Source organism: Diceros bicornis, chromosome 15 (genome assembly GCF_020826845.1).
Source record: "Diceros bicornis minor isolate mBicDic1 chromosome 15, mDicBic1.mat.cur, whole genome shotgun sequence".
In the NCBI taxonomy this organism is placed as follows: domain Eukaryota; kingdom Metazoa; phylum Chordata; class Mammalia; order Perissodactyla; family Rhinocerotidae; genus Diceros; species Diceros bicornis.
Window position 1 is genome coordinate 63,452,546 of NC_080754.1, and position 262,415 is coordinate 63,714,960.

Below are 262,415 nucleotides of genomic sequence, written 5' to 3' on the forward strand. Positions count from 1 at the left end.
TGCAGCCTCTATGGAAAACAGTATGGATAATCCTCAAAAAATTAAAAATAGAAATACCTTATGATCCAGCTATCCCACTACTGGGTATCTACCCAACAAACCTGAAATCAACAATCCAAAGAGGCTTATGCACCCCTCTGTTCATCACAGCATTATTCACTATAGCCAAGACATGGAAGCAACCCAAGTGTCCCTTGACTGATGAATGGATAAAGAAGATGTGGTATATATGCCACGGAATACTACTCAGCCATAAAGAAAGACAAAATCGTCCCATTTGCAACAAAATGGATGGACCTGGAGGGTATTATGTTAAGTGAAATAAACCAGAAAGAGATAGACAAACAGGGCATGATTTCACTCATATGTGGAAGATAAACCAACACACACACAGATAGAACCGTTTGGTGGTTACCAGGGACTAGAGGGTGGGGGGTGGGCACAAGGGGTGGGAGGATGCACTTATATGATGATTGATAAACAATAATGTACAATAAAAATTTCACACACAAAAAAATTAAAAAATGTTTGCAAAAAAAAGAATGGTGAAAGGAACAAGAGAAAGGAATAGATCCCAGAGGGATCTCAGGGCTAAGTTAATAGCTGTGTTTATTCCCAAGACAGAGACGACTTGCAGACAAAATGAAAGGATCCAGTAGATCCAGAGGATGAAGGTGCCACAGAGAGGGTGCCAACAGAGTTGGGATCTGATGTCCAGGGGAAGTGGCCAACTTTGGGAGGGAGAAGGACAACTGCTTACTCCAAGACCAGACCAGAGGGAAAGACTAGCCGAAGGAAGGTATCTATTCAATTTATTTGAATTTACTGAAGTTTCTTCCACTATACTGAGACCAAATAAAGCCAATTTTAATTTAGATTAGCTCAGAATTAAATTTTCCAGTTATTAAAATATCTGACAGTTTGTGAAAATGTAAAAACTGTTCTTTAAACTTATAAGTAAAAATTGGATTTGAAAAACAAAATTATTATAATTCTTCCAAATTAAGCCCCCGAGTCTTTAGAATTTTATTTTAGGAAACAACTATTTGTTCACCTCCTGAGCTTACTCCCAGTGCCTGGTTTGTATTCTGACTCTAAAAAAGCTGTTTAATAACATACTCTTATTTTGCATGCATCTTATGCAGCTGTTTTTTAAAACATTCTTTATTAAAAACATCTTTGTATATTAAGTTTATTTGTTTTGGCAGCTTTAAGTCACAGTATACAGATCTGAATTATTTTTGTAATAACTCATTGGTTTCTTATGTAAATTCCAAGGCATGTCTAAGAGTCTCATTGTAATTCAAATCAATTGTTTTTTCTGAGCAAACAAAAAATCAGAAGGGCTTTCAGATTTCTTACGTGCTTAAACATTTAGTAACTCCCAAAAAAGTCAATCAAGTGGAATGTCCAGAAATCGTTCCCTCAGTATTCTAGCTAAATCCAGCCTTGAGGAATGTCCTTGGCTTTGTCAGTATTTAAGGAACATGAAGATTGTTGGGAAATTCTTACGAGATTCGAAAAGGCACAGGACCACCATGCTATAAAATGTAGGAAAGGAGTTCAGTATTTTTGTGAGAAGCAAGTTTCCTCATAAAAATGGAAAAAGAAATGAGATTTAATTTGCGTGACTTTTCTCGACTCTGGTTTATTTTGTGGCTTTTGTTTATTTATTTGCTTGGCAGGTTTTGGCTGCTGGGCCTTGGACTAAGCCTGAATCTGAACTCTGAGCTCCATTGCCCTTGACTTGCCAAGTGGTGTAGTGAAAAGTGCTCCATTGTCTTATATTTGTAAATCCCAGGATGAAGGGGATTATACCACTTGTTATAAAGTGCTTGAGAGTTTTTATAGGAAAAGCTGAGCAATGCTTCAAACTCCAGAGAGTGGCTGGAGAGAATCAGAGTGGGTCTGAGGAGGCAGCCCGGGCCCCCACCTTCTGCGGGGGCTCTGCAGACCTTAACCAGCGGTTCTGCGGCTCATTTAGGGCTGCTCCACGTGGGGCTCTGGAGCACTGCTCCACCTCTCCGCTCCTCCTCCAATCCCTTCACTAACTGCCCTTCCTTGACCCGGCCCTGAAATGCAGGTATTCCCCAGAGTCCTACCTCCACCCTCTTCTCTTCTGGCTTTACCCATGCAGCAGTCTTTTTCACTCTGGAGGTTCCAACCATATTTTTAAATGTCACTCTGTGCCCGGGTGCCCCATAGGTACCTCAAACCCAGCACCTCCAAAATTTAGTATGTCTTCCAGCCTTCCGTCAAAATGCCTTCCTTCCCTGACTCCTTATGTTGATTAACAGCGTCAACTTTTCATAGTCTACAAAACTAGAAATGCTTTCATCTCCTTTGCCTCCCACCTCCACTCAACAGCCAGGTCTTGTTAATGCTATCTCAAATGACTTCACCTCCTACACTTCCCACATGATAAGTAGCCATATTCTGTCTACACCATCTCTAAAATGGTCCCAATCCCTCTCTCCCTTCTTCATTCTATCTTCAATTGCCCTTGTTCTGACCTCATCACCTATTGCATCAACCAGCTAACAGGTCTCCTTGCCTCCTTCCCTCTTCCTTCCATCCTGCACATGGCTGCCAGAGTTGTTTTTCTAAAACACAAATCTAATAATAATTACCCTTTGCTGAAAAAGCAATGGCTCCTGCAGCATAGTGTGACTACAGCCTCATTTTCTGGCTACATGCTTCTCCCCTCCCTGAACTGTAATTCAGATGTGCTATTTTTTGCCCATCAATTGTACCATGAACTTCCTTGGTCCTATGTTTGTTTGTCCTCCCATGACGCCCTTCCTGCCTTTTCTGCTTGGTTAAACTATACCAATCCCTCGAGGTCCAGCTCCACTAGAAAGACATAATATGATATATTTAGAACATAGTTGGACTCAAATACTTTTTGGGCTGAAGTTAGTGAAAAAGAAGCTACAAAAACCTCATGGTGCAAATAGAGGATGGACGATTATTTCGTGAGCTGAGAAACAGAACTGAATTTACCTTCAATGTGAGTCAAGTCTACTGTCCATGATCCCCCTGCGCCCCCCAGGCCCCTGCCATGTGTGGCTTGCCTTGAACAATCCTTCCTTAGACCCCTCCTTAAAGAGAATTTCCATATTTTCCTACTAAAAACAATACTGCGATGAACATAAGTCATGGACTACTTTATCAAGTATCTCTGTAGTGTAAGTTCCTGGTACTGAAATTGCTGAATAAGGAGGAACAAGAATTAAAATGTTTGATACATGTTGTCAGATGGTAGCAACGACCCTTATACCAAAGGTGTATGCAGATATCTGGTTTCCACGCCCTCACCGAAAGTGAGTGTGATCAAATTTAGATTTTTGCCAATGTTATAGGTTAAAGAACGTTATTTTGGTTTACATTTCCTTAATTATTAATGAGGTTGAGCATCTTTTCATATGTGTATTGGCCATTTGTATCTCTTTTTCTGCCTTCTCTGTTCATGTTTCTTTGCTCAATATTCTATCAGATTGATCATCTTTTTCTTTATCGATTATACCTGTTCCTTGTAAATTCAGGAAATTAGCCCTTTGTCTACAATATGGGTTGTAAATAATATTCCAAGTTTACAAATTGTCTTTTGATTTTGTTCATTATTATTTTTTATTATACAGAAATTAAATTTTTTTTGTAGTCAAATTTATCAATCTTATTTATGCTTCTAAGTTTTGTGTCATTCTTAGAAAATTTTCTCCGTTCTAATACTATAAATAAATACACCCAGTTTTCTTCAAGCATTATTATAGTTTGTTTTTTTTTTTTCCCAGAGTTTAAATCTTTGAGCCGAATGAAACCATTTACTTTGGTATGAGGAGTAAGTTGGAGATTTGTCTTAATATTTTCCCCCAAATAGTTACCAGTTATACTAATTTCAGTTATTGAATAATCTTTTTCTTACTTGTCTGAAATGTAGCTCTTGTACTAAACTCTGGTGTATAGTTACACGTGTTTTTGAACTTTGTACAATTTAATTAGAGAAAATTTATGGTGCCCTAAACCACTTGTTTAGGTGATCCAGCATTAAATGTATTACTCTGGATCCAGATCTGTTAACAGGTATAAATTTCACAGTCACAAAACTCAGGTGTGCAAAGATGTACCTTATTTCTCTATAACTAAGCCTAGTTTAGACCTTGAGCCCCGTGGCCATTCTGTGGTAGGAACTTAGTTCAGCCAATTCGAGGTATCTCCGTCTCCATGGGTGATCTAAGCTCTGGGAGTTGGGGATGATGACAGCTCTTCTCTCATCCAGGCTTTGAAGGGAGTGGATCTGCTTGACAGCCATCTTCTGTCTTCTGCTGGCCTCTATAAGACGTAGGAGGCTTGGGAACTCTTGGCTGCTTCCTCTGTACTACCCTAATGTGCTGAGTCTCTATGAAGCTGTGCTCAGGCCCATCTACCTGGGCATCTCTCAGCCTTTGCTACTTCTCAGCTCTAGCCTCACGTTGGATATAGTCTTCTCCAAGAGGCTTCCAGTGTCTCTGGGCTACACTTTGAGAAGGAAGGCAGAAGTTTTCTATGATCTCAGGTCCCCCTAAAAAACCATCTAGGGGGCTGGCCCCGTGGTGGTTGGGTTTGGCGTGCTCTGCTTCAGCGGCCTTTGCCAGTTCAGTTCCTGGGTGTGGACCTCCCCCACTCGTCAGCCCTGCTGTGGTGGGGACCCACATACAAAAAATAGAGAAAGATTGGCACAGATGTCAGCTCAGGGAGAAACTTCCTCAGCAAAAAACAAAAACAAAAACAAAAACCATCTGGATTTCTTTTAGAGGCCCTCACTTCAGCACCATGGATTTGAACCTGGCACATGCATGATACGGAGGCCCCTTTCTCAGGAATTCACACACTCATTGTCTTGCTCTCCTTTCCCGATTATCTTCTTTCCTCCAACCTGTGAGATTTTCCTCTGTCCTGGGGAGGAGGCAGGGGTTGTGATGGGAGGAGGAAAATGGCTTATTCATCCCCTGCAATCTTTCCAACTCCACTGTTTACAGTACGAACAATGACTATAGTATAAACTTTTTGTTCAGACCTTTGAATCCTGATATTCAAAGCTGAATTTTTAGAATCAAAACAAGCTTTCGTCTCTCAAAAGTTCAATTCATACAAATCAAAATATTTTGGCTTTTGATAAGATCATTTCTGTTATGAATTTTAAGAGCCTATTTTGGAACCCAGGGCCAAGAATTTGATTCTTTGTTCTTGCTGAGTCAGGAGTAATGGGACCAAGAAACCCTGGGGGGAGGATGCTTGGGAGGAGCCTTTGTTAATATCTCAGACGTTATCTGCAGCTATCAAGAGTCCTTGATCTGGCACCTAGGCTCCTGTCTCCATCCCTGTGATCACTCCATTGGTGTGCCATCTGTTTCAACTAGCGGCTCTCTGGTCCTCCCAGTTCCTTTCCTCTGCTTTTGCTTAGTCCTTAGTGTCTTTTGAACTGGAGTCCTGCCTGGCTTTCCTCACCATCAGTCCTCCCAGGGACCAGAGTTTCAGAACCTACCCTCTTTGGCTGGGCCATCATTTTGATTGCAAATCTGTCTACCTCTGTGTTCTGGGAGCCTCCTGATGTAGTTCTCCATCTGCCTCCTGTTGCAGCGGCTGGATCCTCCCAGATTGAGGCACACATCAGCCAGTCCCTCTGACTGACAGGAGGGCAGACAGACTACTGTGTTGTGGGAGGCAGGAGTGTGGGGTGGCGGGGAGGGACAGGAGGCAGTATGTGTGGAGGACACCATAGAGAGTTCCTGCAAGAGAGGCTGCATGGACAAAGGGTGTGTCACCAAGAACAAAGTATCATAATGTCGCCCCGTTGGGCCCAGACAAACTTCAAAGGGCCAGTGTGTGGTTCCTCGTGGATGATTGCTTTCATGTATTTCTGTAGTTAGTGACTCTCTTTCATGACATTACCCTCTTCCCTCCATTTCCTCTCCTACCTCTGAATAGCCTTCAGGTCTGCGTGTTTAGTCCTCACACGGATCTTCTTTCCTTCCTACCAGGAGGTAGCCACAGTCGTGGGGTTTTTTGTGCCATGAGTAGCTTGATCTTGTTTTCCGGAACTGTGTAAATGGCTGGGCCTTTAAAAACCATTGTTCTCTGACCACTTGTTTGTGCTTGTTCTTTTATTTGCCATTCAGTAAAAGGACTTTAACACAGAAGTTTTGATTTTGAAACAATAGTTAGGAAAGAAAGCACTTCATGTCAGGGCCGGAGACCACAGAGAAACAGCATAGCCTCCTCCCTCGGACTGACAGTACCTTGCTAAATGAGCAAGTTCAATGTGTTGCAATTTCTCCAAACTAACAATATTCTCTTTCCCAAATCCTGCCTCCTGGGATTCGCTAGGAAAATTTTGTCTTTTTTGCTAAGTCTAGATTTTAATTATTTTTGGCTCAACTGCTTCTTTGATTGAAAACAAAAAACAAAACAAACTTGTTTGAGACCCCTGGGTCACTTCCAATGGCTCTATATTTTGCTGTTCCCAATTAAACTTCCTGGAATGTTCCCTCAGGAAGTGCTCCACACTCATCAACTTTCTGAGTAATCCAGGAACTCTTAGAGCCTGATCACTAAAGGGGCTAGGGAGGAACTTTGCAGATATGAGGAGGGTGTCTCTGTTGGGGTCGTCTGTCTGTTAATTGGATAATGTCTCTTTCCTAACCACAGAGCAGTTGATCTCTGACTTGGAGAAAGACAGAGTAGTGGCAATATTCATTGATGACTTTGATGGGAGAAAGCAACAGCTTGTGGATTTCTGTTTCTGTTATCATGACTGCCTAGATACCCTGAAAAACCTCTCAGTACAAAACACCTAGACACAGTGGATCAAATATAACACATAGTCTCTAAAATATCAAGCTCTCAAGAAAACAGGAGGAATTTTCAGACACCAAAAGTGGCGAGGTGGTGCCGATACTAGCCCCAACCCTGCTTTGGGGACATTTGGTGATCTTGGTAATCAAGAGGTTTGGGTTTCTGACATGTGGGGACAAGAGGCTAGGCTTTGAGCTGTGCAAGGTGGGGAGGTAGAACTAAGGTCTGCATGATTGCTAGGATCCTTAAAAGACTATGCCACTGGAAAAAATATGTCGAGGCAAAGGGAAATGACAAGAGAAATTGCTTCATCTGGGCTCTGAGTAGAAAAAAAGGGTTCAGAGGTTTTGAGGTCCGAATTTACAAAACCTGAGTGGTCAGAAACCCCTAGTCAAGATATTACCATGAAGTGGTTCTAGTTTGACAGCACCTCTGCCACCTGATAGAATGGGAAAGTGAGAAAACATCTCTGGCTCCCTGGGAGCTCACCAAGGCTCCCTGCCCTGCCCTCCCCCAAGACTCCCACATAAGGTTACTTTGGCCTTATTTTGCCCTGAGGTGGCCCAGGGAAGGCTGGTCTGTGGTGATTCCAAGTTGTGGGTGGGGAGCATGAGGGGAGAAGGTGTGCACACAGGCTTCTCACTCCCAAGCTCAAGGATAGGAGCCCCCCTCTCCCTCCAAAAAGGCCTGATCCCAGGGAATCCAGGTTAGGGCAGTGCCCCAGGGGTCAGAGTGGGGGTCAGTCACTACCCTGGGCACTTGCATTGGAAAGGTGACAATCTGGTCTCTCCACTGTCCTCCTTTCCATGCCCACCAGGGACAAGGCTTCCAGGATGGAAGGACCTCCAGGAAATCCTGCCTCTTGTTTAGATTAAGTCCTTCCTGCTGCAGCTCCAAGCCTCACTCTTTAACTCCAGATCCAGAAGCGGTGGAGGATAGGTAATTTAAATTAAAAAAGTAATAATAAATATATATAATCAAAATAATCTGCACAGCATAAATCCCACAGATAAACCTCATCAACATGAACTCAAACCAAAATTATAAACACATGAGGAAGTAAGCTACTAAGAGTGAGAGCTAATAGAAACAAGAAGCAATGTGCTTAGAGCTCCCCAAAAGATAAAAAAAGTAAAATATTGCATAGGAGACATTTTATTTTAAACAGTTAAGGAAGTAAAATATGGACTAAGCTAAACAATAAGAGAAAGGAATAAGATACTATTTAAAAATACCTAGAGGATTCAAAAAAGAATAAAATAGAAATCCTACAAATGAAAATATAACCATTGAAATGCAAGTTCAGTGTACAGGATAAGCAGCAGGGTAGATACAGTTGGAGAAAGAATGAGTGGACTGGGAGATAAATCTAAAGAGATTATGTATAATGTAGAACAAAAAGATAAAAAATGTGAAAGATAAATTAAAACATGTGGGAGATAAAGTGTGTAGGTCAAACATACATTTAGAAGGTGTTTCATTCCATTCTTGGGTATTTTACCCAAAAGGAATTAAAACATATGTCACAGAAAAAATGCATACAAGAATGTTCATAGCAGCCTTACGTGAAATAGGCAAAAACTGGAAACAACACCAATGTCCATCTACTGCAGAATGAGAAACACATTGTGGTGTATTTACGCAATGGAATTGTACTCAGCAATACAAATGAATGAACTACTGATACACATAACCACATGGATGAATCTCAAAAGCATTGTGTTGAGAGAAAGAAGCCAGGCACAAAGGAATATATACTATTCCTATTCGGTCTCATTTGTGTGAAGTTATAGAATAGACGAATCTCATCTATGGTGCTTGCCTCTGGGGAGGAGCATGAGGAACTTTCTGGAGGTGATAGTAATATTCTGTATCTTGTTTCGGGTATTGATAACATGAGCTTATACAGTTGGCAAAACTCACGAACTGAACACATGTAATTTTAATTGTATGTAAATTATATCGCAATAAAGAAATTAAAAATTAAGAAGTGAAAAAAAGAGAGAAACCAACTTGGATACATGCTTAGAAAATGTAAAGAGTCCCTAAATATTAATGTGAATTAATTTTTCAAAGGAATTTCAAAGAGCAGAAAATCCGTAGAGCCAATAAATACATGGAAAGTACATAGTCTCACCAATAATCAGAGAAATACAAATTAAAACAATACCACTTTGGTACCTATTAGATATTTAAAAATATTTAAGTCCCAAACAGCTCCAAAATGCTGAGAAGGATGTGAGCAATGGGCTTTCTTGTACACATCAAGGGAGAATTTAAATTGATACAATCATTTTGGAGAATGATTTGGAAATATTCCGCAAAGAATATTTTGTGTTTAGCAGACCTTGCTTGTGTGAGGCTCCAGCAGTTCTGCCTACCATTGCTTTCACACCATCAGTGCAAATGTCAACACAAGGAAAAATGTAAGTATATCTTTGTGTTATTGTGAAAATTATTTTGACCTCATGGATTGTCTGAATGTGTTTTGGACCCATCAGGGGTCTGTGGACCACACTTTGAGAATCACTGGCCAAAGAAATATTTGACTTTGCACACACACAAAACAATATTTCGAATATTTTTTTGTCATCGCAAAGACCAGAAACAAGAGACTATCAAAGACTATCACCTATAAAATGGAGAAAAAAGTGGAATCGTAAGCAAGGGAATAATATACAGCACCGAAAGGCAACTTGAGATAAATATATCAGGATAGATAAGTCTCACAAACATGAGACTTAAAAATAGAGAAAGATTCATGCACTGTGACACCATTTATGTAAAGTTTAAATATATATAAAACAATATTATGTGTTTTTAGAGAGTATGTGTATGTAGTAAATGTATAAAAATGCGTTGGGATGATAATTTCCAAATTCAGGACAGCAGTTACCTATGTAAGGTAGAGAAGGAATTACATCTGGGGAGGATATACATAGACAGCTTCAAATGCATTTGCAATGCTTTTTTTCTTAAGCTGAGTGGTGATTATAAGAGGCTGATTATATTGTTCTTTATAGCTCTTTCTATTCTGAAGAATTTCATAATAAATAACGGCTTATCTACAATCATATTCTTTCAAATACTTGCTGTGGAGTTAAGCAGTCATATAAGGGGGAAACATTACTATTGAAACTTCAGCATGTCAGGGACCAGCTTCACAGTAATGATGTAATTCTCCTTAATAACACCAAAAAGATATTCAGCTATGTGGGTCTGCTTGTTTTCCTTAGAGATAGTGACTACCCAAACTCATTATTTTGATAGTTGAAGATTACCCCCGAGTCATCCATTCTCATTTACAGAGAGCATCTCTTAATCCGTCCTTTCTGTTGCTGCTATAAGCCTAGCGTGTCTGCTCCGCAGTGTTCTAGACCATCAGTTTAGTCTCGATGTTTTCAGCATACTCAGCAGAGCTCTGCGAGCATCTGCTATTTTAATTCCATCTTCAGGGGCTCCTTGCCCTCTTGACCTTTGTAACTGAACCAGATGGATTTTGCTCTGTGACCATCACTGTAACCTCAGCAGCCTCTAAACTTTCACGCCATCCCATCACCCCCACCCCTGCCCCCCCGCCCAGCTCTCCGGCCCATTCTTTCTAGTGGTTTGAAATTTAAATCAAACTGGCTGGGCTTAGATGGTGATGGCAATGACCAAAATAAACATCATTTTCATAATGACTTTTTCATTTTGGAGGACAACCTCACATGTTACTCAGGGGCTTTTATTTGAAACAAACAACAAAGACAAAACCTTCACAACTCTTTGCTTTTTTGAAGTAGATATCCAAAATACGGAAATATTATATAAGTAATTAGTGGAGATCCTGATTTCACTCGGCTGATCCTTGTGATTGGTTGCTGGAGAGCCATGCAGCCCATCCGCTCGTCCACTCTAGATGTGCTCATGACTTGGTTATGTCTCGCCAGACGCTGTCTGTCTGGGCCACAGAGGTTTGAGTCCCCACACAAATTACTTTTGTGTGTTCTATATGCTAGTGTTGTGCTATTGGTTTTCACTGGGGAACATTATTTTTTAAAAAACTGTAACAATCAATCTATTAACCAATTTGCTTTTTAAAAAATCCCTGTCATGGGCCGGCCCCGTGGCTTAGTGGTTAAGTGCACGCGCTCAGCTACTGGCAGCCCGGGTTCGATCCCGGGCGCGCACCGACGCACCGCTTCTCTGGCCATGCTGAGGCCACGTCCCACATACAGCAACTAGAAGGATGTGCAGCTATGACCTACAACTATCTACTGGGGCTCTGGGGGAATAAAAAAAAAAAAAAAATCCCTGTCGTTCTCTTTCTCTTGTGTGGCACACTCCTGCCCTCCCCACCCCCTCATTCAGGCCAGACAGGAGGCATCCACCGACTCAGAGAAGGGAGGTTGGAAAGAAGTTAGAGAGAACCACAGTGAATTGTCAGCCCTTGAATTTCAGAACAGACTTCTGAAACTCACAGCAGAGATAATACTTCTAGAAAATAGGATTTTAAGTCTCAGAAGGCAGGATTTAGAGGTTAAAACATTTACAACCCTGAAGAACCAGGATATGAACCTTTTTGCATAAATAATAATGTAGGAAAACTGTGGAGAATGGAAACTAGAAAAAACCTGAATAAATGGAGAATACTTTGAGTTGACTGTATTTCCCTTGAATTGACTAAGATTACATTTTTGCCACAGGGTGAAATGGGACCCAGGGCTCAAGATATAAATTAAGTTCAAATACAAAGAAATAAAGTAATTACGTTATTTACATGTTTGAATTCACAAGCTGGTGTTTGTCCCCTTGCACATCCTTTAGGACACGTGCTGTTGCCTCAGCAGGAAATACTGAGGCTCTTGTAGCTGTAGTACAGTGTTCTCTCTGTGTAGCCCTAGAGGTTTCAGTATTGGGAGTATTTTCTTCCTCTGGAAAACTGCATTATTTTTAGTCTGGGAAACTGTGACTCATGAATCTGATTGAATGTCTCTCTTAGGCTGCAGGAAAGCATGGAGTAGCTCTGAACCTACTACCTTTTGCTAGTGGTGGCATGCATTTCACCTCCTTGCCTTGTCCTTGTGACTATTCTCCCTGCCTTGTTTTCTCTTTGCCCCATGCTTTTACTTACTCCAGTCTGGTTGGACTCTCTGGGAAGCAGACTCTGAGACAAAATTTAAGGTACAGGATGTTTATAAGGAGTAGCCTTGGGATCCACACCTGTGGAAGGGAGGGGAGAGAAATCAAGATTGGGGAGGGGGAGAACTTGAGCTTCGAGACAGCCCCAACGATAGCCTCAGCTGACCCTATGGGCTCTGGAGCTAGAATGGCCCCTCAGAGTTGTCCTAAGCTGAGCCTGAATGGCCAGGTCTTCCTACTCCTCCAGCAGCCATTCATTACAGGTCAGCTGCCCCAGGAAGAGCTGTGCCATTGACCTGGTGGTTCCCTGCAACTTGGGCAATCCCTGAAGAGAAAGACAGCTGAAGGGTGTTTACCAACAGCACTCCCAGCAGCTGGGGCACCAAGCTCTTCATTGGAGGGGGTCCCTTGGTGATGCATCAGTGCTATAGACTGAATGTTTTTGTCCCCTCAAATTCATGTGTTGAAACCTAATCTGCAATGTGATGGTATTTGGAGGTGGGGCCTTTGGGAGGTGATTAGGTGATGAGGCCAGAGCCTTCATGAGTGGAGTTAGTGTCCTCCCGCACCCCTGCAGTATGAGGACACAACAAGAAGACCACTGTCTATGAACCAGGAAGCAAGGCCTTACCAGACACCAAATCTGCCAGTGCCTTGATCTTGGACTTCCCAGCCTCCAGAACTGTGAGAAATAAATTTTTGCTGTTTATAAGCCTCCCAGTCTAGGGTGATTTGTTATAGCAGCCTGAACAGACAAAGACAGTGTCCACCACACTAATTTTAAAAATATAGTATATGTTAAAAAAAATTATAAATAATTTTTGGAAGAAGGTCACAACTAAAATAAGTAGCTAAAAATAAGTGACCCTCATTCTCATCATTGCCCATTTGTGTTGTCTCTTAACTTTGATCCTAAATCTTTGCATATGCTGTTCCCTAAGACTAGAAGGCCCTTTCTCTTCTTTGACTGTGCGAATGTGCAAGGAGAGGTCCAAAATAGAAGAAATTGGGTTCCTTCTTCAAGGCCCAGGATATTATCACCTCTTCAGTGGAGAGTCTGCTGAGCCTCTCCAGGCAGAGTCAGCTGCCTCCTCCTCTGTCTCTGCTGTGTCCCCCATCACGGCGTCTTGATCCCTCTGTGCGTCTGATTCTCTGCAGACAAGACTCCCCTCAAACCTGTCCCCCTTCGAGCATTCTCTTTATCGAGGATGGTGCCACCACCAATCCACTGGAGACAGAATTCTGGGGGTAGGTTCCCACCCATCACCAAGTCCTGCCATTTTTATTTCTAAAATCTCTCTCTAACCCTCCACTTCTCTCCATTGCCAGAGCCACTCCCTTCTCTCAAGCTCTCATTACTCTCTTGCCTGTACTATCTTAATAGCCTCCTATCTGTCCCCCAATTTCTATTGTTTTCCCACAACTCATTCTGTACCACAGCTGGGTACTCTTATAAAAATGCTGATCTAATCAGTCACCCTATTTTTAAGCCTGTCAGTAGCTCTCCCATGGGCCTGCATGACTTGCCCACCTCCCCAGCCTCACCACTCTCATCAGTTTTTCTCTCCTCCCTGCTCTGTTTTCTGGCCACACTGGCCTGTTTTGATTCCTTTAATGGGTTGCGTGCCTTTTCTCCCCAGGGTCTCCCCTCATTCTCTTCTCTCTGGTCTGCTTCTCCTCCACCTCCCCTGTAGACTAGTAACTTCTGTTCATCCTTCAGATCTTAGGTCAGATGTCTCTTCCTCCAGGAAGCCATCCTTAACTTCATAACTAGGTCAGACCTCTCGTTTCACAATCTCTATCCATTGTGCTTCTTTCTAGTCTAGTCATATGGCAATTTCATGGCTAATTAAGAAAAGACCTTAAGTCTTTCTCTTCTCCTCGAATATAATTTCCACTGAGGTTAGGACATCTTGATCACCACAACATTCCTAATGGCGAGCACAAGACCTGCACGTAGGACGTACTTTATGTTCTGATTTACTTACTGGATAAACACATACGTATTTACTGAGTTTCTTGAAGGCATTGACAATTTATTAGCTATCTTTGAGCCCCCAAGCCCTAGCATAGTATCTGGCATATGTTGGATGCTCAATAAGTGTTTTGTTTTTTTTTTGTGAGGAAGATCGGTCCTGCGCTAACATCTGCCAATCCTCTTTTTTTTTTTTTTTTGCTGAGGAAGATTGGCCCTGGGCTAACACCCATGCCCATATTCCTCTACTTTATATGGGATGCTGCCACAGCATGGCTTGACAAGCGGTGTGTCAGTGCACGCCCAGGATCCGAACCGGCGAACCCTGGGCCGCCACAGCGGAGTGCGTGCTCTTAACTGCTTGCGCCACCGGGCTGGCCCCAATAAGTGTTTGTTAAATGAATGCCTGAATCAAACTATTTGAAAGGTTGTCTTGGGGAAGAGGGAGCAGAAATTTTGTGTGGCTGCAGGAGAGAGAACCAGAACTAAGTGTCAGAAATCATGGAAAGGAAGAATTTTCCAAAAAGCAAATGGTGAATAATCTAATAGGAATCACATCTGAACACTCCTATTGAACGACTTGGGGTTCTGGGATTACAGGCAATTTTTATTATATTTTAATAATCTTTTTGAATTTTCTACAATAAATATTATTTTCATAATCAGAAAAAATTTATTTAAAAAAGATGTGGACTGGTGATAATGTAACAGGCTCTCTGTCCCTAGAAGTGTTTGAGTAGCTGGGAATGACACCTGCCAATGATGACAAGGAAGGACTTCTCCACGGGGGTAGGGGAGGTTGGACCCCACATGCTCTAAGAGTCTTCCAACTGCGACAGCCTGTGACACTGTTAACTGAGTGATAAATGCTGAGTCCCTTTCTTGGAAGAACTTGACCTAGTTTACTTGGCCACAGTGGAATTTGACTCGTATTTACTTGAGGCAAGATTTTGGGAGATGATAGTATTATAGTGATGTCAAGAACATGAATATGTAGGTGAGGGGTATTTGTGTGGAAAAGCATAAGATACCGCTCTGTGAAATGTCTGATTGAGTCTTAATTAAAATGTTCTCAAATCAATACTTAAAAAGCACACATACCCTAAGTATTCTATTTAATGGTTAATTTTGCAAGATAGACATTTCCAAACTGTGGTTTTGGTTAAATTCAAAAGATGGGCACTATTCTGACTTTTGTGCTTATGAGCTAGTTCGGCAAACAGGATCGTTGTTTTTCTCTCTTAAGAGAAAAGACATTTAGGCCCTTTCCTCCGTTGTACAATAGCTCTGCATTTAGAAGAACAGAATACTCCCAGAGGAAATCTGGTGCATGGAAGTGAATCTCTGTTAAGAACAATGGAACACATATAAAGTTCTCTGATTACATGAAATCCCAGCCTAGACAGACAAAGAGAGAGAAATCTAATATAAGATAACGACTTATGTTATACTTAATAATAAGATTGACTTAGTAATAAGATCGATTTCTACAAAGCACATATGAAAAGAATTGTTTTGTTTTCATAACACCTGTGTAAAAGAATATGTGTATGTGTATAAATATATGCTATGGATGTTATATTGACATGAGTAGACTGGAAGTTAAAAAATAAAACAAGGCGAAAAAGAATTCTAAAAGAAGTCAAAAAGGAAAAATTAAAATTTACTTTTATTACTTCCTCCATAGTTTCCAAGGAGGTCTTGTGGAGCGCTGTTATTCCTAGGAGCAAATGAATCTGTTCTTCGATTGAGTCCTGTACATTTTTACATTATTTGAGTACTTTGTAATTGCTCTTGTTCCTTAGTTCCAAAGTGAATTCTAATCGTTTTATTGATTGAAAGACAGAGGAAATGCATTTTCTTTCTATTCAACGTAAGCTTTTTAAACAAGTTTGTCTATAAAGGCATAAGGGGCCATGTAAACACAGTGTGTCTGATTACCATCTTACAGAAAAATGCACAAGAAAGTTCCAGGATTTCCGGCTCCCCCTTTGCATACCCCAGAAAAATTTTCTTTGAAGTTGACAAGTTCAATATGTGCTGGATTGGGTGTAGAATGAGAAGCATGTCAATATGGAAAGTGCTCTGCAAGGCTGGGGTTCTCAGGGCAGGACCCAGGAGCTGGTCGCCTGTAGGGCTGAAGGGCTTGTGTAGCCTGGTAATAGAAGGACGCATGTGAGGACGTGGAAATCTGTCTTACCAAAGCTCACTGAACAGAGCCCTCCTCATCTGGGCAAGCACCTGTGAAAACCTAGCCTTGGAAAGGTCCTGCTCCTCTCAAGTTCATCCATCTGCCACCCGTTCCATTCGCTCTGCTCTGTGCCTCCCTCTGCTCTTCCCTGGATCTCTAACCCCTAACCTGGCTCCAGGCCTTGCCTCCCTGCTCTTGTCTCTGATATGGTTGAGCTCAAGGGACTCTTCTGGAAACACTCCTCTTACTTCGTCTGGAATTCCTCCTCAAACACAGTCCTAATTTCACCCCCAGTCTCCCCAATCTGTGTCAGTGGGTAAAAGACAGACCATGTGCCCCTTGCCCTCATCCCTGCCATCTTGGCCTGTTCCCTACCTGGCTTCCCTGCCAGAGAAGGGGGCTTGGATAAAGGAGAGCATAGCAAGGGGGATACAGAGGCACCAGAAAGGTGGCGTGTGTGTGCACATTAGCCATCTTATTCCCATCAAAACAGAGGTGTGATGGTTAAGTTTATGTGTCAACTTGACTGGCCTAAGGGGTGCCTAGATAGCTGGTAAAACCTTATACCTGGGTATGTCTGCGAGGGTGTTTCTGGAAGAGATTAGCATTTGATTCAGTAGACTGAGTAAAGAGGCCTCATCCAATCCGTTGAAGGCCCAAATGGAACAAACAGGCAAAGGAAGGGCTAATTCTTTCTCTCTTCTTGAGCTGGGATGTCCATCTTCTCCTGCCCCAGGACATTGGACCTCCTGGTTCTCAGGTCTTTGGCCTCCAGGAGTTACACTACCAGCCCCCTGGTTCTCAGGCTTGAATGACTCGGACGGAATGACAGCACCAGCTTTCCTAGCTCTCCATATTGTGCATGGCAGATGGTGGGACTTCTCAGCCTCCATAACTGCATGAGCCAATTCCTATAATAAATCTGCTCTTTTCTCTCTCTATATACCCTATTTGTTCTGTTTCTATGCAGAACCCTGACTAATACAGAAGGTAAGCACCCACATGCTATGAGATCAGAATGGCTGATCTCATAGCTTTGAGAATGGATGCATTGGGGGCAATTTAACCATTTAAAAATTTTTTAAATTTCTTACATTTGCACTATGCTTTATTGTTTACAAAAACTCTCACATACAGTTTTGATTGCTGTGAAACAAACCCTTGTGGACCTCTTAAATCAATACTTACTTTTGCTCATTCACTTAACAGCTCTGAAATTGGATGTGTCTTACAACCAGTGGGGTGTTGTACAGCTGTTGTCTGCCAGGAATGGTTGTGACTAGGTGTCATTGCCTATTGATGCCAGAACTTGGTCCTAGCTCTGTGTTGTCACTGCAGTTGAGTTATGTGCATGGTGGGTTCTACATGTGTTAATTGCTGTTTAGCATGTCTTAAAATAATTACAATATGATTTGACTTTGAAACAGAAAATTATATACACAGAAAAGCACAGAAATAGAGCAGTGGGATGAAATGTGACATTAGTGAACCAAAGAGCCATCATTGAAAGAATGATCACAGTTCCACATGGTCTTGCAAAGCAACTACTAAATGTTATACCTAAGAGTGGAAGACATCAACAATAAAGCCATGTTTTATTTTGTTGCTGAAATAGATACAAAAGAATTACCTATCACATAACATGCAATATACCTAAAGTCAGAAGGAAGTGCCAAATCCCTCAGAATAGATAAACATTTTGAAGTAAAACTCTACTCACTGGACTTTTATTAAGGCATTGCATCGTAGTTTCATTGGGAGGATCTTTTCCTTTCTTAGCAGTGCATAAAATATGGAGTGTCCTTGTCAGGTGCCTGTGAAGTTAAATGTTCTCTGCTGGATGCTTTTATGTGATGTTTAAGCCTCATACCGATTCTGCTGCATAGATATTACTATCCCCAACCTAGAGACGACAGGTGAATAATCTGCTCATCTCCATTGGTAATTTAGCTCTGGTAGAGCTAGGACTTGAATCCTCGTGTGTCCATGCCCAGAGCCTGTCAATTTCTCTGGACTCCACTGTGTCGGTAGAAGTCTCCTTGATTTCCCAGTCCCTTTGTCTTTCAGAAATATCTTTGGGAAGGAATGTGTAGACCAAGAGGTCTATACAATGGTGCTGTTCTGGAACAAGATGACATCTTGGGTTTTTTTCCTAAAAATTTAGTTAGATTTTGGGGACTGGAAATCCCAACTAGGGCATTTACATTTACATTAGCATTTAAAATCCTGACTAGGGCATTTATGGTATTTACTTCTCTGCAACACACCTTGGCTTCAGCACACATATTCTCACATCTTATTTTGCAATTGTTTCCTAATGTGGGAAATGCTTTTTTAAACTATATAATCTTTATTTATGCCTGAGAATGTCAGCCCACAAATAGGCCCATAGGTGCCTACAGAAAATAGGTAAATAGGTGAATTGAAGATGACCCAATAAATGTCCCTCAACATCACCAGCCAAGGATTTTCTAGAAAACCCAATATTAGAAAAGTATTGAACATTTATTTTTACCAAATTCCAGGTTCTTAAAAAAATAACCAGATGAGATTCTCACACATAAACATTTATGTTTCCACAGTTATCTGGGAGGGAAAAAGAATCAAAATGAAATAAAAATGAAAACCACTTGAATTTCTGTCCATGATTATAATTGTATTCATACCAACATTTTTAAAGGTTTAAACTTGTTTAGAAAAGTGGTTTCTTCTTAGATCAGGATCAGGAATGGCAGCCCTCTTGGGAAAGGCCAGTCTGTGGTAAGTCAGCCAGCTACAGAAGAGAAAGGGCCAGAAACATCAGTGGGAAGCCAATGATTCTGAAGTTCCTAGTGTGACTCCAGGAGAATTTGCTTGAATTTGAAATTACTGCACCATGGAATGAAACCACAAAGATCATTACTTAAACTTCATACATTTACTTCTTTTAAATATGGTTCAAAGGCTCTGAGAGTTGTGTTCTAAACTAGAGGCATCAGGTTAATTAAATCACCAAGACTGCAACGAGTAGCAAAAATAATTCTTTTCCTCCAAATTGAGCTGGTAGGGCCATTCTCTTCTTTCTTAGGACAAACATTCAGTGAAAACAGAATCAGTCCATAACCAGCATTTTACTGTAATCTCTCTGCTATGAAAGGTTTGAGCACATGGTTGGCATTTAAATTATTAATAATGAATGTGAAGTCACTTCCTACTCTATTTCTATTTGTCTGTTCCTTGTTTTTCCTACTTGATTAAACTGTCTAGGGTTACTGACTCTAAAGAATGAGATTTTAAAATAATATTAGAGAATCATTTACAATTATACCTATTCTTACCCTTTTCCTGCCTAACTTCACAGGAGGAATGTCCCTCTAGTCCAAGGTCAATCACTTATGTATACTCTGAATGTATACCTTAAAATTAACTTTAGTGTCTGCCTCACCTCTCAAAGTGTTGCTTTGGAATTTTCTATCTCAGTAAATGCCACCATCATGCATCAAGTTTCCCAGGAAAGCACCTAGGAGTCATCAGAGACTCTTTCTTTCCCATTCCTGTACCCCAGTCCATCCCATCCACCAGTGTCCTGTCCATTTTACTAATTTAATATTTTTCCTGCATTTCCATTTCTCTCTGTCACCTCTGCTGCTACACCAGTCCAGGTCCTCACCACCTTCCAAGAACCTCTCAAATCATCTCCCTGCTATGATTTTTGGTGTTCCTATAATCCATTCTCTATACCACTATCAGTTATTCTCTAAATGCAAATCTTCTTAAAACTTTTTAATGGGGCTTCACCACCTTGAGGGAAAAGTCCAAGATCCTTACCATTGAACCAAGCCCTTCATGCTATGGCCCCTCAGGCCTTTCCAGCATCATTCTGCACCATTTCCCAACAAGCCCCTTATGTTCCAATCCTACGTAAGGACTTGCTGTTTTGCAAATGGACCGTGTTCCATCTCCCTCCTTTACCTATGTGAGGTGGTTCCCTCTACTGACCATTTGCTTCTTGTCTGCCCATGACGCTCCTACTGGTTCTTTAAGATGAGCTCATTCTCTGACACCTCTGGGAAACAGTGAGGGAGCCTACTTGAGTCAAAGTCAACTACAGTGGTGCCTTCTCCTGTGTTGCTGCAGGACCCTGTGCATGCTTCCATCAAGGCACTGGCCAGATAGCATTGTAATTTTCGTTGTACATATCTATCTTGTCCACTACTCTGTAAATTCCTTGAGGAGAGGAGCTAGGTCTTTTTATTTTTGCTAGGTCTTTACCAAGCACGGTAGCTTGGTAGCTGCTCCATAAGTTGCTGTGGAATAATGGAGTTTTAATCCTTTTCTATCACTTTTTGAAACTTTGCTCAAGCAAAGTTATTTTTCCTCTTTCTTTCTTTATGTATTTTAAATTTCTTTCCCTTAAGTCTAATTCATCTTTAAAACAAACAACAGAGCACTTTCTCCATCTTAGCCCCTTCATCTTAGCACCACTTTGTTGAAAGGCTAGTCCAATTATTGCTTTAAACTCCTAACCTCCTGTTGATTCTTCAACCCACTGAAATTTGACTTTTACCTCATCACTCCAATGAAATTGTTCTTACCAATGACACCAATTGCTTCTTAATTGCAAAAGCCATTCTTTAAGTGATTACTCTTCGGGCTTTCACATTGTTGATCTCCCCCGTTTTCCTGAAAGCCTTATTTATTTGGCTTTTGTGACATATTTCGCCTGGTCTGTAACATCTCTGAACACTAATCAGCCAATCCAGCCTGCCTTTGCTTAAATGCTAGGTGTCCCAAGGAAGCCCATATTGGTTCTTTTGTCTTATTATCTCTGAGTAATTTCATTTAATTCCACATATTCATGACCATCTGTAAATCCAGTGAGCCAAAATTTTGACCTCCAGAACTCTATTTCCAACTTGTAATAACTTCTGTGTCTCACAATACCCTCAAGCGTTACATGTTAAAATTGAGTCATTTCCTTTCTCAAACTTGGCCTCTTTTGTATTTCCTATCCTAGTGAATTAGCAGTAGAGTTGGGGTAGAATTAAGTATATTGACTACTTATAATCTTTTTCTAGATTTCTATACTAGACCACATAGTTAACAAATTTCAAGGAAAAAAATTCTTCTTTTTTTATTTTTTTGTGAGGAAGATCAGCCCTGAGCTAACATCCAGGCTAATCCTCCTCTTTTTGCCGAGGAAGACCAGCTCTGAGCTAACATCTATTGCCAATCCTCCTCCTTTTTTTCCCCAAAGCCCCAGTAGATAGTTGTATGTCATAGTTGCACATCCTTCTAGTTGCTGTATGTGGGAGGCCACCTCAGCATGGCCAGACAAGCAGTGCATCGGTGTGAGCCCAGGATCCAAACCCGGGCCACCAGTAGCGGAACGCGTGCACTTAACCACTAAGTCACGGGGCCGGCCCCAAAATTATTCTTTATGTGTAGTCCAAGTTAGCTTTTGTATTAGTTATCTATTTCTGTGTAACAAATTACGACACACTCCATGGCTTAAAACAGCACATATTTATTATCTCACAGTTTCCATGGGTCAGGAGTCCAGCCATGGCTTAGCTGGGTCTTCTGCTCAGGGTTTTGCAAAGCTGCAATCAAGGTCTTGGCTGGGACTGAGCTCTTGTCTGAGGCTTGGGATCCTCTTCTAAGCTCACTGGTTGTTGGCAAAATTCACTTCTGTGAAGCTGTAGAACTCGTGGCAGCTTGCTTATCCAAGGCCAGTGGCAGCAAGAGTCTCTAACTTGTTCACCCTATTAAAGGGCTCATCTGATTGAGTCAGGCCCAACCAGGATCATATCTTTTTGATTAACTCAAAGTCAGCTGAATAAGGACCTTAATTATAGTTGCAAAATCTCTTCACCTTTGCCATGTAATGTAACATAATCATGGGAGAGACTATCCTATCCCTTTTGCCATATTCTATTAGTTAGAAGCAAGTTACAGGTTCCACCACACTCAAGAGGAGGTTACACCAGGGTGCGGGTCATTGGGAGTCATCCTAGGATTCTGGCTATCATAGCTTAATTGAAAAAAAAATTACAGGTAATGGCAAAAACCAATAAATGTTTGTAATTTAGAGGTATTGAAAGGTTGAATACAAAGAAGAAAAGTACAGAACTTTAAAATCTCAAAGTTTAATGGAAATGGCACATATTTTGAAGATAGAGAAAATGGTTTTCTATGCTTATTCTAGCTTACGCTTATTGCCTTGGGCAAGAGATATATCCAGTTGTCTAAACTTTAGATCATATTACAATATATAAACCTAAAAGGAATAATCAGATAAGTAGTTCTGAAACACAGACGTTTAATTACATAACTAGCTTAACTTGAGAGCCATTTTATCACGGGTTAGCATCATTTGCATTAGGAGAGGATAGATGTAATCAGTATATGTCTATAAGTAAGTTATATGATTTTCCTCAGAGACCATTAATTTGACTTTTCCTGATCTTTTTTTTTTTTTTTCCCTTTAATACTTTTAACAGACTGTTTTTCATCAGAAGTGCCTAATCTTTCCTCAGGATAGGTAGTTCAGGGATCTTTTAAAGTTGTTTTCTTACAAGGTACGATGAAACACCTATAGAAGTCCCTAGATCTCTGACTCTCCCCTTTCTGGCTCCACACCATCTGTAGCTCCTGTTCCTGTGTGCATCAAACAGATGTTCTGAAGTTAACGCAAACGCCATTAGGATACGAAATGTACTAAGAACCCTGCTTCTGAGAGAAAACTGTTCCACTGGTATTTAGTAAAAAACAACATGACTTGGTGAATTTATCTCTTTTTCTTGACTTTGGCAGTGATAATGCAATGCCCACTGTATATAGTTGGTGTGAGATCGGCTTGCAAATCCCTACAGATATGTGGTTACTTCCCTACTTTCCCTCTCTTTTGCTTGGGCAACTGCCACATTGATGCACTGGAGCCACTCTTCTGCATTCTTCTCATCCTTGGCCTTGAAAACGTAGGTTTTATTTTCTGTGAAGATTTCAAAAGCCCGAGGGAGAGAGCGGTCCCTGCGTTTCCTGGCCACAACCTTCACACTCTGTACTTTGCTGAGTTCTATTGGGGAGTCATCAGGATCGTCTTTCTGAAATGCATGGGAAGAAGAGAACATAAGCTGGCTCCCAGAGTACGGAAAAATCTCTGGCTCCTGGAGAATTTTCCAAGGGGATCAGAATCCTTTCACTTCATATGGCTTAAGATCTTTGTCATTTTGGGTGCTAAGGCCTCAGTGTCATTACAACAACTGAAGGAGTGAGCAGTGGCCGTTTGTTATCAAAGTTGCCACAAGATAGCCAATTTACAGAAAATTATTAGACAGTGGGATTGGGAAAAATGCTTAATTCATATTTCTTTGACTTGATGTCATTTTCTATTGACATTAACACTGTATTAATAGAGCAAAATGCAACAGTACAATTTAGGGTGCTATTAACTCAGAATTTAAGATAATTTGGAGAGCATGAAATTGAACTTTCCTTTGTGCTACCTCTGAGAAAGGAGTATTAATGGACTAAACAGGGTTCCAGTGTTTAAGTGGATCAAACTGTTTCTGAAACTCTCTGGAGCTTTGGAAGCGTGATTTGTCTACAAACACTAAGGGAAGGAATAGTTAATGATGTTACATTTTCCTTGCATCAAAGCAGAGACTTAATGATCTCTACGACACCGAGGTCACGATAATAGGCGCGCATGAATAGTTTCAAGGGATCTCATACTTCTTTAAAGCAATTTCAGGTCTTTAACATCCCTGAATACATTTTGTTTACTGGAGAATGTACCTGTGGTTGAGAATCTTGCCAATTCTCCTTTCCCACCTCCCTTTTACAATTGCCCTTCTCTCACTTTGCAGCAGAAAGACACTTCTCATTCATCCCAAACTTTCTTTGTTGTATTGTCCAACTTGGAAAAATCTCAGGAGCATCAAACAAAAACTGCAATTCAAAATATTGATGTCAGGGAAGTGTCCTTCAACCAAGGCAAGAAAATCACTCCCCATCTATTTCATTGAGATGAATTTCCATCAGCATTTCACTTTTTAATGTTTAATAACTATTTATTACATTTGATATTGTACTTATGAATTTTCATAAATGGTATAATTTTTTTAAAAGATAGTAAAAAAATCTTAACACTTAGAGACTGATGGTCACAAGAAGTTAAAATAATTAAATTTCAATTTATATACATAGTTTTATCGCAGTGAAAAATGATAGGATGATCAGGATAAAATGCTGTGGGAAAGGTAGAACAAAACTATGATTTCAAAGAAAAATAAAACAATGTAAACATTTCTATTAAAGAAGAGCTAATTTATGTATTTTTTAAAATGGATGATGTTAGGTGTCAAATAATGGTTACATTTAAAGGAGAAATGTGGTCTTTTTATTTTAAAATGACAATATAATTCAACAGAAATTATAGTCTGTAGAACTGTTTGAACTTATGATAAAAATGTTGATGCAACTTAAAACGCTACAAGACATTACATAGATTTCTCAAAATTCCTTTAGGGGATATATAGGATAAAGTTTGAAGATATCTGCACTAGATAATACATTGTTAGCTTCATTTGGTTTATAGTATCTGACAATAATAAAATTGTATGTCTTTGAATTAGTCTACAGTACAGAAGTTGATACACGGATCAAGAAAAAAAAAGTTACCATCATTCTCTAAAGAGGGACAGTGAACTAACCTAGATAGACATGCACAGGATGTCAAAGGACGCTGGCACCCAGCCGGTTGGGGGACCAAGACCCTAAGAATGCAATGGTAAAAAATAACACTGTAGGCTTGCAGTTCTTATCTAAAAATGCACACTTTTCTGATTTACAAGAGAAGCCATTCACAATATGGCTGTAGCTTTGGCTGGACTGCTGACCACTGCTAGGTTACCGTGTCCCTGGGAATGAAAGGGATTTTGCTGTGGTCCTCATACTATATTATATTATCTTATTTCCCAATATTTGAGCCACATGTTCTGTCAGATTTCTGGAATGTCAAACTGTAATTTCCCTATAAAGATGTCAAACAAGTTAGCCAATTATAAAATAGCCTATTCTCTAAACTTTATTAAAAAGGTCTGAATCTAGAAGTACAAAGGTTATTATTTGAGTTCAGGAAAAACATTCTTATGCACTAACTCTACTCTGTCTCAAGGGATCTGAGAAATCACTACCTCTTAACTTCTATTCCTGATCTCTTTAATAAAAACAGGAAATTCAGATGGTCATTTTAAACACTTTAAAAATGCGTCAGTGTGAACCTATGCTAAAAAAATGTTTCTTTAAACCTCCAATAACTGTCTAAATTGAACACACAATTATACTTCCCTTTCAAAAATATCTTCAACCACAAAGAAGTCCTGCTGTATATTTTATAACACACACAGATAACATGAATTCAAAGTGTCACCAAAATGTTCCTTTTCATTCAAAAGTTAACATGAAGTCTTATTAATTAAAAGAGCACGGATCAAAATTTGTCATAATTTAGATACACCATACTTGATTCTTGTTGAGTAATAAATTCAAATAAATTTTATATTGACCATTCTGACGATATAGTGCATATGCTCCAAGTGAATCATAATTTTTAAGTAACAACACCTTTCATTAATTAAGTCAGACAGTTCGGTTTGCCACTGACTCTGTATTTTAAGTGTACATGGGAAACAGGGCAGTGGGCTCATTTAAGAGTGTGCTTTGGTGTCACACTGCCTGAGCCTGACTACAGTTTTACCCTCCTCACCTTACTGGCTCTATCCTTGGTCAAGCCACTTGGTGTTTTTAAGCCTCAGTTTCTCCATCTGTAAAATGGCAATAACAATAGTGCTGACCATAAAGGATTGTTATGAGGATCATCTGAGGCAATCTGTGTGGCATGTGATAAGCACTGATAAGCTATTATTGTTATATTTCAAAATAGCCAAGAAATAGGTCAAGATTTCATCCCCCCAATCCTGAATGGAGTTTAATGAAAAACAAAACTGATTTGAAAAGACAGGGATAATTCTGCACTGTTTATTGGAATAGAATTCTCTTTAGAGGTTTCCCACTGAAAATTCAGAATACAGATATTTACTGAGCATCCTAGTTCAGATGGAAAATTATATTAAATAAATATTTATTAATTCTTTTAGAATCCTAATCTATTCTTTAACTGAATATTAAATGAATGAAAGATAGTAATGTGTTTCCATAATCAGAATTGGACTTAGTTGACTACAAAAGATACTTGAAATAAATCAGCCTTTCTTTCTTCCTCCCTGCCCACTGTCCCCCTTCCTTAGGGTCCCACTTCCCAATATAACCTATAGTTATAAAAGAAATCAGAGTCAATATCACAAACCACAAATGTATAAATGTAGGGGACCCACAAGGAATAAAAGGCACAGTGTCCGAGTCAAGACCACTAGCTAGTTCTTTTGCAGTTTACCTTCGAAAACTTAAGTCAAGAAAAAAGGGCTCCCATGATAAACTGAAGAGGGACAGCGAACCAGCTAGCATAGGGTTGAACAGAATAGACAGTCAAAGGGACATGCAATAAAATTACACTGTAAAATTATAAAATAGAGAAGGAAAAAATTATTGGCATTTTAACTCAAGACAGAATGCCTAGTTGGTTGGTGGAGACCAAGACCTTAAAAATGCAAGTGTAAAAGATGATGGAGGAACTTACAGACTTTCCTTTTTGAAACAAAAGTTGATTTCCAGCCAGTGTAAAATAACGGGTTTTCCACCTTTTGATGAACTTCCATCTGACTTGCTTCTCTTTAAGTTTTCCTTCTATGAGAGGCTGGCCATCTTGATTTATAACTGTTGAAGGTAATAGAATGATCAAGCCTTTTACTTCCCATTATTTATTTGGCAAGTGATCAAAAGTCAGATATGTACAGTGAACCAGAACCCAGTAAATATATTTGGAAAGTGGGCTAATAAATTATGAATTTGGTTAACCTTTCCGCCTTTGTCCCTGAAAGAATGCACAGTTTAGGTGTGATAATGGGAAAGTGCTGAAAGCCCTCATGGAGATTTTTCAAAAGGAATACATTTCACAAAAAGAGCATCTGGTTAGCAGTGTTTAAAGTTCACCCAGAAAGCCAGCTTTCTGTGCTTCTGAACTCCTCTGTTTCATGATATTCTGTTCACATGAACTGCTTAGAAATATAGCTGTATAAATAATCACAAACCAAGTATATTTAGCGATTTGGCAGCAAAAGTCAATGCAGTGCTCTAAAAGACATGTTTTCCTGAAGACATAACAGCTGCAAAGGCAAATTTACCCAACTGTTCTGATCATGGTCTTTCCACTCTCTGGAACACATACACTTTCTCCCCACTCCTCGTATTCTCATCTTCACCTGGTCAACAATGAATCATTACATGTTTCAACTCAAATGTTGCTTCCTTTGGGAGACCTTCCCCAAACTCAGACCGTAGTGGCTTCACCTGCTATATGTTCTAAGAGCATCTGGCATGCTCCTTTTATATCAGTACCAACATTTGTAGATAGTTATTGGTGTTTGCCTGATTAATGTCTTTCTTTCCTAGTCAATGAAATCTCCATGAGGACAGGGTCTCTGCTTTGTTCACAGTTGTATCTAACATGGTACCTGGCAAATAGTAGGGAATCTATAAATATTTGCTGAATGAGTGGATTAATTTGAAATTGAAATAGAGTGTATGATTACATGTAATCATAGAATTAGAAGATCCATTACTATGTCAGAAGTTTAGATGTCAAACTGAAGAATTTCATTTCTTTTACCAACTACATTTTATAACTTACGCTCTTCAAATTCATATGAAAGCATCTGATTTCTGGGGAGTATGACAATATTTACTTATATACATTTATGTTCAATTTTCACAGCACCTTGAAAGGAATGAAATTTGTTCCATCACTTGGAAATTTGGACAGTGCCTGTTTGAACATATGAACACAACCTGTTCTTCCTACCCTACAATTTCTCTCTTCTAACGTAGGTCAAATAACTATCTCAGACAGGAGGATTTGTCCACCTTGACATCATTTTCAGGGGAAGAATAATGAAATGTATAATTTTTATAAACAAAGTTCTATTAAGGCTAGTTTGGCTGTTTTTTTCTTGTCTGATGACTATTCAATTGGATGTCCCATTGTCAATCCCAAATTAAGGCTAATAGCTGAAAATACATATCAAATATGTTGTTAGATAGTGATAGAGCTATCATGAAGACAGACTAGGAAGGGAGTGACTTGGGGGTTGGTGCACATGCATTTAAGTGGCCAGGAAAGAACTTGGACATTTGAGGTGACATTTGATCTGAGGCTTCAGTGATGAGAAGCATCTGCCATCTTCTGAGAAGCTCCATAGTGGCTGGTACTGTGCATAGCAGAGGATAGAGAAAGCAGGAACTTGAGAGGTATTGACAATCAATATCAAGAAAGTGATTCCAGTGTTCTGCTTTGCTTTACTAGGAATCATCTGATTTAGAGCATTCTTTCTTTTTATTTTTTTATGATGCTATCATTAAGCAATTTTTTCTTTTTTCCTCTCCAAAGTCCCAGTACATAGTTGTATATTCTAGTTGTAAGTCCTTCTAGTTCTTCTATGTGAGCTGCCACCACAGCATGGCTACTGACAGACGAGTGGTGTGGTTCCATGACCAGGAAGCAAACTCAGGCCGCCGAAACAGAGTGCACCAAACTTTAACCACTAGGCCATGAGGGCTGGCTCTGATTTAGAGAATTCTTAAAGCTAATAATGCTCGTGCTTGCTTCCTTTGTGCAGCCTCACACTCTGCAGTGACCCCAGGTAAAGCACTTAGGACACCTTGTCTTCTCCACGTGCTCTATGATCCTAGAGAGCAGGAACAGCCTCACCGTGTAGGCCTGGGCTACGGGTTCGGCAAGTGTTTACTACTAGTGTGCAGTTGAGCTATGGAGGGTGCAGCAGCCTGGCTGGAAGGAGAAAGCGACAGTCCAAGAGTAGATCCAAGAAAAAAAAGAAACAAAGTAACAAACAATGGAAAACAGAAGCCAAAAATTAGATTAAAATTTTTCCTAAAACACCCATTTCCCATGCTTTCAAATTAGAAAAAATTGCTAATCTAATTGTAATGTTCAAGGATTTTGAATAAGAATTCAGAACAGTTAGATTCGAGTCCTCTCGACTACGGTTTTCTGATCAGCAAAGAGGAAATAATAATAGCTCCCATGTGCTTAACAAGGATGTTGAGAGATCAAAAATCAAAATACGTAAAGGAATTTATGTGAGAACACTAGGTAAGTAGCAGAGCACAACCCCCCCCCATACTGTTTTTATTGAAGACTTTACTTCACAGTTTATAATCACATTGTTTTCTTGCCATAGTTTTAATGGTAAAATGATTTAATGCAATGTCGTTTAGCAACAGTACATTCTTCTAGTCTCAGTGTTCCATATTTACTTAAAGAAGCATTTGAAATAGTGATGCTATCTGAGCTGACTTGAAATCATGATTGATTTGTGTAATATTTAAGCATATGGATCCTTCTGGATTTGACATAGGGGATCAGCTAAAAGTCTTTCTCCTCAAGGCAGATCCAAACGTTTCATTGGAAGAGTATGTGACAAAAGTTTGCAAGGAGCACTTGGCAAAATAGTTGAAGGAACTGTTGAGACACGGAGTGGATGGGATTTCATCCCACATACCCACACGCCCATAGTGAGCATGGAGACTCGAGACAAAGGATAGGCTGGCTTGAGAGCAGAAGGATGAGGGCTGCAGAGAAGTGCTGCAAAGCAGGCTTTTCATCGCGGCCCAGTGAAAACTGGCGCCCAGAGAAATCCATGGCAAGGGTTTCAGGAAGGAAATGCTAGCAGAACTTGAGAGTAGCTGCTGTGTTAGGGCCCAAATTTAGGCGTCTGAGTAAGCTTCAGATAATTCCATAAAAGACAGGCTATTTGTAGCTGTAGGAGAAATTTAAAAATAGTTTCAAAAGGCAAAAAAAGAAAGACTTAAAATTTGTTCCAGCTGCTATCTCATGTCTTAAAAATAATTTTTTTTTTTGCAATTATGTCTAGCATGTGCATGACTGGCCATGTGTCATTTTAACAGGTTGCTGTTGCCCATAGCAAGTCCTTGTAAGCAAGTCCATAGTAAGTCCTTGTGATATGATATCAGAATCTCTTCAGGGTCAAAACAGGGAACTAATTCTTTCTGAGGACGATCATATTCCATTTGAAAAATAACATGTGGAATGAGACTATAAAAGAATGATCATGTGTCTAAAACTATCTTGTTTTCACGTAACGCACACAAGATATTTAAATATTTTCTCACTTGCCAATTAACACATTATTTCATTCAAAGCACCACAATTTGGCTAAGACTCTCTCAACCAACCTGGATCTGTTCCTTTCTTTAATTATCAGTTGGCTGAAAAAAGTATAGATTATTAAACTGAATTCTCTAGTGCAATTGGAACCCAAACTGTTACCATGTTTATCAACTTAAAAGTCTTTCAGTTTACACGTTAAATTGTATTTCTTTTGTGCATCAAGAGTTGAAGATATTTATGTTGATAAAAATGAATTTTGAGGGTGCTAACTCAACATGACTCAACATTAAGTTGGTGAATAAGAGTGAAATAATACCAGGCAGATGCCTTAAAGTTGAGAAGCCCACAGCAGGAAGACTAAAGCAATTAAGAATATTCCTCTGGGGCCGGCCCCGTGGCTTGGTGGTTAAGTGCGTGTGCTCTGCTGCTGGCGGCCCGGGTTCCGATCCCCGGTGTGCACCAACGCACCGCTTCTCCCACCATGCTGAGGTCGCGTCCCACGTACAGCAACTGGAAGGATGTGCATCTGTGACATACAACTATCTACTGGGGCTTTGGGGGGAAAAAATAAATAAAAATAAAATTATTAAAAAAAAAAAATATTCCTCTGTTCATCTATTAACCATCCAGCTGGCCCACACAGACTTTTGAGCACATATAAACTGTAAGGCACTGTTTGGATCTGAGGGGGTCACAAAGCCCATCGCAGAGGGAGTTTGAATTTATCATCTTGTAGGCGAGGTAAAGCATTTTCCAAATTCTGCAGCTTAATGTAGAGTTCGGCGAGTTCCACTGGAGAAGTAATAGCCAAGCATTATAGCACTCAAAGGGAATTCTACTTCTAGCTGGGAGGAGGTGACACGAGAGCTGGGTCCCTGCTGAAGAAAGGAGAAAGGATATTCTAGGAAGAGTCAGAAAAGGCCGAGGTAATAGGAGGGATGTGTGAGGGAAGGCACAGGAAAAGAACCTAAAGAAGCTGAAAGAATGAACCCAGAAGCAAGTTCATAAAGCAGTTGCCTTGGGAAAAAGTCATAGGCTGAATGCTGAGGGTCTGAAGGTGATTTAAGATTTTCTAGGTGTAAGATCCAGGAAGGAGACTGGGTATCAAACAGCCATGGGGAGGTCACATGAGACTTTATTTGAAAGTTCTTCTGAAGGCCCATTAGGAAGGAGCTTGCTTTTCTTAAGGACTAAGGAGTGGCCTGGATCCTGTGGCGGTCCAGCCAGCCCAGGCATGAAGCCTCAGGGACCCCAGATGGGATCAGCTATGTATCACACACGGTCCTGGCAGGAAACAGAGGGCACCTCACGCTGGGCAATTGAGGGGAGTTAATCAAGGGACTGTTTACACAGATGTGGGTAAGATGTAGGAAAAGCACTGTACTTGTCTGGGGCCAGGAACCATGGGGAGGCCTCCACCCCTGTGCCTGAGGAGGAAAGAGGGAGAACAGTTAGGACCCAGAGGGAGACCTGTGTGGAGAGAGCAAAGGGACAGGAGCTGTGGCCCTGGACAGAGGCCAGTCAACCTGCAGTGACCAAGCAGGGAGGGAGCCTAGAATAAATAACCTGACCTCCTTTTCCTCTCTCTCTCTCGTCTCCTACCCGTGTCTCCAGTGGCCAAATGTAACTGAAGGCAGAGGTAAGAGAGACTGGAACACACTGGACAGGCACATATTCTAAACTGGGGCAGAAGATGCAGGAAAGCTTCCTGGAGTAGACGCTGTCTGAGCTGAATTCTGAGGGACAAGTAGCAGTTATGAAGGTGAAGGGAGGAAGGGTGTTCTGAAAAAAAAGTCGTGTGCAAAGGGCCAAGGCTGAGAGAGGGAGCATGAAATGCATTCTAGGAACTGTAACTCACTCTGTGTGATGGGAACCTGGTGGGACGCGGAGAGCAAGAGATGAGGTGTGAGATTCAAGGAGAGACCAATCCTAAAGATCCTAGGATGTTGTGCAAAGTGGACTCTAGTGCTTTGTAATGTAACATAATGAAAAATAATAATTTCTGTAGTCTCATAACCCGTTTTATCTCAAGAGCACAAGAGTTCAATAATTCAAGGTCGCCATCTTGTTTTAAGATTTGTTGTAATTCTAAATATGTCTTTAATCAATTATAATTTATTTAAACATAGTGTGTTGAAAGTCATGTTTACTCCTTATTATAATGGATCATATAGGACTGTACCAAAAGTTTTCTCTGCTATAGGCCTATGGTTTATGGGGTCGGGACAGCGACTGTGGAGCCAGACTTCAGCTTAAGTCCAGAAGCTGCTGTGTAACAGCCAACTGGTCTTGTGTAAGTGGTTTAACCTCACTGAGCTCCAGTTTCCTCTTCTCTAGGGCTGTTATGCTGAACAACAGGGCCACCACGAATGGCTGTGCAGGTTGTTCCCTGTGCAAGTGTGCTCAGCCAAGGTGGTAAGTAAAGCCTGAAATGCAGCCCGAGCTTTGCTATTTAAGGCATACACCCCCAGATAGACTGCATCCCCCATAAATAAAGGCACACAAAAGTGCCATGAAAGTTAACAGTGGTCTTGCTTAACCAAGTGCCTGGTACATAGTAAGTGATCAATAAATAGTAGTGATGGGGTTCGGGGCAGGCTGCCCCAAGATGCACCCCTCTGGTATGCGGATTATTTCAAGCTGAAGACAATCAAGGCTCAGAAGACTCAGAAAGAAACTTTGACCCCCATCCCCAGCCCCCACTAACTGCCTGAAAGAATTTAAGATAGAAGGCCTGTCCTGCGTACAGGACATCACCATAGATAACTCTGGATGTGGATAGACTGGGAGGGTCCTTGCTAAGCTCATTCTTATCAAAGCTCTGAAAACCAAGTAAAAGTAGAACTTATCCTTTTCAAGACACATTTACATTTATAAGGGAAATCTCCATTTGTAAAATTATCATCCTCTCTGTACCAGGAAGAAGGGAGAGTGACCTTATCTCTAGAAACTCTTATCAATGCGGAAGGCAAGCACTTAAACCTGCATATTAACCTTACTCTTGTTTATTGTGCTTTTCTGGTAATCTCCCATAGCTGACTCCCCCCACCCCCAACATCCTCCTTTGTCTTTAGCTGAAGACAATATTTAAGATGAGAACCTCCACCATTTTGTCAAGTTATCCAGTTATTCCTGGGTATCTCCCATGTATACATGTTATAAGGCTTTGTTTGATTTTCTTCTGTTATTCTGTCTCATGTCAATTTAATTTGCAGCCCAGCCAGAAAGGACCCAGAGTGGTTAGAGGATAGGTCTTCCTTCCCTACAGTAGCTACTATTCATCATGATAATCATGATCATCTTCATCCTTTTATTGTGATGATGAACAGGTGGTTTTTCGAAATACCATATCCTAATGGCTCTAGGATAAAACCCACCTCCCTCCCTCCAATCAAGAAAGTAATGAAGCCAAATGAAAGTGTTAGGAATGGTGAGAGAATTCAGAGCGAGACAGGGAATCCTTCCAAGGTTCAAGGACTGCAGGCTTAAGGTGTGACAAGCAATTCAAAGAGTCCCAAAAGTGAGATGAATGCCTCTATTTTTGAGTAACTGATCCATTTATTTACCAAGACTGCCATTTTCAAGCTAATCCAGTAATGGATTGGGTTGCATTGGGAGTGTTTTCCACATTATCTGTGGTTGCTCCCTTTTTCCGCAGACTTCCCATTTGTTCTTGTGACAGGCTGGAAGGAATGACAGTAAATGGTGACCCCCCACATCACTACTATTCACATTGTACACCAACTTCCATCCTGACTCAAATTCCATATACTGTGTACTTTTTGGCTTAAGCTGATTTTGTCTGGAAAGTTCATTGTACATGAATAAACCATAACTGAGAATGTCATGAATTTAATTTGTGATATTTGAATTCTTAGATATTCTTTCCTGATTGTTGAAGATAAATATCTTCAAAAGAAGGCCTATTCTGAAAGAAGAAAAATAGAATCCCCAAATACTTAGTTTTTAAATAAGAAATGAGAAAAAGTATGTCTTTTTTTCCCCCTTAAAATCACTGCTTCTGGATATTAGAATTCCTATACAGTTTATGGGGAATTTCTTTGTATATACTGAGAGCCTCAAATTTACTTCAGTTCCCTTCGATGATTTTACTAATTTTTGTGCGTGTGTGCCAGTAAAGCCAACTATGGTTACAGTGTATATGTTTACAGAGGGATAGAAGCATTAAATGAGGGGGTCATAGGAGCCACATTTAGTAGAGTGAGCAGACTGTGGTTTTTTTGAAATCACTAAGGATGGTAGCGAATGGCATGTTTCTTGTGAATATCCAGGCGATGTTTTAGAGTACAGCATTTCCTCATCAGCAGTGAATTAAATGAGGAGGGGCAACCCAGCATTGATTTATAATATCCTAGATGCTCTGGGGTCTGTGACAGGACAGACAAACTCAATTTGACTGCAGCCCTTTGAGGGCAATTCCATATGTGACTGAATGGCTTCCTTTCTCAATAATTTCATACACATCAAAATGTGGTTCGCTTTCTAGGCTTCTCTATCAATCGCTGAAATATTGATCTAAAAGATCCTCAGAACTACTACTCTATAAGCCTTTAGAACTATGTTCTCCAAACTGTGTTCTGAGGGCCACCTACATCAGACTTACCTACTGGCTTGTCAAAATGCACATTCCCAGGTGCACCCCAAACCTAATGAATCAGAATTTTGGGGTGGGGTAAGGAACTCTGCATTTTTAACAAGATCCCCAGGTGATTCTAATGTAGCTCAAGAACTTCCAGGAAATGATAGTAGCCTCATGGTAGAATGCAGTAGTAGGTCATATAATATACAAAATAATAAAGCTGCAAAACCAATAGTGGGAAAATTGTTATGACCTTTCCATGAAATTAAAGTATAGGATGGCAGGATAAGATCACATTCATGTCTTTGGCTTCAGTCAGTAGAATTACAGAAAAAAGGCTCAGAATGAATGTTTATGGAATTTGGCTTGTTTACTGTGTTGACATAAGATTTTCACATATTGAGGTATAGGGGTAACTATTTGGGTTCCTGACTGTTTCGGCTTAAACTTAAGAAGCCTGACTTATGGCCTGTCAAACATACACTGTAAATCTGCTTTAACCATTACAGTAAAGAATGCACACTCTTAAGATAAGAAGGCATACTTCCCCTCCTACACCCTCTTGGGTAACACCCTACTGGAAAGGCCCATATTAGTCCCTTTCCCAACATCAGGGTCTTGTTGACCTGCTAATTTGCAACTGAATACCTCTTTGAAACTTTGATGAATATGTATCCTGGGCATGTTTAACGTATGATTCTTTGTTCCAAAAAGGTATAAGACTGTACTGAAACCCATGCTTCTCCTGTACACTTTCTTCCTTTCTGGAAAAGGCCTTCCCGGGTTATAATCCTCACTCTGACTCAGGTAAAACTCATTTTATCTGTCTTATCTATAGAATGGTTATTGGTTATTTTGCATCAACACTGTCATCAGTGAAACAAAACTCCTAAAGCCACTTGCCAAGATGGTAACGTGTTCAGTAGTTCTAAGAAGTGATTGTGGTCACTTTTGTGCTATCAAAGAAGAGTGGTCCAGACTTGCCCAGTAATGACTGATAGGACAGATGGGATAAGATCAGGAACAGTGGAAATGAAGGGAGATAATTGTTCAATCTTAGAATTAAACTTTGAAAAAGGAAGGGTTCCACACACATTTCCCATATTGGTCCCACGTTGTCACCCCATTAATAAGGTCTCATGAGTAGGTATTACTGGCAAGATCTAGCCACAGGATTTAAGACAGTTTTAAATGTTGAGTGTTTTCCCACACTGTCTGTGCTTTGTAAGCTTTCCTTGCATGGGGAAAAGTAGGTCTGACATACTTGTTCCAGGTCTGTGATAAGAAGGGCCAACTTGTTTGGGCTGTACCAGCTGAGCACATGCTAGCCATAGACCCACCTGCCGTATACTCGTCGTGTTTTAGAACATTCTAAGGTGTTATCTACAATGCTTCTGTGGAATTATTTAACACAAGTTCCATCTGCTCTGGTTCAGCACTTGGTCTCAAACCTTTTAGCAATAAATAGAAGTTTTACAATGTCTGCATTGAAAGCTTTATCTATAACATATACACCATCACACTGTGTGTGTGTTTGATATATATATATATACACACACACACACTACAAACACAATACTTCACACTGTTAAATAAAATCTCTCATAGAACTTTTGAAAAGAACTTGTTTAAGAAGAGACTGTTTATACAAAGAATACATTTGTCACGAAAGGTAACACTGGAAATATCATCATATGAATACCTCTTTTCTCTTAAAATGAATCACTCTGAATTCGTTAATTTGTTTTTCATCACCACTTGACTGAGAAAAATGTTACTGCTTAAAGTTTCCAGAGAAGATACAACCTTTGGATGTTCACTTATTCGATAAATATTTATTGAGCATCCATTGTGTGCCAGGGGCTGAGAATGGATGGATGAGGAGAGCTCCCTTCATCGAACCTTTTTTTTTTTTTTTTTTGGTGAGGAAGATTGGCCCTGAGCTAACACCTGCTGCCAATCCTCCTCTTTTCGCTTGAGGAAGATTGTCCCTGAGCTAACATCTGTGCCCATCTTCTTCTATTTTGAATGTGGGTCACTGCCACAGCATGATGAGTGGTGTAGGTCCGTGCCAGGAGCCAAACCCATGAATTTGGGCCACCAAAGTGGAGTGCACCTAACTTAACCATTACACCACTGGGCCAGCCCCAGAACTTACTATTAACTGGAGGAAATGGACATTAATCAAATAATCACATGTAAAAAACTAGACAGCAGCTATAACAAGTGTTATGAGGAGAGGTCTCAGGTGCTTTGAGGACCTTAGCATTAGTCAGGGAGGTCACAAAGGCCCCCCTGAGGTGGTGGATTTGAGTGGTAATGGGCAGGCTAAGATCACATTGACTAGGTGAAGAGGGCAGAAAGGACACTCTGGGCAGAGAAATAGCACACACAAAAGGCCGGGGGCAGGAAGAAGCATAGTGCACATGGGAAACTGAATGAAAGTCCTTCTGGCTGGAGCAGACAGGAGCAGATGGCACGTGGGACAAGGTGAGGCGGGAGAGGTTGGGAGACCATGTGTGTGAGGCATGTGGGGCATGGCATGGAGTGTGGTCTTTAAGCTCAGAGCTATGGGAAGCTATCGTAAGGTTTTACGCAGCAGGAGGTACCACCAGATTTGTGCTTTGAAGAGATCATTCTGACTGCAGTGTGGGACGCAGATTGGAAGGGTCCAGAGTAGCTCAGGTAGGAGAATGCTGCCGTTGTTTTAGGTCAGAGGTGATGACAGCTTGCTCCAGGAGAGAGGTGGACAGAGTTGTGAGCAACTAAGAAAGTCAAACCCATAATATTGGGTGATGGAGTGGATGGGGGTGAGGGAGAGGGCAGTGGGTTTCTGGCTGGTACACCACAAGAGTGATGTTGTGTTTGTGGAGACAGGGAAAGCGGGAAGAAGATCAAGTATATTTTAGGGACAAGGGAAGGACAACCATGAGATTTAATCTAAATGAACTGGTTTTGAGGTGCCTTTGAAGTGGCCAAGTAGGCAATGGGAGATGTAAACCTAGAGTTCAGAGGAGAGGCCTGGACTGCAGACACACATTTGGGAGTTGTCTCACAGAAGTGGTTCCTGGAGCTGCAGAACCAGCGAAGACTCACAGTGGAGAGTGCACAGTGGGGAGGAGAGAGGTGCCCTAACAATGGCTAGCTGGCTGGAGGAAGGTGGGCCCAGAGAGAAGGCTGAGAAGGAGTGTCTAGAGAGTAGGAGGGGACCAGAGGAGTGCTGGGTCAGAAGTTAAAGGATGAGAATGTTTGAAGGAGGAGGAATTGGTCAACAGAATTGAATGCTGACAAAAGGCAAGTAGCACAAGGACTGAAACATATCCAGTGCATGGGTGACTTGAACGAATTCAATGACCATAGAGATAATGGGTTTAGAAGCCAGATTAGAGAGGGTTGAGTCACTAGGCGAAGGAGGCAAGGAGATGCAGAGAGTGAGCGTTGACAACTCTTTTGGTTTGAAAGAGGAGGCGAGACCTAGGGTAGTAGGTGAAGGGAAAGGAGAGGTTAAAGTTTAAAGGTTAAAGCCGTTTGGGTGTGTGTAAAAGCCAAGGGGAGGATTCTGTTGGGAGGGAGAAATTGCACAGAGAAGAGAGAAAGGGTGATCTATACTGCGGGATTTCTGAGAAGGTGGGATGATAAGATCCAAGGCAAAATATGACCACTCTGGTGAGAAATTTGATGACTTCATTCTCGGTGGGTGCCAACAACACCTATTTGTCTTTTACATGGGTGAGTTTGTGGCTGAAAAACAAATTTCATTCCTAATGTATTTACATAGGTAAATAAAAAAATTAGCAATACTCTGAAAGGTGATGACTAGAGATCTTTTGAAATATATTAAGTGCTTTACTTTAAAACGACATAAAAATTCTTTACATCAATGTCATTCTGAGGCTATTTAGTGGTAGCATCTGCCCTTGGAAAGTACGTATCTCCTCTTCCATATATCGGCTCGACTCAGCTTGCTGTCCCCGTGGAAAAGGGCACATTTACGTGCATGGGGATGTGTTTGTGGATAAACCATAGAGTGACTAATGCTTCGCTGAGAATACAAGGCCGATCAGACACTTTCACCCTAGATCAAGATAAGACTGTTGACTTAATGTGGAAAGGCAGGAGGGTTAGGATACTGATGCTGGATGAAAAATAGAAATTAACCCCTGAAGGGTGATGGGTTACTGATTTTAGCTTATCTCTCATCTCATCTTATTTCTCATTTCTCATGGAATCTGTGTGTTTGTGTATATTGAAACCTTTTAGTAAAATATTAGAATTGGGTATCCATAAGGCATTTGTACACAGCAATATTTTCTTCTTATAAAAGCTTATTTTGCAAAAGATACTATTTCAAGGTTTTGGTTCGGTAAGCTTTTTTTAAATTTTGAAAAAGTATTAGGTTTTAAAATTGCATTTCAAACAAATCCTATTGGGCTGGCCCTGTGGCTTAGCGGTTAAGTGCTTGCACTCCGCTACTGGCGGCCCGGGTTCGGATCCCGGGCGCGCACCAACGCACCGCTTCTCCCGCCATGCTGAGGCCGCATCCCACATACAGAAGGATGTGCAACTATGACATACAACAATCTACTGGGGCTTTGGGGAAAAAAAAGGAGGAGGATTGGCAATAGATGTTAGCTCAGATCCAGTCTTCCTCAGCAAAAAGAGGAGGATTGGCATGGATGTTAGCTCAAGGCTGATCTTCCTCACACACACATACAAAAAAATCCTATTTCTTCCATAGTGATCTATCACTTACATGATCCATGAATCACTCAATCATCCATCTATATGGGAAATATTTGTTAAACACTCCCGTGCACCAGATACCAGGTGGGGCACACAGAGATGAATAACCCAAGGTCTTCCTCCTCTGGTTTCTGTCTAGTTGGAGAGATTGATGGCAACACGCTGTGTACACTGCAGAAATGTGGGCAGAGAGCAGAAAGGACAGAGAGGAGAGGATTTATTCTGTCTGGGGTGGTGTGGCCAAGTGTGCCAGTGTATGTGCATGTGTGTGTGTGTGTAAAAAAGAGAGAATGTGGGTGTATGGGAAGGTTTAACAGAGAGGGGCATGCCCTGCCAGAGAGGCACAGAACAGGAAGATAGGAAGAGAGGGAAAAGGAAAAAGATTTCAGGATAATAACTTTCGTGAGTTGGTAAGTGTGTCTTGTCATTAATTAATTCAAAGTATCTTTGAACAACAAGCTGGGGTTCAATTTTATGTAATCAATACCCATTCAGTAGTCACTAACGGCATACAAATGTGAAAACACGGAATTACCCTCCACAAGCGCTGTGCTGTTTTTGGTGCTCTAACAACATTTCCCGTAGAAGACAATGTTCTAACCTATGTGGTAGGAGGGAAGGCATCATAAGACAAACCCAGACACTGCATAAATCCAGAATGGGCTTTCTTTTGTCACCTTTAAAGTTCTGTGGAAGTTGGCACCAAAATTAAATGGGAAAGTTTCATATTAATGGACTCACAAGGCTATTTGTGTCCTATGGTCCTCAGAGGTCATCAGCCCATTTTCACACTGGCGTCTGGCATGGAAAGTCATCCAGCCCACCCTGAAGGCATCCAGCAGAGGAGAGGCACACTGCTGCTACCGGCTCGCAGTGTCTGAAGAAAATCTCCTTACAGAGGCCTTTCTCATCCTGATATCATTTTGAAACCATCTCTACTCGCCCGTGTGATTTGACAGTACATTGCTATAAACACACTCTTATAGCTCAACTATTTGAAATCAAGTTCTAAAAAGGAATCGCGATAGAAGGTTGTCTGAAAAAAATTCTTTTATTTTCTTTTATAACTTAATGAGACCTCCTGCTGACAATCACATGCAGTATCTCACTATCTAGTGACTAAGAGGGTAATCACACCCAGGCACGCTCAGATTTACAGAAGAGGACACTAGTGCCAAAGCCAGGACATCTCTCAACTGTTGACTGCAGGCGTAAGAACAAAGGCCTCCCATGTGTCTTAAGAAACACGGGTGAAAGTCACGACCAGTTCTTCCTCCTCTGTTACAGAATGTGACTGAACAGGGAGCCAGCTGTGCTCCAGGATGGCCCAGCTGACTAACGCTTACTGTCAACAGGCACCAGCAGTTCCAAGACATGAGGGCGACTCATAAAGGGGATTTGCTTGCTTTTCCAGAAATGAGTTCTGCTCTGTTAGGCAGCCTTGCTCAATCCCTATTCTGTCATTCGCGTGGAGTAATGGGATTGACAACAAACACCACCAGGCAAGTCTCTGAGGATTCTTGAGTTATTTCACTGATTTTCTAATCTTCTACTCTGTACTTTTCTAAAATAATTATCGGAAACTGCATCAGCAGTTGGAGGCGTTGGAAATAGCTTCTGCGTAACCGTTCCCTGCAATGTAACTTCCCACACTTCAGGGCGCCAAAGCTCCTGCTCTGCTTTCAGCAGAGTAATTCATCTGGGAGGTAGATTGCTTCTTGGTCTTTCCAATATATTATAACATCACACAATAATTGTTCTCAGAATTTCCAGCATTCCACGTCCTTAACTTGGATTTGCCCTAGAGGTTGAAATCTCAGGTTCAGGAATTAAGCTGGGTGAAAATGCTGGTTCCACCACTTGGTAGCTGTGTGACCTTGGGGAAATTACTTAACCTCTCTGTTTCCTCATCTGCAAAATGGAGTCAATAATGATGAGAAAATGAGAAAAATGCATGTAAAGCTTAGCACATAGTTAGCATGATAAATGCCAGCAAATATAATTATTTCAGGACCCTTAGCTATTCTAGCATTGCTTCCTCTGATTTCATGTGCACCTAATTGGATAAAAGTATATTTTATTGAATACCAGATATTAAACTCCTGCGAATTTCTGTGTGTTGATGGTGGAGTTGGTGGGAGGATGAGTGGGGGCTGGTAAGGTGATGAGAATTTTACCTGAAGAGGGGAATGTATTAAGGTCACCACGTTAAGTCAGCTGATTTGCTGTCACTTTCTGAAGGGGTCCCATAGTTTAGTCTACACACTATTAAGAAGAATTTATATTTCAGGATGTTTTTCCTCATGTCTAGTTGAAATTTTCTAATTGCCTCATGTTTTGTTCCTCATTTATGGAGATGCTGGCCAGCGGTTTTTTTTTTTTTTATATTAGAACAATGAATACTTGACAGCAGTTATTGTATCATCTGTCAGTACCTTAAAAAAAAAAAGAACCCAAATCTAGTTTCTTTAGCCTTTGTCCTGGATTCCAATCCTACTTCTTTAGACCCCCCTCCCTCAGCTGACAGGGCACCTGGACCCTGCGGGGACACTGGTGAAACCCAGAACAGTAACAGGACTCAGGCACAGTGTGTCAGGAGCTGAGATAGTCAGGGAGTGGACTCTTTGTTTTATACAGAGCCACTTCTCTCAAGGAGCGAAGAAGCACTAACCTCCATTTACCAGATGCAAAATGCTGGTGTTCGTTTTTTTTTAAATCACTTTTTTTTTTTTTTTTTGCTGGGAAAGATTGGCCCTGAGCTAACATCTGTTGCCAATCTTCTTCTTCTTTTTTTTTCCTTCCCAAAGCCCCAGTACATAGCTGTATATTCTAGTTCTAAGTCCTTTTAGTTCTTCTATGTGAGTCGCCGCCACAGCATGGCTACTGACTGGGGATGGTATAGTGATGTATTTGATATGACTAACACATAATCACAATCTTGAAACATCTTATTTTAATATTCAAGGGATATTTGACTTTGCCATTTCTAAATATTATTCATTCATTCACTCACTGAACAGGTATTTATTGCATGCTAAAAACATACAAAGAAATATGCTAGATATTTCCATATATGCCTACTGGCCCTAACTGGATTATGAATACTTTCAGAGCAGAGAAGTTGTACCTTATTCATATTTTATCCTGAGGCTCAGCCTGTAGAAGACATTCAACCAAAGCAACAAACACACATTACTTAAGTGAAAAATGGGATGCAAGTCCAATGCCAGCTGTGTACAACCAAATAGCAAGAATGTCTTCAACATCTTTAAACTCACAATTAAAGCAGGACATGAATGCAGATATCATCTCCATGAATAATACATGTGTCAGCAGTATTATGTGGGAACTTGCATTTAGATTAAATATATAATTTGTATGCTTATATAAAAATAAGAAGATGAAATCAACAACCTATATAAACTTTTCAGGGAGTCAAGAGTTTTTGGTGAAAATAATAGTTTAAAATAGGATTTCTCTCACACTCGAGTCCTCTTTCATGTAGCAAAAGGAAATGAGCAAAGAAATCTAAGCACACTGAAGTTTCAGGGCCAAACATTTTGATTCAATATGTTCTGCTATAAAATATTTGGCCTTGTTTGAATTTTTATTGCTATATGTTCTCAGTCTATATTTAACTGTGAGAAACACAAGAAAGAGTGAATGTGCAAAACGTTCTTTTCAAGTGCACAGCAGTGAATTTGAGAAAACATGTATTAAAGGAACACTTTGTGTTTTTAACTTTCGGCCCCTTTCTTGCAGCCTCCCTCGGCCAGATACGGTGAAATGTTTATTGAAATAAAGACTCCACTTACTTGGAGTGAAAATTCTTAAGGGCCTCTCAGAGCCACCTAAGATAAGCACCTTACTTTGCCATGTTCTCAAATAAAGTTTCTTTTATGCTCTGTCTTTTTTATAGATGAAATAATGTCTCATTAGAAAGTGTTATAATGGAGACATTCAATTCCCCAATTCCTTATTATTTTTAATTAATTTTTTAAAAATTGGGGTGTCCACTCCGGTATCCACTCCATCCAGACCCTCTCCTCAGCCAACAGTCCGAGCCTCCCAAAGGCTGCCCTCCTTCACTGCCAGCATCTTCCATCTGCACCTTTCCCCTGGAGTAATACATTTTAATTGGCGCCTCTCCATGAACCTGTCACATCTCCATCTGGCCAAATAAACACATTTGTTTAAATTCAGTCTCAACTTCTTCGCAGTTAGCAAGAGGACAGACTTGCCACAATGGGTAATCGTTAAGATGCACAAAATCCTAAAATTTAAGAATGGGTGCAGGTGGTTTAATCAATGGCTCTCTAGAGGATGGCTCATCTACAAAGTGGCTTTGTGTTCAACAGTGTTTAACACTGTTCTCTTGGTCTAAACTGTGGTTCCTGAGCAGTGTCAGTGTTGAGAACTCTGTGTCCTCTCAGAGGGCAAATTAGTGATGAAATATTCCCTTTCCAAGCACAGCATGACTTTTTAAAGAAGGACTTATTATCGACCTTATTATCAACCTATTTCCACTGGACAGATTGGGAAAAGTGTAACCAGGAGGCAGAATGGTGGATGGTTAAGAGCATGGGCACTGGACTCAGATTGGGTTCAAATCCTGTCATTGTTAACTTATTACCTGTGTGACCTCAGGCAGTTACCAAATCGCTTGGTACCTCAGTTTCCCCATCAGCAAAATGGAGATAATATTAGTACTAACCTCATAAGGTTATTGTGAAGGCTCAATGAGATATCTGACATGTTTAGCATAAGGCGTGGCTCATATTCACTAACAATTATTATTTTTAGGCAAGGCCAGTAGACCAAATTCCTTGGGAAGCAGAAAGGAAGAGGAAGGGTGAATAACCAGCTATGAAGCTATTTCTCAAATAATTCCTTTCTCTTTAAGTGTTTCACTTTTTATGCAGTCAGTCATCAAGCAGAAGTGTAAGGGATGAGATGATACGGTCTGTGTGCTCACTCACTCGCTCAGTGTGGTCTCATTTCTGTGAGGCTCTTGACAGAATGCTTATTTTTGTCTAACCCTCAGGGTCATCTGGGTTAAAATGAAGAATGCTTTCGGGGCAAAATGGCCAGTCCTGCTTTCTTGATAGCCACATATATGGAAGGTATTATTTTTCTTGCTCATTTTGGGTTTATGTTTCTCTCCCTTTCAACATCTTCTGTTTTTCTTACTCCCACTTTGGTGAGATGCCTTTCTCAGCACAAAGCAGAGGCGATCAGGCACACCTCTGTGTTTATGCAAGAAGAGGGCAGGAAGAAGGGTGGGCTTACAGACCCTGTCAATCCCAAGGCCCCAACGACTCTGAGCAGCGAGGGCGGGGGTCTCACCGGTGGCTCTTTCAGGGTTGTTGCACATGAAGCATTGCCACGCTCCTGCTGCTTCGCTGAAGCCAAACACGTCAAAGAACCTCACTTCTTCCAGATGGAGCTGTACCTGGTCCAGATCCTGTTTCAGGAACACAAAGCACAAAGAACGTAAGCTGACCTGCCTGCTACATAGCGTTCTGAGACCGGGGAGGGGACGTGGAAGCAGGGCGGCCGATGCTCACACTCAGCGCTAAGGGCACGGAGGGAGCGTTGAGAAACCTTTCTTGGCCCACCTTGGAAAAGAACTGCCAACTCAAACTCTTCCAAGGGAGTACTCTTCAATACAGAGGGCAGAGGGCAGTGAGCCTGGGCCGCAGGGCGGGGCATCAGGGCTGCAGGGTGAGGTGTCAGAGCCGGAAGTGGCCCAGAATTTTTTGCATCTAGCGGCAGCTCCAGAATTTCTAAAAAGGGGGGGTATCCAGGTGGCAGTGTAGTTGAAAGGAATGCTGCCAGGGGATTTGTCTTTTATTTACACTTTACATAAAATTGAGAATCAAGTATTCATATGAAAAACTTATTTCTATTAGGTTGGCTTTGCAGGGGCTGATGGACGACGTGGGGAGGGCTTACTCCCCCAGCCCTGGGCTCCAGCACTCCTTTCGTTTTATGCTTGACCTGAAAAGAGTATGCAAATTTTTCATTCTACTCCTTAATATGGCTGTATTGGTTTTAATGGAAAACAATGTCTTACATTCCTTATCAGTAAATTAATTAACTTTTCCTCTTCCAAACGGTTGAGTAGAATTGACCCACCAAGAAGACTGCCCATGTTCTGCACTCTGTGGCATCATGCCAATGTGTTCCTGCCTAAGAGGCAGAGGAGAGAGGTTCCAGTAGCCTGTAAATGGATGGGAAACTATTCACCTAACCCAATTAACTAGCTCTGCTGTCCTCCCGAGGCTTTCCTCTTACGTAGATGACTGTGGCCTCTGCTGCAGCGTGGCTAGAACCGTACTCTGAAAAGGCTGCTTTCCTAAGAGGGACTGAATGTCTTGGCTAGCCTTGCGGCTACCCAGCTGACTTCTGTTTGTCCTGTGTTGAGTTGGGATTTTATTTCCTTTCCTCTGACCCACACACTCTTAACTTGTACCTGTAGTAACTGCTCTTGGTGCGCCCAAGAGCTGAGGGATGGAGGCGCTGTTTCCACTGCTTATGGTGGATCTAAAATAGAGAACATTCGAGTGGCTCCCCAGATCCTTCCCCAAAGTTTCTGGGTCCCAGGTCTACACTTCCTGACAGAGGTGAGAAGCGTGCTGGACTCCAAGCTCCTTGAAAGCAGAAGCACATCTACCTTGCTCACCGTTGTAGTCCCAGAGTCCAGTCCAATGTCAGGAATGGATTAACACGGTTGGTTTGCAGGCCCAGTGTAAACTTTTCCAATGAACTATATGAACACTATTATGAAAATTTAAAGGGAATTCTTTTTAGAGGACATTTACAGTCACTGGAACATAAGCACGATGAAGGCAGGGATTTTTTCTGTTGTTTGGCTGCTACAACCTCAGCACTAAAAATGCCTGTCACATAAGCAAGCATTACACAAATATTTGTGGAATAATGAAAGGGATAAACTGGGACTAGAGGTAAATACTTTTCAGCATCCTTTATGAAGACTACTATGGCTTGTGTTATAGGATTGGACATTTTGGAGGTTCAACACACTGAATACAGCATTTTGAGTTGCTAACATTTAATATCAGATTTTAGTTAGGCATTCCAACAGACACTGTATATACGAATGCTGTTTTAGCAAGAGTGATTTGGAATGTGTTCAATGGGAAAAAGGGAGGCTTTTTTTTTTTTTTTTTTTAAGCAGCTTCCTAAGATAAAGACTGAAGAAGCACCTGGGAATTTTGTAGGTTTCAAAGGATGAAATCCATATTAAAATTTATGGGGAAAAAGCAGATGTTCATAAATATCAGTTTCAAAACCGTGAAGTCTCTGAAGTCTGTCCTTGGCGATCGGCATGCCGACCACTTCTCTATTTACCGCACAATCAGGGGTCAATTTTTCATTCACCACAAACACTGCTAGCAAACAAAGGACCTAAAATAATACTTAAGGGTGCCTTTATGTTTCCTGTTCTGAGACCAGAAATGTCCCAGGTTGTTGCCTATAATACACATTAGTCTTGGCAAAAATTTACTTAAACAGTTGAAGACAGAGGGCAAGCTACTGCCCAGTGCTCACGTTCTGAAGTCAGAGCAGGCTGACCGCTCAGAGGAGGTAGGTGTTGGGCAAAGGAGACCACGTGGAGAAGGTGGACGGAGGTTCTGTGAACTGTTGAAGGCAGCAGTAACAGCCAGCTTTGAATAGAGAGACGGATGAAACTCATGTAGTTCCAGTTATTGGTGGAAAATCAAACAAAATGAATCACAAAACAAGCAAACACAAACCAACAACTAGTGATGCCTAAACTTATGGAATTTTGACTTCTTAAATGTGCTTGAGGTCATGATTTCTCTTCTTTATCCTGCTGGGTCCTATGGCTTCCTCAGACCTTGCCTGAGAATTGCTATATGGCTTCTATGTTTTTTATTTTGTAAGACAAGAGAACTAAAACTGATTTGTTTAGAGAATTACAAACTTCCTTTAAGACAACTAGACTCCAGGAGAGTAATAAAAATCATTCATATCTAACTAGAGTCACGCCCTGAGTATTTCAGTGCAATAGGATTGTGGTGGACAGATCCTAGGGTGACTCCCCCCCAATAATTTCCATCTCCTGGTGTTCATCCCTTTGTATGATTTCCTCCACTTAAGTGTGAGAGGGATCTGTGACTTGCTTCTACCCAACAATATGGCAAAGGTGATAGGATATCAATCCCACGATTATGTTATAATACACACACACACACACACACACACACACACACACACACACACACAGGACCTGTCTTGCTAGCAGATGCATGAGGAGACTCTGTAGCTGGCCTTGCAGAAGCAAGCTGCCATGTTGTGAACTGCCTAGGAAGAGGGCCACATGGCAGGGAACTGTGAGTAGCCTCTAGAACCCAAAGGCAGCCTTTAGCCAACAGCCAGTAGGAGATCCAGGCCTTCAGTCCTACAACCCCAAATAAATGATTTCTGCCAACAACCTGAGTGACTTTGGAAGTAGACCCTTCCCATTCAAACCTCCAAATAAGATCACAGCCCTGCCAATATCTTGATTGCAGCCTTGTGAAACCTTGAGCAGGGGACCCAGCTAAATCACAGCAGACTCCTGACCTAAGGAAACTGTGAGATAACAAATATGTGTTGTTGTAAGCTGCTAGGTTTGTGGTAATTTGTTATGCAGCATTAAGAATCAATACTGGGGGGCCAGCCCTGTGGCTTAGTGGTTAAGTGCACGTGCTCCGCTACTGGCGGCCCGGGGTTCCCATCCCGGATGCACACCGACGCACCGCTTGTCCAGCCATGCTGAGGCGATGTCTCACATACAGCAACTAGAAGGATGTGCAACTATGACATACAGCTATCTACTGGGGCTTTGGGGAGAAAAAGGGGAAAAAAAGAAGGAGGATTAGCAATAGATGTTAGCTCAGAGCCGGTCTTCCTCAGCAAAAAGAGGAGGATTGGCATGGGTGTTAGCTCAGGGCGGATCTTCCTCACAAAAAAAAAGAATCAATACTGGGATTGTACCATGAGGAAGAAGGGAAGGCAACACTCTGCTGGCCAATTCTCAATGAAAATGATGATTCTATTTAAAGGGTCACATTCTTCCAAGTACACTCCAAATCAGGCCTCAGTAAAACCCAAATATTGACTTTCAAATGATTTCTGTCAACTTAAAGAAAAAGATATATAATCATAGTAAGCACGCACTAAGGATTTTCCTGATAAACACCATCTAATTCAATTTTTAATTTTTTTGTGTGTGAGGTGATCAGCCCTATGCTAACATCTGCCACTCCTCCTCTTTTTTTTTTTTTCTTTGCTGAGGAAGACTGGCCTTCGGCTAACATCCATGCCCATCTTCCTCCACTTTATATGGGACGCCGCCACAGCACGGCTTGCCAAGCAGTGCGTCGATGAACGCCCGGGATCCGAACCGGCGAACCCCAGGCTGCCGCAGCGGAGCACACGCACTTAACCTCTTGCACCACCAGGCTGGCCCCAAACACCGTCTAATTCAAAAGGGATAAAACCTGTGGAGGGAAAATGACGTTTTTAAACAGCTGATTAAATGAGTGTTTCTCCAGTTTTAGAAAAAATTCATTAATGGGAGTAGGAATTTGGAAAACTACATAAAAATTCTCTTGCGAAGCTTCTTAAGGGAAAAATAAGCCAGGTAGCCTGGAAAGATGAGAGGAAATGTACGACATTATTTTGATGACAATGACAGCATGAGTCAATGCTACGAATTCTGTAAAAGTGCTGAGTGGCATCTGGCTCTTATACTGTGGTCTATGTACTGCAAGAGGGTACTGGGAAAAGTTTTCCAGAAATCAGTGAAAGTATACCTCTTGGAGAACTTTTGGTTCCGGCACATTTAAATTCTGTTCTAAAGCAATTCTGTTTTTGCACAGATACAAAATATAGGTACCTCAAGTGCTCGTGTGCCTGTGGTTAATAGGATCAACTCTAGGCACATACTTCAAGTATGTTTTAAGAATTGTAAACAAGAGTTTGTTTGTTTTTTTTAACAAGCCCCAATATCTTCACATAATAGTAAGGCTTTATGTCTTTATGGTTATTTCTAGTACACATGTTCTAACTATATGGAGGCCAGGTTGCGAAATAAACTTATTGAGGGAAGTAAATTAATAATTCATCTTTATATTGTTCATCTTTATATTATTTATATTGTCCTACATTGTGTAGGCATAGTGTCTTGTAAGAAACACTGTATGTTGAATGAGTAAACTAGCAAAAGAGACTCTGAAGAATATTTATGCTATAGTTTAATTTTTTAATTTATTTCAGTTTCTGAAAAATATTACTATTAAGTTGAATTCATAGCTCTTAGTATTCACAGCACCTGGTGTCAGGAACCAAGGATAAATAGATGAAGGAGACACAGTCCGCTATTCCAAGGACATGAGAACGTAATTCGTTGGGTCCACACTATTCACAGAGGAAAACTGGAATACACTTTCATTTGTGTTGGGTTGTTATTGTTATTAAGCTTCTTCTGCTGTGATTCTTTTGGACCTCAACTGGATCAAAGCTCCTTAGCAAGAAGACTGATTTCTATATTACTGTGTAGTTTCTGAAAATACTTAGTATAGCACTTTGCCTATGGTAGATGTTCAATGAATTTTTATAAATTTTTACTAATTGAGACACAGAGATTTTATCTCTGATTTACATCAATAGTGGCATTTAGGTCTTCGATTTTCATGTCTATTCAACTATGACCATTAAGCCCTTTCAGAACATATTTCTTTTTAAAAAAATATACTTGTATCTCTACACATATTATAGGAATTTATTTTATTTAATTTTATGAAACAAGTTTTTAGAATAAAATGTTAGTAATTGAAGAAGAATCTTTGTCTGAATTCATCAATATAGCATGCTGACTGCTTGTTCTCAAGACTCTCAGTTTTTCCAGATCACCAGTTCTCAGGACGTGTTGGCATCAGAAATCCCAGGGAAACTTGTTACAAACATCAGATACAGGTTCCTCCCCTGGAAACCGAACCCAGTTAATCTGTGTTCAGGTCTGGAATCTGCATTTCTAAACAAGGTCCCCAAGTTATTCTGATGTGTACTGACTGGGAAATTAATCTTACACCCTTGGGAACAGATGTGGGGATGGCTGATGTGTCTCCATTAATTGGTATTTGAGGAATTTGTCAATCCTCCTGTGTATATTTTCATACTTTTCCACAACAGTTTGCTTTCATATGACACAATATATAATCTGGTTGCAAGAGCAAAAATTCCATTCTTGAAAATCACAGATGTTATTATTCCAAATTGCACAATATGGAAGGAAGAGATGAGGCATGAAAACTGAGCTTGTTGGGCCTTATTTGAAACTTGGCAGAAGGCTGGGGGATGTGTGAGGAGGGAGGTGAGCAACAGGGAGGTGAGCAGAGGCAGCAAGAGCGCTGACCTGGAAGAGCTCAGCGTGTGTTTCAGTTTCAACGTGGTTGTCACACGTGTGCTGTGTTTCATTGTCTCTACCAGATTAGTAAGGGGACTCTAGGTACACATGAGTATATGAGGTCATTGTGGCAAGCTTCTTACTTGGGTCTGGCTCCAAGTGGCTGGAAGAAAGCACTCATGTTTAATCCATTTCTGAGAAGTTCTGAAGAACTCTTTCATTTAAGAACCAACAAATATGATAGAATATTTGATTTGATTCAAAAAGTCAAATTTTCACACTCACTTAAGGATCACGAAAAAATAATTTGATTACAGAATGCTGGCAGTAAACACGACAAGAGTTAAATAAAGTAGTTTATGGAAAATCTAATATAAGCATATGGATTGGGTAGAAAATAAAGGTGGAAGATTGGATGAAGCTTCATAAATGTTTGATAAATTCATACTTAATTTCTTTACAAATCCAATTTCCTTTAAATTTTAGCCCATTAAAACCAGCAAAGTATTTTTTATCAGTGTGGAAGCAATGGCAAAAGACTACCCATGTCCAAAATGTCAAGAAAATCTTGACGGTTCTACAGTGGTGACAGAAGTAAAATGTAATCACCAGAAGTGTTGGCAATGGAAGCCTGCGTTCACATGGGATCTGCTGTCACATTGGAAAGCAAAGAATTGCAGTGATTTTTTTCTAATCTATGGGTGCCATCTGCATTTAACAACCATGTATTGAGCATTTGTACTACTTTGCACAACTACGTGGTACTAGACCACAGAGGGGGCTGATGTGGAGAGAGCTCACTGGAGGGGCTTTGTTGTTCTTCCTTTGGAACTCAGTTAGCGAGACAACCATGCTCCTCAGCCATGTAGGTTATTTTGTTGGGGGTGAGGTCCTTCTCTTGTTGTCTTATTTTTCCCCTTTATCCCTGATACAGCTTTCATTCCCAGACTGCTCCTCCCCCACCCCCTTACTTAAGTTCTCACTCTTTGGGGTTTGATATATGTCTTTGAACAGATATGTCTTCTTGAAAAATATGTAGCAATGTTTAGTGTATTTTTCATTTTCACAAATGATGTTATGCCATAGACCACATTCTATTTCTTGCTCGTTTCACTCAAGATCTCTCCATGGTGTCCTATGTGTATTTAGTTTGTTGCTTCTACTGCTGCAAAGTGATTTCATGTGTGCATTCCCTCCAAACTTTTCATCTAACCATTCACCTAGTGATGGGCACCAGTATGCCTCCGCCTTTGCACTTACATGAACCACGCAGCAGTGAATGTCTTCATACCTGTCCCCTTGCAGACCTGAGTAAGAATTTTTCTGGGATAATCATTCAGGAGTAGAATTGCTGAATCATAAGGTGTGTGTAAGATTGTAGAGAAAATATTTTTATGTTTCTGCACAGTTTGGGCTTTCTCAGCAAATTTTACTGAAACTTGGGACCTGGGCTAAAAGAACAAGCTTTAGAAGTTAATTTATGACTAATCAGAAAGTGAGAGACCATCTAGGGAGATTTATTTTCTCAGAAGTATGTGTTTACATTTGAAGGTGGGGATGAGACCCAGGATTTGGAGACATCCCTGGTTGTCAAGCTGGAGACACTAGTCTTATCCTCCCCTGGAGAGATTTATTTTTTTATTTTTTATTTTTTTTCTGGAAAAGATTTGCCTTGAGCTACCATCTGTTGCCAATCTTCCTCTCTTTTTTTTTTTCCTCCCTAAAGCCCCAGTACATAGTTGTATATTCTAGTTGTAGGTCCTTCTAGTTCTTCTATGTGAGCCACTACCACAGCATGGCTCCTGAAGATGAGCAGTGTGGTTCCACGCCTAGGAACCAAACCCAGGCCTCTGAAGCAGAGTGCGCTGAACTTTAACCACTAGGCCATCAGGGCTGGCTCTCGAGAGATTTATTTATATCTCAAAAGGTAAGAGTAGGAACCCAGGAGCCTTCCCAAGAAGCAAAGATTTTTCTCCCCTTCTTTCAGATAAGTGGGGGTGCTGTCCCTCCCCTATATAAACATCCTGAGTCATGTTTTAAGGGTTCCTTACCTACAGTACAGACCCTAGTATATGGAGGATGACATCTAGTTCTCATCGTATTGCCCCAGCGTTAACAACTGAGGCAAAGGGGAATTGGCTAGGTTATTTGCTGTAAATAATAATAATCTGCTCTGTTCCAGAAACCTTGCTTGCATGAGCCATCAAAAAATTTAACATTATGCATATCCTTAACTTCAGTAGGTTCTGATAAATTGCTTTCCAGAATGGCTGTCCAAGTTACATTCCCACCAGCATGTCATGAAAAATTACTTTTCCACATCACAATGGAAAGTCTTCCTAGGCTCTAAAGATTCTGGAAGAATTACCACCAACAACCCCTTTCTCATGTCTGAAACAGACCATGCTTTTGGTGACCACAGTCATATTGGTCTGATTGCACCAGGGGCTGGCGACAGTCTTTGATGACTTCTTAAGCCATTGCATCTTAAACCATGGGAGAAATCAACCATACTCCTGTGGAAAATGTTGTACTTTTCTCCACCTTTACTGCCTTTTGCTCTCATAAAAAGCATTTCAGGTTCTGGGAATCTGGTCACCCTTTTTAGGTACAATTATTTTAATACACTAGTTCATATCAACATTTGGTGAGAGTCTAGTTTTATTTTAGGAAATCATTTTATTGATGTGTTTACTACTTGGAGCAGTTACAAAGGGGATAAACTGACTCGATCGTGGATTTAGGGAGAAAGCATTGCTTCACACGACATGGGAATTTCAAATGTGCCCATTTAGTCATTCAGCTAGAGCACAGCACTAAGCATTGGTGAAGTAATAGAGATCAGATGGGAGAAGTTGCACTACCCCTCAGTAGAGAAGTGGATAAAGTAAACTCTGGTCTATTTATACAATGGAAAATTTTATAGATGTTAAAATGAATGAGTTAGCTCTACATATATGAACAGACATTTTTTAAAAACATACTGTTAAGCATAGAAAGTATATTGCAAAAGATACATGCAATACGATAAAACGTGAAATTTTTAAAAAATAATAGTACAAAAACGTTCATGGAAATAATACACACCAACCTCTGGAGAGTATTTGCAACAGTTTCTTTCTTTTTTGTAAAGGAAAATATTTGAAGTAAATATGGAAGAAAGGTAAACATCTCTTCTATCTTGTGGTGGGAATGGATATTGTCTTTCTGTACTTTTCTGAATTTATGAGCTATTTCATAATCTAATAAAAAATAAAAGTGAGGCAGAGAACATGATGAGACAAAGAGACTGGCAGGGGTTAGACTGTGTGAGGAAGAAAGATTCTGCACATGGGGGCCTCCTTGGTACCCCTTAAATCCCTTGTGGAGGAGTCCCCTTATTTTGCTTGTGTGAGGCTGGCCTTGGTGGTAAAGGTCATTAAAGGACCATCTCTTTCTCCTGATTTTTGCTTTTATTCTTGTCGGGGCTCCATATCAAAGGTTCTTTTAATCTAGCTCTTCAAACTCAGAGACAAAGGGATAAACATGGAATGAAAAGGGTTTGAAATATATTTTATTGTTTTGTTTTGGAAAACAAAACTAACCAAACCCAAACCGTGCTGACCTCAAGTTCCGTCCTAGGGAGGAGTTACAGAGTGCGCTAAATGACACGAGTGATACTGAAAGAGAAAAGTTTTTTCTGCAGAGTGGGATGGTATAAAGAATGTAGCTCTTTTGGAGCCACAAGAGCTGAGTTTGAGCCCTGCCACTATCATTCACTAGCAGTTCTTGGGAAATATCTTAATTTCTCAGCGTTGTCAGTGTACTCTTCAATCTGTCAAATGCCTGTGATCCCTGAGTTGTCTCCTTCAGAGTTGTGGCCGAAATCGTTTCATAGATAATTACACTACTTTGTAAACTGTAGAGAAATAATACAAAGTAGTGATAATGATGATGATTTGAACAAAGCAAGATAATAAGCTCCTTTTTATGCATATAAAATATAGTGGTTTTTGTCTCTTAGCTAGATAAATATATGTAAATCTTTCTGAAATGAATGACTTGTTTAAAAAACACTGCTGTTAGGCGCCTGAGAAGCATATTTCATTTTCTAAAAGCAAGTAACATACTTAGCTGTCTGTTTTTGTTAGTTTGTTGTCAAACCTAGGAATATTGGGTGTCATGAGATGCAAACATAGAAGGATGTAATGCAACGTGAACCTTTGAAAGGGGACTAATAACATGTGCATGTTGATGAGGCCATAATGAGATGTACAAATAGAAATGCACATAGAAGCGTGCATGGGCAACAGTGTAATGAGATGCATAAATGGATAGGTGTACTGATAAAGGCATTTGGGGGGATGTAATGTGATTTCCAAATGGAAGCATTAAATGGGGAGGGAGGAAAGGGCAGGTTGTGATAAGAGGCAGAGTGAAAGAATGCAGTGCTCTGCATGAACGGAGGAGCTAATAATACGTGCATGATGAGGATGTAATGAGATAAAAATGGAATGGCATAATGAGGTTCACAGATGGAGGGATGTAATGAGTGGTGCAGAAAGGAGGGAATAATGACAAGCATAAAAGGAAGGATTTAATACTACAAATAAAGAAATGGACATAAGGAGATGTGAGGACTGAAAGGAGGAGCAGAAAAAGAAGGGACGCTGGTGAAGTGATGGTAGATAACAAGATGGGCAATGGAGGACTCTAATGAGATGCTGACATTAAAGGGTGCAACGAAGTGCGCCCATTTAGGGACTAATTAGATACACACATGGGATTAGAATGAGGTACTCAGTAGAATGAGGTATCTGGGCCCTGATCAGACACAGACCATAGCATTCACTTCGTAAGAAGAAGGTGAAAATGGACAAAATTCAGAGCAGGGCCTCAAAGATATCTGAATTGTTACAAACCCAGAAAAGAGAAAACTAAATAGGGATTTAACCACAGCCTCGAAGTTGATGAAGTAATGGTTTGATAGGTGCTGTTTATGGGACACTTACTCCGTGGCAGGTGCTCTGCTGGGTGTTTAACTAAATGCATCATCTCATTTCCCCTTCCTAGCAACCCTCTCAGAGGCAGGTGGATTTGTTCCTAGTTTACAGATGAAGAAATGGAGCTTCAGTGGGGTTAACCAACTTGCCCAGGTCCTGGAGCAAGTCGGTGGTGGTGGAGATGTGACTGAAGCCCAGTCAGCTGGATTCCAGTTGTCTTTCCTCTCTTCTGGTGTTTCTCTAAGAGTAGTCTGTGGGTCCAGCCTCACAGTCACCTGGATCACTTGTTAAAGATGCAGAATCCCAGGCCCACTCCAGCGAGTACCATTTGCAAGATCCAGAGGCCCAGGAACTTGCATTTAGACAAGCTCTCTAGGGACTCCTGCACGCACTGAGGTCTGGGAACTATCAGAGAAACCGGCACTAGAGTGGGGGTGCTCTCAGGCTTCCCGTGAGCTCTGGTGGGAGATCACGAAGAAAGGGGCTTACATTCAGCATGAGCAATGTTGGTTGGCTGCAAGGGAGACTATAGAAGGAATCGCCAGACCCTGGAATGAGGCATCAAATGATTCTGTATTTAGCAGAGGACTTAAAAAAAAGTCCCCTTCCCCTCAGACTGGTCTTCAGTAGGAACCCCAAATTATATTGAAAATAGCATAAAAATGCAAAAATGTATTGAAAATAATTAGACTCTAGGAAATATTTGTTTATTGAATTCAAAAACACAAAGATTACTCCACGGTCCATAATCCCTAAAGGAAAGAGGATAATGTGTCCTTAGAACCAAAAGTTTGCCAATCTACATGCAACTTTCAGGGTCCTAAAAATAAAAGCAAATCGTGCCACTGACTTCTCTTTCTTGACATTGTCTAGTATTGAGATATCTAAATTGCCGTGATTTTTTAGATTAAAAAAACCCAGAATTTATATTTTGAAGCATGTGTAAAACTTGGATGACTACTCACATTTTAGCGATTTTTAGAAATCTCTTTCAGAATTGTTTTTAGAGTATATTCATGAGTGCACAAGAAAAAGTTTCATTACTTTAGTGAAAACCGGCTTTCAGCTTGGAAAATTATTATTCAGTTTGAGCAGTCTCCTTTTATAACAGGCCTGGGCCTGGATAAATTTTGGCTAATGTGAGAATAAAGCTTGTTCTCAAACGATGAAAGCTTTGTCCTTCACGTTGTTTAGAGGGGTCCTGCAGAGGAAGGGCAGCGAAATGATACCAGTCACAGTGGCCTGAGCCGTTACTATGTGCCAGACCCTGTTCCAAGGATTTTACATGTATTGTGTCTTCTAAATCTCAGAACATCGCTGGGAAGTGGGTACTAGTATCTTCTGCACTTCGCGGGTCAAGAAGGTGGGGCACAGAGGACTTGAAGAAAAGGACTGGTGAGTGGTGGAGCCAGGACCCACTCCAGCCTGAGCTTCTAGCTACCACACTTCCACTTTGCCGGAAAAGAGGTGCCGTTCATTCTAATAGTTTAGTGCCTAGCATTCGTAGGAGTTCACACAATATCCATGATAGCATCGAGGGAAACAAGAAAAGGGGAACAAGAAAAAGATTTTACTCATGCACTGATTATTTAAGAAAAGAACCTAAACCACGGTTGGATTAGAACAGACATTTCAGAGGGACTGCATACCTCTGTTCCCCCAGGAATAGAGTTTATTTCGTTAACTATTTTCTAAAGGGTTTTTTTTTTTTTTTTTTATTCCTTGACTGATGCAGAACATCTGGCCGACTGTGAAGGAATGTTCACTACAGTAGTAAAATTGACATGCTTCATTATGGGACAGCCTGGCTTGTGAAACTTGAAGGAAATACAATACATGTGATAATCCAGGATTTAAACTAAACTGAGAAAATATTTCTTATGCCAATTTTAATATCTTTAAAAAGTGTATGTACAACATAAGTACAGTAGATGTGGATGGTGGTTAGGAAGATAGTAATAGTGTGTGCTAATTAGCCAAGTATAAGGGTAATAATTTTCTAATTTTTCAATAGTGAATGGAACTGTCACTTAGGTTCAATGTGTTTAGAAAATCATGTGCAATCACTTTATATAATGAGTTGCGTGTATGGAATTGTTTAAATGAGGGGCCCTATAGATTGTTATAATGTATAGCTGTTAAGGGAAAAAGAAGGGTCCAAATGAAGGTAGAGACAGTATTTGGGGAGGCAAAATCTAGAATTTGGCTGGACTTCCACACTCAGTGGTCCTAAGGCATCAATAAAAGTCATGCTTGCAAAAGTCTCCAGACTATGTGAGGTCTCAAGGACTCTTTTCACCTTCCAGCCTCTCCTCTTACTTTAATTGCGGTAATCCCCGATGAACTATTGCGGAGGAGTTTGAGTCCGACGATACTACATAAACTGTGATAAAAATGCATTTTGTGATTCAGCTAATACTCTCCCAGGGCTACTTAGCATCGCAAGCCTTAGGCAGGGAGCATGGTGTCAACGCGGCCGTGGTCCGGGTTAGCCTTACCTGCCTCGCCGCCGCGGGCTGCCTGTCTCAGTTTTGGCCTGCAGCGTGGTGGGTGAGCTGGTGCCCCCGCTCCCCTGTGGAATTGTAGACCCCGTGTGGGGCCGGGAGGAGGAGCAGAGGGTCTTGTGGAGAGAAGTTCAGCACAAATCTACCATGTTCTTAATCCAGAAAATGACTTTTTTTTCCTGGGCTCTAAAGACTTTCCGTTTCCCAAATTGGGTTTGCTGTGTGTAGATTCTTCCTCGTCAGCATTTTAAATCCTTTCTTTTGCATCTTTACCCTCTATCTTCTCGAACACAGATCTCCCCTACCCTGAAACCTGTCACCATTTTATTACCACTCAACCAAAACGCAAAAGGTGTGGCCTTTTGTAAACTCCATTCTATCCTTGAACAGCTGATCACTGCTGGAGAAAATCGTATTTCCGTTTTACTTTAAATCCATTATCTCAGATCCCAAGTGGGTGTTCCTCATCCTGACAGTCCTGCTGTTTTTCTCTAGTAAGTTCATGGCTCCTTTCCGAGAATTTCATTTCAGACTTGCTCTTTCCTCAAACCTCCTGCATTCTACCTCCCTCCCCCACCCCACTTTCAGCTGATGGCCTCACCTCTCATTTCACTGAAAAAGTTGAAATGCCGTAAAAAAAACCTCACTCATCTTTCCACCATCAAATCTGCTAGTTGATCTGGGTCTGTATGCAGTCCTTTCCTCTCATTGCTCATCATTCTCACTCTCTCTACGGCATCGTCCCGACAGCTTACAAACATGCTCTGGGCGCTTCCATTTAAACCACCTCCATACTTCCTCCATCACCAACTCATTCAGTGCCAGACTTTTAAAACAGCTCTCTACATATGCTGTCTCCCTCCTCATTCTTTCCTTCTCCTTTCTCCACCTACTCCTGTTTGAACCTTGCCATTAAAATGGCTCTTTCCAAGTTGCCAGATTGGATGGACACTTTTCTGTACTTGTCTTCCTTATCTGGCTGCCAAATCCCACCCACTTCCCTCCTCTTTCTTGGACACTCTCTTAAGATCTGTGACCCCTACACTCTCTGGGTTTCTTTCGTCTCTCAGCTGCTGTCTGGACTCAATCCTGAACCAAGTCCTTTTCCTCTCTCAGCTCTCTTTCCAGCTTGCTTTAATCTTCCTGTGGCTTTTATCATCTATCTGCTGATGTGCCCTCATTTCTATTTCTGGCCTAAACCTCTTCACATTTGCCTACTAGACAATTCCACTGGCACATCTCACAGGCATTTTAAACTTAAGCTGTTTGCGAGTCTCCCTCACCCTTACACCCCACTCACTAGCTTGTTAGGTCCCTTTTCCTCCAAAATTTGGATTGACTGTGTCATTTATTTCTACCCCTTTAAGCTATTCTCATCTCTCGTCTGGATCAGCAGTGGTCTCCTTTGTGACTCCCTCATTCTGCTTCTGCCCTTTTCTGATCCGGTCTCCACACAGCAGAGAGTGATCTTTTGAAAACAGGCTGGGTAATGTCTGCTGCTCAGAACTCTTCGGGACTTCCCGTAGACTGCGTAGAGTCTGAGCTCCTTGCCGTGGCTCCCAGGCCAGCGCTACCTTCCCCCAGACAAACTCTCTGGTCTTCACTCTCCCTTTTGTTCATGGGGCTCCACCCTAATCCTCTTCCTCCTTCCAACACTGTGGGACAGGTTGAGATCACTCCTGGGGTGGACATGACCATCCACAGTGATGGAGGAAGAAGAAAATACTACAACTTTCACTTGTAAGTTTTCCATCTCATCCTTTAAAATTTCTATTTTTGAATATGTTTTATTATCCAAATAATGAGCATACGAATACAAGTATGTAACTTATAAGTAAATAAATATAAACATTGAGTGCTTGCTCGAACATTTTTTCCTGTTGGGATGTGTGATTTAAATTTGGAGGAGAATGCTCTAATACACCAAGGTTTTGCCTTTTTTCCCCTTATTCTTCCTTTTTTGTTTGTTTTGCTTTGCTTTTGTTTTTTGGTCTCAAGGCTTTTGTGCAAATTGTTGTCTTTGCCAGGAAAACTCATCAGATACCAGCTCAGAGAAGCCTTTCCTGACAACCCAACAAATGCTCCCTCTTCCTCCTTTTCTTCAGGCATTTTGTTCCCTTTTACAGTATCTATCAGTGTGGATTTGTGTATCTGCTTGTCTCCATTGGGGCAGGGCATGAGAGTTTATGTTCGGTCTCTGCACAGTGCTTGGTGCAGAGCAGACATTCTCAAAGAAGATTTTTAACTGAATGAATGAACTTCGAGTCATATTTACCATGACTTCACTGTGATTTCTTTTTGGTCTCCTCCATGTTATTGCTCACGTCATTCTCCTTATGTGGAACCATTTTCCTCTTTCTTTTAAAAACCCAGACTCTGTATTTTAATGTCTACCATCTTCCTAACCAGCTCACTCTCTGAGCAAGGAGGGTCTCAGACATTTGCATCTGCATCCACATCCTACCCTCAGTCTGCCCTCCCAACCCCCTTGCCTCCAGTCTTCTATCATGATTTGCAGTCCTCACTTTACACCTTAATCACTGGATGCGCCCCTTGGCCCAGCTTCTTTGGATAGACTCTTAGTCATACCTTCTTTTTATCTCTTTACCTCACGTGTGATTCTTAGATACTGTCCATCAGAATTTCCTGGTTCTGAGCTTATACCCTAAAAGCCTAAAAGCCCCCATCCCCTTCTAGGCTTCTGAAATCTCAAGCCCAATTCCCATTTACCCCATTCCCACCTAGCTTGCTCTGAAAGGGAGGGTTCAACATAACTAACCCTTCTCAAACACCATGACTCACACTGCTCTCTCTTGGGGCTGACCCACACTTGTCACTGACATCATACGTGTAGACTTAAATTTCCTCTAAGAATTTGAATAGTTACAGCCTATATATAATAAGCCCACTTCTTATTTACTTATGCATTTATTTATTCAAGCACCATATTAACACTGTGACTCAAAACACTAAATCTAACCCTTTGGGGGCATCAGAAGGTCCCCTTTTGTTCCACCCAGAATTGGTGCTTCGGTTTTATTTATGCTTTGACACTATAGCCAATTACCCTGGAAACTATCAAGTGTGTCTGTAGCAATGTGGGTGGAAAACAAATCTCCAAATGTTAGCCAGATGGGCACATTTTATTTCAGCAGTAAATTTAATGTTTTTTGTTGTTGTTTCCGTAATGGGCATAGTTTTGCCACCTCATTTCTATGGCATATGGGATTTCTCCATGCTTTGGGAACTGGAACGTGCGTGTCCATAAAGGAGACTTCTCTCTCTAATCCCAGTCCTTTAGCAGCCCCTCACTCGACTCTGTCAGCTGGCGGGTCCTCTGATGGGCAGAGGGAGCTCCCTGCAGGGCTGGCCTGCAAGGGCTGGAGAGGAACTGTCAACAGTATTTCTAGTTGTCCACGGAGGCCACTCTCCTCGTTTCTTAAATAAGTCCACGGATTTTCTGCCCTCTTTCTAAAACCCATATTTTATAATGAAAATTGATTATCTTCAAATGGAATTTTCTTTATTATAAATTGCTCATTTATATTAACTTACATAAAGCAATATAACTAAAAGTGGTACTTTTGTAATATTTTTTCCTCGATTATAAAACAAATATGTACTTAGAGAAAATTTAGGAAATGTTAATCCCATCAACCAGAGCTAACCATTGCTACATTTTGGTATATTTCCTTTTAGTTCTTTTAATGGGCAATCCTCCAAATAATCTTCTTTTGTAAATAATATTGTATCCTGCAATGTGGTATTTAACATAAATATTGTTTCCTGTCATTAAACATTTCTCATAAACATGATTTTCATGTTTTCTTAATATTGTTCCATATGGATGGAGACATGTATATATAATATATATATAATACTTTCATTCTCCCATCTTTAGATGTTTAGGCTATTTACAAATTACTCCACAATACTTTTTCATGTATGTATCTTAAGTTCTGTACACATTTCAGGTTATTTCTTTAGAACAGTTTCCGAGAAATGGAAACACTGTGTTAAAGGATAGGAATATTTTTAAGACTCTTGACCTGCATTGCTAAACTGTTTTTTAGAAATGTTGAAGTAATTTGCACTTCAGCTGGATATTTGTGAGAGTGTTTAAAGTCCTTGCTCTAGCCAGCACTGATTATTGTGTTTTTAAAAATGGGTTAAAAGGGATAACGTTATTCTAATTTCAATTTTTATACCTTTGACTACTAGTGAGGCTTAATACTTTTCTGGACCGAGTCTCCCTTGAGCTGTAGGCTCGTGTCCTTGGCACACTGATTATTGCCTTGCAGGAAGTTAGGGTATGCTAAGGAGATGGAAATTTGTCTTTCATGCTTGTTACACATATTTTCATTTTAAGTTGTTGTGTATGGCATGTTTTGCTTTTTATAAACTTTATATTTTTATGTAGTAAAATCTATCAATCTTGTACTCTTAAACATTAACAGGTTTAATTACATTAAAAAAAGAAAGAAAAGCATGTACAAAGGGTAATATAACAAATACTCATGTACTAGCTGGCCGAACTTAACAACTACTAATATTTTGCTTCTGATTTTTTAAAAAACAAAATTACAGATGAAATTGAGATCTCCTTAATTCCAATTCTCTTCCCAGTCACAGTTCCCTCCCTCCTTTCCCCACATCCTTGTTACCCAGAGACGACCCCACCGTGAATTTGGTGTGATTCTAAATATGGTGTTGTGTTTTTATCACAAGTATATGTACCCATAAATCATGCATAACACTGATTACTGTGTTTTAAAAATTTACACAAGCTATCACACTATTCATATCATACTTTTGCAACTTGCTTATTAAAACTCAGTATTATGTTTTCAAGATTTATCCGTTACTACATACAGTCTAATTAATTCACTTTCACTGCCTGGATAGCATGACTGGACCACAACATTTTCCTTCATTCTTCTACTGACAAGCATTTGCATTGCTTCTGATTTTTTGGTGAAAACATTGCTCAGGTAACATCTGCACATGTCTCCTAGTGCAGGTATGTGAGAGGTTCACCTAGAAATGGAATTGCAAGATAATAGAGTACATGAATTGATCATTTAACCAGCTATTTCCAGATTGCTCTTTTAAAAAGGTTCTAAAGGAAAATTAGTCTTAAACTTTGCCTAGGACAGAACATTTTTGTATGTTATAATACAAAACCTCCTGTGGAAAGAAATGGGCATTTCTGATAAAACGCTTAAGCTTTGCTAAGACAGTAGAATTTAAATGTTCTCACCAAAAAAAAAAGATAAATATGTGAGGTGATGGATATGTTAATTAACTAGATAAGGAGAATCTTTTGGGGAAAAAGAAATGCTTAAGTATTTTTTTGATAAGCTTTAAATGGAATTAAGATTTCTGGAAAGCCAGTTACCCACCTTGACTGTCAGCTAGCTGTCATTCATGAGTCTTATTTAATTATTATATATATAATTTTTCTTGAGTACTTTTTTTAAGTGAGTAAACCTGTTTTATTCTCATCTGTAGTGTATGAACATTCTCATTTTTTCATGTCTTTGCCAAGACTAATATTGTCACAATTTTTTTATTCTTGCCAGTACAATCATTGTAAAATGATGTATCATTTTTAAAAATTTAAGTCAATTATGTCAATGATTGTTAGTGATCCTAAACATCTTTTTTTCTTTTTTGCCATTTGAGTTTCCTGTTCAGTGAATTTTCTGCTCATGTGCTTTGCCCAGTTTTCTCTTGGGTTGTTTTTCTCTTCCTTGTTGATTTGTAGGAGATTTTTGTGTCATTTAGACATATTTTAAATACCTTCTCCCAGATGTACTTGTCTTTTAACTTTGTTATGGTGTATTTTGTCATACAGAAATTTAAACTTTTTAAGTAGTTGAATCAATTCATATTTCCTTCATGATTTCTGCTCACTTATGTCTTAAGTTCTTCCTTATCCTGAGGTCATCAAGACAACCTTTGGTATTTTCTTCTAATTGTTGTAAGATTTCATTGATTACATTTAGGTCCTTAGTCTATCTGGAGTTAATTTATCTGTATAGTGTCTGGGAGGGATCTAATTTTATCTTTTCAGTCTGGAAAGTCACATGTCCCCACACTGTTTTTAAAATATCTCATTTTTCTCCTCATTGATTTGAATCTGCCTTTTATCACTTTAAGTGTCCATATACGCTTGGAACTCTCTCTGGACTCTTAACTCTTTACCATCAATTTATCCCTGTAGCAATAATCATGCCCTCGTCTTATCATAGCTTTAGAATAAGTTTTCTTGTCCCAGTAGAAAAATTTCCTCCTCTATGTTCTTTTTCTGAATTGTCTTGGTTATTCTCAAATTTAGGATCCATTTGTCGAATGCCATGAAGAAATTCTTTTGCTATTATGATTGGAAATGAAGTTGTATTTAAATTTTAATTTGGGAGAAAATTTCTATTTGTGTAACAAGCAGTGTTCCTAGCTACGAGAGGGTCATATCTTTCCATTAATTCAGATTTTTAAAAAAAACTTTTTTATTGCTATTTAAAAAATTTTCTTCATTGAAGAATTTCACATCTTTTCTTATATTTATCCTTAGATCCCTTATAGGTTTTGTTGCTACTATAAATGGCATATTTTATTGAATTTTTAATAGTTATTATTCATGTATAAGTATATTATTGATTTTACATCAAGTAATTTTATGGATATCCCTTATAAATTCTAAAGGTTAGATTCTCTTGAATTTTCTATACCAATAATTTTATTATCTGTAAATAATTTCTCTCTTTCTGTCTGTCTGTCTCTCTCTCTGGTTTCTTCTCTTTCAATCCTTACACCTCTCATTTGCTTTTCTTGAATTTCTGCATTGGGTGGGACCTCCAGTAAAATGTTAATGTTGAGGGTGATGGTAGGCATCTGTGTCTAATTTCTAAGTATAGAAAATGCCTTCACGTTTTTCTATATGTATAAAGTTAGCTCTAGGATTTTGATATCTATTCTCTTTTTTTTCTAGTTTTAAAAAATTTATTTATTTAAAATTTTATTTTATTATAGAAAAAGCACTTAACATGAGATCTACCCTCTTAACAAATTTTTAAGTGTACGATATATTATTGTTGACCATAGGTACAATGGCCAGAGCAGATCTCTAGAGCTTATTCAGCTTGCTTAACTGGTCTAGTTTTTTCTATTTTTTATTTTTAAGGATTTAACTTGTTTTATATGTAGTTAAACAATTATATAACGTTAACTGATTATGTGTATGTATTGGTGTCGGTTTCTGGACTACATAGTCTGTTCCATTTATCTTTATGTAATTCTTGCCGTAAAAGTGGAATGATTTAATGATTACAGTTTTTATAGTATGTTTTAATATGTAAGGAAGTCCTCTCTTTTTTTTTTCTCTCAAAAATTTTAAAACTAATTTCACCTGTTTTTCCTTCTGGTTATATTTTACCATCACCTCCTAAAGTATCAAAAATCATCCTGCTGAAATTTAAGTTGGAATTCAGTTAACCTGTTAATTAACTGAGGCAGTATTAGTACCTTTGTAGCACAGTAGTCCCTTATCTGAGGGGGATGCATTCCAAGACCCCCAGTGCATGACTGGAGCCACCCTGGCATGTAGTGTATACAGTGTGGATATACTGGACAAAGGGATGATTCCCATCCCGGAAGGGAGAGAGCAGGATGGCACGAGATTTCATCACCTTACTCAGAACAGCGCACAATTTAAAACTTATGAATTGTTTAGTTCTGGAACTTTCCATTTAATATTTTCTGCCCATAGTTGACATGGGTAACTGAAACCTCAGAAAGTGAAACTGTGGATAAGGGAGGAGCACTATATTCATTATTCCCAATTAGGAACCTTGTATGTCACTATGTTTATTCAAGTCTTATTTCTCTCCATTGTTCTGTGACTGAGAAAATAAACCAATCTCTCTTCTACTTAGTTTACTCATTTGTAAAATGGGAATACTAATATTAATAATATCTCACAGGGTTTGAGTGAAATAATTGATATTAAGTGCACAAGACAGTGACGGGCACATTCTAAATGCCTAGCAAAAGTTAACTATTATTGTTTTGCTGGTGCATATTATTGATTCTAATTGTTTTCTTTTGATTCTCATATTATCTGAAAGTAACTTTCATTTTGCATCCTTCTTTTAAATAGTATACTCCTTATTTCTGTCTTGTATTCTATTTATTCAACATATTATGATGATGATTATTTTAGTGCCTACTGTGAGGCATGCTCCTTTCACACCCAAGACGCTGTGTGAACAAGACAGACGAGGTCCCGCTCTCAAGGAAGTTAGATTCTCGTATTGGCCAACGTTTTTGAATAATACTAAGTAATAAAGATTATAATGGGTATTCTGTTTTTTTGTATTTAATAAAAACATCTTCAGTAGTTCACCGCTAAGTATAATTTTTCTGTTGTTATAAGATAAATATTTATCATGCCAAGGAAACTTTTTTCCATTTCTAGTCATAGTGCTAATTCTATTCAGTCAATACGTATCATTGAGTGCCAATTATGTGCTAGGTGATGTTCTGGGTGCTGGTGTACAAGGGCAAGCATACGCTTTCCTGGGAAACCAGTCAAATTAGAGAGACAGACATTTAATAAAATTTTTAATAGAATTTTTTAATAAAAATTTTTTATTAAAAACAGATGTTGAATTTCATCAAATTACATTTAAGTATCTAAAGATGATTTTTTTCTTATTGAACCATTGAATTGATGCATTATACTAATATTAAACTTCTCTTATATTTTTGTAATTTACAAAGCATTATAGCGTTATATTATATAAGGATTTTCACATGTCTACTTCTGTGTGAAATTGATATATAGTTTGCAAATGATAATTTGAATTTTATACTGAAAACTCATGTTTGACATTTGGAGAATGTTTTCTGATAATGTTGGTCTGATCAAATTAGAAAAGTACAATAACTTGAGAGATTATCCTTCAGGTTCATCTTTCTCCCTCTATTCTGAACCTCTCTTAATGCATCTAAGACAGATTTGAATTCGTGTTATTTATTTATTTATTTATTTTTGTGAGGAAGACTGGCCCTGAGCTAACACCTGTGCCCATCTTCCTCTATTTTGTATATGGAACGTCGCCACAGCATGGCTTGATGAGCAGTACGTAGGTCCATGCCTGGGATCCGAACCTGCAAACCCTGGGCCGCTGAAGCTGAGTGCATGAACTTAACCACTTTGCCACTGGGCCTGCCCCTCGTATTATTTTTTAAAGAAAGAGAGAGAGAGAGAGAGAGAGGGAAACATTGGCTAGGAATCAGAATATTAGCTAACATTTATTGAGAGATCACAATGGTGGCCACTGTTCTGAGAGCTCTCTATGTATTAATTCATGCAATTCTCAAAGCTCTGTGAGGTAGGTACTAATGTTATCGCCACTGTACAGATAAAGAAACTGGGGCACAAAGCCAAAGGCCTCAGAACTGGAAAGTGGCAGAGCCAGATTTTAAACCCAGGTAGTCTGGCTTCTAAGCCAACATGCTTGAGTACTCTGGTAGGCAAGTACGAGTCAAGATAGGTAGGTTATGCTACCATGACTAACACCAAAACTTGTCTTTAACAAGACAAGAGATTGTTTCTTCCTCGTGCAAAGTGTGTGGTAGGTCTGGGTGGCTTTCCAGAGCGCAGTCCTCCACATAGTGGCTTGGAATTCCAGGCTGTGTCCATCTTCTGGCAACTCAGTAACAACATTTGCTTCTACAATTATTATGGTAGGGAAAAGAGGGCACACACTGGCTTTTAAAAGCTTCTGTCTGGAGTGACATGTATCCTTTCTCATATTTCATTGGCTGAAGCAAGTCACATGGCCAAGCCTTACTTCAAGAGGCAGGGAAATGTCATCTTCTTACATGCCAGAGTAGAGAAGTACTAGATATATTGGTGACAGCCCTGATGTTTTTGCTCTGCCACTGACTAGCTATGTGACCTTCAGCGGGTTGCTTTGCTTCCAGTTTTAACATCTGAAAATGACAGGATTCATTTACCTACTCAGTTGGTACCCATTATTTGTTGAGAGCCAGGCTCTACGTGATGCTGCAAATACAATGGTAAACACGGTACAATCCCTGCCCTCAAGTAGTCTGTAGTTTATTAAATATCTTACTGTTGATTTTTAGTTCTAAAATTCCCAGATTCAATTAAAAACCAATCACAGTAACAAACCCTCCAGAGCATTATATTCTAGAGAGATTCAGGCGTTTTCTCAGGAATTTCTTCTTTTTTTTTGTGTACCTAAATCCACTTGGCTGCAGTCTTACCCCCACATAGCAGCAGATACACATGTGCTTATCACTTCCAAATCACTAGTGTATTTTCACACATGGTGAAAATAAAGCAGACTTTGGGCCATTCTCACAGATATTGTGAACTTACCAGGCAGAACACTTCATAAAAAATAGAAGAAAATCAATTTAATTGAGAAAAACTCTGGCAGATAACTTTGCCACATAATGTACATTCCAGATATCAAAGTTTTTTCTATTACTTATGAATGAACAAAATTGCAAAACCTTAAAATTTCAAAAACATTTTGGTTTGCAGTTAATTTTTCCCTAGAGGACTATTTATTGGTGTAAAATAGAAGAAATATGAACAAGTATACTTGTGAGCATGTGCAAAACTGGTTTGCCAAGTTTTCTTTTTTTAAAATCTTAGGACTTGAAGCAGCCTGCCAAGTTTTAATTTACTAGTTGCCTCTAGTTTAAATACAATTCAATGAAAAATTTCTAAGAATTTGAAGCATTGTCTTTAAACATGATGCAGCAGTTTAAAATTTGAATGAAATATGCAAAGAATTCCATTCTACTTTGCATTGATGCAATGATGGCATTTTCTTTATTCTTAATACCGCATGTCTAATTCTCAAACCAAAGCCAAAAAATAGTGATGCAATAGTTGGATGCATCTTCAGTGTCTTACAGACCATTCTAAACAAGTTTCTGGTTAATCCCACCCATTTCTCTTCCTTTTACTATCCTTCAGCACTTATGAGATATTGAGTTATGATATAACAGTTTTTGATTAATTTTCTACTTTGAATTTATTTAATATTGGTATGTTTGTTCCCCTTCTCAATAGTGAAACCAGGACAGAGACCATGATCATATACTTTCAGAACCTCTGGTTCGCCCAATAAGCTTCTAATACTTATTATTGGGCTTTCTTGAAGGCAAAGTAAGAATACCCAGACTCCGAGCATGGGAAGGGCTTAGAGAGGCTGGTAGTATTTACTAAGGAGAGATCAGTGTCCACGCTCCGTTCTTATACGCCTTGCCCCTGAGTGAGCCAGCCAAGCCGCTGCCGGGGCGTCAAGTGCTCCCTGCGACTCCCAGATCCATACCCCAGTCCTGCGTTCTCCCGGCCCACGCTGGCGTTCCAACCGCCGTCGCCGCCGCCTGCTTCTCTACACAAACAACTCGGACTCAAAATATGTGAACCAGAATGGCTTTGCTTCTCCCTCCACATCAGCTTCCTTTGTGGTCTCTCTTTTTCAGGATGGTGCCATCATCCGTTCAGCCACACGATGCGCCTGGGGTCATCCTTGGTTCTTCCACTTTCCTTACCAGGCTCCGCGTCCTATTGATTCTACTTCTTTAATAGCTCTTGAATCCATGCTCTTCCTACAACTTCCACCTTTAGTCAGGCCTTCATTCCCACCAAGGGGCCCTCCTGTCTGCAGTCAGGCGTCCTCTGGCCGTTCTCTCCAGACCCAGGCCTGCGTGCCCGTCCACTTCCGGTTTCACTCTGTCAAGTGGATGGGTGTAGGTCCACATTCTGGTGCGTTCCCAGTTTGGGGCCTGCTCAGGAGGTCTCAGTCGACTGTGTTCTGAGAGAGACGCCCCTGTTTCCACACCCCTAAAGTGCTCTGTCTCTCAAATCACACTTGCCTGCCTCAATAGAGCTCTTTCGCACACTGACCATGCTCCCTCTCTTCCTGCTCCCCTTTTCTTTCATGTTCCTGGTGATTGCAGAGGACAATGGGATGAGAAGAAGCCTGGAGGGAATGAAAAGCACCAAAGAACCTAGAGCCCAATTCCCCGAGGCTCTTTCCCTTTCAATCCTGGAGTCCACAGTTTTCTTTTGTAAAATGTTTTCTATTCCATACCATGCGTGTAGTTTTTGTGTGGCTCTAAATGGGCTGTATTATGTCAGCTGATGAGCCTACAGGGCAATGTTGAGAGTTTAGCTAAGTTGCTCTACGGTATTGTTGCCTCAGCATCCATTTTGTTTGGCCAAGCGGCCTGCCGGGGGCCTTAAACAGACCCTAGACCCTCAGGCAAGCACGTGCCCTAGATAACAGCCCTCAGAGGCACAAGCAAATGTAAGATCCTGACATGACTTCCACAGTCTCCTCCGCCTCCCAGGGCCTTCCCCTGTGCTACTGTTAGATGAGACCCTCGTGGAGCTCACAGAAACCCTGCTGTATTTGGTTTGAATTGACCATCCAGCATTAGCCGGGGAATCCCAAAGCCCTCCACCCATGGGTGCTAATAAAATCATGTGCCCCAGGTCCTGCCTCTCTCTCTCTCTGCCTACACCACGCCGTGGCCTCCCCATGTTGCCCCTCGAGGCATGCCATGTACTTCCTCCAGGACTTGTGAATAATAAACTTCTCTGTATGAGTTTCCCTTGTGGCTTCTTGTTGAACCTGGGCCTACTGTCTGGCACCCTGTGCTCTACTTAACAAAGGTTAATTTAACAAGGTCATGACAGACAGTGACCCTGTGGACTGAGCTCTCTCTGTCCTGAGTCCACTACAGCACCACATGAAAACCATTACTTAATAAGCATTTTCTGATAATGATAAAAGAAAGTAAAGGAAAGAAGGAAAAAAATTGAACTGTTAAGAAAAGGCAAACTGTTTCAAGATAATCTTGAACCTTGGTTTAAAATAACATGTCCAAGGAAAGAAACACTTACCTTCTGCTGTGGAAATGTGGACTCCACTATGGCTGTTTCAAAGCTGTGAGCACCCTCTGCCTGGGTCTTCTCCCACAGAGCCCTGAGAAATTGCACAGAACGACTCTGTATGGACAGGGGCTCAGGAAACAGGCTCTGAAAGGGCAGTGATGAGAAAAACAGAACATATTATCTCTCGTCCCAACAACGTTGTCTGATTGACTACAAGGCACGATTTAGGCTTGGTTTGAACTTTAACATGGTTTAAATTTAAATAAAACAACAAAGAAATCCATCTTGAAGATCAAACATATGATACATTTCAGGCTTTTCATTTTTTAACAGGAAATTAAAATTATTGAATAGGATTTTCAAGGCAGTTGATATTGATCTCTATCAATACGCCTAACCTTTGTAACATAGTATTTACCTTGATCATTTCCCACGCATGTTACTTAATTGGAAAATGGTTAATATAAATATTCATTTTTAATTTTTTGAAGATCTGAGAATTAGGTATAAAATTAAAACTAGAGTACAAATATCAAGTCTATTTATACAGACTATATCGTGAAGAATAAAAATTAAATAACTAAGAGTTCATTATGCAATTACTCAAATATGAATGGTGTGAGCAGGTGTGTGGGGGAAACAAACACTTTTAATTCTGAAATGTATAACACGTGAATAGTCTTAGAACTTTAAGATACTCTAAGTTTTGGACAATAAGATTGTTAACGTAAAGAAAATCACATTTACATGTATTTTTTTTTGTGTGTGTGTGAGGGAGATCAGCCCTGAGCTAACATCTGTGCTAATCCTCCTGTTTTTTTTTTTTTTTTTTGCTGAGGAAGACCCGCTCTGAGCTAACATCTATTGCCAATCCTCCTCCTTTTTTTCCTTCCCCAAAGCCCCAGTGGATAGTTGTATGTCATAGTTGCACATCCTTCTAGTTGCTGTATGTGGGACGCGGCCTCAGCATGGCCGGAGAAGCGATGCGTCGGTGCACGCCCGGGATCCGAACCTGGGCCACCAGTAGCAGAGTGCATGCACTTAACCGCTAAGCCACCGGGCCGGCCCACATTTACATGTATTTTACTTAAGCCAATGAAAATGAAATTTTCAAAGGATGATTTAAACTGTTTGTATATTTATTAATAGTCACTTACATATTGTGATATTATATCTATAAATGTGAGAAGTGTTTCAATTCAGGGGAACAATTTTATAGAAACAGGTAGAACCTGAATAAAGGGCATAAAATATTATGTTTATACATATAATACCGTATATATTATCCTTTATGTGTGAGGTATGATAAATTAATGATATTGGCTTATAAAATCCTATTTTCTATGTCAATGACTGTCTAAGCATTGACTTATAAGAGTCTCTAGGTAGTCTGTGTGTACAAAGTTTCTATTTAGTAAATAAATATTAATAAGTTTTTTTCCTAGAAAAATCTAATTATTATCATCAAGATGAACTGTTTCTTGTACTGAGTGGGAAAAGTTGGAGGATCTTATACTCCGAGTAAGTGGTCTACAGATTAAAAAAGATTAAGAGCCAGTAACAGATTGATTATACAACCCATAATGTGGACACATCTGGGAATTTCTTGATTATTATCAGAAACTTACACAGCATATAATTTTTCACTTAAAGAAGAGCAGGATCTGATATAATTAAACGTCACTCCAAAGAGGACCATTTAGACTGGAATCTGTGAATTTGAGAACTTCATGAATGTGTTAAATTGACAGAGGAGAGAAAGAGTCTGACCCAGGATGCAATACATGTGTGATCTGAGTTTATAGTTATCAAGTCAAAGATCTGATTTTCATTTACCCCAAAGTCAGGATTCACCCATGTCACACAACATCAAAGATGGTGGGAAAGAAAGGAAACATTATAGTAAAATGAACAAAGAAGAAAAGCAACATAAACAGATACTTTTTGGTGATTTTGCTTAAAGAGAAAGACAAGGAATTAGACTAAATCAATAAAATAAGACTGAAGGGGCAAAAATAAATCAAGTTTTTTTGGTTTGTTTTCAGAAAACTGACAACTGTTAAGAACAAAGCCAAAGATGAAACCAGATACAAAATCACTGATGAAAACTAGTTGAAAAATATAAGTAAAGTAGAAGAAATATAAGGTCATTATTTCAAGAAAAGGAGGAAAAATTAATGCTATTTTTTATCTTCACATACAGTTTGATTCACGTGTGAGATGTCATTAAGCATTCTTAAGAAGACTTCATACAGGAAAAGATGGTACTCCTCAGGCACATCTAAGCTGTCTCAATTACTATAGTTCCACTTTATGATTATGATATATTCAGCATTAAAATTCATTTTCTTATTAAGTCTGCCTTTACTTTGTAAAGAAATATAACTATCTGGTTGGTGACTTTTATAGGGGCTATTATAGAAATATTTTATTAGTAGAAGTAAATACTATATGATCACTTGGCCTAATTTTTCACCATCTTTTAACATTTGCATTCTGTTTTCTTCTGCCTCTGCCCTCCCTGCTCCTGCCTGCATCCCCCTATTTTATTTTTAACACATGTGCGACAATGAAAAGACCACTGGGTCGTGAGTCAGATGGTCTGAGTTCTGCCCTTCGCTTTTCTTATCTGTAAAAAATGTCTAAGATCCCTTCTATTACTAACATTTTATAACCTATATTGAAATTTTAAGTGAAAGTTTAATGTATATAAGATAAATATTTCCAAATAAGAAGCTCTTTTGATGCTAAAATCTTTGCATCCGATTCTTCATTGTTAAGTTGAAAGTTCCTCTTTACGTAATTTCACCTATATACTTATATTCCGTGGAAAAAAAAGTGGCATTCCAGAATCTTGGGGATGTCAACAAGAATACATTGACACTAAAATTGATTGGAGATTGGACGACTATGGAGAAATAAAGACTAGCTCTACATAAGGAATGCTATTCCCCCAAATAAGCTGTTTTTGTTGTTGTTTAACAAAAAGTACTTTCCCTTTTATTCTTCTTTTTTAAAGGTAAGGATATTTAAGATATTAATATTAATAGGTTTAGCCTCCTGATTACTAATCCAGGGCATCTTATAAGAAAACTATCCTGAAATATAGAAAATCCATGTTAAAAAATTATTAATGGAATGTGTATGTATTGCTGTTTTCAACTCTGGTCAAAGAATAATTCAGTAAAAATGATTATAAACTCATGCCCCACCGACGCATTAAGAAGCCACGCTGAACATGAATTATACACACCTGCTGAAATAGAAGCATGATCTGGATCCATGGCTGAGGTTCTTGGCTGATGAGAATGAAACTTGATTTGCTGTATAGACAGTAATGACCCTTCAGGGAGCAGGTGAAGAACAATTTTGCTACACAACTTCTAACAGAATCTGGAAACAAATACACATAGCATTAAACATTAGATTCTTACCAGAGTTACACTATATACTTCAACACACAAACACCTTTAAAAATACATTCTTCAGTTTTTAGTCTGTGAACTAATAACTCCAAACAACAGTGTATTTGGGAGTGGATCCATTTCATGGAATGTAGATTTAAATGGAGATGCTTTAAACAAGTTGTATTCTATTTATCTTTCTCTTATATTAATTAACAATGCATGAGGAATCTCCAAGCAACTCACATGGAAGAAAAAAAACGTCTCGCCAATAAAAAGGGAGACCCCACGTCATATCCATCTGATTGACATGATACCTGGCACCTTGACATGGTAACCTGGGAAGAATAAGCACACAGATGGAGGAAACCTAGGCATTTTCTGGGCAGTGGATGGTACGCCATGAACCAGGAGCATTGTTCTCTTGGTTGTGTGGGGGTCACAGAGACAGCCTCCAGAACAACTCGGGCCAGAGTGTGGCTTCCTGGGAACTGGCCTGCTCTGGTTTGAAAAGGTCATTTCATCTTGAAGAGCTTCAGCAGGGAAACTTAATGAGAGCATCCTTTAGGGACAAGAAAGTGGGGGAGTGTGGTGGTGGTGTACAGCGGAGGTGGGGAGGAGCCGCATGTAGGAGGAGCCATGTAAGTTTTACAACTCTACAAAATGAATGTTGTTATTTCTATTTTTTTTTAAGATTTTTTTTCTTTTAGGAAGATTGGCCCTGTGCTAACATCGGTTGCCAATCTTCCTCGTTTCTTCCTTTTTTCTCCCCAAAGCCCCAGTAGATAGTTGTATGTCATAGTTGTACATCCTTCTAGTTGCTCTATGTGGGACGCCGCCTCAGCATGGCTTGATGAGCAGTGAGTAGGTCCGCGCCCAGGATCCGAACCAGTGAACCCCAGGCCGCCGAAGTGGAGCACGCGAACTTAACCGCTACACCACCCGGCTGGCCCCTGTTATTTCTATTTTAAAGATGAGGAAGCTTAGCTAGCCCATTAGAGGGTCAGCTTAGTGAACCACTGTGACTGTATCATTCACCGCTATGACACGGTACACAATAGATGCTCCAGAGAGAGTGTCTGGACAGATGAATGATGCTCAGGGCTCCTGAAAAAATTGCTCAAGGCTGCCACAGCCTTGGCAGAGCCAGGATTTGAACTTAGCCAAGCTGATGCCACACTGGGATGCTTTGGGCTCTACCATGCTGAGGATTTTAAAATCTATAGACATACTGATAGCTAATAGGGTATTTATTGTTTCAGAATTAATCTGACATTTTAAATGAAATATTTTGAAAATTAATAGATTCAGTATGCCCTACTCTTAAAAATGGAAATGGATTAGAGTTTATTAAAAGTTGTTGGAGACCCTATTAAGGTAGCAGTCAATGCCCACCTATGAGAGTGTACAGAGGTCCCTAGAGAAGGGAGTCAGGGCTCAGGGGTGAAGGAATAATAGGTTTCTTGGGAAGAGTTGGAAGAGTTAAGGGAGAGTGGCCAATGAGAGATTAGAGGAGAAGACACTGGAAACAAGACAATAAAGTTTCAGGGCAATTTAGAAATATATACAGAAATCTTAATAATGAATAGCTTTCTGTGATTCTGAAACATTGGTATGGAAAAGGACTAGTTTTCATGAAGTTAATTGTTTTTAGGAATGAAAAAAAATTGGGGAGTTGAGCATTCAACATCCTTGTATAAAATCAGACATCACTTCTACATTCTGTGAGTGAAGGGATCATGGGGTGTAAAGAGTGCTTGAAGATTCAGTGGAAAAGACAGGAGGCCCGGCACTGAGAAAGACAGACCTCAGAGACTAGAATGTAGCACAATATCGACTTAAAATCAGAAATTGTTTGATGATGGTAATTAAAAATATTTTTTGGTACTGGTGCTCTGAAAAATTGAACTTAAATTAATTAACGCTAGAGAAATAGGAAACCAAGTATTCTAGCAGAGCACACACACCAATGGTATTTGAAATTGATCTAGCTGTAAGGTAGACATTGAGACAGCAATGGGTTTTGCTTTAATAGAAGGTTTCAAAAGGAAACAAATTCTTTTCTAAGAACCCACACAGTTGCTTGACAGTCATAAGTCGTAAGCCTCTGCCTTAAAAAAACAATTTTTGTCTTTTTCCTTCCCCTAAATTCTTACTGCTCGTCCCTGTTTTCTTTTGAAAATGAACATTGGTTAGATTTATTTTACTCACACTGAGTCTACCAGCTTTCTATATACAAACCACAGGGATCCTAGATCACATAAAATGGGCAAAGTGGTAGAAGAGAGATACCTTGAAATTAGAAGCATACACACTGGCTGAAAAAATAAATCAGTTCTGTGGTATAGGCTTCAGTAACGCTGGCCTGTATCGATAATTTTCTCCTCATTTTTTTCAGAGCTTTCCTAGTGAGGAAATTTCCCCACAACATTAACATTTAGTTGTTAATTTTTCTCTGTAATTTTCTCTCTCCTGTTCATTCCATAGTATCGAATGGTAGGCATGCAATAAATGGTTGTTGGATGAATGAATGAATGTAAGACCCTGTGCAGGGAGCAAGAGGGGCCATGATGTTGATTCTGCTCTTAAGAAGCTTACAGACAAATGGGAGAAACATCTATAAACAATGGCGGTAAATTGTTTTAAGTCTATGGATAACGGAGGGACACACAACTATGACCTCTCGGAGAGCAGCTTGTTCTCATTGGGGAGGAGATATGTAAGGTGGACCTTGAAGATGATTAAGATTTTGAACTCAGAAAAGTATGAGAAAGACAAGTATTTTAAGTGTAGGGAACGCCCTGAAAAAAATCATGTAAGACATGCATGTTCAAGGTAATTCTAGGTGGTAAGTTTAGTGTATCCGGGTCATTAAGACACAATTGATGCCCAAAGGGTTATTTGTTTTTCTAGACTTATGTTGAAGAGAGAGGAGGTCATGCTTTGCTAAACATAAAATGCTTTCCATATTCGACCAAATCTGACTGTTATTTCTTTACTTTTGGTAGATTGTGGCTTATTTTCCTAACAATCAAAAGATTTTGTTTTGTCTTTATAAAGACTGAAGTTAACTTGAGCATCAATAATTGTATAATATAATGTATTGTAAGTGGAAATACCCAAAATATATATGTTTTACACATGAATAAATTTAAAGGCATGATACAAAATACAAGAACATTTGGTTTTCTTTTTGAGTCTATTTTTAAGAATCATTATGGAATTGTTTTTTGCCTCTGCTACTTTTCTCCCACAGTTTGTATGCCTTTATTCCTGCACTGCATTCACTGTGGCATATTAAAATTTTGTTAATATTTTTAAACAAATTTTTGTTTTTGAACACTTTTAGATTTACAGAAAAATTATGAATATAGTATAGAGAATTCCCATATGCTACACACCCAGTTTCCTCTATTATTAACATCTTAATATGTATGGTACATTTGTTACAAATAATGAACCAATATTGATACAATATTATAAACTTAAGTCCATAGTTTATTCAGATTTCCCTAGTTTATACCTAGTGTCCGTTTTCTGTTCCAGGATCCCATTCAGGATACTACGTGACATTTGTTCCTTACATCTCCTTAGGCTCCTCTTGGCTGTGACAATTTCTCAAACTTCCCTTGTTTTTGATGACCTTGACAGTTTTGAGGGGTACTTTTGTCAGGTGTTTTGCAGTCCTTCAGTTGGGAATAGACTGTTTTTCTCACGATTAGATTGAGATTTTGAGTTTTGAGGAGGAAGACCACAAGGTAAAGAGCTATTTTCATCATGTCATATCAAGAGTAAACTTGATCAACATGACTTATGACTGTTGATGTTGAGCTTTATCACATGGCTGAGGTGGTGTTTACCAGGCTTCTCCACTGTAAAATTACTCTTTATTCCCACTTTCCACGCTGTGCTCTGTGAAAGGAAGTCACTATGTGCAGCCCACACTTAGGGGGGGAGTTAGCGCCGCTCCTTGAGAGTGGAATAGCTGTGTAAGTTATGTGGAATTCTTCCGCACAGATGGGTCCCTTCCTCCTTCCCTCCCCCTCCTCCAGCTATTTCATTCAAATTACTTGGTCAATTATTCCATCAGTATGTACTCATGGATATTTATTTTATAATTCAGTACTATTTTACTCATTGTGTTGCTCTGATTGTTTCAGCTTTGGCCATTGGGAGCTCTTTCAGTTGGCTCTTGTGTCCATTTGATGTGCCCCCATCATTGCATGTGTGGGTTAGTTTTTTTTTTAGCACTTTCTTTCTTTCTGGCACTGAAAGATGCTCTAGGCTCATTTTGTATGTTTCCTGCCCCTGTCTTAGAATCAGCTGTTTCTCCAAGGAGTTCTGGTTCCTTTTATTGGAGAATGGTATTAGGAACCAAGATCTGGGTGCTAGGTGTGCTTGTTGCTACTGGGGTGTCATTGCTCCTTGGCCCTCTCAGCTGACAGAGCAAAGAAACTGTGTGTGTAATTAACCCGTGGATGTACACATATCTATAAACTTTCCTATATGTAACCATCTGTATCTATATTAAGCTAAACATGAGTTTATACTGATGACTTCAGTTCTAATCTATTACCACATGGATTATTCTAGCCTCCTCCCTTTGCTTATCTGTAAGCTTCCACATCAACAGTGAGAAGCCTGGCTCTACTGTGTTAGTATTTTTATCTCTGTGCACGATAGAAGGCAGAGTTCTCTCTCCCTCTCTTTCTCTCTTCCCCTGCCCCCACCTCTTTCCCCTTCCTCCTCCCTCCTCTCTTAAAAATTTTTGTGTATTTAGCACCTACCATAATGCCTGACATAGAGAGGCTTCCCTCAAAACTAAACACTCAACACTGTCATATCTAGCATGACAGATACGGCTATTTGTTAATGAAAACATTCTTCCTTAGTTTAGCCACTTGTATTTTAGTTGTGTTTGGATGCCAGTAATCTTATTATGTTATGATCCTGGTAAAGAAATACTTCTCTATTTGTTTTATGGTTGTAAAATGCTAAAAAAAAAAAATTAGAAATCTAGAAAGCATACCAATTTGCATTTTGGAAAACATTTTAAATTAGAAATAGTCCTAAATGGCATCATGAAGTTGATGAAGTTTCAGAAAGGAGTTATAATTTTACAGTAATATTTTAACAGTCTAGTGGAAATTCTAAATCAAACAAAACCATAATCAAAAATAAAATCACGGGGCCAGCCCTGTGGCCTAGTGGTTAAGTTTGGCAAATTCTGCTTCAGTGGCCCAGGTTTGGTTCCTGGGCATGGACCTACATCACTCGTCAGCCATGCTGTGGCAGTGACCCACATATAAAATAGAGGAAGATTGGCAACAGATGTTAGCTCAGGGTGAATCTTCCTCGCAAAAAAACATAGTAAAAATCAGATTTTAGTTTGTGTGTGTGTGTGAATTACTTAGAATATTAGAGTAAGTTGATGTGTGCAATAACTAATATTAGCATTTACTTTTGTACCAATTACTTTGTTGATGTTTTCTATAATTATCATTTAATTTTCATAATTATCTATTATTATCTCTATTTTCACTTAAGAAGTTAAAGGGTCAGAGAGTTAAGTGACTTAATCAAGCAAGATGCAGAACCAGGGTTTGGACTCAAGTTCATTAAAATGCAAGACCCATGTTTTCTTCACAACGTGATACTACCGCCTTCAAAGTCACATTGTCTAATGGACTTGAACCTGCCTCCCCAGCTGAGCCATCTACAATTTCTGCAAGGACAGGACGGACAATCCAAAAGAAATTGCCAATATCTTTAACAAGACCACATAAGTTGTCCAGCCCAGAAATAAAACCTATGGCATTAATTTCTATGCAATTACTACATAGTCAGCAAAATGTTCTAACCTGGGAGTAGGACAAATCTTTTCATAAGTCTAAAGGGCCATGGAAAATCTACAAAGAGAAGCTCTTTATAGGCCTGCGTAAAATGGGAATAATTGGTCTCTTTTATCCTCAAATATGGTAGGAGGAAGTAAGAGAGTGTTCTGAAACCAGAGGAAATAATCAAAATGACTAGGCTCTAAGTTCCTTAGAGGGGGAGAAAGCTGTGGAATCAGGTAAGAGGAGGGCTGTGGTGGTAACTTTAATGCCCTGTGATGCACTGCTATTAGTTGATAACTGTGTCTGTTTTTCTGAACATCTATATTGGATCTGAGAAACACACTATTCTTCTTGGGAGACTAGGCACTTAGAACTCATCTGTCAGAGTGGTCACCAATATTAATCTATGCCATTATATCCTTTTTATTAAGAGGTAAATGCCTTTTAAGAATCAAAAGAGAATATGGTTTTGATTTTTTATAGCTAGCAGAAATATTAAAGAATTGGCTATATTTTTTGGAAAAAAGAATAAGTTAGCTCTTGTTTTGAGTTCTTTACCAAATGTACACTTTGAAAGTTCTCTCCCAGCTAAATATGGATCAAATAAATATATCTGGCTTGTTTCCCAGGTTTTTCAATGGAGTCATTCTCCATATCCAAACTATAGTTCTAGAATGATTTATAAAAACTTAAATACAGGAATATCTTTGCTGAAATTGCTGGATTGAAAGTATTTACACATTGAACATAACTTATAAATAAGCACAGATTCAGAGGAGGCATCCTGAGGGACTCGCAGGAAGGCAGCTAACTCTCATAGACTCCTTACTTGGTACCCAGGTGTGAGTGTCGTAAATGACATGAACCTTTGTGAAGGAGTCTTGTTATTCCCACTGTGTGGAGAAGGAACTCTCAAGATCAAACTTCCAGGAAGCAATTGAGCTGGAATTTGAACCCAGGTTCCAGAGCCTATTCTCTTTCCAGTACATTATCAAATGGCTCAGATAAAATAGAGGTAATAGAAGTACCTCCAAAAGGAAGGATGGCTCAACAGAAAAATCTTTAGCCCAGGAGTCAGACAACCAGAGAATCAGTGGATAGACTCTTTTTATCTTTTCTCTCTGTCCTCTGACTTCTTATCTGTAGGGGCAGATTAAAAGCTCATCTACTTATTTTTAATTTTACTTTTTTTTTTTTTTTTTGCTTATTATCTTTCTTTTGCTCCAAGATTGTAAGCTCCTGGACGGTAAGGATTTCTTGTTGTGGTAAAATAAATATAACATAAAATTCACCATTTTAACCATTTTTAGGTGTACAGTTCAGTGGCAGTAAGTACATTCACATTGTTGTATAGTCATCACCACCATCCATCTCCAGAACTTTTTCATCTTCCCAACTGAAACTGCATACCCGTTAAAATATAACTCTCTGTTTCCCTCTTCCTCCAACCCCTGGCAACCTCCATTCTACTTTCTGTCTCTATGAATTTGAGTACTCTAATTATTTCATATAAATGGAATCATACAATATTTATCCTTTTGTGTCTGTCTTATTTCATTTAGCATTTTGTCTTCAAGGTTCATTTATGTTATAGGATGTATCAGAATTTCATTCCTCTTTAAGGCTGAATAATTTTCCATTGTATGTGTATACCACATTTTGTTAATCCATTCAACCATCAAGGGACATGTGGGTTGTTTCCACCTTTTGGCTACTGTGAATAACGCTGCTATGAACATGGGTGTGCAACTATCACTTTTAGACCCTGATTTCAATTTTTTTGGGTATATATCCAGAAGTGGGAGTACCAGATCATATGTTAATTCTATGTTTAAGTTTTTGAGGAACTGCCATACTAGCATGTACTTTCCAGCTCTGAAATTCTGTGGTTTGATAAGGGGTACAGAGGCCCATGAAGAAGTGTGTCTGTGATGACTGCCCAGAGCAGGCTGGATGTTTGCCCAGGGGTACCAGGACTTGCTCTCAGTGCGAACACAGGACAGATGGCAACAGGGTCTGTTAGAGTAGATTTCCTCCCCCTGCTTGACACTAGCCAGACAGGAACCACAGAAGCCATTTCTTCCATCTTCCATTTAATTCTCCTTTGATGTATTTCAAAGACATGGAATTCAAAATACTGACCCAGAATGAATAAATAATACTGTCATTTAACTGTATAAATATCCTAAATTGGACAGAAAAAAAGTAGGAGGAAATGAAACTGGTAATTTGTTGATGAGAGCTTTTTCAAAGTAGGTAAAATAAAGCACGTTTTTGAAGTCAACCGTAAATTACAATTTTGGGAAAAAATGTAGAACAGGCTTATCACTTTAAAATATTTTGCTTTGGCCTGAAAAATATGGAAGAAGGCATCACAAGCCAGTGTGGACACTTATTAAACTTTAATTCCATATGATTTGCAGAATATATTTTTGTCTTAGACTAAAACTGTACTCTTCATCACTCCCAAATTAAAGTTTAGAAGTTTTGAATACAATAACAATTTCATAACTTTGATGTAGGAAATAGAAGAAAAGATATTCCAAGGTAAAAAAAAAATAGATTCTCAAAAGTGAAGATGAATTTCTGAAATGACTGTTTGAAATGATATCAAATAACTCTTTAAGAGTAGACATTGCTTTAATCATCTTGCTATTTCCAGGGCTTGAATCTGCAGTAGGTGCTCAAAAATGTGAGTTGTTGAACTGACGTGTACTTAGGGAAAAACTACAAAATTTCTCATTTGATGAAGAATTTAGAGCACGAAGGTGATGGGGGAGAAGACTTTGTCTCATTTTCACCAAGTTCCATTTATGACATTATTGGTTGAGAAATACATGGTCCCTTCTCAGCAGCTGGCTGGCCACTGGCCATATTACATGCACAGGCGCAGCATTCCCACCAAGAGCAAAAGTACTAGGCTCGCTTTCCCGGTCATGGCAAACGTTCCAGCCAGTTGTCAAACAAGCATGACAGATGCTTTTGTTTTGAATCATCAGGAAAATGAAATAAAGTTCTTTTGCAGCTGATTGCTTTAATAATGAAAATAAAATTCAGAGAAGAAAAGGGTAATTTGGTAATTGTTTATTCAGAAATGTACGAACTGTAGGTGTACAAAGTCCTATTCTTTGGCTCTGATTTTGGGGAAAAAGTCAAAATTAGATATTGGTATATGAACACATATATTTATATAAATGCATGGGAGAAAGATCTGTAAGGCTATAGATCAACCATTGACAGTGGTTATTCTGGGTTGAGAAGTGGGATTGGGCATGGGGAGCACACACTTTTTAGTCCATATACTTCTCTATTATTGTAATTCTCTCCTTATGGGTTTATATTCATGTGTTACCTGCATAATTTGAAAAGGAAAAATCATATACAATGAAAAAGTTGATATTGGTTAAAGCAAGTAATTTAAGTAACGTCTCACTAAATTACCAGGCAGTGGGGCTAGTGTTAAATATATTTTTCTCCTTTGCTTTCCTGAAATCACCTTTGCCCTAATCCACTTGAGCCTCCACCACCTGGCAGTTGGGTGGGCATGGGAGGGGTGGTGGGGTGGACACAAGACAGTTATAGGAGTACAAAGAGAAGGACAAGGTAAGATAGAATTCGACTGCCAAAATTGGGTTATGAAGCATGACACTAGCCTTGCAAGCAAATCTTTTGTCTTGAGGAAGGATATTCGAAATTTCTTTACCTCCTTTTAGTCTATCAGCTCCTGAGCACGGAGGACTTACATTACAGAGCTGTGGTGTGGAGGGAGTGCAGCCAGGTCAGTTCTACGGTTGTTAGGGACAAGAACGTAACATCCAAGTAGCAAAAGAGAAGACTTTGCAGTTCTGGTAGGAGAGATTGTGGAGACAAGGGGAGAGACAAATGTGAAGCCATTAGAAGTGGATCCTGACTTCCCCATCTTTAAACTTTTCAGCCTGGAGAAGGTAGGGCCTGGAGTATATCAGCTAAGTTATGATAATACCGAGGGCAATGATGACCCTTAGGAAGGAGATCCACTCCCAGGTGGCTCTCAGCACCAACACATTGGGCAGACAACTTAGTTGAAAGCACAGCTCCTGGAGCAGGCAGAGGAGGTCTGAGGTTCAGATCTCATGGACTACCCTTGTCTCTGTTATGGAGTGAACAGGTGGAAGACGAAGCCGAGGTTTTTGCTAGACAGCCTTCAGAGAAATCACCATGGGGGTGGGAAGATCTGCACAGTGGACTGCTGAGAGAACTGTTTGAGCCAGGCCTCCGAGGGGACCTTAGCACTAGGCTGACGTGGGGTTAGATTGGCCAGGTAGAGCTATGGGCCTGCCTATGTGCAGTGCCTGGGTGATAAATTACACCAGCCTAGACATCAGCTGTGTGCCAGCTGGGAGAGGGAGATCAGGCAAGCAAAGGACATTATCCTTTAGGCAAGAAGACACTCCGTCCCTGCCCCCCAGCCCTAGGCACAAGGAAAGAGAGCCCACTTCCTCCTGCCCTCAGATGCCACCTTAGAGAGAAAAGCATGGGAGGGGTAAGAGAAAGAACATTTTCATCCAAATGAGAGATTGTTTCCTAAATGTACCATTCAAGTGATCAGATGGGATTAAATGTAAACAGGGGCTCTTAGTTAATTTCCCCCTAACTAACCTGTGGTTACTTGCTCATGATGAGTTCTAGGCAAAATGATGGTACATTTTCTCTGCAAATATGAGTTGTAATGTGAAATTTTGTAAGCTTACAATAAGCTAAAAGTAACGATAGAGAATAAAACTACACTGAACAAGAAGACTCAGATGCAGAAAGAAATTTTATCCTAAAAAAAAAAATCAGAGAGTCTTATTAAGAGTCACGCAGCAAAGCGTAGAGGGTGGGGAGTGAGCTGAGGAAGGATATGGGACATTCTGCACATGAGGGGCTGAAATCTAATCACGCACAGTGAAATGCAATGTCTCTTGGTGCATATATGCTTGCAAATTTCATATGTGAAAACTGTTCAAAAACTGTGCCAGCTTGCTGTTTTATGTTGCTATCAAAGAACAGAGACTTGTGCATTAACCGTGATGGAGAATCTTTGATGCTCTCATGCCAATGTTTCTGCCCTGAGACAGAGCCTTCCCCTCAGAAGCCATTCCAGGGCCAATTGCTCTGACCCCACATCCAAAGTGCAGTCCTGCTCCAAGGTGGTGGTGAAGAGTTAGACTCTCCTACTCACTAGCTGTGTGTCTTTGGGCAGGTTACATAACCTCTCTGTGACTTCACAGGAATAATAATAAGAGCAGCTATTTCTGAGGGTTATTTAGGGTGAACAACCATCTCACTTTGCCTGGGCCTGAGGTGGCTCCTAGAACTTGAGACTTTCAGAGCTAAAATCAAGAGAAGTTGGTCACCCTGGTTAATGTTAGCATAAAAGGAGTTAATTCATGTGAGGTCTTCAGGCAGAGGTGTGCTTGGCACAGAGCAAGTGCTTGATGACATTTGTCATCATTGTCATTATCACTATGATAATTACTACTATTATATATGGAGAAAGAAATATCCCTCTGCTAGGTGGAAATATCTGAAAGTTGCCATAATGCTGTCCTGATTAGCAAAATCGGGCTGCACAATGACCCTTGGAATCTCCAGATCTCTTGGTATCCTGAAATTTTCACCTAATTGTTTACTTTAGAAAGAACTTAATACAGAGATAATACTGAAGTGTAAGCTGAAATAAAATTCTGTACAACTGAAATAAATTTCTATGGGGAATGACAGAAGAAGAATATCTAGCAAGAAAGATCTCATTACAGTGCGTGAAGCCATCTACTTGGTCTCTCCGAAATCCTCCCACGTTCTTGTACTCCAAGTCATGAGCAAGTGAGGCTTTTGATGCTAATGCTATTTTGAGGCTCGCAAGCACACAGGAAGCTCTAAGGTAGGCTTGATATTTTGCAGTATTTAAAGCATAGGTGAGAGAAAAACTTTCTTGCAGCAGAATAAGGGAAAAAGTAGCTAACATTGATTGTTTGGTTTTTGTATGTTGGGCACCGTTGTAAGAACTTATGTGCGTATGGCCACGCAGTGCTCACAATAGTCCTATGATGGAGATGCTTCCCGCTTCGAGGAAGAAGCTGAGGCTCAAAGGCATCAAGTAATTTCCCATACATAGACTAAGCAGCAATTAATAACAGTTGAAGTAAAAGAGGGATTTAATCTATATCTAGGTATTTTTAATTATGTAAATCCTATTATAAATTGTGTGTCACTTTCATTCACATGGTATTTAGAGATTAGTTGATAGTTTATTTTTGGTTTTGATCTTTATAGTACAATTGGATGAGTTATGTGGCACATTTCCATTCATGCTCAAACCTCTCTTGAGGGATGCTCACATGATTGACCCATGAAACCCCAGATCAGGGTGTCTCTGTCCCCCAGTGAGAACCATCTGGCCTGGAAGCACAGCAATCAAGGAAATAAATTGCCTCTGTCAAGTTAGCTTTGGAAACTAGAAAGTCTATAGTAGACTTTAGAAAGTCTATAGAAGAAGCAAATGCCAAAATTATTTTTCTATAAATTAATGTTACACATGACAGAGGTCAATATATCTTTGAAAGGCTTATTTTTACCCATTGCTTGTTTCAAGTTGTATTTAAGTATAATTTGTTTCATTCATATGTGACCTAAAATCCAGAGATGATAGTATTAATCATCATAATTAACATTACACAGGGGGCCAGCCCCGTGGCTTAGTGGTTAAGTGCTCGCGCTCCACTACTGGTGGCCCAGGTTCGGATCCCGGGTGCGCACCGACGCACCACTTCTCCGGCCATGCTGAGGCGGAGTCCCACATACAGCAACTAGAAGATTGTGCAACTACAACATACAACTATCTACTGGGGCTTTGGGGAGAAAAAGGGAAAAAAAAGGAGGAGGATTGGCAATAGATATTAGCTCAGGGCTAGTCTTCCTCAGCAAAAAGAGGAGGATTGGCATGGATGTTAGCTCAGGGCTGATCTTCCTCACAGAAAAAAAAAAAAAACATTACACAGAGTCAACTTTTTGTACTATTTCTGCTTAATTAATTATTTCTACTATCATTTTCTTTTTGCTGCCCAGAGAAAAAGTTAAATCGTAGAGTAGCAATTTGATTGCTACTGGTTCAGCTCCCAGAAACTCAACCTTCTAGTCGTAAATTTGGAACAGCTGGTTATATATTTTGTCTTACAGAGGGAGATAGAAAGATCTATTGCAGAACTATGGTGAGAGTTAACAGGGTTGAATTATCGCTGCCCCAACTGGCTATTTCCCAATGGTCCATGGGGTAGCATGAACTTTGGGATGAGAAGACAATCAACATTCATTCAACAGAGGCTGCAGAAGTGGCCTATTGCCCCTAGAAGCTCTGGCATCTCAAATATTTGCCTTGTGCGGGATATCTGATGCCAGCTGCCAGTTAAAAATCATAAAGTTCCAGAGCTGAAAGGGACTTTGAGTGGCAGTCTTGGTCATATAAGTCAAGATTGCAATGGAACCAGTTTGGAAAGCTATTCTTTTCTTTAAAACCTTGAGATTCAAAAACACTTGAAAGCATGGCAAAGCACACAATTCAATTTTCCCAATGTATTTAGATCATGATGGCTTCATTTTGAAATGAAATAAAGTGTTTCTACATTGGCAAGTCCTCATTGTGAGTTTTTCAGCTTCACTGAGAGCCCTCTCCTGTGAAGGGGAATCTGAGAACCAGAAAGTAAGATGAGAGGTGTTTGTGACCCAGAGCCAGCTTGAAAATGGTTGAGATATTTAAAACCCATCTATACCGTGTGATAGCATCCTGCTCAAAGGAAATCTCTTAGCAGAAAACCACTGGGCTGGTGTTCCCAGGAGAGGACTTGCCACATTCATGAATTCACAATCATCTGAGCAATCCCACAGTGTCTGGTATTGTTCTGTATGAAAAAACTCTATAAGGAAACCCTTATTATTATTAAGCCCTGGCTGAGGTCCTGGATTGAGAGAAGCAGCAGCAAAAGAGCAGGTGGGATACGTGAAGAGGGGTCTTTCCCAGGATTTGGATGGCAAAAGGCAAGAAGTAGCTGAAGTGCTATTTCCATAAGCACTTAGGAGGAGCCTAAAAATGGCCATGTGCTCCAGGTATAAATATCACGGAACACACCCTTGCATATGCCAGCCACGGCCATCTATCAAAGGCAACAATCTCCCATGACAGGCTTTGCCTGAGCCACTTTCAGAACCAAAGGAGGCAGACTTGGTGGTTAACCAGGAGCTCTGTCACCCCAATGTTGCTGGGCTGGAAATAGTCTGGGCTGAGATGAACAGAGATGGAGATACGTGAACAGTGAGCCATGGGTCCTCACTTTCTCCCACTCCATTTCCTCACTGGAATGGAAGCTGGCTCCCAATCCTACCTAGCTGCTGCCAGTGCCTTCCCATCTGGAGCCTGGCCTGTTCGTGGGTCTCCCTGCACCCACTTGAATGAACTATGCCGGGAACATGCTCTTGGCATTCATTTGCTGCCAAGAACTGCATCTGTTCAAGAGCTCTCGTTGCCCTGCGAAGTTCATCCTTTTAGATATGATTTTAGGCCTTATCTGCCGAGCCACTGCTCACGGCCCTGCAGGCTTTCTACCTCATGAGTCTGGGGGTTGTCATTCCCACAGGCCACTGTATAAATGGTGCCCTTCTGGAGTTGGGCACTGCAGAGGGCCTGCCCATCCAGTGCAAGTGAGCCACACTCCTTGGACAGTGTGATTTGGGATTGTATGGAGATCCCTGGAGGAGGCTGACATTCTATTCTAGTTGGTTTCTTTTCATCCATGATGTCTTACCCCCATTCTCTGAGCTTATGATATTCTTTACTTTTCTCAACCCCCTGCATGCCTCCGTGGCCAAGACCCTGCTGTATGACTTAACCAAACTTCATTTAGCTTACTGAGTCTAGGAATGAAAGATAGGGAGGGAGAGATATATTTGAGAAATTGCCTGTAGCTCTTTTTCCAACAGAAGACGACTGCAGAGGGCCACAGGTTACCTTTGACTGCAGCAAACACAGTGGATTTGCACTGAAAGAGAACTGGACTTGTATACTTTCATGGCATGTTTATGTTCAATGGTAATTAGGCAAATAAACAATAAAGGCAAATACATAATAAAAATATTATTCAAATTGTCTGTTCTTTAAGAACTGAAACTTTATCAACATTGTTCTGAGAGCCTGAGAACATTCTGCCATAAGCTTTATCATCACAGAACAGGGTCAGCTCAGCACAGCAGCTGATGGTACTGACTCTGCTGTTAGACAGCCTGGGATCAAATTTCAGGTCTACCATCTGCCAGTTATGTGGTCTTGGGCAAGTTGTTTTCTCCTCTACATTTCAGTTTCTGCATTTGTAATTTAGGAACAAGAATATATTACTCAGGGTAGAGTAAAGCATTTAAAATTCTGCCTAGCACATAGTGCTTGCTGCTGCTAATAGCACAGAGGGGTTAACCTAGAGCCATTCTATAATTATGCTTATAATATTTATTTATGGAGTATCTACTGCTTATTAAGTATGGAGTTTGTCACAGAATGCATGGTCATATATTTAAAAAAATTTTATTATAAAATACACAACATAAAATTTACCATTTTAACATTTTAAAGTGTACACTTCAGTAGCATTAAGTGCATTTATGATGTTGCACAACCATCACCTCCATCTAGTTCCAGAACTTTTTCATTACTTAGATGGAAACCCGATACCCATTAAGCAGTTCCTTGTCATTCTCCTTTCTCCCAGCCCCTGGAATCCACAAATCTGCCATTTGTTTCTATACATTTGCCTATTCTGGATCCTTCATATAAATGGAGTCATATCATATGTGAGTTTTTGTGATAGGCTTCTTTCATTTAGCATAAAGTTTTCAAGATTCATTCATGTTGTAGTATGTATCAGTACTTCATTTCTTTTGATGACTGAACAATATTCTGTGGTTGGATATGCTGCATTTTGTGTATCCATTCATTCATTCATGGACATTTGGGTTCTTTCCACCTTTTGGTTGTTGTGAATATACCTGGTACGAACATTCATGTACATGTTTTTGTTTGAACACTTGTTCTCAATTCTTTTGGATATATACCCAGGAATGGGATTGCTGGGTCATAAGGGAATTCTGTGTTTAACTTGTTGAGGAATGGTCATATATTTTTAAACAATTATTTTCTTGTCCTTACAATGTCTAAATTTAAAATTAAAACCATCACATTAATTGTGAAGGAAATGTACCTGCAGTGACATCTGCAGTCACTTTCTTGGCCCCCTGATTGCACAGACAGGTGAGAGCAACCCTTACAAATAGTACTCAAGTCGAGAGCATTTCTGATTGGGTGACTGACTGGTTATAATTACAGAAAAGGCTTATTGTGGCAACATCGTCCATATTTTTTGGATTAACTTCAATGTTGTTTCTAAGATTTCCAGAAATTTAACCAATACTCCCCCCAAAATAGGAATTGATTTAAATGATTGTATGCATACTGTTATTACTTCTCCTGTGAATTTTGGTAACCACTAGAAACAATGCATCCTCCAACAACAGTGATGAGTCTAAGTCAGCTCTGGGAAGAGGAACCTGAGGACTTATCCAATCACAAAGCCTCCAGGGCAAGTTCATTTGGAAGAATCAACTGTTTTCTCCCATGCACTCTTGATGGTTGCCAAATACAAGTTAGACGTCCAAACAATAAAAATACAAAGTAGTCAACATCAATGCCATCAGAAATAAATCTGGGATGTTTTCATAGGTGCTGGTACAATTTGCAGACACAAAAGTAATTTTGGAATTTATATGAATTTTAAATCAAATACATACATACATATATATGTGTGTGCATATATATATATCTGAATGATGCTAGTACAGTTGATTTCTGGCAATGATACAGAGTCACTTTGTGGTCACACTGAATTTGTGGAAGCCCATGTGTTATAAATAAACATTTAGCTCTACCAAGCAGAGATTTATCAACAGTTGTGCAGAGGCAAACAAGGCAGGCAAGCTGTGACCCTCTGCAGGTCCCGTTCCATGTGCTACCCATTACCTTACAATTCCACAAGATGTATAACAGCAACCAGATTTAGGGCATAGAAAATTTTTGGAAATTTTACTATTAAACTCCACTAAAATGGGTCTTATACATTTCTTCACCCTGAGGAAAGAATGATGAGCCTAAGATTGTCTATATGTGAGTCGTCTACCTATCTAAGACCTTCTGGCCTTGCCACCACCCAAAAGCCTCAAGAAAACACTCTTAGGAGAGTGATATATATTTACCAAGAGGTTCGATGATGTCAGATAGGTTGGTGCAAGATGCACGAGACCTCCACATAGTATATATCAACTGTCTCAAACTCTTTGAAGCTCTTGCAGGCAGTGGCCTTTAGCAACTCTTAACCAGGCCTGGCTTTCCTAGGATGTCCACTAGGGATCTGTCCTAAGTTGGTTTTATAATCATGTGTTTGACATGGGAAAATTAGGGAGAATCTTGTTTCATTTTCTGCTGCTAAATGAGGTTTCACTGAATAGAAAGCAACTAATTTTGTGCAGCCAGTTCTGGGGGTGTACCATGAATTTGGAAGCTAATTTTAGAACATAATTCTAGTCTTAAAGAAACTCAATACTGCAGGCTACAAGTATGACTAACAGCCTCTGAGGAAGGGATTTTCATATGAACACTCTTAGAGCATAAATTCCGAAGGATGTTACAAATTACTTTTCATTGGTGCAGTTGCTGTAACAATATGGAGAGTTGTTAAGCTTGAAGAAGGTTGATTTCATTTATTACCCTGCACCAGGAAAACATCTAACATCATCATCATTAACAAATACTTTGGGGATTTATCCAGTCAGGGGCATTGGGCTGGGTACTGAAACTATAAAAAGACTTATTGAGAATCTTACAATTAAAAAATAGATATTAGGAATATATGAATATAAAAAAATAACAATCCAGGGTTAAGCAGTGCCTGGAATCACCGAGGACAGAGGAAGTAAGACTTGATGAATGCGGGGTAGATCTAGGGATAAATGGAGCAGTCGGCACCTAGAGGGGCAATGGCGTGGGCAAGGCATAGAGCTGGGGATGCAGATGGCTCGTCCACAGAGGCCGATGGGGTAGACAGGCAGTGACAAGGCCACAAATCCGGGGTCAAGTCCTGACTCTGCCACCTATTGGCTATAGCATTACCTTGGACAGGTGTTTTGACTTTCTGAGTCTATTTTCTCATCTATAAAATGAGGACAATGAGAATTAGACTGCAGGCTTTCCATCTAGATTAAAGGAAGTAATTTATTCAATAAATATTCATTACGCACCATACAGATTCTCAGTACAGTCAGCTATTCTTACTAATAATAAGTCGACCCATTTGGAAAGAGCAAATCCATGTGAGAAATTACTGGAGCCTGAAACTAGGGGCACAGCCACATCCCAACATGAATGGCAGTCACCACCAATTTACAACTCTCAGTTCCAACACTGATACAAAGACAAACCAACAGCAGAAACCAAACGGTGGTCTATTTCTATTATTTGTAATACATATATTTCTTGATTCAATAACCTACAAGTAATTCCCTATTTCTTGTTTGTTTGTTTTTAAGAGGATAAGGGTTAGCTGGGAAGAAGGTAGTCAAAATAGAAGATGTAAAAAAATAAAATGCAAAATATCCAGATATATGAAAGTTAGATTGGACTAATAAAGCTCCTTATGAAGATTTGGCTTTTTAAGCAGTAAAAAAAATAATCTGTTCAAAGGGATTTCATAGATTATAGATATAGACTCACAGGAATTTTCAAAAACTCTTTCATTCACCATGTATTTACTGAGCTCCTACAGTACAGATATTAGATGTGCAGTAGTAAATAAAAGATGTGCTACCTAGTTTGTCTATTCAACAAAGAATAATACACGAAAATACAAATGTGATAAGTGCTATGAAGGAAAAAAAAAAAGGGGTGGGAAGCCCCAAAGACCAATATGGGAATGGCTATTTTTGATTGGGTGGGGCTCAGAGAGGGCTGCTCTGAGGACAAGCAGGAGTGAGAGAAGTGAAGGGTGAGGGGCAGTGTGGTCCAGGTCTGGGCCCTGAGGTGGGAAAGAACCTAGGCGGTGGGCTGGTGCACACAGTCCTCAAAGACCATGACAGACCTGGTAGCCTATCTTCTTTTTAAATTTATATAAACCTTGACCACAATAGATGATTTCAAAGCCAAATTGGCCTGGATGACCTCTAAGATCCATTGGCAACTCTTGGAATAGAACTTCAAAACTGGTTCTGGCAACAGGGGTAGTCTAATCCCCACCATACATAGAAAGATGACTCACAAAAGACCCTCCAGCTTCAAGAGATCTCATTCACAAAAAGCAACTCAAATCAGATGTAGTGAATTTACAGGAAACGATGTGAAGACAGTTCCAAGAATAAAATGGTACTAAAGAGTGTAGCAAAGGTGGCAGGGTTAATTTTATTTCCTAATTAAAATTATAACTCCTTCCTGCTTGAACCGCCAGGTACCTCGCTCTGAGTGAAACGGCCAAAGCTCTTCCTGCAGGCCCAACGTGGCAAATGGCCGCTATTGACCTCTCTCTGATCTGCCGAGTCGGCCTTTCCCCAAATACAACTATCACTTAACATAAATCCAAGGGTAAACCACAGCAGGTTGTCTGCAGATGTCCTCACAGTTGGTCCTGGGCATGCAGGTGCCTTTGTATCCACATTAACATTAACTCCAGTAGGCTGGAGAACCAGATGCCCCCCTGAGCAGACAGCAGCTAGTGGGAAGTGATGGCAGGGATAATGCTCCACTGCCAGGGAAGGTTCCTGGTTCCTTGTATTTCATGCCTTTCCTAATCTATGTGAGGAGGAGGGGCTGCTAAAGTTTATTTGATTTTAATTTTACCTTCTGTCAAAACTGAAAATCAGTAACAAGCCCCCTCTCCTAATCATCTTCATCAATACTATGACGCTCTACGCTCGATGAAGTGCTCTCTGAAAAGCTGCTGTTGAAAAGCCCAGTCTGTGTGTATGGGATATTGGAGGTATTTTTTCTTTGATATTCTCAAAGAGAGTAGACCAAACTAAGAATGAAAGGAAACTAAGAAATAAGGAAATGCAAATACAATGAAGTGGGACAGGAGATGAGAACATCAAAGAGAGGGAGAAGATAGGAAGATTTATTATGAGGAAAGGAAGTCAAATCAAAGGAAAGACAATAATGTGATGGTGGTAGTAATAACTCAAGAAGTTCAATTTTTTTCCCCTTTGAATAGAGCAAAGAGGACCTGAATATAATTAGTGTCTGCTTTGGGACAAAAAAGAGAACAGAGCACAAAAACTGTCTGTCTCAAAAAAATCTCAGTCAACTCTGCATATTTTTTTTCTCATCAATTCTCCAAATACTCTACTGAAAAGAAGATGGGAGTTATTGGCTCAGAGTTAGTGAAGCCTGTTGTATATGACCGCCGTGACCCTTGAAGTTTGCATCTGTCACAACAGCACACGCCTTCCAACACACTGCCTTTGTCTGCTTGTGTCACGCAGGGCTGTGGAGGGAGACACAGAATAGCCCACCTGGCACCATAGCTACCAGCTTCCCTCGGTCTGCACTTCCTTCTGCAGACAGAGACCCAGACATGCAAATCAGCATCCCAGAAGCCTCCTTTCTACTATTTCTTGTTTTCTGATTTTCTGCCCCTTCCTTCCTCACACGATGGAATCTCATCAATGGATGCTAGGAGTGACACGGCAAATATGAACACATATTTCCCTTGGGTCTTAGAAAGAAGGCTGGAGGGAAAGGGTTTCAGAACAGCTTAATAGCAGTAAAAGCACTGGATGTTAAACTCCTAGTTCATGTTGGCACTGTTCTTCTCATTCCAAAAGCCTATTGAATACCAAAACATTTACAGTCAGAGTCAGGGCACCGCCCCAGGCCGCCGATCCCGACCCCTCCACCACACCCCAGTCTACTTACTTGGAGTATTACAAATAACCTAACTGTGGCAGCTCACGTAGTGACTGCATTGGGTTAGGACGCAGCTTCCCTCAGAAGCAGTTTGCTGTCCCTCCAACACTAGATCACTAGATCTCAGCAGATCTGTACAAAATCTCTCTCGTGTGGCACCTCTCTTGGACCACAAAGGGTATGACCCAGGTACTGTTTACTGCCAAGTTTGCATATCCTTTACCCAAACATTTTGTTGACATCCTTCATCTGCTGTCTTCTCCTCCAGTCTCCTAAGCTTATACCTTTTCATTCCTTTATTATCATTTAAGTAGAATTTTAATGGTAGTGGAGAGAAACGTGTTCAACCAGCCATGTTTACTGGAAGTCTTGTGTGTGTGTGGGGGCGGGGGATGTCAGAAACCCTTAAACACCATCTAACATAAAACTGCAGGTGAATGTGGCAGCCAATAAAAACTGACTGTCTAGAACAAGGCTTGATGAACTATGGCTGTCGGCCAAGTCTGACTCCCTGCTTGTGCATGTAAACTAAGCTTTAGTGGAACACAGTCATGCCCATCCATTTACGTATTATCTATGGATGCTTTCACACTACAACGGCAGAGTTGAGTAATCGCAACAGAGGCCATATGGCCTGTCTCTGTCCCAAAATATTTACTATCTGACCTTTTACAGAAAAAAATTTGCCAACCTCTAGTCTAGAACACAAGCTAATAACAATGATTAATATTGCAAGACTGGGGGCTGGCCCGGTGGTGTAGTGGTTAAGTCCGTGCGCTCCACCGCAGCGGCCCTGGGTTTGGATCCTGGGCGCGCACCAATGTACCACTTGTCAAGCCATGCTGTGGCAGCGTCCCATATAAAGTGGAGGAAGATGGGCATGGATGTTAGCCCAGGGCCAGTCTTCCTCAGCAAAAAGAGGAGGATTGGCAGATGTTAGCTCGGAGCTGATCTTCCTCGCAAAAAAAAAAAAAAATTGCAAGATGATGTAAACATTTCTCTATATTTCAAACTTGTTTGATGAATGAGGAGAAAATATTTGCAAGTCATATATCTGACAAGGCATTAATTTCAAAAATATATAAAGAACTCATACAACTCAACAACAAAAAGATAAACAACCCAATCAAAAAATGGGCAGAGGATACAAACAGACATTATTCCAAGGAATATACACAGATGGCCAACAGGCATGTGAAAAAAGGTTCAACGTCACTAATTATTAGGAAAATGCAAATTCAAAACTACAATGAGATATCACCTCACACCCATCAGAATGACTATAATTAACAAGATGAGAAATAATGAGTGTTGGAGAGGATGTGGAGAAAAGGGAACCCTCATATACTGCTAGTGGGAATGCAAACAGGTGCAGCCACTATGGAAAACAGTGTGGAGAGTTCTCAAAAAATTACAAATAGAAATACCATACAATCCAGCTATCCCACTACTGGGTATTTATCCAAAGAACATGAAATCAACAATACAAAGAGATCTATGCACTCCTATGTTCATTGTAGCATTACTTATAATAGCCAAGACCTGGAAGCAACCCAAGTGCCAATCGACTCATGAATGGATAAAGATGTGGTACATATATACAACGGAATACTACTTAGCCATAAAAAAGAAAAAATTTTCCCAGTTGCAACAACATGGATGGACCTGGAGGGTATTATGTTAGGCAAAATAAGCCAGACAGAGAAAGACAAACACTGCATGATTTCACTCATATGTGGAAGATAAACAAACACATAGATAAAGAGAACAGATCACGGTTACTAGAGGGGAAGGGGGTTGGGGGGTGGGCGAAAGGGGTAAGGGGGCACATATGTATGGTGACAGATAAAAACCAGACTATTGGTGGTGAGCACAATGCAGTCTATACAGAAACTAATATATAATAATGTACACTTGAAATTATACAATGTTCTAAATGAATATGACCTCAATAAAATAAAAAAAATTGGGGGAATTATTACATTTAATCTTAGTGTTAATGCCACAAGAAGGAAAGAAATATGTTTTACCATGGATGAATATCCTTTTAAAGAAAAGTACTGATCTAGATACAATATCTTATATCCAATACAGCTGTGAGATAAATGTTACTCATAGAAGGAAATCTGATATCTCTTCACATATTAAATTAAAGAAATGTTAGTTGACTAGCAGGTCTGTTGTTTCCAGTGCTTCAACAAAATAACTCCATTTTGAAGATTATCCTGCTAAAATTTTGTAGCAAATGGTAGCTATAATTGCACATCGCTGCTTTAGATCTTTAAATTGTACTTCTAAGCTAGTCCACATTTTCAAACCCAAATTTTCACCATCATGATTAAAAAGCGAAGCATCTTTGAAAAATAGCCCTTCCCTAAAAGCTCAACATATTTTGCAACATAGAAAAAGTCCTGGAAGGAAATACATAGAATTTCTAAGAGTGGTAAAATGGTAAGATTAAGGATGACTTTCTTTATCCTTTTCTCTATTTTCCAAATTTTTACAGTGAATATTATACTTTCATAATTGTAAAAAAACAAATTTCAGTAGGAATTTTTTTTCGCCAGGAAATGGATTAGAATTGGGCTGTGCTATTAGTTGATAGATTCAATTAATCTATGAGCTGTCACAAAGTTATGACAGGGGGCTGGCCTTCTGAGGAACAAGTGATGAGTTAAGTTTGTTTTATATACAAAACAGTTTCAGGCAGTATCAACATCAGAGGTGCCAAATACTCAGAAACTAAGAATTGTGTCTGAAAATCTTTGGCTATAAATAAATTGGCAATTGGTTTTGTTTCGTTTTTTTCTCCATCTTGCATGTACCATTTTTAGTTTGGAGAATAAGATCATTCTCCCCACAGGTGACACAGCCTGTGAAACTGTTCCGGGTAGGAGAAGTCTTCGCCTCCGCCCCTGCTCAGCCCACGCCTTTCCTAGATCTGGGTGGTGGGGTTGCAAGAGTTGCCCTGCGCCCTCCTCCCCTCGTCCATGTCTTCCTACAGATAAAAATTCATGTGCAATTAATCTCCATGATAGCTGGAGCCTGTATGGAAATACTGATTGAATTTCAGGTAAAAGTACTAAAAGCTTTTAGGAGTACTATATTTTGGATGCTTACCTCATTTAATTCTCAAATACGCAATGAATCGCCGTTATTGTAGAAGAGAGACTTCTGGTTCCTACTCTGGCTGCCAGATCCCGTGTGTTCCTAACCACCCCACCCAAGCACCTCCCTCTCGCACTTCTCTTCTGACTTTACAAAGAACTATAATGAAGCTCATTTATGTAAAAAAAACTAACAGTTATCAGTTTCCACTAACTCAGTATTTTCTTCAATACATCAAACGTTTTGAAAAATACCATGCACATATTCCCAGCAAATGATAAGCCATTTTGCCTCTTTTTTAATGCTAAGTTTGAGATACAGTTTCTTTATTTGTGGCAGTCTCTGTGGGTTTTCAACCTTTTGTGCTGCACAAGACAATTAACTTTTCTTTTCCTAATTAAATAAAGGCATAAGTGGAAAGCCACGCGCAATGCTAGAGTCCACTTGACAGAGACTACGATTCAGTTGCACATTGACAGTGCGCACACCGTCTGCGGGGTCAGGCTCCAGGCAGGCCTGCTCCTTGCTCTTCACTCGTTGGTTCACTCGTTCATTCATTCATTCAGCCATGTGTGTTGAGCACGTGCTCTGCCCAGCACTATGCTAGGCTCCAGGGGTGGAGAAGGTCCAGAGTTCACAGCGATGTTGCAAGGATATCAACTCAGACCCACAGTGCTGACTGCTGGGCTGCTGTGGTTAGGATACCCCACTCTAACTGTGGCTCTGGGACCCCAACTTCCCCCTTCCTGGCACTCTCAGCAGGTGTCCCACAACGTGTGTGAGTGTGAGGGGTGTTAGATAACTGGGTTATTTAAGCCAGAGGCCTGAAAGCCAAGCTATTGTAAACCTAAAAAAGGCACCCTGAGTCCTACTCCAGGGCCAAGGGAATCTCCTGTGGCTCCAAGTGCTACTTTTGTCCCACCTTGGGCCCGGCTGAGGCCCCCAGGGGCTGAGAAGACCGTATCTGGTACCCTGGCCTTCTGCTTGCCCAGCTGGGAACTTCATATAAGGATAGTGAAAGGCTCCAGGAAGCCCCTTTCCGGGGCACAAAGAAGTATTTTGGGAAGGTCATTTATCTGATGAGGGCAGTGACCTCTGACCTGGGAAGGCCTAAGCCAGCTGCAAGGGCTGACTCTGGCTGGACTTGTTGCTATGTGGATTTCTCTGCTCTGGTCAGCTGGCCACCAAAGATGTCAACTCAGCTCCTCCTCCTGGGCTAGTGTTGTCCAGCACTGGGCCCTGCCCTGGGGCAGCAGGTGCAAAGGCAGCTCACAGGCTCCAATTGCTCTTATGACACTGGCCCATTCACCTGGGACACCCCACCTCACACTCTTCCTTGTAAGTTTTTGTGTCTCCAGACCCTCATCTGTCTGGAGAACGTCAGCCCCTTCTGTCTGGAGGAAAGGGACAAAGGATGAGAACACAAAGGAATGCACTAGTAGATATTATTTGAGGCTCCTGCCCAAGATGGTGGTGGTAGTGTAGACTTTGGATTGGAAAAGAGAAGGGGAATTCTTCTCAGACTCGTTATGGTACCTAACCCCCATCATTACTTCATCGCGGGGGTAGTTCCAAGCCCAGCCTTACCTCATGTGAATGAGTAGAGTGGCCTATCCACATCTCCCTGTATAAACCTTGCCCACAACCAGCTGATTCCATGATTCCATGTCAAGTTATGTTTTGCTTTGTTTTTAATGGTATCTGAGATGGAAGGAAAGGATCTTGACCAAAACCAGAAAAAGATTTTCTTTTTCTTCAAAAGTCAGTAGGGTCATCATTACAGCAATCTGGGTAGAGGTCTCTTATTAATACCAGCAAAGGTCATGTCTTGATGAGATTTCTTTTTTTTTTTTTAATTTTTTCTTTTCTTTTTTTAATTGCAGTAACAGTGGTTTATAACATTATATAAATTTCAGGTGTACATCATTATATTTCGATTTCTGCATAGGTTACATCATGTTCACCACCCAAAGACTAATTACAACCCATCACCACACACATGTGCCTAATCATCCCTTTTGCCCTCCTCCCTCCCCCCCTTCCCCTCTGGTAACCACCAATCCAATCTCTGTCTGTATGTGATTGTTTGTTGTTGTTTTTATCTTCTACTTATGAGTGAGATCATATGGTATTTGACTTTCTCCCTCTGACTTGTTTCACTTAGCATAATACCCTCAAGGTTCATCCATGTTGTCACAAATGGCTGGATTTCATTGTTTCTTATGGCTGAGTAGTATTCCATTGTGTATATATACCACATCTTCTTTACCCATTCCTCCCTTGATGGGCACCTAGGTTGCTTCCAAGTCTTGGAAGCATTCGTGTTTTCATGTTCTTTGGATAAATACCCAGCAGCGGAATAGCTGGATCATATGGTGGCTCTATTCTTAATTTTTTGAGGAATCTCCATACTGTTTTCCATAGTGGCTGCACCAGTTTACACTCCCACCAGTAGTGTATGAGAGTTCCCTTCTCTCCACATACTCTCCAACACTTGCTTCCTGTCTTGTTGATTACAGCACTTCTGACAGGAGTGAGGTGATATCTCACTGTAGTTTTGATTTGCATTTCCCTGAGAGTTAATGATGTTGAACATCTTTTCATGTGCCTGTTGGCCATCTCTATATCTTCTTTGGAGAAATGTCTGTTCAGATCTTTTGCCCATTTTTTAATTGGGTTGTTGTTTTTTGTGTTGTTGAGATGCATGTGTTCTTTATATATTTTGGAGATTAACCCCTTATCTGATGTATGGTTTGCAAATATCTTCTCCCAGTTGTTAAGTTGTCTATTCGTTTTGTTGATGGTTTCCTTTGCTGTGCAGAAAGAAGCTTTTTAGTTTGATGTAGTCCCATTTGTTTATTTTTTCTATTGTTTCCCTTGACGGGTCAGACATGGTACTTGAAAATATGCTGCTAAGATCAATGTTGAAGAGCATACTGCCTATGTTTTCTTCTAGAAGTTTCATGGTTTAAAGTCTTACATTCAAGTCTTTAATCCATTTTGAGTTAATTTTTGTGTATGGGATAAGATAATGGTCTACTTTCATTCTTTTGCATTTGGTGTCTTGTTTTCCCAGCACCATTTATTGGAGAGACTTATTTTTCTCCATTGTATGTTCTTGGCTCCCTTGTCAAAAATTAGCTGTCCATAGATGTGTGGGTTTATTTCCATGCTCTTGATTCTGTTCCATTGATCTGTGTGTCTGTTTTTGTGTCAGTACCACACTGTTTTGTTTAGTACAGCTTTGTAGTATTTTGAAATCAGGGAGTATGATACCTCCAGCTTTGTTCTTTTTTTCTTAGGATTCCTTTGGCTATTCAGGGTCTTTTGTTGTTCCATATACATTTTAGGATTCTTTGTTCTATTTCTGTGAAAAATGTTGTTGGGACTTTGATAGGGATTGCACTGAAAGATTTCTATTATCAGTAAAACACCTCATAGGGATCAGAAGAATTTAACAAACTGTATCTTGATGAATAAAGTGAAAATGAATTTGAAACACATGGATTACATTTCCTTAAGATGTGCATGAGTTCAAAAGTTAACAATAGCAATGCTTGACTAAAAGCATTTGGGAATTTCTTAAACTCCAAGTGTTCGAAAAACCAATTTCTAAGTTGAACTTAGATGGGTTCCCTTTGCCATCAGGGCACTAAAGTTTACATTAAGGTATTCCCAGAGAACACTTTAACACGCTAGGGATGCCAATATGCTTTTGTTTCATTCTTTGTTTTGGAAATTTCCTCATATTTATAGTGCTTTAAATTCTCAAATAAACCCTTTAATTTATACAATTACTGAATTACTTTAAGAAGACAGAATAATTCTTGTTGTTACACATAAACTAAAAATATACAATGGTCCAGGGAATGCAAAGTTAAATATGACGAAATTTCTGGAAACATTAACAAACATCTTCAGTGCTCAATGCACATTTGACACTGGAATTAGAGAGAGACTGTACAATACCACTGTTGTAAGAACATAAAGGATGTCATGTTTGTCTTGATTCTTTTACTGTAGATTCAGTTGTTTATAAGAGTTCAAAGGCTTTGTTAAGAAACAATCAATCAAACAAACAGAAAGACAAAAACCCAGGGTGTAACTGTATTTATGAACTGGTGTGACTGTAAAATAAAAATTCAGTAGAAAGACATGGTAGGGATGTAGGAATAGTCTTAACTGTCTACATTTACTGGAAAAGATAGCTTTTATTTAAATATTTTCAAGGTTCTTTTTAAAAGAACTTAGAAAAAAAATCATGTACATTCAGTAGAGAAAAGATGGTCCAAAGTACGATGACATCAGTTCTTGTTAAAAGGAATGAGGGCCAATTGGATTAATCTGTAAACATCAGTGATAGGTGAATTCACATGCAGACGCTTGTCTCAATCCACTTTTCAATGTTTGGGGTTTAGGAAAGCATACATTGCCTCCAGCACGTTTTTGCTTAATCTTAATTCTCTGCATATTTTAAAGGAAATGTAATCCATATGTTTCTAATTCACTCACACAACTTGGCTAAGCATCGTTGAAGACATATTTGATACCCAATTTACCTACCATGAGGAACTAAATGTCATCTTCATTAAAAGTCAGAAGGTCACACAGTAAAAATTCAAACATACACCAAGGAGTAGAGTTTCCTGTCTTCCAAGCCTACTTATCCTTCCTTAAAAAGCATATCCTGTGAGAAGAATCAAAGGACAAGGGGCACCACAACTTGGGTGCCAGGAACAGTCCAGATGACTGAGCCCTGTGTCTTTGACTGTCCTTGGGAAGAAAACTCATCTCCTCAATTAAGAAGTGATCATTAAATGAAGAGCCAGTTAATTAAATCACAAATTCATCCTAAGGAAGAAAATTCTTTTCTCTACTGCTGGGATCCGCTGGAATTTCTCATTCCCAAGGTAGTAGTGCTTTTTAAACATTAATGTGCATATGAATCACCTGAGGGAACTTGTTAAACTGTAGATGCTGATTCAGAAGGTCTAGGATGGGCCTGAGAATCTGAGTTTCTAACAGGTACCCAGGTGATGTTGATGTTGCTGGTCCATGGACCACATTTTGAGAAGCAAGGCTCTGCTGCAGGGTTTCTCAACCACTAGTGATATTTGGGACTGGACTGCTCTTTGTCTTGGGAGGCTATCCTATTCATTGTAGGATGTTTAGCAGCATCCACTAGATGCCAGTAGCACCTGCCTCCCCTGCCCAAGTCATGACAACCAAAACTGTGTCCAGACATTACCAAAAGTCCCTAGCCTGGGGACAAAATTGCCTCTGGTTGAGACCACTGCTCTATTGTTATGTTTAGGGGTTAAATGTTTGTTACATAATATAAACACCTCTCGATGGACTAGCTTTAGTGAGTGCAGCAGTTATCAACCAAATAAGTCAACAGCTTTCCTTTCTTTTTTCTCCTGAGCAATTATCATGCTTTTATTTATGGACCCTGTGGATTTTTAACTGATTTTGTTTCTCTCCTTACTGTGGCCACAAGGGTGCTCAGAAGTAAATCTGCAAACCACATTTAGCAATTTTGAAAATTTCCAGGTATAAATTTCTGGAAAATAACTACTGGATTTATTTTATTTCTCTATGTTTGTTTTTTTCCCCTCACATTGAGTGAATTATCTCTTTTTATTTTATTATATATTTTTATAGGCTCTCATATACAATTTGAAATAAGATTGGTTTTCCTTAAGTAAGGTGCACCAAAAATTTGAATAGAAATAGAGCAACCAGGACAAGCACAAGGCATTAATTTGCTGATAATGATTGGTCATTCGCTGTTTGATAGATATTAATAAATCTGGGAGATAGGGAGACAAGCCTCAAAAATATTGAACAGTCTGGCCTATTTTCTCCCAAGAAACTGTAGTAAATTGATGGACACAGATATCTGGAAAAAGGACAGGAAACTAACATGAAAGAAAAGTGTTGTTTTTTTTTTTAACTTTACATTGGAGATATAAAATTAGCAATAAAGTTGAGGCTGATGAAAAACTTGGCCAAATAACTAATGTTTTATATTTTGCCAGCTCTGACATAAGACACTTAGAATTAATTAATTTAGAGCATAAAGGATCTTAAAAAAGGACCTTAAAAATAATCCAGCTGAGTGATTTTCAGGTGTCTTGAAGCTGTGGAATTCTTCGTTTAAACATCTCTCAGGAAGGCCAATGTGTGAATCCAGCAAAATCAGAGCTGCTCTGTTGGCAGGGCAGGGGAAAGGAGCAAAGGGGAGTCTGGGTCCTTTGAAGGGGCCCCTGGAGCTCTTTAAGGAGCACAGGTTGAAACCCATGATCCTGTAATGTACTCTTGGGATAAGGGTGGGACATGGTGGCACAAGGAGATGAAGTCAGCTCTTGGCGGAAGTGGAACTGCCCAACAGCACAATTGGAACTGAAACCCAATTCTCCAGACTCTGGTCAGACAGGATGCTGGGAGTCTGGAGCTATCACCGAGATCCAAGTTACCAGCATCTCTGTTACTGAAGCCAAATACTGTCCTTAAAAAATTCCAAACCTTGCAGAAATGTACACTTTAAAATGTGCAAGTTGCTCTTTCCCTCTCCCCTTCTCCTCCACCCCTGCCCCTAATCTGATTCTTCAGAGAAAACCAGGGGTAATAGTTTGATGTGTGTCCTTCTAGAACTCTACTCTCCATATATTTTTCTTCCTTCCTTCCTTCCTTCCTTCCTTCCTTCCTTCCTTCCTTCCTTCCTTCCTTCCTTCCTTCCTTCCTTCCTTCCTTCCTTCCTTTCTTTCCTTCTTTCCTTCTTTCCATCTATCTATCTATCATCTATCTATATAAGTCCTTTTCTTTGTTCTGGTTCTTAGCCAACTCTATTTTTCCTTTTTACATAGCATTTAACATTTTCCCACATCCTACATACTTTACCTATTTATCATTTCTATTATTTATTGTATGTCTTTTCCCACTAGAACAGTCCTTGTGAAGGCAAGGATATTTGCCTGTTTTGTTCACTAGTGTTCCCCAAGTTCCTAGAATGCTGCTGGCATGTAGCAGGCACTCAGAAATCTTTGCAGAATGAATGAATGAAGAATGAACAGTCAGAACAAATAGGCAGGATTTTTATGGCAGTGAAACTATTCTGCATGATACTACAATGGTAGATACATCCAAACAATGGAATATTATTCAGTGCTAAAAAGAAATGAGCTATCAAGCTGTGAAAAGACATGGAGGAATCTTAAATGCATATTCCTAGTGAAAGAAGCCCATCTGAAAAGGCTGCTTAGAAATAGGGGGTTTGATGTGAGAAGTGGATTCATACTCAGTGTTTCTGCAATGGCATTACCCGCAATTGTGGCTTATTTTAATGGTGGCATAATATTTTAATGGCTGTTGAGTAATTGGTGTGAATATTTCATCGGAAAAATGATTATTTTCTGTAAAACAATTTAGTTGTAAAAGTCCAGCTAATTTTTTTTTTAAGAAAAGAAAAAAATTGCATTTTATAATTTCTTACTGTTTTTAATGTGGACAGATGAAATTGTGGACAGAGGAAACCCAGGAATTTGGTGTCCTTTACTGAGCTCACTTCAAGTGGGCCTGCCAACACATGACACGAGGCTCTGCCTGCTTCAGATAGACTCATCTGCTGTCTGTAAACATGCATCTCTCTGAAAATGGACTGTAACACAAATGCATGCTGCCAAATTATCAAATACCTGCACTCCTGATTGCCAACGATGCAATTGCCTATGTTTTTGGAAAAACATTTATAAGTCCTCCATCGTCTGAAATTTGATGGCTGTTGTGGAGCAAACAAGTGAAAATTATCCTTTTGTCTTTTTCCTTTTCCTCTGTTATATTAATACCCTTTATCCAGCCGCATAATCTCTTTTCAGTTTCTTGGCTACTGGCTCTTCACCACCAATGAAGCTCAGAAATATGGATTTGCTCAGTTTTTAAATGAGATTTGATGATATCCGGGGACAATTTTGTTTCCCTACAGGGCATATACTGCCAGTTTCATAATGGAAGTAATTGAAAAAATAACATTCACTTTCCTGAAATTTGGTTTGTGGAAAACTGGACCGGAATATACTCTTCTGCTGGGGCCTATCAGTGGTTCAGGACCATTTCATACAGCACTGTATCCTTTGGAGTAAAGATAGGCCCCCAAAAACAATAATGGGTGACTGATAATAATCTCTGAGTATGAGCTTCCCTAAAAAAAGATAAAAATGCTTACTGCAGCTATGAGTATAATGCCATATAACCTTCTATTTTAAAAACAATACATTTAGAAGAATATGTTTAAGAATATAAAATATGTCACAGCAAATTACTTCTGCTCCTAAACCACCTCCTCCTCATCTTCATCCTCCTTTTTCTTCTTTTAATGTGGCTATCTTTAGGGTGAAATACGCTGAAATGCACACCTGTGAATTTTGCTACATTTATATATTTACTTTTGCCTCTATTTATTAGCAAGGCCCCTTTAAATGTATTAGAGACATACCCAAGGTGAACACTATATTAGGCGAATGGACTACTTCAAGGGTTTGGATGACTCATTTCATTTATGAGCAGATAATCTCTCCCTGATTTCCATACAAAATGGCCCATGAGTGTACATGCGCTTACCAATTCTACTATGAACCCTCTTCTAGTTGGGTGAATATACATCTCATCTGTTGATAAATATCAGGTAAACCAAGATGCAGATAAGCAACACACTCCTTTGTCCAATAGCATGATTAGGGCATTGTTCTTTATTTATTTGGATTTTCAAAGAAAATCAAGTGTTTTTTTTAAGAAGGAGGAATTTTCAAAAATATAATTAATGGGAAATAAAGTTATCTGATGTCCTCTAGTGGAACTCTGCACCATGTTAAGTTGTGGATTTAAGTGCGTGACATCGTTACCAAGATTTGTGGCTACCTGCCTGGGCCTTGCAGCTACTCTCGGCTGGGGATGAACAAGGGCAGTAATCTGATGGTAGCTCCATAGAGGAGTTTGGAGGGGCTCTTTTCAAAAAGATTTGTAGATCTTCCTTTACCATATTATTTGAATGTTTCTCATGGGCCACTGCAGATGATTGGAACTAGGACATGTGTGGCAGGAGAAAGGAAAGGAGAGACACAGCCACCATTATATCTGTCTTCTTTCAACTGAAATCTACTCTTTGGGGAAATGGGAACCGGCGAGCAGGTAATCCAAGATAAATTCCAAAGCATCAAGAAAAATTCTCTAGAAAAATTTTTCCTAACAAGTGTTTTCCTAATGAACAGGGGCCCAGTGGACCACTTCAATGAAATGAGGCTCCAGGAAATTTGTAACATCTTCCTATTTGCTGTGTTTCTCTCTCAAATTGTGTGAAAAGCTTTAGAATTTTTCTCTGCCTTCAAATCTTACAACTCTCCCCATGGAGAAATTATCGTAACCCCATGATAAAGCCAATCTATTTTTAAAAAAAGAAAGAGAACAGAAAACATCCCCCAGAACCGTCAAGTGGATGAGCATTATCATCACCACCCCCAGACTGGATTCAGTGAGGAGAAAGAGGTCAGAACTGGTGTTGGCTTCACCTCTCGGCTATCCCAACACGACGCTGGACTTGTCTACATGCACAACTTCAATAAGGAAGCTTTGTAATTAATTAGGAAAACAGCTCCTGCTTCTTGATATTTACAATAAACTTCATTTTATTTTATTTTTGTGTGTTCTTATATCCGTTCAAGTCAAGAATAATCAACTCACATGGGTCTATTAGAGAAAGGACTACATTACCAGCTTTAAAATTAGCTTTCTGCAAGGCAGGCTTGCTGACATGCTCTACAGATGGGATATATTTCCACCCAATCAAGAAATACTTCAAAGTTAACCAAAGCAGCACTGATGGGTTCTTGTAAGCTTTTATATCACCCTTTATAGAACTCCAGTGATGCGCCAGATTTTCAAAGACTTACTTCAATATTGTGCGTTTTTGTTTTTTTTTTTAACCTCTAATCACTTTTGTTCACATAAATGAATACCAGTGATTCATATTTTTAAAATGTCCTTTGGTAGATGAATTAAATTCCTTGTGTCTTGTATGTCATGTAATCAGGCCATGATATTAGACCATCACTGGGTACGAAGACAGAATTTTCAGTGGTTGGCAAACCTGCACCCACACCAGAGACCTGTCAGGCCAAGGAGAGAATAACTGTCCAGCTATGACGGGCTCTTTCATACCTGGATGATGCTGCTGACCCAACCTCAAGAAGACCTGGGGTTTCACATTTTCTCCAGACATGATAGATTTGTGCTGATCTATTTACACTCCATTGCCTGTCCCCACCGTGATGGATATCATGCAATCATAATGATGTGGTCACCACACAGTCTCACAGGCCCCTACTTACTCAACTGCCTCTGGCTAAGAGCAAAGGGATTTACCTCAGGAGGTAATCAATGACTTTAATCTCCTGCCTACATGTTCCTTGAGGTATATCACATTCATCCGCCCCATGCCCTAATCTTTGAGGCTAACCAGACCACCTAATACTTTTTCCTTTGACATTTCTATAGAATACTAAAATAGCTAAACACACAGACTCTTCCATGCAGCAGCTCTCTACTGCCCACGGGCCCCGTCCCCAGGCGGCTCTCTACTGCCCACGGGCCCCGTCCCCAGGCGGCTCTCTACTGCCCACGGGCCCCGTCCCCAGGCAGCTCTTTACTGCCCATGGGTCCTGTCCCCATGCTGAACACAAAATAAAGGTACATGAATGAGTGGCTCGTGTCTGAAAATTCTTTTTCAACTCGAGACCCAGCAGCCCCACTTCAATAAGATGACTAACTGGGGTTAAGAATGCTGTCTGTGATCTTGATTCGCCTCACACCCAATTCTGCTGGGCAGTGACTAGTGAGGTTCTTTCAATGGAGTTTATTACTGAAGTATTAGGTTGAACCATGTGAAAGTGATGTTTTTGTAGGTCAAAATAAGGAAGTTGAATATCAGTTTTTTCATATGATTCAAACTAAGAAAGAGCTTCTTTAAAGGGTTGTTTTGTCATGTTCCTATAGTATGAACTTTGTAACATCAGTCTAAGATTATTTTTAACACCTTGTTGTTGTTTTTGTTTCCTGTTGGCTATCTGTCTTAACTTTAAATGTTGTGGAAGTGGTTTTTATGCTTTGTCCCTTTGTTTCTTGATTACTTTGCAAAATTCAGCAAGAAAGACCAAATATGTCTCTTTTATACCAACAACACATTAAATGTAACACAATTCCTAAGCCTAAATCTTTCTTCAATAAATTTTTAAGGAAAGAAATGCAATATTGTTGAGCTGAGTGATCTTACAACAAAATTGTGTCAGCCAGATGACTGCTGGCATTTCGCTGAATAGTTTACACAATTCCTGAAATAATAACAATATGTCCCCTGCAGTCAGCATGAGTCCTTTCTTGGTGGATATATTCACAGTGAGTCATATAAATCTTCCATCCCTCACACATCTCTGTGCAAGGAATTTCCCAGGAACTTCCAGGAAATTACAAAAGTATGAATTAATTCCAAAATGTGAACTTAAAAAAATACATACTCAGTTCTAGGTCATTTCTGGTAGGAAACATCAGTATCAAAAGAAAATACTTTTTTCTTTTAAAATAAAGATGATGGATTCATTCAATATTTTGGAAAAAACCCCAAGTCACCTAGTTAACTCTCAGACTCCCAAACTAATTCAAGGCAATAAGAAATCATGTGTTTTTGACAACTAGATGCTTGAAGTTTCTCTGCTGGACTTCTTCACGTTTTCACAAGATTAAAACTCGTTCTACAGGACATCTTTAATGCTTTAGTCTAAACTCTAAAAAAACCAAAAATTATTCTAGTAGATGGAAACATATCTAACCTTATATTTGCTACAGACTTTACCTGTCAAACTGGGAAATTCCTCTCATATTAAATTATATTAAATTCTCCAACCTGTGCATTAAATACATAGATTATTAGGGAAACAGGCCATTGTAAAGAGTCTGCATTGATTGAATTTTATTGATTTTAGCTATTCCCAAGCCTTGATATACTCAATCATCTAAAATTCATATTGAATACAAACAATATCACTTTTATCGTCACCAATTGAAAAAAGAGTTTTAAGAAGGCTAATCAACACAGTAACGTAAAGACCTTTGAAAATGTCAGATTCTACACAGACATGCTAAATAATAATATTTGTCATGATCAAATGCTTGAAACCCCCCCTTTTCCTTTGTTAGCCTGAGAATGCATCCTTTCCTCTGATTTGGAGTGGGAGAAGGGATAGGGAGTAGAGTATGGGAAACAGGACCCTCCTAGAACCTAACCCTGGAAGGGGATGATAGTCAGAGGGTGGGTGGATATGAATTGGATTCACTATTCTTCAGCTGTTTCCTTCTGGAAGATGGGCTGCCTGGCTTTCTCTAGGAGCGCTGTAGCCTGTGAAAAGATGGCATATTTTACTAGAGAGCTAGGACCTTCATCTAAATTTCAAGGGAAGAACATGGCTGCTGCCTAAGAATGACTGTAGGAAAGACCTAATTAGCTCGACAATGGCTTCAAGTCATCCAAACCTGTTTAACCCACTACCAGAAGGGCGAGCCTGCCCTAGCCCTCTGCCATTTAGTGCCTGTGTCTCAAACCCACCATATTTCCCAGGACCAGGATTAGGGCACGAAATTCAAGGGAGCACCAGAAAATTTAGTAGTCAAGATAAATTAATATTTAAAAAAATCAAAATTAATACAAAAAGTCCATGAGGAACAAAAACATCAAAATTGTAAGTAAAGATGTGATCAATATCACTACCTACTCCTTTCGCCTCAGCTCCAATATAGCTTGGCAAGACATCGTTACTGATTCTGTCTTTACTTAAAATTTTACTGAGCTTTTTGGCACCTCCTTAAATTGTGCACCGGAGGGAAGTCCCGGCCCTGACATCCTTTTCTCCCTTTGCCTTTGTTTTCTGACTGGCTCACGCTCTCACCAGCTCCTGGCCTGCATCACCTCCTGACTCGGCTTTTGCTTTTTTCCTTCTATAATCTCTGACAGATCAGGGATTGTGTCTGTTTGGGTCATAGCTGAATCTCACACAAAGCAGAATCTTTAGCACAGTGACTGGTGCTAAAGGCTGCTGCTTAAGTGCTTGTTGAAGGAATGGAAGAAAATCTCTTGGCGCTCAATGCTGTGCATGGCTTCGTTGTATGATTATGTGGATAGAAAAATGCCTCAGCATGGACCCTTGCCCCAGACTCTGTTTTAGGGGCCACAGACCCCTTCTAGGGTTTTCCTGAACACTAGCGGCAAGGAACTAGAAACAATATATCTTGAGGTTTGAAAAAAATCAGACTTGGTGGACTTAGGTGCACCTAAGTAGATTCAAATGGGAATCAAAAAGATCATCGAACTTATTGTGGAAAAAAGCAATTAAAATAATGTAAGGGTGTTTCAAAATGATCTATTTTGCAAAAGATCCAGAAAAGGGTATGGCGATTCACGTGATTTGAGTTTTTTGATACTTTTTTTTCCCCAGTGATGTCTGAAATTTCTCAAGTTTGGGGAGTTTAGCACACTTACCTTCAATGGTACACTGATCAGGGACTGGAATCTTCTTTCCGATTTCCACAGCATATGCTTTCACTTTACTGAGGTTTTCCTTTAAGTGCAAGTAGAGCTTATCTTGGTATTCTACAGGACTAGTGGTTGCCTCTGGAGTTTCTTCCTGGTAGTTTTCTTTAACTGTTTCTGGCAAATTCTCTGATTGTATATGTATAATACTTGGGTGTGAAACTGAAGAATTTCCTAGCTGTGATCCATCAGTGTCTGCCTTAAAGGGCAACTTGTCATTTCCTTGGCTAAGCGGGTCTATGTCTGAAAGAGAGGTGCTGGCTGGTGTATCTCCACTCTCGACAACTTCCACCTCATCTGGACTCACGCCCTTCGTTAGCACCGTGTGCAACGCCAAACTCTTCGATCTACAACACAAAGAAAGGGAAAGCCAAGACAGTAAGGAAGTTGAGCTACCTCTCACTGACAAGGAAAAGAAAGAATAACAACACTGGCACAAGAAGGTGTTTCCTCTAGAGCGTGAAACTGAAAATTGGTGCTATTAACAGATTTGATAAAACATAGACCACCACCAAGTTACGTAATAAGCCAAACCTTTGATGGTCAAGGCCACCTCCAAAAACAAAGATTTAAAAATCAATTTCATGGCAAAACTGGCTGGAAAATGGTGGATTTACATTCTTTTTTATACTTTTGCTTCTGCTTTTTCATCAGAAACCGAGAGAAGCTTTTGATAGTTATTCTCAATATTGGCATATCTATATTTAAAAGGCGTTTTGAAAAAATAAGCCATAGGTTTGTTTTCCATTTGTATTCTCCTTTTAAAATAGCAAGATTCTGGGGCTGACCTGGTGGCATAGTGATTAAGTTCGTGTGCTCCGCTTCGGCGGCCCTGGGTTCGCAGGTTCAGATTCCGGGCATGGACATAAGCACCGCTTGTTAAGCCGCACTGTGGCGGCATCCCATATATAAAGTAGAGGAGGATGGGCATGGATGTTAGCCCAGGGCCAATCTTCCTCAGCAAAAAGAGGAGGATTCGTAAAGGATGTTATCTCAGGGCTAATCTTCCTCACACACACAAAAAAATAATAATAGTGAGATTTTCTGGACAATGAAAGCACTGTGGATGACACTTCATTCATGAAAGGCTGGAGCTTTGAGTGGCTATAGGTAAGAGACATTTAAATACCGCCCTGTAACAGTGTAATAACAAGGCTAGTAGCAAACACAAAGCACAAAAGTTAAAAACCAGCCAAACAAAATTTATACCTGCTAAATCTAATGTCTTTTCTTTCTTCCTTAGAAACGTGGCCCAAACTATATCTTCTGATAGAGCTGGGGGTATTGCTCTCTGCATTTATTTTGTTTTCAAAAGCCTGTATTTTAACTTGGAGCTTTTCACGGTCTTCATTTTCAGCTCCAGTGAGCTTTGTTTCTCCTAGCTTCTTAGGGAATTCGATTTCAGCGCTGGTTTTTCTCCTAAAGGGATAAAAATCATTGCATTAGATGCTGCTCACATATACCCTTTATAACAGTGTTACTCTCTATTTAACTACCTCTTATTTAAACCTGAAAACTTTACCTGATAAAAATTTTAGTAGTCATTTAACAAATATTTATTGGATAACTAGTATGGACATAGGTCCTTGAAATTGCTTCAAAAATCTATTTTGCCAGGGGTATAGAAACACTGGTGTTTGTGTAGACTTTGTATTGGAAATACTTTTTGAAGGATTCAGAGAATAAAAAGAATTTTTTATGGTCATCTACCATGTTCTTAGCTAGCTGTCCAAACGCATGGCTTTCATATGAAATTCATGCCAGGTATTCCCCAGAAAATATACACATGCTGATGTGTTTGTACTGAAATTGATACAATAAGAACATTTTAAAAGGACTGTATAAACTCATGGTTTTGTTAATTTTATAGAAACCAGTGTGACTCTTTCATGTTATGAAGCAAGAAAAATCTTTCTGAATTTTAATATGTTGGAGGAAAGAGGTTTTCCCTGAATGGTATTAATAGTTCCAAATATCTTTTATAGCAGAATTTATAAAACACTCTATGGGTCATTAAAATTACCTCCTTTAAGGCAGGAGCTCTTTGTGGTGTACATTTAGAACCTTCCTAAGGGCTAACACGGTGCCTTAGAAGGAGTGAGAGCTACAGATAAGAGGCAGAAATAGCTCATGATGCTCACTCAGGCACTGAATGATTACAGAAATTAGTGTCCATTTATCTCCCCTTATCTATCTTCTAATAGTGAGCCAGCCTCGAGCTACTTTAAATTTATTTAGCAATCACTGTCAACATATCATATGGGCTTGGTATTAGTTATTTCCTTATAAACACATGGGTTAATAATCCCTGGAAATCCATTCACCAAGATGGATTAATGATTTGTTTGGTTTGTCTGTACATTTACTTGGCTCTCTTGAGCATTTTTCTTAGACGTTGAGGAAAAGGGCCTCAAATTTTTAGAAAAATCCTGGCTTTTTCAAATATATGGCTATTTTTCCCTAAGGGGCAAAGTTAACCCAGCATAGTACTTAGGAGAGGGTGAAGAGACACAATTTTGTTGTTTGTAATGCACTGCTTTTTAGGGAAAACCAGTGCAGACGGGCTGCTGACAATATTTTCAGCTACATTCCATCCATTCTAAGGCCGTGTCTGGGGCACTGGTGAAGGCTAGTTGGCAGGGTTGGACCCCACAGCTTTTCTGGCTGGCCCGGAGAGGGGTCCTGGCCTTGAGGAAGGGTTCATAGTTACAGGTCCTCAGTAATCAGAATCCCCCTGTTAGTCCAGCCCAAGGATAGCTGTTGATGGTACAAGCTGGGAAGGAGAGATCATCCATTAGGCAGCCAGGACATTGTTTATTGGTTAATAAGTGACTGCTGATAATATTTAAATACATTTTTATATAATTTTTACAGGCTTCCTATGGTTTTACATACATAATATTCATTTATTATCCATACCACGCTTGACTGAAATATGCAGGAGTAGCTTTCAAGAATCAGTACAAGGGAATAAAGGTTAATCTTGGACATGTTTCCCTTTCTGACATGTATATGACACTGGCTGCCCACAAACAAGTGGGAGGCTTTGACATCTTCTAGCCAGAAGATTCCAAAAGCTGAACTTTTACTCCTATGACAAATGAAACCAAGATAGTGCTATCACTGGATGGTATTTTATAACCATGATGATTACCAAAGTTACTTTTAAAAGATCCAGTGAATCCTCTCAAGATGAGAAATTTGGGGGATATTTATTTTCTATCCATGTCAGTTCATGTATAGTCACCAAACTATTTTTCTGGTTCCTTGGGCCCTAATCACATTTCAAAAATGAAAGATATCTTTATCTTTGAACTTTATTTCAGAAATTTCTATAGCTGGGATTATTAAAACAAAAATTTGTAAAGCACAAAGTATACCCCAATATGCATATATCAGACGCTGAGCATTACACAAATTTTTGAATTTCAACACATATGAGTTGTTAGACAAACAATTTCTCACAAATTTACTGGTTTTTTCTTTCTATATAAAGCTCTGGGTTATAACAACAGTTAAAAATAATAAAATTTTATCCCCTAAACTTTGAATTTCATATGATTATCGTAAATCTCAATAGATAACTTTACTGGATCAGTTTCTTATTTTTTTAAATAAAATTTTCTTACTTATGGAGATCTTTCTGTTATTTATTGTATTCTTTATATCAACTTCCCCATCAATAAAATAGGGATAACAACTGTACTTAACTCATAGGGTTGTTGGGAAAATGAAAAGACAGAATCAGTGTGAAGCACTGTTCCTAGCACACAACAGGAAGTCAATAGACATTTGATTTTATTATGATTATTATTAATTGTTTTTATTATTTATTGTTATTATTGTTTATTATTATTAATTCTTATTATTATTTTATTTTTTTATTATTGATAACTTTATCTGCCCTGTCTATGCCTTGTGTTAATATATAGAGAAGACGTCAGTGGCCTAGACATAGGCAGATCACTAATACCTATCCCCAAGGGAACTGATGTCTCCTGGAGATGCCATGGCATCAGACTTCAGGAGAGGATGGTTCTCAGCTCCCCTTCCCTGCTCCTGTCTCCAGTCACCAGGTGTTGTTATTAAGCACCTTGGCATGAACGAGGGGACTTTGGCCATAAGGGAAGTTATGGGTTATCCCTGGACAACCACTGATCCCAAGAGGGCAGGTCAGGTGCCTCTGGGGTAGAGTTGCCAGGTAAACTACAGGACAGCTAGCCAAATTTGAATTTCAGGTACACTACAAATAAATTCTTTAGTACAAGTATGTCTCTAGTGGGACATGCTAAAAATGTATTATACTATACTAAAATAATTATACTAAAACATTATTTGTTCTTTATCTGAAATTTAACTGCATGTCCTGTACTTCTATTATTAAATCTGGCAACTCTACTCCAGGGTAAACCCCGGGTGCTCAGGGATAGGGGCCTGTACTGCTCATCTTTGTTCCCCTGTGTCTGGTACAGTGCTTGGCACCCACAGGTACCTGAAGTGTTTGTGGAATAAATGAACTGAGACCATCTTGGTTTCTGAAGTCAGCCTGCTGCCCGCCCCTCACCCCCCAAAAACCTCCAGAGGTCTACCAGATGCCCACGAGGCCCTGGCTGCTTCTCCTGGCCCATGAGGAGTTGGGGGTGGGGCGGTGTCATTTGGTAAATATCAAATGTGGAGAGAAGCAAGGAGCAAGACTGGGAGTAAAAGAGGGATTTGCAAAGGGCCAAATAAGAAAAGTGAAGAAGCAACAATAAAATGTCTGGCCCAGAAAAGTGATCTCTAGATACGAGGCTGATGAGTGTTGCTGATGAATAGAATTCTCACTACAAAGACTGTCTCTTAAACACAATCTTCCTTGTTTTTATGATTTGGAGATTTGTATAACACAGAGTCAGGGGACAGGGGTGGTATTGAAGAGTCACCAAAGCAGCTGAAGCTGCAAGATTGACCAAAGGGACTCTCTGTCACTGGCCATCAGTCCACCCGGGCTTGTCATGGAGCTCTGGGGGGGGGGGTCAGGATAAATTTAGGCTGGAAGGTCAGGAAATGATAGGCAGAAGTTTGAGTTTATAATAAACAGTCATGCTCCTTCTCTTCTCCTCTTGGTATAAAAAGATAGGAGAGAATTTATTCAAAAACAGAGACCTTTTCCAACAATAAATGCTGCATTCCTTCTAGAGCAAGGAAATGCTCACAACTGTGCAAGTCCTGGTGGAGCCATGGGTCCTGTGTGCGCCTGCTTATTGGGGGGTGAGGTGCCGGCTGTGGGTGGGGATCACGCAGGGGGCTTCTTATTTCTTTTTCATTTGTCACTTTTAACTCCAGAGGTAATTTTACAGAAATCTTTGTCAGAGTTCTACAATCCCCTAAATATTAACTTGGCTTTAACTCAACATGCCACGTTACAAGAGTCTCAGGTGATTTCCAGTCTGAACAATTTCTGTCTCTGTTGCCAAAGTAAAGTTTTTAAAAGCACCCCTAGGGATGCCCTGGGGGAGGCCTAATTACCTCCCTCTTGTGTGAGCAGGACTCCCCTCAGACATAAAGGGGCCCTCGGGCAGCTCATTGCTCTCACTAAGCTAGAAATAAGACTTGAGAGCTGGCAGAGGTGGAGAGATCAGCAGCTCTCTTCCTGGGTCCTTAAATCAAAGAAAAATAATATGAATTAACTTTTGATGAGCTTGGCTTCTGATCCCATGTGCAGGTATGTACTCGTGCAGAGCTTGTTAGAGGAGAAGCAGGAGACCATAGGGGTCAAATCCACAAGGAGTCCTAAATTCTCAGGGTGTCCTGTTCCTTACTCTTCAGTAGTTTCTTGGGTCATCAGTCATCATAAGAACAACAGAGATGATCTCCCAGCTCCACAGTGCTGTCATCTGTTTGGGGACTGCTGTGAGCAGTGCTGCTGGAACAGCTATACCCACACACGAAGGGAACCGTCAATGCTAAGTCTGGGTTCTAGGTACTCTCTTCTGCTTCTTACTTGCTCCATGGGCAAGAGAAGAGACCAGCAGACGCCCAGTTATATGAGCAACAAGATGTAGAACTTTGCTGCAATGAAATGACTCCATGGTTTATTTAATTCACACAAGATTTTTTTTTAGGGGCTTCAAAAGGAGATGGTTGTGAGGAAAGGGACTAAACATGGCCTTCCAGGGAACATGGCCGTACACGGAAAGACCCAGGTCATCAGTCCAATCTCCTGTTTACCAGTGATGTGGCAAATTTCTTTATTTGCCAGATTTTTGTCATCTAAGCCTCATTTTTGTCATCTAAAAACGAGATTAATGATACTGCATCACCAGATTACTGACAGCGTTACATAAGATGATGGACTTGACAGTGTAGCCCACCCAGAACGAGAATAAAAAAGTCAAATGATAAAACCCAGGTGGCCGCCTGCTGTGGACATTTGACACTGGAAGAAGGCAGCTTGTACGCGTGGTGCCAAACCTGGAAGATGAGGTTCTCCTGCTCAAAGCCAGGGAGAACTACACAATCCCTCCCACCACTGCGGCACCCTAAAGAGTGTGCACTACAGGAGAGTGGCCCTCCCTACTGTGTGACCTTACAAGCACTGGGAGATAGAAATGGTTGATTTAAAAAAATCTCTGTACTTCAAGTATGAATTCTGAGCAATTGCAGACACAGAGAGAGAATTCTCTGCCATTAGAATAAAAGTTTAAAAGCCCTGATATGAGGAAGTGAGCACTCTCATGCAGATGCTCAGTCTTTTAATGGGACATGGAAAAAGGATCAGCAAAAAAGCACAAAGCCCCTGCCGTTGCTACTCAACGTGGAGTCACTGGACAGCAGCATCAGCATCACTGGGGGGTTGTTGGAGCTGCAGAATCCCAGGCTCCGCCCCAGACCTACCAAATGACAATGTGCACTTTAACACAATCCCCAGGTGCCCCAGTGGCACATTCAAGTTTATGAAGCACTGGCCCAGACAATGAAAGAACAGAATCTGAAGCAGGCCAGGCAGAGGCATTCTCCCTGATCAAGCAAGGCTGCTTAGGGTTTTACCAATTCTAAAGCGAGGTGAGACTTAAAACGATCCATGCACTACTTGGAGTTAGTATGTGTAAACTGTATGCAGTTCCCTTCCATTCTATAGCTTTGTCATCCTCAAGCCTTTTCCGAGGTAAAGGTACTTGTTGAGTTTTTGCCACTGATAGATACTGGTTCAGATGGACCCCAAATCCTTAGTCAAGATTCCCAAGACTAGAATGGGCAGAAGGGGAGAGCAGCAGCCTTAAGAGAAGGCTGCCAGATCCTAACGAATTGTCATCTGGATGTGGCACAAGTTACAAAAGTGCTTTGTAAACTATAAAGGAGTATAAAATGCAAAGTACTAATGTCATCAGAGCACTTTGGATCAGGGGTGAGAACTATCAAGACAACATGCTCCTCTTTTTCTAGGCTAACTTTATTTTCTGGGAACCTGAGCAGGTAACAGGGTCTGGCAGTGAGGATGAAGATGAGGCTATCCGCCATGAAAATGCAACCACTGGGCCTGGAGAGGAAAAAGTTACAACGTCGTCACTCTCCAGCATTTGACACTGGAAGGGCAGGAAAATGGTTAAGTTTTCCTTTTTGATACATCCTCTCATAGTCTCCACCCCAATATGACATCTTATCTCATTTTTAAACTTTTTTTCTTTTTTAATTTTTTTTGTGAGGAAGACTAGCCCTGAGCTAACATGGATTGCCAATCTTCCTCCTCCTTTTTTTTTTTCCCCTTTTTCTCCCCAAAGCCCAGGAGATAGTTGTATGTCATAGTTGCACATCCTTCTAGTTGCTGTATGTGGGACGCCGCCACAGCATGGCTGGAGAAGTGGTGCGTTGGTGTGTGCCCAGGATCCAAACCCAGGCCACCAGCAGCGGAGCACGCGCACTTAACTGCTAAGCCACGGGGCTGGCGCTTACCTCATTTTTAATAGGTAAAAACATAGCTACCCAGAAATGGAGGGGTATAGTTGGTCAGAACACACCAATGACTGAGCTGGGGATAGAACTCGACACAAAATTCTGCAATTCCATTCCTAGTCCACCTGGAATTCAGCCTTTCCCTATAGTAAAGTCTAGCTAACCACCTTCAGCTTGCCAACTAATAAAAAGTCCACCTTTTGCCTGATGGTAAATATGAATACCGTGAAGAACTCTTTTTCCCCAGCTAAGCCATCCCACAGAAGCTGTATCTTGATCATGGTTGAAGTGTCGTGTGTTCATTGCCTCTTAGTTATTCAGTCTCTTTCTTTAGGTCCCAAAGGAAAGTTTGGGAGCAAAATGTTAGTTACTAAAGAGAGTTCTGAGATTTGTCTGGGTTCAGCTGCATTGAAGATCTAAGGCAATGATTCTCAAACTACCTGTGGTAAAGAACCAGTTTTTTGGTTTTTTAATTTTCTTATGTCACAGACCAGTATTTTTATAAAATATAATAAATATAAATTACCATACAAATAATATGAATAAAACAAAGACATACAGGGTATAAGCCCGCTGGTCATGCACTTGGACGTTGCAGCAATGTCAAATTGCTGTAAAAGTTCTCAACTCCTATTTTCAATCTCCATAATAACCTTGTCACAGGCTGGTAAGACACAGTTTGCAGATGGGGGCTGGTTCATGAGCTACACTTTGAGTAACTCTGGTCTAACAGACATGCTAAATGAAATCACCTACTATAATGCCCACCTGGAACAGAGTACTAATGCTAACAGGTAACATGTACCGAGAGCTTTCTACGCGGGAGGCACTCATAGTCCACTGCATGTATTGCTTCTTACGTAATCCGGTGCAGAAGGCCCTATGACCATCTCCATTTATAGATGGAGTGGCTGAGGCGCGGAGATGCTGAGTAACTTACTGTAGGTCAACTAGCAACCCCAGCCTTAAACACAAGTGTCTGCCTCCAGAGCTCACCTACCCCATACCCCTCCCCCACTGCCACTCAGAGGTGTTTGGTTCAGGTTGCATCTGAAACTACCCCAGGAAAAAGCAATGCATATTATGGGATTGGTAACAGTGCAGTAACCAACAAATATTACTGTATACTAATATCTCTGAGTAACATCCTGTGGGAATAGACACCAGCACTGAGTTGACATACAATCATTGAGCAACACTTTGCAGTGATCTGAAAAAAAATTTTGGCATCCACTTCAACAAAAACTGAAAAGGTGTTCAAAACTCAGGGAATGTCATGCAAATAGCAACTTCAGAGTTCAATTATGATGGATACCAGAAAGGAACAGGGAGCTTCTGGGGAACCAGAAGAGCAAATAGCCAGGCCATCAGGGTCAAGTAGAACTGTTTTGGCCTCAGCTATCACCCTTCCCACAGGGACTGTAGAGGGTCTGCCCCTCTCACCTCTTCTCCCACAGCACAGTTGTCCTTGCCTCCAGGCTACAGCTCTGTTGTTCCCTGTCTTGTTTGAAATTGAAGCCAAGCCATAGAAGCTTGACACAAAGCTATTTTCCTTTTCGGTGTGTCCTGTGTTTTGAAGACTGCTGCGTTACAGGAGAGGGGCCTGGTCCCCCGGTGAAGCTGTAAGTGCATTGCTCACTCTCCTTGGCAGGGCTGCCCTGCCCCCGCCCCCCTTTGTCCATACTCGCAGAGCCAGCTGCTCTGGGGCCTCTCACTCCTGGACCTACTTCAGGGTCTCCAAAGCTGATAATGATGCCTCCCACCTCCATCTCTTGCTGATAAATGAATTCCTGACATACCTTCACAGACCTTCACGTCGCCATAAAGCTGCTTTAAGGATGGACAAATGGTGGAGTAAATGAACAACAGATGGAAGATAAATGGTACCACATGTCAGACTTAACCTCTTCAGTAAAAAGAGGGGCAAAAACCTGAAGCGCTTCCTTCCTTTCCTACGTATGGAGAAGTAACAACAGCCACAGCTACTGCCACAAAAGTCTGTTAACGATGTTCTTTTATACAAGGGACCAGCGTAGACCTCTCTAGATTGAAAAGACATGCTTGTTTCTTATTAAAACTCTGGTTACCTTGGTGGGTTGAAATTGCACTCAGCTTTTCCTAAGCAGGGGGCAATGCTGACCGGAACATCACATGTTTTTAATTATGGTCTTGAACCTCCTCATGTGCATTCCCTGAGCCAACAGTCGCTCTCAAAGAATCAATTTCTTTTTGTATAAACATGTCTTGCCTAAAAAACGTGGGAGTTCTTGTAAGCACTTTTAAGACTCTACTTCCCTTCCATAGAGCATAGGCTCTGAATATTAGCTTTCTCAAGACTGGGGGAGACGAGAAGGGCACACAGAAAGATACCTAACTCTTCAGGCAGGCCTATGGGTCCGGGGGAGTGGAGAGGCAGTGTGAGCCGTGGTGGCTCAGAAGAGAGAAGGTCACCACAGGCAGGGGTGGGTGGGGAAGACCTCATGGAGAAGTGGTACCAAACAGGAGTCTTGGAGAAGAGCAGCCTTTGATGGGAAGAGAGGTAATAATCTAGAAGGTAATGATAAAGGTTAGTGGAGTACCACTTTTGGGAGGAATAGGCAAAAATTACCCACGACCTTCCTTTAAAATTCCTTTGAATTATCCATGAAGTACCGTGAACACTGTAAATCGCGTCCACACTAAGATTTGAGATTCATTGGACTAGACTTAAGGAAGAAATGAAAGGAAACTCGATGAGCCAATGTCCGGGCATTTGTGCTGTTGCCCCTCCAAGAACTACCATGGACCTCGAGGGGAGTTGGGATTGGGTACAGAATTTTACTTTGTTCTTGCCTGTCTGCAAAATTTACTCCATTATGCTTTAGTATGGAGCCCCTGTAAGCCTAACATATACTAGAAGACTTGGTTCTTGTGAGGATTAAACAATAGAACAGTAAAAGCTCCTAGCACAGAATCTGACGTGGTAGGAGCTAGTTAAAAGCTTGATCAGACCTACAGACACAGCCTTTGCAAAGTTGTGGAGGAGGACTTGGCTTCCTGCTCTCTGCAATTTCTGTTGTAGACTCTGCAAAGAGCCATCACTCTCAAGCTCCTGGGCAATGCCTTCAGGGACTATGTATTACACCAGAGGCAGGTTCTGATGTGACTCCCAGGATGTCAAGATGGGAACTCTGGAAGGACAGTTTGCAAATGGTCTCATGGTGTGAAACGGTCTTTGCAGACCATGTTGCTCAGCTGCACATTAGGGCCACACATTGAATCACATCCGTGGCTCTCCCTTGTAATCCATTTCTTTGATGTTCATTGCATGCAATTTAGGATAAACCAAAACTCTGGGGCCACCCCAAGGAGGGCAGATATCCTGGGGTCATTCTCCTCTGAATATAATCTCTTTATTCTATTTTCCCTTCATTCTCCCCCACACGATGTTGTTTTATTTCCTTCCCTCCATTGTGTCATCTCTTTCTGTGTATACCAAATCAGATTTACACCTACTCAATTGGTTTTGACTATAATTTACCTTTCATTCTCTTTTTTTTTTTCAGGCCTGATTTTCAAAAACAAAGAATAAACACAAAGTCTCACCACCACTACCACCATCACCACCAAAACAACAGAAGAGCATACCACCCATTTAACCAAGCTAGTGGTTTGGGAAAGCTTTAATCACAAGCTGTGTGTTAACACTTTTCTTAAAAGCAACTTTTTCCCCCATGACTTTGATGGCTTTGGCTAAGGTTCAAAAGCTGGATCTGAGGGAACTGTACCCGCCCATGTGCCCCCCACAGACTTCTTCTAAGACTACCTGTGACAAATTGTCCCCAATTCTGACAGTGCCTGATGAGAGCAGCCTCCCTGGCACCATGTTCATTTGGCAAAGGCGTCTTCCAGTCGAATGATCGCCGACTGCTCAGCCAGCACAGTCCCCAGGAGTGACCCCTCCTTCCCCAGCTTCCCCTGTGTCCTGGCAGGCCAACGGTTCAAAGGTCAGCAGCTGCTCAGAAGGATCCTTAGGGCTCACACTGTTTGGAAAGGTATAGACGGTCTCCCCAATCTTGACACCTCGTTTTTCAATCCACGTGTGCTGTTATCCCCTTTTGGGTCTCCAGAATTAATTTCAAAATCTAAATGCTTTGCTTGGCTGTCCTGTTATTCAGCCTCTGTGGGTTTATTATTTGGATATGAACATCCTCTCTAAAACACAGGAGCAAGAAAAGTGCAGGTGTGCTTACTCGGCGCACCTAAAAGAGCTCACTCAATTAATTCAGAGTCATTTGGTGCAAGGAAGGCTCTCATCCGCTTCAGTTTTTCATTCCCTCCAGGATGCTAATTGTTTTTCTTTTGATAATCTTGTAGTTTTGGCCTGAAGTCTAAAATCTGGCCTGCTGGGCTATGTGTCAGATTTGTAAATTAGATGACATCTGTTTTGAATTTTATCATCTTCAATTTTCTTTCAAGCTCTCTTCACTTCCTCATCTCCCCTTTAATTGTAAGGATCAGACTTTGCTGGATGCTTTAGACAGGAGTATAGACCTTTCTGCTTTGGGAGGCACAGATTAAGATTACTGAGGCTAAACGGTCACAATGAAGGCTATTCAGGGAAAAGACGTTGGGAGAGAAGCCTTAGCAGCCACCCCAGAGAGGATGAGCAGCTAATAGAAAACACTGGCTATCAAACACCAGCATTTTGAAGTTCCCACCGAATAATTACAATCGATTAGAAGGAGACTGACAGTGAGGGTTGAAGTATTTGGGATTGAGAGAGGTCAAGGTGGTGGCGATGGTGGTGATAGTGGTATGTGAGGTGAGTGGTGAACTTTTCATCACTTCACATTTAATTTTTCTCTTTGTTTTTTTTCTCAGAAAAATAATAAAAGGAGGAGAAACTTAAATGTGTTCTCAGACATACAGACTCATATTTTGATAGTGATACCTTATTTTTTTCTCCTCTACATATCTCTTAAATTCTTCTTTTCATAGGAAAGTTGTTTATTGCTAATTGGGTTGGGCCTGGATCAGTTTTTCTGTTAGAATGCCTAATGCAAACCCCTCGTATCACATGTGTTTTCTTTATAGAAACGTATTTTGCACATATAACCTCATAGATGCCAATCGGCCTCTTGTAACTTTGCATTGGTAGAGCCATAGCAGAGAATGGATGGATCGCTGGCCAGAAGATGTGCCTAAGCTTTCACATCTGATGCACACGTCAGTCATCCCTGGAAGAAGAAATAAGCAGGCTGGCTGTGTGCAGAACACAAAATGATTCCCCCAACCCCAGCTGTAGAGCTCTAAACCAAATTTCTGAGACGATATCATGAAAACTGGCCACCAGTGACTTTGTGCTTGCATACAAATGACAAATCATCCCTTCTTGGATGCTGCCGTTTAGGCTGTTGCTAGGCAGGTCACGGGTCTGTGAAAATGCTGTTTTTGAATGGAGTATGTATATAGCAGTGGTTCTGAACTGGGGCGATTTTTGTCTCTGAGGGGACATTTAGCAATGTCTGGAGACATTTTTGGTTGTCACAACTGAGGGGGAGGGCTGCTACTAGCATCTAGTGGGTAGAGGCCAGGAATGCTGGTAAATATTCTATAATGCAGAGGACAGCCCCACAACTAAGCATTATGTAGCTCAAATTTCGATAGCACCAAAATTAGAAACCCAGGTTTATAGGCATTTATACACTGAACTGGGCAGCAACTGCAATCAGTCTTCCTTGAATGAACAGCTACTGTTGACTTTGATGAGCATATTGACCTGATAATATTCTCTGTGTATAGTGGGTAAGAGACCCTCCAGATGGGCCTCCCTCCTGCTGCCTCTTTTCCTGATCACTAGCATCATTTTCCATGTGTATGCAGTCACTCAAGCTAGATATCTCTGGGTTTTCATCCACTCTCCTCCCTTCTCCTCATCCCACCTTCCATTGGTGATCAATTCCTCACAATTCTGCATCCTCTCACTATAATCATCTGTCCTGACTTCCTAGGTTTCCACCACTGACTTAGTCCAGGCCTCCCTCACAAGTGAAGGAGACTGTTGTTAAGGTCTCAGCCATAGCATCCTGGCCACTCTCTCTCTTGCCATCGTGCTGCTCCAGCCAAATCCATTAAGTGCTCCACAACATTAGCCACTTCCTCATTCTCCTACTCCTTTGGTGAAGAAATACTTATGAGTGCCTACTTTCCGCTAATTACTGTGCTAGGACCTGTGATCATTCCCTGGATTAAAATCTTTCCAAGCCTCCATATTGCTTATAGGACAAACTCCTCACTTCCTGACTTAGCATGTAAAGCCTCTGATAATCTGCCTCTGACCTAACTTTTCAGCTTACTCTCCCACCCTTCCCTGGCGTACTTGCTCCAGCCACAACAAACCAATCGCTTTTCCTCAGTTTGAGTCACACACTCTTAAGCCCTCCTATTACACGTGCTATTCTCTGTATTTGGAGTGTCCTTTCTACCCTTATCTGAGGAACTCTCATTCATTCTGTGCAACTTAATCTAGTACCTAGAGAAATGCTTGGCATGGGGAGGCTACTCAGTAACTATGGAATGATCTTAAATTTCACCTTCTCTGTGAAACATTCTTTAATTTTCTTTAATAATTCTTTAATGATCAGAACATCTCTCGTGCTCCATAGCCCGTTGTATGCACTTCTCCCAAAACCCCGTCACATCCCTGACTGTGACCCCCTTGAGGGCAGGGATGGTGTCTTATGTCTCTTGGGACCTCCAGGCTCTGTGCCATGCTGGACATAAAGTAGACCCTTGTGGAAATGACTAAATGCTCACTATTTTATCAAGATGGCTTCTCATGTTTTTGGGATCATTATTTCACGGAAATGGTAGGCATCATTTGTTGTGTCCAAAGCTCACAACATTTGATGCTAGTCTCAGATGGGCCCTGTTCCTTCTCTTGAACTGAATTCCTTCCAAAGCATGGGATCTGAAATGCGGAGATGGGAGTCTGAGGCCATCCTCTATCACCTGGTCACTGTGTAAACTTGGGAAGACATTTAACCCGCCTCTGAGCCTCTGTTTCTTCTTCTGTAAAATAGGCATACTGGTATCTGCCCTTGTTAGCTTGTAGGGTGGTCATAAGGATCAAATGAGATAACATCTTTGAAAGTACTTTGTAATTTCTAAAGGTTATAAAGCTTTATGTCTCCGTTACTCAAAACATGGCAAAACAAAGAGCTAAACAAATATAACAAAATAACTTTTCCCTCAATCTTACATGGTCTTTATTTTTTTTTCCACAAACTTCCTGAAAGTGTCAGTTTTGTGCATTGTATCCACTCTCTTCCTTCAATGCCAGGCACCGCAGTTTCTGCCCAGCCATACCACTGGCCGCTCATTTACCACAATCGTCAATAATTTCCTCATGGCCAACCCCCAAGGACACTTTTCTGTCCTCCCCTCACTGGACCTGACTCCAGTCTGCCTCTTCCTGAAATATGCTCTGCACAGGGGCCAGAGTGAGCTTCCTGAAACACGGATTCTGATCATATCCTGCCATGTACAAAACTCCACAATGACTCTTCATAGGCCACAGAGTAAAATTCAAACTCCTTAGGAAGGTATGTCAGGCCTACCATCATCTGATAGGATCATCTGGTCCTTGCCTGCCACTTCATTGGCGTTACCTAATGTTGCCTTCCTTGTAACACACACCCTAGCCATACAAAACGACTTCTGTTTCTAGAAAGTGCTGTGGTCTTTCATATGTTGCCCAAAAGACAACCTGAGGCAATATGGTCATCTTTTAAGCCTTGGTTCAAAATATCACCTCTTCTGAGAAACTTTCCCTGATCTCAGCTTCCCATTCCTCTGCATTCCATGCAAAAGTAGATACCCCCATCTCTGTGTTCCCTCCACTCTTGACCTCATCGTGATTAGCATAACCTTTCCACTCTTCTCTAATTACCTACTTAAATATTCATCTCCTCTACTAGACAGTGAGCTCTTTGGGTATGAGGAACATGTTTTATCTCTCTATATATCTCTAGCTTCTGGCAGAGTTCCTGGTACAGAGTAAGCAATTGCTAAATGCTTGCTGACTAAATAAATGAGTGATATAAACATTATTATTCGTACTACATTCTTATCCTTTTACCACATTTTGTGCACTTTTTAGAAATTTTTTTGTTACGTTCTGGGTTTCACAGATTTAGAAAAAATTCTTGCAAATGCCATAATTTATTCAGAAGATACTGTGTGTTGAGATAGGGGGGTTGGCTTTCTTTTGGAAGTTTCACACCTGCAAAAGAAAGCGTTGCTGTCTGTGCTATACCTGCATGGATTCATGACAGACCCCTGAGGTCCACAGGAATTGCTGCTCACCTGCCACTTCTGGCCTTAGCAGTCTCCAGCTGTCGAGTAAGGAGCTTGGCAATGGCGGTGAAGCTGTTGCTCATGCGAAAGATGTCTCTGCTCTGAGGGCCCAGGATGGAGGAGAAAGCATCAGTGATGCTCTTAATCTCCAGCAGGAGAATATGATGAAACGAATGCTCCATGCTGGTCAGCTGACTCACCAGGAATGGCAGACAGCTCCTGGCTCTCTCCTGCCAAGAAGAACAAAGAACAGGGTACAACTGTTGGTGGGAACGTAAATTGGTGCAGCCGCAATGGAAAACAGTGTATAGATTCCTCAAGAAGGGAACAATAGAACTTCCATATGATCCATCAATCCCACTGCTGGGTATACATCCAAAGGAAATGAAATCATTATCTTGAAGAGATATCTGCACTCCCATGTTCGCTGCAGCATTATTCACAATAGCCAAGACATGGAAACCACCTCAATGTCCATTGATGGATGAGTGGATAAAGCAAATGTGGTATATATATGCACAATGGAATATTATTCAACCACAATCATGTCATAAAAAAGAACAAAATCTTGCCTTTGCTACAACGTGGATGAACCTGGAGGGCATTATGCTAAGTAAAATAAGCCAGACAGAGAAAGACAAATACCATATGGTGTCGCCTATATGTAGAATCTAAAACAAAGAAACAAATAAAGCTGGACTCATAGAAACAGGGGCTGGGTAGGGGGAGAAACAGGGAGAGGTTGGTACAAACTTTCAGCTATAAGATGAAGAAGGTCTGAGGATCTAATGTGTAGCATGGTGACTATAGTTGGTAACATGTACTGCATAATTGACATTTGCCAAGAAAGCAGAACTTAAATGTTCTCACTAAAAAAAAAAAGGTAAATATGTGAGGAGATAGATGTGTTAATTAACTTGATGGGGGAATCCTCTCACAATGTACACATATATCAAATCATCACGTTGTACACTTTAAATATCTTACAGTTTTACTTGTCAATTACACCTCAGTAAAGCTAGAAAAAAAAGAACAATGAAGAACAAAGGTCTTTATTTTAAAAGAAAATCAGAGTCTTATGACCAGCAGATGACAATTCAATGGGGAGTTTAGAGAGCTAGCTGAAGCTAAATAATGTTTCATTCATAGTGCCTGTGAAACGGTTTCTTTGAGGTTTCAATTTTTTCCCTGATTTCCAGGACAAACTTTATTTATTTATTTATTTATTTATTTATTTGTGAGGAAGATTTGCCCTGAGCTAACATCTGTGCCAATCTTCCTCTACTTTGTTTGTGGGACGCTTGCCACAGCATGGCTGATAAGTGGTGTGTATGTCCATGCCTGGGATCTGAACCTGTGAACCCTGGGCCTCTGAAGTAGAGCACACAAACTTAACCACTATGCCACCAGGCCTGTCCCCAGGACAAACTTTTTTTAAATAAAACTTTTTTTCTGTTAGTCTTTTCCTAAAAATATGTAAATAGTCTCATTTGCCTATCTTGCCCAAACCTCTCAACCACTATTAATGACCTGACCCCACACATCCACTCTTCTCAACTTTGTGTCCTCCTTGGGCCAGTCTCCACACCTGTGACTCAATAACTCCACCTACATGGGGGCAGTGTAGTCAATGGCACCCTCAATCCATCCATCTGTCAGATGACACCATGTATCACACCGGTGTGCAAGGCTTACCTCCTCTCCACAGGGCATTCTCACTCATCTATTCACTGTAAGCATCTTTCATCATGTTACAGACTTGATGTGCCCGGTTGAGTGAGTAGATTGTGTTATCTAGCTTTAATCAAGTTAGCTCTCACAAGTGACTTAGCTTCCTTCAAGGAAATGGAAAATGAAGGACTATATGAATAATGCAGGCATGAGTGAATAACAAGAAAATGGCTTAGCGGACATGTCTCCTATCCTATTAAAACTCTTCATCAGCCATATTATGAAGTAACATGATTTAATCCAACATGACTAGAAGTTAGCCAAAAAAATTCAAAATTATCAAGGAGGTTTTTTAAAACGTAGATTTGTACCCAATATAAATAATGATATGCCATTATAAATAAATAAAGATAATTTAAAATATGACATTTCATCTTTAACTCAACTTTTAAAATCTTATTTTTTTAAGTATTTAAAAATTGTTCATAGAGTTAGTGTAGTATAACATGTATAATTATAAATAAATGTATACTGGAAGTTGATGCTCAAAATCCTTTTAACTGATAGCTGTACAGGCTAAATTACTTTTCTAGCTAGGAATTCCCTTTTACCTTTTGTTCTAGAATTTGAAGTCTTAATTTCTTTCAAGATATAGCTCCTGTCCTGTATCCTCCATGAAGTTATTCCCAGTGACCTCTTCCATCTGAAATTTCACCATATTATAGACTCATTTTAAAAGTCATATTAGTACTTCATTGAATTTGATTCTTTGTTTACTCATGCTTTTATTCCGTCACCAAATAGATATTGCCCAGCTATAGTATGCCTGTGCTAGATGCTAGTCAACAAAGGTGACTGAGAGGTAGTCTCTGCCTAAGGGACATGCAGTCCTCCCTTTCATTTATAGTTCCTTGATGGTTACATGTACCAGTTAAGTCTCCTAAAGGGGCTACTTCTCATACGTCTGTCATCCGCCTGGCACAGAATTGAGCCTGTAGAGTCTACACCCTGTGTGCATGTCTCGATTCACTGATTTAAGCAAACCTTATATGCCAAAATATGACCTTACATATAAAGTATGTAGTTGCAAAGGAATTCTGTGCTTTACAAGAAATATTTATTACTGAACAGATTTAAGTGGTGAAGTTCCATAGTCTTAATACTTAACTTGATTTTCAAAGATTCCGTGTACAATTGCACCGGAACACATCTCTTGGGGAAGTGGGGTACCTCTGCCAATCCATTCCTTAATCATTGTTTGTTAGGACTCACTAGGGCACAGTGCTCTGTCGGGGTGTGTGAGACACGCTTCTGTGAACTGGCAGCTAAGTGAAGAGATATTGATTCATTAAAGGATAACAACATTAGATGAACGAAAAATAAAGAGCACTGGAACACATTTCTGACAGCCCATTTCATATTTCGGCTCAACCAATTGCCAGGTTGCAGAAGGACACTTAAATGCTCTTGAGCCTAAAATTTTTTAGCAACATAGATGTTTTCATTCATGCAAGGGCTCCATATGTGAATTCACGATATGCAATGCACCACAGGGGCATTTTCCATTCCTCATTTAAAGGCAAAAGCTGGATGTGGGGGTTCCTACCATGTGTCAGGCACTGTTTTAGAAGGTTGGAACACAGCACTGAAGAAAAAGGATAAAAATCCCTGCCATGATAATGAGGCAGACAGACAATAAACAAAATACATATGTAAAATAGATAGTGTGTTGGATGGAGAGATGTGCCTCAAAGAAACATGAAGCAGGATGCGGAATATCAGGGAGTCCACGCTCAAGCGTGCAGTCAGGTCAGAACAACAAAGTTCTAGAATCTAAAAACAGTCTCAGTAACCATAGAAAACAGTTACAGTGAAATTTGTGTTGCCTGATACAGAGAGGTCAGGAGATACAAGAACTGGGACACAGGAGGTGTGGCACTTTCAAGTCACTTCCTCAACTTCAGATTCCGATGCTTCTTCAGCAACTTTTTTAAGCCATGCCACAAATATTTCATTTGCTTATGTCAGAAGGGTCCCTATTGTTTCATTAAGAATTCTTCTCACTGTAAGAATTAGCAAGCCCTTTCTTTAAAGCACTTGTCTTCCTCAAGATGAAGGTGACTGAGTGGGTAGTCGCTAAAATCAAGATAATTCTGGGTGACCCTCAGGCAGCCAAACTGAGCTGAAGGGAAAATTAATCACAGTGCGGGAACAAGAAAATCTATAACTGCTCTGGAACTCACACATGATAGCAAGCCAACCACACACGGTTTGTTCTGACACCTTGGAGCACGTCCATGTACCTCACAGGGGTACCAGATGTGACTTTGGATTAGAAAGTGTGATGTTGGGTAAGAAGAGGTGAGGAGATTCTGAGTTCCCTCTCTGCTCCATGATATTCTGTCTCTGGGGGCCAGTGACTGCGTTTTTCTGCTTTCAGTTATCCCACTATGGGGACAGGGGCAGCAGCACCTGTCTGCTTTCATTGCAGGCCTAACCTCATCTCTCCTGACATAAATTGATCATTTCTTAGTAAAATAACAATAGCTGACCCACAGAGAGCACTCAACCTAAGTGCCAAGTCTATTCTACATGCTTTTTATGTGTTTATTCATGTAATCCTCCCAATAACACTATGAGCTATGTACTGTGATCACTGCCATTTCACAAAGAAGAAACTGAGGCATAGAGAGAAGACCCACTTGCTCAAGGTTGCGTTGCCTTCTGCCTCTAAAGCTGTGTCCTCACTGGCTATACCCCAGCCCCCCATCAAAGGTCCCCCACCCACCCATGCACATATTTTTCCACTCCTTTTTCCTTCCTTCCTTCCTTCCTCCCTCCCTCCCTCCCTCCCTCCCTTCCTTCCTTCCTTCTGAGGAAGATTATCCCTGAGCTAACATCCGACGCCGATCCTCCTCTACTTTATATGGGACGCCACCACAGCATGGCTTGACAAGCGGTGCATCCGTGCGCCCCCGAGATCCGAACCTGCGATCCCTGGGCCGCCAAAGTGGAGCATGCGCACTTAACAGCTATGCCACCAGGCCGGCCCCTGCACTCCTTTTTTCTGTATCTTGTTTATCATCAGTTATGTGGTCCTTTTCATTTAATTATTTTTGATTTCATAATATAAACATCATAAATACTCTGTAAATACAAAATAGACCACGGGGCTGGCCAGGTGGCGTAGTGTAGCGGAACAGAACAAGTTCGTCTGTTCCGCTTTGGTGGCCTGGGGTTGGCTGGTTCAGATCCCGGGCACAGACCTACTAACCGCCCATCAGGCCATGCTGACGGGGCATCCCACACGGAAGAGCTACAACTCTACATCTATGACACACAACTATGCACTGGGGCTTTGGGGAGAAAAAAGAAAAAGAAGAAGATTGGCAACAGATGTTTGTGCAGGGCCAATCTTCCTCAAAAAATCCCAAAAAACAAAAAACAAAATAGACCACCAGGTCTCAAACTTTGGTCTCAGGACCCCTTTCCTCTCTTAAAACTTATAGAAGACCCCAAAGAGTTTTTGATTATCTGAGTTGTATCTATTGATATTTACTATAGATTAAGTTAAAACTGAGAAATTAAAAAAATCTCTAGACATGTTTAGTTGTCACAGCTGGGGATGGGAGGAAGGGCGGGTAGTAGCTAGTGGGCAGAGGCCAGAGATGCTGCCCAACATCCCACAATGCACAAGAACAGCCCCCCACAACCAAGAATTATCTGGCTCAAAGTGTCAACAGTGCCAAGGCTGAGAAACCTCGAGTTAAGTGAAACTGGCTCTTGTTTGTTTCTTCCTGCGAGTGTGTGGTGGTGAAGAAGACAACTGTAAAGACACTTTGGTGCTGCTGTCTTGATTTGTGCTAAGCCCCTAGCAGTTTTACTCACCACTGCTTTTGTCCTTTCAGTGCAAATGCCAACACAGTGAAAAAGGTCAATGATGTATGAGCATTCTTGTGAAAACAGCTGTGACCTCACAGATCACCTGAAGGGGTCTCAGGGGGCCCTGGACCACACTGAGACTGGATGAACTAGAATCAAGGGTCAGCAAATTTTTCTGTAAAGGACAATAGGAAATATTTTTAGCTTTATGGGCCATATGGTCTCCGTTGTGGGAAAACAGCTCCAGACAATAGGTAAGTGAATGGGTGTGGCTGGATTGAACACACGAGCAGTAATTTGCTGACCCTGAACTAGACTATATGCCTGCAAAATTGCCTTGGCCGTACCACTTATTTTTATTAGTGTTATTCATTTTGTTTTAAAATACTGCTACTCCTATCTCATAAAGCTCCTCTGTTATTGTCAGGATAACAGAATGTAACTGAGAAAGTGGCCAAAAATGACAAGGTGGTGCTTGGCTATGATGATGATGGTTTCCCTTTATTAAGCATCTCTGTGTGCCAGGTACTTGGCATCTGCTTCCTCACTTAATCCTCACAGCAGCCTTGCAAAGTGGGTATCAGGATGAGGATACTGACGATAAGAGGGCCAATCACTTGACCAAGGTTACACATGTCATGGAGTCATTGTGGCAGAGCCAAGATTGATCAAGATCTGCCCAATTTCGGAGTTTGAATGTCCCGCTTTGCGGGGGCTGAGAAAGACTGTTTAGTGCAGCTTTGTATGCTGCAACCCTCCTCTCTCCTCCACCCACAGCAGACATCACTGATTATAGCGTTCTTCTCTACTGAACCCTCCTGAGACCCTTTCTCAACATTATCCTCCTTGTGAGTGTTTCTCAACCCTGGCTGCACATTAGAATGACCTGGGAAGTTTCTAGAACAATTCTAATACCCAGTAACAACCCTCCCCCCATTCCTATTTAATTTCATTGTAATGGGTGGGATCCAGGCATAGGAATTTTTTAAACCTCTCAGAGAATTCTAATGTGTAGCCAGGGCTGAGAGTCACTCCCCTTTTCTTCCTTGTACACTCCTATACATGTCTTTAAACCAATTCAAATGTCACCTCTTCTGTAAAAGCCTCCCTGACTCTCCCAGCCAAAGTTTGTTGTTCCACCTCAGTGCTCCTTGGACCTCTGGCCATATCTTCACAAGAGCCCTCACATCCTTGCCTGCAATTTATGTGTCAAGTTGTCTCCCTCTCCCCAGTGTGCCCCTCAAAAGCTGGACATGTCATGTTCATCTTTGTACCTCCAGTGCTTAATGTGTTCCTTGGCATAGAGTAATATTAATTAATTAATTAAACTACTTTCCTCTTTCCAGGATATGGTAATGCCTTTTTCTTTTTTTTTGCAGGGAAAGATTTGCCCTGAGCTAACATCTGTTGCCAATCTTCCTTTTTTTTTTTTTTTTTTTTCCCCTCCCCAAAGCCCCAGTACATAGTTGTATATTCTAGCTGTAAGCCCTTCTGGGTCTTCGATGTGAGCCACCGCCACAGCCTAGTTACCGACAGACGAGTGGTGTGGTTCCATGCCCGGGAACCAAACCTGGGCCACCGAAGTAAAGAGCTCTGAACTTAACCACTAGGCCATCAGGGCTGGCTCTAGAGTAATAGTTATTGTTGAAAATCACTACCAACACCCCACCACTCCTGGACACAACTCTGGCACCATGAGGTGGGGACACCTAATGCCTTTCAGTAAAATAGGACTTTTTATCTTCCTACCTCCTTTTGGGGAATGGTTGTACCTATAGATTTTTTTTGTATGGCAGGATTTATACTGAGAAAAACTTGGGATGATTTCTGGCTTGGTGTCTTTATTAGTGTATAACGTTGAACACCTTATTTAAGCACTTTGAGTCTCAGTTCCTTCATCCGTAAATTAGAGCCAGCCGTTCCGTGGCAGATAATTTTGATTGCCTATCAATACTCGAATCTCACTCTATCACCTTCTTTCTTATTGGTAGAACCTCCAATCTGCCATAAAGTGAAAGTGGTTGCCATTCAGTTCCTTAGCCTTCTTTGTAACTAGAGAATGGGTATACGAATTTATCCTGGGCATTTGGACCTGCGAGAAGGTTTTCTGGGGTGGAAGACTGATGAAAAACGTTTTCCTCCCAAATAAAAAGAGATATGCGGAAGGACACATGCCTTTTCTTCAACTAGACATTGCTGTATCTATGACATGTACTGCCTGGATCTGTGGCAGCCATTGCAAGCATGAGGGGGCATGCTTATGAGGCCAAGTCAATATACTGAGGACCATGGAGAGAGGATGGAAAGAACTTTGTCCTCAAAGACCCTTGATGACATTGTGGAACATTTGAATACACCTTAGGCCCACCATGTCTTCCAGACTTCCCGTTACATGAGATAATAAATATTCTTGTTATTGAAGCCAGCTTTAGTTGGGTATGCTATTACCAAACTCAGCTGACACAAATACTTTACGACATTACTCTGGGGAATAATGAAATAATACCTATAAAGGGCCTGGCATAGAGCAAATGATAAAAAAAAATGGTAGCAATCAATTGTCATCACAAGTATGATTTTTAATAAGATCTGATGATACCAGAAATATCAATGAACTAAAAAATAAGCCACTTGGTAAAGCCCTAGTGTTTTATTATAAATATTATTGCTTTCAATGCCAGGCATACTATTTGGCACATAGTAAACATTTAATTATTTTTTGACATTATTGTATATATGCTAGAAATGAAAGAATATATATAAATATAACTAAGTAATGAACCAGAACCTTAGCAGTCGCACTGAGGACGTCCATGTGTCCCTCCTCTGTGTTTCTCCCTTCCTCTCTCCGAATACCTTCTCTGCAGAGAAACCAACATCAGGTTTGGAAAGCTATTTTTAATCAGTGGGAATACTCTGGAACAGCCAACGTTCTACTTAACTGGTGATGTCCCAGTCTTTGTTCTATTATACTGGAAGGATTTTGGTACTCCTATTCTGCTGTCTATTTGGCGTTTAACCTTTAAAATACAATTTCAAATATTCTATTGACTGAGGAGGTTATAGTCACCCTTTCTAGAAAATTAACGATGACAGAGTGAGTCATTAGAGACCTGTGCCACTGCTTTGCTGCTGGATTCCACTGGTCTGTCTGAGCACTGTGTTCACTTTCTCCCTCTCAGCCCCTGCTCAGACCCATCCTGGAGATTTACAGCTCTTTCGGAGACACCTTCCAGTAACAGCCTAAACTCTTTCACTGCCTAAAATCTCCACTGGAAAAAGGGCTGATGAAGCGTTGGGCTTTCCTGGGGCTTTCTTTACTGCATGCAAAGTAGAATTGGCAAGTAAAAGACTAGCAGGGTGAATAAGAGTATTGGCTGTGGAAATTGTCAGTAAACGTGCAAGATTCTTTTTGGATAAATATTCACAGAGAAAATCCCAGCCTCAGAGAGCAGAAAGGCGGTGGCACTGCGTGAAGCCCTCCAGGCTGGGCCTCGTCATCTTGGCAGTGGGGGTGGTGGTGTGCTGTCGCAGATCGGACCTGGGAGCGCCTTCCTGAGTTTGAACCCTGGTGCTGCGATGGCCTGTCATGGACCTTGGGCAAGTTACTTAACTTTCCATGGCTCAATTTATAAAACGGGTTAATGGCAGTGCCTACCTCATAGCGTGGCTGTGAGGATTCAGTGAGTTAAAAACAACACATTTAGAACAATGCCTGGCACAAGGAAATGCTAGATAAGTGTTGGCTACTATTGCTTGAGTGTCAAAAATCCTACATGCAAACTCAGGCATACGTGAATTATCACAAAAACTAAGACAAGCTGTCTCAGAAGCAATATATCCCCTTAATTTTTCCCTGTTAACTTACCTTGTGAATTGATAAAGGTTTGGAAGTTCTAGAAATGTCCCAAACCCCAATACCAGCTCAGTATAAGTAAATATGGACCAGTGCTTTGGTAACCTGCAAAAGAGTTTACTTAGAAGTGAAATATGCTCAACATTTTACTGACAAAGCCTGTTTCCCGTTTTAAAAATATTTCACGATTAAGTCAAAACAGTACACAACTTAAGATTTTCTTAGTGACCTGAACCCACTTTTAGCTCATAATCTATAGACAGCTAGATCTTTTTCTCTTTGCAACTATTTCCCAGTCTTTTTCAATCTTTTTCTGTGTCTGAAGTAAAAATATTCTACTATTGTAACATTTTCAATCCAGCAAAAACTTGCTGTCATTGAAGGAGGCAAGGCAGTAATGGTCAAGCTATTCAGCAATCTATAAATTCCAAGATAATCAATTAATAAATTTCATTCTTTAAAAATTATGCTACCTAGACAAGGATATGCTCTTCTTAGCCTTAAAATATTAGCATAAAAATATAGACAAAATGCTTGCACAGTAAGTAGGCATCAAATGTTGTTAGTTTATCATGTTCAAAAGTTAAGATTCAATAATTTTTTTAACAGAACATTGAGAAGGCATGCTCCCTGAAGTCCTTTTTTGTAGAACAGTGTATAGAATAAATAAACAAAAACATTGTTAATGTCTCTTTTAGGCAGATAATCCTCCAATTTTGAGCTGATTTTTAAAATAGCATTCCAAAAAGTCACATTCCTCAATTCTTTCTTTTATCCTCTTACCATGCCTCAATTTTTCTGTCTATCAGCGTGGAGTAATTGAACATATTTTTCTTCCCATTGATAAACAAAAACTCTATTAGAATTTAAACACATTTACATATTCTAAATGGTCATTTAATCCAATGTAAATGGAATAAGTTCGCATACTTTCCTTATTATTTTTGATTCAGTTTGCATGATTTCAGGAACACAGTTTCTGTGGGCACATGGGAGAGTAATAAATCATGTCTAGTAAAACAATACTGTCTAGGCAAAACAATTTTTAAAAATAAGTCCCAGTAATAAAAGTCAAGAAACAGCTGATGAAAACAGATGTATCCTTTGTTTTGAATGAGCCTCAAATTTTGTAACATGGCAAAATTAAGGATCAATTGGACTCAGTTCAACTCTATCCATCTGGCACAAAATACTAAAGTAAACCCCCCCTTTATAAAAAAACACAGGTATAATTTTTGTATTTATAAAGCAATTATGGCTTTTATTTAAATACGGAACTTACTGTGTCTTCCTCACAAAAGATATTTGAAAGAAATTGACTTAGGATTTCAAATAGAAATCAGAGAATGTGCAAGGTAGCTTACCCTTTGCCTTACCATGTGATATAACAAAGTAACCGTATAAATTATGTTTTTAGTAGGACTGATTTTTTTAAAGGACAGAAAAGTGAACATGGTCTGCTGTCAAATAAATTTTTCCAATTTAAGATTATTTTTCCCAAAATAGCATTCAGTGCGGCCACATTTATATTTGAAAACCCAAATCTCTCTCCATTTGTGCTGAGAGTTTATTTTCCAGCATCTTTTCTTTGCATTGACCTCCAAATACTTACAGACGTTAAAGCTTGGAGAAGTCCATCTAATTGGAACTTTGAACATGGTGTTATTTTGTGGGCTGATAAAGGATTTAGAGGTTCTATAGTTCAGATTTACTCTCTAAAAACTGGGGGCTTGGGAACTTAGCCTCTTAAAGGTAAGTCTTTTGTGTGGGCTCAAGGGACCCAGAATGAATTACACTGAGCCAGAATTTCTTCTCCCACCACAACATGGTCCCCTCATGTAAATGACCTCTCATTGATTATCCTGAACAATGGTTCCACTATTTCTTTTGCTTCAATTAAGCAAACTTTTTGAAACACTGTTGGGGACTTGAGCATTGAAACATTTCTGGAGAACTGAGAGCAGCAGCCCATCTTTAATTACACAGTATCTGTTTGGCAAATGTGGTGTAATCACAGAATGACAGAAAAATGTAGTAACCACAGACCTTCTGGCCCAATCATGGAAACCATTTTGAAGAAACATACTTATTATGGGTCCAAAAAGAAAGACAAGAAATAGAAAAAAAAGAAAAAGAAAAAAAAAAGGAAGAAAGAGAAATTGTGTTTGAGCCTTTTGCCAGGAAAAAAAAAAGTGCTTTGTGCTCGTTAGAAAAGGAACGGTATGGTAAGATTTAACTCAGTTGAGCTAGAATTAGCTGCAATTGAACTTTCCATAATTGACTCATTATGTAATTAAATACAAGATGCCTATCTTTATTTGCACCTACTTATTTTCGTAAGAAATAGCCAGGATGTTTTATTTGTGGTAGCTGAGATGCAACTCCCAAAATATAGGTTAGACAGAAATATTTGGGTATTATTTCACTAAAGGGGAGAATGAAATGGAAAAATGCAGTTTGCAAAAATGTAAAACTCGCCTGAGACCGGTGATTTCCTTAGCTAGGAGACTTTGATCTAGTTTTTCTGGTCCCTTGCCTCTCAATCCCTCCAGTGCTCCCTTTTTTAGTTCCTGGATTTTGCTTGGATTAATTATTTTTGGTTTCATAGCAGCTATATTTTCATTGTAAACTGCCTTAACTTGCTGGAAGTAAGCAGGGCATAAATAAACAAGTAAATAAAAATGTGCAAACAAATTGCAGCTGATAGGATGGGGTTTTGAAGGTACATCTGGCCCGGGGTACTCAAAAGAAAAAGTGTGAAATATACTAGCCTGGAGAAAACAATTCCTTCCCAAATTGCTTTCTATCATTTGTGAGCTCACCTTTATGTAAAAAACAGTGGAAATAGAGTAAAATAGCCTTGTAGGATTTTTAGATAGGGTTGCTTTGAGATCTTGAATGGACTCATGGTTTGTCTTAATCCATTCGGGCTGCTGTAACTGGGTGGTTTATAAACAACAAACATTTATTTCTCACCGTTCTGGAGGCTGGGAAGTCCAAGATCATGGTGCTGGTAGATTTAGCGTTTGGTTCCGTGGAGGAAGGGGGAAGGGGAGCTCTCACAGGCATCTTTTATATGGGCACTAATCCCATTATGAGGGCTCCACCTGAAACCGGCAAACAGCCACTGATGATTGAACAGCTAGTAACTATGGGGGATTGGAATTTGCCAACTCAAAATATGTCTCTGCCTGAAGGACATTTTGACCCCCACCCCCCTTAACTGACCAAAGGAGTTTGGGATGGGAGACCTGACCCCAGAAAAGGCCATTACTATAGACATCTCCAGGTACCTGGGTGGGTCGTGCTAAATCCATTCTTAGTTCTAGTTACCCTTTATGAGAGACATTTACATTTGTAAAGAAAATCTCCATTTGCAAAAGTATCTTCTTCCTTGCACCAGGAAGAAGGGGGGATGGCCTTACTAGAAACTTATCAGAATGGAAGGCAGGACTTAAATCTGCATGACAAACTTACTCAATTGTTAACTGTGCTGTTTGGACAATATGCTATCTGACTCCCACTAGGTTCCTGTAGATGACGTCTCCCTGGAGCATGGGTTACTATGGTAACGGGTGTTTGAACTATTTTTTTTCAGGAACTGAGCCCCTCGTCCACTTCACGCCAGACTGAGACCACCAACCCATCAACTGGGTCCTTTTGATGGCAAGAGGTTGGAACTCCACCCTCAGGGCATGCTAATGCCGCCATTCTGTGAAGTTGTGTCCTACAAAGAAACATGAAGCCTGACTACGCTTGCGCAGATCATCAATTACCTCATCTCTCCTCACCTCCGATCATTTCAGACCACCTTGCCCCCTTCCCCATAAATACCCCTGAGTCCTTATTTTCGGGGAGGCGGATCTGAGACTTGTTCTCCGTTTTCCTCACTTGGCTGCCTTGTGATTAAACCCCCTCTCTTTGCAATGCCGTCATCTTGGTGATTGGTAACATAATCACCTCCCAAAGGCTCCATCTCCTCATACCATCACCTTAGGGGTTAGGTTTCAACATATGAATTGGAAGGGGGGCATTCAGACCATAGCATGGTTTAATCTTGCCATTTCTTGACAGGAGAACAGAACAGTCACGTTACTATATCTACTGTTTCCATTAAACTACTATATGAGATACTAAAATCTATGCATCTTGCCTTCAAGGTCATTCTCACTTTCGAAGGGGGAGGAAGGTAGAATATTTCCTTTAGGAAATCTTTGTAAACTTCTACTGTTTCCTCTCATCACTCTCCTTCCCGGCTAATTTAATTTGTCCCTACCAGTCATGAAGGAGGAGTTGGTAACCAAATAGTGATCTAGGATTGTGGAGCTGACATAGAGAAGATGGGCTCTGGGAAGTGATTTGAAGGAAGAAAGGGACTTTTGAATGAGATAGGGAGCATCGTCACAGAGAATGCTACCTACAGCTGAAGGAAGCTTGCCCTCCAAGGCAGAAAGCAGTAGAAGGTGGAGCTGGAGAGAATGGGGAGAGCAGGAGGAGCTCAGTGTAATCCAGGGACTTCTAAAATCACCCATTCTGTGTAAATAAAGATTTCAATGATGTGAAATAGGAAAGTTTGTTTTCTATTTTTCTGGGTGAACTGCCAGATATTTGAAACTCTATGGGATCTCCATAGCACTGAAGGTTGGGAAATATTATCTAGATCATGTCCATTTACTTATGTTCTGGGAACGTTTATTTTCCAGTCAACTCAAATTTATTAATCTTACATAGCAACAACTATTTCCTTATCTACTTTAGATTTATTTATTACTTAACAAGAAATAAACTGATGTCAAGATGCCCTTCTCAGTGTAATTTCTTATGTGAATTTACATGAATCTACATGGATACATGTAGATAACAAGAATCATTCTGGTTAACGCTAAAAACCGTTAACATGAATATTTCAGTGCAACAGTCCATTGCTGATCAGCCACCTGTCAGGTATATCTTTTCTGAGGGGCTTTAGCTTGGTCCATGCAAACCAGTACAAAATTCGCAACTCCTACTCACTGCAAAATAAATCTAGGCTTAAATTTTTTGATAAATAAATCCCTGGAGGATACTACAGCAGATAAACCCCGCAGGGGCTGGATCCTTGAGACCAGTGCCTCTTACACTTGCATGAGCATACACATCACCTGGGGATCTTGGTAAACTGTAGATTCTGATTCCACTTCCCAGCTAATGCCCAATACTGCTGGTCTGGGGACCACACTTTGGCTCCCACACTGGAAGCAGACTGACAGATCCTGAAAACCAGTAGCCAACGCATATGACTGGAACCCAATATCTATGGTTTTCCTGGCCATCCACAAACACAACCTGCCCTGTCATCAGCTGCCACTTACTAGTACAAGACACTGATGCTCAGTCATGTTCCAGTCTCCACAGAACAGTCAGCAAGCATCTGTGGGCCACCTGCTATGAGCCCATTACTGGGATGGGTAGTGCAGGGGGCACAAGGAAGTGTAAGGTATGGTTCCTTCCTTCAGAGTGCTTAGAGTGTTGGGAGAGTGTGTATTCACACACTAAGTGAACAGAAAGCACATGCAACCAGAAGATACTAAACTCCATGTTACAGATGTACACTCTCAAGTGTTCACAGCACAGGGAGATCACAATGGCCTGGGGAGGTGTGGATATGCCTTTTCCTTGGATTCGGATCCCCCAAAGCGGACAGACCCTGAGATGATTTAAGTCAAATCATCTCTCTGGAAACTGTAGGAGACCAGCAGGGGAGTAGAAGAGTGAGACAGAGAAGAGAAGTAGCTCAGAAAGGGTGGCTGGAATTCTGGGGAAAGTTTGTCTCCTTGGGGGAGTGAACCCCAAGGCTTATCATTGGTGGAGGGCTGCTGGGGTAGCATTAATTCCTTGCATGTCTACCCTACCATGCATGTTGGCAGAGTGGCTTGTGAAGGTGGGGAAAGCCACAGGCAAAGAAATGCAGGTGCTGACAGCTGGAAGTAGCTGGTTAAGCTGAAGTGATTTCAGTCTGAGGGCTAGGGCCGGGAAAGGACTGCTGCAGTCTAAAAAGAGCAGCAGGGCTCGAGCTGGAATCAGCAAGTGCTTCATCCTCTCAACCCGCTAGCTGCCAATGCCCAGCTGTCCTTTCGGGTGAATCCAGGATGTATTCGCTCTTGAGCTCAAGGCTGGAAGGGGCAGTCACTAAGTGGAAGCTTTCTGCTTTTCTTCGGGCAAACACACTAGCCTCCTTCCTCATAGATCCTAGTGTGTTAAGAGAGTCAGATGGTCCCCCTCTGAAGGGAAGAGATCAGATCTGTGTGGACCAAGCTCACCATCTTGGGACTCAATCCTGAGGGGAGACTGGTCAGGCAGAGGCCTCTTCTAGGCTCTCCTGCCGCATCGCAGGGTTTGCCAAGCTGCCCTGCTCACAGAGCAAATGAGGGCCCTCTGCGGATTTTGTTCGATTGACCTAAATTACAGTTGAATAATTACAAGACATTGTTGAAAACTGTTGCAACATGTAACTTTTGTAACTATTATTTACTACTCTATGCTTGCAACCATTTGTGGGCACTGTTTGTCCTTTCACCAGGCTCTTTGGTTTCTTGGGAACTCTGAGGTACACGGTATTCCTTTACTTGTCTGTAAGATGAAGGGAAACCAAATATCATCCCAAGGACACCTGGGCACGGGTGATGACTAAGTTTGGAGAGAGAAGGTAGAAGACAGGAATATCAGCTAATCATTGAGGGGTTTTCACAATCTGGCCCCAGTCTACCGTCCAGCCTCGTGTCTCTCCCGCTCCTCCATTGTTCATTCAATGCTCCAGGCACTTGAAACACTTCAGGGTTTCCAGGAGACTCAAGGTCTTTGCCTAGCTGCTTGCTATTGCACGTGCTGTGTCCTCTGGGGGATACCTTCCTCCTCCTCCACTGACATAATCCTGTCACCCGAAAAGCCAAGCTTATAACACTCTCTCAAACTTCCCCGTGCAAAGTTAGCTGCTTCCTTCTTGATCTGGTTCAGAATTCAGTAGTAACAGGCACCAAATTAAACTCGAATCATCTGTTTGTACGTCTCCTTCACCCCCATTCACTGTGAGCCCCTCTAGAGCAGAGAGCATGTCTTTCTCTCCATGTCTCCATCACCCGCACCGGCTCTTGCACTCAGAAAGAATCAGCAGCTCAACTCTGTATCATTGAGGGAGGGAGGAGATGGAAGATCAGCACTGTTATTTGAAAGCATATTTTGAATATGCTCAAAGTTTTTTTGTTTTTGTTTTCTTTACACTCTGCAAGAGGTTTATTGTTAATATTATTTACAATTAGCATGTAACATTTTTAAAATATAAAAAACAATAAAGCTATTTTCATTTTAGAAAAAGAAATCTTCCCTAATTGACGACAATTCTGTAGTACAAAGTAGCAGCCCGCTGGCACAAACCAAGGCTTGAGAAAACCAGTCCCTGAAGTCACTGAGTCCACCAAAGCTTGAACTCACTTCACCATCGTTGGGAAATTGTGGTTTTTAAGTCACAGGTCCTTCCTCTTGTAGAATGGCCCCAGATCCTTTAGTCTTGATTTGCAAGTTAAAGGTGCAAATCGTCCATCCAGTTCCTATTTCACAGGATGTTTTTCCAGTCAGGGTGAGGACAGAAATGTGTTCTCAGTTGCCTTTGTCATTCTTTTCCTTTTCCTCCTGAAAGTGTTTTTGTGGAAGGCCTGCCGCATGTCACAGAAACGCGACCTGGGCAAGATGGGTGTCGTCTCTTTACTTGAAAAGTATCCAGGACTCTGAGCCCAGAGAGGATGCAATAAACACGCCCTGGTGCTTGGCGAGCATATTCCAGCCGGTGAGAAAAACAAGGCAGAGGGCACAGGATTTAACACCCGCTGTGCGCTGGAGGGCATGCCATGTGGCTCTCCACAGGTGCAGATTGTTGGTCTCCAGCTAAGGAAAACAACTGCCATAGCATCCTTCCACGTGCAATGAGACTTCTGCAAATGGCATTTAAAGCATCTCATCTCTGTTTCCACCACATGGGTCTCCTGCCTTGTAGGTCTGGCATGGGGGAAACACGGCTGTGGATTGTGTGCTGTGTACCAGTGCCTTCTAATAAGACTAGATCCTAATGAGGATCTGACTATTAAACTAAAATTGTTTCAGTCCATATATTTGAGACTTAAGTAGATGGACAGATGAATTCAATTTGGCCTCTCAAAAAAATCAAAGCTATTCCTGAAGGAGTCTCTCTTCCATGTTGACTCAGTTAGCAAAGACGGCTATAATAACCCCGATACCCAGTCACGTGGGCTGAGACCACTTGCATGGCCGAGAGAGTCTAGTGAGTAAAGAAAATGAAAGAAAGAAAAGCGTCTGGAATTGAAACATTCTATTTCGGTTCTCCATGGACAAGAAGAGTCAATCTAGCCTGGGTTTAATTTAAACAACTTCAGATTTAGTTAATGAGAGCATATAAAGAAATTGCTGCAAACTTATCTGAGCTGTTTCTATAGGTGGGGAGCTGGGGACCACCTGCTCTTTATGGAAAGCAATGCACTTCCAGTGGCCCCAAGGAAACAAGGCCTATTTTAAATTATAAAATGTTTACAAAATGTGGCTTTATTATTGTTTTTGTTACTCTTATTCCCCTCAGCAATAATGATCTGCAATATAAATATAAAGCAGATAGACATTCCACTCTGAGAAAAAAATCTACATATACCAGTTATTTCCCAAAAAGAAGAAAGAGATAGCCAGTCTGCTTTACCACTTTACTGAAGCGCGCCGTCATCTATGGCACCTCATTCCCTTTCTGTCTGTCCTTATTTTGACTTGTCGCACGCATATCCATCCATTCATTCATGCATGTCCCCTCCTCTTTCCTCGGAGAAGCAGGGAAGAGGCGAGCCATTTACCTGGTTGCTGTCCTCCCTAATTTCAGTCTGTTTAGGCTTAAGATTCAGTTTCTGTCCAAATAAATGCAATGAGAAAGCCTTGGGCAACACTGAGGGAGTAATACATTAAAGTGCTGACATATATTGAACGTTTACCATTTGCCGGACACTGTTCTACATGGTTTAACTCATTAAATCCTCACAACAAACCTATGTGAATAATATTGCTATTCCCACTTTACAGATGAGGAAACGGAGGCAAAGAGGTGATGTAACTTGCCCAAGGCCACACATCTGGTAAGTGGCTGAGTCAAGATTCACACCAGGGCAGTCTGACTCTTGAGCTCACCCTCTTAGTCGCCATGTTGTACTGTATGGATGTCCCCACGGTGAGCACAATCATTCACGTGGTGGATCTTTACACAGACATATCCTGGGTGGTCACCACTGCTCGGTATAGGTGGTGAATGATGCTCTGTGGAGCTGCACTTGAACCAGTTTGCTGCCTGCTGAGCCCTCATATATGAAAACCTCTTTTCATGATCCGCTCAGTGTCATCTTTCTCTTAAGTCACCTACCAAGGAGCCAGGATCTTTTGGAATCATAGATGGATATGTCCCATCACATACCTTCTGGTTATTGACCCCATGTCTCCTGTCAAACTTATCCTTATCTTTCATCTGTTAGATATCAGAGATAAATTGTGTAGGCTCTGAAGTATCAACAGCCCTCTCTCTCTTAATATTTTCTTCTCCTTTCTCTTGTTATAATTATGTTACCTAGAAGAATTAGACAGAGACTTGATTGAATGAAAGTGGCTAGTGAGAATCCAACCTTCAAATTTTTAATTAACAGTACTCTCAAGTATTCATTCACTCTTCTGGCCACAGGTGAATTCGGATGGATAAGGTATGATTCCTTTCCTCTGGGAGTTCAGAGACTCATGGAGAAGAAATTGACATGGACAGGCAAATTACAACATGGCAAGTCGGTATGACATTTGAGATAGAACCAAAATGCAGGGAGAGTCTAGAGGGAGGTGACCAAATGCCTAAGGGAACTGGGAAGACTTACACAGGAGGCAACACAGGAGGAAAGATAAGTAGGAGAAGGGGTGGGGACTATCCAGGCAAAAGAATAGGCTGAAGATCATGATGTAGGTCAGAGCAGGTGTGCTCAGGGAAGGGTGTAAAATGCTAGTAGACAGAATGTAGAGGGACGGAATAGCCTGGACAGGTAAGAGTTAAGGCTAGAGAGGAGGCTGAGGCCAAGCCAAGGAGTTTAGATGGTTCTCTGTGGGCAATAGATGAGCCAGCAGAAGATGTGTGCAAGGAAGAAGCATCACACATATACTTTTAGAAAGAAAACTGGTAACTATAAGAGATGCATTAGAGGGGAAAGAAGCACATTCCTCTCTCATTAGCCTTCTCCAGCTATGCAGGTTTTTATTATATTGCTGCTGCTGCTGCTGTTGTTGTTATTATTAGTTGAAATGCCTCAAGCACTTACTATATGCCAGGCACTGTGCTAAGGGCTTTATATGAATGATCTTGTTGTACATTTGCGGATGGACCCTTCATTAGAAGCTACTAAGATGTCATTTCTGCTGTTGTCTGCAATCTTCTCATGTGAGAAAGACAAAAGGACCTGTGTCTTTTTGCCACGTTGAGGACATTTCTAATAAAATAATATTTCTTATTTATGCATGTGCTTTCACTAAGCATACCACAGAAGTGGGGTGAATCCCGATGAAGAACCAGCTGCGTCTTTCACTGGACAGTGCCAGGGAAGGCGTCCTCAGGGACAACAACTCATCAGGTGCCCCAGAAGGCGTTTCTCCACCCTTTGGTCCTCCCAGTTTCACTCTCCATCCAATGGATGTGGTTTGGATGCCAGTACACGCCTGAAAATGGCTTGCAAGTAACTGTATAGCCTCCTATAGTCACACAGCACTATGAGGCCATTAAGCATGGTTTCATTTAAATTTGGGCAAAAAAAGATCCCTAAGATAATATGGGAGATAGAGAAAATAAGAATCTGAAGGTTTTATTTTTTGTTTTATATATACAACTCTCCTCTGCTGGGTCCATGCAGACCCAGGAAGAATTTTGTTGCTCCTGTTAAGCTGTTGAAAACAGTTGGCCCATCCAGATGGGCCCTGATTTGAAAGACAGGCACACCCGATCTGGATCCCCGTAGCCAGTCCTGCAGTTCTTACACCTGGCTGCAAGCAAGCACGGAAGGTGAGGCATAAGTCGATTAACAACTTGTGCAATTGATTCTGGGCTAATGCTACCCCGGAGGCTGTCCCGGGCCTGAGGACTGCCTACCTCCAGAAGACTCCTCTCTTCCTCCTAAGGATCAAACAGTGTGGTTTGCCAGAAGCCAGGCAACAAGGGAAGGATGGAACAGTAGGCTCCAATTAGTCCCAGACTGTGCATTTCAAAAAGTTGGAGCAAGATACTCAAAGTTGAATTGGCTTTTCGGCACTTCCCAAATCTCTTAAATCCTAGCAACGAAATCATCTGATACTTGGAACTCCTGAATACGTCTGAAAATTTTACTTTAGTGTCAAAATAAAATGTTTAAATTAAGTCATTTTTTAGATGAGACCAGGATAGTTTGAGAGAGAAGATCCTAGGGCCTGAGGTCACTAGGGTCCTGTGGCTGCCTTATCATCAACACCCTAAGCATTTCCGTGTCTCATATAGTCCCATGTCCCTTTATCTCCCCACGGACCAAGCTCTCCACACACAGAGCACTGGGGCCTTTCCAGGGCAAAGTTCCTGTTGCTCCCTCTGTATAGCAATTTCCTCTCCTGTAGGTGCCCAGGATCCCACACTCCATTTCTGCCCTCACACCCACCTCACAATGTACATCAGTAATGTCCTGTTTCCTTTTGGAAAGAGGCTGAGTAGAAATTTATCTTGCCTGTTGGTTTGGTCTTTAGGAATATGGCTTCACAAGATTTTTTAGCAAATTGAACAGGTTCACTCAAATTAAGCAGTTAATAGCTGCTTAGACTACTATGCTTTTTCTTGGGACATCTGAGCTTTAGCATTCTTTAAAGCTAAAAGAAGGCATTAGAAACAACAAGAAGGGGCATTATTTCTGAGTAAAGGAGCCTGACTGACATAGGTAATTTTGTTAGGCTGATCCTCAATGAAATGGAATAATGGAATCAAAGAAGATCAGAGCCAGAAGGGAGGTAATCCAGTGCAAAGGTGTTATTTTTGAGGAGAGAAAACAGACCCAGAGAACTGAAATGACTTGATGAACTGCAACAAAGACATTGTTTGTCCTCTGTCATTCTTTCTGCCTTTCTCTCTTGATTAGCTGGGTATGTGGCCACCGGAATCCAGACTACAGGTTCCAGCCTCCGTAGCAGCTAGGTGTAGTCATGTACAGCTTTGTTCAACGGGATATAAACAATAGGTTGTGTTTGACTATCTAGAAGAGTCCTCCTCCCCTTTCCCCTTCCTGTTGGCTGAAATACTGACTCGATGGGTGGAGATGAGTAGCCATCTTGGCCCATGAGATGGAAGCCATGTGCTCTCTGATGTGCTCAAGGATGGTAGAGCAACAAAGTAGAAGGAGCCTGGGTTTCTGCAACGTGGAGTTCTAGACTGACTGCCTTCTAGACTTCTTTGTGTGTGAGAGAGATGTATATCCCTGTTTAAGCCACTGTTGCTTTGAATTTTTGTGTTACTCTCAACCACACCTAATCGAAACTGCTATATCAGCAATCTGGAAAAGTTTTAATTGATTAGCAATGACTTGATGGAGGAAGGCAGGATGGGTGATGAACAAGGCCTGATTCTAAGTCTAAGAGAGAAAATGCTTTAAATATATATAGGGATCTCAAATACTGATCTACAAACAGCTGCATCAGAATTACTCTGGCAGAGGGTCCCATAAATCCAGATTCCTGGGTCCCTTTCTTAGAGATTTTGATTTAGTAGGTATTCTATGGGAACTAAGAACTTATATTATTAATAAAGCTCCCCATGTAATCCTGATATGCAGATACATTTGGAAAGTATTTGATCTAAAATTGTTCTCTGCTGAGCAGGTGAATCAGAAGCACCAGAAAAAATTTTTTCTCCCCCAAACATAGATGCCTCCATGGGCACATGAGAATGAGCGATTGAGAGAGAGGGAATCTTTTGACGTTCTTAATTCTGAAAAAAGTGATTCCTCAGGCTATTTGGATGCCCTCTCCTTCTCCCTGCACCCACCTGGAGTCACACAAATGTCACCTAATAGATCATTCTCTCTCAGGTTAACCTTAGTTCAGACAAACCTATAGTGACATAATTGCATGTGGCTAGTGGTTTTTTTTTTACAGATTACATTTTCTGTGGGACATTTGACTAAATACACTTCCAATGTGCATTACTACACATTAGTGAATCATAAATGTATTTGTGAGCAAAAGAAGTACCATTAAAGTGCAGGAAGAGTGCACTTTTTAAAGATTCCAGGGCCTTGCACATCAGAGGTTGCATTTTCTGGTCCATTCAAAACCTGCAAGGGCAGCAGATTCGGTCAACCAGCTGTCAGCAGAAGTTGGCCTGAAAGCACTTGGGCTCACTAGCAGGTTCTCCTGGCAGCAGAGGTGACAGCAAGGGAAAGCGTGACCAGAGGCAGATCATGGCAGGGAGGCGTGACATTCCCAACAGCAGTGGATAGAAAGGGATTCTAGTCAGCAGCAGTCTGTACTAAAGCAATCCTCTTACAGGATCCACCCTGTCGTTGATGTGTGCAGGCTGCCTGGGAGCTCAGCTCTCCCACCTGCTTCTGGGAGCTGGAGGAGAAAGGCCCTCCACCACGAGGAAGCCGGGACTCAGGGGGCTCTCCACAGCTCTCAGCAGAAACAAAATAAAACAAAACCAAAGACCCATTTTAAGACAAAATTTGAAAAGAGTGCCACGGATACCAAAGATCTAATTCCAACTGCATCACCAGCTAACCCAGCCTGAGTCTGGATAAGTCACTTAACCTTTTCAGTTTTCAATTTTCTCCTGTGTGGAATCAGGGGTTGAACTTGAATTATGAAATCCCTTTTAAGAGTTGTACAATTTCATATTTATCTTATAGCTAATTATATTATATGTAAGTGGGTGAAAGTAAAACGTTCCCTCTCTCAATGATAGATTTGCTTTTATTTTAAAAAAACAAAAATCCCAAATCTCAACATAAAATCATCAGACAGACACGCACGTGTGTGTGCATGTGCACACACCTTTCAAAACTGAATTTCTGGAAAATCTTTCTTAGTCACCTAATCCTCACAAACTCTGATAGTATCCTGTTGTCTTGTTGAAAGATTCCATTATGCAAATATTTAGGCTAGAACTTGTAAACATGCACAAAGGTTCATTTCACTCTCTCAACTAACATCATCCAGAGGGCTCAAAACATCCCAAGTGCAGGCGCTTATCAACAGGCCAGCCATGGGCTCCTGTTACTAGGTAGTCTCTGAGACCTCATTCTGTGCTGGCTAATGGTCTCCTGGGTTAAGCAGAGCTGTTCCCAGAAATGAGATGAAACTCTTTTATTGATTGTTGTTATTACAAAGCAATCTTGAATATGTCATAGTGCTCTCTCCATGTTAACCCTTCCCCTTCCTTAGGTGACACTCCTAAGGAAGTAACGAAATCCTCTCTTCCTGAACCTTCCATGTAACCCTGCTGCAATGTGCCCTTGACCCAGAGGTTACTGTCCATGCAAAAGGTTTGGAAGAGAAATGGGAGTTCTCAGAATTCCCAGGACAAATCTGTAGGTCCTAGAGCTCCAGCGGATTAAGTGCAATGGAATTTAGGGAAATGGAGAAGAAAAAGTGCAACTTACTTCATCTACATGCCCAACGGCTCCATAGATTCTCGCCATTTGTCCAATGAGATAGGGGAATCTCTCACCAGTCTCTTTCAGCACTGGAAGAAAACTGTTCAAAGCCTCTGGTTCATAGCCTGCTATCTCTATGAGGATGTTTAAGATGACATCATTATGGGTTGAATCCTTCAAATGCCCAATTAGAAAAGGAATACACTTCTTAACCACCTATAAAAAGAAAGGTGAGGAGGAGGTAAGAGAGAGAAACAAAGAGAAAATTTAATTGAATCAGAATCAATCTAATGTTTTTGATTAAATTAAATCTGAACTCAACACATTCTGGGATTATTACCCTCATTGAAACTCAAGTAAATCTCTTATATATGATATAAATGAAAGTTAAGAAAGTAAATCCTAAGAGTTCTCATCACAAGCAAAAAAATTTTTTTCTTTTTTTTGTCGTATCTATATGAGAGGATGGATGCTAACTAAACTTATTGGGGTATTCATTTCACAATATATGTAAGTCAAACCATGATGCTATACACCTTAAACTTATACAGCGATATATGCCAATTATATCTCAATAAAACTGGAAAATAAATCTCCCAAGTTTGGAATTTAAAATTTACAATAAAATTTCAGAGGCTTCAGTTTCTTTTCTTTTTTTTCTTTTTTTTGTGTGTGGGGGAGATTAGCCCTGAGCTAACATCCAATGCCAATCCTCCTCTTTTTTCTGAGCAAGATTGGCCCTGGGCTAACATCCGTGCCCATCCTCCTCTACTTTATATGGGATGCCGCCACACCATGGCTTGACAAGCGGTGCGTCGGTGCGCGCCCGGGATCCCAACCTCCGAACCCTGGGCCGCTGAAGCAGAGCACACACTTACCCGCTGCGCCACAGGGCAGGCCCTTCTTTTTCTTTTTTTAATCTGGACTTTGCTATTTATGGAAGAGTAAAGTTTACAAAACGCTCAGATGCTCCTATTTATATATCAAGTTTTGACCTCTTGTGGCCTCATCAGGAATGTTACATTTCCTCCGAACCACCTTAAGAGCTACAATTTAAAGGTCAATATAAGTATGTGAGAGATCCTTGTTGATTTTAATCAAAGTCTTTAAAGTAGACAAATATGATTTGGAAATATTTAATAATAAAAATAAGAAATCAGGAAAGAGCTCTCACATTTTCAATTTTCCGTTTTAAAAACAAAAATGCAATAACATGAAAATTATTAAAGTAAAATAATTTTCCACCATGTTCCTACTACCTTAATATTTCTTTCTTGATTTTTAATGCTTTTATGAATATAAGGGTATAATAATTTATATTAAAGAAAATGTGACTTTTTTGTGGAAAAAGTCACTATGTTAGTACACCGACATGTTGCATATTGACATTTTAATGATTTGTTTTGTCTGCTAAAATGAAAGAATTAGAAAGGGTAATCTGTGGAAAACTGAACAATAAAAGTAAAAACTATTTGCCCATTTATATTTCTACCATGCTTATTTCTTTTGTTTGTTGTTGGTTTGCTTTTTGATTTGTTACTTTTTTGGTAAGATTGACTTGAAATGTAGCTTCTAGTATTAAAACCGAATCGGATGCACAGCTCAACCTGCTGAACTCATAATCCATCCCCTGCCAAAAATCTGCTTCTCCCACCACCTTCCCTGGCCCTGAGTGTCTCCTTTCTTCATAAATGATGCCATTATCTGCCTGGCTACTCAAGCCAGAAATCTGGGAATCATCCTTGACTACTGTATTTCCCTTCTCAGCAGCCTCATCTGAGCAAGCACCAAGTCCTATTGATTCCACCTCCCAAGTATCACACAGATCTGTAGACTTTCCTCCATTTCCATTCTTCTATCCATTCACTCTTTCACAAATAGTTATTGAGTCCTCCCCATCAGCAAGCTATTGTTCTACGTACTGGGGTTACAGCTGCTAACAAGTCTGACAGGTTCCTGCCTTCATGGAATAATTAATTCACTGTTTAGTAAAGGAGACGTTCAGTAAAACAAATAATCACGACACAAATGCATAATTATAAATGATAATAAATGCCATGTAGGGAAAATATTGGGTGCTGTGAGAGACCATCCCAGGGCCTAATTTAGGCTGGGGGTCAGGGAAGTCCTCTCTCAGTGGGAACATTCAAGCTGACGCCATTGATCCAATCATCCTGCGCTTGGGTAATTCCAACAGCCTCCTAACTGTTCTCCCTGCCTTCAGTCTTGCTCAGCCAGTCCCTTCTCCACCCTATGGCCACAATGGTCACCATTTCCAGCTTAGAATACCTCACCAATTTGCCAGTGCTCTCAAGATAGAGGCTTAACATACCTCTTCTGAACTGACTCCTATCCATCTTTCTAGACTTATCTCTTCACCTACTTAGCCTACTCTCCCTCTATCCAAATTCTATTGCACGTCACACTTCAACCATGTTGAATTTTTAGAAAATTTTCTTGACCTGCTAAATTTTCTCTTGTGCCTGGGATTTTACTCTGATTCTCTCTTGCTGGAATTCTTGGCCCTATTTTGCTGGACTAATTAACTCCCAATCATTGTGAGGTCTCAGATTAGCTGTTACTTCCTTTAAAAGCCTTCCTTAACCAGCGCCCCTCCTCCCTTTCACTCTCAGTCCAGGGCCCTGCTGAAGTGCCCATCAGACCCTAAATGGCTCTGAGCAGGTCCTTGGCAGGCTTCCTTTTTACTTCTGGTCTAGACATCTGTGGTGCAGGCTGGATGGGAAGCTCTATAAGGTCAAATATCAATTCTAATTTGTACCCTACTGTATACCCAGTGTCTAGCACAGAGCCTGGCCAGAAGGTGAGTCAAGAAATATTTGAGGAACAAATCAAGAGAAGGCAAATCTAAATGATTTTACAGGGGAGCAAATCTGATTTTACAGGCAGCACTGCACCGCAGAGTTGTTGAATGGTTGTACATAATGTTTAAACATATATATTGCATGTGTCATATACAACATAACAGGGACATAAGAGAAGACAATTTTGAGATAACTAAAATTATCCTACACATAAATGTAAACTTCATATTCATATCCAGTACTGGTGGAGGAAAGGATAGCGCTAGTTTCTGGTAATGGCGTATATGAACGAACAGTTTGATACATGCTTCCCGTCACGGGGGCGGCTGTCTGTCCTTCGGGGGAAACCAGGAGACCCCTGGCACATATGGCAGAAGTGTCAGCCAGCTTCTCCAGGCTGGGACAGCACACCTAACTTGAGGCTTTTAGAAATGGAAAGTGCTTACACATTTCCTACCCCATTCTATAAAATTCCATTTCCTGGTCCTTACTCTTCATGTCCTATTTCTGGAACACCAAGGTCTCTGTGACATGTGCTTCTAGTCATGCCAATTTTATTTTTTTATTTAACCTCCAGCCATACATCCCAAGCCGCACAAGAGTGTGTTGTATTTGTTGCTTCACAAAGAAAAATAAGAAAGGGAAAGACAGAAAAGAAGAGAGAGAGAGGGCAGGAAGGAGCGAGGGAAGGAGGGAGGGAGAAGAAAAGAAAGAAAGAAAGAGAGAAAGAAAGAAAGCTAGCTAGCTCAAGGCAAATATATATGCCTGGGTACAGCTGAATCCAATGAAAGAACAAAGAGAAGAGAAGCCCTGAATAATGCAAGCAAAGTAATAACAATTTTACCAATGAAAAAAAAGTTGATTATTTTGCTGTGATTTTCTAATAACCCAAAGTTTATGATGATGGTGATAGAAAAGATAGATATTTCTTGAAGTTTATCCACATCATACACATGGAAGGGAAGTGGTGCTTTGGGCTTTAGATAGATTATTCTTGGATAAGGAGGAATTTTATTTTCCAAACATAAGGCATTTCCTTTGGCTGGTCTCTTCGGGGTACCTTACTGGGAGCTGCTTCATGTCTCAGGGAAAGCCTTGTCTTTGCTGAGAGCAGAGTAGCCATCAAGACAACATAGCCGGCAGAGAACAAGCTGACACAGCTTTTGTTCAGGCCATAAGCCCCCTTCCACGGACCCCTGGAAAAGCTTCCAAACTGGCCTCCTAACCTCAAGACTCTCTCCTTTCTGTTCAGCCTCCTCACTGCCACCAGAGTCATTGTCCTAAAACACCAACTGATCACATCAAGCCTGTCTTACAGACCTTCAAAGATTTCCCACGGCCCATGGCCAGAATCCCAACGCCATGGCATTCCAGGGCCTTCATTGACAGGCTTGTCTGCTGCCTCTTCCCCCGAGAACCCTCTGACCCAGCAACATGCCACTGACCACCCATAGTGGCTTGAATGTGGAAAGGACTCTCATACTTTCAAAGTTGATCTCAAATATCTCTACTCTGGGAAGCCTTCCCTCCAGCCTACCCTAATGCATGCAGGACCTGGGGCTAGAGTACAAATGGAGGCCCCCAGACCACACACCCAAATATTTAGCAGCTATACAAAATGTTCTATCCTCCTACCTGATGTATACCTTTATAACAACCTGAGAGGCTTGATTTGAATTTAGAATTCTTGGCCTCTGTAGATGGAACAGAGAGAAATACCCTTAGCCCCCATTCTTTGCCCCTCCCTTCTCTTTCTACCCCTGGCTTTGCCCTGCAAGGAGTCTCATATGCATATATGTGAATACCCCAGCCCACATATGCGAGCTCATCTAGGCCACCCCTCAGGCCTAGCGGGTCACACTGTTGACATGGCCTGTCCTTGGGAGAACAGATCCAGGGACCAGGCCTGTACAAGCCCTGGAAGCAGGATGAGGTACATAGGAAAAGGATTCCAAGGTCCCAGTTACCTAGACTATGTTTAGTTAGCGAGGGAGTGCATGGGAACTGGGGGCACAGGTAGAGGAGGGCCAGATCAGAACCGTCTAAAGCAAGTAGCCCAGGGAAGGGTCCTACCCCGGGCTTCCCCGGTCCTTCCTAAGCAGAATTAATCACTGCCTTTTCTGTGGTCCCATAGCAGTCTGCTGACAGGTTTAGCATCGTGTCATTGAACTGAAGTTTTGTGGACATATCTCATCACTCCAGGCCACGGGCACTTGGAGGGTAGGGCCATCTGAAAGCACAGCATCATAACTTACTTGGCAGCGAATGACTTTTAAATTCTTATGTCTATAATAAAAGGTAGACCTATTGTGTGTGTGTGCGTGTATGTACCCGTGTGTGTGTGCGCTCCCTCTTAAAATGGTCCTCAGGCCTATTTTATCTTTCAGTGAATTTGGCTAGCATTAACAATCTGTATTAATCCCCGGAAATCTATAAAATAACTACCACTCTTTTCATCTACTATTTACTCCCATCATACTGACAAAGTATATATTCTGAAAACCATGGTTCTGCTCCAAAGACTGTTTTAGAACAGTCTATATATTCCATCACTCCGTATTCTTAACGTTCTGCAAATGGCTTCTTATTTTAAACAAATACCAAAAGTGACCTCTGAGTATTGTCAGCCTGGTGATGCTGTGTTAGATGCTGTAAGATTAGGTATGTGAATAGGAATGCTCTACACTACTGAGAGAAAATCCTAGAAAATGACTCTCTTCTCTAGGGACTAGACCACAAAAGCAGTTCTTCTGGGTCTGGACATTAATCAACAGAGGGCTGAACTTGCCACTTTCTGCCACTCATCTCTGTATGGTCAGGACTAGAAGCCCATGTCCTGGGGATAATGACAGATGTGCTCACATGTGTTACTAAATTCTGTTCCTTTCGTTGGCTAGAATACAGCATGGTTTATTGCAGCCAAGAATACAGACTTGGCCCCAGAAGGCCACTTGGAAAATTGACCACCCAGTCTTTTCCTATAAACGGACCTTGAGGATTCTCTGGAGGTTCCAACCATGAATCACTAGCCAAGAACTGCCTCTCTCCATCTAGGAAGGATAGTTTCCTGAGAGAGGGACACCCAGAGGGCAATGATGGAGAAAGAGGACCCACCTGCCTGACCAGCCACATCTGAAGGTCACAGATGTATGGATGTTGAAGCTATGCCATCTTTGCAATCTCATGGACTAGTTAGCTTTCCACAGAGAAAATCGTTTTTCAAGGGCCAACCGTTGACCCTCCAGCCCTGGAGAGCCAGGTTATCACTGGTCACAGAGGCAGGGTAGTGAGGAAGGCATTCAAGAAAGAGTGAAGTCTTCCTGCACATTGCCCTCATGGAGAGCCCACGCAGTTTACCTACAAGTACAGAGAGCATCGCAGAAAGAAAAGCTCGACTTTAACCCAAATTTCTCAGGGTCAAAAACCTCATTATTTAGCTTCTTATTTCATCTGAAATTGAATCAACTGGACTTAAACTGAAAGCCTCAGTCTGTATTTCTGATTGTTGCCATTTATTTCACTTCCCTCTCTCAGTAAACCCCTTCTCCGTCCTTCCTCCCATTCCGCTTGCCCACTGTCTAGTTAATGAACGTGAGAGAGGAGACGAATCAGGCATTTCTCTAGCTCACTGCCTGTGCGCCTCAGCAATCAACGCGAGCTCATGACGAGCTGAAGAGCTGAAACAGGCAAGTGGGGGGGCTGCTTTAACACGAAGGAAGCGCTGATGGGAAACAAAGGGTGGGCAGTTCCCTGTCACAACTTTTTCCCACCAGTTAGGATCCTGGCGCAGGTGGGGTCCGTTCACATCACTGCGGGCACCTCCTAAACCCTTGCTTCTCCCTTCTGGGATCCACACTCAGCACCCACAACACCTCCAGGAATCTGCTTCACGCTCTCCTCATTCAGTTCAAGTCTCCTCCTTCTCTTGTCCAGCTCACCTTCCTGACTGCCGTCTTCTGCTGTGTCCTCTGGCACTTCCATTTGCTTCACCAGCCACAGCCTTAACAGCCTCAATTTTTCAGTGTGTTGAGGTCAAAAGCCCTCTTGGCTGGAATTAGACTGGGTTTACAGTGTAGCTTGGCCTTACCTGTATAGCTTTGGGAAAGTTATCTGACTAGTGTCAGCCCCAGGTTTTTTGTAAATGGTAGTCCTACGAAGGGCAGTGTGACTGTAATAGCAAGTGGAAGGTGTGGACACTGCCCATATGACAATTGGAGGGGCCAATAAAGAGGAGGGGACTTGAAAAGCTACCTCGCCAACTCCTTGGTACCAGCACTGTTCTTAACCTTTCCAAACTTCGACTTCTCTGTTTACAAAATGAGAAGGTTGTTGTGAAGAATAGGGAGATAACGTCTGTAGAACACCTACACAGTGCCTGGTACCTGGCGTGAGCTCAGCCACTATTAGCGCCCCTTGTCCACCCTCCCTTGCCTCCTGTAACCAGCTGAGAACACTACTCCCCTTGGGGTTGTCTCAAGTGGAGGCTGCTCAGCTAGTTCCAAGGCCAAGAGAGGAGGAGGTTGGGAGTCAGAGTCCTGGACTGTCACTTCCCTCTTACTACCCATGTGATGGGGGGCAAGTTAACCTCTCAGAGCATCCATTTTGACTGGCGTAAATGGAGAAAAAATAACACAACATAGAGTTATTTGTAGGATTAAATAAGATATTAGATTTTGAAAAAGTCCTGGCCCTGGCCCTGTGGCCGAGTGGTTCAAGTTCTGCATGCTCTGCCTCGGTGGCCCGGGTTCCCAGGCTCGGATCCCAGGTGCAGACCTACTCCACTCACCAGCCATGCTGTGGCAGTGTCCCACATATAAAGTAGAGGAGGACTGGCACAGATGTTAGGTCAGGGCTAATCTTCCTTGAGCAAAAAAAAAAAAAGAGGAGGATTGGCAACAGATGTTAGCCCAGGGCGAATCCTCCTCAGCAAAAAAAAAAAAAAAAAAAAGTCCTTTGTGAATGATAAAGTCCTCTGCAAATTTAGACACTAATACTAACTCCTCTGTGTTAAGAAATATTCGTGGAGTAACTTCTGTGTGCCAGGTACTATGCTAGGCATGGGGGACACAGTGGTGAACGAGATGATCCTGATGTCTCAAGTGTTTGCATCACAGCTAAGGTGGTTCAGAAGGAGAGAGATCAGTAGAGACAAATTCATTGCAATGTGAAATCTGCTATGGCAGAGATTAGGGGGAAGGAAAGAGGCAGAGAAGATTCCTGGCAAGAAAGTGACATCTAAGCAGCTATCAAAGGACCAGGACCAGAAAAGGATCACTCAGAAAGGGTGGTAGTGGTGAGGGAAGAACCTTCCAGGTGGAGAGCATAGCATATATCTAAAAACTCAGTGCTCTGAGAGACAGTGCCCATCTGTGGGTTCTTGGGACTCTATAGTTGTTTGAGGTGTTGGGGTTAAATGGACCCTAGGATGCCAGGCAGTGGTCAGGGCCTGGTTTTAAATGGCCTCAGAAGCCCTTTCTGAGTCTCTGGGCAGCCATAAAAGGGCGGTAGCCAGGGGTCTCACAGGACCTCTTTGAAGGCCACAAGTGATGCCACCTTCACTTTTGGACCCTGCCTTTTTGGGTGGGGTGACCCCAAGTCCTCTCACCTCCCCCTTTCTGTAAGTGAGCCTCATCTTGGTTTCATTGACCTTCATGCCCAGCCTTCACCCCATGGGAAATAAGTTGAATTCAGTTACTCTCCTCAGATCCCCTTGAACTCTTATTGAACCTGTGTTTCCAAAAACTGTGTTTGTTTTTGTCTTGCTCTCAGACTGCGGATAAAATGGCATGCCAGCTGCCTCCTTAATGAAATCAAGTTTGGCCTTTTAGTCACCCCTCTCTACTCCCAGTATCACTTGGTCCCCAGACTCTATCTGTGGTAAGCAGAATAATGACCCCCAAAGATGTCCACATCCTAATCCCCAGAACCTTACGTGGAAAAGGGACATTGTAGGTGTGATTAAGTTAAGGGTCTTGAGATGGAGAGAGAATCCTGGATCATCTGCATGGCCCCAGTGTAACCACAGGGCCCTTTGAAGAGGGAGGGGGGTCAGAGTCAGAGAAGGAGATGTGATGAGCAAAGCAGACGTGAGAGTGATGTCACCACGAGCTGAGGAGTGCAGGCAGCCTCTAGAAGCTGGAAAAGGCAGGAAACAGATTCTCCTCTGGAGCCTCCAGAGGGAATGCAGCCCTGCTGACTCATTTTGGACTTCTGACCTCCAGAACTGTAGGGTAATATGTTTGTGTTGTTTTAAATCACTAAGTTTGTGATAATTTTACAGCAGCATAGGAAACGAATACCCCACCGCATCTGTGTGTACCTCACTCTGAGCCTCCTTTTAGGTGATCCAGTGATCACTCAGCTCCATTCCTCACCCACGCTCCACTGCAGCTTTGCTCATCCTTTCTGTCCTTCATCTTTTCTGAAATTGATGCCTCCACATGTGCTGTGGAATTCATTCCCTAACTTCCTCCAGCATGTTGTTCTATCTAATATTTTCTCTCATATCTTCAATCTCTTTATTCTTACTGGATTTTTTTAACCTTCCTTATTTCCTCTAAACTTCCATAGTCATGCAATCATTTCTCAACTTTCTCTTCTACACACAATCCACAGTAGATGACTGCCACTCCCCACCCCACTCCCACAGACACTGCCCTTCAGGGTCACTGGTGAGTCCCCAGTTGCCAGATCCAAGGTCAATTCTCATCTCTGGTCTCCTTTACTTCTTTAGATCCTGACCTTGTGGAGTCACTTCTCCCCCTTTGGAGACCACAGCACGTATTTTTCCTGGTTCTTCGTTGTCTCCACTCTCTTCGGTCTCTTTTGCTCATTTTTCTGAATTCAACAACTCTTTACTGAAATCCTACTCTGTGCCCAGCACTATGCTAGAGAGTGCGTTCAAACATGCAGGCACAGGTCCTGTGCTCCTCAGCTTACAGTGCACTGGAAGAGACAAACATGCAAAAGGAATGACAACATATTGTTCTAAGGTCGAAAGCGAAGACACGTACCAGATGACATGGAGGTCCACAGACCTCTGCCCGACCTCTAGCCTTGCTACTCCCAGTGTAAACCCAGAAGCAGCAGGGGCAGCATTCCCTGAGAACTTGTAAAAAGGCAGAATAGGGGGCTCCACCCTAGACATATTGAATCGAAATCTCTGGGGATGGGGCTCAGTGTCCAGGACTCCTAGACCTGTCTCCACTTCCTGAAGGCCCTTTGCCCCTCTGCTCCACCTGGCACAAAATTTTGCAATCTTCAAGGTCTGGCCCTGATGCTACTCCCTTTGTGGGCCTTCCTGACACCTATTTCCTCCTCAGACAGAATTCACTGCCCCTCTCTCTGTATTTATACCATGTGTAGAGCACTTATCACTGTTTAGTTCAGATGGTTTTATGAATTTTATTGCGTGTTATCAGATACTGTGTCAAGGTGTGGGATACAGAGGAAAAGAAGGAATCATTCCTTGCTATAAAGAGCTAGCAGTCTATTGTGCTTCCTTATGCATATGACCATTCCTGCCTGCCTTTCTTTGAACAATTTTAATGTTGAATACAAATGTTCCAGTCTTCACCTCAGTGTTGACTGGTTTTTCAAGTGGTAGATATTGATATTATCAGGAACTGGAGCATAGATGCAACCATAATTGATAGAACCCTGGGTTGAGCATTAACCTTCACTGTGCACACGTGTTGGTATTTTCCAGAATCCATTTCTACTTCTCCCTTCCTAGCAGCCTCTAGTTTCTATCTGAGTATTCTTGGGGTTCAGGAGACACTCCAGGGGTAGAGCCTGTGTCCTAAACAGAGACTATCAGGACTTTCGCTTGGGTTTTGGTGGTGGTGGAGGTAGGAGGAGCAGAGTGCCTAGAGGGCCCCTAGCACCTCTCTAGAGTCCACAAGGAGAAAGCTTGCAGAAAATGGAAGCCAAAATTTAGAAATCAACTCTGAGAAATGGAGATAGAGAAACTGTTCTGTTCACATTATTTGAGCCCCTGGATCAAGCCTCATCCGAAGGTTTTTTTCCCATCACATTAGCTAATAAATTCCTTTTATTGTTTAAACCAGTGTGGGTTGGGTGTTCTGTTACTGATAATCACAAGCATCCTAATTATTACAATCTTTTACTTGAATCCAGAGAACAACAACTAATTTACTATCTACAAAATGAGACTTTGCTCTCACTATAGGCTGATTTCCCCATAAATCAAGGCACATGTAGGTCTTTCTCTTGGCCCTATCTGAGAAACGGTAGATTCCTAGGACTGCATGGCCACACTAAACTTTCATTAAAGCTGTCCTGCAATGGCTACAGATTTGCACATTTGTTGTGTTTTTATTACTGTACCTCTGATGGCTAATTTTATGTGTCAGTTTCATGGGGTCAGCAGGTGCCCAGATATTTGATTAAACATTATTCTAGTGTGTCTGTGAGAGTGTTTCCAGATGAGACTGGCATTTAAATTGGTAGAATGAGTAAAGTAGATTGCCCTCCCCAATGTGGGTGGGCCTCATCCATTTCGTTGAGGGCCTGAGTATGACTGTTTGAACTGGGAGCGTTGGTCCTCTCTTGCCCTCAGACTGGGACTTACACCATCAGCCCTCTTGTTCTCAGGCTTTTGGACTTGGACTAGAACTCACACCATCATTTCTCCTTGTCCTTAGGCCTTCAGAAGCAGACTGGAACTACACCACTCGCTCTCTCAGGTCCTCAGCTTGCAGATGGCAGAGTGTGGACTTCTCAGACTCCATAATCACCTAAGCCAATTCCTCATAATAAATTATACACACACACACATATCTGATTGGTTATGTTTCTCTGGAGAACCCTAAGACAGTAACCAACTTCTGCCACCACCTCCTCACTTTTATGATTCTAGAAAAAGTGGATGAGTGCTTTCATCTAAAGCTGGGTGTGTACAGACATATGAGGCAGGAACCCTTAAGCACACATCCTGTCACATACGCAGAAGCACGCCTGGTTGTGTGGACTATCATGTACACAGTGTGCTCCTTACCTCCGGTTGCTTTCTCTTTGCTGCCACGTGCAAAAGCCGGAGAAGATGGTACTGTTCTGGCTGTTCCAGCTGAGACATCAAGGCCAGGAGTTCTGTCAGGTGTCTGTTAATTGGCAGAGGCTGCTTTTCATACACAGCAGGTAATACCCTCAACAACATGGCATTACCTGTTGAGGGAACAATAAAGGGAATGATGACTTTATCAGTCCATGAGCAATAGAAACATCAGTACTGTCAATGCAATAAACTTTGCTCTCACTCACCCATTAAACAGCGTGGACTGATGGCCAAGACTTCTGCTAAAAATAACACAGTACCTTACGGTGCCTTATTCTGAAAAATCACTAAAGCATGATTTAAACTGATCCCATAAAAGGGAATATTTTGTGATACAATCAGCATTATTATCTAATGAAAATTTTTCCTGAGTAATGCCTCAGGAGGAAAGAGGAATGCCCCATGAGGAACATTTGACAGTAACCAGACCACACCTTTGAGAAGGAAACAGTTCTGATAAAGAATTCCTGACGAGAAATATTTGGATGCTGTTTAAATGATAACTAAGCAGTGCCATAAGCATGAATCTAAATGAAACTGAACCAAAAAAAAGTGCAGAGGAATGTAGTCACGTTCCTGAGAGATATGGAGGCATGATTTAGACAGATGACATATGGAAACTGTGCCTTATTTTTATGAATATTTAGAAAAGTAGCAATGCAAATTTAATCCCCAATTTCTGCACTATTTCAAGGGAAGTTTAGGCTCAGCTTGTTTGTCACACTTGATTTGTCTCAAAGACATGTATGGACAACTGGATTTAAAATGGCAAAATCTAGAGAAAAAATATTACATAAGCTACAGGGACTTCTCTGCAAACAGCATATGGGAAACATCTGCTTATCACTTTATGGTATGGATTTTTTCTCAAAATCCTCTCAAGTACTTAAATGTCTCAAGAGAATTGGTTTCTAGGGATTTCTTGAACAAGAACTTTCTTGCCTCGATTTACTTTAAGTCAGCCTTTGTATATAGAAAATATACACAGAAAGAATCAAATACACAGTCATTACACATACATAGACCTTTATTAAATGGTGGGGACATGTCCATATATAAAGGACATTTAGATATGAGGATTAAGGAAAGAAGGCCAGTATTTTCAGAATATCAATCACTAAATTCAATGAAAAGAGATTCTGGATCAAACTGAATGTATTTGGGTGACAATAAATGATGAGAATTGCTTTTTCCACATGTGGTTCATAGAATTAGTCTCAAACAGATTTTATCATATGCCCACAGAGTACAAGGTATTGGAAATACTCAGAGTTTTCTTTTAAAAAAATGTTGTGTCCATCTGAAAACACTGTTTTATTTTGTTTGTTTGTTTTCTGTTTATTTTTACTAAGAGCTTTTCCTTAAATGATCATGAATTTTAAATGTAATGCCCAGTCTGTACAGTCTAATGTACAGAGTACATTAGATCATAGAGCTTAGTTATGTAGACACACTGATCCACGGCTGAAAAATGTCATGATAAATGGGACTGTTGTTGAAATTGAAGACAGGAAACTGGCATAAGGCTTTTGGGTACAATATTCACTAAAGGCCCTGGGAGCCTTGAAGGGGAAAACTCCAGATTAGCCACTTCCAGGTGACTTGAATTTCGATCAAATAATACAAAAATAAATGCATAAGAACATTTTGAGTTAGAAACTGATGAAGACACTTCAGTATAGAAATCCTATAAATTCCATTCATAAACTAATATATTATTTTTTTTAAAGGATTTTTTTATTTTTTAGGAAGATTGGCCCCGTGCTAACATCTGTTGCCAGTCTTCCTCCTTTTTTCCTTTTTTCTCCCCAAAGCCCCAGTAGAGAGTTGTATGTCATAGTTGTACATCCTTCCAGTTGCTCTATGTGGGATGCTGCCTCAGCATGGCTTGATGAGCAGTGTGTAGATCCGTGCCCAGGATCCGAACTGGAGAACCCCGGGCTCCCAAAACAGAACTTGAGAACTTAACCGCTATGCCAGTGGGCTGGCCTCGATATATTCTTTTTAATTATGAAATATTTCAAGCCATTAGACTAATGTGGGCAATAATAAAAGGAACACTGGTGTGCTCACCAACCAGCTTTGTCAGAACTTAACCTTGTGCTATAATTGCTTTCCACGCCATTCATTTCTTTTTCTCCCCGGGTGCAACCACCATCCTGAAGTTGGTTATTTATCATCTTCATGAATGCTCTTACACTTTGATTGCATGTGTACGTACCAATAAGCATTTTACAGTGTTGTTTTGTATGCTTTAAAATTATATATCAATACTATCACACTGTACGTGTCTCTTTGCAACATATATTTTTTTCCCATTGAACATTATGTTGAAGTTTCATCTCCAAGAAGCTCTCCTTCATTTATTCTCGCAGCTGTATGATATTCCATTGTATAAGTACGCAACAATTTATTCATACACTCTATGGCCGAAAGACATTTTATTTTACTATTATCATTACCATTATTTGCTTTTACTAATAGTGCTGCAATTTTTATACCTATTTCTTTGTGCACAAATGGGAGATAGTCCCTAGGGTACTGCTTCTGAGCTTAATGTGCTGAGAAATCACCTGGGCATCTTGTTAGATATTGATTCAGCAGGTTGAGGGTAGAGCTTGAGAATCTGAATTTCTAACAAGTTCTCAGGTAATGCTAATGGTCCCTAGACCACATAATTAAATAGCAAAGCAGTGGTTATGTTTCTGGGAGTTAAGTTTCTAGATGTTCCAAATTTCTTTGCAAAGTGAATGTATTAGTTTTCGATCGCTGCCATAAGAAATTACCAAAAACATAGTGGCCCAAAGTAACGCAAATTTATTATCTTATATTTCTGTAGTTCAGAAGTCCAACATGAGTCTCACTGGGCTAAAATCCAGGCATTGGAAGGGCTAGAGTCCTTCCTGGAAGCTATAGAAGGGAATTTGTTTCCTTGACTCTTCTAGCTTCCAGAGACACCAGCATTCCTGGGGTGCCCTTCCTCCATCTTCTCCAGTCAGCAACATAGCATCTCTCTGCCTCTGCCTCTGGTGTCACACCTCTTCCTCTGATTCCCTCTTCTGTCTCTCCCTTCCACTTTTAAGGGCTCTTGTGATTTCACTGGGCCCATCTGGACAATCTAGGATTATCTCCCCATTTTATATAGCAACCTTAATTCCATCTTCAATGCAATGAAACACAACATGTTCACAGGTTGTGGGGATTAAGACCTGCACATCATTGGGGGGTGGCATTATTCTGCCTACCACCATGATTATAAGAATTTATACACCCACTAGCAGCGCAAGTGTTTCTGCTGCTCCACATCCTTGGTAACATTTGGTCTTTAAGACATTGGTTTTTGCCAACTGATGGGTGTGAGATGATATCTGATTTTTTTGTTTTAATTTTCATTTCCTTAATTGCTTATGAGACTGAGAACTCTTTTTATATGTTTTCCTCTCCTGTGACTTGGCCATTCATATCCTTTGCCTATTTTCGATTGGGATGTTTGTGTTTTCTTATTGACTTGTAGAATTTACCTCTTTATTCTGGACACTAATTTTTTGTTTAAAAATTTTAAAGTTGCAATCTTAATGTAGTTGATTTTTAAAATTTATTTACTTTATGGTTTATGATTTTTTTTGTTATGGAGAAATCTTTCTTTTTCCCAAGTTCATAAAAATACTCTCCTATATTTTCTCCTAAAAGCATTATGGTTTTGTTTTTCACACTTGTCTTTAGCCCATCTGGAATTTACTTTTGTACATATGAGGAAAGGATCAAAATATATACTTTGTGTATGCATATATAAACAATTGTCCCAGCCCCATTTATTGAGTAGTCAATTGTTTCCCTTCTGATTTGTAGCAACTCTTTCATATCTAAGGTTTCTCATGTGTCTGGGTCTGTTTCTGGGTACTTATCATACCTTTACCAATTATACATTTTCTTAATTTCAATAACTTTATAATAAATCATTACATCTCATAGGGCAAATTTCTTCACCTTCTACTTCAAATTCTTCTTCGCTCCTTTATATAAATTTTACCATTAGTTTGTTAACTTTCTTGAAAAACTAAGTTAGGATGTTGTTTTTTCACACTGAATATATAGACTAACTTGGGATTACCGACATCTTTGTGAAACTCAATCTTCCCATTCAAGAACATGATACAAATTTCCATCTATGTAGTTTTTTTTACGTCTTTCAATAAATACTTGTGGTATCAGCTGTGTCGTATGTATCTTTCATTAAATTGATTCCTAAGTAGTCCATATTTGTTGTTGATATTGTAAATGACGGTTTTTTTCCTAAGATATTTTCAATTTGTCGTCTGGTATTAAGAAAGCAATTGATTTTTGTATGTTGATCTTTCATCCAGCAAAACTTGTTCAAGTCTCTTATCAACAATCTGTCTTTAGAGTCTCTTAGATTTTCTGTATGTAGGTAATCAACTCGTAATCATTGATAATAGCTTTGTTTTTTCTTTCCATCCTTATTCCTTGTATTTCTGTCTTTGTCCTACTTTACTGGCTGGGACCTCCAATACTTTGATGAACAGAACCAGTGTCCACGGGAATCCTTTTGTTATTCCTGTTTGTAAAGAGTATATTTCTAAGAATTCACCATTATGTATGAATATGTTTTTATAGGTTTTTGGTATTTATGTTTTATTAAGTTCCATTAAGTTCCTGTCTGTTTCCTAGTTTGAACATGAATGAGTGCTGAATTTTATTAAATGATTTTTCTCCATCTGTTGACATGACCATATGATGTAATGGAAGAAATGTAAAAAATTAATGCAGTAAATTAATAGATATTCTAATGTTTAATCAATCTTGCAGTCTTGGAAAAAACTCACCTTGGTTCTGATGTATTTTTATGTATATATTGCTGGGTTTGTTTGGCTAACATCTTATTTAGAGCTGTTGCATCTATGTTCTTAAATGAGACTGGCCTGCAATTTTCCTTTCTTGTACTGTCCTTGTCTCTTCTCAGTATCATACTTACTACACATATAAAAAGAATTTAGCACATTCCTGCACACTCTGTTCTCAGAAGCAGTTTGTATAAGATGGGGATTACATCTTCCTTGAATGTTTGATAGAACCTGCTTATCAAATCTTTTGGACAATGCTTTATATATTTCATTATATTGAACTTTATATAGTTTAAGTTTCTGTATTTTTCAGCAGTTTTTTTTTGGCATTTGAATGATCACTTACGACCGGAGTGGACTTATCAGTTATGAGAGACGTATGCTAAAATCTCCCTCCATGAGTATGGATTTGTCAATTTCTCCTTATAATTCTGTCAATCTTTGATATATATTTTTTAAAACTATGTTACTAGATAATTCTGAGAGATCTTGTTGGTAAAGTGTTTCTTTTATCGTAATTTAATTATTCTCTTCGCCTTAAAGTCTATTTTCCCCCCCCAAAGCCCCAGTAGTTAGTTGTATGTCATAGATGCACATCCTTCTAGTTGCTGTACATGGGATGCGACCTCAGCATGGCCGGAGAAGCGGTACGTCGGTGCGCGCCCGGGATCCAAACCGGGGCCGTCAGCAGCGGAGCGCTGACAACTTAACCACCAAGCCACGGGGCCGGCCCCTTAAAGTCTATTTTTGACTAATATTAATATAGCTATGCTATATATTTGGTATATTCTCCCCACCCCACTACCCTCTTTTAAGTTTTTTACTTTAGACATTTATAGATTTCATGTTTTATGTGTGGTTCTTATAGTGACATGTAGCTTGGGATTTGAAAGACAGACCTATCTGTCGACATTTGTCTCTTAACTGCAAAGTTTGTTTCATTAATATTGATGGCAATTATTGGAATATTTGGATTTATTTTTACTACATTATGTTGTGCTTTTTATTTACCTTTGTCTATGCTTTTCTTCTCTCCATTACGGCTTTCTATTGATCAGGTCAGGGTTTTTTTTAATTCCCTCTATTCCTTCTATTTCCTTTTGGTTTTGGTGGTTGTGCTTTAAAAGATAAACATTCTTAACTAACAAAGCAAAATTAATTAATTTCTCTATCACCTCTCTGAACAATGGAAGGATTTTAGAATACCTTACTGAACTTAAAGAGTACATTTTGGATTATTTCCTTAGATCTTTCTTCCGGTTCCTTAATATTCTCTTCAGCTTTGCCTACTTTGCCATTTAACCCATTCCTTGAGGGTTTTTAAAAATTTTGATTAACTTTTTTTTAAATTCTAGAAGTTGTATTTGGTTCTTTAAAAAGTCTACCTAGTCTTTTTCTTTTGACAACGTCTTTTTCTTTTTTCATGTTTCCAATTCCTTCTTGTAGATCTTAAATAATTTTAAACATTTATTTTCTAGTTTCTAGATGACATTTTAAATAAATGAAGTTCTTGGGGGAGAAGTGTCTAATCCTTTTTGGTTTCTGCTGATTCTGATTTATGGTGAGTTGTTTCCTCATATGTTTACATCTTTTTTACTGTGAATTTATTTTTACTGTGGCAGACAGTATACATTTGAATCTTGAACATTTGTGTGGGCAGGCCCAAAGTCACAAACTCTTAGCGACCCCGTGGAGTTCAGTCAGAGAGACAAGCTTACTTCTCACTTGCTTGTGCTGAGGCAGAGTGGGGCTGTGCCTATTGAAATCCCATGCGCAGCTCACTGAGGGTCCAGCTTTAGGCGCCCGTCTCACCTGTAACTCCTCAGCTGGCCTAAGCTTTGCCCCTACATGGTCATTAACACTTAGTTAATCAGGCCCTAATAACCTCCACCTCCTCCCCTCGCCTCCTGGGGAGCCCTAGCTGCAGCTCTTGGGCTCACCTTCTGATGTGGTTCCACCTCTGTCTTTGGCCCCTGGACACTTCCCTGACTTTACTGGGAGCTCATTTGTGCATTTAAAGTTTTTATTATTTTTATTATGTAAATACATTTCTAGGTGTTTTGTGCGGGAGAGTTTTCAGCTTATACAGACCCCATATATTGGCAGAATTTACCCTAAATTTACTTAAAAATATGATCTTTAAGCCTAGTGAAATAATATAATTTCCACTTAATATCAGGTTATGAAAAGAAACATACCTAAAATCAGTTTATTCCTTTCCCCCAGCTCTTTCTCTTTTTAGGTTTACCAGTTTTGCCATATTGTTTGTCATTTAAAAAGTGTGTTTATAAAAGTATAGTTGCAATTCCAGAAGGATTCAAGATGAAATGAGTCGGAATGGACTTGGCTTCTAGAGCCATAGGAATTCTTACTGTGTTGGTTTATCTTGGAATCAGAGAGTAACTTTCTCAGCTTAGACCTGTAAAACTATGTACAAAGGAAAAGTGAAAAAAAGTTTTCTGTACATAAAGGGTGTGAAATAACAAAAGTGCACACAAATGCTGAAATATGCTCTTGCTTCACACCTCTACGCCTGCTATTTCTCCCCCTAACCCGCCTCCCGCCCTTTCATCCCTCAGGGCTACCAATTCCAGTTACAACAGCCAGTCCTCAGAGGACAGTCGCAGCCCCGTTCTCCCCCCTCTTTCCCCTCTGACCCTCCTCCAATTAATCTGCAGTGTAAACTTTTGCGCTTTACTATTGTGCAACGTCCACGTTTCCCTCGCCCTCCCCGCCAGCCCCCGCCCCCCAAATCCAGGGGAACTCCCGTTACCGCAGTGCCACCGGCATTACTCATTCATCCCCATTCAGACTCTCCCAGCGTTTATTAAGGGCTCTCGCCTCCTGCGTCTCACTCGCCTCGCTCCTTCTCCGCTCACTGGAGAGCCTCTGGCCTCGTCCCCTCCCGCCAGCTGTGGGAAGAACTTCGTCTCTCCAGCAATGCTCCTCGCTGCGATTCTGTTTTGCGCTCTCTGGTCTGCAGTGTCGGCCGAGAACTCGGACGATTATGAGCTCATGTATGTGAATCTGGACAACGAAATAGACAATGGACTCCATCCCACTGAGGACCGTAAGTTCATTTTAACTGTTTCTCTGCTAACCCTAATTACATATCCACCTCTTTGGGTCTAAATAGTATACATATACTTCGTAGCCAATGAAATAAGCTAAAAATTAAAGTTTCGCAAAAGAGAGAAGCACTTTAGGAAAGCGGGAGGTTTCAAAAAGTTGTTTCTGTCACAGATACACAATAGGTTGAACTGTATGAAATCGCCGATATTTGCCTCTTCTGAGCTACGGCAATTTCATAAGAGTTCAACTAAATATATACCTGCATGAATGGTTTCTGTCATTCTCAAGATACTTATACGCTGTTTTTCGGAAGCGTCCTTAAGGGGAAGGGGGGTGCTGGGGATGGTCTGTGAATTGGGACCGCCAAGGGAGGTCAGCTTTTTACAAAGCACACCCGAGGAAGGCCTGGGCGGGTCGGTAACGTGTGTTGTGTCCCGCGCTCTAGCCACGCCGTGCGACTGCCGTCGGGAGCACTCGGAGTGGGACAAGCTCTTCACCATGCTGGAGAACTCGCAGATGAGGGAGGGCATGCTGCTGCAGGCCACCGACGACGTCCTCCGGGGCGAGCTGCAGAGGCTGCGGGCGGAGCTGGGCCGGCTGGCCGGCAGCCTGGCGGGGCCGTGCGCGCCCGCGGCCCCCGCGGAGGCCGGGCTGGCCGGCGCGCTGGACGAGCTGCTGCGGGCGAGCCGAGACGCGGGCCGCAGGCTGGCGCGCCTGGAGGGCGCCGGGGCGCAGCGCCCGCAGGAGGCGGGGCGGGCCCTGGGCGCCGTGCTCGAGGAGCTGCGGCAGACGCGAGCGGACCTCCGCGCCGTGCAGGGCTGGGCGGCCGGGCGCTGGCTGCCCGCAGGTAAGGACCCTGCGGCTTTGTTCTCGGAGCGCTCTGCGGGAAGCCAAGTCAGGCAACCCGCTGGGGGACGCTTTAATAGGGGAAACACACATACGGACCTCTGCTTCTCCATGACGGTCAGAGAGCTCAGACACACCATGCTAGGCGGGAAAACTGGCTTTAAAAAGTATTCTCCAGCCCCGAGGAACCCAGAAGATCGCTGTGCACGCAACCACCATAGTCTTGAAATAGACAGCAAGGGCCCGTGACTGACACCCGATCCCACCAGGCGTCGCAGGAGCTCCCTTGACCGATTATAACCGTGACCTCTCTCAGTGGCCGGCTTCTCTCCGTTAGGGATTTCCACTTCTAACTTTAACCTGTCTGCCTTTTGCGGGGAGCTCTGGTTCCTCGGGCTATTTCAGGCCCAGCCTAACTTTTAGAGACGTTTTCCAATCCCTGGGCCGGCCCCACCTCCCCGCTGTTGCTGAGCAAGAGACTTGGGGACGAAGCTGATCTCCCGGAGGAGTTAGTGGAATTCCTGAGGGGTCCCCCAGCCCCCGGAGGTCTGTAGAATTAGCGCGAGAGTGGAGGTCCGATGATCTGCGGCTTGGGATAAACCGGCCGTTGCGGGATCCACAGTGGAAGAGGCAGATGTGGGAGCCAGTTGGTACCCTGGCCCCACCCCAGGGATCTGGAGGATCACGGCCAAACAGGAGAGAGGCGGTTCAGACTAGATGCATCTTGCCAAAGTCCATGTGGTACTACTGGAATCTCCAAACACGTGTGGGCCCGAAATAATACATTTTAAAGATGGTTAAAAGAAATAGAGAAGATTTGGAACCAGGTGACACTCCTTTAGAAAGCAAAATTTCTAAGAAATGGTGATGCAACCATCATTTGTCGTTTATATTAGAAAATCAGTGTCCTAGGTAAGAAAATATAACTTTTTTTGTGTGTGTGTGTGAGGAAGATCAGCCCTGAGCTAACATCCATGCTAATCCTCCTCTTTTTGCTGAGGAAGACGGGCTCTGAGCTAACATCTATTGCCAATCTTCCTCCTCCTTTTTTCCCCCAAAGCCCCAGTAGATAGTTGTATGTCATAGTTGCACATCCTTCTAGTTGCTGTATGTGGGACGCGGCCTCAGCATGGCCGAACAAGTGGTGCGTTGGTGTGCGCCCGGCATCCGAACCTGGGCTGCCAGTAGTACAGCGCGTTCACTTAACCGCTAAGCCACAGGGCCGGCCCTGTGGCTATTTTAATGGATGAAATTTCTTGTCTTTTGCAAACTAGGTATAGTCATTGTACATAGAACCAAAAAACTGAAGAATTATGCAATTTTCATCTTCACTTGTGAATACTAGTTAGAGCAGAAGAAAGATGTATTTCTGAATTCTAAAATGTTAATTTCTTATTACATCCAATATTACTTTACCCACATGCTTTGATTTCTCCTCCCTTGGTTTCCTGCCAGCTTGGCTCCTAAAGGATTTCTAATCATTCTGTTGTCGGCCTCCTAAGAACCTGGTTTTCATTTTGTTTGGTCTTTGATAATATAATCAGAAAAATCTATTAGTTAAAAGCCATTTCGTGTGACAGTTTCTGATATTTTAAAGAGATGTCAAGAGACTCAATTACTGGTCCCCAAAAGAAGCCACAAAAACCCTGCCCCCATGCAGTTCCAGTCCATGAACTCACACAGCCAGCGCAGCCCGCAGAGGAAGCTGGGTCTCGGAGAGGCAATGGAGGAATGCTTTGGAATGCAATGCTGACCGCCTGGGCTTATTTAAACAGGAAATCAGTTAATTAGATTGCAGTAGGCGCCCTCTTGAACACTACTTTACTGAAACATTACAGAGAATATCTCAAATGCCCATGCATATGCTGATCTTTTGTTCCATGATCTTTGTTTGATTTAATTAATCCAGTTTGTTGATTTAAATGCACCTACCAATTTCATTTGAGGAAAAAAATCAATGTCTTATTAAAAATTAATTTTAAAAAATCTTCAAAAATTCAAATTATTCAGTAAAAAAGTTAATACCGAAGTGTGACGGGACCAATTTTGCGCTTTAGTATTGTAGTTACTTTCAGAGGATTTTCTGAATCTCACTATTTCTTTGACTATTACTAAAGGATAAGGTCCCCATCTGCTCCAGTTTTTCAGGACAGAGCCTAGCCCTCCGCCCCTTGCCCACGTTTAGCTTCGTTGACCACACTTTGCGTGGATGTTTGGTTCCTGCAAGTTCCATTCAACAGTTAGTCTTTAAATGCTCTGCGAGTTTGCTTTTCAAAGCTGTCTTATGGCAAATCTTCTTTAGGTTGTTATAAAGTGAATACTTAGCCCTAATTTAGATTTAAAAAAATTCTTTATCTGATCTTTCACACATAGATGAGGTTAGCATAAAGCAGAGCTCGCTTGTTAAAGGTTTTATCATGTGGTTTCCCAGAGACACCTGGAACGTCTTCACTTCAACATCTCCAGGTCCCTGAGTGGACACGTGACCTGGAGATGGACAGAGGTGGGAGTTTACTGAGCTCCCAACCCCCGAGTTTGAGAGTCTCCTTCTAAGTTCTTTAGCATGTTCTCCACCAGGCCCCTTGAAAGAACTTTTCCTTAAAGTTTTTCTACTACTGTTTAAATGGTATTTATAAACATATGGACAAAGTAAGAGTTTTTAAGCATATCCTTGGTCTATGCAGCTCTTGAGGGCTACACACTTGTAGCTTACAGACTTGCAGAATATTAGAAGGAGAATGGAAGAGACTTTTACAGATAACTGTAAAGTTTGGAGAGGTTATGGGACGTATCAAAAGCTACACAGCTTACTAGTAGTAAAACAAACTGAATTTCAGCTCTTGTAGCCAAATCCAGGGGTCTTCTACCATTAAGAGGCAAGGCAGAGTGCTGGCTAAGGGTGTGGCCTCTGCAGCCAGAGTGCCCAAGTTCAAGCCCTGGTTTTACCACTGATCAGCTACATAAGCATAGCCAGTGACTTAGGGCTTTATGCCTCAGTTTTCTCATCTGTAAAATGGGAATATTAACACTTTCTCTTAGGGTTGCTGTGAGGATTAAACGGTTATATAAAGTGACTAGAATAGTATCTGGCACATAGTGAGTACTTGATGGGAGTTAGTCATCATTATTACACATTGTTGTCTTTCACAAGTAGTTTTCTACAAACTTTGCAAAGTTTACAAATATCTGAGAACACGTGGTATATTAAAGTGTGTTCAGCAACAACATGACTGTCCTAGAGTTTTGTTTAAAAATGCATGTTGATAATGGCTAAACGAGGTGAGCTAGGTCCATTGCATTTCACAAATTTTTTATTCTGGGAGCTTGGTGAAGTCAAGAAAACAGAAACAAGTTTGGCTTTAAGGTCCTGGAAATTACAGTGTCATTGTTTGAAGTTAAAGCATAGTGATTCAACATTTAAAAAAAAGTTGTAATAAAGAAAATAAGCTAATTGGGAGGGGAAGTCGTTATTAAAACGTAGTTTTCATTATTTTGCGGGTTTGGACAGTTTGGCTCCTCTGCACACCTTCTTCTCCATTTAGCTGCTCATTGGGTAAGACCATTGCCTTCCTTATTCCTGTGGGCTTTGCTTTGCAGAGTCTACACTTGAGTCCCCTCAAGTCATAGCGTGATGCTGCATATAATTTTCAGTTGTAGTCATTAAAATGCCTAATGCCGGAATCATTTCTGAATGAATTTATGTTTTCTCTCATATTCTTCTTACTTTCTTGCTACTCTAGGTTGTGAAACAGCGATTTTATTCCCAATGCGTTCCAAGAAGATTTTTGGAAGTGTGCATCCCACGACACCATTGAAGCTTGAGTCTTTTAGCGCCTGCATTTGGGTCAAAGCCACAGATGTATTAAACAAAACCATCCTCTTTTCCTATGGCACAAAGAGGAATCCATACGAGATCCAGCTGTACCTCAGCTCTCAGTCCATAGTGTTTGTGGTGGGTGGAGAGGAGAACAAGCTCGTTGCTGATACTGTGATTTCCCTGGGAAGGTGGACCCATCTGTGCAGCACCTGGAATTCAGAGAAAGGGCGCGCGTCCTTGTGGGTAGACGGCGAGCTGGTGGCTTCCACTCTCGAGATGGCCACAGGTCACGTTCTTCCCGAGGGAGGAATCCTGCAGATCGGCCAAGAAAAGAACGGCTGCTGTGTGGGCGGTGGTTTCGATGAAACATTAGCCTTTTCTGGAAGACTCACTGGCTTCAATATCTGGGATCGTGTTCTCAGCAATGAAGAGATAAGGGAGACTGGAGGAGCAGAGTCTTGTCACATCCGGGGAAATGTTGTTGGGTGGGGAGTCACAGAGATTCAGCCACATGGAGGAGCTCAGTATGTGTCATAAGTGTTGTGAAACTCCACTGGAAGCCAAAGAGGGAAACTCACATTTTAAACATATGCCAGTTGGGAAGGTCTAAAAACCTCAAGGCATGTTAAAAACCCTTGAGACTAATGAAGGAGAGAGTTAAGATCCATCTTTATTTATCTTGGCAAAATCTGAATAAACAGTTGAAGGGAAGATGTTGGAGAAGGCTTTTGGGGATATTGTTACTAGAATTTATGCCGCGGTGCTTTCAGATTAATGCTGTGTCTTTGTCAGATAAACTCTCAAATAATTAAAAAGGACCGTATCGTTGAACAGAAGGACAACTGTTTTACTTTTCTTTGGTTAATTTTGTTTTGGCCAGAGATGAATTTTACATTGGAAGAAGAATAAAATAACATTTGTTGTCCATTGTTCATTGTTATTGGTATGTACCTTATTACAAAAAAATGATGATAAAATGTATTTATACTACAATGTGACTTAACAATTACAAATGTAGTTTATGTGTTATAATTGAATGTCACTTTTTTGAGAAGATAGTTATATAAGTTATATTGTAAAATGGCTTTGTATTAATTTTATTAAGACTATTTTTGTAAAGCTCTACTGTAAATAAAATATTTTATAAAACTAGCCGGTGTCATCTAAATATAAATTTAATAGATGTTTTGGAGCAAATCTACAGTTTTGTTTTTTCACCTAAAGCAGGCAATTAGTTTTTGGATACTAATCTATTATGTAAATAGTAATAGTTAACATTGTTAGAAACAAACTATGGAGTTGTTTCAGCTTTGGCTTCCTACAGATCATAAGCAAAAAAGATAATCTTGCCTAAGTCAACTCATCTCTCTGGATTTTAGTTTTCTCAACTGAGAAACAAAGAATTGAGAAAATAATGATATCCAAGTCTCTTCCAATTTGATGATTCTCCAAGCATGAACAACTGGCTGTCCTGTGTAACATGGAAAAACAAAGGAATTTTCAGAGTTCCCTGGATGCCCATGACGCCTGCAAGAGATGGCTTAGGACTGTTATTTGGGAGATCTAAGAATCTGGAAAAGAAACAGTGACCCTTGCCCTCAAAGCACACCCCATTCTTTTACCTATACACAAAGGAGAGGACAGTGAAGCTCCTTACCCCTACAGATGGGAGGTAACTCTACCACACTAGTGTCCTCCTGTACAGGCCATGCAGGGCTGGAGAAGTGCATCACAAAGCCACTTTTGAACGTCAGTGGGAAATATCGTAGAACCACAGAGATGGTGCATCCACCTAAAGATAGGGCCTGAACAACCACAGGTCATCTGTTCATGAGGTTTGGAGAATAGGACCAGGAGTAATTATCAAACCACATTTTGTTACTAACTAGCTGTGTGTCCTTAGACAAGTTACTTAACTCCTCTGGGACTTCTCAGTAAAAGGAGGGATTGGATTCTCAGTGCCTTTCAGCAATAAAATCCCATGTATCTAGGAATCTTTGAGGATGCTCATGTTATCAGTATAGCTTCATCCCGCTCATGAGATCCACAAAACCTGGCTTATGGGTCTCTAAGGAAATCATTCACAGTTCTGAGGTGCTAGGCCAGTCTCAGACCCTTGGAGATCATGTAATTCAAAGTTGCAGGCCCAGCGGCCACATGCAAGGCCCTGTTTAGCCATTGTCTGTGTGACTTGAATGCTCGGCTGGAAGAAGAAATACCGGACCAACCTTCAGTGGTGAATTAGGCATGCTTTCAATTCCTTTCCACATTTCAGCATGAACTAGATCTGTTCAAGAGACCTAAGAGGATGCAGGCCAGGATATATGCAAACTCGTATGCTGACAGTGTTAAATGTAATGGAACTTTTAATTCTTTTTACAGGAATTACATGTTGAGGGCAGAGAAGAAACAGAAGAAAATAAAGTAATTCATGGGTTACAAAAGTAGAAATTTTATCTGCTACAAAAGTAAGTCTGGATAAGTGTTCTAGGGACCTCTAATTGTTCCCTGATATCTATTCTCTTTCTTTTCCTAACTAACAGAGTTCTAGGTTTAATGGTACATGTGGCCATTCAGAGTCAAGTCTATATTTTCCAGCATCAATTGCAGCTAGGTGTGGCCATCTGAGTAAGTTCTGGCTGACATTGAAATATTGAATGTGATTCCCTTCCCCATTCTCCTTCCAACTGATTGGAATATAGTAATGATGGTTGGAATTTCAGTAGCCATCTTAGACCATGAGATTCAGCCAAATGATATAGAAGGGTGGATCTCTGATGTGAAGCTGCCTTGCCAGCCCTGGGCTCCCTGTCCCTGGACTTTTACATGAGAGAAAAATACATCTCTCTCTTCTTTAATCCACTGTTGGTTGACCACCTAATCTAATGCTAATCCAGTAGAGCAATTTTTTTTAATTAAAAAGACCATGCACTTTATTCCCGCAAAACAGTCATGGTCTATACTTAGAAAATGTGTTTTACAAATTCTCAGGAATTAGCTATCTGACTTTTCTTTTTACTAACTAATAACATTTAATGAGTTTTGGAATACACAGTGTCAGCAAAAGGACGCAGTCAGAAACGTGTAAAACTGAGGTGGGTTATCCAAAAAGAGACAGCAGCATGTTGGCCTGCTTTAGCACACCGGCAAAGAGGTCATTCACCAGAATCGTGGCTGAGGGCATTACGATATTAGGGCATGGGAAATAATGGTTCAACACGACTCGAGTTAGGAGGAGGAACAATATGTGTGTGACCAATGATAATACTTTATATACATATGTATATGCATTTACAGCGTTATGTGTGTGTGCTAGAGTGACCAGCTGTCCTGGCTGGCCTAGGGCCATCCCAGCCTTAGCACTGAGAGTCCTGTGTCCCTGGAAACCCTTCAGTTCCAGGCAAATTGGGAGAGTTTATCACTTTGTCACTCTAGTACATACTTATGTATGTCAGTAGAGGAACGTTTCTGCAGAGATAGTATATGAACAAAACAGAGTTGATATATTTTCCTTGTCTATTACAATATAGATTGGCTTTTAATTAAGTATTAATTACTTTAAAATATATCAACAATATTTGACTACTAAGTTTATATTGTAGAATTTTAGAGCTTGGTATTTACAATTACTTAATTAACTTCACTTTAACAAAGAATTAGATTTGAAAACAAAGAAGAAATTGTAATTGATTTTTATTTTATCTCTTGTTAAATTTTATATCAGAAAGCTTACTAAGAAGCATACTAAGGCCAAATGTTTCCAAAACTGTCTTTTAGACACTTGAGAAATAACACTCATAAAGTTAAAAATCTTGGTCAAAGTAATTGTATACATTCACTTATATATTCCTGGATTCAGTAAACTTGAAAACTTAGATCGCTGACCCTTGCATTCAAATCTGGGTGTTTTATAAATCTAGAGTGTAGAAGAGAGCTTGCTGGGCTTAGGGTCAGAAATCTAGCATTCCAATCTTAGCACCATCACCTACTAACTGTAAGAAGTTGGGCTTGCCAACTATGAGTTTCAAATTAGCCAAGAAATTAGGGCTAACAGGACTTGCCTTCCTTGCTGAAGGGTTATTATGAAAATGACATAAAAACAGATAGTGTGTCTAAAAGAGCTTTCTAAACCATAAAATAATATTTGAAATAAAATAGTTAATCTTAAAAATGTTTTTCCAAGTTGTTCCCAGTGGATTAAATAAAAAATAAGCAAATAAATAAGAATATAAACAAACATGAAGATTCCCTTACGTTGTGGGTAAATCATTCTCAGAGTCCAGCACTGGATGTTCATATCCGTGCAGGCCGTATTCTACTTCACAGCAGCACCTGCTGGTGGAGGCCAGAAGCTGCAAACCCTGGCACACATCTGATCTGAGATTTAGGTAGCTTTTTAGAAGACGTCCTTTCCTGTTTCAAGACGTGTCTCTATTTCTTGATCCACATTGGGCTGGCTTTTTACAACATTATGTTTAATAATTCCCTATGTGTATTAATATTCAGGTTGAATATTCTTAATAAGATTGCTTAGGAGCCTGTTTCCTAGAATATTTGATTAATAAATTCTTTCCCAGCAACCTCTAATATGGTGGACTTAAAACCTTTTCCTTTAAGAGTAGTTGTATCATGAATTTTTAATGGCCAATTATCTCCCAGGGATTATGAAGCTCCACAAATGGATATGGTTCGGCCTTCAGTATTTTCATATGGGTCTGGCATATGGCATATGATACTCTATCAGTGATGACACCAACGATGATGATGACAATGATGATATTAAGAAGAATCATAGTAACCATGATGAACTACGGGTCCGGCATTGTGTGAAGTATGGCTTCACATCTATTTAAGCCTCACATCCACCCTATGTGGTACATATTGTTACTGCCATAATAAATGGTGGTCAGTTTTCTATCTCCATTTTTTCTGAGACAGCTCACCAATCAGTGGTTTAAATTTTATCTCCCATTGAGAAAGAAATGAGGTGAATTTATCATAATTAACTAGACAGTCTAGTTTCTAGGCTATTGCCAATAAGTCAGAAAGGAATTCGGACTCTTGCTGAGACAATATTACATTTTCTCTCCAAAGACTTTCTATTTAACTTTCAAATCATTTGAGGTCACCTTGTTACTTGTGCCAGAGAACTATGTAAAAGGCATGTTGACAGAAAGCCATATTTCCTTATTGTGACCACTGATTCAGGAATGCAGAGGAAGGGATACCACTGCTTTCGTTTTGATGGCAGTGCTGTGCATTGCATCGCCGACTTCCAAAGCAAAATCTGGAGAGAGTCTCCCCGCAGGCCCTCAAACAATCCCTTACGTTTGGAGATACCCTCATTTTAGGGGTTTTCAATAGTACTGTAAACTTCTTGGGTGAAAGATGTGGTAACTCACACTGCACTAAGCATTAGTCATGCTTTTATATTCCAATACTGGACAGGTTCTACAGAGCATCTTCACGTGGCAAAGAACAAATCTGGAGAATTACTCGGGACCACTGAAAAACAACTCTCCCACTCTGAAAAGGTTTTGTTATAAAATATTAAATTACCTCTGATATGATTTAAGCAGAAAACAAATTCATTACCCAAGTGACATCCTGTCTTATCTTTTAACTCAAGGGGAAGCATTCAATATTTCCCCATTAAGTATGATTTTAGTTGTAGGTTTTTTGTAGATATCTTTTATTAAATTAAGGATGTTCCCTTCTATTGCTAGTTTGCCAAGAGACCTTTTTTTTTATCACGAACAGATTTTGCATTTTACAAAAGGAGATATTTAAAGTTTTGCTTATTTAGGTCTTTATTCCACATGAAATTAATCTATGCATGTTCTGATATGGACAGTTGTCCCAGAACCATTTATTGAATAGTCTATCCTTACCCATCGTGAAGATTCTCCACCATATATGCATTTTCCAAGTATGCGTGGATTTGTTTTTTGCCTCTATTCTGTTCCATGGGCCGTTTACCTGTTCTTGCACCACTGAGACACCGTTGTAATTACTATGATTTTACAATGTCTTGATGTCTGGTATGGAAATTATTACCTCCCCCTCCTCTCCAACAACCCCCATCTTCTCTTTCTGCAAAATTGTTTTGGCTATCTGTTCCACTTTATCTTACTTGTGATGTTAAAATCAGCTTGTCTTCTTTCATGGACATCTTTGTTGGGATTTTATTAAAATTTCATTGAATTTATAGATTAATTTAGAGAAAATTGCCGTTTGCTACATCCATGAACATGATTTATTGCTCCATTTGCTTATCTTTTATTTAATTACTTTCAATAAAATTTTATTTTATGATTTTATTCTCAGAATTTACACAATCTTTTTCTCTAGCTGTCTTGTATTTTGCTACTTTAATATTTTCAATATTACATTTCAATTTATTATTCCTGATGTATAGGAAAACAATTGGTTTCTATAAATTGATCTCACTTCCAGGAACTTTACTAAAATTTCTCTTATTATGTTCAAGAATTAACTAGAGAATACTTGGATTTTCTACTATAAGTAATCATATTTTTTAGAAATAATGATTGTTTTGTCACTTCCTTTCTGACTCTTATAATCAGAATTATATAGTGCCACAGTAAATAGAAGTAGATATAGTGGCATTCTTGTCTCATTCCTGACTTTAAAAGAAAGCTTCTAATGTTTCACCATTACATATATATCCTCTTAATTATATATATATCCTCTTAATCACTTTAAGGAAGTTCCTCAAAATTCCTAGTTTTCAAAAAAATTGTTTTTTTCCATGAATGGGTACTGAATTTCACGAGATGCTTTTACTGATCACATGACTTTTTTCCCCTTTAGTCTTTTACTGTGGGGCATTTCATTTCGAATATTAAGCCATCTTTGAATGCCTGGGATAAACTAAACTTAGTTATTATGAATTTTATAAAGTGAGAAGAACAATAGTTCCTCCCTCATAAGATATTGGGAGAGTTATAGGAGTTAAAATACGAGTACCTGGTACAGAGTAAGCATTCAGCAAATGTTAAGTGTTATTTTCTTTAAGCATTTCTAGAGTCATTTTGATAAAATTTTTGTTTGTGATTTGTGCATCTATGTTCATAATTAAGATGCGCCTGTATTTTCCTTTCTTATATTGTCCTTGCCTGGTGTTGATATCATGGCTCTATTAGCCTTGCAGAATTAGTTGGCTGAATTGATTATCTGAAAAAGTTTAGATAAGATTGTAATTATTCCTTGTGCATTCATTCTACTTTGCCTGTAAAACTGTGTAAGGCAGTTTTTTTTTTTTTTGTGGGTTGATTTAAAAATAATGATAGAATTGTCATATTTGATGTAGGGATATTAGGTTTTCTATCTCCTTTGCTCTCAAATACAAATCAAGGCAACACTCTGCTCATGCCTCTAATCCTTTCTCCAAAAGGAAGGACTTTTCATAATTTCCTTCTCAGTGGAAGAGTTCAGAGAATACAAAACATTTGTCTATTTGTTTAGAGAAATAGGGTCTAAACAATTTGAATAAAACGAATTTGTATTTACATTTAATGTAAAAGTAAACACTCTTACTTATATATAAGCATTAATAATGAGAAGTAGCAAAAAATTGGCTTAGGTATATGCTTCAGGGTGTATACATAAGCTCATTTGAGAAAAGTCTCTCCTGATTGACTTATAAGCATAAACAAGGCATTTGGTTTGGAATCAGGGACAGACATGTATAATACAATTGAAAAAATATGGTCAATGGAATGATATCAACCAAGCATAAGCGGCAGTTACCACTGGCACACCACAAGGCTTGCCTGGCCCCATGTGGTCTACTTTTTCATTAGTGTTTTAAAATGAAGTTAGTTCTGTTCGTGTTTTATGAAGGTTCTGTTCATAAAATTTACAGATGACAAGAACCTCGAAAGAACTTCCGATACATTAGGATGGAGAATCATCATCCAATAAGATCTTGGCATGCCAAAGCAATGGGCCGAATCTCTGAAGAAGAAAGTGTAAAGAGATAAAAGTAAATACATAAGGCTGTTTTTTGGTACCCAGTATTCATTTACATCACTGTTGGCAACAGCCCTGGATTTCTTTTGGATATCTACTTCCCATCCATGTGGTTCCGCTGCAGGTGACTCCCATCTCCTGTTTTGAGGGTAGCTCATGACACAAGCCTGGCCAACTGAGGTATTGTATCTTCTGGCAACAATGATGGATTGGTTTAGAATTGGGCATGTGGCCCATATCAGGTCAAACAGAAACAATAAGACTGGATACGGAGCTCCTTTTGCTTAATTGGTATCATGCTGATTTGAGCTGGAAGCTGCAGAAGCCCATAGCATGGAACATGAAAGTGAAACCAATCCACAGAGAGCAGAGCTGAGTAATTTTGGGGGACCACCATTGAGCCCTGAATCAAGCCATATGGGAAGTCTGATCCACTCACGCAGTTTTCAGTCACGTATTCCAATGAGGAGTTGTTCCCCCTCCTCTTCCTTCTCTTCTTCTTGTTTTTGTTCTTCTCCTCCTCCTCCTTCGCTTCTTCCTTTTCCTCTTCCCCTTGCCCTTTCTCCTCCTCTTCTTCTTCTCCTTTTCCTTCTTCTTCTTCTTCTCTTCTATTTCATCTTCATCATCATCATCATCAAGTCATTTATACCTGCGGTTTTTGTTACTTAAAATACTACTAATTGGTAAAATGGAATAATAATAGGACTTCTGTTATGGAATTCTTGTGAGGATTAAATGATATAATTGGTAAAAAATACAGTATTTGGCATAAAGAGAGCATAGAACAAATTTTGTCCATCGTAGTTATTATAATTATTATTGTTATCATTGAATGGATGATCATTTGGTGGGACTTCAAGCTTTGCCTGGGTGACTGAGCTAAATCATGTTTAATGTGTCAACCTAAGATTCTACAATTTTATAATTCTAGTCTTGTAAAAAGTTGGATGAAATCAAATAACTGAAATACTTTAGCATATTCTGTAGAAGTAGAAAAAGGGGAGAATGACGATTAGAATACTATAAGTCAAGGGGGAAGATCTATAGAGGAGAAAACTATAGATAAAGAAAAAGGAATCCCAATGATGGCTCCTAAGGCTGTCTGGCAGGGGATATATAACAAAGATTTGCAGAGCAGAAAACTTACTAATCAGAGAGAGCAAGATCCTTTCTGCTTTGCAGCTCTAAGTTTGGTGGACTCGTGTAAGTGATTGTGGAGTTTTACAGACACATTAGTCCTTAACATCGAAACTCTGAAATATGTAGCCCCAACTTTTTATAGCTCAAATTATTATGTATTTTATGGTAATTTTCATAGTTCCAGATCAAATAAACCAAATCATTTGTTTATTTGAAATGCCTACAGTGAATTCAGAAAGTCTATTTTGTGTTTCAAAAGATTTCTTTGTTATTGAGAGTGCATTTCCAAAAAAATACATGAGCTAAGTTCTTGGCAGCTGCAAAGAGACAATTCAATTTTTTTTCATAAATCAGTTACTTGCAAGTCTAACTATCATAGTTTTAAAATGTGTGCTGTGTGTGTTTGTAATTCCTATAAAATCCGTTCCAAATATGTAGCCAAGGTGGTGAAAAAAGCATAATTGCTTTCCTTGACTTTTAGCAAATTTAATTTCATGAATAAAGTGAAATTAGCAATTTAATCCCGTAGCCAAAGAAAATGAGAAATGAATGCTACTGACTAGTAGTATCAATGACAAATCTTTAGAAGGGAGCACAGGTAGAGTGATGAAATTCCACTGTCGTGGTTGGGATTCAGACACATCTGGGCATCTGGCAGACCATGGGGGTGGCTGGTCAGATGGCCGGGGGTGGTGATGCTAAGAACTCTTCCCCGGGAATGTCTGATACAGTGAATAAAGCTTTAGTCCTGGGTGGGCCATAAGCATTTTGAGAACTGGAGGACTAATTTGTTGCTAACCTGACTCTCAGGTGGTTAGTGGAGCCCAGGGAAGATAGAGAGTTTTAGATAAAACAGAACGATCAATTTTACTGCAAACTCAGTAACACAGTTTGGCACTGGGAGCCAAGCAACCCTGTTCTGGAGCCTCTCACCAAAGTGAGACACCAAGGAGAAAGACAGCTATTCTCCCCACTCTTGCCACAGGCTGCCACATGGGATTAGTGGACTAAGGACTGGTGGCTCCTGAAGCTTCAAGTGGAGCAGCACAAAGGGACAGAGGCTGCCATCCCTGGCAGGGCAGTATGGAATGGAGTCCATTCCTGGGACCTCCGTGGTAGCAGCCACAGAATTTGCTGGTCTCAGGGTGGTGGAGGGATACCACCACAGCATGCCATGCCAGGAAGCACGGAGAGAATGGTAACATGGGCTTGTGGACTGGTCTGGATACCTCAGGAAGAGAGCACATGTAGGGCACCCTTGGGGACTCTAAGCTCTTGATCTGAGAGCACAGGGCATTCATGCTCAACTTGAGCATGTCAGGGTGTGTCAGTAAAATGTATGCCAAGATACTCATGAATCTCATGCACTTTTTTATTAATGAGGACTAGGGACACTTGGGAGCATGTCGAATAATACCATGTATTGTTCTCTAATCCCAAATCCAAAAAACATGGCTTCTGATAGATCTAAAACCAGAGGAAAAAACACAAGACAGAGAATATTTTGAGCAGACTAACTTGATCTTTCATTCAAATGGGGAACAATTAACAGAGGTGTCCCGATTTGATTTTTAATGGTAGTGTTTAACACAATTATAAATCAGTCCCAAATCATGTTCATATTTAAGAAGTCTTGACACATTCTCTGTTGTATTTTATCTAACATTTTTCACTTTTGAAAACCAAAGGAAGAAGTGGTTTACCATCTGCCACTGAGAGCAGTGGGCCATGGTCCCCTCAGCACAGAAGGGTAGGCTCTCCACAGTCAGCAGTGGGACAAGGTAATCAGAAGCATGGAAAACGCCAAACTGAGAGATGTAGAAGTGGGAGGAAGCTTACAATCTAATGAGTCCAAATATTTCTTCTGCCCAGTGAAGAGAGACTCAGCCAGCCCAGGTAACCTGACCCATGTTCACAAGTCGACTAATGGTAAAGCCAAGAGTCTAACATGCCTCTCAGTACTCTAGGTCTCATTTTCCACAACACATAACTGCTTCATGAAAACACTTTAAAACAATCCTAAAACATGGCCCCGAGCTCAGCCTTTGTGTCGTACCTTGGAGTATGCTCTTTACTATAACCTCTGTGTGATCAGCCAGGAGATCCGCCTTGGTGATCGTGGCCAGGGCCAGGTAGTTGGACATATTCCTGCACAGTTCCTTGTTGCCTCTGTGGAGGAATTTCACTGCAATGGGGATGGCTAATGCCATCACAGGGGGCCGGTTGTAATTCTGAGGAAATATAAGAAAACAACAAAAATAAGTGGTTTATTATTCATTCGGTTATCCAGAAAATATTTATTGAGCTAAGCTCCCACCGTGCAGCTGTAAAAACACAGGCCCACCCTGTTTTCATTGTATTTGGCAACTCTGGGAACTCTTGGTCTTGTTAGGGAGACTTACAGGCAAACAGGCAATTAATGGCACAGGCTGATGAGGTCCATGATGGCAAAGTGCAGGGTGCTAAGGGAGCAAAGAAAAAGCACTTAATCCAGTCTTGGAGGGTGTCCAGAAAGACTTTCTGGAGGAGGTGATGTCTTAGCTGAGACCTAGTGGATGAACAGGAGATGGCTGGGTGATGGCAAGGAAAGGAGTGGACAGAAGGAAAAGCACCTGTGGAGGCACAGAGGTGAGAGAGAGCTTGTGCATCTGGGAAATTGCAAGTAGTTCAGTAATTGGAGTGTGGTACACATGGGGAAAGGTGGGGGGGGAGGGGAGAGAAGGAACTGGAGAGGTAAACAGGTATGATTATGAAAGGTCTGGCATGCCATGCTAAGGAGTTTGGAATTGATCTTTAGGGTGATCAGGAGTCATTGATGAGAGGAATAACTTATCAGATTTATACTTGAGAAAACAAACCAAGAAATGTTGAACAAGTTACTTCCTGACTGTTTCTTAAGAACTAAATTTTCAGCTAATGAGAAACAGAAGAAAAAAATGAATGAACTTAAGACTAAAAACTAAAGGAATTCTGGATCCTAAAATAATTCTCTTTATGACTTACTTTGTGACTGAACATCAATATCTTACATATAAAATAATGCAACTGGCATTTAATTATCTAATTAGGGAACAATATATGGAAAATACAAATTGTTTTCTTAAAAATGAGTGGTACGTCTTTACTACCATCAACCATTCTGATCATCAACCCCACTCCTTAGAGTAACTATAAAGCAAATGTTGCACAGTGCACAATGTGTTTAGGGAACTGACTTCACCTTATTTTATTAGAAATAAAAAGTGGTTGTTTTTCTCTAACTGTTCACTTGCCAAGTGCTTATATCTTTCCACCCATGGATTATCCCTTCTAATACCTCCCATAATTCTGGGTTTATGGTAGGTGTTCAATAAACATCTGTCAAATTGAATACCTAATGAAGAAAATGTAAATCTATTGTTAGAATTGTCATTGGGAACATAATGTGGTGGGAAGAGGGGAGGAGGCTAGTGGGCTCCACTTGCTTCCACCCGTCTCACTTGCATCACCCATTGCCAGCGATGGCCGGGTATGGGCCCGATGCTCCAGCGTCATCCATTTTCAGGGCTAGTTCCTTGGGTAGGTGAGTTGTTACACACTCCTTAGCAGATTCCAACTTCCAGGGCCATGATCCCAGGTACTTCTTTTTTTTTTTTTTTTGTGAGGGAGATCAGCCCTGAGCTAACATCCGTGCTAATCCTCCTCTTTTTGCTGAGGAAGACCGGCTCTGAGCTAACATCTATTGCCAATCCTCCTCCTTTTTTTTTTCTCCCCATAGCCCCAGTAGATAGTTGTATGTCATAGTTGCACATCCTTCTAGTTGCTGTATGTGGGACGCGGCCTCAGCATGGCCAGAGAAGCGGTGCGTTGGTGCACACCCGGGATCCGAACCCAGGCTGCCAGTAGCAGAGCGGGCACACTTAACCACTAAGCCACCAGGCCAGCCCCCAGGTACTTCTAAAGAAGGCATTTCCACCCTTGGCTTCAAGAGCAGTCAAACAACTCAGACATTGACCCATCAGAGAATCACATTTTTCTGGTCCAAATGACAGGTTCAGGGATCGGCAGGTTAGCCAACTATAATTAAGGGGCCATTAAAGGGCTCTGTGAAAGAGATTCTTTCTCTCTTCTGCTGGATTCAGTGTTTAGCGTGGAAGATCAAGAGTAGCTGCCGCCACCTTGTGATCTCAGTAGGAGAGACTCTTATGAGATTCAATGCCACATGGATCTATCTGAGAGACAAGTTAAGAGAGACCAGGTCCTGATGACATCATTTGAGTTCCATGCATTAGGCTGTGCCTGAGGCCAACTGTATCCCTAAATTTTTCTAAGTGAGCCAATTAAGTCTCTTGTACTTAAGCTTGTTTTTCTTCCCACTCCCTAGAAACAAAAATAGACCATATAAATCCTTAATCCATTCATATAGTTCCACCCATTTTCCAGACTCAAGGGTTAATCCTGAGCAGAGAAAATAAGTACAGTCATGCGCCGCAGAACAATATTTCGGTCAATGACAGATCGCATATACAACAGTGGTCCCATAAGATTAGTACCATAGATCCTACGTGTGTAGTAGTCCATACCATCTAGGTTTGTGTAAGTACACTCTATGATGTTTACACAGTGACGAAGTGGCCTAATGACTTATTTCGCAGAACATATCCCCATTGTTAAGTGACACCTGACTGTGTTCAACAACCTAACCTGATATCCCACTATTAAGTCAGCCATGTTGAAAGCTCTGACCTTTTTCCCTGGGGACTAATAATGTGCTTACACAGCAGTTACACTCACTAGGTCTCTGTTCTATCCTTAGAATTCTTAACACCATCTATCAGGACCATGGCCTGCAGCCATACTTCTCTGATACCAGGCGTTGCTTTTATCTAGAGTGTCTCCCCTCTTGGTGAATTTAATTGGGGTGATTGGACGGGGCCATTACTGGTATGATGAACTATGAAGCTCCCCTGGGAGGCTGGCTGCTCCCCTCCCTTCAGCTCTAGAAGTCTGGGGGTGTTCTTGTTCAGCCATACAGAATTGTTTGGATCCACTGAGGCTAGCTCACACCAAGGGAATTCCAAAAGGCTGGTGCATAATCAAGCATGCCAGTTTACTCATCCACAGTGAAGGTCTTCCCCAGGTCACACCTAAGGCATCCCTTTCACGATATTAGGATATTAGGAGCCAGTCCCTGGCATGGCTTGTCAAAGCTCTGGTTTTGAGAGTGGAACACAGTCACACAATTCTTCTCAGAGATTTCCAACAAAGAACTTCATGCCCAAGTTTACTTTATCTACTCTGAGTCTTTAGTTAAGAACAACTTGCAGCTAGAGAAGTACATGTCTTCCATTAGAGAAGTAGGTCTCCAAGTACATTTACTAACTGCAGAGAAACCACAGGTGGTGGCATTGGGAAGTAAACTCAAGTCTTCCCTACCAATTGTGAACACAGACAGGCACAGTGAAAGATCAGACACAGTGAAAGACCAGTGAAAATCAGTATTCCCAGCAACTGGTGTTTTTAAACCTTGAATGTGAGCTAATACTTGCCAGCAACAATGAAAGAAAACGGGCTGTCTTAACCAATTTGGTCATATTCTTCTTACAACAATTATAGAAGTTCTAGAAAAAATGTAGTAGGTGACTATTAAAGTCTTTGAAGTGTAGTTCCTAGTGAAATGTATAAAATTAAAAAAATGTATAATGTCATTATTTTAAAAAAAACTATAACACACTTAACTTTTCTCTTTTCCTCCCACATACATTATCTGGAAATCTCTCAAATGACAGGAGAAGTGAAACATTAAGCAAAGAGCAAATGGTTCATATAAGCATCAAGGAATTTCCACCAAAGCCTCCCAGTCTCTACATATTGTCTAGACATTTCTAGTGTATCAAGAAGCCATGGGCACTGCTGACAGCAGCAGGATGAGTGAGGGGCTAGGAGGCCAAGGCGAGGTTGGACAGACGTGGGTCCTACAGACCTGACAGGCACCACACAACCTCCTTCCCACAGCTGAGCTTCCCTCTCAGTGAAGCAAAAGGAGTTGCTAATGCTATAGATCTCAGGCCCATGAAATTATTTTATCTCTAGGATCATTTGGATCACAGGAATGCTAATGGTATACATGCAGAGAAAGCCCCATGGTTACTCGTACAAATAGACCACTTTAGCAGCAGCTGCTAATGCCAGAGCTTATGATAGATCTTGCCCCTCAGCGCAGATGCGAGCATGTTGGTATGTGTGTCATCTTACACACAGTTCAGTGCTCAGTACTCAGGGCACAAATTCAGTGAAGTACTGGGTAGAAACAAACACTTGCTCATGGGGATGGTTATATCTAGCAGTGGAAGCAAAACAAGAGGGCTTTGTTCTACGGATGCCAAGAATTATATTTCTTAACTAGATTAGCATCAATTTGAGCTTTTGGTGGAGATTTTCCTTTTGAAAATACACTTTGGGAAAGTTTCCCAGTGTTTTAAAATTGAAAACAATACAGCTAAGTAGAAGAGATATATATCTGAGGTGAGAGCAACTAAAAGCTCTTTGTCTCTTAGGCCTTGAATTCAACTAAGAGCCATAAAAGAGTAATCTCAAGAAATATTAAACGTCATTTATTAAAATAGTTATTTTATGGTTTTTGATCCCACATTATCAATGAGATAATCAAACTAATTTGTAATTTACACATAAAATGCTTGGTTCTTAGCAGCATGGCTCTCTATAAATCTAAATGACACCCACAGCTAAGTTTTCCCAGTGTATTTTCTGACAGGCAACAAGGAAGTGGGTCTCAGGAGCCTGGGGGGTGTCCCAGTCTCCTCTCATTTCTTGCCACCCTCGTGTGTGGCATTAACTGAGGACTAAGTACTGGGGCCCACTCTGCGGAGAAGCGTAGCTGGTGCTGAAGCCAAAGGGCAGTCACATCTTCTGAGCTATTCATTTGTTCATTCATTCATTCATTTGCTACATGTTATTTTGAGCACCTCTTTTGTGCCATTCACTGTTCTAGGTACTGGGACTACATCAGTGAATAAAACAGAGCTTCTATTTTGGGGAGAGGGAGACAGGCAAGGAACAATGGCTAAAATAAATAAATAAATACCATGTTAGAAAGTGTTGAGTGCTAGCTGAGAGTTTCTGCAGATGATGATAACGATGATAATACCAACCAGAGTTAACACTCATGCAGCATTTCCTGTGTCCTAAATATTTCATGTCTATTATTTAATGTCTTTCATCTAATCCTCACAACAAAGTCATGAGGCAGCTACTCATATCATCTGCATTTTACAGATGACAAAATTAAGGCCAGAAAGATTAATTTCCCCAAGATCACACTGCCAGTAAATGGTAGAGCTGGAATTGCCTATTGAATAACCTTCTAGATCAACATATCTAGTCCTGCCTCTAGTTGCAAAAGAAAAGCTCTCAAAACTGTCCAAGGCACTTTGCATGCAATGCCAGCCAGGGACAGACTTTCAGCCTTCATTCAGCATTAACTGGGGAAGAGGAAAAAAGAAAACTAAAGTGTGGAATCAAGGGGAAAGAACAGGGGGTCCTTCTGTAAAGGAGGAAAAATAGATACTTTCTGATTTTCCAACAGTGGAGTCAGGGATTATTTCTATTCCTCCTCCTCCCCCCAAACAACTCCCTTGGGCTCTCGCCCTCTTCATCAGCAGAATGAGCAGAGATGGAGGAAGAGAGAAAATACAGATCTCACCTGGCAACGGCTCTGCTGAGCGGTCTGGTTGGGGAAGAGCCTATAACTGGTAGAGTGAGGACAAACTCAGGCACTGGCTCTCAGCATCGTGATGGCTGGCCCGTCAAGTCTCTGGAATTTCATTCTAGGACATCAACTACGTCAATAATTACAGCATCCCTGAGGTGTGTTTTTATTGTCTTCAACCCTCTCCAGGTTTGGATTAATCCTAGAATGTAATGTGTCTTGTGGGGGGTATCTTCCCTTTCAGGATTTTTCCAGAGGCAAAGAAATAGGCATTGGCCAACTCCATTTAGACACCTGGTCAGAGGAAGCCGTGGTTTGAAATAGGTACTTCCGGATAGTGGCTAGACCACAAATGGGGATTGCTTTTATAATAAAAGGTGTTCTTCATGAGCAGCAAGTATTGTTATGCCCGTTTTACAGATGGCAGAACAGAGATTTAGAGGGATAAAATAACTTGCCAATCTCTCATTTATGTAAGACCAAGAGTATCTGACTCTAAGGCCCTCAAGGTCTAAAGCTCTTTGTTATTCTCCCTCTCAGCATCTCCTGAGGGAGTCAGGATTTTACACTGGGAGTGATCTGAGAGACCATCTGGTTCACCCTTTGTTTCATAGACGACAGGTGGGGAGACTCGTCTAAGGACACAGGGTGGGTTGGTAGAAGCGTAACACCCAAGGTGAAAGAAGCCAGAACTCACAAGTGCTTGCCACGTGTGTGTACTGATTTGGGCTTGAGGAAGGCGTAGAAGGTGAATTCTACAATTTTAAAAGTTATTTTAAGGTAAATGCGGCAAGTTCATAAATTTAGAGACCAAGAAAAGAAAGAATTCAATATAATTACTAGTTAAAAGTGAAAGAGGAATGGTCACCTGAAGTAGGTTTAAGTGTAGGTTGAAAAAAGAAATTTTGGGGAAAAAAAGACAGGATTTTTTTGTGTGTGTATGTGTGTGAACATATTTAGCTTGAAATGACAGTTAAGTAGCCAGAAAAAAAATTCCAGTACAATGGGTGAGGATGTGGGAAGAAGAACTGTGGGCGCTTGCCTGATTAGATAGTGTATGCTGGGGCTGCTTCTCTCAGGAGATGGGTTGTGGAGAGAGGGAATCACTCTTCTCTGCGTGTGTGTGCAAGCTAAAAATGCTAAGTGGTTGACTTTCAAGTTGGTCTACTATTTTATTTTACCAAAAAAACAGAGCAGAATATGAGTTGTCTGGATGTCTACATGGTTCCCACAAGAACCTAAATTATAAGCAGGACAAAATTGTCTTTTCAATGTGTATTGCAGGCCAAGAAGTTCCCCTTAAAATCTGATGACTGCTAAACGCCAACGCTGTGACCACAGCCTTGCTTTTGTTTCGTGGGGCTGACTTTCTGGGACCACATCCCCAGGGGTTGCTGGACAAACTGCTGAACTTTTCTGACAGGCAAGTGTGTCTTTAAGGCTCCCTGCCTTCCATTATAATAGCTTCTGCCTCCTCAGAGAGTGCACAATGGACACCCTGTGCCCACACGGGTTCTACAGACTGGAGTCACCCACTTCTGTGACTCACTTGTCCCTTGCAACCAAGAGGTCTATCCCTTAGCCCTTTTCTCTGTCCCTTCCCAAAATATCAGAGCTTATTCTCAGGGCCCTGATCTCAACAATCTAACAAATTCATTTACACTGAGTCATTGATCAACAGAAGTCCAGCGTTTTTATTTGCTCCCTCCACCCCTTTTTAAGTGGAAGACATAATGCCTTACCCAGAATGAAATATCCCTTTATGTTAGAATTTTGGGCATTTTGGAAGAGTAGCCTGCTTGTAATTCTCTGACCTTGCTCTTATGTCACAAATCTGGACTTTTGCACAAGCTTCTTTTGTCTGCTCGGAATGTCTTCCCCTCCACCTTTCCCACCTGCTGAATTTCCTGCTCATTGCTCAAAGCCCTTTCCAAATGGGATCTCCATCTGGAAAGTCTCCCTAACTCTCTAGAACTGAGCTAACACAGGAGCCACTACCCACGTGAAGTTCCTGAGCACCTGAAATGTCACCACTCCAAAGTAAGATGTGCCAAAACACACACCAGATTTATGAGACAGCATACAAAAAAGTAAAATATCTCATTAATTTTTGTATTGATTACATGTTGAAATAATAATATTTTGGATATATTGGGTTAAGGAAAATATATTATCAAATCAATTTCACTTGTTTCTTTTCCCTTCTTTTTAATGTGGTTACTAGAAAATTTAAAATTATGTATGTGCTCGTGTTTGTAGCTTCATTCTGTTTCTGTTGGATAGCACAGCTATAGAGTCTAGACCAATGGTTTTGAAATGAGAGTCAGAGTTGAAGAGTCTGGCTGACTGGGGAGTTTCTGTCTGAATGTGGAGTGGCACTTGGGAATGAAATAATCTATGTTTCTGATGTACGTCTTTAACATATTCAAATTCCCATTTCCTCCCCTCCCATCCCTGACCCTGGGGACAAAGGAAAAACAGTGTGATAGTGTGTGCAGAGTCTTTTGTGCAGTTGACCAGTCCCTGGACTGGTTAGACAAAATGGAATATGCTTCAGTTAAGCATAGACAACTGTGAGAAAAAAAAAAAAAAAGAGAAAGGAAACTAATATAAGCTGCCACCACAGTGCTCAACACTTGAACGTAACTAGAATTTCCTGAACTGTGCTCAGTGAAACCATAGTTCTGAGGGATGTTCATAAATGTTTTGGGGGTGGGGAGGGGCAAGGAAGTTCCATGGTCCATTCACATTGAAAATGTTGTACCAAACAAAGTTAACCAGCTTTCTTCATTGCAGGACTTTTCAGAGCCTTTAATATGCTATGAAACATTATGACAGCTCAAAAGGGAAAAATTGAATTCAGTGTTTCCCAACTTATTTGATCACAGAATTCTTTTTTTGAGAAACACCTGTCAACATCACCAATATTTACTGGTTGGTAAAATTTGTGATAGACAATGTCATTTCATCTGCATTTTACAGGGAGGAGACTGTGGTTTAGGAAGTTAAGCGACTCGCCCAACATTCCAATCTTACATAATTGGTTTATGGCTGAGCCAAAATTCCAAATTTATGTTTATCTCAGAGGAATAAATTTAAACGTGGTCAAAACAGGTAAATATTATCATGCAAAATTCATAATACACATAGCAATACACTTAAAAATGACTTAGTCACTTCTCTCCACGCTCAGTGAGTCCAGGCTCGCTGCCCCGCAGCTCAGACTCCACCCGGTCTTTGGTCTCCTTGGATGGAAGAGGTCTCCTTTTCCGGAGTTCCCAGTATTGCTCTTCTGGATCTTGGTGTACGTTACTTTATTGTTAGCTTCTTATATGTACCTGTCTTCTTTCTCCAAATAGATTAGAGCTTGCTGTGGTATTCCTTCGAATTCCCCACAGTGTGTCTTGCATACTGTAGGGGCTCCATAGGACCTCGTGTGGCTTAGCTATTGATGGTGTGTGGTATCCTTTCACGTATCTAAACGCTACAGAAACATTGGCTTTTGGTTCAGAGACACCGCATGTTCACCTAAGCTGCCAAATCAGTATCAAATAGCGTAATGTTGAACACTGACATACCTGTAAAATGCAACTCATGATATCAGAAGCGATTTTTGCATGGGGAGTGTCTTCGTCTTTCCCGGAGGATCTCAGGTTGTGTTCCAAGCAGGAGTCCCAGAGCCCCACAAGGGCCTTGGCGTGCTTTTCAATCGACTCTGTCTCTCTGATGGCTGTTGTGATTCGCGTGATACAGATTTCAACCACTGCCTGGTCGTTGTTATTGGTTTGGTAATCCTATTTGAAAGAAAACCTTCATGTTAAATAATACTCCGGAAAGTTATCCTCCAAAGGACCAACAAAATACAAACTCAGTCCTTGAGCAAATAGGTGTGCCATGCTGTGTGTTAAGGGGTGGGGTTGTGAAGCCCAAACACAATAAGGGCCTTCTTCCCTGGAGATGGGAATCCTGTGGACGAGGCGGATATACAAACGTGGCTGAAAGGGAGCAGGTTCGTGCTATCACAGATACACTGACGGGAGCAGGGAGAGTCCAAAGGCGCTTAATTATTCACTTGCAAGTGGATTTAATCTTCAAGCTATTTCAGTGTCTACATCCTTTACACGTCAGGGTTTACTTTTTACTCCGACATTTCAGTAACTTTTGTGAAATGTTTCAAATGACCCTCCAATCTCCCCTCGTAAGCTTTCTCTCTTTCTGTACACAATGGGACACATTACTTCGTCTCTCCCGTTTCAATTCAGAGAACTACCAAATCCATTTCAGCTCTCCCCAACTAAATTTCCCTTCATTTCTCTATTTTAATTCTCCCTGGAATACCTAATCATCTTTATTGAGAGAGAATATGACTCTCCAAAATATTTAAATGTGAAAAATAGGCCCATCACTTTAACTGGGAAAACTGGTCTGACGGTGAACTCCACGTGGTAGACTGACGACTGAAAATGTAACAGCGCAGGGAAGCCTCTAGAGCCTTACACCACCATGTGCCCTTAAAGACTCGAAGTGAAGCGGGGGCCCGCCTGGTGGTGCAAGCGGTTAAGTGCGCGCGCTCCGCTGCTGCGGCCGCACCGATGCACCACTTGTCAGGCCACGCTGTGGCGGCGTCCCATATAAGGTGGAGGAGGATGAGGCACGGATATTAGCCCAGGGCCAGTCTTCCTCAGCAAAAAGAGGAGGATTGGCAGATGTTAGCACAGGGCTGATCTTCCTCACACACACACACACACACACACAGACTGGAAGTGACGGGGCTCTTCTGTCCTTCAGCAAAGCTCCTGTTCTACTGTTATAACGAACACTGCAGTAAACACCCTATGTGTGAAGCCCTCTCCATGCTTAGATTACTTACAGCCTAGATTCTCCAGAAGTGGACATTTCTGAGACAAAGGACAGGAATATTTTTAAGACTCATGATACATGTTGTCAAACTATTGTCCAGAAAGGTCTTACTGATTTAGACTCTCATTGGCTTGGTGAAAGCACACTTTCCTCACTGCACCTTTGCAAGAACAGAGTATTTTTAATTTTTTGCTAATTTGATCAGTGAAAAACAGTATCTCATTGCTGTTTTACTTGGAATTGCATCAGAATGAGATTGAATATTTTTATGTGTTTATTGGCCATTTGTATTTCCTCCTTTGGGAATTGCACATGGTACCTAAGTCTATTTTTCCTGAGATGACTTCATTTTTTTGGTCTTCTTTTGGTGCAATATCTTTTTCTATTGAGGACATTAAGTCAACATTTGGCATATTGGTTGCGAATATGTGTCCATGTTTCATTACTTTTAGTTTTTCTGCTGCTATTTATTGACATGCTAAGTTTTTAGATAGCCAAATCTGTCAATCTTTTGAGATTTCATTGTTTTTTTTTTCAAATTGGAAATGTAAGTCGTTTAAATTATTCATTTTTTAAAAAAAGATAATACCTGGACATCGTACGAAAATACAAAAGATAGACAGAAAAGGTTGCAGTGAAAAGCTAGCTCCCTCTCTCCCTGGCACCCTCGCCCAGGGAAACCACGTGCAGGACTTCTCCTGTGTCTGACAGAGGCGTTCCAGGCATATGCAAACATCCATCTACACACACTCCTTTCTTTCTTTGTGATTCCTTTAATAGCTTTTTCTTAACTTCAAGTTTTCCTTATTCAAAGGTTTAGTAAAAGTTCACCTGCATTTTTTCTAGATTAAAAAAAGCCTGACAAAACATTTAACATTCAGTACTTTAGAAATTAATCTTTTAACCATTCACTTAGCTCTTAAATCTATCCGGTGTTTACGGAAGTAAGTAAAGATGTACATTTTTTACTAAACAGCTAATCCAGTTTTCATCCCCAATGTTTATGGAATAACTCAGTTTCTAATAGCTGTTTTATACACATCAGGTTCCATTTCAGGGCTGTCTTTTCTGTTTGCTTGTTCCATTTCTCAATTCTTTTATAATACTAATTTTGCTCCAGCCATTTAGCTCAACTCTTCTTAATTATGGTAATTTTTCAGACCATTCTCTTGGGTTTTCTAGAAAGATCTCTGCATTGTATCTATACCTTTTATGTATCTCATGGCTTATTATGTTGGCTAGAATTTCCTAAGCCATTTCACATAAAAATGATAAAAGCAAGAATGTTGGTTTTGTTCCTGGTTTTAGTTCCTGATCTTTGATATAAAATTTTGCAGTCAAAAGCAAAAAAATACTATAAAGTTTTAAATCGTATAGGATGCATCATTTTCTTCTTAGTTTGAAAGTTTATATATTTGTTTTAATTTTTAAAAAATGCCCTCTTGGCGTCTATGGAGATAACCAACCATTGTTTTCTTAGCTGGCTTATGGATGTGAAATGTTGTTACCACAAAGGATGAAATTTCCAGATAGTATCCATCCTCGCATTCCTAGAATGAACACCACTTGGTTTGGTGGACGGTTTTAGTATATTTTCTTTACCTTGTTCCTTTGTTGATGGGTGTATTCTTTATTTCAATGCAGCAGATTTTTTACTTGTGCCAGAATAAAATCCTGCTATGCAGCAAATAGATTCTTGTGGAGCCAAATCATAGAGAAAAACCAGAATATGAAGTGTGAAAAATGATGCTGACTTTTTCAAAAATCTCTGCAGCAACAGAAAAGTCAAAACCATCCTTAGGGGAGAAAGAAAATGGAGAATACTCTTGGGCTTACATCACTATCTTTGGCCACAACTCCCCTTGTAAATAGCAATTACTTTTAATGAAATCATCTTCAAATGTGAAGCAACATCATATTGGTTACTTTCATATAATAAAGGGCATATACCCAAAGGCAGACAGAACAGAGAACCGATGCTATTGACAGAAGAAAGCCTCTATTCCAGCTGTAAATGCTAAGACAGTTCATGTGATTGATCCATAACCTTTTTTGCTAAGCTCTCTGGACTCCAAGGAAGGGAGGAAATGGTATACCACATTGCTTCTGGAACATTAACAGTACCTGGTACATAGTTGACGTTCACTAAAGGTTCATTGGTTTTAATTGAATAGTCATTCCTCAAGGAAAGAAGTTTTTCTTGACACTAATTTTCAAAGTTATTTATTTGAAAAAATATATTTATGAATCTTAATTTAAAAAATAGAAAATAAAGTCTCCCTTCTCCCTTCTTATTACTCTCCCACAAAGAGCCGAGTTATTACTTTCTTGTGTATCCTTCCAAAGATTGTTCATACACGTTCAAGCAAATGTATCTATGTACCTATAGAAATACATGATACACATACACACACACACACACACACACACATATACTCCACCCTCCTAACTTCACACACAAGTGGTAGCATAGTGGACACAGAGCTACATCTTGCTTTTTTGCTTCACACTGAATCATGAAAATCTTTTCAAACTAACACATAAAGAGTTTCCCCACTCACTTTTATGGTAGAATAGTATTCCAATGTAAGGAAGTACTATGGTGTATTTAATCTGCACCCTTTTGATGAACACTTAGACTGTTTCCAATCTTTGGAATTATAAAAAATGCTGCACTGACTAATCTCATATGCAGGTTACTTCACACTTTTAGGGGCATGTGTGTAGGACAAATTCCTGCAAGTGGAAGTGTTTTAATATCTGCTAGATTGGTCTCTTTTCATTACTCTTCTCTTTTAGATTTTTTACTGGTTGCTATTACCCTTATTTTATTATTATTTTTACTACACAGGAGCTATAGAATCAGCTTTTCTAGTTTCAAAAGAAAATTTCTGATGGCGTTTTTATTAAACTCTCTTGATTAACTTAGCAATAATTGAGATATTTATGATACTGAGTTTCCTATGCAAGAACATTGCATGCCTTTTTTTTTATAGCATGCCTTTCTACTTTTCAAGTCCACTTTTGTGTCCCCCAGAAAGATTTTAAAGATTTCTTAATCTAGAGCATGCACATTTCTTTATGTAGATTTTTTTATATATCTAGTTATTTTATCTTTTTGTTGACATTCTAACTTGGTCCTTCTTGGCCACTATTTCTACTAACTGGTTATTGTTATCTGAAATCTACCAGTTTCTGAGCACTCATTTAATACCCTATCATTACACTGAATTCTTTTAATGTTAGTGTGTTTTCAGTTGACACTCTTGGGTTTTCCAGGTATGTTATCATGTTATTTGCAAAAGATGGTAATTTTACCTCCTCCTTCTTAAACTTCATGTTACTACTTTTGCCCTCTTATTAATTGCTTTGGCTAGAATCTCTAGAAAAGTGTAAAATGAGCATAGTATACTAGAAAGTCTTGTGTAGTCCCTGACTTTAATGAAAATACTCTTAGAATTTCTCTAGTAAGCATTATGCTGGTTTTTTGGGGGGGAGATAGATATATTTTTATAATGTTAAGGAAGTATTAATCTATTTCTATTTTGTTAAATTTATTTTTAATCAAGAATGGATGGTGAATTTCATTAAATGACTTTTTAGCATTTATAGATATATCACATCATTTTTGCTCTTAGATCTATTAATAAGATAGATTATAGAAACAAATTTTCTAATGTTAGTTATCTTTGCATTCCTGGAATATATCACATTGGATCCTGGGAAAGCAATTTTTCAATGTGCTGCTGGATTTGGTTTATTAACATTTTATTTAAAACTTTTGCATCAATATTTGAGGAATTGGTCTTTATGTTTATCAAGTTTCATATCAATTTTATGATAATTTCATAAAAAGCTTTGGGAAGATCTTACCTATAACTTTATTTATTTTTTTGACCTTAATGCTCATGGCCCAAAAGAAGTGAATTAAAATTTCCGACAACTAATGTGTCCTATCTATTTTTCCTGGGAATATTGTTGCTATGTAATTTGATTCCTAGATATTCTTAAGCTTCATAACTTATGAACCAAATCCTTTATCATAAAAAATACCTTTCTTTGTCTCATTAAATGCTTTCTGGCATGAATTTTTCCTTGTCTGATATAAAGGTTGTGATCCCTGTTTCTTTTGGTTTGCATTTGCCTAGCATCATCTGCTCATTTTATTCTTATTTTTAAAATTTCTTTTACAGCGTATGCTACATCAAATGAATGGCTGTTAAACTTGTTTATATAACTTTATATAAAACAATCTAGTAGTCATTATCCAATACTTCTTAATAGCCAAAGGAATTCCTACTATACAGGTTATACGAAAATAAGAAGGTAGTACTTGATTGTCATGTGTTTCCAAACCATTCTGTCACAAACAGCAATTGAAGCGTGGGGGGTTACATGCAGACTTCACAGACACTCATTTGAAAACAGAGGGCTTTGCTTTAGCAAATATGTGGACAAACTGCTTCTCAGAATTTTCAGCAAAGAGGATTGATCCCAACTAAGTGTTGATTTTCTGTCTCCACGTGTCATTTCCTGTGATTTATTTGGTAATTTGGCATGGTTCAAAAAAATAGCTTTTACATTGGGTTTGAATATGTGGTATGTTTTGCTGTAAAGAGCAACAGGATTTGCTTTAATTTGAATTATTAATATGTATTTTTAATTAATCAAGTGAATCATTTTTTAAATTTTTTCATCTTTTTATTTTTACATTTTCTAAATTATTTTATTGAACATATATCTCTTCTTTGCTAGATTTTGCCTTGTGATCCAATCTAAATGTTTTTTTCTTTTAATAGGTGAGTTTTGACAATTTACATGAAATGATATGATAGATATATTTAGTCTTAGATATGTCATATTATTTTGTATTATGATTTTGTTTTTTCTTAACTTTCAGAGTTCAATTATTTTACTAGAAAGTGCTATGTCTTGGATCAGACACAAGCAAGGCCAGACGGCACAAATAAGCTGTGTGAACAGGTCGCCCAGACTCTTATGTCATCTATTACTGTAGAAATGATGCCTCACTCCCAGGACACACCTATGGCTATATGGGAGGAAAATGTCTGAACTTGGTTTACTGATGGGTTGGCTCAGTACGTGAGTGCAAGTCAAAATTTGACTGCTGTTATAGTATAGACTTACTCAGAGATGGCCCTGAAAGACAGCAGTGAGGGAAAATTCTCCCAATGGGCAGAGCTTCAGGCTGTGCACCTGGTCGTTAACTTTGTATGGAAAGAAGAATGTACAGGTAAGAGCTAAGAATCATGAGCAGTGGCAGACGGCTTGGCTGAACGGCCAAGGGCCTGGAAGGAGAAAGACAGAGAGATTAGAGATAAGGAACTCTGAGTAGGAAGCATGTAGATAGACACATGGGATTGGGCACAAAGTATAAATATCTTTTTTATCCCATGTTAATGCCCAAGAGAGCCTTCACCAGAGAAGAGGCACTAAAAAATACAAGTAGATAGAATGACTCAGCCAGACGACATTAGTCAAGGCTTTGTCATAGCACCACAGTGTGATGCAATGGGTGCATAAATGGAGTTCCCTTGGTGGGATAGAAGCTAAGCATCACCCAACAGCATAAGCTCCTATTCACAAAGGTTGATCTTGTTATTTTTGTCACTGCTTAAATGTGCAATCTGCCGGCAACAAAGGTCAATGCTGAGCCCCCAAAATGGCACCATCCTCAAGGAAACTAATCAATCATTTGGTGACAAGTTATTTACATTAGATCTTTTCCACCTGGAAGAGACATCAATTATATTGAGTAGAATTTAAATGTAATCTGGGTTTGGGTTTTCCTTTCCTGCTCACAGGGCCTAAGCCTGAACCACTATTTATGGAAGTACAGAGTGCTTGGTCCGATGACACAGGATCCTAAATAACATTGCATCCGACCAAAGAACCAGTTATAACAAAGAAGTTCAGCAAGTGGGCACACGATCATGGGATTCACTGGTCCCATCACATACCATAACCTCTCCTCCCTCACTCAAAAACTGCTGGACTAATAGATCAATAGAACAGGATTTCAAAGAGCAACTCAAGGGCCAGCCCTAGTGGCCTACTGGTTAAATTCGGCATGTCCCGCTTTGGCAGCCAGGTTCAGTTCCTGGGCATGGACCTACACCACTCGCCTGTCAGTGGCCATGATGTGGTGGTAGCTCACATACAAAAAGAGGAAGATTGGCAACAGATGTTAGCTCAGGATGAACTTTCCTCAGCAAAAACAAAACACAAAAAAACCCAAAAGCAAAGAGCAACTCAATCTAATATCCTGTGAGGATGGGCCACCATCCTCCATGAGGCAATACACATATTAAAATAATGATCATTACGTGGTGTTGAATTTGCTATGGGTAGAATACACGAGCTGGGGAACCCAGTCACTTCAGGCTCCCATGTCAAGGGACCAGCAGAAAACAAAAGGAGTCAGCATCCTGGCAGGAGTAATTGACCATATCATTAGGAGAAGGTGAGGCTGCTGTTACACAATGGGGGCATCTCTAGGCACTCCCCTGCCCAATTTTGATGGTAAATGCACAATGGAGCAGTCACAACCTAAGAAGGACATGGAGACCAGGGACTCAGATCCCTCAAGAAAATGCATCTGAGTCATTCAACTAGAATGCAACTTAAACCAGCAGAGGTGCTAGCTGAAGATGAAAATATCTAGAACAGGTGGTAGAGGAGGGAGACTCTATTAGCGTTCTTGTTGCTGCCATAACAAATTACCACATACTTAGTGGCTCAAGAATTTGTGTTGACAAATTAATTTTCTAACAGTTCTGGAGGTCAAAAGTCTCAAATTAGTCTCACTGGGCTAAAGTCAATACTCGGCAGGGCTGGTTCCTCTGAAGGCTCTGAGGGGACAATCCGATTCTTTATCTTTTCTAGCTTCTAGAGGTTACCTGCATTTCTTGGTTCATGGCCTCCATGAGCTCCCATCTTCCAAGTGCATCACCAATCCCTGCTTCCATCATCCCATCTCCTTCTTCTGCCTTTGACCTTCTTGCCTCCCTATTATAAAGACCCTTGTGATTGTATTGAGCCCTCTCAGATAATACAGGAAAACATGCCCAGTCAAGACTTTTAACTATATTACATCTGAAAAATCCCTTTTACCATATAAGGTAAAATTCACAGGTTCCAGGGTTTAAGATGTAGACATTTTTGGGGGGCCATTATTCAGCCTACCGTAGAGACAATGAGTACCAATTGCAGGCTTGATACCAACTGGAGATGTAGAAATGATAGATCCTCTCACTAACCTTCTTATACATTTCCTTAGGAAAAGAGATCAATCAGCATCTCAGAGAAGTTGTTTCCATATGAGATGAAATTATTATATAAAACAAATGTATTCAAAGGGGCCAGAGGTAAACTGTAGTGGATACGACGGTACACTGCCCAAATCCCACTCTAGGACAAAGGCACTCATTTTCTCATCTGCTGATTCATAGCCAAGTCAACCTGCTGAAACTGTCCTTAGTTAAAAGGAATGGCCTCATCCAACATTTTGTTCCTCCCTTGGAACAGCCATTTCAGATTGTGTTCCTGGGAACCCAATTACAACAGAGTTTATGTAGGTGACATTAAGAAACATAGTAAGCCATGTCTAAACAATGGTTTCATTAAAAAAATGGCAAAGAGATTTTCATTTGGATGAAACAGCCTCAATAAAAGTTGAGGGTGCATCTCAATGAAAGTACATGGCATATATATGTGTCTTGGTTCGTGAACACGAAGATTCAACTTCCATGCTAAGAAAGTACTGAATTATTAAGGAATTCTGGAAGGGGTGCCTTGGGATGAGACTGGAGTGTGCAGGATAGTGTCATTGAGATTATTGAACAAAAGGCATATATTCTAAGGTTTCTAACTAGAAAAGCTAAGCAGCTGTCCATAAGCATAAATCACTTCACACTGGTCATAAATTGTGTTAATCTATTAATATATAAGGTAAATGTGCATCAGGTATGAACTTTGATATTACTGTGAACATCTTGAGGCCAATAATTTCTTACTCCATATCACTTTACTAAGAAAATAAAGATTTTTCAACTTGAAAAAATTTTATATATTCAAATTCCTATGTATGACATGAAGAGAAACTTATTCTCTAAAAAGATTTTCTCCAAAGAGGGGGAAAATGTGAATAAGTAGTTAACTGCTTCCTTCAACAGACATTCAAAAAGATAAAAAAAAATTTTTAAGTTCTTTTAATGATGTAATTGAACAGTTTAAAGCTTTTTGGTGAGGGATCAGCTTTGTAATTAGAGTTCCCCTGATTCACATTCCAGGAAACACCTTGTTTTTATGAAATATATATATGTGCACACATATGTATGTTTGACCTCAACATTGGGTCAGTACCCGTGTATATTAACATGAGTATCTTCTAAGGACCAGATCTATTTACTAGCAAACCCTGAGTTTAGAGATTCATTTTCACAATGACCTGGTCATTGTCAATTTTAGAGTAATTTATCCTAATGTCATGGGGAAGCCAAAATGGAGGAGTAGGACAATGAAAATGCCCCACACCATGCTGCTCCAGCCTCGTTATCAAGATAGAGAACTCCCACTCAGCCACAGACACTACACGTTCACATCAATGTCCATTAACCTTTCAGTCACCCTTCTCTGTGTTGTAAACAGTCTTTAGGGAACGGCTCACCAGCAAAAGGGAATGTGGAACGTCTGAAATAAAGTAGTTAGTGGTGGGAAGAGTGGATGTGGCATGGAAGTGGAAGTTTGGGAGAGAAGAAGGGAGATGTCGTAAGGCAGAGGACAGATCATTTCTCTCTCCCTTCCTTTAGAGACAGCATTGCAGAGTGGTTAAGAGCATGGACTCTTGGGTCAGACTACCCATGCTCAAGGCCACATTCTGCTCTTATCAGCTCTGCAATCTTGGACAATCACTTATCTCTCTGGACCTCAGTTGCCTAATCCTTAAAATTAAGATATTATTAATATCTACCTCCCATGACTCATGAGGATTAAATGAGTTAACATAGGGAAAGGATTTACAACAGTGTCTGGCACATAGTAAGTGCAGATAAAGGTTAGTTATTATTATTTTTATTGTTTCTTTTAAGGGTAACAGAATCCTAAAAACCAGCCTTGGGTTTATAACTTACAGTGAGTTGTAAATATTTTCTTCCATGGTTACAATTTTTATACATTTATTCCACAACCACTTAATAATGTACAGCACAAAAAGACCACATAGTTACTCACCTCTTATAGTCACATTCTACATTGGCATCCATACTAATAACCCTTTATATTTGTATCACTCTTTCTACTTTTAAAAGCACACATGTATACATACCTCATTTATTTTATCATTCTAAGAAACTCCAAAGTCAAGACACTAGCAGCAACAACAACAACAAAAGTGGTCCCAGAGCTGATAATACCACTGCAGTTTCCCAGTAGAAGCAAACATAAAACTACTTTGAAGGGAGAAACACTCAACCCAAGCCATTCAGTATTCACACATGTAAAATCCTATTTAAACTGAACTCAAAAATCCAAAATTGTAAAACCCTCAAGGAAATACGCCAATATGAGCACATCAGTAGATGAAACTTAGAGCAGATTAGATATTAAAAAACTTCAAGTAATGGAATTATTGACCTCAAATTATACAATTATATGTTCAAAATAATTCAAGGTATAAAGGAAAATTCTTTCTATGAACAAAGACAAAGTAACTTAAAAAAGTAACAGAAAGATGTTAAAAAGAACCAAATGAAATTTGGATGGAAACCAAATTCCAATCCAAAAAGACTCAATGGATTGGAACATGGAGCTGAGGGGATAAAAAAATAATGTGTCACACAGTGATGAAAAATACAAAAAATCAAGACATGGAGTTACAAAAAAATTTTTTTCTTGTGATGAGAGCTTTTAAGATCTACTCCCTTAGCAACTTTCAAATATACAATATAGTATTATTAACTATCATCACAAGGAAAAAACTGTGTAACTATGTATGGTGACGGATGTTAACTAGACTTATTGTGGTGATCATTTTGCAAAATATACAAATATTGAATCATTATGTTGTACACCCAAAACTAATATAATGATATATGTCAATTATACCACAATTAAAAAAAGAGACATGGAGGATAAAATAGGAAAGACTATGAAGGATATGAGAGCAATAATTTTTGTCTGCTTTGTTTACTATTATGTTTCCAATGCCTAGAATATTGCTGGCAGATAGTAGGTATTCAAAAAATATTTGTGGAATGCATAAGTGAGTGAATAAGTAGGATTTCCAGAAGGAGAGATTAGATTGAAAAGGCAATATTTGATACGATATTTAAGAACTTTCCAAAATTGATAAAAGGCACAAAACTCAAACTCACAAGACACAATGAGGATTAAGTAGGAATATACAAATAAGACCACATCTAGACACATAATAGTGAGACCATAGAGCACTAAAGACACAGTGAAAATATTAAAACAGAGAAAAAGTGGATTAAGTATAAAGGAATGACAATGAAACTGACAGTAGATTTCATAACAACAATAGTAGAAATTACTGAGAAATAAAAAGACTGCCAATCTAGAAATCTATATCCAGATAAATTATCATTCAAAATTAAGGGCAAAATAATGACTTTTTCAGAAAAGAGAGTTTATCACTAGCAGACCTTCACTGAAGGGACTCTTTTTTTTTTTGTGAGGGAGATCAACCCTGAGCTAACATCCGTGCTAATACTCTTCTTTTTGCTGAGGAAGACCGGCTCTGAGCTAACATCTATTGCCAATCCTCCTCCTTTTTTTTTTTTTCCCCAAAGCCCCAGTAGATAGTTGTATGTCATAGTTGCACATCCTTCTAGTTGCTGTATGTGGGACGCAGCCTCAGCATGGCCAGAGAAGCGGTGTGTCGGTGTGCCCCCGGGATCCGAACCCGGGCCGCCAGTAGCAGAGAGCGTGCACTTAACCGCTAAGCCACCAGGCCAGCCCTGAAGGGACTCTTAAAATGTTTACTTCAGAAAGTAGGAACTTAGATTCAGAAAGAAAAAAAATAGGGAGAGGATGAAAAAAAAGATTGGCTAGAAAAGAAATGGAAATACAGGTACTTGAAGTAAGCATTGGCTGAATTTTTTAAAAATCAGCAATTTTAATGAATAGTTTCAAGGGTGTTAAACAAGGTGGAATAAAAGTGCTGCTTAAGAACAATATGTAAGATGGGCATTAAGAGCTCCAGGGTCCTTATGGTAATAGGAGGAGAATAGAGCTATTGAGTAACTTTAGACATAGTTATTATAATTCATCAAATGTACGAAGGTATAAATTATAAAATCTACCATTATGAAGAAAGAGAAAAGACCACCAATGAAATTGTGAGTTATACCATGCCTTAAAGAAAACCCCATGTAAGACATGAATTCATGGTACTAGCCTCTCATTTCTCTGAATTTTCTTTCATCTATTCTAAGGGAATTGCCCATTTCACCTGCTTTCAGTTGCATTACTTACTGTAGTGTAATAGACAATCTTTTACCAATATCTCAGTAACAAAAAAGTATGTTCTTTTTAGGTTGAAAAGGTGGAATTTATATCATTCCCCCAATGATGAATATTTGGTTCACTAATATAAAATTTTTACACTGATGCTCTCTTTCCATGCTTTTCTGCACTGCTAATAAGGTTTTGTTTCAGTGGCACATTATATCTAGAAGTTTTGAAAACATTTTAAATGAATATTTAACTCAACATTAGTAGTAACAACAATGCACCTAATTCAGTTCGAATGATAACAACGTGAAAAGCTATGGCAAGTTCACGCATATGCAGGCAACGGCAACTATATTATGCCTAATGCCTGGTCAACAGCAATTGCAAGATGGCAATCAATTACAAAATATATACTTGGTTCAGAGATATTACTAGGTAAAAAATGTCATAGAATTAATAAAATATGGAGAATATATTTGCTAAAATTTTAAAGGTAACTACTAAAAGAATAGAAATAGAATGTGTAACTTGCAAACCAATAAAGCCAATAGAGGTGGAAAATGAAATGATAAAAATTCAATCAATTAAAAAATTACAGAAAAAAAGACAGAAATTCAGAAAATGTAACACAAACTAAAATGGAGAAATATATCCAAATATATCATTTATCACAATAAATATAAGTTGACAAAATTTACCAATTAAAAGACAGAGATTTTCCATTTGGATTATTTTTAAAAATCTATTTACATGGTATTTACAAATTATATTTAAGGCATAAGGACATAGGAAAGTAAAAAGTAAAAAAGAAAAAATAGGCAACTACTACTCTGAAGAAAAAAAGGAAAACTTATTAGAATAAAGATGTTCAGTAATAATAAGAGGAAAAGTTCTCCAAGCAAAAAATAACAAAATTAAACTTGTATGTACATAATAAAAAAGCCCCCAGATTTATAAAACAATCTTGACAAAATTACAGTGAGAAATTGACAAATACAAAATTATAGTGATAAATTTTAAAACATGTCTCTTAGTAATTGACATTTCAAGCAAACACAAATCTATTGAGGATACAGAAAATTTGACCAATATAATTAACAAGTTATTTAATCAAGATACTTAATATCCTACACCTCATAATTAGAGAATACACACTCCTCTTGAGCACATACGGAGCATCTAAAGAGGCAGTATAGTGTGGTGGCTAAGAACAGTTTTTGAAGTCAAACTCTCTGGGCTTGATTCTTGGCTCTACAATTTATTAGCTATACAATCTTGGACAAGTTAAATTATTAACCTCTTTGTGCCTCAGTTTCCTCGTCTATAAAATGGAGATAATACTAGTACTTATCTCAAAAGCTTATTGAAAGGAATAAATATAGTAACATATGGTAAGCTCTTAGAACAGTTCCTGGCACACAGCAAGCACTACATAAGTATCAGCTATTATTACTTGCACAGAAGAGCCTTAAACTATGCTACAAAGCAAGTCTCAGCCACTTCCAAACAGTCAGAATCATGCAGTTCACAATCTCTGACTACAATGTAGTCAAATTCTAACTTAACAACAAAATGATTACAAAAATTCTTTGGGAAATTAGAACACAAACTTCTAAATCACTTATGAGTGAAAGAGAAAATCACAATAAAATAAGAAAGTACTTAAAATTTGTAATGAAAATACTATATCTCAGAAACTTGTGGGATTAAGCTAAGAGGTACTTAGCAAGAAATTTACAGTCTTAAATGCTTATATCAGAAAATAAGAAAGTAAAAAAAATCAATAACTAATCATACAACAGAGGGGATCAGAAAAAGAATAGCAGAATACAACGAGAGAAAAAACAAAAGGAAAAGAGTAAACATCAAAAAAGAAATTAATGAGATAGAAAAAAAGATCCTATAAAGATGATTAATAAACTAAAAGTTTTTGAAAAAAGACAAAGCTCTAAAAATATCAGTGAAAAAGAGCATTTAAATACAGATGCAGCAGAACACAAAAAATAAGGACAGGGCTGGCCCCTTGGCTTAGCGGTTAAGTGCACACGCTCCGCTACTGGCGGCCCGGGTTCGGATCCCGGGCGCGCACCGACGCACCGCTTCTCCTGCCATGCTGAGACAGCGTCCCACATACAGCAACTAGAAGGATGTGCAACCATGACGTACAACTATCTACTGGGGCTTTGGGGAAAAAAAAGAGGAGGATTGGCAATAGATGTTAGCTCAGAGCCGGTCTTCCTCAGCAAAAAGAGGAGGATTAGCACGGATGTTAGCTCAGGGCTGATCTTCCTCACAAAAAAAAAAAAAAAGAATAATACAAGCAATTTTATGCCAATAAATTTGAAAACTCAGATAAAATATACAATTTCCCAGAAAATATATTTTACCAAATGTGGCTAAAGTGAAACTCCTCCAATTTTCTTCAAAGAAATTGAATCAGTAGTTTAAAAATTTACTAAAAAAACTCCCCCAAACAAAAAAACTCATGGTACCCAGAGGGTTTTACAGCTTTCTATGAAATCAAGGAACAGATCATGGCAATCTTATAAAACTCTTATAGATAATAGAAATGTGGAAACATTTCCCAACTCAGTTTATGGGACTAGTATGTACAACTCGATACCAAAACCAGGTAAAAACAATGGAGGAAAAGACAATTATAGGCCAATCTCGGTTCCAAAACTCCTTTAAAAATAGCAAATCAAATCAAGAAATGTGTTAAAATAAATGCCAAATTTTATTTTATCCAAAGAATGCAATAATGGTTTTATATTTTAAAAATGTATTGCTGCAAATCATCACATTAACAGATTAAAAGGGAAAATAAGATTATCTCAAAAGAGCAGAAAAAGCTGTTGATAAAATTAAACAATTCTTAGAAAAACAATAAAATAGGAATAAAAGGGAACCTCCTTAATCTGATAAAGGATATTAACCAAAAGCATGGAGCAAACATTATACTTAAATTAAAAAGTCAGAAAACTCCCTTTAAAGAATGAGAAAAGGCTATCTGCCATCCCCATTCCATTCGACATCGTTCTGGAGTGCTAGTCAGGACAAGACTGAGAAATCACATAAAAGCATCAAGATTGGAAAGGAAGAAACAAAATCATCTTTATTTTACGATAAGGACTGTATACATAAAAAAATTCCGAAGAAGGTGTTTCTCTTATCTTAAAAAAATTCTTTCCTGACTTGCTATTTCTTTCTAATTACCACTCCATTTCTCTGTTACTCCTCCTAGGAAAATGCCCAGAGATGTTACTGCTCGTTTTCTTCAAATCTTCTCCCATTCTGTCTTAAACTAACTCCAGCCCAGCCTTCACCTCTACCTATCCAACGACACTGCCTTTGTCAAGTTGCAGTGAACTTCATGTGCCTGAATCTAATGGTCAAGTCTCAGTCCTCCTCTCCCTTGACCTATCAGCAGCAGTTGACACCGCTCCATCCTCGATACAGTTTCTCCACTTGGCTTTCAGGACGTCATGTTCTTCCGACTTTCTTCCTCCTTCACTGGACCTTTCTCTCAATTTACTTTACTGGTCCGTCTCCATCTCCTTGACCTCTGAGCACTGGGCTCAGTCTTTGGACTTTCTTATTTTCTGTCTACACTCACTCCCTTGGTGATCTCATTCAGTCTCAAGGCTGATGAGTTCCAAAATGATGATACCCAGCCTGGACCTCTCTCCTCAACTCCAGTCTCATGTATCCAACTATCTACATGACATCTCCACTCAGACGCCTGACACCTCAGACTTTACATGTCTGCAGCAAACTCTTGATTCATTCCTACCCCTCCTCTCCAAATTTGTTCTTCCCTCAGTCTTCTCCAACTTACCTAATGAGAACTTCATCATTCTAGTTTTTCAGGCCAAAAATCATTGAGTCTCCCCCCACCCTTTACATGCTACGCCCATATCAACAAATCCTGTTGGTTCCACCTTCAAAATACATCCAGAATCTGAACACTTCTCACCACCTTCATTGCTCCGTGATGGTCAGAGTCTCTGTTGCTTCTTATCTGGATTACTGCTGTAGCCTTTTAATTGGCCTCCCTGATTCTACCTTTGCCTTTGCACAGACTCTTCTCAAAATAGGAAAAGGAAAGTCAGATCATGTTACTTCCCTGGTCAGAACTCTCCAATGGCTACCCAAGGCCCTATGTGATCCAGCCTCCATCTCCCTTCTGACCTGTTGTCCTATGACCTTCCTGCCTTGCTCTCTGCTTCATCCACACTGACCTCCTTGCTGTCATTCAAAAACTCCAAGCTGCCCTCAGGGCCTTTGTACCTGATGCTTCTGCCTGAAATGATTTCTTCCAGATATCCACCAGTATTGCTCCCTCACCTCCTTCAAGTTTTGCTTAAACGTCAGCTTCTCAGTATGTCCTACCTTGTCTGCTCTGTTTAAAACTTCAAACCTCCAATCCCCTGTCCCCATCCTCTGCTTTATTTTTCTACATAACACTCACTTATCATCTTCTAATATACTATATATTTTCCTTATTTATTTTATTTTCTGTTCTCACCCAATTAAATAGATGATGGTAGAGATTTTTTGGTCTATTTTGCTCATTCCTGTATCCTCAGCATCCAGTACAGTGCCTGGCACATAGTAGGTGCCCAACATATTTGTCAAATAAATGGAAAAATTTACAAATTATTAAGATTAATAAAAGAGTTGACTGAATATACTGATATAAGATCACTATACAAGTATCATTTCTGTCATAACCACTTGAAAAAAAATAGTTGGAATATACAATTTTAAAAAAGGATTCCATTTATGATCTCAGCTAAAACATATAAAACACTTATAAATTTAAAAAAAGATGTACAGAGGCCGGCCCTGTGGCTTAGCGGTTAAGGGCACGCACTCTGCTACTGGCAGCCTGGGTTCAGATCCCGGGCGCACACCAATGCACCGCTTTTCCGGCCATGCTGAGGCCACACCCCATATACAGCAACTAGAAGGATGTGCACCTATGACATACAACTATCTACTGGGGCTTTGGGGAAAAAAAAAAAAAGGAGGAGGATTGGCCATAGATGTTAGCTCAGAGCCGGTCTTCCTCAGCAAAAAGAGGAGGATTAGCATGGATGTTAGCTCAGGGCTGATCTTCCTCACAAAAAAATAAAGAAAGAAAGAAAGATGTACAAGACTCTTAAGATCCTTAGGAAAAAAAATCATAAAACTTTATTGAAAGATATTTAAGATGATCTAAATAAATTGATAGATACACAATATCTACAGATTAGAGGACAGTACCATAAAGATGTTAATTTTCTTCAAATTCATCTACAGATATAATGAAATTCCAATTAAGATACTGACAGAATTATTCATGAAACTTGAAAAGCTTAATACAAAATTGTTAAAGAACAAAAGCAAATCAAAGAAATTTTAAAGAAGGAGTTTGAGGATACTTGTCCTACCAGATATCAAGGCTTATTACAGTAAAAGCTGAAAGGCAAGCTACATTTGGAGTAAGAGATATGTGTTATGCATAAGTGACAAAAGATCAGTACAAGAATATCCGGAAAAACTCCTCAAATTAATAAGGAAACATTTTTTTTAAAAAACTATTAATCAAAAAATGGAGAGAAAAGAAAAGAAAAAAACTTGAAACCATAAACAAGCACTTTACTGAAGAGGAAACCCAAATGGCAAATAGCAAGTAAACGCATGAAAAAATGGTCTGGTTGGCCTCCCTAAGAACGAGGGGAGCGCAAATTTAAATAACAATCAGATACTGCTTCACTTAAATTGACAAAAACTTTAAAAATCTAAGGAAAGCAAGCATTTGTGAGGATATAAAGCCTCTGACACTCTTGTACATGGCTGATGGGAGTGTAAATTAGTACGACCACATTAGATAGCAACTTGGTGATATATCAGGAAGTTGAATGTTTATAAAACCCCCAAACCAGTTGTTTCACTCCTAGTTGTGTACACAAGAAATACTGGCACATTTGCCAAAAGTGCTAATTGTAAGAATGTTCACTGCAGCACTGTTTAAATAGTAAATGTCCATCAAAAGAAGAATGGATAAACAAATTTTGGCATAGTCATATAATGGAATACTCTATCCCACTGAAAACAAATGAATTGGAACTACATGTACCAACATAGCTAAACTTCAAAAACATAATATTGAGCCTTATGACAGCATTTATGTAAAGTTTGAAAACATGAAATATAATACCATAAGTAATTTTGAACCATGCATATGTAGCAAAGAAATAAAAACATGCATGGATAAATACCACAATCAGGATACTGGCTACCTTTGGGAGCAAAGGAAGGAGAATTGGAGTAGAGACAGACATGCAGGTGATTTCAATTTTATCTAATTGCTTAAACTGAGTGATTTTTGTATGCCTAACATTTTTTATTGTTAAAAAACATTAAAAAGAACTGGAAGGTGGGTAGATTAATTAGGCATGAGTGAACATTGTGGGAAAGGTGGAGTTGAGAGTGTGAGAAGAAGATAAGTGGGTAGGGAGACAATCTCACCTGGAGGAGTCTGGAAGGAGAGCCAAGGGAGCAGAAGAACTGACTATTAGGTAAGAGCAGTCCAGAAAGGACTTGAAAGGAAAAGGTAAAACTTAAAGGCACATTTGGGAACTTGGAGAGAATTCTGAATGAAAAGTGACTTATCAAACCAAGCCTAAGGACAAAATATCTTCCAGCTGTGTTTTGGAGTAATTGGTGGAAAAAGAAGGCATGGACCTCAGAGCAGAATCTAGTAAGGTTCAATCATTTTGTGAGTGACTTTGGGGGAAAGATTGGAGGCTTGCTTACTGAATTTTCAGATTCTACAAAGCTGGGAATGATAACTAATATACTGGACAAAATCATGGTTTTTAAAAGGTATGGATATCATGGATTGAGGGCCTAAAGACAAGAATATTATTTCAATGGTTTAAAATGTGACATAATACACTTAGTTTTTTTTTCAAGTTACCTAATTATAAGTATTGATTCAATCTGAAGGTCTTAGCACATCACAGGATAAATGTGGCCAACTGTCTGATGTTACTATTGAAAAGAAATTTTAGAAACATAGTATCTGACTAGTATCAGCAATTGTTGCAAGCAATTGGTTCAAGTAATGGGCGATGATAAATTACAATAATAAATTAGGAAGACTCCCAGGGAGGGTAAACAGAATGTTGAGAATGTAGGCAGCACTTGGGAGCTACAATGAGGCATCCTCCAAAAACTTGGAAACAAGATTGCCCTTTGAAGATTAAACAAAAAAATCCACTTGTACAAGTGGGATTAGCCAGCTACAGGACTACCCCAAGATACTATCTGAACACAGGTGACTTTACAGGTGAGTTAAATAACATCTCAGGGAGATAGAGCTGGAATGTGATTGTAGCAGAGGAGGAAGAAACCTAATCAATAATAATATTCTTGTCTGGAGAAAGACTGGGTAAATAGAGTTGGAAAGAACAGCATGGAGCACACAAGAATTCTGACCAATATGAGTTATAATTTTCATTGTAAATCAATAAGTCAGCATTCTAATTTATATTTCTGAGTCTTGCATCTGGATAGCATGACTTGGGTAGCATTTCTCATGTACTGACAAAATTGAGTTTCCGGACCCTAGACTGGAAATGTGATGTGGTGTAACCTTTTCCTGCCAAAGGCCTCTTCTTTGTCAGGGAAAAAACATGAGGACACTAAAGATGTTTAGCTGGGAATAGAGAAGCCAGAGGTGAGACTGATATCACTATCTTCCCATGTTTAAAGTGCTTCTTGTAGGAACAGAGGTTAGATTCTTTTGATTGTTGGGGCAAAGAACAGAACAAAGCACAATAGACAGAAAACACAAAGAGTAAGATTTCATCTGGCCAAAAGGAGGAACATGCTAACAATTTGAACTTCCAACAGTGTGTTCCACTGCTATCTCTTTGTCAGTTAGGATTCTTTGGTCATAAGTAATAGAAAAAGTCTGGATAACTGTAGCACAAAATAAAAGATTAATTAAAAGGTATGAAGTGGCTCACAGATTGGAAGGAAAAGCTGAAGGACTTGGCCTTAGAGGGGCAGTGACCAAGGCAGCTATGGTGATGAGGGGCTGGAATCAAAGGACTGTTTCTTTGGGGCACCATCATCATGATGATAGATAACCCTCTGCTGATTTCTTTCCTAAAATTATCAGGAAAGAAATTCTGATTAGCATAGCTTGGGTCAGGTGTCCCCACTCCTTCCCTCCCCACTCCACTAGCAAGGGCAAGGTCGGCAACCTTGACTGTAGGCCCCATCAAGGCTTCATGCGATGGAAAGGGGAAATTTACCACAGGAAAATTGAGAAGCAGGAGAAAATATCAAAAACCTACTACATTTTTATCACTGCAAATGCAAAAGGAGAGGACACGTATTTGTCAGGAATCCTAAAGAAGGGATTTCTGTGCTGAAAGGAAGTTTGAAAACATGATTTAGAAAGTCCTTTCCAGTTCTATGTTTCTAAAGAGAAATTAAGAAGTGGAATTGATGACGAAGATCCAGGGTCATTAGGAAAGGACTGATAGGAAAGATCTGGTCCTGGTCATAAGGGAGGGATGTGACGCAGCCAGCAGGGCAGTGAGCCACACAGTAGGCACAGTAGTTCCATGGACTAATCACTGGTACTTGTTGTTGAATGTCTTGGGCATTGAAGCCTCATGGACAGGTTTTGAACAATTGAGAGACATGTAATAAAATCTGGTTTGGAAGGTTTAATCTGTTAACTGTTGGTAGATTGAACTAGAGAAAGTCAAGACCAAAAAGGAGATCAATTGCTTTGAGGGCCTGAGCCATGGTGATAGCAGCAGGACGGGAACAGAAAGAGGAGATGAAGAGGCATTTCTCAGGCAGTGTCTACAGGACTTACTGGGAAAGGAGAGAGTGAGAGAAAGGGGTCAAGAGTGACTCCGGGTTTCAAACAAGGAGATCTAGGAAAATGATAGTATAACTAGAAGAAAGATGATAACTTTTAATTTAGATATATTGAGTTTGAGGTGATAGATATCAACTAGCATGGGCTTGAAGCTTAGGGAGAGATGTCAAGGCTGAAAACAGATTTGGCATTCCCTAATGTAGAGATTGCACTTGAGGTTCTACAAATAGATAATTTTCTATAACGACAGAGTATAATGTGAAAGGGAAATTATGTCTCTTTAGAAACAAGTAATCATTAAGAACTAGAACCACTAGAAATCATTTCAGGAATAATGAAACTTGAGCTGGCTTTTAAAGGAATGGAGTGGGAGAAGGAATTCCACACAGGAATGTGTTTACAACTAGGATTGAGTAGCAAATTTAAAAATTAGATTGACCTACGTGATCCCTTTAAGAAATGATTCTTTTCATTCTGCCACCCATCTTCTCTACGCCCCGGTTACAGATAGAGAAATGGGAGAAGTGAGATGTGATAAAAGTTAGTAGATGAAGAACACAGGAAAACTACTGGCTCTCTAGACCTGCTGGTCTGGTGGGATGCTGATCAGAGGGCTTAAAGGATGGACAATGCTCCTGATGACAAGGGATCTGCCAGCCTTATGGTTAAAAATGGGGACATACAACAGCACCTACTAGTCTTAAATTCTGAATTTGACATCTGTGAAACCAAGCAATTGATAAAGGAAACAAAGGAAATCACTGCCACTAGTGACCTCTAGTGGAAATAGGCCTCAGGAAACTTAGAGAGAGAGAGAGATTTTCTACTGGATTAGGTGAAAATCAGTGGCATATTCAGCCAATTTATTTCCAGAGGAGTGTAAGGAATGGGCTGCTGAAAATAGCACACAAATCCTACCCAGAAAGTGGAAAAGTACCAGGAATACTTTGTGTTCTGAGTCAGACTAAGTTGATTAATGTTTTGGAAAAAATGCGGACATGTAATTGCTGTCCAAGACATTACCTGGGAAAAGAAGAGTGTTTGGGCAATGACTTCACTGGTCACTGGGGGATCTGGCATGTTGATGGCAGCCAACAAGAGAACATGCTGACATGCTTGAGGAAGAAGCCACACTGGTTGCTAGTGTGCCTTTTAAATGTCTCTTCATTATAACATGGAAGAAAGCTGTTATCTCTGAAATATGTACACACTTGCTAATTCAGTATTTTATGGCTCAAGTCCTGTCTCTTTCCTCTGCCCATTGGGTGTTTGTGTCAAGTGCTGGCAAACGCCGTCGAGCTGGGAGGACGCAAGAGGATGCTTGGTGGCCTTGGCCTTTGAAAGTGGACCAATCTCATGGAGGGTCCAAGCATGACCAAGAAGGTCGATATTAACCTACGCTGGGCACTCCACATGCACTTTCTTTGGGAAGTGCTTTCAGAATATATTATATTGACATTGAGGAAAAGCAAAGGCAGGGGAGGGTTGATGGAGATTTTAAATGTCTGATCACCCTGGTGGCTAATAATGGGTGAGTTGAATTACATAGGCTGAGGGGCAGAAAAAGGAGCGGAAGAAAGATAAATAAGACAGAGACAATATAGAAGCAAACAGAGTCATTGTTATTAAGCCCTGGGCAACTGTCACTTCTGGCAGCAGAGTGATCTTTGTCCTTGTCTCATATTACCTGCATGACAGGAGGTGTCATCCTGCCTTCTTTCATTATTCAACCTCCACTGCACACCCTGCTTTGTTTACTGATATTATTGTGCAGCTTGGCAGGCCTGCTGTTCCCCAGATTTGCTCCCTCACCTCTCCACGTCATTTCAAGGATGTAGAAACAGACTTAGATAAGCTTTTTGTGGGAATTCCACCCTGGTTTGCAATTTCTAGAGTTCTGGTCTCTGTGAGTGGACAGAAGGCAGCCTAGCTGCCCCTAAGTCAGTGACTTCCCTGGTGTTATTTCTTAGATGCCAAACTAAACCATAGAGCAGAGTTAAGAGAAACCAATATTAGTGGTCCTTCCTCTTCCCCGTCCAAAGATCCTTTCCCCCAGGATATGTACAATCATTTGGCTCCAGAATAGGTCATTTCAAGGGTCTAGTCTAAAAACTGGTTTACTTACTGAAGATGAGCTAATTATTTTAATTTGCTCCAAAGCTTCTGTCAGGCTGTCTTCAATCTCAGAGTCATCTAAGGAGAAGAGGTCTCCAGCTCGTGAAAGATCTTTTTGTCCTAAGACCAGTCTGAAAAGTTGATGCATGATGAGGAGTTTGGTAATCAGTTGACGTTTTGTAGGCCCAGGGCCACAGGTTTCAGTCATTAGAGGTTAGTAAGACAAAACCATGTAGCTGGAGGCAAACTTCCTATTCCTTGAAAGGTCATTTTTCTCCACACTTTGAGGTCTTCTTTGACACTCTCTGCAAGAGAAATAAATGACACAATATAGCCGTTAGCACAACGGCATGAGCTCAGAATGTGAACTTGGTGCCCAACAGAGAGAAAAAAAGAGAAATTTGGAAATGTGCATAGAGTAACAGATCCTGGCTTGATGATCTTCAAATGAGCTCTTTCTTAGTTTTGTCTCAAGAAGTCTTGTCAAAAATTATTAGGTTTCTCCAGGATTTAATTTGAGCCTTAAAAAGCAGCTTAAACCCCACACTTATTTTTCTTCTTTCTGTATCCTTTCTATATCCTTCTCCTTCTCTCCATGCCACTTGGAGAAACAACAAATACGTCTAACACTTGCCAGATTTTCCCCAAAAAGATTCCTATGAACCCCAAACAAAAAAGGGCAATGAAAGGAAAGAGGGAACACAAGAAACATCCTTTAGACCCACTGCCTGGTGTCCTCTTTTTTCCTGGGCATAGGAACCGGTGCTCACCTCCTTAGCTGAGTTTCTTTCCCATATCGGCAGCAGAATCTCCCCCGACCCTCCGTCCAGAAGGTGATCTCAATGCTCGCCTTGTTCTTATGTACTCTCTAGACAGGTAGCAATGAAACAAAGGACTCTGCCTAGAAGTGTGAAGCTAGATCCTCTCCACTGAATGTGAGTATGAACTTGAACTTGAACACTGAACTTGGTGATAGCATTGCGACGCAGGCTGAAGAGGAAGGGCTTTGGGATCAAGCAATCTCTCCCTATTCCCACAGTTGAAATAATGAAATCCCGCTATACTTCTTAGTCAATTAGCAGTCTGTGGAGAGTAGGGCAATGGCACAAATTAAATATCTGATTACTCTCATCGGCTCCCTTCTGGCCCTAATAAAATCGCAGACCATTTGCAATGGTAGAGACCTTAACGATCATTTAATGGCCAGGGAGGTTCAATGACTTCCCCAAGGCCCCATGGTAGCTGTGGCAGTGCTGTTCCCCTGATTTCAGGCCAGCGGGCTTCCCCCACGGTTAACAGGAGACTAGAGTCATCTCATAGATGCAGGTAACTTACAAATGTAGCCACAGGCTCAGAGAGAGCCAAGAGTGATTTATTTAATTAAGCAGTAGGCGATTCTGTCCAAAATTTCACTCTGAATGTGTTCCCCAGAATGCGCATGAAAAGGAAGAGGGGAGTCTGCTGCTTCCTTGGGCAGTCTTCCCTTCTGAGTTATCACTGTGGGAGCCCCTTTCTGTGCTGAATGCAATTTTATAGCTCAAAGATACATGCTCTCCGTGCAATATGGTCTCTAAACACAAGTCAAATCCTTCATCAGGCACTCCATTAAATAAGCTATCAGTAGTATTCCAAATGGCACAATTCGTAGGCCATTGAAAGGATTTCAAGTACAGTATCCCCTACATGCATCTTTTGTGCTATCTACCAGCTTTAGAAAAATGACACCCAATACTTATATATGCTTGTCTGTGTGCCAGGCACTGTCCTGATGCTTTGTAAACATTAACTCATTTAACCCTCATAGTAACATTACGAGTTTATTTCATCCCCATTTCACAGGTGAGGAACCAGAGGCATTAATAACTTGCCCAAGCCACACAGCTAGTAAGCTGGAGAGCTGGGATTTGGACCCAGAGATTCCAGTGCTAGGCTCCAAGGTCTTGACCACTACGGTATGTTGATTCCATGTAAGGCTCCATGTGAGGTGACTCTTAGGAGTAAAGGCCCTCAGAGCATTGTGAACATTTGAGGGTGAAGATATGGGTAGGGGCATAAAGCAAGAAAATGAATTTCTGTTCCCTCCTTCACTGACCCTGCATGCTTGCCCATCTATGCCCTGGGATTCAGGCCAATCAGAGAGCAGCAGAGTCACAATGAAGAGAAGCTTAGAGGAAGAAGAAAGAAGGAGAGTGGTGGGGAAGGTTTCAGGGGGTGGGGAGAGCAGAGTGGGGGTCCTACAAAGCAGTCTGCACCCTGGCAAATGTGGAAGGTGAACTGCAATATCTATGAGAAAACTTAGGGCAGTGTCTTCCTGAATTTTCCCCTGAACACATCCTCCTCCCCTCAGACATTTGCAGTGACAGAGTCTCGGTGAAATAATATTCAGAAAAAGAAGACAATGGATGGAAGTGACTTCACCGTGGCCCATCAGGTCGTCGGTCAATATTGGGCACTTCTGGAAGCAGATTCAGCTGCCCCAGACATACCAGAGCTGGAGCTCTGAGAAGGAGCAAAAATACACGCTGGTCGAGAGGAGCACCCCTAGGCTTTTCCTGGGTTCCTTCTTTACTCTCCACACTTAGATGACACCTGGTGTGGAGCCCCACATTCATGCTTCCAACTTCAGCTGTTGCTCTTGAGTGTCCATTATGTGCAAAACATGATTGTTCAACACACAGCCATACTTAAAAACTTCCACACATCCAGGGTGGGTAGAGAGAGACGAGACTTGTACCAAACATTCCACAATACAAGGATGACTCAGAGAAAAGTCTCTTAGGTAGTATGAAAGGAAGTCTGGGGAAGTACAAGTGAGAGAGAGATCTCTCCTAGGGGAAGATGGTACAGAATGGCTTTGTAGGGGAAATTGTGTTTGAGTTGGGCTTTTTAGGGTAGGTTTCACTCAATGCACGTGTGATGAGTACGTACTAAGTCAGCTGCTTGTCTGGGGACCCAGATTCAAGTCCCAGCCCAGCCACTCAGCTGTTGTGGGACCTTTGGTTCATGCTTTTCCCTTCCCTGAGCCTCAGTTCCTCATCTGTAAAATGGGGTTAATGCATGCCTAGTCGATCTCATCAGGCCGTTTTGAAGATCAAAGCTGATAACATGTAAAAGGGCCCTCTGTAAAATAATGACACCAAGAGCTGATGTTTAGTGGGTGTTTACCATGTGTCAGGCACTACTCCAAGTGCTTCCCAAGTGCTAAGTCACAATTCTCACGACAGTTCCATGCCACGAGAAACTGATGTTCACAGAGGAAAACAACCGGCCCAGGGGCACCTGGAGAGTAAGTTGTAGAGTCTGGACTGAAGGCAGCTGGTCCTGCAGGCAAAGCCCTCTCAGGGCTGTGTACAGTCGTGTACATGTCTGTGTGTGATAATTATTGCGCTGTCTCCCTTCTCATCAGTCATCATTTAAAGAGCGCCCACATGCTGCAGTTTACTGCCCTTTTCTGGATAAGGATCAGCAAGGCACATTATTTATTTTTCAGCAGCTCTGGTCAATGTTTTGCTCAGGTGTCTGGCTTCTCCTGCTGGTCTGTTTGCAACAGCAGAGGTCAGAGCCAGATCAAATTCTACCTTATCTTCTGAGAAACTCTCTACCCTTATGAATTTCATAGTCCTGTGGCCTACATGCATGTATACAGAAGTACCCACCTTACACACACAAACACACACACACACGCACATATGTGTGCACACTCGGATACTTTCTATGTACCAAGCTCTTTGCTAGACACTTTCTTCTCTTAGTTCTCCCATCAACCCTGCAGGTAGATATTTGCACCAAAGAGGAAATGGGACTGGTGAGGTTAAGGTTACACACAGAGCCAAGATTCACATCCAAGTAGATCAGCCTGCAAATCTCATACTTTCTGTATTACAAAAACTGGCTTATAAAGTTCCCTGTTACTCCCAACTTTCGCTCTCATAATTTCTTTCCCTAATCCGTAAGGGACCCTAATCTGAAGCACACATTCTCATTATTCAGAACATATTTTTTAAGCAGGTATTGGTTGACAAGTCAGGTTTAGTACAGAGAAACAGACAGCACAAAAAGAGAAACGATTCTACACCAAAAGTGACACATTTCAAGGAGTCACAGCTGTCCCCCGCACACTCGTGTTACCTGCGCACTACTCCTTAAAGGCGTGCTTGCTGTTACTCAGCTGGACGTTTTGAGACTGGGTGGGAGATTCAGGCAGCAGACTCTGAGGGCACAGTAAGTGGAATCCGCTCAGCTCAGTGAACCTGAAGTTGTTCATTTCAGTGCCGGGTGGAAGAATTCAAGGAATGCAGCCTGATGCCACCGGGAGCTTGGAGCTGGTCAGGTGACAGGCTGCGCCTCACCCAATGGAGAGTTACTTCTGAGTGGAGTGCTCTGTTTCCCGAGGTGAAACATAAAGCCTGCTCCAGTAAAGCAGAGTTGTTTTTAACAGAGAAAACAAAACTCCCTGTGTTCATGAAAATCTATACTTTCCCTGGGAAGAATGGAGAAACAAAATCCCACGCAGGAAACAGTTTCAACAGGAACTCGAGCAGGTGAATGGAGTGACTATTGGGAACCATTTCACAAAGCCCAGAGAAGAGAAAACTGCAGCCTAATTAACACTGACTCCCTCCCGAGGCATCACACACACAGTTGGAAACACTGAGCGTTTGTCCAGGAAGAGTCCCAGCTCCTAAAGAAGTGGTCCTCTTGCTCTGCCTCTAGATTAACATCGCTGAAAGTTTAAGGATGCAGGATGTTGCTTATAAGTGGAACAAACTTACTCAACAAAAATGCATACACTTTTTTTTTTATTTGCTGGGAGGTTATTCATAAAAATGTACTTGGACCAGATATATCAGATTTGTGCTTTAAAATATTGCAGCAATACTCAGAGAAAATGTTTATCCTGCTTAATCTATTGACACTTCAGAGGAGAAAAAGTTACTGGAGCCCTCCCTTATTGTTTCAGTAGTTAATGGTGCATTAAAAAAACATGTTTTAAACTGTATTATTCTCTCTGCCTAATTTATCTGTTTCTATAGAAGGTCTATTGCCCATCAAGTCACTGATCTGCTGTATGGGAAGCTGTGCTGTAGATAAATTCATCTGCGTGATCGCTAAGATTTGGACACTGAATGCCCCCCACCCCACCCCACTCGGGGTGCTGCCCCACAAAGGTGTGTCGTCAGGGTGGCCCCACACCTGCTATTGAGCCAGGTCATACGCTCCAGGAGAACCATCTCATGAATCTTCTTAGACGCTTGGTGATAAATCCTGTTTTTACACCATCCATATATGGAGAACTGTTCCTTGAAGAGTTTCCTTTATAAAAATGGAGAATCCAGTCATCCATGAGTAGGTGTATTCTTTCATTAGTAATTTTCTGGCTTACAGATACTGATAAAAGTCTCCTCTTTTAATGGAAGAGACTATATTTCTTTAATCTTCCTTCTTTTTCATCCTCTATCATTATTAATGGCTCTTATCACTAGATTTTATCCAATTTTCTTATGTTTTTAGAGCGTAGGGTCCAGAATTGGACACTCTCTGGGAATCCAGTAAGAAGAGCAGAGTGATAAGAGCGTGGGACCCTGGACCCAACTGGGTTCAGCTGTGCCGTTACCTGCAGTGTAAACTTGGGCAGGTTAATTGAGCTCCCTGAGCCTCAGGGTCTTTGTTTGTACCTGAGAACTGTGATGTGGGTTGTTGGAAGGTTTAATGAGATTATGTAAAGCATTTAACACAGAACTTGTCATATAGCAACCATACGAGAAGTGACAGCACTCATAGCCTTAATAATATCATTCTTCTTATAGGTCATTCTCCTGTTAACACATCCCCATGCCATACCTTTTAAAAGCTAATATGCTACTCTACTGCTACCTAACATTGAGTTCACAGCGTTAAAGATGCCTAGGTCTTTTCCATTTGCGTCATATTTATATGCTAGTTGTACTCCACCCAAATCTTAAATCTGGGTAGTTCATGCAGTATGTTGAATGCGTCTCTGGACTTTTTGGCAAACTTATCTTGTTCCTTGGAGAGATAGCCTTACTGTGATGCTACCCTCATTGTGCCTAAACAGTGACAGTGAATGTTTTCACAGAGCGGAGATGGCCTACAATACAGTGTGTCTCAGACTCCGTTGGCTGGGGATCCAAATACCCGAGTTTCCTATGTAAGCGTAGTGCTCGCTCCCATGTTTATTAGCAGAGAAGGAGAGTATAATTCTCTCCAGGGCACCAGAAGGAAAAGTTCCTTATGACTTTTCAAGGTGACCTACACTCAGTGGGTGCTAATAAAACATTGCTGGTTTGCTCTATTACATATCAGTAGATTCTGCTAAATGAAAATACACATGAACCTGAGGACTTACTCCACTGTTATCCAATACCACCTGTAGAAAAAAATGAAGCTCTTGGGGGGATTTCAATAAACATAATTAACTCAGGAAGCCAATTTATTCTGAGGAAATTATCCTCTAGCTTCCAACTCCAGGTTAGGATAGTCTCTAGTTTCTTCACTTCAGAAAATTCTGGAATAGCAATATTTATTTACATTATGCTTTGGACAACACTACCGTGTACCAAAAAATTCTCATTTTATTCACCTGTATTAAAAATGCCCACTGACTATCTTAAACTCACTTGGGTTCTAGAAACTTTCAATAAAGTTCTCAGTTAGATTTTCGCTTGAAAGAAAGGATTAAAGATTCTTTTCAAGGAGCATCTTTTTCACACAGTATGAAAGAGCCACAGGCGTTCCCATGGGAATTGGCCGCATGCATTTCAGCCCTTCCCACAAGATGTCTATTGTTCCCGGGCGTCTCTCAGTTTCCTCTGCCGGGACGTGCTACTACATCTCACTTCTAATGAAACCTCTGAGGCTGGGTTATTCCAAATGATGCTCGAGGACCCAGCCTCTGTGTTTTTGCTAGAACTCATATAGTCTAAGCTTGTAGCAGGCTTATTATCATACATGCATACAAATAGATTGGGTGACCTGTTTAGGCAAGAGCTCAAAAAACATATTTAATTTTGAATACATATTGAAACTTATTGAAACACAGAAGCAAACATTTTTCTTTATCAGGAATGAGGGAAACATCTTCAAGTCTAACAAACTTTCTAAACCAAGAACTTGTGATCTGTCATGATTTCGCAGCATATCCATTTTCACCTGTAAATTTTGACTTTGTAGGTCATATTTGCTCTGGAATTGACATGAATCTTGCTAAAAAAAAGTAATTCGAATTTTGTGGGTTTGTTTTTCCAGAAAACATACCCAAACTCTCAAATTACAAGGAAAATTCAATGTTACATATATCTTTATTTACATATGAATTCCACATATTAAACAACTGTATGACCAATTCAAATAATGCCTTAAGTATTTTTTGTGTTCTTTAAATTGAAAACATATATAAATGTCATGGAATGCAGGGGTTGATTACTACAGCAATTTAAATACGTATTTGAAAGAACAAAAGAGTAGTTAGACCTATTTATGATTTGTAAGATATCTGAAATATCCAAGAAAAAATGACAGCAACAGCAAGCTGTGATGCTGACCGGCTGACCGGGGGGCAATAATGACACTGTGGAATTTTCTGTGAAAACCATACCGTCAGGGCCAGTTTCTTTGCTGTTTGCAAAATGTTTCTTGAGGTAAACAAAAGTATGAAATAGAAATGAGCCTAGACTATGATGGAGTAACACAACAAAGCATATACTGTGAATCTAGGAGCACACTTTTCTGCTCCTGAGGCCTACAGACATGTTTTAATAACCCACAGAGAGGTGGCTTTTTACCCTAATAACTGAAAAGCACGCAGACGTGGCTAGACACACAACTCCCAAATGCACTGTGTCTGCATGATCAGCCAGCCCCTGGAGGTTCTCTGCCCCGCTCTCGCGGCCGCTCCTCGCTTCACGAGGCTTCTGACATTCACTTTAATTAGCTTTTGTTTTTGCTGAACAAAAAAAACAGGAAAGAAGACAGCCATACCTCTTAGCACAGGAAACTCTGGCCATCATAGGAAATAGAAGGCAAAATGCTTGATCTTTGGAGCACTTCGGCTGGAACCCAGGCCACGCTCAGAGGCAGCGGGTGGCCCCTGCCCGCTCTGTCCTGTGGCAGCAGCCGCGCTTCCCTGCGTGGCTTGTCAAGCCCGAGGTACACTGAGTTCCCTCCCCTGGACTCACCCTGTAGAATCGGGCTAACGAGTATCTTCTCCTCCCTCTCCCAAACTTCTGCTTAGAGCTCGCAATTGGCACAAAGCTTTGCTTATTTCTACAGCAGATTTACAGAAGCTTCTCTGAGCAGATCAGTCGTTTCAAAGAACTGGATTTGCCTAACAACCAGTCCTTTAGGTTCTGTTAATGAATAACTCACTTTAAAAAATCAAGGGAGATTTAGGTTAATATCAGATGTGGGGCATTTTATCAGACAGGCATCAGCAAAAAGGCCTGGGAGGGATGGAGAGAGGGAAATGATGGAATCAGTATTTAAGCCAAATATAATAGAAGAAAAATACCACAAGAGAAGCAAAGTGGCTAGTCTGAAGGAGCGGGAGGTCTAACCTGCCTTGGGTATTGCTGGTGAAACACTCAACAACTCAGGAAGCACGCCTGGGAGAGCCAGGGATTTCTGCAAGCCAGTGCTGCTCCTTCCTGGAGCCATTCAAATTGCTCATTCACTTCCTTTTACCCCCAAATATAGAACTCCTCTTCCCAGGCCTGATACACAGGGGATCCCTTGCAAGCAGTCCTCATCTCCTTACGTCTCTCTCTCCTTTAAGGAGAATGTTCGTCAGACCTCTAATGCATAAATTAATTGGCGGTGCCCAGTGGATTGTTATATCTGCAGGCTCTTCTCTCCCCTTTTATGTGTATGACACAGCCTTTCTCCCCTTATTGATCTGCCTACACATAATTTGCCTACACATAAAGCAATGGAATATTTCTGAGCCTCTTCTAACTAGACCTTTCAATCAAACTAAGTGTGTGAGTGTGGGGGGGTAGTGCAGTGGGGAGAGTAAGGTGTAAGGTGTACCACTGGAAATATCAATATTTCCATGTCATGGGCAGTCATGGTTCCATGTAAATAAATTGCTGGCTCAATGAAAAGGTATACTCATGGGGTGAAGAGGACTTTCTCCTGTGTTTACTGCCCAACATCGGCTTATCTTGCTTCTGGTAAAAACTGTACCCAAATTTCCCTTGGGAAACAATGTTCTTTGGGCAGAGTTAACTCTCATACACAGGTTGGATCTTAGCCAATCAGAAAAATTGCGTTCCCCTGACCATAGTGATTAATTTAGGGAAGGTGTGTGAAATCTTCCAGCCCAACGAGGACAGAGTCTTTCCTGATGGACTTGATGACAAGAAGATATAAGGTCTAGTTGCTCTTGCCATCTTGCCACCAAGAAACCAAATCTTAGTGACTTCGTTTGGGCCCCTTAAACCAGCTGCTCCTGAGGTTGACAAGATATACCCCTCATTGTAAGCCAATTCCTTAATAGCTTAAGTGATTTTAGGCTGGGTTTTCTGACATCTGCCATTGAAAAAGTTCTAGCTGACAGAATCAGGTGAACCCAGGTTTGAGGGAGGGCTCTCCTGGGTGCCCACAGTGCAGTTCCTTGCAAAGGAAGTGGACTAGGAGACTCATTAGGAACCAACTATGACAAATGAGCCCCTTTAATGACAACCAGAGGCTTCCACAGACAACCAATACAGGCGGCAGAGGCCTAGGAAAGAATGTAGTCATTCAGTGTACCTTAAAGTGGAACTTTCCAGATTAATTCTTCTTAACCAACTACATGCTCACTTCCCCGAATACTTCCACTTTAACCACCTAGACTTGTCTGGTGATCCTAGCCACATACAGTCTGACCTCAATAAACCTGACCATGGAATCCATCCATCCATGCACAATTTTCATAAATTCCTTTGGGTAATTAACTTCACAGCATCTTGCCCTGTCTTTTCTTTTTTGTGTGTGTGAGGAAGATCAGCCCTGAGCTAACATCCATGCTAATTCTCCTCTTTTTGCTGAGGAAGACAGGCTCTGAGCTAACATCTATTGCCAATCCTCCTCCCTTTTTTTCCCCAAAGCCCCAGTAGATAGTTGTATGTCATAGTTGCACATCCTTCTAGTTGCTGTATGTGGGACACGGCCTCAGCATGGCTGGAGAAGCAGTGCGTCAGTGCGCGCGGGATCCGAACCCGGGCTGCCAGTAGCGGAGTGCGCGCACTTAACTGCTAAGCCACGGGGCCAGCCCCCTTGCCCTATCTTTATTTTATTTTCCCCTCTGTTCCTGCACAACTTCCACCACTCCTCCTTCCCACCCCTTTGCAAACTTGAAATAAAGAACATTTTCTTTAACCACATACAGAAAATATATGTATTCTAAAGCAAATTTAAATGGGTAAATTACATTTAAACACTGAGAATTCCTGAATGATTTCACTTTCTGTAAATAGCGTTTCTTATCTGAAACCACTGACACGGCTTCAGGTATACCATTTCTTTGTTCAGCCTCCCAGCTTTGCAAGAGTCCATTAGAGGCACAAAAAACTCAGACATATCCAGGAACTCCCTTTTATCTCAGCAAGACTTCATGTGGCTTGAACTGCGAGAGCAAAGTTTTTTTTAAGAACAGGGGAATAAAGACCTGTGGCTAAGGTTTATTCAGTTTGTTTCATTATAAGAAAGAATACTTTGGTAAAAAAAAAATGTGATCATAAAAGTAATATATTTTACTCCCCAATTAGAGAGGACTCATTATTTTCCCAAACTAGCTCCTCCTGCTGTGTTTCCCATCTTGGTGAAGGGCCCTCACCATCCACCAAGCACCAAGAGCTGGGCATCATCATCTATTCTTCTCTTTCCTTTTCCCTTCACGTCCAACGATCCTATCACATCCTAGGTCCTGCCCATTCTGCGTCCTCAATGTCCTTTATGGTCTGTGGTGGGTAGATTTTAGGGTGACCTTCAAAGATCCATTTTCTGGTTCAAACCTTTGTGTAATTTTCTCCCCTTGAATGTGGGTGAGACTTTTGACTTGCTTCTAACAAATAGAATACAGTAGTCCCCCGTTGTCCACAGGGGATGCATTCTAAGACCCCCAGTGGATGCCTGAAACCACGGACAGGACCGAACTCTACATACACGATGTTTTTTTCCTAAACATGCATACCTATGACAAAGTTTAATCTATAAATTAGGCACAGTAAAGATTAACAGCAATAACTTCTCTTTGGCATATCTGAATTGCCAGCATCACTACTATTTCACTTTGGGGCCATTATTAAGTAAAATAAGGGTCACTTGAACACAAGCACTGTGATGCCATGACAGTTGATCTCATAACCCAGACAGCTACTAAGTGACTAGCAGGTGGTAGTGTATACAATTTGGATCCCTGGACAAAGGAATGATACATATCCTGGGCGGGACATAATGGGTCAGCACAAGATTTCATCACACTACTCATAATAGTGTGCAATTTAAAACATAAATTGTTTATTTCTAGAATTTTTCACTTAATATTTTCAGACTGTGGTTTACCACGGGTAACTGAAACCAGGGAAAGCAAAACTGCAAATAAAGGGGAAACTACTGTGTGACAAAGGTGATGCAATGTTTTCCTGTGACTACCTTATGTTATTTAAGACTCCATCTTACTGGTAGACTCACTCTAGAGATCCTCCTTGCCAGCCTGCTGAAATAATTGGCCACGTCAAGAAAGCCCACATGACAAGGAACTATGGGTGGCCTCTAGGAGCTGAGACTGGCCTCCAGCCAACCATCAAAAAGCCAGGGCCCTCAGTCCTACAGACAGGGAAATAAATTCTTCCAACAATCTGAGTGAACTTGGAAGAGAACTCTTCCCCAGTCAAGCCTATAGATGAGAACACAGCCCAGCTAACACCTTGATTCCAGCCTGTGATACCATGAGCAGAGGACCCATCTAAGCCATGCCTGGACTTCTGACCCGTAGAAAGTGTGAAATGATAAAGTGTGTCATTTTAAGCCACTAAATTCATGGTAATTTGTTATACAGCAATAGAAAACTAATGTATGATCATTCCCCCTTCTCCACTGTGATAGCTAGGTAACTGTTATTTCTGTTAAATTCTTCATCCTCTCTTGTCTGGATGTTGACAAGTTTCTCCTATCAGGTCTCACTGCCCTTCAACTCCATTCTGAACTCTGCCACCAAATCAGCTTTCTAAAGTAAAATGTGATATGTGACTCTTCTACCTAAAATTAATAAGTGGCAACCCATTCCCTGATGATGAAATCTAAACTCCCTCGCTTGGCACACAAAGGACTTTGTAATCTGGCCCCCACCCCTCTCTCCAGCTTTGCTTCCATCACTCAAACACACAGAAGCCTGTGCAGTGAGGTCAATACCTTCAGACCACATCCGGGAGCCTGTCACCTTTCACTATCTTTACTACCACTACTACTGTGATCAAAACACCATCACCTCATGTCTCACTTGGATTATTGCAATGGCTCCCTGGATCCTGTCCTTGTCTTGCTAAAACATAGCCTTAACAGAACACCCAGATAATCCTATGACAATACAAGTCAGAATGGACTCCATTCCCTTCACTACTCTGCAGCGGAATGGCTCTCACCTGAGTCCCAGCCCAAGTCCTCAATGACCAGCAAAGCCCCGTGTGACACAGTTTCTCTTCCCCTCCATGTCTTCAGCCTCCTCTCCTGCTACTCTTGCATTTGCTCTCTCTGCTCCAGCCACACTGGAGCACATAGTCTCCTTGCTGTTCCTTGGATACTGTAGACACTTTCCCACCAGGGGCCTTTGCACTTGCTGCTCCCTCTGCCAGGAGGTTCTGCCCAGAGGTCCGTACGGCTTGCTGCTCCATTTCCTTCCTATCCTTAGCCACACAGCACCTCAGCACTGCTGCTTCCTTGACCACTCTGTGAAGTAACGATACTCCCTGCCTCGCTGCATGTCTCATTTTCTGCCTTATTTTTAAATTTTTGTCGCTAGCAGTTACTATCATCTGACATACTATGTATTTACTTATTTCTTTTTTTATTACCCTTCTCCCTCACCACCTCTCTGAAAATAGAAACTTCATGAGGGCAGGGACTTTATTTGTTCAGTTGATTCCCTGGAGTTCAACATGGTGTCTGGCACATAGTATGGACCTAAGTTGTTCTGAATAAATAAGTGAAGGTAATTTAAGCTCAAACAGACTGTTCATGCAAGACTGTGATTTAGAAGTGAACAACCTGATGAAGGATAACTGTGTAGAACTCACATTGCCATTGAGTTTGGTAGCAGAAACATCTATCTTTCATGGGCAGAAGTGGTTGCAAGGTCACTGTCCTGTCTCAACATTGGCACTTGTGAGGCCAGGACAGCTGGGTGGTTTCCCATAGGGCCTAGTGCAGGAGAGGCAGGGGCTTCCTCACTATGCCTGTTGTCCAGTATGGTTTTGATGCTCCAGTCCTCCCAGCAATTCTGTGAACTCCTGATATGGATTTTTAGTAAAATCCATTTCTGTTTAATCAACCAGAAACTGCTTCTGTTGCTTCCAACTAAAAACACTAACTACTGATATAGTCATTATTCTCCCCCTTGCTTCTGTGCCTTCCTTCTGCCTGCCCCTCCACCTGGAGGTATAAACCCTGGTCTGTTTATAAAATACCAACTCACCCTTTAACCATGGTTCTTAACTTTTCCTCTGTACAGATACCCATGCCAAGTAGAGCTGATCACATCTCCCTTTGTTTCCACAGGGTAAGTTGTACAGGCCTTTGCCATATTATTCTCACTCTCTCCCACTAGCTGACAAGCCATCGTGGGCAGGGATCAGGTTTTAATTCATGTAAGGAACTCCAGCTCTAGCCTACTATGTGGCGCAAAGGAGGAATTCAATAAAAATTTCATGAATGAGGGCTTCCTTTATAAAAGCCCAATAAAATAATAATTCTATAATTGAAAAGAATTCTGATGCAGAAGGAAAGAGAGGAATAGCAAAGAAATTCATTTGGCTGAGATACAATTGTTTTCTTGTCAAATTGGTAAAGAAAATTTTAAAAAATTTATCCGGTACTAGGAAAGAGGAAGAAAGGGGCATATTCTTTTACTGAAAAAGCTCTAACCAGTCCAATCACAGAAAGAGAGAAGATACAAATTACCAACATCAGCAATAAAAGAGTCGCCTGCCATCACTACAGACTCTATATTAAAAGGAGAAAAGAAAATATTATGGAAATTTTGTGTCAATAAATTTGACAACTTAGTTGAAATGGACAAATTCCTTGAAGAACAAAAACTGTCAAAGCTCATTCATGAAAAAATAGATAACCAGAATAGTCTGATATTTGTTTATTTAAAAATTGGAGTTATGGGGGCCGGCCCGGTGGCGCAGGCGATTGGGTGCGCGTGCTCTGCTGCGGCGGCCCGGGGTTCGCTGGTTCGGATCCCGGGCGTGCACCGACGCACTGCTTGGCAGGCCATGCTGTGGCGGCGTCCCATGTAAAGTGGAGGAAGATGGGCACGGATGTTAGCCCAGGGCCGTCTTCCTCAGCAAAGAAAGAGGAGGATTGGCGGATGTTAGCACAGGGCTGATCTCCTCACAAAAAAAAAAAAAAAAAAAAATTGGAGTTATGGTTAAAAACATTCACATGAAGAAAACTTGAGGCCCAGATGGCTTCACTGGTACATTCTACAAAACACTTAAAAAATAAATAATATCAATTATATATAAATTCTTTCAGAAATTTTATTTTATTTCACAATGAGTTGAGAGCTATTCATATATAAATTATAAATAAATATCTACAGAAGTGTAAATACATAGATAGATATCATTTTAGAGGCTGATAGCATTTCTTCCTATGAATATAGCACATTCTATTTATCCATTCCTCTACTGCTGAAGTTGTGAGTGGTTTGCAGGATTTTCCTGGGAGACAATGTGAAGTTGGGAGTGAAGGAACACACTCAGGCTAGGCTGCCTGCGTTCACATCCAGGCCTACCGGTCACCATTCACCAGTGACTTTGGGCAATGATCTTAACTTTTTTTTGTATACCGAGCTTTTTTTACATATATAAAGCAAGGATACTAACGGTACTCACCTGCCAGAGTTGTTATGAGGACTATCTGAGGTCATATTTGTAAAGTGCTTAGAACCATGATGGGAATGTAGTAAGGGCCATGTGAGTGTTTGTTAAATACACACCAAAAGGAACATCCTTGTAAGTGTTTCCTGGTGCAGCTGCAGGAATTTGTCTAGGATGCATTCCAGAAGTGAAATTTCTGGGTTGTAGGGTATGCATATTTTGTATTTTACTAAATGCTGACAAATTACATTCCAAAATGGCAGTACCAACCAACACTCCGGCAAGAAGGACACCGTTTTGTCACACACCTGACAACACTCAACAAAGACTCTTTAATTTGACCTATTAGATGAAAATGGTATCTTTTTTATATTAATTTGCCTTTTCCTAATAAGTGATGAGATTAAACATATTTTAAATTCTGAATATATTCATAATTCCTCTTCTGTTAAATGCCTTTTCAGATTCATATTCCTTTCATAGATTTGTATGGACTGTCTTTTTCTTACTGATGTGAATAAGTGTTTTATATACTGTAGATACTAAGCCTTGTCTGCTACTTATGTTGCAATTATATTTAACTTATGTTTCATCTTTGTTTTTTGGAGAGGATCTTTGCTATAAAAAAGGCTTTTTTGTTTTAATTTAAAATTCAAAAAAGTAATACATTCACAGAGTTCAAAAATTAAAAATATGTATTAAAAGACATATAGTGAAAAGATACCCTCATACCCCTGTCCCCCATCTACTTAGTTCCTGCTCATCTTTCTGCTACAAGAAACAACATCCATCCTTCCAAACTTTCTTAATTCAAATACAAATATAAATATATATTTTATTTCCTCAGTTTTATGTAAATGGTAATTTGATATATACACTCAGTTCTGCATATTGCTTTAATCGCTTAACAATATATCAGTACTCTATCCATATCAGCACGTAGAGAGCTTACTCATTCTTTTTAAAGCAGCATATTATTCTACTCTATGGACATGCCATGATTTATTTAATAACGGGCATTTGGGTAATTTCAATCTTTCCTCATCTCTAAAAATACAGCACTAAATTAGAATGAAAGCTTTTAGCTTTTAAAAAATGTGTCTTTCTCTTTGTGGTTCATACACTTTATTTCTTATTTAAGAAATCCTTCCCTACCCTGAGTTCATAAAGATAGATAATTCTTCTGTATTTTTTCTAAAATATGTAAATTTTTTTCACATTTAGGTTTTAATGCAAAATTTATTTTTTATTTATAATGTGAGGTAGGATTTGGATACATATAGAGCAAATTTTTCTAACACAGTTTTTTTTAGTCTGTTCTTTACCCACTGATGTATGATACCAGCTCTGTTATATTCCAAGTTTACATGTACGTTTGGATTGATTTCAGGAGTCTCTATTATGTTCCATTCGTCCATGTGTTTTCCTCTGTGCCAATACTACAGTTTTGACAATCTTAGCTTTTTAATATCTTGATACTGTATGGAAAGAGTACTTCTTCTTTGTTCTTTCTTTTTGAAATTGTCTTAGCAATTCTTTGACATTTACAACTCTTTGACCACATAAATTTTAGACTCAGTTAATCGTATTTCAGAGAAATCAATTTGAGATCTCAACTCGAATTATAATTAGAATTGTATGGATTGTAATGAATTGTATAGAGATTATTTGGGAAGTACTGATGTCTTTTCAAGGTTGATTTATTTAATTCATGAGCAAGGTAAAATTTTCATTTATTCAAGTCCTCTTTTATGCTCTTCAATAAACGATTACTATTTTTTCCTGAAGCTCATGCACATACTTATAGGGTTTGTTCCTAGGTTCTTTATAGTTTAGCTGCTATTGTATCTTTTTTTTTTTTTTTTTTTGGTGAGGAGATCAGCCCTGTACTAACATCTGCCAATCCTCCTCTTTTTTTCCTGAGGAAGACTGGCCCTGAGCTAACATCTGTGCCCATCTTCCTCCACTTTATATGGGATGCCGCCACAGCATGGCTTGCCAAGCAGTGCGTTGGTGTGCACCCTGGATCCCAACCGGTGAACCTAGAGCGCAGCGGAGCGCGCGCACTTAACAGCTTGCGCCACCGGGCCGGCCCCGCTATGGTATCTTTTTTATGTGATTCTTTTTTCTAGTACAATTTCTATTTTATTATTCCTAGTGTGAGGGAACCTTAAAGATTTTTGTATATTGATCTTGTATATGCAACCTTGTTGAAACTTATTATGAGTTTTTAAAGTTTGTCTGTAGAATCACTATATTTATCACCTGGAAAGAAGGACAGTTTTATCCATTCCACCCCCCCAATTCGTATACCTCTTACTTCTTTTTTATTCATTTGTATCCCTTCTAATTTTTTTTCTTTTCCCATCTTGCCATTAGTCAGTTCAAAGAACCAGATTCAGTTTTGTTGGTCAGCCCTTTTTGTTTGTTTCCGTTCCATTAACTTCTGCTTTTATCTCTCTCGTTTCTTTTCTACAAGTGTTATTGGGTCTACCTTTATTCCCCTAACCTCTTGGAATGACTATTTAGCTGACTCACATTTTTTTTAGTTTTCTTAAAAAATTTCTTTCAAATTGTATTTATAGATTTTATACTCTTGTTTTTATACTCCCTTCCTTCTCCTTTTTATGGGTTTATTTTGGTCTTCTTTTTCTATTTTCCTGAGTTTGAAGTTGAGGTTATTGGTTTTTCAGCCTTCCTTCTTTCTGCATATTTGCCTTTAAAACTGTAAATTTCCTTTTAAGCATGGTTTAGCTGTCATTCATAAGTTTTGATACGTTGTATTTTCATTATTATTGAGTTCAAAATATTTTCTATTTTTATCATGACTTCTTTGACCCATGAATTATTTAGAAGTCTATTATTTAATTTTCAAGCATTTAGAGATTTTCTAGTTGCCTTTTGATTCTGCCACAGTGGGCAGAGAATCCATTCTATTCAATAAATATTTAAAATATTTTGAAACTTGTTTTATGTCAGCATATGGTCACTTAAAAAGTGCCTGTGTGTTGGATTTAGTGTTGTATTTATGTACATTAGATCAAGTTTACAAATCAGTTTTCCAAATGTTGTAATATTACTTTTTATATGGCTTTTTAAATTAAATATTTTGAGATGTGTTACAATTTCCTGATATATTTCGGAATTGTCCATTTCTCCTTTTGTTTATTTTGACGTTCTGGCTTTTGTAATTATAACTATTATGAGGCTCTGTTATACTTGGATAGAGAATTAGAATTGTTATAATCTTCCTGGTGGACAGAAACTCTTATTATTATGAAGCATCCTTTACCTATAATAATGCTTTTTCGTCTAAAGTCAGCTTTGTCTGACAATAGTTTAACTATACAATCTTTCCTTTGGTTAATATTTGCATGCTCTGTCGCTTTTAATTTCAAACTCTCTTTATGTTTTGGATATGTCTCTTTTTTACATCATATAGTTTTTTTTCCCCTCAATCTGATCACCTAGTCTTTTAATTAGAACATTTAGACTAGTTTCATTTAATCTAATTACTTACATATTTGGGTTTAAATCTATCATCTTAGTATTCATTTTCTATTTGTTCTGTTTGTTTTATGATTCTTTTTTTCTCCTTTCTTGCTTTTGTTTTGATTGAGCATTTTTTATTCCTCTTTTCTCCTCAATAAGCTTGGAAATTATATACTCATTTACTATTTTTTAGTACTTCCTTGGAGAGTACAATATGTGTAGATGTATACTGTGTCATATGTGTGTGTGTATATGTGTGTGTGTGTGTAATATGTGTATGTATCTCCCCAAGACATCATTATCTCAGCAGTGATATTATGATGTGAGTATCTTTTAATTTATCCTGCACTTTGGATTTATAGGGTCTCTTGAATTTGTGATTAGAGGTCATTTTGGAATGTTTTCAGTCATCGTCTTCTCAAGTATTACGACTGCCCCGTTCCTTCTCCATCCTTTCCTTCTGGGTCTTCAGTTACATGTATGACATGCTTTTATTGTGCTATTTATGTCTCTTAATTTCACTTATAGTTTTCATCCTTTGACTTTCTGTTCTTAATTCTGGATTTTCTTCTGATGTGTTCCAGTTCATTATTTCTCTCCTTGGCTGTGTCTAATATACTGTTCCATCCCCTAAATTTTTCATTTTAATCTTTGTATTTTTTTGTTTGTAAAATTTTTATTTGCTTATTTTTTATAAGTAGATTCCAATTTTCTGCCAAAATTTTACTTGTGTCTTTTTTTCTCCTTGAATATATTTAAAGTCTGTGCCTAATGACACCAATATCTGGAGACCCAGTGTGTCCATTTCTGTTGGCCGGGTTTTATTCCTCTTGTTTTTATTTATATTCTGTTGTCTCTTTGGATGCTTGGTTATTTATGTGTATGTGAGTGTGTGTGTCTATGTGTATGTAAATGGACATTGTATTTGCAAAATTGATTGTAAAAATAATCTGGGGACAAGGATGTCTTGTTCTTATTTGAATTCTTAGAAGTAGGTTCAATTCCTATAATTCTAGGAAGAGGATTTGCATTTGTTCATGCATTAGCACCTCAATCCAATTGTAGGTATTGAGATAAATTGAAACTGAGCTTCATTTTCTGTATTTCCAGTTTACCCTGTCCCTAGAGTCTAGCCCTTAAGGATTTCTAAAGGGTTTCTACAAGTCTCCTTCCCTCCTTGATAAGGCCTAGACTCTAATGTCTATTCCCCTTTCTCTGTGACGCTGTGAAAAGTAATGCTCAGCTTCTCAGCCTCTTAAACTTTCAGGTTCCTCCTTGAATCAGCAAAAGTCCACTGGGTAAAAGTTGCGCCTAAAGCCAGGTTCAACTCCCTGGGCTTCAATCCTCCTCCACATCTTGACTCATTGATACTTTACTCTCTTTTTATCTTTTCAATGCTTTGAAACACATTTTTTTCAAACACCTAAAAAATGATTTTGTACAGATTTTATTGTCCTCAGCAGATAGATTGGTCAGATTTACCTAGACTATCTTTATTGGAAGTAGAAGTCTAAAACAGTTAAGTTTTTTCTCTAAAATGCATTGTTTTTTAATAAGATTAGAAAATTAGTCTATATGTGCACTGAGATTGCACTAAAATGGTTTTTATGGATATTTTTGTATATTTCTGCAACCTTATTTTTAAAGGTTCAAGAGTTCACATTGTGAAGACACTGAATAAAGCAATAACTTGCCTGGAAAAATGTCTGAACTCCAATTGTGCTTTACCAGCATACATAACTGGGCTCTTTATAAGCAATGGTATTACAGTTGCCAGGGAAACATCTTACCTAGCTCCTTTATCCTTGAGCCATCATAACAGATTTCCACCTAAGTTTTCAAGGACAGAGCAATGGCTAACTTTCTTAACTAAAGGGGATTTCATAAAACAACTAGTAAGGCTGATATGAAACATATGCTAAGAAGGTAAGACCATGAAATTAAATATTTTTTTTATGTCGGTACTATTGTCTTTATCTTTACTACCTCATAAAGAATGGTTTGTAGGCTGGATACAACCCCCATCCCTAATGTGCTTCATTATTAAAACAACACTTAATTAAGTGGTGGACAAAGCCAGAAACATGCCACAGTTTAAAGAAATCTCTTAGGTTATTTTCAGATGTTTCTAGTTTGGTAAAAGCCAAAGCATATTTTGTCGAGCACATTTTATTCCTATGTGTATTACAGGGGAAATCTAACCCATGTGTTTTATTTCATTAATACTTTGCTAAGTTAAATGGTTCTTTTGCAAGGTATACTTAATGGTAAGTTATTTTTATGAGGCTTTTTCCCTTGGATTATGAATTCATATGTCACCTAAAGTAAGTATACTTTGATCCAAATATCTTGTAGTTATGAAGTCAGAAACCCACAAAACTTGGGTGATTTCCCAACAGTGCCAAATACAATATTTTATTTCTACCACTAACATCATGATATTTTCCTCATATTTGTCAATCAGCACTTCATTGAGAAAACAACAGAGTTATTCTCCTTTTTAAGCCCTGCTTTTTGATAAATGTCCAAATGAGGCTATGGCCCAAGTCAACATGGGGCACTGACTTCAAATTGTGGGTGTAAATCTAAGCGCACAGGTTGTGTACTGACTGATTCACATCTGTGGTTACTTAAAAGTCTGATATAAGTGGGCACATCAGAGGACTTGATGAATCCTAACCCATAAGAGTGGCGAAAAAGACAGGCAAACAGGAATTTTCAATCAATGCTGGTGGGAGTGCAAATTAGTAAACTGCTTTAGAAAACAATTACTATCTAGTAAAATTGCAGATACATATGCCCTATAACCCAATATTCCCACTCTAGGTATAGTCCCAGAGAAACCTGCACATGTGAACCAGGAGACATATACAAGAAAGTTCATAGTGTCATAATAACAAAACACTGGAAACAACTTAAATATCAATCAACAGACAAAACGGATTAGTAAATTGTGATGTTCATACAATGGGATTGTAAAGAGCAATGGAAATGAATAGGCACATATATTATCATCATGGATGAATCTCAAAACCAGCACTGAGTGAAAAAAAAAAATAAGTTGTAGGAAGAAATGCAGGATTATTGTATTTATATTTACATAAAGTTTAAAAATGTATAAAAACAAAGAATTTAGTGTTTAAGAACATACACAAATACATAACACTATAAACAAAAAACATGAAATGATATGAATAAAATTCAGGGTAGTCATTACAGGGTGATGGAAAGTGGAGGGGATAGGATATGAGAAGCGCTTCTAGGATTGCATCGATGTTCTATTTTTTTTGAGTTGTTCCTTTATTATTTTATTTAGTCAATTACTCAAGATTTTTTTTTTTTTTTTTTGGTGAGGAAGATTTGCCCTGAGCTAACATCTGTGCCAATCTGCCTCTATTTTGTATGTGGGTCCCCACCTCAGCATGGCTGATGAGTGATGTGGGTCCACACCCAGGATCCAAACCCACAAAGTGGGGCCCGCGCGAAGCAGAGCACACTGAACTTAACCGCTACACCACGGGGTTGGCCCCTCGATATTCTATTTTTTTAAAGCTGTGTGGTATGTACACAAGCTTTTGTTTTTATTTTTATTTTTATACCTTAAAGATATGTTATGAATATTATTTTGGTTTTTTTTACCTTAAAAAATTAATTAAAAAATGCAGATTCAAGCATGTAGTCAGCATACTGGATAACTTACTTACTACCCCAATTCTCATGAAACTAAAGAAAAAGGTACAGTCTGTCAGAGTTTAGTTATATGCTTAATGCTTCTCTTCCTGTCCTGACTTTAAAAAAAAAAAATCCCCTTGGGTTCTTTCTATGTCTTACATAGCTGGGCTATTTCTTATATTTTTTGATTAGATTAAATACTATCAGGCAGCTTCTGTCATTCCACATAAGTACTACTGATTACTCTATCAGAAATAAAAGATCTATAATAACACAGCATAGTAATTAATGTTTGACAAGCAAGTCTCAGTGGTGTACTACAGCTGTCAGTGTAGCCATTAGTAACATGAAGACACAATGGGCTAAATTCTGCAGGAGAATAGAGCTCTCCCTCAGCCAAGACAAGACTGAACTCTTTCCAAACAACAGGGATTTATTTATTGTGTAGAATCAATTACAGGCATATCTTGTTTTATTCTGCTTTGCTTTATTGCACTTTGTAGATATTGCACTCTTTACAATTGAAGGTTTGTGGCAGCCCTGCATCCAGCAAGTCTATTGGTGCCATTTTTCCAACAGCATTTGCTCACTTGGTGTCTCTGTCACATTTTGGTAATTCTCACAATATTTCAAACTTTTTCATTATTATTATATTTGTTATGGTGATCTGTGATCAGTGATCTTTGATGTTATTATTGTCATTGTTTTGGAGCGCCATGAACAGCACCCATATAAGACAGCAAACTCAATTGACAAATGTGTGTGATCTTACTCCTCCACCAACTGGCCATTCAGCCTCTCTCTCTCTCTTCTCAGGCCTCCCTATTCCCTGAGACCCAACAATATTGAAATTAAGCCAATTAATAACCCTACAACGACTTCTAAGTGTTCAAGGGAAAGGAAGAGTCACAAGTATCTCACTTCAAATCAAAAGCTAGAAATGATTAAGCTTAGTGAAGAAGGCATGTCGAAAGCCAAGATAGGCAGAAAGCTAGGCCTCTCGTGCCAGCCAAACAGTGTGCCAAGTTGTGAATGCAAAGGAAAAGTTTTTGAAGGAAATGAAAAGTGCTACTTCAGTGAACACGTGAATGTAAGAAAGCAAAACAGCCTTATTGCTGATACGATGAAAGTTTTAGTGGTCTGGATAGAAGATCAAACCAGCCACAACATTCCCTCAAGCCAAAGCCTAATCCAGAGCAAGGCCCTAACTCTCTTCAATTCTATGAACGCTGAGAGAGGTGAGGAAGCTGCAGAAGAAAAGTCTGAAGCTAGCAGAAGTCGGTTCATGAGGTTTAAGGAAAGAAGCCATCTTCACAACATAAAATGCAAAGTAAAGCAGCAAATGCTGATGTAGAAGCTGCAGCAAGTTATCCAGAAGATCCAGCTAAGATAATCAATGAAGAAGGCTACACTACACAACAGATTTTCGATGTAGAAGAAACAGCCTTCTGTTGGAAGAAGATGCCATCTAGAAATTTCATAGCAAGAGAGAAGTCAATGCCTGGCTTCAAAGCTTCAAAGAACAGGCTGACTCTCTTGTTAGGGACTAATGTAGCTGGTGACTTTAAGTTGAAGCCAATGCTCATTGACCATTCTGAAAATCCCAGGACCTTTAAGAATTATGCTAAATCTGCTCTGCCTGTGCTCTATAAATGGAGCAACAAAGCCTGGATGACAGCACATCTGTTTACAACATGGTTTACTGAATATTTTAAGCCCACTGTTGAGAACTATTGCTCAGAAAAAGACATTTCTTTCAAAATATTACTGCTCATTGACAATGCACCTGGTCACACAAGAGCTCTGATGGAGATGTACAATTAGATTAATGTTGCTTTCATACCTGCTAACACAACAGCCCACAGGTCAAGGAGTAATTTCAACTTTCAAGTCTTATTATTTAAGAAATATATTTTGTAAGGTTATAGCTGCCATAGACAGTGATTCCTCTGATGGATCTGGGCAGTCAATTGAAAACCTTCTGGAAAGATTCACCATTCTAGAAGTCATTAAGAACATTTGTGATTCATGGGAAGAGGTCAAAATATCAAAATTAATAGGAGCTTGGAAAAAATTGATTCCAACCTTCATGGATGACTTTGAGCAGTTTAAGACTTCAGTGGAAGAAGTAATGGCAGATGTGGTGGAAATAGCAAGAGAACTAGAATTAGAAGTGGAGCCTGAAGATGGGACTGAATTGCTGTAATCTCAGGATAAAACTTTAATGGATAAGGAGTTGCTTCTTATGGATGAGCAAAGAAAGTGGTTTCTTAAGATGGACTCTACTCCTGGTGAAGATGCCGTAAAGACTGTTGAATGACAATAAAGATTTAGAATATTACATAAATATAGTTGACAAAGCAGCAGCAGGATTTGAAAGGATTGACTCTAACTTTGAAAGAAGTTCTACTGTGGGTAGAATGCTGTCAAACAGCATCGCATGCTACAGAGACATTGTTCATGAAGGGAAGAGTAAATCGATGCGACAAACTTCATTGTTGCCATATTTTAAGAAATTGCCTCAGCCACCCCAACCTTCAGCAGCTACCACCCTGATCAGTCATCAGCCATCAACATCGAGGCAAGACCCTCCACCAGCAAAAAGATTACGACTGGCTGAAGGCTCAGAAGAGGGTTAGCAATTTTTAGAAATAAAGTATTTTTTAATTAAAGTATGTACTTTCTTTTAGACATGCTGTTGCACACTTAATAGACTACAGTATAGTGTAAACATAACTTTTATATCCACTGGGAAACCAAAAAATTCATGTGACTTGCTTTATTGCCATATTTGCTTTATTGCAGTGGTCTGGAACCAAACCGACGATATCTCTGTCTGCCTATGTTTACATTTCCAGGGTGGCCAGCCTCCTTCCCTCCCAACCCCCTTCTCTACCTTTTTCCTCCCTCTCTCCCTCCCCGCTTCTCTCTCTCCCTTTCTTTCCTCCTTGCTTTCATCAACTGTATTAAGTATCATGTGCCAGGTGCCAAATATTCATGCACGCACCGGTGTCTCAAAAGAATTAATGGGACGTCTGGCAGTGTGTATACTGCATTCACACCTCCTTTTTCTCTTTGGCACGGAATGGCCCTTACTTTAGTCAATCAAGTATACCTTCACAATTTTTGCCATATTGGCTAGCTGTATAATTTCTTTTGTCTTTTTTTTAAACTGTGAGTTCTACAATATATACAAATGAGTGTATATAATGTATATTTTTATGTATATGGTTTAAGGGACGATAATAAAATGAAGATTCGTGTACTCACCAGACAGCTTAAGAAATAAACATTAACTAGAGTTAGAGTGTGTGTCCCGCCCCAATTTTCCCTCCCTTTCCCCATCCAGAAATAATGCAGTATTTGAATGGTATATCATCATTCTCTCACTTCTCTGTATAGTTTTGTGTTTATCTAAATATTTCATGTTTTTGAAATATTAATTGGATAATACAGTACATATTCTTCAGTAATTCAATGTCTTTCACTCAACATTCTGTTTTTGTGATTCATCCATGGAGCTGTGGTTGATTTACTTTTTACAGTTGCATAGTATTCCATTGTATGCCTTTGTCCCACTTTGTTTATCCTTTCTTTGTCGATGGGCATCTGACTTATTCCATTTCTACTATTACAGAGAGTCTGCTCTGGCATTTTTATGCATGTCTTCTGATGCAAATGTGCAAGTGTTTCTTTGGGGTATATATTTAGCAGTGGAGTTGTTAGGTCATAGGATATGTGAGTCTCCCACTACTGGAAAATGCTTATTTATTTTTCAAAGTAGTTGTCCTGACTTACATTCTCATCTGCAGTGGGTGAGAGTTCTTAGGTCTACATCATCACCAACAGACAATATTGCTTGACTTTTAATTTTTGTCAGTCTAGTGAGTGTGAAAATGTATCTTACCCTGGGTTTAAATTGCAATTCCTTGATCACCAATAAGTCTGAGCATCTTTTAGTATTTATTTGCTATTCACATTCTTCTTCTGTGAAATGCCTATTCATGTCTTTTGCCTATTTTTCTATTTGGTTATTTATATTTTTCTTAATGATTGATAAGAGTTATTTATATGTATTTTTGATATGAGTTCTTTTCCAGATATATTTATCACAAGTGTGTCCTCCAAGTTTGTGCTTTGAATTTCACTCTCTTTATGATATTAAAATGTCTTTTGATATCTTGATTTTAATGTAGTCAGAATTATAAATCTTTTTCTTTATGCTTTGTGCTATTTGTGTCTTGTTTAAGAAATCCTTCTCTACATAGAGATCATAAATATATTCTCCTTTATTGTTTTCTAAAAGTTTTTAAAGTTTGCATTTCACATTTAAGTCCTTAATCCACAGGGAATAGATTGTTGTGTGTGGTGGAATGTAGGACCCTGTATTCTTTTTCCTCATATAGTCAACCAATAGTTACAGTACCATTTACTTAGGAGTTTTCCCTGGTGATCTGCATTGCCATCTCTATCTATACCATTTTCTTCTAGGGGATGCTGTTTCTGGGTTCTATGTTTTGTCTTTAAGTATACAGTCTATCCTTGCACCAATATTACATTGTCTTAATTACCATATTTGGTAGAGCAGGTTACCTCACCTTTTTCTTTAAAAATTATTCTAGCTGTTCTTAGCCCTTTGAATTTCCATGGAAACTTCAGAATCAGATTGTAACTTTCATGTAAAAATTTATCTGAATTTTGATTGGAATAGCATGAAATTTACAGTTAATTTGAGGAGAATTCATATTTATATAATATTGAATTTACTACCCATTAACATGCTATAATTCCAAAATTATTTAGATCTTCTTTAAAGTTTTTCAACAAATTAGGTTTTCATATACAAACTGTATATTTTTAAAAAACATTGAACACTTTTTTTTAAACCACTTTATTAAGGTATAATAGATATCCAAAAATCTGCATATTTAACATATACAATTTGATGAGTTTGGACACTTGCATACACTCTTTCATGAAACCATCACCACAGTCAAGGTAATATACACATCCATCACCCCCAAAAGTTTCCTTGTGCCATCTTGTTTTGGGTTTTGTTTTTACAGTAAGAACACTAAACATGAGATCTCCCCTCTTAACAAATATTTTAAGTGAACAATACAGTATTGTTAACTATAGGAACTATGTTCTTCAGCATATCTCTAGAACTTATTCATGTTGCATAACTGAGATTTTATACCCATTGAACAACAATTCCCCATTCCCTCCTGCCCCCAGCTCCCAGCAACCACCATTCTATTCTCTGCTTCTATGAGTTTGACTATTTTAGATACTTCATATAAATGGAATAAAGCAGTATCTGTCTTTCTGTGACTTATTTCACTTATTACTTATTTCACTAGTATAGTGTTCTCCAGGTTCATCCATGTTCTCATATATGGCAAGATTTTCTTCTTTTTTAAGGCTGAATAATACTCCATTGTAAGTATATACCATTTTCTTTATCCATTCATCTGTCAATGGACATTTAGGTTGTTTCCATACCTTGGCTCTTGTGAACAAAGCTGCAATGCACATGGGAGTGCACATATCTCTTTGTGATCCTGATTTCAGTACTTTTGGCTGTATACCCAGAAGTGGAATTGCTGGAGCATATGGTAGTTCTATTTTTAATTTTTTGAGGAAACTCCATTCTGTTTTCCATAGTGGCTGCACCATTTTACATTCCGACCAACAGTGTACAAGGGTTTCAATTTCTCCACACGCTTGCCAACATTTGTTATCTTTTGGTTTTTTTTGATAATAGCCATCCTAACAGGTGGAGGTGGTATCTCGTTATGGTTTTGATTTGTATTTCCCTGATGATTAATGATGTTGAGCATCTTTTCATATACCTAGTGGCCATTTGTATGTCTTTTTTGGAGAAATGTCTACTTAAGGCTTTTGCCCATTTTTTAATCAGGTTACTTGGGGTTTTTTTGCCATTGAGTTGTTGGAGTTCTTTACATAGTTTGAATATTAATTCCTTATCAGATATATGGTTTGCAAATTCCATAAGTTGCCTTTATATTCTGCTGATTGTTTTGTTTGCAATACAGAAGCTTTTTAGTTTGATATAGTCCCGCTTATTAACTTTTGTTTTATTGCCTGTACTTTTGGTGTCAAATCCAAGAAACCATTGCCAAGGCTGATGTCAAGAAGCTTTTCCCCTTTGTTTTTCTCTAGGAGTTTTACAGCTTTAGGTGCTACATTTAAGTCTTTAACCCATTTTGAGTTGATTTTTGTGTATAGTGTAAGATAAGGATCTAGTCATTTTATTTTTGTTGCTATTATAAATAGTGCGAGTATAAACTGATAAAACTATTTTGGAAAACAATGTGACACTATCTTATGCAGTGGAAGAAGCACATACCTAGGGCCTAGCAATTCCAGTCCTAAGTGGATACCCGAGGGAAGGTCTTGCATGTGAACACCAGGAGACCTGCGAAAGCAGCATTTTTCATAATATTAAAAAGTGAAAACGATCCAAATGTCCATGAAAAGTGTAGTAGATAAATTATTGTGCTATATTCACTAGAATAGTACACAGGAGGGAAAATGGATAAACAAAATCTATGCATATTAACACGTGTCAATACTAAAATCATACTATTGAGTGAAAAATGCAAGTTATGAAGAATCCATAGATGTGATTCCTTTATTATAGCATGGAAGGACAGGAAATATTAGATACTATATTGCTTAGGAGTACACGCACACAGGTAAGTTACAAAGAAAGCAAAGAGATGATGCACATTAAACTCAGTAAAGTGGGTGCCTGGGAAAGGGAGGGAACGGAGTTGCTGCTGGGGGCACAGTGGCAGCTTCGAGATCCTAGTCATTTTCTATTTCTTAAGCTGGCTGAAGGGTACAGATGTGTCTTATTATTTTAAAAATATACATATATGTGTGTGTATGTGTGTATGCATGCCATACATACATATGTAGTGTACATAATTTTGATGCATGCTCTAATTTATAATAAAATCTCAATAAAAATTTAAACTTTTAATAGTTGAATTTTTTTTTTTTCTGAGGAAGATTCGCCCTGAGCTAACATCTGTGCCAGTCTTCCTCTATTTCATATGTGGGTCGCCACCACAGCATGGCTGATGAGTGGTGTAGGTCCACGCCCAGGATCTGAACCCATGAACCCAGGCCGCCAAAGCAGAGCATGTGAACTTAACTGCTACACCATGGGGCCAGCCCCGAAAATTATTTTTTGGTAACCCAAAGAGCACTTTTATGGTTTTATGATGGCTCGTCAATGTGTTAGCGCCTCAAGAGTATGTTCTTGTTCTGAGGGTCTTACTTTGTATGTTTGTATACGGTGAGGTAACAACCTAACCCCAGTGATGTGCTGTTAGATCCCTTCACCTGTGTGTTACAAATTTTTGAAACTGAAATTTTCTGATTGATCTAAGAAAGAGATTCACAGAGGCTTGCAGGGCCCTCGTGCAGACCTGGGTCTGGCCCCATGGCAGTATTGAACATCACGTCATGTGTCACTGAAACACAGTATGGAAAAAAATACCTGTCGACCCTTAAATTTTTTCTATATCCAGGCTTATGACTGTAGTACTTCCCTTAGCTCATTTGACAAACAAAAATGGGATAAGTGACAAATTTTGAGATCCTCCTTTTGTTCCCATGGTTTATTCCTATCCTCTATTCTTCCTTTTCTGTTTAAAATGATCTACCCCATCCTACATCTTTTCAACACACACATAGGACTGCTTCATAGGCTGAATTGCACGAAATTTTCTTACCCAAGGAAAATATTCCAGCTCAAATGTTCCTAAACTTCAGCCATTTGAAAATCCCTTTATGATTTTTACATATCCATTCATCACATTTGCTATTATATATGTAGTATTTTTCTTTAAATTTACTTTAATTTGACTTACTTTTGCTATCTTTACCTCACTGTAAGAAATAATATTAGTCAAAGCATGGGTTTGATGTGCTATTTTGATTTTATCTAATATTCATGAAAATAGAATCATAACTTTTACCATTTTTAAAAGTTTGTCCATCTACTACATTTAACCAAAAGTCATTCTGGGTATGTCTATGTGCTACACTTTGGGAAAGTCTAGTCAAATTTAGCAAGACAAAAAAAGTCTGCCTCGCCTGCCGCAATAGTACATGCTCAACAGAAAGGCCACCAGCACCAGCTCCAGCCGCGGCATTCACCAGGCTGCCACTCATCTCCTTTGTCTGCAGAATGTTTCCCATTTGGATTTGCTTCTGCCTTTTATTTGGGATTGCTATCTCTCTGTTGCCCAGCTCATTATAGACGGGGGCAAATTTATGCCCTGGGAAACTGACACTCCCACAGCTGCAATGCCAGCCAGTCAGTTAAGATAAAGTAGCAGAGCAGAATTAACAGACTGGTGCTCAAGTCCCTGTCTAGATGTGGGCCAAGTCACTGGGGGCATGTGTGGCTGTGTTAAAAGTGGGTTGTCAACCTCTCCATCAGCATTCTGCCAATAGCAGAGTGACAGCAGGCCCCACAGTCTTCTGTGACAATCCAATTCACATGTCTCCTCGGTGATCATCAACCACTTGGGCTTAATTTACTCAGATTCTCCACCAACTTCCTAGCTGGGGCATTCCTGGTTTATTAAGCCCTGCTTCTTTCTCAATGGCATGGGGCATCTTTGATACAGTTTGATTAAAGAGCTTTTTTTTCCTCTTCGTTTTAGCTGCTCTTCAAGGTCAGATGGTTTAGATATTTCCAGAAGGCTGCCACTGCCTCTTAGTTCTACACACGTGTATATGATGCAGTTGGCAGGGGCTTCCAGGCGCGTGGCTGAGTCCATTAAGACTTAGTGAAGCCTGAAAGAGAGAATCAATGTTTCATTTACATCAGAAGGCTCTACATCTCATCACATCCTGCTGGAGACAGGCTGGACAACATCTTAATACTAATCAGCTCTCTCTGACAGTGAATTTTAAGAATTGGTATTTTGAAAACCAACAGTATTAGCTCTGGCCTGCCCAGCTTCTCTCAGACAAGCATCTGCCCCCTTGCCAGACTGTACAGTTTGACACTCTTGTTTAGCCACTTCTCTCTCACTGAACTGATCAAGATACAAAACTTGTTAGTTAATTTTTCATGCACTTGGGGGATCTGGTTGCATATTTTAATGATCTGCTCTCAGAACGTGCTGATCAAACTGCATATTTTGTTGATTTGCAGTGACATATCCTTAACCACAGTGTTGCTCTCGCAGGGTCCTGGGTGATGTGAGCTGCATCCAAGAAGCACGGAGTGGATGCCGTGTGTGCTAATTGAGCTCTGCAGCTCCGCCAGGGCGTCAACGCGCTCTGTACTGATTGATCTGAATAACAACCATTTGGAGTTTTCATATTCCTTACCCCAGGGCTCAGATGGTATCAAAACCAATATTTACTAGGGTAGCATTTGTCCCAGTTAGACCTTAAGGCACTTTTCTCAATTGTTTAAGGTTTGGTCATGAACACTGGGGACTCCACACCACACACACACACACACACACACACACACACACACACACACAATGCATAAATAAGATAAACAAAGAAGTCAGGGAGTGATTCTAGACAAGAAAAAACAGAAGAATAGATAGACTCTCTGGATCCAGTTGATGTTGAGGGCTTAGAATTGGCTCTGTGCATTTGGAAAATAAATCGTCCAACCTTGCTGTCTTGGACCCCAAGTCATTGACTCCAAAATGACTCCTTCAGGCAGAGTGGGTGCCCAGGGTACCCTGCCAATGAGGAGGCAGAGAGCTAGGCCACTGGGGTTTTTGTCAGAGGTCAGGGGACCTGGGTTCTTGCCCAGGCCCTACACTTGGCTGCTCATGTGACTCTTAGGAAATAAATCAGGGTCTCCAGACGTCACTATTCAAGTCCATTTTTTAAAAAATGGTAGGAAAAGGCCATGGGCACCTTCAATTTCTAAATTCTATAATGTAGAAAAGCCAGGTTATAAGTTTTAAAAATCATCTTCACCAAGGGAAAGTATTTTACATTATAGACGAATTTTGCTTTAATATACTACCAAAACACAGCAATAATAAAAACTGGAAAATAAAATTTAAAATTGGGTTTGAGGGTAGTGGAATAAACATGATTTTCAGCATACCTCAAATGAATACTTTTTGGGCAGATGATCTAAATGAATCTATAAAAGGCCAGATAGTAAATATTTTCATCTTTGTGGGCCCTATGGCCTCTGTCACAACTACTCAACTCTTCCATTATAGTGAGAAAGCAGCCATGGAAGATGCATAAACAAATGGGCATGGCTGTGTACCAATAAAACTTTATTTACAAAATCAGGCAGCTGGCCAGATTTGGCCCAGGCACAGGAATTTGTTAACCCTTCGTCTAGAACACTATCCTATCATCCTTCAGTTTACTCTCTGTACAATGAAAACGTGTTAGTACCTACCTCTTGAAGATGTTAGGAGAATTAAATGAGTAAATACAGTATTTAGAACTCAAGTGCTTAATCACGACTCACACATAGGAAGCACTATGAAGATGTTAGCTAATTTTGTTGCTATTAGTCGTTATTTGGATTGTATAACTCATTTAATTCACTTTCCTGATTATTCAACTAATACTTATTACGCCTCTACTATCTGTCGCTTCCTGTACTGCATCTGGGACTTCAGTGGTGACCTAACCAACTGGAGCCTGTTTGTCATGGAGCTCACAGAATGGTGGGGGTCAGAGATGAGAAAAGAGATGAGTATACATCATGATCACTTCTACCGAAGGGCAGGCTCAGGGGCAATAGTAGAGACCTCCAATCCAGACATGGGACATCAGACAAGGCTTCCAGAAGGAAGTGATAGCGAAACCGAATATGAAAAACCAGCAGGACTAAGCCAAAGAGGATAACGAGGGATAAGGGGTGGGGGCATAATGGGAAAGGTAGGAGAAGAGTGTTTAATCAGAGGAACCAGCCTGAGCAGAGTTAAAGATAACCGGATCATGGAGTGGATGGGAGGTGGTGAGGAGAGAGGCTAAGGAGATGAGCAGAACCTCATGAGCCAAGTTAAAGAGCTGGGGTTGATCCTAAAACTGGAGGCTTGAATGGTTTAAGCAGGGGAATGTTGTGATGAGATTTGTACTTTAGCTGGAATACTCTGGCAGCATGTGGAGAATGGATTGAAGATGTAAAACAGGTGCTAAGAAAAGCAGAAAGAAAACGCTGAGAAGGCAGAATCATGTGAACAGCAGAAGGAGAGAGTATCAAGAAAGAGGATGGGCAGCCATTTGAAACTTTCCAGGGAGGTTAAGAAAGATAAGGTCTGAAGATAGGTCATCAGTGGCTCTCAAGAAAGCATCACAACAGAGTGACAAGGGCCAGTCTAGAGAGTAAGGACCATAGTCATTGGGAATATGCGTAGAGATCTAGTTCAAGAAGTTTGAAAGAGGAGCAGAAATTGAATGGTAGGTTAGTATAGTTGGAATCAGTTAGACAGAGGAGAAGAAAGCACACCTGTCCCACTTTCTGTCTGACAAAGGGACAGAAAGTGGATGACTGATAGAGTAGGGCCCTGAAGAAGGCTCTGAAGGACAGGACCCAGAGCAGAACATAAGATCAGCCTTGGCAGACAGGGAGGGCCACCTTCTCCTGAGACACATAAGAAAATGTCTACAATGACAACAAAATTAGTTTGTTGTGGACAAAGGAGAGCAAGAAAACTTACCCTAAATCTTCTTCTAAAGTAAAGGATAAAACACGATTTACTGAGTCTGGGAAGTGGTGGCACTGGAGCTGGGAACCTGATGGTAGAGGAATAGGTCTGACCCAGACACCGTGGGGAATGTGAGAGAATAATAAGAAATGAATAAAAGATTTGAAGGAGGTCTGGAGGTCCCAGATCAGAGCTTGAGAGCACAAATACATGACAGACTCTAATCGCACAATTTGGGGATTATTTCCCCCTCAAGTAACACTTGTCAGCTCGGATCAGGAGACAACAAGAAAGTGTGAGTGACCCCACGTGTGAACTGGCTAGGTGGGAACTGCAGCCAGCCAGTGAGGAGAGGGAATTAGGCCTAGAGAGCGCGCTGTGCGGGCAGCGGAAGAACGACCCAGGCCCAGGAGCCAGCCACGTGCGGCTGGCGGGATGGCACGGGCGCAGGGAAAGTCCCGGAAGCCCAGTATCCATGATTGGAATCATTCACCTGGTTTTGTGTCATTTCACAGCACTCACTAGAATGAATTAATCTCCAAAGCTTATTGAGCTATCAGTTTGTCCTAAGAAAACAAAAGAAACTTACGCCTGACGGTGATTAGAGAGAGAGAAAAGGCCGGTAACTTCCCAGCGTTAGTTAACTGAAACGGAACTCCCTGCCTGACAACTACTCCACAGCAGGCGCGTTTCGCCGCCGGCTTGCGGACTCCTCCCCTGACGGGGACGCGGGCCCTCGCGCGGCCGCGGCGCCGCACAGCACGCTTCCGGGCCCCGCAGCCGCTCTTCCGGCCGCAGACGCTTCGTTTCTCCAGTGTTGCTTGACATTGCCAAGGACTTGAATTTTTGGCAGCACATCTGAGGGAATTAAAAAACAAACACTTTTTTTTAAAGCAAGTTTCGGAAAACTCAGGACACGTGATAATTATCCTGCTGTTCTTTTGTTTGCCCATTGGCATTGTGTGGCCACTTGAGGGGAAAGGGTCACTGCTGGAGAAAGCGCTTTTCTGTCCTCCTGGAGTACAATTCCTCCGAGTTCCAGTAAACCTGTGCCCTTCCTGTGGCCCCAGCTTGATTTACCCGTCACTCACAGCAAGCTGACCCCCGCCCCACACCACCCACCCACCCAGGCCTGCCCACTCAGCTGTCCAGCCCGGACTCGCCTCAAGTGTAGGAAGAGCAGATGGGTCACACGGGTCCAATGTCTCTGGACGCCTTTGGTGGCACAGGCTGCCGGTGAGCTCCTGGAACCTGTTTAGCATGTCTGGTGTTTCTTCAGAAAGGTTCAAAAGTCCGCAGTCTCACAACTTTCGCAGAGCCACAGAGCTTCCCTCCGTAGTCAGTGAATGTCAGTATCTGGAATGTTTATATCTGGACGGAATTCTTTTTTTTTTTTTTTTTTTTTTGTGAGGAAGCTTAGCCCTGAGCTAACATTTTTGCTGAGGAAGACTGGTCTGGCCCTGGGCTAACATTCACATCCATCTTCCTCCACTTTATATGGGACGCCGCCACAGCATGGCCTGACGAGGGGCACATCTGTGCGCGACCGGGACCCGAACGGGCGAACTCCGGCCGCCGCCGCCGCAGCAGCAGCAGCAGAGCCCGCGCACTTAACCGCTTGCGCCACCGGCCGGCCCCTGGAAGCAATTCTTTAAAAGAGAAAGGCAAATGTCTCTCTGATCTGGAAAGCACACTCTGGCGTGTGACAGTGAGAGCTATTTGAGCTCAGCATCACTATACTGAAAACAGTTGCCGGACGTGGCTTCATTCGCTCCTCACAACAGCCCTGCTCACGACAGCAGACGCCTAAGAGGGGACTGTTACTAGTCTGTTTTACGGATGCGGTGGCTGAAGCTTGGAGACCAGCACAACGGCTCCCTGCAGTCACACAGCTGTGAACAGAGCCAGACCTGCACCCAGGCGGGCGGAGCTCAGAGACGACACGCGCCTCCATCACGTTGCAAGGCCTCATTCAGTGGCTTTTTCATTTACAATTTATCACAAATGATTCAAGTTTTCTCCAACATAAACCTGCAAGCTTAATTGCTCCAGGCTCTCCTTTCCACCCGGCTACTCTCATTTCCTGTTTGACGAAGTGCCTTCTTCCGTACACAGCTCTCTACAGAATGTGGTCAACTTGCATTTTATTCATTGCCTCCTCAGCCCTCTCTTCTGCCTCAGTTCTCCCACCAGATTTGGGGCACAGCGCTGTTTCCTGTCCACCTTTTCTTACTCACATCTTCCACAAGGGGGCGCATTCTGATCGTAAAGATTTCCATGTTCTCACCAGTCAGCTAAAATACAACCAGTGTTACCCTAATGCTTTCATTCTGTTATAAGAAATGGCTTTATTCAAGCTACACTCCTCATTGTTATTTCACAGAGGGGAAACAACAGTAAAAAAGGAAACCATATAATGGTTGTGGACTGTTTCTCCATAATTCATTCACTGGATTTCTATGTTATGTTATATGGAATCCATTAAGCAGGATATTGAAGCTTATGAATGGAGACCTAGTAATTCCTCTTTAATAAACATGAGTTACTTTTATTTCTTAAACTTTATTAGGCACTTACTCAAAACATTACTCAAAAATGCCTCTTAATAATATGAATGATGATTTTGATTCCGTTTGCATTATTAGTATTTCTAAAGGCCTAAAATACAAAGTCTGGGCTATTCATCAAATCTGAGAAAATGGCTGGCACTTGAATGTAAATCTTTGTGCCTGAGTTTAATTCTGTCTTGACACTTCTCACCAAACCTTGTAAGGAAGGTAGTGGCTGCTACCACAGGGGCCTTTTTGTGTAGCTGAGGAAACTAGCACCAGCAGAGACCTACTTGGAGCCTTATGAGGGGTCATGTGCAAGGAGCAGGGCTGGTCGGTGTTGGCCCCTGGCGGCTGCACCGTTCACCAAGCACAGCTCTCGCAAAGAGGAAAGAGCTATAAACACGCTTCTCACTCTAGAGTAAAGCCTACCTCATCCTCTTTACCCGCCAGACCTCTAAATGTGGGGACCCAGCTTAGTTCCAGGTCCCTTTTCTTCTCCATCGCATTCTTTCTCCAGCCAATCGCATCCGTTTCCATGACTTCAAGACCGTTTGTAGCGTGATGATGCTCAAACTTGTATCTCCCCAGACCTTTCCTCTGACTCCCGACTCATATCTAAATACCTTCTGACAACTCCGTATGGGTGGCTTCTTTCCACATCAAACCGAACAAGTCTACATGGACAACTGATTTCCACGACCCTGAAAGGCATCACCATCCTTCCAGCATCACCTTTTCCCAGTCTCAGGAAATGGCCCTAATATCTACCTGGTTACTAAAACCAGACACCTGGGCGTCATCCTGTCATCCACCTTTGCCTTTTCTCAAACTCAAATGCATCAGCCAGTCTTCTTGATTATCATCTAAAACATATCTTTCGACTGTCTTCTTTCCATTTCATGTTCCACTTTAGTTCAAGATTCTCTGGCTGGACCACTGCAGGCGCCTCTCACTGGACCCCACTCCCATTCTTGTCCGTCTCCCCAACAATCCAGTCCCCACACAGCAGCTTGATTAATCTTCTTAAAATATAGATTTGACTCTGATTTCTCCTGATTAAAATCCTTCACTGCGTTCTCACTATTCATAGAATAAAATCTCAACACCTTATCACAGCCCACAAGGCCCTGTAACCTTTCCAATTTTGCCCCAATCCTTATTCCAGTCAGCTGGCCTTCTGTGGGGTCCAGAGCAGGCCGAGCTCCTTCGCTGCTCAGGGCCCAGTGCTGGCTGCTCCTTTAGGACTTTCCTGACCATCCAAGCTGGTGGGTCCTTTTGGTTATGTCCCAGCATCCTATTTTTTCCTTCCTAACGCTTTTCACACCCTGTAATTACCATATTAATTTATTTGCTTCGTCATTTATTATCTCTTTCTCCAACTATGTAATCCTCAAATCTGGTTCAGTCAATAAAAATCATTGTCCATAACACCAGTATACAAAAATATAACCATTTTAATAATTCATTTTTATTTTCACAGTCCCACTCCAGAAAGGTAGACAAATTTAATCTAAATCAAGGTGGTCCCTTACCCACATCCCTGGGGGTGCAGCCACATTGTAGGGGATTACATGGGCACCCCCTCAAGCTCTCCGTGTTCTCTGTCCACAGCAGCACCTGCCAGAGCGACTGTTGTCCTCCCACGCCCCGGTCAGTGGTTCACAGCAGCCACCAGAGAGACAGCCTCTTACTAATCACATGGCTTTTTCCAGCACCACTGTTTCCATCAGGTGCAAATCAGTCCGTCCTGCAGTTCCGCCCCATGCTGGGTGGGGCCGTCTGGGCTGGGGACGAAGCTTGGTTTGTCTGGCTCTGACTCCGCAGTCATTCCTACCTGGAGAAGGCACGGGGCTCCTGTCCCAGGTCCCACCCACATCTGCACTGTTATCACCTTCCTCCAACTCTCCTCTCCTCTCAGTTCAGAGATCTTTTCCTAGACGGAGAAGGGGAAGGGATAGACTGACACCTTGCTCTTAGTTTTGAAGTCCCTCTCTCAAATATTTTGTGTCTATGGAGTCCTGTGTATTCCTCTGAGGCCTAATCTTTTGAAACTCAAAAACAAAGAGAAACTTTTTCTCTGCTTTCTATTTTTACATCACTTCTCTGAATCTACGAACCCAGAAAAACCTAACTGACTGAATTGGAGGAAAGATCCAAAAAAAGGAGGAGGGAAAAAAATTTCTTTTAATAAATTAATGGTTCAAAAATATTTCTCCATCACGCTGGTATTGTGCCTGGTACATCACTGGTGTGCAATAGGTATTTATAAATTAAAAAATTAATAATAAATGAATGGCTGAATGAACATGTTCAGTGTCATCAGAAAACTGTGCAGTTAGGTAAGTAGAGAGGCCAGAGCACAGACTAGGAGGTGCAGTCCTGTCCCTTGCCCTCCTGCTGTTGGTGGGTCCTCACAGATCCCTGAATTATGCCATCTCCAGCCTTCAAAATAGAGATACAATTACAGTCGATAGGGTTGATAGATGTTGAGAATCACTCTGCAGAGTTCTTTGAGCTCCTTATAACAAAATAAAAGAAGGTGATGGTTTACATTCCTTATAGAAATCAGTTTATTATACTATCTTCTCCACGAGCAACATACTTTTCAAGATTCTTCCAAAAAATTGTTTTATAATCTCACTTACGAGATAATGCAAACTATGAGTTTTCATTCATAGGTTTACTTTAAGGTTTACTCAGAATTTAGATTCTTCCAAAAGTACTTAAATTGAAAAAAAAAAGATATTCCACATTAAATGACTCCTTGTCACTGGCATATAGAAAAAAGCCAAAAGACTTGAAAAGAAATAATACGGCACTAATTATGAAAATATAACACATGCTTGCGCTCCATGAGATTGCACCTATGCCTTTATGCATCAGTTTGCCCATTTATGAAATGAGATTAATAACAATATCTACCTCAATGGGTCATTTTGAGGATTAAATGAGAAAGTACTGTAAATTCCTTACCTATACCCAGACTCAATAAATGTTAACTTTTATTATTATTTCATAACAAAGCAATGAGCTTCATTGCCACTTATCTATTGCTGCATAACAAACTATGTGAAATTAGTGGCTTAAACAACAAATGTTATATTTTGCTCACATATTTTATGGGTCAGGAACACAGAAAGGCCACAATGGGGATGGTTTGTTGCTGCTCCCTAATGTCTGAAGCTTTAGCTGGGAAGACTAGAGGCTTGGAGTGACTCAACAGCTAGGGGCTAGAGTTATCAGAAGGCTTGTTCACTCAGATGTCAGGCAGTCAATGCTGGTGATCAGCTGGGATTTCAGCTGAAGCTATGGACTAGATCACACCCACACGTTGTCTCTCCACTTCCTCGTGATAGTGGCTGGATTCCAAGAACGAGCATCCCAAGAGAGACAAGTGGAAGTCATATCATCTTTTATGACCTTGCCTTGGAAGTCTCATAGCATCACTTCTGCCACAGTCCCAGGCCCACCAAGATTCAAAGGATAGTAACATAGATGTCCCCTCTCAATTGAAAGAGTGTCAACACCACATCATAAGAAAAGCGTGTAAGAAGGGAGATCTTGTGTTATCACCTTGGAAAATACAATCTGTCACAGCTTCCAAATTGACAAATGCTGGGACACATGCACATTATTCTTGCTATTTGTCATTCTTGAACAAAATTGTGTTTTTGTCAATGAGGAGTAATTTAATATGTATGATTTATGGAGTTAAAGGACTTTCTGTCTATGGAACTCCAATCACCATCATCATCATCATCATCATCATCATCATCATCACCACCACCTATGGAGAGAGAAGGAATAAAAGAACCCACAGGCTCTGCCAAACTGATAATAATATGAACTCTACGGGAGTTGATTGCCCACAACACATGACTATAAAAATACTACCACATCTGGCATAGCTACTATAGACAGATGCCCCACTTGAGACTGGGCAGGGTTCTGAGTAGCCCGGAGTTAGTGGTTAGCCATCCAACAACTAAAGAGGTGAGTTTATGCTCTCTTCTATGTCACTGCTCCCTGCTGTTGGGTTGAGAAGAAATGGAAGTGGCCCTCCATATGGGACCCTGTATGCTCCCTAGGACAGGGCAGCTGAGGAAGCAGATTTGGGGAGGAAGAAAGCAAACACCTGAGAGGAAGCCTGGGTATCCGGGTGGGTTTGC

The 262,415-nt window shown here is 40.3% G+C and overlaps 2 protein-coding genes across 2 annotated transcripts; one reads left to right on the forward strand and one right to left on the reverse strand.

Annotated features, from left to right (window-relative positions):
- Window positions 1-22,957: 22,957 nt before the first annotated feature.
- Window positions 22,958-225,952, reverse strand: VEPH1 (ventricular zone expressed PH domain containing 1). The gene is made up of 14 exons (XM_058556450.1): window positions 225,856-225,952; window positions 221,738-222,032; window positions 197,942-198,157; window positions 188,712-188,886; window positions 164,867-165,033; window positions 153,032-153,241; window positions 128,915-129,135; window positions 113,843-114,052; window positions 112,583-112,980; window positions 74,904-75,043; window positions 71,660-71,794; window positions 45,122-45,239; window positions 26,806-26,942; window positions 22,958-23,209 (listed from the first exon to the last, which is right to left on the reverse strand). The coding sequence occupies exons 2-14, from the start codon at window positions 221,933-221,935 to the stop codon at window positions 22,973-22,975; spliced, it is 2,562 nt and encodes an 853-aa protein (XP_058412433.1). The 5' UTR covers window positions 221,936-222,032; window positions 225,856-225,952; the 3' UTR covers window positions 22,958-22,972.
- Window positions 172,664-178,664, forward strand: PTX3 (pentraxin 3). Its single transcript, XM_058556449.1, has 3 exons — window positions 172,664-172,855; window positions 173,303-173,704; window positions 177,444-178,664. The coding sequence occupies exons 1-3, from the start codon at window positions 172,726-172,728 to the stop codon at window positions 178,055-178,057; spliced, it is 1,146 nt and encodes a 381-aa protein (XP_058412432.1). The 5' UTR covers window positions 172,664-172,725; the 3' UTR covers window positions 178,058-178,664.
- Window positions 225,953-262,415: the final 36,463 nt, after the last annotated feature.

Coding starts and splice junctions, on each gene's coding strand:
- VEPH1 (XM_058556450.1), bottom strand. CDS start 221,935: ATGACTGAAACCTGTGGCCCTGGGCCTACAAAACGTCAACTGATTACC. Junction 188,887..197,941: donor TCATGAGTTGCATTTTACAG/GTATGTCAGTGT, acceptor ATATTTCCTCAG/AATTACAACCGGCCCCCTGT. Junction 26,943..45,121: donor CAACCCTGAAAGAGCCACCG/GTGAGACCCCCG, acceptor TACCTTCAACAG/TTATAAATCAAGATGGCCAG.
- PTX3 (XM_058556449.1), top strand. CDS start 172,726: ATGCTCCTCGCTGCGATTCTGTTTTGCGCTCTCTGGTCTGCAGTGTCG. Junction 172,856..173,302: donor ACTCCATCCCACTGAGGACC/GTAAGTTCATTT, acceptor CCCGCGCTCTAG/CCACGCCGTGCGACTGCCGT. Junction 173,705..177,443: donor CGGGCGCTGGCTGCCCGCAG/GTAAGGACCCTG, acceptor TTGCTACTCTAG/GTTGTGAAACAGCGATTTTA.